This window comes from Polyodon spathula, chromosome 7 (genome assembly GCF_017654505.1).
Source record: "Polyodon spathula isolate WHYD16114869_AA chromosome 7, ASM1765450v1, whole genome shotgun sequence".
In the NCBI taxonomy this organism is placed as follows: Eukaryota; Metazoa; Chordata; class Actinopteri; order Acipenseriformes; family Polyodontidae; genus Polyodon; species Polyodon spathula.
Genome location: NC_054540.1, coordinates 4,334,075 through 4,622,432, shown reverse-complemented (window position 1 = coordinate 4,622,432; position 288,358 = coordinate 4,334,075). Strand labels below are relative to the sequence as shown.

The following is a 288,358-nucleotide window of genomic DNA, read 5'->3' as shown; positions in this document are numbered from 1 at the left end:
CAGAAGTATTTACTCATAACATATAACTAAGGGAATCTAATTTAGAGCAGGCTTCATCAATTAACAGAACTAGCCCCAGCAGTTGTTCTGAATCATTGGAAAATCATCATAAATACATACTGGAATCTATCCAATAGCTCTTCCAAGGAGGCTGGTATACTAACAGCATGGCTTTCAAGTGCTGGTTAATGACTCAATATCCTACACAAAGTGCCTGAAGTATAAGAAAAGGCATCGGTTAATTGCCTTCCCGATTTCTTTACTGTATGCTAAGGGTTTTGTAAAGAAAAGCAATTCATACTGGCAGAAGTTCGGTTTCTGGAAGCATGACTACAGTTTGCACAATTAAATTGACAAATGCATGCAGGGCATCCAGGATCAATTGCACAGCGGAAACCCAGAGAGGACAATAAAAACATCCCTTAATACAATAACTGATTGTGAGTTGCTTACATATATTAATGTATCCCTGAGCAACACCTACAGTAAGTCATTTAGGCCCAGCGGAAGATTAAACCTGAAAAGCAATACCCTCAGACATACACAACTGTACTTTCAATACAACAGGTAATATTAAATCCTGCCAGTGTCCCCTTTCATGAATCTTTGCAAGAGGCTTTTTATGTGAAACATGCTGGAGTTATAGGAATCAAATTGAGACAGTTGCCATCACACTGTCAATGGGGTGTGGGGCCACCATGGGTAGGCAGGGTGGCCCTGGGAACAAGCTGCTTAAATTGTTCTGGATAGGGAAGCCCCTGCCATCAGGCCTCTGTCAAAGTCAGACACATCTTCTCTTCTGACCACTGTAACCTAAATTCACTTGCAACAGAGAGATGCGCTTTTATATATTACAGAGGTATTTAAGTCCAAACCCTTACGGTATATACTGCCTGTGTGTTATTGTGTGTTTATTAGGTAAAGTGTTTTGTTTGTATCTGTTACTTTAAATATTAGCAAGTAACTCACAATTTGGGAGATAGCCTAAGTTATGGTATAAATATACAGAACCCCATTTAAATTTTTTTCCTACTTTTTAGGCTGTAGAAATTCAAACTGCCATTCTGTAATACAAACATACTGCATTGCAACTCTATACTTTAGGTAACATATATTTACTGTGCAAATATAAAAACAACATTGAATAACATACAGACAGACAGCTTACAAACACGCTGAGAGGCAGGTAGATAGGGATACAGTTTCCTTTTTTTGATTATGCATAATAAAGATAACTTTTTTTTTTTAATCCAATGCCTTAGTCAATTAAAACAATACCTGACATAAAAATGTTCCTTATTATTATTATTATTATTATTATTATTATTATTATTATTATTATTATTATTATTATTTTAAATACAATAAAAAAATCTGCAAGCATGCCAAAATCTTTGTTTTTGTTTAGTCAAGCTACTGAACCAAAAGTCACCCCTAATTAATTTCATTAAAAGGATACTCTCGCAAAACATAGCATTCTTTCAGACATTACTTGATGCATGTGCATTCCCAATGGTGCTGAGTACCGATGATATATTGCCCTTTAAATAATGTTGACATTCATTTAAGATCTTGCCTGTAAATAATTTGTTACAGTATTCCTTTTAATGATGATACTATCTCTCTAGGTGTAGCAAATTATTGACTGCTGTTGCAGTCCAAAGTTGGTATTCCTTTTGAATTTGCTACAACTGTTAGCAGCTTCAATAAATTAAAGCGGGAATATTTCCAAACAATCTGTGACCGCTGATCCCACCAACAGGACTTGGTGTAACATGCACCTTTTCTGTTAAATTGCCTGAGGTTCCTACCAGTTTAAATTGATCTCCTGAATTATTTTATCTACACAAAATAAGAAATGAAATCACTTGTCATGATACCTTTAGTTCAGCAAAGCTGTGCAGTGACTGTCCCTAGTGAACTGCAACTTGTATCTATAGTAAAGATATGTATACTCATGTCTTTCTATTAATTTAACATATAAAAGCATGACTTTTTTAAACTTAAGATAATACCCACCATTTACAGCCAGCTAACACACAGCAAACCCCTCTAGGGCTTATATACTGTCAAGAACATGACACACCAAGTGGATCAGCTCCTTTTTATAACACTGGATCCTTTCAGCTCCTGAGGAAATGACCACGCCTTGTAGACATACATACTGTACACACACAATACCAATAAAGAGACAGTAAAGGTTGCAAAAGCAGGCTGCAGCTCCTCTTGAGTAAATAGGTTTCCTCAGGGACAGCTGCACTGTGCCGCTCTGTTCACAGAAACACTGCAACAGACCCTTGGTTATGCCAATAAGATTTGACATTAATCACATTTGATGTGACTTGTCTCGATCATTCCTTTCACCCTGGGAGAAACATTTATTAAATATCTTTTCAATCAAGGACTAATATGAGTGTTATGCACTTCACATTCAGTTATATGTTTTCAAGTACATTCTCTTTTCTCTCTCTCTCTCTCTCTCTCTCTCTCTCTCTCTCTCTCTCTCTCTCTCTCTCTCTCTCTCTCTCTCTCTCTCTCTCTCCTAACAGTGCTTATAGAAAGTCTACACCCCCTTTCAAAATATTCACCCTTTGCTACCTTATAGCCTGGAATTAAAATGCATTAAAATATTTTTTTTTTGTTTCATTTATCTACACATCCTACCCCACAACTTCCAAGTGAAAAAAATGTTCTAGAAATTTGTGGAAAATTAATTAAAAATAAAAACTGAAATAGCTTGGTTGGATAAGTGTCCACCCGCCTTATAATATCAATCCTAAATTAGCTCAGGTGTAACCAATCGCCTTCAAAATCACAATTAAGTGGCCTCCACTGGTGTTAAATTGTAATGATTCACCTGATTTCAGGATAAATTCAGCAGTTTCTGTACGTTCCCTCTGCTAGGTAGTGTATTTCAAAGCAAAGACTCAAACATGAGCACCAAGGTGCTTTCAAAAGAACTCCAGGACAAAGTTGTTGAAAGGCACAGATCAAGGGGTGGCTATAAAAAAAATATCAAAGGCCTTGAATATCCCTTGGAGCATGGTCAAGACGATTATTAAGAAGTGGAAGGTGTTTGGCACTACCAAGACCCTGCCTAGATCAGGCCGTCCCTCCAAACCGTTTGACCGAGCAAGGAGACTGATTAAAAGCTACCAAGAGGCCAATGGCAACTTTACAAGAGCTACAGGCTTTTATGGCCAAGACTGGTCAAAGTGTGCATGTGACAGCAATATCCCAAGCACTCCACAAATCTGGCCTATATGGTAGGGTGGCAATAAGGACTCCATTACTGAAGAAAGCCCACCATGAATCCCGTTTGAAGTATACAAAAAAACACTCATGAGATTCTGTAGCCATGTGGCAAAAAGTGTTTGGTCTGACAAAACTAAAATGGAACTTTTTGGCCTAAATGTAAAGCGTTATGTTTGGTGCATCACCCAAAGAACACCATCCCTGCTATGAAGCATGGTGGTGGCAGCATCATGTTATGGGGATGTTTCTCATTGACAGGGACTGGGGCACTTGTCAGGATAGAAGGGAAAATGAATGGAGCAAAGTACAGAGAAGTCCTTGAGGAAAACCTTCTGCCCTCTGCGAGAAAGCTGAAACTGGGATGGAAGTTCACCTTTTAGCATGACAACGACCCAAAGCACACAGCCAAAGCTACATTGGAGTGGCTAAGGAACAAAAAGGTAAATGTCCTTGAGTGGCCCAGTCAGAGTCCTGACCTAAATCCAATCAAAACTTTGTGGCTTGACTTAAAGATTGCTGTCCATCAACGCTCCCCAAGGAACTTGACAGAGTTTTGTAAAGAAGAATGGTCAAATATTGCCAAATTTAGGTGTGCAAAGTAGGTGCGCAAAGTGTTCCACCAAGTATTAACTAGGGGGGATGAAGACTTATCCAATTATGATCTTTCAGTTTTGTCTTTTTAATATATATATTTTTTCTCAATAAAACATTTTTTCACTTAAACAGTGTGGAGTATGGTGTATAGATAAGTGGAAAAAAAATCTTCATTGAAGTGCATGAAACTCTGAGGCACTGACACAACAAAATGTGAAAAAGTTCAAGGTGGTGTAGACTTTCTATAGGCACTGTGTATGTGTGTGTATATATATATATATATATATATATATATATATATATATATATATATATATATATATATACTGGCCAGGCACCCAGTGAGCTCCTCCAGGGTCTAGTAGCTCACCTACTAGCTCAACACTGGATTGAGTCAATTGGCTTGGACGTGGGATCGGAGTGTTGGAGTTATTTATAATAATATGTTCTTACTCTCTATAATAATTATTCCATTTTGATATATGGAGATTTTTACTCAAATTGATATGTACAACTAAACGTATAGTTAACAGTCATTTTATCATGCATCAAATGATATTCTACCATGACATATCATATTACAGATATAAAATTATTATGAGATAATTAACATTAAATAACAGACCATCACTCAATGTGCAAGATAGTAGTTTATGCCTTTTTATTACCAACAATTCATATTAATCATATTATCCCGAGAAAATTACAACAACTTTTAAACACATGAGTTCACAGTTAATAGTCTATTTATAAATAAAAGATAAATTTAACAAATTATGTTCCGGTCGCCCCACCCTGCAAATTGAATGTTGTCTGACGGTTGTATGGCGCGCAATGCTCAGATTTTCACTTTTCATTTTTGGGTGTGGTCTGCGTTCCCCATTCCTACCCCTCTCTACACAGTGCCTTTACCCATACATGGCATTGTCAGCTGCTTACTGTGATTTTACACAGAATCAGCTCCCTTCCCCCAGGAATAAACCCATTGTTCAGGATCCAGGACCCCATCCAAATGAGTGATACAAAGCAGAAGTTTTACAAATTCTGTTTTCAAACACACGCACGCACGCACGCACGCACGCACACACAGGATATGTTATTATTAAAGTATAGAAAGTGAAGCCTGTTCCACAGGAGGACACACTCTGCCCTTCAGTTCCTCTCAGCTCTTGGGGATTGCTGTGAGGGAATGGAACTGAGGGGATAAACTGGGGTCAAATGATTCTTGTCAATATTGAAACAGGCAGGAGAAGCAATTCGTACAGCAACATTTCCAAAGATTCCTGCTTCTTCTGTTTTTGGGGTTCACTTACTGCAACTGTACTCTTTGTTATCCCTGATGCAACAAAAAATATCTCTGTGTCATGAAGAAGCATTTCCCATTCACTTCGCTTGAGAGCTACTCTCACCCTGGGATTCAATTTTTATTCAACTCCAACCAATACCCTCTGACATCCCACCTCCTACCTGCTACATGCCTTGTCTTAATCTGTTGAAGACGCAGTTTACCTCCCTCATACTAATTCTCCCTATCGCCTCTGTCCAGACCTTGGCAGCTCTATGAATAGTATTAGGAAGCAATGTCATGGATAATGTATTTCATCTTCACCGGGCACAGTGGAACCAAAAACATTCAGAAAGAAGCCTACCCTATTTTTCAGTCTCTACAGTTATATGTATTAAATTAGAGGTTAAATTATATACAAAAAATAAGGTCAAGCTGTAGTAATCTTGTCCTCCTGCTGCTGTATACCAATTGTTTGTGCAAAGCTTTATAGTATTTAGTAGTAACATACACACACACACAATATATATATATATATATATATATATATATATATATATATATATATATATATATATATATATATAAAAATTGTGTATGAGAATTGTGTTTTTTACTAAGTAAATAATATGTAAATACACAGTAATTAGAGACACTTAATGTAAAGTGTTACCAGAAAGAGTTTGGTGTTGTAATAGAGTCATCACTTTCAGCCACCATACAGTGTGGGGAAGCAATAAAAAAAGGCAAACAGAATTCTTGGCTTTATAGTGAAAAGTGTGGAGTACAAATCAGACAAGGTTATAATGAGTTTGTATCGTACAGCAAAGAAGAAACAATTAAACAATGAAAACAATTAAAGAAATGCAGCTATTAGTTTCATCCTTTCCATCTTCATATCTGTAAATTGCTCTGTGAACCAAATAGGTATCATTCTTTCACAAATAAATGGCATTTTAAAATGATGCAATAGCCCAGGGAATAAAAAAGTGTTTTTATTTTAATTGTAATATTATTTAACAGAAAACAGCAACAGGCTAGAGAGGATATTTTCAATATGGGCTTAATAAGACACTTGGATTTTACCTTATTCTATTGAAAATCTCGCATTCAGGTCACACATGATTTTCTCCCTGATCAGATTAATTATGCATACGAGAATAAAAACCCTCGTTCAACTCTGGGATTGTACAGCAAAATGAGGCTTCTCTGCGCTACAGCCAGGTAGAGAGAAGATTTGATGGGTTTGAAATAACAAATGAGAACTGCACAGTGGTTGGGAAAGGATTTAAAATAAAAATGAATGGTGGGATTTCTTTTCAGACTGCTATTGCCAGTGGTATATGAAGTAAGACAACCCGTTAAAGCAGTAAAGCCCCTTGCCAAGACTCTTCTTCGAGCCTACAGTGTGTAGCCATCTGAATCAATTTACAGCACTGCTGCACATACAGTATAATGTCAAGTTACAGTAAAACATTGCTTTAATTAAGGCAATTTACAGGTCTGATTTTCTCCTGTTCACAGTAATATAAAACTACCTCCAATATTATTCAGTATTAACCCTTTGCTGCCCAGTGTCCAATATATTTGACATTCAGAAAATAGGCAATAAATATGTATGGGAACATACCCTGGGCAGTAAATCGTTAAGGCCACCATCAGCAGACCCATACATATCAAACCAACATGCTGTTAACTGCTGAACCCTTTAAAACCATGGATGCATCAAGGTGTTTGGGAGCAGTCTTATAAAAGTTTACAGCTGTAAAAGCATAGCGAAGTGTAGCAAAGCACAGTGAAGGTATGGTAAAACATAGGTGAGCATTGTAAAACCCAGAGAGATACGGTACAACATATTGTAAAACATAGCAAACCATGGTAAACTGTGGCAAATACATAGTAAAACCATGGAAAACTTAAAAAATGCTATGCAAATGTAACAGAGTAAAGGTGTATAAGGGGTAATATTAACATGTCTAGGTTGATTCCTTTGTAAACTGCAGATAATAGTTTGTGATTAGGCTGTGCAATATGCCTTTGCAATCTATGCAGTGAATTGTCAGAACCAATACACAATGTACTTTTACTAAACTCTTCTTATCTGCACACCAAGACAAATACTGCAGAATGTGGTATGATTTTATTACAATATTTAGCAGTTATACTTCGAACCCTGGTTCAAGAAGGGTGATACACATTACCATAAATAATATTGTCATAGCATAACGTAATTTAAAACACATCAAACAGACATGGCTTTTTTTTTTTTTTCTATCAGATGGCGTATGGAACCTCTCAACATTGAAACAGGCACCTATGTCTACAATGATGTGCAAATCGTGTGTCACACCACCACCCCCTTCAAACAGCTACCACATCATTCCATTGTGAGAAGCAGAATACATGACAAAGAAGCAGTGTATCCCAAGGGTATTGTTATAGCTCTACTGAAGCATGCCAGAACCCTAACACTACACTGAACAAGTATCAATGCGTGTCACTTGAACGAATGCTGTTTTATAATGTGTTTCAGATGAAAATAGTCTATTGTCCCACAAAAATAAAGGGAAAACAGATTCCAAATTCCCCTTTTGGATGAGTGTTTTAGCTCAGACCTTTGGTATGCATATACGCAATGCTTTGAGAGCGGTTAAGCTAGTCATATTGTATGTACGCAATTTTTGCACTGCACAATCTATAATCTATATATATATATATATATATATATATATATATATATATATATATATATATATATATATATATATATATATATTACACATATGGTGTTTGAATGCAAGCATGTACATTGAAAGAATCAGAATGATATTCTTAAACAAGTGTTACATCTGAATAGACAGACACACAACACTATGGCACTCAAATTCCTAGGTATTTGTTCATTTTACTTAAAGCATCACACACGGTGTTGAGGTCACTTCTCAAGTCCTGGACAACATGCTCAATGCTTCTGGTGTCTTTCAACATTTCCACACTTTGAGTGTAAGGGTTAAAATACACCGAGAATGGACGTTTGATTGTTTTTGCAAATTCCCTAAAAACAAAAAACAAAAGAATGTCATTCGGTTATAAAAACAAGTCATAACATTTATAATTCATTCCATCATAGTTTTTTTTTTTTTATCCCACAAGGTCAAACAATCACCTCATCTTGTCTTTGGCTTCTTCGAAACTTTCAGAAACAAAATAGACTTCTTGGAACGTTGTAATCAGACACTCCTGATTGCATGTGGTTCTAGGGTCAAACGGCTTTACACTTGCCTTATCAGAGAGTGCATGCTGCAAAGACACAAGCGAAACTGTGTTCACATCATTGTATTTCTGGTTCAGAGTGCAAATGACCTGGTTAGAGGCCAACAAAGCCATTGTATACCTTCAGCTCTCCAATAGAAGACAGCAGCCCTGCCCCATAGGCCCGGAGCTGCCCTTCTTGTTTGCAAAGTCCGAACTCTATGGTGAAGAAATAGCACTGAAAACAAAAAGAAAGACAATGGTCTTCACTCCAAAATAATGTCAGACAGTGGAATATTTGAATTTCATAGTAAAGTGTATCTGTGTTCATAAAATACTAAGGGTGGATATTGGGACTGAAGCTCTGTATTGCAATACTGAAGACAATATTGTGATACATTCAATGTAAAACGATGCTGATGCTGATCTTCTGCTCCCAAAATAAATCTGCATATATAAATTGTGCTTTTTGTCATTTTCATGGAATTTAAAGTATTAGAATGTAATATGAAACTCTCATATGAAATGCCCAGTAACACATTTTTGTTGGCTCCTCTGAAGTATGTGCATGTGCTCCCAATTTGAAAAATAGAAATTCAGTGGTGGTTTGAAACCTATTTAAAATTGTCTATAAACATTGACTTTAAATGTAATTTTTTTTTTTTTTTTTTTTAATTATAAATAATATATTCATTTTGATTTTATATTAAACATGTTTTTCAAAAGTGCATCCTATGACTGTGGCCATAAACACAGGTTTAAAGCTGCTTTACATATTAGCAGAGGCCCAGGTTTGGAATAAATGACTGACCTTGCTTTTAAATTGCTTTTTCTATTACAATAGCACAAATAAATGCTACACATTTATTTAAAATTAACCACTGTTTTTTTTTTTTTTAAAGATCAAATTTGTTAGGTCCAGGGGTGAAAAAAAGACATGAGGAGGTTGTGATACACTATACAGGGCATCACCGTGATTGAAGACATGAGGAGGATGTGATACACTATACAGGGCATCAGTGTGATTGAAGACATGAGGAGGATGTGATACACTATACAGGGCATCAGCGTGATTGAAGACATGAGGAGGATGTGATACACTATACAGGGCATCAATGTAATTGAAGACATGAGGAGGATGTGATACACTATACAGGGCATTAATGTAATTGAAGACATGAGGAGGATGTGATACACTATACAGGGCATCAGTGTGATTGAAGACATGAAGAGGATGTGATACACTATATAGGGCATCAATGCGATTGAAAACATGAGGAGGATGTGATACACTATACAGGGCATCAATGTGATTGAAGCTGTGTGCTGGAGATGACCTCATAATCGAAAGGAACAGAAAACAACATGCATGATAAAAAATAGTCAAAAAAATAACCAAACCACCAAGAACAACATTTACCCACTAGAAGCTTTCGAAACAAGTCACAGTCTGGAAAACCGACAATCTGTCAGCACTGATCAATGGGGACTTGCCTAAAGATCGCATGCTAGATGCATGCATTGCCTGTTAAATGTTACCTTAAGTTCAGTGTACAAGTAAAATAAGAATTTGTACAATTTGTTTGAAAAAAAATCTATATTTTAATTGGCGTTCCAGTACTTTAAGATGTAGGACTACACCACTGTATGTAAGGTTGGTGGTACCGCGCTTATTTTACTTTGGCCTTGCATAAATGACATACCGCAACGCTTGATGTTTGTGACGGAAATGTAATGAGTTCTGGTTGGAAATCTTCCTGCTGACCTGTGAGGGCGCTAGGTAGCAAACAGGAAAGTCTTTGGATCTGGCCTGACAGTTCATTTCCAGGGTCGGGAAGTCGGTCAGCCTGGAAGAGGGCGAGACTCTGTTGCAGGAACGTATTGACCCGGAAGGTAAAATAGGTAGCAGCTGCAGGCAATAGAGTCAGCTGAAATCATTTACCAAGGGGTCATGCGTGATAGCATAAAGGGGCTGGAGAATCGTAAATCTTTTCCTTCGCTTTGGTTATGAAACCTAACCTGGAAGGACCCGTGCAGTGCGCAAAATAAATAATCGCAAGTGTTTGTTTTGTTTGTCTTGTCTTTAACTGTTACTTGTGTGTTTACAGATGGCTAACACGTTCCAGAGCTGTCACTATTGGCCAGCAATAAACCCATACAACATTTCACCACTTGTTCACCACTGTAGCACGTATTTATATTGTACTTCACCACAAGCACTGAGACCATTCACTGAGACCATTCACCTGTGACCGTGTGTGTGTCTAATTGTGTGTGTTAGTGCTGTGCTTATTATTTGCAGCACTGCAACCTTTTTCACTACTGTGCAATACACATTGTTGTGTATTGCAAGCTCATTATTGTTTACTGACTATTATAAAACCATTAAAAACAAACCATTTCACCCGTACTCTGTTGTCTGTTTGTTTCTTGGGATTACTGCACCTGCACTTCACCTGCTGTACTAATTACCACTTTACCACAATGCTATACAGCCATCCTTTTTAGATTTGTTTTGTTTGGAAATGATTCCATAAATATGATTGCTTTGCAGAATTTAAGCAGCTCAAAATCTCTGTGTGTTTCTGCCATATTTTCTTTTGTGTTAGCACTGCTCAAATTACGAGCTCTCTCAGGAAGTGACTATCTCATGAGATAATAGCCGACATTTTCCGGTAGACGTTTCCCTGAATCAGTTTAACCAAAAATACCGGTATTGTTGTTCAAATGCTGGTTATTGTATTGCCTGATTAATATGGCAATATACCAGTATATAGGCATTATTGCACACCCCTATAAAGTACACCCCAGTTCTTTAGCCCCTTATATTTTCATAGACTACAGTACATGCCAGTGCCTTTATAACCTGAAATGAAGCCATTGCCACAGTTGGAAGTGCAGCTCAAGTAAACTACGACACTCATTCAGCTCTTCTGAGTAATCAAAGTAATACCAAGAGAACAAGCCCCACACTATGGTATACCAGGAGAACAAGCCTTATACCAGGGTATACCAGGAGAACAAGTCCTATACCAGGGTATACCAGGAGAACAAGCCCTATACCAGGGTATACCAGGAGAACAAGCCCTATACCAGGGTATACCAGGAGAACAAGCCCCACACTAGGATAAACCAGGAGAACAAGCCCTATACCAGGGTATACCAGGAGAACAAGCCCTATACCAGGGTATACCAGGAGAACAAGCCCCACACTAGGGTATACCAGGAGAACAAGCCCTATACCAGGGTATACCAGGAGAACATGCCCACACCAGGGTATACCAGGAGAACACATCCCACACCAGGGTATACCAGGAGAACACGCCCCACACCAGGGTATACCAGGAGAACAAGCCCCACACCAGGGTATACCAGGAGAACAAGCCCCACACCAGGGTATACCAGGAGAACAAGCCCCACACCAGGGTATACCAGGAGAACAAGCCCCACACCAGGGTATACCAGGAGAACAAGCCCCATACCAGGGTATACCAGGAGAACATGCCCTATACCAGGGTATACCAGGAGAACAAGCCCTACACCAGGGTATACCAGGAGAACAAGCCCCACACCAGGGTATACCAGGAGAACAAGCCCCACACCAGGGTATACCAGGAGAACATGCCCCATATACCAGGGGGTATACCACAAGCCCCAGGGTATACCAGGAGAACAAGCCCCACACCAGGGTATACCAGGAGAACAAGCCCCACACCAGGGTATACCAGGAGAACAAGCCCCACACCAGGGTATACCAGGAGAACAAGCCCCACACCAGGGTATACCAGGAGAACAAGCCCCACACCAGGGTATACCAGGAGAACAAGCCCCACACCAGGGTATACCAGGAGAACAAGCCCCACACCAGGGTATACCAGGAGAACATGCCCTATACCAGGGTATACCAGGAGAACAAGCCCTATACCAGGGTATACCAGGAGAACAAGCCCTACACCAGGGTATACCAGGAGAACAAGCCCTACACCAGGGTATACCAGGAGAACAAGCCCCACACCAGGGTATACCAGGAGAACAAGCCCCACACCAGGGTATACCAGGAGAACAAGCCCCACACCAGGGTATACCAGGAGAACAAGCCCCACACCAGGGTATACCAGGAGAACAAGCCCCACACCAGGGTATACCAGGAGAACAAGCCCTATACCAGGGTATACCAGGAGAACAAGCCCTACACCAGGGTATACCAGGAGAACAAGCCCCACACCAGGGTATACCAGGAGAACAAGCCCCACACCAGGGTATACCAGGAGAACAAGCCCCACACCAGGGTATACCAGGAGAACAAGCCCCACACCAGGGTATACCAGGAGAACAAGCCCCACACCAGGGTATACCAGGAGAACAAGCCCCACACCAGGGTATACCAGGAGAACAAGCCCCACACCAGGGTATACCAGGAGAACAAGCCCCACACTAGGGTATGCCAGGAGAACAAGCCCGATACCAGGGTATACCAGAAGAACATGCCCTATACCAGGGTATACCAGGAGAACACGCCCTATATCAGGGTATACCAGGAGAACAAGCCCTACACCAGGGTATACCAGGAGAACAAGCCCTACACCAGGGTATACCAGGAGAACATGCCCCATACCAGGGTATACCAGGAGAACAAGCCCTATACCAGGGTATACCAGGAGAACAAGCCCCACACCAGGGTATACCAGGAGAACAAGCCCTATACCAGGGTATACCAGGAGAACAAGCCCCACACCAGGGTATACCAGGAGAACAAGCCCCACACCAGGGTATACCAGGAGAACAAGCCCCACACCAGGATATACCAGGAGAACAAGCCCCACACCAGGGTATACCAGGAGAACAAGCCCCACACTAGGGTATACCAGGAGAACAAGCCCCACACCAGGATATACCAGGAGAACAAGACCCATACCAGGGTATACCAGGAGAAGAAGCCCCATACCAGGGTATACCAGGAGAACATGCCCTATACCAGGGTATACTAGGAGAACAAGCCCTACACCAGGGTTAATGCAATCCACTACTGGTCCTAATGAAGTGGCCAGGTATAGCCAGGTAGAATGCATTCTTCCTTATTATCCAGGTGAGAGATTCATAAGAACCCTAAAGTAAAACTAATGTTCACAGACAGTACTGGCCTCCAAAAAGAAAAACTTAGGTAAAGATGTGTCTCAAGGGGGTCATTTGATTTGAGTTCTGATGCTATTCTTTCTACCGACCAATTTATCTACATAAATGTCAAATTTCAAACGGATGTCAAAACATCACATCAAATATAATTTGACACAGCTAATAAGCAAGCCAGCACTGAAAGAAACCGTAACCAATATTCCTGATCTCGGCTTTCTAAATATTTAAATTTGATTATGAATTCAGAAACTCTGCTATACCTACTTTAGCAAGCATCAAGCAAATGTATGGATCCTACTGTGCTTTGTTTTTTTTTTTGTTTTTTTTTAAAGTAAAGAAACCTAGCTTATATTAATTATTAACTGGTATGAGAAACAGAGACATCATTACATTTGGAAATGTGATTTACAGGTCCGCGTTATAGCAATCAATACCGTGCATCCTCTCTGGTTACAAATGTTTTATTACTTTTATTATAATGTTAACACTGTTTATGTGAACTCTATGGGGTACGAGAAGCTGCCCTCAACACTTTAGAAAAAAACAAACATATACGCATTATAAAGAACAGCATGTGTACATATATATAATTATATATATATATATATATATATATATATATATATATATATATATATATATATATATATATATATTATATATATAGTAAGATAGCAGGGAGGGTGTTAAAATTCCTCCCTGCTAAATCCATGTGAAAATGCACTTTTGGGTGAATGGGCCAAGGGTTTTAAATTGTGTTAATTGTTTTTATTGTTTAGTTAATCCCCTGCACCTGGTGCTAATTGTAAATTGGAGCCAGGTGCAGGGTATTTAAGGGAGGCAACCAGTCTGCTAGAGGCTGCTGAGTGAAGAGCCCGACTGTGTGTGTGTGTGTGTGTGTGTGTGTGTGTGTGTGTGTGTGTGTGTGTGTGTGTGTGTGTGTGTGTGTGTGTGTGTGTGTGTGTGTGTGTGTGTGTGTGTGTGTGTGTGTGTGTGTGTGTGTGTCCAGTCGTCAGGAAAAGGAATTGTGTGCAGCCCGTGTGAGTTTTGTGTGTTGGTGTTTATGACAGGTAAACAGCTTAACTGTCCTGTGGTCAATGAGGGACCAGTCTGTGTTTAGTTAGCGCTCCAAAAGGGAGTTAGGTGTTTATTTCTGTTTGATTGATTTTGTTTTTGATTTGGTGTTTATTAAAAAGTGCGCAATAGTGCTGTAAAAACCCATTTTCTGTGTCCTGGGTCTAATTTAAAGGGGCAACGAACAGAGTGAGGTGCAGGGATAGTTCACATATGGTGGCAGCGTGTGTGGGCGCCCCTACGAACCAATAAGAAATGGAAAGCCTGTGGGAATTAATCGCTGCTCAAAAAGAACAGAATAAAAGATTAAAAGAATCGATTGCTGCTCAAGAAGAGCAAAATAGAAAGTGGAGGCAGGAGTTTGGACTGCCAGAGTCGCTGCTGCCAGAGTCGCTGCTCCCAGAGCCCAGAGAGGAGGAGCCGCCGCTCCCAGAGCCCAGAGAGGAGGAGCCGCCGCTCCCAGAGCCCAGAGAGGAGGAGCCGCCGCTCCCAGAGCCCAGAGAGGAGGAGCCGCCGCTCCCAGAGCCCAGAGAGGAGGAGCCGCCGCTCCCAGAGCCCAGAGAGGGAGGAGCCGCCGCTCCCAGAGCCCAGAGAGGGAGGAGCCGCAGCTCCCAGAGCCCAGAGAGGAGGAGCCGCCGCTCCCAGAGCCCAGAGAGGAGGAGCCGCCGCTCCCAGAGCCCAGAGAGGAGGAGCCGCCACTCCCAGAGCCCAGAGAGGAGGAGGTGAGATGCCCACCTCCATCACCCCAGCGAACCAGTCCGGCACTGTCAGGTACAGTCCCTTGCCTCGTGCTCCTGGACACACTGCCGGTATTCCTAGACCTCCCTGCGCTGGACCTGGAGCCCAGGAGTCTACAGCACTGGCCACACTGGTTTCCTTCTCCGCTCTCCCCGAACACCCAGACGTCTCTGGGCTGCTGCCAGACGTCGTTAGTGCTTCCCCTGTTCGCTGCTTCGCTTCCCCTGGGTGATCGGACATCGCTGTGTCAGTCCCCAGTGGAAAACCTTTGCCCACTGCTGCATCCTCCTGGTCCCCGGTCATCGCTTTTGTCAGCCCTGTCATCCCAATAGCGCTGTAAAAACCCATTTTCTGTGTCCTGGGTCTAATTTAAAGGGGCAACGAACAGAGTGAGGTGCAAGGATAGTTCACACACACACACACACAGTGGCTTGCAAAAGTATTCAGACCCCTGACCAATTCTCTCATATTACCGAATTACAAATGGTACATTGAAATTTCATTCTGTTCAATATTTTTTTTAAAACACTTAAACTCAAGATCAATTATTGTAAGGTGACATTGGTTTTATGTTGGGAAATATTTTTAAGAAAAATAAAAAACTGAAATATCTTGCTTGTATAAGTATTCAACCTCTGTTCTGTGGAAGCTCCCAGTTTGCACCGATGAAAGAAATTGCCCTAACGAGGACACAATTACCTTACCATTGGCCTCCACCTGTGAACCATTAAAGTTCCTGTCACATTTTCTGGATAAACCCCCCCCCCCCCCTGTTAAAGGATCATTGGTAAGGCTGTGAAAATGAAGGAAAATGAAGACCAAATAGCGTTCTACAGAAGTTAGAGATAAAGTAATACAAATGCGTAGATTAGGGAAAGGGTACAAAATAATATCCAAGTGTTTGGATATCCCAGTGAGCACAGTTGGATCAATAATCAGGAAGGGGAAGCTGCATCACACCATCCAAAAGCACTGCCAAGAAAAGGCTGTCCTTCAAAACTCAGAGCTCAAACAAGAAGGAGACTTGTGAGAGAAGCCACAGAGAGGCCAACAATCACTTTGAAGGAGCTACAGAGTTCAGTGGCTGGGAGTGGAGTAATTGTGCACCAATCAACCATATCAAGAGCTCTGCATAACACTGGCCTGTATGGGAGGGTGGCAAGAAAGAAGCCATCACTCAAATGTACTATCTGAAAGCACATCTGGAGTTTGCCAGAAAGCATGAGAGTGACCCAGCTGCGATGTGGGAAAAGGTTTTGTCGTCAGATGAGACCAAGATAGAGCTTACTGGCCAAAATTCAAAGTGCTATGTGTGGCACACACCTAACACTGCCCATGCCTCAAGACACACCATCCCTACAGTGAAGTATGGTGGTGGCAGCTGTGGGGATGCTTCTCATCAGCAGGGACTGGGCATCTTGTTACAATTGAAGGAAGAATGGATGGAGCAAAATACAGGAAAATACTGCAAGAGAATTTGCTTCAGTCCACTAAAAAACTGAAGCTTGGGAGGAAATTCACCTTTCAGCAGGACAATGATCCCAAGCACAAGGTCAAAGCAACATTGGAGTGGCTCAAGAACAAAAAGGTGAATGTCCTACAGTGGCCCAGTCAAAGTCCTGATCTCAATCCCATTGAGAATCTGTGGCACTATTTGAAAATTGCGGTCCACAAGCGTCGTTCAACCAACCTGAACAACCTGGAGCAAATCTGCCAAGAAGAATGGGCCAAAATCACTCCGACACTGTGTGCAAAGCTGGTACATACTTACCCCAAAAGACTTAAAGCTGTTATTGCAGCGAAAGGTGGCTCTACCAAATATTAATATGTGGGAGTTGAATACTTATACAAGCAAGATATTTCAGTTTTTTATTTTTCTTAAAAATATTTCCCAACATAAAACCAATGTCACCTTACAATAATTGATTTTGAGTTTAAGTGTTTTAAAATAAAATATCAAACAGAATGAAATTTCAATGTACCATTTGTAATTCAGTAATATGAGAGAATTGGTCAGGGGTCTGAATACTTTTGCAAGGCACTGTATGTATATATATATATATATATATATATACTATATATATATATATATATATATATATATATATATAGTAACACAGCAGGGAGGGAGTTAATATCCTCCCTGCTAAAAACGTTTATTTGTTTTATTAGTTAATTATCACCTGCACCTAGATAACGTTGTAAATTACAGCCAGGTGCAGGGTATTTAAAAAGAGCAAGCCGTCTATTCGGGGCTGCTGCTGTGTGAAGGAGCCTGATTGAAGGTGTGCTCAATCATAATACAAAAGGTACTTTGTGTATTTTGTGGTTGTCCAAAACTACGTGTTTTGTTAGCCGGTAAACAGCTTAGCTGTCTAGCTTATTAGATTAGGTTCATGAATGTGTGTGTCAACAGGTCAGTGAAAAATATATATATATATAATATATATATATATATATATATATATATATATATATATATAATAAAATTCTATATTAGACAGATAACGGACTCACTGTTGCTAGTTTCTGAACATCTTCATCAGTGGCTCCCAGCGAGGCTAGTCCGATCTCCTGTGAAAATTGGGCAAACTTTGGATCGGCAAGGAGAGGCATGTGTCCCAGCAGCTCGTGGCATGTGTCCCTAAAACAAGAAGCAGCTATTTTTACATTGTTTCTTTAACTGCTGTGTATTTACATAGTAGTCACGTAGTAAATATGTGTATACTTACACATAATTACAATGTTATTATGCATAGTTACAATGTATTTAATGTGTAACATTATTTTTCTTGCATGATTCTAACCCTAACTCTAACTCTAACTCTAACTGAGTAATTCTAACCCTAACTCTAACTAAACCTAATTCTAAACTTAATCCAAAACCACCAAACCCTGACTCTAAACCTGACTCTAAACCTAACCCTAATCCCTAAAGATGTACACATTAAGTACATTGTAACTGTGCATAATAACATTATAATTATGTGTAAGTACACATGAATTTACTATGTAACTATTTTGTAAATACACTGTAATTAGTGACACTTCATGTATAGTGTTACCAAAAAAAAACAAACAAACAAACACATCTAGTTTAGTAAGTAGCCAATGCATGTTAGCACGTGCATCTATATAATACAATGTACCTGCAGTGACAAATAGCTTGAGGTGGTCTCTGTTATGGCCAGACACTTACGGTTCAGGGGTGTAGAGGGGGTCCGTGCTATGGCGTATGTACTGAGTACAGTTGAACACTCGGTAGGCCAATCCAGCTAAGAAATCCCTGGGTGACAGGTATCCTGCCACAGGCCGGACTGTGAAACCAGATCTCTCTGAAAAGAGAGTGACATCCTGTTGTGATATGCTGTGATTCCAATTATATTACAGCCACTGTTCCGGCCATTTCTGAATGAATTCGGTCACCATGGCAACAAAAAAACCCCACATCGATCTCAATTTTCTACGTGCAGTGCCAAGGAATGCACAGTTGAGTATGCCTTGGGGTAAATGTCTGTTCTGTATTTCTATACTATTACAACATGTAAAGGCGTTCATCAAAATGACTGTAGTAAGCATCAACACATGCTTACAAGCAGCTTTTACCAAGAGTAATTACAGGAGAACCATAATGTTGGGAACAGGAATGCAGGGTCTTCGGAGGCACTGAAAAGCCTGTGATCTGATTATGTTCAATGATTTAATGTATGTTACCATAGTAAGAAAAGCTGGATGTCTTTAACATTGAAAGGGACTACCATTTCTAACAGAAAATAAATAAAAACAGCTGTGTTTAACTGGGACAATTCCCAGCAGCACCTGCAGGTTCCAGAGGCATGAGTCTTATTTGTGGTTTCGATAGCAGTGTTCTGTTGATTGATGGGTGTGTTAGTGTTGAGTTCACAAATTAAGGGTTTCACACAACACTGGTCAGTAATGAAGCCAGGGATTCATTCATTTTCATCCATATCTACCACCCTACATTTCAATAACATAGGATAATACTACAGCCAAAGCTCATACTTTTCAATTCTTAAGATTTTCACAGAATTTGTTGCAATATTAACATCTGATATAAAGTATAAAATTCACTGTACCATATCAACTGAACTGCAGAACTACGAGTGACCAGGACAGGAAATCAATATCTTCATCAAACATAACACACTTCCCTTTATGTTTTACATGATGTATTGAGACCATAGCAGTTTCCAATTACAGCACACAAGTTATTTTAAATTTCTGGCACTTGTGTTGAAAGGGTCGTTTCTAATTCAATCTACTGGCCCCCGGGCTGAGGATGTTTTATGATTACATATATGCTGTAAATGTGTGGAGTTACATCCTCGTAAGAGACGCATGTAGTAAATATTAATGAATGGTAACCTTAGTGTGCCGGTATTTTCAAAGAAACCGAGAGTACGACACATTGTGGAATGCCAAAATCTGAATATTTTTACTCTCACCAAAATATGTTCAGGTAAAAGTGTATCACCAGCCCTTTATTAACCAGTATTATTGGTTCTACAGTGAAGTGGTCAACCATGAAACTCATGTAGTATGCCTCATTCTCCACAGTGTAACTCCAAAATGACAGCTTGTGACATTTGAGAAAGAAAAAGAGCTCTTCAAAGTCTCAACCCACACAGGTCATTTTAATCATATAGTCCCCATGTTCAACCAGCCACTTCATCCACTGCATTTTTAAACAGCTTCTCAAACTGGCAATTATCCCTCAGCTATTCGACTGTCAGGTTTCATTTTGAGGTGATTATTAAGAGTGTGCTCGGAGCTGCAGGGCAAATCGTATCGAATAAGGGGGGGGTTGTATTATGCAGGATTGTTTTTTGTGGTTGAGCCAATGAGACGCCAGGAATGGTGTCCCTTCATCAAGAGACAATCATTTCTAACTTTCCTAAAGCTCACACTGCACATGAAATGAGGTTAGTCACATTTTCAGAATTGAACCCAATCCAAAATATCTAGACTCTTGAACCAAATATAGGTACAGTACTGGCTATTAAAACTGCTGCACATCCCATACAATGTCGCCCTTGCAACTGGAATTATTATGCCCTGGGTTGCTGTGTCTGTCACCTCAGTATAGTAACTTAGTTTCTAGTGTTTGTTACATAGTAATTAATGTGTCTGAAAATGTGGACTTCATTGGGTTTGAACCCTACCATACTGTACTTACAGTAAACGGCACCATGGTTGTCTGAGGACTTTTCAATCTCATGCAATGGTCGAAGTTTTAAGGGATCCACTGTGGCAAGGATAGGGCATTGAAAGGGACTACCAGGCATTTTTTTTTAGGTTTGAGTGCCTCTATTTATCTTGTGGACATCCTATTCATAAATGACAGCGCTACAAGACATACCTTTCAGGAATTTAGAAACATCCTCAAGCTGTGGTACATTGTCTTCCCTGTACCCACAGTGTTTCATCAGTAAAGGAAGGTTCTTGAGATATTCCCGGCAGGCGTGAGTGGGATAAAGCTTCCTCAACTCTCTGAACACTGTGCCCCAGGTCTTCACTTCCTCTTCCATGTACTCAATTCGGGGAATTGGCTGCCCACTAGAGAGAAGAACAGAAAAGATGTACTGCTGGAATGCAACATTTTGCTTAAACAGTTGCAATTCAATACTTTGGTGCAGTTCAGTGGTTTCAACTTCCCATCAAAAATTCATTTGGGATCGTTCAGAACGTTGTCAAACTTCTAAACAAAGCCAGAGTTTATCCTGCTGATGGGAGATTTTCCACTCTCGTAAAGCACAAATGTCGAAAGTGTTGCCCTCCAGCAAGCTCTGCCTCATCTGAATATACATTTTAAAGGTCTCATCAGGGTATCTGGTATGCCTTCTGGACATAGCTACTTATTTATTAACAAATTGATAGTTTGTAGCCATATTATAATTATTTTTTAATGAGCAAATATTTAGTTGGCGATGTTCATGATTCAAGTAGGTCAAGTTAGGTTCAGCCTGTGCAATTAACTTCCATTAACTTTTTACCTAGGTATGGTTTTGATGATGCTTCTCAGATAGTTCTCGTCAGTGCTTAAACATGGTTTACTGTGCTTTACCACACACAGTATACTTCAGCCAATTTTAATAATGGGCCTTTCAGTAATCTACCACTATTGCATGATGTTTCTAAAAAAAGTCTGTGGCAGAGCACAGCTCTGCTCTTTAGAAATTGGCAGGGATGGGGTTAAATTCCCCTACCTTCCTTGGTTCATTGTGTTCAGGTGGCTGGGGTTGATTAGACGATTAGTTTAATTAACGATCAATCAGCGCCCAGCCACCTGACATAAAAGGAGGCCTCTGCTTCTCATTTAGGAGGAGGGAGCTGAGGGAGCTGAGGAAGCAGGTTGTTTGGAAAGTTTGAATCCAGTGAAGGCATTGCCCAGCCTGGAAATTGTTATTTTTGTAAGTTTTGCTTTTTGTCTTTCTTTGTGTTTAAATTGCCCTTTCATTTTTGTGTTTATTTATAATAAAATAGTTATTTTTTTGAACTGCAGTCTGTCTCTGGGCCTCTTTCCACTCGCCAGCCTGCCACAAAGTCCTTTCCTAATTTTTGTGATTCTTTAAACAGTAATATCTGTACATCTGTGGAAGAGAAAGTACCAGCTTTGATAACCATACAAAGCACCCCACAGAGCTATCTTCGGTTGATTTTTCACCGTTCTTTGTTTGGCCGCAGCAGCTACATCTCGTTAATTAATTTCTGTAAACATTTTATTTAAAAGGATTGTTGTATGAATAATGCAGCTACGTCCCAGGCATCTAGGGCACCACAGCTCTCTTGTAATGGGGTCTTCCTTGCAGTAGTTTACATAAGATTTCAATGAAAGGCAGCTAGATTTTTCACACAGAGATGTTTGTATATATCAGGTTTTTTTTCCTGTTTACTCAGTTATAAAACATGGTAACACTTTAGATAGTGTCTCTAATTTTTGTACATTTACATTGTAGTTGCTTAGTAAATACATGTGTGCTTACACATACTTGTTATGTTATGATGCATAGCTGCAATGTACATAATGTGTAAATCTTTTGCATAATATGTGTAAGTACACAATTGTACCAGAAAAAGGTTAGGGATAGGATTAGGATTAAGGTTAAGGTTATATTGTACAAAAAAGATTCACAAATTAAGTACATTGTAACTATGCTTAACAACATTGTAATTATGTGTGTTACCTAAAAGCATTTTTTTTCAAGTATTTTAGTATATTCACTGTATTTTAAAGCGTCATTTAATTCAGAGCAATCATGCCAGACACCCAGGCACTCCTTAGAATTAGGCCTGAATGTTTGAGGTCTACAGCACGGACAGGATCTCTGTTTCATGAGGCCTGAATGTTTGAAGTCTGTGGCGTGGACAGGATCTCTGTTTAATGAGGCCTGAATGTTTGAAGTCTGTGGCATGGACAGGATCTCTGTTTAATGAGGCCTGAATGTTTGAGGTCTACAGCACGGACAGGATCTCTGTTTAATGAGGCCTGAATGTTTGAGGTCTGCGGCGTGGACAGGATCTCTGTTTAATGAGGCCTGAATGTTTGAGGTCTGCGGCGTGGACAGGATCTCTGTTTAATGAGGCCTGAATGTTTGAGGTCTGCGGCGTGGACAGGATCTCTGTTTAATGAGGCCTGAATGTTTGAGGTCTGAGGCGTGGACAGGATCTCTGTTTAATGAGGCCTGAATGTTTGAGGTCTGCGGCGTGGACAGGATCTCTGTTTAATGAGGCCTGAATGTTTGAGGTCTGCGGCGTGGACAGGATCTCTGTTTAATGAGGCCTGAATGTTTGAGGTCTGCGGCGTGGACAGGATCTCTGTTTAATGAGGCCTGAATGTTTGAGGTCTGCGGCGTGGACAGGATCTCTGTTTCATGAGGCCTGAATGTTTGAAGTCTGTGGCATGGACAGGATCTCTGTTTAATGAGGCCTGAATGTTTGAGGTCTCCAGCATGGACAGGATCTCTGTTTAATGAGGCCTGAATGTTTGAGGTCTGCGGCGTGGACAGGATCTCTGTTTCATGAGGCCTGAATGTTTGAGGTCTCCAGCATGGACAGGATCTGTGTTTAATGAGGCCTGAATGTTTGAGGTCTGCGGCGTGGACAGGATCTCTGTTTCATGAGGCCTGAATGTTTGAGGTCTCCAGCATGGACAGGATCTCTGTTTAATGAGGCCTGAATGTTTGAGGTCTGCGGCGTGGACAGGATCTCTGTTTCATGAGGCCTGAATGTTTGAGGTCTCCAGCATGGACAGGATCTGTGTTTAATGAGGCCTGAATGTTTGAGGTCTGCGGCGTGGACAGGATCTCTGTTTAATGAGGCCTGAATGTTTGAGGTCTCCAGCATGGACAGGATCTGTGTTTAATGTCTCATCCCTTCTGAGCTACCAACATCGTTTCTGCAGCTCTGCATAATTCCCTTTAAGCATTGACTAAGCACTGCCCTGTTCAGAATCTACTGTGGTACTTATGCAGGCATCATAATGCTGTCATCGGAATTAGATAAAACATAGACCAACACAGAGGACGAAAGTCATCCCAAAATCCCAAATGCACCCTTTACACTTTTAAAAGCTGATTTGTTCAACATGTTTTTGCCCACTAGCCATTACGGTTTGCAAGTTTATTAAGACAAGATAAGGGTGTTGGCCTCTATGCTATATTTCCTGTAAAATTGGCAAATAGGTTTAGTACTTACTATTTGTAATTCATGGCAACATCCACAAAATATTTTCGTCTTTGTCGATAAACATTGTCTTTAAACCCCTAAAAAAAGGAGACATGTAGCATGTGAACATGTGAAATGATCAATATTTTCAAAAGTAGAACTAAAATGACTAAAGTGAAACTAAAATACTGTATTAGTAAGAATGAGCACGAGAGGGAGAGCTAGCTTCAGACAGTTTGTTAGAAAACGATGTGTTCATTGGAGCATGTGCACGCTACTTTAATCAATAAAAAGGTTTTATATATACTTTTATACTATATATATATATATATATATATGACATATATATATATATATAGATAGATAGATAGATATAGATATAAAATTTAACTCATTGTATTATTACAAACCCAGTCGATAATGAGAATGCAAGTTGTTAATCATGTAAGATTACTATATGTTTTGGATTGAATTGGCTATGTATGTTATTTTAAAGGAAGATTTTTTAATATGGCCACCAACTGCATTTACAGTGGAATTGCTGGACAGTGCAGTCCTCTGTGCCACTTGATTGAGCAAAGGAAAATAAATACAATGTTTGACTACACAGTGATGGGGAGGGCGTGAAACACTGTACTCACTGAGAGAGGGCTGAACAATAGATGCTTAAAAGGTATACATTAGACGCAGAATTATAGTCCCTTCTTGCATCTTGCTTTGTTTCAAGTCTCCCCCATAGTGCAGAATAGAGGGGACATGGAAATCACTTTGCCTTCTAATAGGACAATAACTGTGTTTAGCCTGTCAGATATTCACTGCAATATTCCGAAGTGTGCTACTTAGCGGCAAGACTTTGTAATGAGTCTGCAGTTTACCATGGTAACAGCCTCCCATACTTAAACGATTAAGATGGCAGTAATTAACTCCAGCATGGTCTATTTTTACCCCATGAAAGTAGCAAAAGTTCTGCCGAGATGCTGTAATTAAACACTGGGGGTGGGATGGCATTTAAAGGTCATCAACCAATCAAGCTTGCAAATAGAGCTGCTCTGTTACCGTAGCGCTCTCACATTCCATTCATTTACAACGCACTTTCATTGCCACTGGGAATCATTAAAACAAATCTATTTATAATCATATGTCATACCAGTATATGTCTACTGATCCAAAAAGAACAGATCGGTTTCTCCATTTTCGAAATCGCCAAGTCTTAAAAGTTTGCCTTCACCTCCACACAGCACACTTCAGTTCCAAACAGCTTGGAGCTGTTTGCAATGACTTCATCCCTCAGAGCCTTTCATTTAGCTTTGATAACCTGTTCTTTGTTCTCTGTATCACCGCTGTCCCTGAGTGAAGGATATAGCAGAACTATATCCTTAATCTACCCAACACCACATGAGCAGAGCTGGAAAACTCGTATGCCCCTGTGACAGAAAGACAATGATTCTTGGTGGTAAATCTCCCTCCCAACTTGTGAGAGCACTAAGTAACGGGAACAGAATACTCTGGACTCCTTGACCTGACACTTCGTTCCGAGGGTTAAAAGGAAGTCGGTCATGTAGAAAAGAGATGGAGCTCCGGTACACTAATTCATTGACCTGGAAGGTAAATAATGAGGCAGCCACGGATTACAGGAGCGGCTGCAGTTATTTACCAAGGGGTCATGAGTGACGGTATAAATAGGGATCGAAGCGATGTATTTGTTCCTTTGCTTTGGTTACGAGAAATAACTCAGAAGGACCTGTGCAGTATTGTGATAACGTATCGTGAGTGTTTTGTCTTGTTTATACTGTTTCTTATTGTATTAATAGACAGCTAACACACTCCGGAGCTGTCGCTAAGGGCCAGCACAAAACCCGGAACAGCACTACACTGTTGTCACGCATTAAACCTTATCACCCACCACTAGCACGACAGCATGCACCTAGGACTGGTGATTGTATATTGTGGGAGGAATACTTGTGTTTATTGTTTGGCACTGCAAACCCATTATTATTTACCCTGTGCACTACACATTGCTGTGTATTGCCAGGGATCATAGTTTGGTCACCAGACCTGGAATGTATAGTAAAAGTACTTTTCTAAACTGGATTAGAAATCTCTATCTGTTCATTGCACACTGCATCACTCCTGCATTTGCACACAATCAGCCACTTTGCCACAGCCCCATAATCATTTACATACAATAAGACCTGCTATTGGCTTCAATTAGTATGCTAGCCTGACAGAAAAAGCTACAGAGGGATCACAAAATCTTTACAGCATGTGGTAAATACCTGAAAGTAATTTTAATGTAGCAATAGATTGCCTTATTTTGTATATCTGCCTTGAAGTCATTCACTTTAACTGTATTATATTTAGTCATTTGTATTAGCAAGTGCTGAAAATATCAGAATACTACAATAGTTTGTTATTCAATTACAACTAGATGTTTTATCAAACTATTTCAGATGATTTTTGCCCAGTAGCTTAGTTTTTTACCATGTATTCCCTATGTTAATGCCATGGCTTTTTCATAGTAAGGTTTGTCATAGTTTTAATACTGCATGTGTAACACTTTACTCTAAGTGCCTCTAATTACTGTGTATTTACACATAATTGCAATGATACTGTGCATAGTTACAATGTATTTTTTTTAAAAATTGCACTATATATGTAATTGCACAATTGTATCAGAAAAGGGTTAGGGTTAGGGTTAGAGGGGTTAGGGTTAGGGTTAGGTTGAGAGTTAAGGTCAGGATTTGGGTTATATTATGTAAAAAATGTTGTACATTGTAAAACGTTATACTTATGTGTAAGTACACATGTATTTATAAAGCAACTACTAATTAAATACACCATAATTAGAGACACTTAATGTAAAGTGTTACCAAATTATTGTAAGTAGAAAAGGGGGTTCTTACCGGTTTAAAACCCTAGTATGTGTGTTCTGTAGGATTCTCTATTATTGTTTTTGTTAAGATCATTATTTGCTAGGCTTCCTAACTATACCAATGCAAATGCTTCTGAAAAGCCTCCTCAGGACTGATGACAGGAAAATGACTTACAGGATGATCAGCATCCAGTTCTGAGCCGTACATCAGCACTCTGTGGGAGCACTGATCCAGCTCTGCGATCTTTCTGGGGAACCAAGGAACACCATCCAGTCCTGTCAAATCAAACACAGAACACAATGAGTTCTAGAACTCAATCGGAATTTAAACACCATCCAATCCTGTTAAATAAGACCCAGAACACAATGAGCTCCAGAACTCGAAAATAATTTATTATTTATAAAGGCAATCTAGAAAGTTAAGAGGAGGAAGATTTTCTACGGTGGAGAACAATTCATCTACAATATTTAACAATATATTCCTGGCTTGAAAGTATAGATAAGATTTATATTGTTGGGGTTAAATTATTACCAGAAAGAGGGTAGTTATAAACTGTAGGAGGTATAAACTGTATACTTTTTAATGACCTTAAAAGATTAAGTAGCCGGGTTCCGAAAAATATAGTGTTATACGTAACCACATGTTGCTATAACTATTTAAATAACATACCCGTCATTTTCTACTCATTGTTAAAGAAGCATTAATTACAGTGCAGAAAACTGGAAAAAGGATACATTACTCTGAGTGCATTTCCATTACAAGAATACCATCAACCACAGGGGTCATTTAAAGATTCAAACATCTGCTGTCTATAGTTTCTGTAGATAACTAGTAGTTGTCAGGAATACGGTTTCCCAAAAGGAATTAGACACTTCATATAGCATAATGATACAGCAAGCTGATTACAGATAAGACACTGAAGAAAGTGACTGAATGAAGCTTCTTAAAGAAAACAATTAGCAAAGTACAAAGGAACAAGTGGCTTATAGGTTACAGTGCTTGGTAGCATTATAAACAAAAGCCTTGCAGGAGGCTGGAGCTTGGGCTGGAAATACAATTAAATCAAATAATCAGTGAACGAACAGCAGAGTAGACCAGCGGAAGCCTGATAGTTAGAGTGCAGTCTCAGGTACAAAGACAGTCAAGTGAAAGACTAGCAAATAACCAATAATGCATTTTCTGGTGGACTTAGGCATTGTAAATATGGACCATGGTGTTGTCAGATCTTAATACAATGCTTGTTGAAGTTATGGTTGGTTGTAATATTAACTAACATCTGGAGTCTCGTACAGTTAAAAGATGATCTTCTTTTACTTTGATAGACTTTGATTTATGACTGAGAGTGGGGGCACACCTGGTATAATCTCTGAGCAAAGCTCCACAGAGACACTGCCTAACAGCTACAGGGTGGGTTTGAATACTGAATCCGGAATGGAGAAGGCGCCCTTACCCCCCTCCTCCTCCTGCTCTGTCCACATGCTGCCGGGAGGGTTCAGAGTGATGCTGCTGCTGTGGAGTTTCAGAACCAGGATCAGCTCGTTAAACTCTTTCTTGCTGCAGTCGCAGTCAGCGTAGATTTCGACCTCAGAGTTTCTCCGCTTGGACTTTCTCGATTCGATGTGAACAAGATTGACATGCTTTTCCTGGCAGGCGTAGTGAAGAAAAAGTGACAAGTGACTTCTTGTACATTGATAAAGGTGAAACATTTTTGGAAAAGTAAGTTGCTTTCAGACAACCTTGAGCAGTCTATGGCTGCCTTATTATTAAATACAACAAAGCAGTTAAAATATAGTAGGGTGCAAAATGATGGAAAGGCAAAAAATGGCAGGGTGTAAGGATTGATCCCATGGGCATTTACTTTATGTGCAAAGGAGCCAGTAGTTTTTTATCTTTAAGAAAATAGTATTTGTATAAAAAAGACACATGGCTAAAGCTCTGACTAGCATGCGAATAATTGCTTAACAAATTGCAGGTTATATGGGCACAGGGGCTTCTTTATTAAAAAAAAATAATATCTAAGGAAAATGCATTTAAATATTTGATAGGTGCTGAAAGCATTCAAGGGTAAATGTACTGAGATGGGCCAGTCGCAGTGCTAACATACTGCAATTTGTAACAATTTGAAGAGTATACATTTTGTCATACGTACTAAGAGAAAAAATGTTAATAATATGCTAATTTAAATATTTGTTGTGTCATCTTAGTGAGATCTCTAGCATTGCGAATGTCATGCAACATTTTTTCGAATAAATAATGAAAGGCAGTTTAATCCCATCAGATTCTATAGTGGGGTCCCCACTTTCACCCCCAAATAAAAAATGTGGTTCTATCAAAAAGCTTTTCATAATCATACAGTAGACCCTCACTAAACTGGATATGTCTGTCTGACATAAGGAGGTGTGGGATTTAAAAAAATACAATAAAATCACTCACACACATACATTTATAGTGCTCAATGTATTTTAAATGTAAAAATCATTGTGCTGAAATAACACTAATGTGGTTTGTGTAGGCTACACATTACATTATGAAAAAAACAATCTGTACAGTATGACTATACAGTACAGTAGTAAAATCAAATGAAGACCTAGCGCACTTTTTTTTTAATTTAGCCTGTAGGCTGCCAGTAACACAAAATAAACCATGTTGCTGCATTGTACACATTGGTGTACAATGCAAATAAAAGATTACTTTAAATTGAAACTAAATTTAAATTAAATTTGCTTTTTTTTAATTATACCACTAATTCATATTAGTAGCCTATAAGCCAAATGTACAATGTCAGTTTGTATTTAAGCTAGTGATGGGTGCAGTGCTAAACTGTGCACAATTACAAACCACCTGCACATTAACAGAATAGCTGTGTGTCCTGTTCCTATACAGATGCTCAGAATGAGCTGGAGGGGTTAGCTGCACATGTGTGCAGTCTATTGCTCCCAACACTTTGGGGAAACCAGAAATATCACAGAAATGTATTTTCAAGGCTTGTAAGTACACTTTGCTTTTAGGGAAAAAATGGTATTTGGGTGTTGTATCTTGTGTGTTTAGGCAACTCAAAAATATAAAAAACGTTACTGTCCAGTGAATGGTGCCCTTTTCTCTCTCCCCCTCTATAAAATTAATGTAATAAACACAAACCTGAAAGATTCTGAGGGCTTTTACCAAGCAACCGACTTCGTTTTTCAGGGAGAACACCACTGCCATTTTCTCAACATCAGCTGCCTTGCTTTTCACTTTGCCAGCTTCCTCAATTTTACTAAAAACACTCTTGTACTGTTATAATAGATAGGAGAGTAAAGTGAAACAGTGTGCATGACAATTAACATTTGTATATATGTACTGGTGCTTAAGTGTGCCACCCATTAAAACAGTGATGAAAGCCGCAGAATTCTATATAACAAAATGAACATTTTAAGAAACATGTCAAAACATAGGGCTAGTTGAAGGGTAGTGTTGTGGCCAAGCCTGGCTAGTGGCAGGAACAGATGCAGGAGGCAGCAGGCATAACATTTTTCCCAAAAAATTGCAAACGCCTTACATAATTTCCATATTTAAATGGTTCCATTGGTTTAAAGTAATGTACCAGTGTATTAGAGAATGCAACATTTGTAAAGAATGCCTTCATATAGGTAAAGTTATTGCTCTTCAATAGGCTATACCCTTTCTTGAGTTACTCGGGCCATTTTCTGCTTCCATCACATACAGGGGTTACAGTTTTGTTAAATGGCTTTCAGCACCCCCACTATAAAAATTGTTCCAGCACCACTGCTCCCATGGCGGAGTAGCAGAGAGGTTTCAAGAATTCAAAATAACAAAAAGTCTGGATTACAGCAAGTAAAATATTAAAGGAAAACAGAAACAACAGACATGAGAAACTGGAAAATAAAACTAAAAAAACTAAATGGAGCACCAACATTTCTTGTAAAAAATGTTTTATATATATTCTATTTATTTATATTATATATTTATATTATATTCTACTGTGTGCGGGACTTTATTAGTTGTACCTTTTTATTTTCTCCTCCTCCTTTATCATTGTTGATATTGGTGGGGGAATTTATTTTGACTATTTTTATTTAATTTTGTTTTTTTACTTTCTTTTTGATTGGAATACTGGTCGGTGGCCATCTACGGCCAGACAAATAAAAACCCTGCTGCTGGGAAAACTATTCAAGCCTCCTGTGTACTTTTTGCCGGTCCCATCATCACCATCATTTGACTCAGCCCACTAACCTCTTACAAGGGGTTACAGTTTTTTTTTAATGGCTTTCAGCACCCCCACTTTAAAAATTGTTCCAGTGCCACTGCTTGCAGTGTAAAAGAATGTACCAGTAACTTAAAAATCCACTCTTCTGCAGTAACCAACAATAAATGTAGACCATGCTTATATTTACGGTATATGCTTATGTTTAAAATGCATTAAACATGTCATACATACTGCGTGTGTAAAACAATGTTTCTGAATAATATGTTTTCATAGGGGTCACTATACTACATTAAAAGTATGCAAAGTGATAGAATGTAATAAAATAAAATAAAAATAGCAGTATGTGTGTTTATAACACACAGTGAAGGTGCAGCAGTCACAGGTGGTTGTTTTTTGCTAGTTTAATGTGAAAACAGTTATACTGATACAAACCTCTAAAATAATGAAAAACCCTGTAGAGTATTTATATGTGTCCCTCTTCTAAGCTTTGGAAATCATGCATGGTTTTCTGTCCCCTCTTGCAATATACAAACTTACATGTGCAGAATGTTGATTAAAATTGAATTCAATTACATATTTTATTTATAACAAGAATCTAAAACTAAAAGCTTAAGGTATTCATTTATTTAGCAATTCACAAAAATAGTTACCAGCTTGGATGCCACTAATTTGATTATATATTATTGTGTATTATTGTGGAATAATGTCTTTCTGCATTAAAAAGTGCACAAACAGCAGCCAAATTGCCACAAATCACTTTCATAATGGTCTGTTTTGAAGAACCTTTGTAAGAAGTTTTGATACTGAATGTACTTTATGCTTTTGCAACAATCTTCTAGTCAAAGAAATATCTTATCTCGTATATAAACGTTATAGAATATATATCATGCTTTTGCAACAAAGAAATATATATATATTATATATATATTAATCTCTCTCTCCCACAAATCAGAGAGATAACTTTTGTAACAAGTCAGCATTAATTTATTTGACCAAATTCATTATAAAAACAAAAAGTGAAAAAAGTCCAAAATCTAAACAACAGAAAAGCAACAGATGGGTTTTACTTTTTAAAATAGTATAAATAATAGGGTCCAGACTAAGATCAGGTCCTCATCTGAGTGTTGTACCTAATTTGGTTGTTGCCAACAACAACTTTCTTAATTTAGAAAATAACTAAAAGCAGGATGATATTTAAATTCAAGGGGAACGCATGTTCAGCCTCTTGAAAGTACCCAGAGCCCTGTTCACAGACTGCTCACTTAGCTTCACTTGAGGGGGTTTGGAAGATACCCCTCATCTTAACTGAGCACCACTGTGGGTTTTTTATTTTGTATCTAGATTGTTGGTTGTCTTTGGCATGACGGTGAAGAGAGAAACTTTTTCATAAAGTCGTAGATTGAGTTTTATCTGGCTCGTGATCTTAACAGATGTGCGTACACTAGCTTTAGGCAAGTACAACTTGGTAGGCTGGAGGGAATTAATGCCCCCACGTAAGCAGGGGAGCTGACTGTGTCTGCTCAAAAAACACTCTTCAAGTGATCCATCTGACGTTAACCTGGTGTTAGAAAGGCAGGATTTTGAAAAAAAAAAAAAAAAAAAACACATAAAAATCTGTTAACACCGGCAACTAGAAGTGGCTTATAAAAATAGGTTTGCTTTATCTAACGAAATATTGTATTATAATAATTTTTATTTTTTATATATATATAACATATATATATATATATATATATAATATATATATATATACGTTTTTTATATAAACTACTAAACAAAATCAAGTACTCACTGTTTGGTTGCCTAAATGGTGCTCATCAAACATAGCAGAATCCAAGGATAATCCTCTTCTTGCCCAGTATTTGCTGGAGAACATCATCATTGCTGGTTGCATTGTGGATGCAATTAGTGATCTATTTCTTACAAAATATAGTGTATGAGAAACAAAAAGTGGCTGAATGCTAGCGATTCATTCAACACCGTGGGTCTTGGTGTTCTTTTCTCCTGCCTGAATCTCTCATTCTTTATATACTGTCCCAGCTGATGCAGCTGATGTAGATAAGGCTCCCCATTCAAGATAATCCTGACATGCCTTTTGTTGAGAAATCAGCCTGCTGGTGGTTTATAGAGAAACACATTTAATGTAAGGGTACATTTTGTACATTTGGATATTAGATGCTAATAATAGTGAATTTAGATGTTTATGAATAATAATAGCTCGAATGTGTGGACATATTGCATATACAGGAAAAGTACCTGTATACAACATTATTGTCAATGTCCCTAATTGAAATTCAGCGTTTTTTAGTCTTCAATTGCAGAAGGTGTAATTTGTTCTATATTTTATTGTATTCAGCTCTTTACATTTTATACGTTTCTGTAGGCACTACTTTAACTATTTGTTAACAGCAATAACACAACTCACATGGCAGGTGGAAAGGTGGATTGCGGTATATGAAACACACATCATTTTCGACACCTTCAGTTGGTGGAATGGGGTGCAAAACTACCCAGAACATTTACCACGAGCACTTTGAAGAACGATTACTCCCGTTTCCCGGGTCCAACAAGGATGAAATCTTGTTTAATCTCGTTTCCTAGGATATATTCATTTAAAGCACCCGTGGGTGCAATACGCCTTTGCCACCGACAAACAACTCAGGCATTAGGGTGATGTTATTATCACTGTGAAAACCCACCTTCTAAAAGAAGAATCATGCATGACATCCCATGCAATAATTTGTTTTGCACACGCACACTAATTTAGATTAACAACAAAGCTCTAAAAAAATGTTGTCTTTTTTTTTTTTTTTTTTTTTTTTTGAAGGCATGATAATGATCAATTCATGAAATAATCTCTTATCACCATCAAAATAAAAACGCATTTCAGATGTGCCCACTTTATAACTGTTAAACTCTCTTTTGGGAGCCCTGTGCATCTACATCAGTGAAGCTACACTCCAGAGGAGATGTGCAGATATCACTAAATGCGCTTTTGGCTTTGCATTATCCTGAAGCATTTTTCAATGTACTCAGATCCTTCCTTGAGCCCTATAAAGAAAAGTTTTTAATCCTTTATAAACGATTCTATTTTCAGATAACTGAATTGTGCTTCCAACCCCCAGCTTTCTTTGCATCCCAAACAAGGGTTGTAACACAGATTTTAGTAAGCTATTCACACCGACATTTAATTGCACTTTAATCTAATGAGCTCCCACTTGCAGATCTCTCAGCCACTTTGCAAGACATGCAGGGACAAAAAAAAAATAGAAAAACATTTAGTGTACATATCTCTGAAGAGCCAGCATTGCTCTGGAACAATTTAAACACCTTGCAGACTCATCTGGGTCTATCCATGATCTAAAACTGTGGATGACATAAATATAGCCAGTGTTTAAATCATGAACTCAATAACCTTACTGAGTTTTTTCATGTTTTTAGTCAGAAAAAAAAAAAAAAAAAAAAAAAAAACTATATATATATATAATATATCTATATATATATATATATATATATATATATATATATATATACATATATATATATATATAGACCACCATCACAAAGTGCTTTACAGAGGTAGGCTGTGAACTGTGCATTATATGCAGTCACTTACAATAGGACACTGATTTAACATCTCATCCACAGGATGGAGCACAAGGAGGTTAAGTGACTTGCTCAGGGTCATGCAGTAGTCAGTCAGTGGCATAGGTGGGATTTAAATCAGTGATCTTCTAGTTACAAGCCCTGGATTTTAACCACTGGACCACACTGCCTCCTATGAACTGTGGGGTGTTTGATTTGATCAAAAGATTAATGATCCTTTACAACTAAGATGAACTCGAGCCCTATTTTAAATTGTGAAAAGAAGTGGGCAGATTTGATCAACGTCACTTTTAAAGGTGAAATCTATCTGTTTATTTATATAAGTTATAAAGCTCCAGTTCGCGGAAAACTCCCAATGCTGCTCAGGGATGTGGTGTTCAACAACATACCACTATTCTGTTCCTCCACTGATTTAATATCAGAAAGGCTTTCCAAAATTCAGTATTACCAAGGATTGTGGCCAAATTTATCAAACTAGCCCATACTTCACTCAGTCTTGCTGCTTTATTTTTTTTTTCCATTAGACTTTCATTTACTTGTATCACAGTCACAGAAGAATACCCGTCTATAACTTTCGCTTCAACACTTTTATGGAGACAAAGACCTAGTAAAACTTGTAAAGAAAATATTGAACAAATTGGTAAGAAAAAAACTTAAAACACAGAGCACCAGCTGGCACTGCAAAAGTTTTTTAAAGGCTCTCCAGATTGCAGCCATGTGAGAGACATGCCTCTTAATACAGTTTTAACTACGAGAGCAGTTCCTATATCATAATTTTGTCCAGCATTTTGTTTGGGTTTTTACATACAGTAAGTCTTGGTGATCTACAATAACATATTTTCCAGTATGCAGCAATCAATAAATTCTCCAAAATTTCAAATATATAATTTTCAGTCTGGAGATACTTTTATAATTTTGCAAAGTAAATGACAAGCATAAGAAGCCTACAAAATCTCTTCAAGGTCACTCAGGGTGATGGTCAGTATCCTATCACCTGCCACCTTCAACATTAGACCACACCACCTGCATCCTGGGACCATGGCCAGATGTACATAGTATTGTCATTTACTATTAGTGTTTCTTGTCTATATATATATATATATATATATATATATATATATATATATATATATATATATATATATATATATATATATATATATTTATATATATATATATGAATATATAAAAAATTTGTTTATGGTTTTATTCAATCTTTAAATACAAAAAAAAAAACATTCTATTTTTAACAAACAAATGCAGGCACATTTCTTCTAGTGAAAAAAAGATAAGAAAAAACATTACAGGGAACTAAAAGCTATCATAAAAGTGAAGCAATTTCCTGTGGGGCAGGATATGAAAAAGTCTGGAAATGGGAGTATGCCTTAGATACCTCTTTATGAATCTGATGATGTCTTATGAACAGATTAAAGAGATTTCAGTCAACAGCCTTTTCTTTGTTGCCTTATTTATTATTTATTTTTTTTAATACTTCAGCGCCCTTCTGCAAGCTGCTCCCAAGTCGTGTGTGTTAGAGAAAGCTGTCTGGTCAGTAATATATGCAACATCAGAGTCAGATCAAGAGACAAGCGCTAGCTGCAACACTACAACGCGTGCACATCCTGCCTAAAGTGGTTTGATGTACCATGTATTTTAAACAAAATGTAGTATGATGGCATACAGTTACAAAAGTTTGAAGTTACAAGAAAAATGGTTGCAGTAGTTGCTTTGCTTCATTTATTTTTAAGTTAGTTTGCATATTCACGGGTAGTCTGCAAACTCTGTTGAAGAAAATGTTTACCTCGACAGTTCTAACAACTTTGACCTGCCAACACTACAAACGCTGTTTACACATTGTCGAAGCCACTTAAAACCATCTCAATTGTAAGCTTTATCAATGGAAAATTACAGGTGAACACTGTGACACTATCATACAAAGCATACAAACCAAGTAAAAGTAGGTATGTAAGCCTAACATTTTTCTCTATCAAAAGAATGATCAAACACATACAGCAAGTTCATTGAGCATATACACCTGTACATATCCAAATACACACTGTACCCTGCTTTTCAATAACTAATTTATAGATGGTCAAATAATTATACTTTATACTTATACCACAATGTAAAGGAATTTCTGAGAATAACTGAGCATATGTTTTATACTATATATATATAAAAACATATATATATATATATATATATATATAATATATATATTACTTTTGATTAAAACAAAAAACAAATTTAATAATATCATCAGGCTGTGCAGTTCAAATGTGTAAGCAACTTCACTTTTGTATTCTTGCGCTAAGATAAAACATTAATGATTGTGGTCTTTAGAATGATTTGTATGTGTCTTCAAATCAACATTTCCAAATGCAATACTGTCATTTGCACCTTACATTTAGCATCAAAACTGTTCTTGTCCATGATTATACCATTCCATGATTATTACAACTGCTCTCTTTTAACCCTTTTTTATTTTTATACAAATCTGATCAACTTTGTTAGACTTAACAAGATTTAAAATATATTTTTACATGGTTCAGAACATTTAAAAAAAAAAAATCAACCTGATCCGAACCCCCACTTTCTTTATAGTAAGAAATATATGTAGCATCAATAAGCGAAAAGGAATGCTGATTTTGAATGAAAGGACACAATGGTACAAGTAATTACAAAAATAATCAGATCTTCAATCTTTGTTGATCCTTTTTTTCCCATAATCAATAGTGCCAAAGTATAAGAAACTTATTTAAATTACCACCTTTGAAAACCAAATATTTATAATCAAACCTTTATGTTTGAGGTTGGTGGGTAAAACAAAATGTTGTTGGTATAAAAACTGCTTAGTTTTCCAGTTCTATATATGTGCCAATTTGTAAACATGTTGTGCAGTCTCCCTGCGCCCTGAATTTCCGTCTCTTCCATTTGGCACAGAGTTTGGCTGTAACTCATCTGTGCAAGTTGCATTAGGTGGGCTCCTGGTATCAAGTGCTCCATGTTCGCATATCTCTCCTGCAGGAGCAGCTGTGTCAGGTATCACTTCCAGGATCTCACGAACTGCATAAGGTAAATCCTAAAACAAACACAAATTGATAAGGATTTCCCCCTCTCATTAAACCAATGCACTGCAAGCACCATCAGGAACTAGACATGAGTGCACTGTGTACAAATAAAAAGATTCCCTATATGCACAATGTGTAAAAAGAAAAGAATGAAGTAAAAAGATACATGTGAAACATAATATTTTCCTCAAACAATACAAATCAACATACCTTGCAATTTTTTATCTGAAAACAGATGGCCTCAGCTTTGCGAAGTACTTCTTCCACGTCCAATTTCATGGAAAGCTCGTTGATGTGCTATGATAAAAGTGAACTATAAAATTCAGAAAGCAGCAAACTAAAAGTGAAAATCTGAAGTAGGTATAAACAAAAAGAAAAAGACTATAACCTATGTATTTCTTTTGTAACTGATATGTGAAACAAAAAGAACTGCATGCCTTGTGTTTGTAAAATACTGACAATATAAATGAGAAAGCATTGACGATGTATATGGTGAATGCATTGTTCATGAAAAGATTAGGGTCAATTGTACTGACAGATCGTTGGTGACAATAATGGCAAACTGTACATTTGTGATGTAATCTGCTATACAGTCAGACTGGAATTTAGAACTAGTGCATTAACCCACTGAACACCACAGACCCTGAAGAACACACTTCAACAGAAAGGTAAATACAAACAATAATTAAATAATACAAAATTAAGACTACACCAATGTTATTACTACCTTGAGAATTTCATTAAATCCGTAATGTTCATCCATTATTTTCTGTTTCTCAGAATCCAATATGGCACAGCAAACAAGCAGGTGGAAGTTTTGGCAAGGTAATCCTGTCCACATCACCTTTAACAAAAATATTGTAAAAAGAGGTTTTAGGGTTTATTATTATTTTTGATGCATAGATCACGTGCCTCTCGCAAAATAAAACTAACCTTCAAGCACTGAAGGGTTCCACAAATCATAAGAGGAAAAAAAACTAAAATAAACATGCCCAAACTGCCAGAAGTAGTAACTGGAGTAGCAACTATGCACCAATAATAAATGTTCATTACATTAAAGTATGTTATAGTTTTAACACTGTTTTGCTGTATAAAGAAGACGCAATTGGGCCTAAATTGCTTCCCCTCTGTGTGATGGATAAAGGTTGCTCCCATTAATCGAGTATAAAACATGTGTCTCCACAGCTCTAACTCTAATTCTTGGCTGACAGTGGACTCTCACCTCCCATAGCCGCAGTACATCCTGGAAGCTGAATTCCCGTTTGAAGTGGATTAGAAGCCACCGGAAACAGAAGTAGAGGTACCCTGAATCTTGCGATTCTGTGCAATAAGACAAACAGCGATTTAGCTTCTGAATATTTTAAACTATGCAATGAACAATCAGAACAATCAAACTCTAAACTAACTTGAAGCGTAAGTTTTGACCAGAGATTCACCAAACAGCAAATCAAGGTCAGATCTAAAAATTGATATCCGTTGACAAAACCTTAATTTGAGCAATTCCGTACATTCTCAATTTTAAAAAAACACACTAATCATACATTCCAAATCTCCAGCTGTTCTCTGAAGTATCATGCAATTAAGTATAAATCTCCACCACTCCAGCAGCACATGGAATTTCAGTCAATTATAATGCAAACCTTAACATGTCATCTTTGCAGACAATGCTTTCAGAATTAAGCAACCAAGGTTTTCATTTTTTTTTGTTTTTATCAACCGTGCAAAAGCTACTTGAGTGTTTCAGAATCAAATACACTACTGCTCATATTGATAAAGATATTTAGTAGCATATGGAACTATAATAATATTTGAAAGTGCCTATTACAGAGAATCCACAAAGTAAAGCTTCATCCCCTTACCAAGGTAATTCCAGAATGCAAGGTCTAGCAAGCGCAGTAAATTGCTGAGCTGAATCAACTGGGTCTTCATCCCCTGCATCTGCTCCTCAAAATTATGGTGCTTAAAAATAAATAAATACATAGAATTTAAGTATTCCTTTAATGTATAATTAAGGCATCCGATCTTCAGGTTTTACCCAATTTAACCCGATTTCATCCTCCCCCCACCCCCCCACGAATGTTTTTTCTGCATTCGGGTTAAACCCGAAAACTCCCCGAATAGGCACATACTGTATATGAATAAACGCATGCGCAGTTGTCTGTGATTCAAATGCAACTGAGCAAAACTGGCACTGATGATGGTAAGCTGATTTACCTATTATAAGACCTTACCATCTGATCCATGAAGGACACAAAGCACCAGAAGGCATCCACTTCATTTTCCATTACATAAAGAATTGGAGAAAGTAAATCACTCATTCCCTGAACATACCCTTGTGGGGGGGGGGGGGGGGGGGGACAGAAAAAACAAAACATCACCATTAAAGTGAAATTCATCGTCACGCAAAGAGAACAAAATCTACTACTCCAGGACATGTACTGAAACCAGACAGTTATGTTTTTCTTAACACATGGTGTCTGATGTGAAGTGGTGGCAGCAGACTTATTAAAACAAGTAACGAGTCATTTATATTAATTTTACCACTTGGATGTCATCTATGTTAATTCTGTTTTTTCAAAATCAAAAAAGGTTTCACATTTTTTAAAGTTCTAGGCATGATCACACTTCATTATACGTCTATTAGTAAATTCAAAAATACAAATAGAAAAGCACAGGTTTAATTTCTTATCTTAACTACTAGTGACACTGTGTCCAGAACAATGTGAGGGTACAATGAACATACAATTTAAGACTTACCAAGATCAAAATCATACATACAGTATGTCATCAGAATATCGTGAAGTAAAATAAGTCCTGGGTTATCTGGACCTTCATAAAACGTGTTGGTTCGGTCTGTTCTGTTTACATCTTTCTCTAGAAACATACACAATGATTATTTAGCATATTATCTTTTTCCCTGTAGTTTCATAAATTGTGGAGCAGAAAAACATGTACAGAAATAAAACATTTTGCTTTGCATTGGGTCAAAATAAGTTTTATTTTGGTATCTAAATACACATTACACACAGAACCACACAGCTCAGCGATGAACAGTGAAGCAGTTTTGGTCACTGTTATGTTGACATCGCCAACATACTGTCCACAGTTATACATTTAGAAATGCTAAAAGAAACTTAAGTTCAATGACAAATGTTTGGTCTAGAAATATATTTCAATGAAGACTTCCAGTTCGAAACAATTAATACAATTGACACATTTATAGAACTGAACTACCACAACACTTATTATAAATGCAAAATTATTCTCAGAGCCTAACAAAGGCCAAGGAATATATTGTCTCTACACCGATAAACCACAATTACTGTCCAACCTAACGGCATTATGCTGCAAGGACTGGACACAGATCAATACGTTCAAAACGTCTAGGCTGTGTATATGTTATTATGGCAAGCAATGTTCATTTTTCCTCTTTCCAAGAACTGTCAAACACTGTCCTTCATTGAGATGAACAGAAACTAAAGCAGAATATATTTTCGTTACAAAGGAGAATTTGAGCTCCATTTGCAGCCTGTTAAAAGCAAATAGGACTAAAAAGGCTATAGTCAAGTTTAGAAAAGCTTTCACTCAAAATGTTATAAAATGAGTTATCATGATATCAATCCAGTGGCATTTTGGCAAACGCAGACAGCTTAATAAGGTGATTTATGTAAAGTATTTAAATACTTTCAAATGCCAAAGTCAGCATCAAGTCTATCTATCTGAATCATTGTGAGAGGAAACCACAAAGCGTGATAACTAAACCACACTTCTAAACAGCACCAGAAAATACTGTATAGATTAATAATCTGAAGAACTGAATAAAGGGCTGCATTGCAGTCAGTGAGTTCAAACAATGTAAAATCAGCAGAACTCATATGCTGAAATATAGCGTAGTATTAAACTCATTCCTGTCTATCACAGTTTAGAGATACCAAAATAGCCTGATATTGCTTTTTGTTTTATGTCATAGTTTGTCAAAAAAAATGGCATTACTTCAAATGATTCATCATTACCTATGAGGCTTCTATAATCTCTTAATCTTGAATTTCTTTTTTCTTGCTCTTCACTGACTGATTTCCACTGGAGTTTCATTCTGAAGTACTCGTCACTAATTAAGAAATAAATTAGATTATTAGTGGCTTTGTTTTTGTACTATTGAAGTACAGAAAATAGAACAAGTGAACTATGCACAGACCCAGTGGCATGGGCAGACTGGTTTAACACAAACATACATGTCACAATGGTTTAATGACTTGTAAACTCTATAGTGCAGTTTTTTGCAACCATTCTACTACTGTCACAGAAAATACATAAATACTCACATTTTTCTTTTTTGCGAAACCTTTCTGTCGTCTCTCGTGCTGTTCCAAGGAAAATAACCCAGCAAAAATTTCCAAGCCTCTTTTCTTACTGCATGGCAAAGTCCCTAAGGAGGCAACAGCTATTTATTAATACAGCAAAAGAAAAAAAAAATAACAGACTAAATTACAATCAATAGCCTAACCACCCTAGAACAAAATCTGTTGTTTTTTTAATAATCTGCTGTTACATTATTTTGTGAGACTGTTACAAGGTAGGCATCAAACTACAAGGTTACCCACTTACCCTCTGTTACCCCATAACAGACGAGGGACAGAGCTAGGAACACCTATTTGATTTAGCCTTTGGACTTATACCCCCTGACTTTCCCTTACAAGATGCATACATCAGTGTCTACGGTGACCTCTACTGGGGGTGTAATTCTTTAAGAGTTTTCCGACAGTCAGCAGCTGTAAACAACTCTTAAGGTCAATAGCAAGCTCTCTGGCACAAAATTGTAGTCAAACTTGAATTCTTCAGTAGGAAATGTACTGCTTGCTTACACAGCAAGAAACACCACCTTTGATTGCCCTTAAAGAAAAAACTGTGGGTTCCATTCACAGATAACTAATGGACGGGAGTCAAACAAACTCCCCCAATAAAAATAACTTGACCATTCTTAATGCAATATATTTGTTTGCAAGCAGAAGTACTTGCTGAAGAATTTACAATGCAACAATGCAAACCATGAAATGCACAGTTTTTCCATACTGTAAGAATTAAATATAGCTTAGTTTATGTTACTGCCTGAGTGCTGTAATGCCCTTTGGCTTAAATATTTTATTTAATTACAAGTCTATATAGTTTTGGATCAATCAAGTTGGATAAAAAAAAAAATATATAGGGTTTATAAAAACAAATACAATTACCCCATTGAAAATTCTTTGCTTTAAATCATGAACATTTTGTATTCTTCCTTCTGTGTCCATATTCTTATTCCAGTCTTCAACAGAAACTGGTTCTCTTCTCTGAACATCTGGCTTTGTGCCCAAATCAATCTGAAATATGCAGACAAGTTACTACTATTGCTTGTCTCTCTGCAAGCCAGTTTGCAGGGTTGTGCCATCTATAAAGTTTAACCCATGAATAAAGGCAATAAAGCCTTTCCAGATGATCTAACAGAAATACAAAATTTCAAACTGTTTTTACAAGTTTGGTTTTGTGATTTGCATTCGATTTTTCCCAGCTATGATGAACAATGTCAATCAATAAGTTCAAAGCAAGCTTACAACACTGCAGGTCTCTATAGACATTACAAGAAACTAATGCAAGTAGCCTTCAAATACACATTTTAACTCCTTTTTATTTATTTATTTTGTATAAATGAAGTGTCTGATGGCATACTGATTTCAGCCCAAACATACTGTGTCCGGCTTCATCTGTCTGCATTATTATCATATGCTTTCTTGGAATTCTCAAGAGCATGGTTTCTGTGAATTAACAGACAAAGAATTCAGCTATCAGTGACTACTCCAAACACTAGAAAAGTCTTACATCCTATGCTACATAGATCACAAGCATGGACTTCAGCTCTGTGATGCAGGCTGGAATCTGAAAACAATCAGAGACATACTTAGCAAGCTGCTAAGGCTTTTAAAAAAGCAAAAGTTGTTTCCATGGGTACTGCAAGTGATATACAGGGTAAAGGATAAAGGCCATTAAAAATTAATCGTGCAGCTGATGAGAATAAATGTTTACTCCTTATAAAAAGGACTGGCTTACTCTTTTGATTACTTCAAAGCCTGGCTCCTCCTGGTGGTTGATTTCAAGCCCTGGAATGACCTCATTCAGAATGTCTGCCATTTCTGCAGCTGGTCGTTGTTGGTGTTCAACATCAGCCCCTCTAAATGCATCAAATAAGTAGTTGGTAACTTTAGAAAAGCCTCCCATTGTTGTTGTGTAAGGATCTTTCCTAAATTTCTGGAAAAAAAAATAAAACAGCAAAGAACCAGGTTAAAGTACACTGTGCTAACAACATAATTCCAGTAAATCTTACCCAATATATATTGCTATCATTTTGTTGGTCTCAGGTTTTCCTATACGTTATGGTAAAGGTGAATTTTTAAACAGTAATTGATTTGAAACTGTTGGAGAAGGTTTACAGTTGCTTTTCAAACTGCCATAAGCAACTCAGATGTGCTGGAAACATTCCTTTAATGGAATGCACAGCAAGGAAAAAAGAGTGCAAGATATGCTCAGGGTTTATAAAAGCCATGAAAAAAATACCATTACAATTTTAATGTATGCTTAACATAACATGTGCCTCTCTCATTCAGGAATATATATGGTTGTACATAGGATTAACTGGATTCATTTTATTAGCTAAATGTACTTAAGGTCAAAGCCAAACAATATTTTAATTGCTATGCAATATAAGAAACCTCTTGCAAAAAAAGTGACAGCCAAAAACAATACAGGAGCAAGGGACACACTTCATTCACCAGTTTAGCCAACTAGCAAATGAAGGTTATTAAAATAGATGGCTAAGGTAGAGATGGGTACCAAATTACATAGCAGTGTTTCAAACCATTTGAGAGCTATACAGTGAATGAATGATTATTTTGTTAGCTACAATCTCTTTAATCTTGTGGGATTCCAATACACAGAATTAGATAAAATGAGTTGGTGCGAACGAAACGTACATTCAGTTAAGAACTCCCACTAAAGGGTAATAGCCTTAATTTTAAACCAGTTAACAGACACTAATTTAACATATTATTTTACAAAGATACTTGTGTGTTGACAGAGCGAGTCAAATTTAATAAAAAAAATAAATAAAACAATCCCAGGATTCTGAACACTAATGTTTTTGTTGTTTTGTTTTTTAACCAGCAGTAATAAACAGCAGTTACATTACATTGAACCTGGCAGAGCCATGCCGCCTATGCATATAAAGAAGAAGAGCACCTACTTGAACAAGGCCAAACGTGGTATCATCAAACAAGTTCTCAAAGGACTGAGAAAGAGCCTTGTTGCAGTTGCTGACAATTAAAACTCTTTCATCAAGTAGAGACCTAATGGGAAATAAATCACTGTTGATGACCTTGACATAATTTAACATTATCTACAGAATCATACAGAATTCAAATTACCAATGAAATATTTGATCAGTTTGATAAGCGATTCTCCACATATATTAATGCAGATACAGACAGAGAGACAGACAGACAGACACCCCCTACAGTACATCCGCAGAATCGGACATTCTCAATAGCTTATGCTAAATAATGTTAATACCAAGTGCTGTGACAACTGGATAAGCAGTTCTCCAGACATACTATATGCAAAAATGTAAGCTGTTCAGTTAGAGGCACCCTTTTGCATACCCAAAATCTGATGCTCTCAATAAGTTATGCTAAACAATATTAATACCAAGATTCATAACAATTGCATATGTGGTTTTCCAGATATATGCAAACATGTGTGAAGCGTGACATACAGGACGGCACCCGGCTTCACTATATCTACTTCACAGATATACTCCAGTGTTAGAGTCTAGAATGGTATCCAGTTCCTATTCCTGTTATGTAATAATTAGCACTCAAGGTATAAGTATGGGTTGTAGGATAAGAGTTATACATTTATAAATGTTAAAGTTATACATTTGAGAACATTTTTGTATTATAAGATTGCATGCATGTTATTTAAGTTTAAATGTTATAAATAAGTTTCACAAACTGGCTCTTCCTGGAAAATCTTTCACACAAATAAGATGATGCATTGGTTTTAAGTCTCAAGTTTCAATACACTGCCTCTCTCAAAAACAAGTCATTTGTACATGGAGTACGTCCAGGTTATCCCCTGCACACTGCAATAAACTTGTAAATTCCTTACGGTGAGGTTAGTGTGCTACAGGAGGAAACACCAACGACAAACTACACAATACAGCCCAGTAAAAATGGGGAAATGACCAGTGAATACTGTGAAGACATGTATGGCAGTTACTTCTATTTCAGGCCTATTCCCTCAGCCACAAGCTTCTGTTCTTATATTGTCTAACCTACAGAAAGACTGTTTACATTGCTTGTTTTTGCAGCAGAGTTGATATAATACGTAGTTAATGAGATCGAGAGGTTTGGTGACTTGAAGACTTTCTGAATTACATTTACCAGGCAGTTTTTGATCAGTACTGGAATTTAACCAAGCATTGGTCTTCCTCTTAAGAGTTGATATAATACGTAATTAATGAGATTGAGAGGTTTGGTGACTTGAAGACTTTCTGAATTACATTTACCAGGCAGTTTTTGATCAGCACTGGAATTTAACCAAGCATTGGTCTTCCTCTTCTTCAAACTGAGTTTAGCAATTCCCAGTTGAACTTTCAACAGAGGCCTTGCTTTCTAATTCAAAGTATGAACACAATTTAACACTGAAATATGCAATATCACTGTGGCTCTGGTAGCTCCATTAGCAAACAATGAACTTTAATAGGCATTGTATAATTAATTCCAGTGCTAATGAAGGTACTGTTATTTTAAATCCGGCAACTAAGATATTATACTCATGTCAAACATAAGTAAGACTAAGGCTGATTTATCCCACCAGCAACTAATCCTTACAATTTCATTATTAAAGCCAGTGATAAGAACTTTAATACCTGCTATCTGTTTTTCAAGCTTAGATATGACAGGATGGCAAGTATGAGGTGATGTGATATCGGACGTGACATTTCCTTCTAAGAGGTAGGCAAGGGATTGTATAAGGTCTTTGGAGGAGTCAGTAGTTAATGAACAATCACATCTCATTTCTACTGCAGTCAGTGGGATTGGCAAAGGGCAAGTCATTCATTCAGCTAGCAAAGCGAATGAAGGCCTTTTCAACATGCAAAACTGCAGACAGTTTATAAGAAAGCTTTAAAGCTAAACCATAAAAAGAAAACATTTAAATTAAGTCAGAAAAAAATGCTTTCTAGTTTAACAGGGACACTTTTCTGATAACTGCATTCCAAACTACACATTCATAAGTGCTACTAAATCAAATAATTTCTGCATTCTAACACTATGGTTAAAACATTTAAGGAGACTGAAATCAAGATCAAAATGTCTGCAGAATTTAGAATTAAACTCCTTTAAAATACTACTACTGAAAAACACTGTAGGCAATTAAGAAAAAATAAAAAAAAACATCTATTATAGTCATAAAGGTACATTCTAAAGCTGTACATACAGTACAAGCCCTAAATGAAAATTCTTAAAAAAATTGTGGTAATTTTGGAGCAAACAAAAAAAGCTTTAAGAACCCAGAACAATTACTTTTTTGTAAACTCATATGTCTGCCTATCTGGGATCAACATCGAAAGCATCATCCATATGGAACTAAACCACCCTGACAGTCACTAATGGCATTTATAAACAAGGACCCTACAGATAAGCCCTGATGAGTCACTCACCATAAGGATACCTGCCTGTCTTAATCATTGCTCATCCACAATGTCCATTCATGCCTTTTTCACAAACTCTTTGTTTAGCTGGCCATGTGAGCAGTATTTACAAAACCCTCTATTTGCTAAACAAAATTATCATCAAAAGAATGTAAACTACATCAAAGGGCCCTTTTAATGATCCACTGGCATTTAGATTAATCCTACCGAACTATGGACCTCAAAAAGGGTGTGTGTTATAGTCTATTTTAACCCAATTGTAATTTTCATTGTGCTCAGCATACACAAGCCTTAGCAATAGTAGTATTTTAAATCCCCTATATATGCACACTGGACCAGGTATCAAAATATTTCTGTTTAAACTTTAATGCAACTCAGTGCAATTATATTTTATGCTCTGCCTGAGCAATTTAGCTCTTATTACACAAAGAATTAAAAACATTTGGGAATCAATCATTTTCATACATGCCCCCTACTACATAAGCTAAAATAACTTCAATAAGGCTTTCTTGTTTTCTTGTTAAAACCACTTGTCCAAATCTCTTTAATTGTTAACCGCAGGAAGTAAAAATGTTTTTTTTTTTTTTTTTTTTTTTTTTTTAGTACTTACTCATTCATCAGCACATAGTTCTTAAGGCAATCTATGAACAAATCACTGCCTCCTTGATGGAAATGAAGGGCAGGTAAGGAAGTTTCATCTTTAAGGCAGAAGACAAGACGTGACCAGCCCTCCAGCTTTATTTTAATTGTTTTGAGGTCAACCACATTAAAGAAGAAGGCCCATTTGCTTCTTTCATGTACATGGTTTGATGTCCCTGAAATAATTACAAGACGTTTGTTTGTTTACTATTTTACTAGACTTTATTAAACATAAAAAATATAAATAAATAATAAATAAGACATATACTGCAACAATAAATCTAGACATCACACATTACCCTGACTGTATTAATATTCTAGCAGACCTTTACCAGTCTTGGGTCAGTGATTTTATTAATATAAAGTGATGAAACAACAACATGTCATTATTAGCGTAAAAATAAAGTACAAGACCCCTAATGTTACTTGCTTTACATTTACTGCTTTGAAAGCAACTGTTACTGTGAAGTTTCCTGGAGCATATTCATATGTATATTTCTAAAACAGTCAATATCCACTGTAAGCGGCTAGATGTGTTCAGAGACTCTGGATCAACAACCCAACTTCACTGTGTAATCTAAAGCTTTGGTTTACACCTCATCTATAGAAATTAGCAGCCTCATAGCACATCTAGACAGAGTATACTAGGGGATAATGTTAGATTTAAATCCCTAATAATATTGCCAAGGCGAGTTCAATCCACTCTGGGGAATACACATGAAAGCCTCATGCAGGTTGCAGGTTTGCATATACAGGATGCACCGCAGAAGACTGCTGTGTGATCCACAAAATTTCTGACATATGGTGCTGACGTGTGTTTAACTGGGAGGGTTTGGGCAGACATTCTGTCAGACACACTATATAATTTTTTCTCAAAGATGTTTTTTCTAAACTGACAGAACTGCCAATGCCCTGCTTTACCTGCAGTCCCTTCCCAAGTGTTGCCACAGATGATGCTATATTAGTATTTATTTTCTTCACTGTGCCTTCTTGTCACAATGCATGACACATGCTGATCTCTCAGCAATTCTACTGTATATGTATACAACAACCTTTGCAATCGCCAAGCGTTGTGATTGATGGGTGAGAGTGGGTAATGAAAGTTCAACACACCTTCTCCATTTGTGTAAGGTTTCTTTTTGAAGGAGACGGTGTTGATCATATCCCACTCAGCTTCATAGCTGTGCTGATGTTCTGCATTCTTTTGTGTCTTTTCTGTGGGACTCTGTGTCCATTCTACAACTGAACTGGAATCCTAGAAACAAGGCCAGTGTTTTGGTCGTATAATATAGCATTGTGCGGTGTAAAAGAATAACATAACAAAATACCTGATATATAACATTTGAAACAATTCAGGCAAAATATAATTTTAAAAAAATAGAATTACATAATTTTAGGAAAACTGTAGAAATAAAAAGCATATAAAATGCAACTGTCAATATTTCAATAACAGCTGTTTAGTTCTTTGAAAGAATAAATTAGGTATACCTTTCCAGCATAAAGCATATTTGATAAATCAACACCATCTTCCAGTGGTTTATATTCCACCACTAATTCACCATCCTGGAAAAAAAAGAATATCTGTATTAGTATTGTACCCTTGTATGTCTTAAAATATCAACCTCTACCCTTTGTAATACAGTCAAAAAGGCAACAAACACTCATCCAGATGTCTTCACCCCAGTCCCTGTGCCAATTCAGTAACACAAGGTCTCTATGACAGATTACGATCTAATTCCGGTAGTATCTGCAAACAGATTCCCTCTATCCGGTGGCTAACTTTAGTTTGTATGTGGCTGCTGCTCTTTTTATGGTCACATTTACCATTACATTAAAAGATGACTTGTAGCCACCAGTGTCATGGGAAATCCTAAAATCATCCCCAAGATCACTTAAACATTTATCACTAACATGAAGTATTTAAAACATTGCAAGTATACCTTTTCAATAATCCGAAGTATGCCTGAAATGAGGGAATCTTGGTCTTCATTTCTTTCTGTGCTTGAGTGAATAAAAATGCCATCTTGCTCATACACAACCTGTAAGAAAACGAGAACCAATAGTAAAAGCAATATTCAGTGTGCATTTTTAATACACCATGTGTAACATGCAGAACCATACAGTGCATGCTACACTTAATGTATAGAATTTAAAGCAAACAGTCAAATCACTGTTTATCTAAACAATACATTGTCTGTGGACATTTACAGTATTTTGTTAGACTGTATTAGTTGGGTTATCCATCCAGTTAATCCCTGATGCTACACCAGATTATCTAGTTATTTATTTTGACTTTCTGGACTTTAAACGCCTCTCTGTTCTGACAAACAGTTTACACATAGATATAATAATAATAATAATAATAATAATAATAATAATAATAATAATAAAAACACATGGTTGTGTGTGTGAATACTAAAGGGCATAACAGAAACCGCCAATATCAAAACCACTTATCAATTATTGTTAGTAGTCGTAGTAGCTTTTGAAATCTATATAAACACTGTGTAAAAGATATTTGCTCAGGGAATTAATATAACTACACATACTGTATCTACAACTTAAAAACGTACATTGATTATAATTAATAAGTAAAACTAATATTTGACCTTCTCAGACAACCAACAGTGCACACTATTTACACATCCTAAAATTACCTAGCGTGTTTAAATGCTGGCAATGCAAGCGACTGTTAAACGGTTGAAATAGAGGTACACCAAGGGCAGGCCACCAGCTTGTGTACCTCAGTGCAGACAGTTACTACAGCAGAACTCGGCCAGCTAAACTCGTGATAGCGAAAAACGTGAAAACATGTTTAGCACAGTCAGAAACAAATGCTGTTCTGAATACACGTGATCCTGTCCATTTCCTTCCAGTGTCTGTTGAACACAAACAGTCAGTACTACACTACTATGTAATGGGGTTTTCGGTAAAGTTTCATTTCAGGAACTGGTATAGCAATTTCAAAACGGATGTGTTTACAGTTTGAAACAGTTCCGATTTACCGTTGCACCACCACACAACACAAACTGTATTACTATTTAAATTTGTGACGTATATCGCTAGTATGACCCTGAAGCATACATTTCTATGGCACGAAAAAACAACATCAGATTGTACTTCTTTCTGTTTTATTTCATGGTCTTGGGTCTGCCTATTTTAAACAAAAAAGCCTTTTTTATTTCATAAAATGCATGTTAAACACTATAAAACCTCACCACGGGTTTACGTGTTCATCTTAAACACAATTTGTTTCAACAACTCCACAAGTGTTCAATCTGTGATCTTCCTGCTACCGATACCCTCTTTCTATTGTAATAAATGGCTCCTACGTTGTGTTAAATCGCTTCTGTGTGGGTTTTATTTCAGTACCTTGCCAGCTGCAGGAGCCGCCATGTCGCCCGCTGGTGTTTACGATGACGTAGAACTGCTCACGTGCCTGTCTGCACTCCATAACAACACAGACCAGTCGTCTTTTGAGTGGAGGCGGAGCGCAGGCGCAGAAAAGACAGAACACCAGGGAGCTTGGCGCCTGTGTGTGAGCAAAGGGAAGAGCACGTAATGTATCCGTGGAAGTGAGTCATTTGTCAAGTGGCCCCACTGTGCTGGCTGCCGTCAAGATTTCATGCGTGTATCACCGTGTGTCTGACCTATTTACGGGTCACGATGCTGATGTAAAATATGTTTTTTAAAAAAAGAAAAACTGCTTAAATAACCAACTTTAAAAAACCCTTCACTTCTACTGCAACTCAAAATAGCCTATTGTGGAGCTCAATGACCCATATATTGCTCAAGAGTTTAATAGGTCAATAAAACATTGGTCTGGCCTAATACAGTAAATCTCCCCAAGTGAATTATCTTCAATCCCATTCCTGGAAATGAGATGCTGCATCTCAGTGGATTTGTCCTGCTTTGGTGTCTTCTAATGAAACATTAGAGCTTAAATCCAGAACTCCCTGTCTTAGTCCTTTAAAAATGTGACTCGCTACCTCCCTTCTTAGTGAAGCCCAGCATGTATACCAACGCCATCTGCTAGATACACAATACATAACAGCTCACTGAAATGAAACTACAGGATATCATCTGAAGCTTTCTTAATTAACGGGGGATGATTGGTGCATCTATGTAGTCAAAAAGCAGTATTTTATACCCATAGGTAATTCAGTGCCTTTACATCTTGACTGTAACCGAGAGGTGAATTGGTGAATGACGTCTGTGTACCGTATATTCTGTAAACATGGGGGGAAAAAATGTGGTAAACTTTCTTTCTTAATAAACACTTTAGCCAGTCAAAGCCTCAGGTGTCAAAAGCATGCAGATTTTTCGAACTGTACATTTTTCAAATGCGTTGATGTTTCTACTTATCCAAATCTGTCTCTGTTTTCCATCTTTTTTATGTTTTGCAACTTCCAATGTCAAATTTCATTTACAATTTTCAAAGTACTATTTGTAGTTATCTTGCTTTGAAATCATTTACAGCAACGATGCTTCATGAAATTAGCATCATGTACCTCATAAAGACAAGTGTTAGAATAACTTATAGAGCTTATTTGCAGATACAGTATATAAAGAGGCACTTTATGTGAATGCTCTGTAATCTAAATATTAGCAGTATTTGTGAATGATGAACTGAGCGGTCCCCAGTGGCTCAATTATGTGAGCGCAGGGTGTCATACAATCAGGAGTTAGACTACTGGTCATGTTGAGCAGGGTGTCATACAATCAAGAGTTAGAATACTGGTCATGTTGAGCAGAGTGTCATACAATCAGGAGTTAGAATACTGGTCATGTTGAGCAGGGTGTCATACAATCAGGAGTTAGAATACTGGTCATGTTGAGTTACCAGTCTTGGCAGGGTGCCCTTCTGGAAACCTGCACTGGCCTTTGTGCATCCAGGGGTAAGGTAGGAGGATGGGCCGGGGATAGTTTACCTGGCTAGTTCCCCGTTCTGCAGTGACCCCTACTGGTCACCTACAAGTCCAGTTGGAGACCAGGTTTCAGAAGTTTGGTATTATCTGTTCCTTATGCTGACCAGGTGAAAACCAGTGTCTTTGTAAAGCAGTTTCATGGTTTGTCTGATGATAATATTCACATTCACTGTTGATCTACAGTTATATGTTTTGTTTTCGACCAATTAATTACCAACTGCAGTCGAAACACATAAGAATTACAGCCAAACTGTAACTGTGATGTGAGGAGGCCTCGAAATTAAATTTTACGGTCTAAAAACTCTCACAGAGTAAAGGAGGAGGAAAACCAGCACACACACACACACTCCCTCCTCAGAGGTATCATAAAGCCAAGATGTATGTTGTTTAATAAATAATTCACACATGCACATTGAGGGGATTAGCAGAAGAAGCACGTTGCTGTTTAAGAGCCTTATTTTGTGATGTCTGTCTCTCGGTGCTTTTCTGCTGGGAAATTGCCTATTTCAATTCCAGTAGCTTGAAAATGAATAAATAGCAATTTGTTTACTGGTTTTAAAACTCAAACTACTGTAAATAAAAAAAAATCTATTCATACATGGGGTCAATGAATATTTGAGATCTAGGAATTGCTGTCTACAAAAACGTATTAATATTCTCTTGTCTCTTTTGATTTTGATCTGGAACTGACTAGCTAAGATATCAGTACAATCTATGCTTTCTAGATACACTTAAAATATGCTGAACCCAGCGTGGCTCTGAGTGGCTCACCTGGTAGAAACACAGCAGTGTGGTGTGGAGGGGGGAGTCATAGAGCGCAGGTTTGCATCCTGGCTGTGGAAAGTTAGCCACTCTTCTCTGGGGACTCTGAAGGGAGTGCCACATTGGCCCAGGTGCTTCCGTGGGTTAGGGAGGTAAAACCAGCAGGGGCTGTTTCTCCTCATCACTGTACAGAGGACCCTACTTGCTGGGTGCCCAGTGAGCTCAGAGTGGACACCTTCAGGGCTGGCCTTTGTCCTCCAGTGTCCAGTAGCTCCCTGACATCTGCTCTCGAGCTCCTGGGTGAAAAAGGAAGCCGGCATGGTCGTGGGATCGGAGGATGCCCACTCAATCTTTGTGTCTCTTGAGCCATGTGGGGAATGGAGAAAAGCAATTGGGCATGCCAAATTGGGAGAAAATTGAGGGAAACATTATAATTGGACACACTAAATTAAAAAAAATAAAATTTCAGGCTCTGGGTTTTCGGCTCCCAGAAAACAACAGTGTCTTTTCAACTGTACTTGCTCTACCAACTTCTATATACACTGTAACACGAGGTGTCAGAAAGAGACAGGGATACATCTGTGGACCTTGTTATTGCTCTTACTGTATTCAAATTAATTAATCTTTTCTGCTCGCAGATTTCTCCATTTCATTTTCAGCCCAGATTATTTTGCTGTTGCTTTATCACACCACACTGTTTTGTTGTAGCCAAGCTTGTACTTCTTGTGGTTTGGCTGTATAGTGTTTTATCACCTTCTACCACTGGCTTTATAAAATATATTATTCAAAGTGCATTTCTGGATGTGATTGTTTTTTAATTCCCCGAAGAACTATTTGTGTGCATGACACTTATTAGGAATCTGATATAGGCAAAAAAAAAACATACTTGCTGGACCACCTTATTGTTTTTTTATTGTACGTGTCAGAATGCTCACAAATACTCTTTTGTATCATTATTGTAAGTGCTTTTTGTTATATTGACACTAACATCTGGAATGCCATTCAGTGTGTGTATCTTTTGGAACAGGCATTCCATAAATAGTTTCTATATCAGTCAGCTCTTTGCAGTTTGGATTGCTCAATGCATTGTCCTGAACAGACCCCACACCAGGGTCATCTTAACTGATCAGCCAACATGTGTGGCTTTATTCGTTTAATTCATTCTTTTACCCATTCTTGACTTCCATTGCTTTCTGGTTTGTGGATGACACCCTCAGTGCTTTCCTGCCTTCATCCTGGTTCATTGTGACGTTATTACGATCTGCTCTGTATAGAGCTATTGAATAGACCATCTGAACCTTTGTCGCTGGTAAATGCTCAATTTTTTTCACCATCTAACTAACAGCAAACTACTCTTTTATAACGCAGCCGATTGTGTGACATATCACATGACTCACCTGATTTGCATAACATTGACTCGTCATCATGTTCTGTCCCTGTTATCCCTACTGTAATCTAAAAGAGCAACTTTGGCACATGAATTCTCATGTAGCGGTCCTCTGCAAGAGGAAATTAACTTTGTATTCTAAGATGATATAGGAGAGATATCCCTCTCAATAACGGAACAGGATATTGCCATAATTATTGCAGACACTCTCTCTGCAGCACAATGTGCATTGTTAAATATCGGCCTGTCTGAGGCTCTGCGACTGCTTTCCCCTGTCACTCGCAGCATGCCAATGGATGGCATATCTTTCACTGTTTCAATGTGTCTCTGAAAATGGATGTGGCAGCACATCCAACACGGCCCACAAACTGTCTTTGCCCAGGAGACAAATCTTCCCTGGAGGGCATGGGGGGGTGTTGACGCAGTTGTCGGTGTTGCTATTTTTATCCTCTTTTAGACTGCATGCATCATAAGCAAATTAAAAAAATTGGTTTACTTCATTTTGCTTTTTGAGATTCCTGAGCTGATACAAAAGAGCCACCTGGTGATCAAAGTGCGGCACTGTTCTGATTTTGGTGCAGCAGCATGATAAGCTGGAACACCATTTCCTATGTTAACTCATTTGTTAGTGAAATTCATAACTACCCGTTGCTGAATGGCATAGCAGCAGCAAGTCTTTTTGTAGCTGAAACCGTTTTCTGATTACTTGGAAGAATATTGTGCAAAGTGACCCCATTCGCAAAGCTTTTAGATTTTTTTAAATGCCATTGTTTTCAGTCTGTTAATGAATTGAAGAAATGGAAAGTCACCGCATGGATCCCAGATGATTTTCTTCCCAACCCATGGGGTCACAAAGGTCAATGCAGCTCTCTCTGTGGACCCCAGCCAAGCTTTAAAATATAGTAATCACCACAGCACTCTAATACTGCGACACGGAAGTGATAAATTGGTTGACTTTATGCTTTTTGAGATACTGCCGCTTAACAAACACTGTTTATTTCATAACACATACTTCATTCTGCTGTCCTAATGCAATCCCACCCAGTAGGTCAACCAATCACACTGGTATATCTCTATTTAAAAGTCACAGAGTCAATTAAAAAAGTTAATTAAATGGAACACAGTCTCCTCTTAGACAGGGAATTGGCTTGTTAACTTGTTCCAAGAGTTAATTATCTTTCAAATGAATATATGTCACCCATGTCTATTTAATCTTCCCTTACTGCTATATCTATCTATCTATCTATCTATCTATCTATCTATCTATCTATCTATCTATCTATCTATATAAACACTGCTAATTGTATGAGGCACGTTATTGGGTTATTGGGTCTGGATGTGGGGATATAAGGAGGTGGCTATCGTCTGTTGTTACGTATGTACGGTTACATTTCTACAAATTTGTCTGAAGGTCTTGGACTAAGTAGTTCCTCTGTATTATGCAATTAAAAGAATAGCAATTTCACTTGGGACCGTTGTAGTTGTTTTGTAAATTGATTGAACTCTTAATGTGAAATTCAATAGCGCAAATGTTAGAATAAACCTTAGGAATAGATCTGATCTCTTCCGCTGATAAGACAACAGTTTAATTTCCTCCAAATGTACAAGTGGAATGAACAAGTTTTCATTTGAGAGGCAATGGGGATTTTTCAGTGTCTGCTAGGGTTGTCATTAAACAGCTGGCAGATTCAGAGGAAGTTAATGAAGTGTACCTTCAAACCACAACTGTTTCGGTTGCCATTAACAAAAGTGGCACATATTGTATTTGCATGAGTAATTGGAGAAGTTGCATTTGTTGTTGTTTTTTTTATTTTACAAAATGGTGCTGAATTCACGTGTAAAATTAAAAAATCCTGGTACCTATAACCATGTAATAAATTGTGACTGAATGCACTACTAGACAGATTCGGAAGGGACCAGCCAAGCACCCCATTTCCATGTCATTGGAACGTTCATGAGGCTATCCTGAGAAGCAACATTTAAAATATAGTAATGTATCACGACTTATCAGGTTTCCCTAAAGTAATATACAGAACAAATCCTTGGCCAGCAAAATCTTTCTTATAGACCAGAACCAGGAGAATGTGAAGTTCTGGTGTTTTCCGGATTGTATATCACTGCTACCTTGCAATAAACAATGACAGTAAATCACAGAAATATGAACAATGTTTTACAAATTCTGCATTGTCTGAACCCACAACTGCACTCAACTTATTTATGAGTTTTATTACAGTGTTCTGGAAACTATTAAGCCTGCAAGGGAGGTGAGGAGTCAAAAGTAGGCAAAAAGAACACACTGCCTTCAGTTGGACAGGTAGAAACTGAACTAGGACAGAGCAGAATCAGCAGTATATACAGCCAAGAGTTGCCAAAGAATTACGTGCTCAATTGTGCTGAAATCTGCTAGAACTAAAGCTGTCTAAAGCCCCTTTCACACTGGCCCTCCTACCCAGGTCCAGACCCGGGTTCTGGCTACCCCGGTCACAATCCCGCATAGTGTGAACCCGCATATCTGGGTTGTACATGGGTTGACCCGGATCCCAGCGAACCACCTCAGGATGCAGATTGACACGCTTTGAGTGAGACAAAATGCATGATGGCCATTCATGCGCTAATGCAATAATAAACAGCCACGCCTGTGTAAAGGTTTCACTTCTACAGAAGGTTTCTGCTAAAGATCTGTTTGGATATTTCAAAGACAATGCTATAGAAGTCGAGGTAGCTATTGCATTTCTGTATGCGAATTGCTTTCTTTGCTGTTTTACTCCAATAGTCCAGATCATGGCTAGGCAAAGTTGGGCTTTTCAGTCCAACTCTTAATTTCTAAGATGTTCTAAATTGTTTCATTGAATCTGTAAAGCTCTAAAGTAGTTAATTATTGAATTATACCTGTTAAACCTGGAGTAGAATGGTCCATGACTGCATGTGGTCTCCCTGGTCTAATCATACAACGTTACCTGCTCCACACAGGAATTAATCAGAGAGATCTACAGCATTGTATTTCAAAAACTGAATGCATCCTTGTGACAGAGATCGAATGAAGCTTGGTGTTAGATCTCCCTCCTGACCTGACAGGGTACTAGATAAAGGGAGCAGATTACCCTGGACTAAAAGGCATGGCACTTTATTCCCGTTGGTAGGTTGAAGTCGGCCGGCTAGAAGAGGGACTGAACTACGGTACCCGAACTCAGTGACCTGAACGGGAAACAGTGTGGCATCCGCGGATTGGAGAAGCGAATGCGCTCGTTAACCAAGGGCTCATGAGCAAGGGTATAAAATAGGGGCGCAGCAAAGTAATCTGCTCCTTTGTAAATGGTTGGAGTTAACCTAAAAGGAGTAAATGTATTGCTGAGAACCATGAGTGTTTGTTTTGTTTTTCTAAAGTGTCAGTGTAGCTGTTGTTTTTCTTTGTAGACTATCAGTAACATGATCCAGAGCTAGAGTGCAAGCCAGCATTAACCCAGACATCACTTTTCACCCCTGCATTTCACAGAGTGCTGTAATCACCACTAGCACCTAATTTCACTCACTGTCTTGTGTTTGTGTTTTGTGTTTGTGTGGGTGTGCGTAAAACCTGTACTTTTGGTTGTGGGTCAGGCCTGGGGATTACAGTTACGAGTCATACACACCGCTGTATCACTCCAGCATTTATTATTTACAGGTGTTTGCCTTAGGGCTCTGGATATTATTATTATTACACCGTGTAACTATTTTTTTTTTTTTTTTTTTTTTGGTTCCTGGGTAGTAAGTGTTATTTCCTAATTGCTTATGCCTCAAAAGTATAGAAAATGGCTATTATTCCCCACAAACTTTGCTTTTGTGACCAGGACAGTGATATTTTGAAATATCACTATTTCCAATGAGAAAACGGGAGCTTTTGTGTCTTTTTGTTCACATAAAGTCAGAAAAAAACAACATATGAATCCAAATTAACATGTATTTGTACTAAAATAATACAAAAATGACTACAAAAGATTTAGAAGCGAGTAGTTTTTCGAGATTCACGATTATACAGTAAAATTGTGTTACATAGTGTTATCAATAAACACCCCTGCACCTGAAAGTAATTCTCTGTGTATTTTGTACCTGCACGGCACTGCACTCACCACTTTGCCACAATCCTGAATTAAGAAAGGAAGGTTGGCTCACAGTGTGATAGCCAGTAAACCCCTCAGAAGGTGTTCCTATGGCAACAGTCTACCACCTCACAACCAAGCTCAGATCTGTAAGGCTCATTACCTCGCATCACTTCACTCAGTGCTGTTTTAATTTAATTGATCAGGCCCTGGAGCTCATCTGCATGGTAGAGTAGCCAAGAATTACACCTTGACGACAACACACCTCCTCTTTTTACTCTTTCACGCAAGATGATGAGCAAGCAAGTTGGTTGATTGAGATGCAGTTTTGGTGCTTTGTTGTTTTTGATGGTGTTAATTTGGGAGGGAAGGCGGGGCAGGGTCAGCTAAACAGATGGGGTAGAAACTGTTATTTCTATTCTCAATGCACTTGAATGCAATGTATTTACATATACAAGCCTTCTCCTCTCTAATGTACTGTGCTCAGTCTTGCAAAGAATCAAATGTCAGTAGTTTCTTTTTTTTTTTAGTACTAATGTATGTTTACTTGGTGTTTTGCGTTTCAGTGTTTCACAAATGCGTCTATGCTCTTGGGACACAAACCCAATCTTGCCCAGTTTTTGGACAATTGGAAATCAATATCTTGATTAGGAATGAAGGGATTATGCTTTCTATGACCAAAAGGGTGAAGTCAAAATCAATTGAATTGATTTTTAACTGTGAAATCACCCAATTGAAGCAACTTTCATATCAATAGGACCTCTAGGGAGACAAGCATATATATCCAGACAGAAAATATATTCAAGCAGCCCTATTGTAAGACAGTATGGTAATTTAACTTGTCTGCACAATGCAATTTCACATGCACTTCCATTTTTGATATGTGGAGCAACACAGTGCTGTCTCTTAGTGATGGCTCCCAGCATTATAGTAAGGGAGCACTGTCTCTACTAAATTAGTTAATGGGAAGCCATACCTATTGGCTCGCTACAAAGCTATTCTGTTTGTGGACAACAGCTGCTAACACAGCTCTGCATATCAAACTTTGGTTTTACTTTATGATATGTTCCACTTAAGATGATCTTTGTTCACATTATATTTGATAATTTAAGATTATGGTATGCGATGTACAGCACACCATTGAATGAGAGACATCAACAGTTTCTCAAAGAAAGTAAAGCTTGCTCCATGAAGGAACATCAGAGATGGATTCTATCACTTATTTTAATAGCATTACTCTGAACTTTCAATCCCTACTGAAATACAGATAAAGAATGCATGCAAAGGGGTTCCCGAGTGGTGCTTCCAGTAAAGGCGCTCTGCGTGAGTGCACCCTATAGCCTGGACGTCGCCGGACGTCTGGGCTATTCCACAGCCAACTGTGGACGGGAGTTCCAAGGAGGCAGCGCTCAACTGGCTGAGCATCGCCAGGGGGGAGGGCTTAAGTCAGCAAGGGTGTCCTCAGCTCACCACGCACCAGCGACCCCTGTAGTCTGGCCCAGTGCCTGCGGGCTTGCTTGTTAGCTGCCCAGGAGCTGCGTTGTCCTCCAACATTGTAGTTCCTGGGTGGCTGCATTGTGAATGCTCAGCGTGTAAAGAAGCAGTCGGCTGACAGCACACGCTTCGGAGGACAGCAGGCGTTTGTCTTCGCCCTTCCGATTCAGCGCAGGGGTGGCAGCGGTGAGCTGAGTCTAAATAATAATTGGGCATTTCAAATTGGGAGAAAAATAACAAAAATAATTGGCAACAACAAAAAAAAAAAAAAAAAAAAAAAAAAAGAATGCATGCAAGATTAGTTGTCAAGATCAGTTAGATTTCATAGTTTTGAAACGACCAAGCTTATCCAAATGGCAGAATGGAAACTAGGACAATTTTGTTCTGTCTCTCACATGACTGATTCTTGTACTGAACAGCACTCCTGATCCTCAGTCTTCATTTCAAAAACTGTCTTGGGTATTTGAAAAGCTTTTGCCACTGCAATTTAATTAAGTGCTACATGATTCTATTGTACTTGATGTAGCCCTCTGATGTGCACAGTAGTCTAATGTATTTTTTTCCAGCACTGCAAAATCTACTGATGTAATTATTATTATTATTATTATTATTATTATTATTATTATTATTATTATTATTATTATTTAATTAATTAATACAAATTCTTTATTTAGGAAGGCCATATGAGCTTCAGGTAGCTCAGTTTCAAAGGTGTCGCAGTACAGCTGCAGTTACAGGTTTCAAAAATAAAATTAATAAAAACACAATGACAAGACAATACACAAAGTACATATTCGATTTACACAGCACATGCACATGGCCTATTCAAGTACTGGAACAAGAGTTTTTTTTTTTTTTTAATTAATACTAAGTCCTGTGGGTAACAGGTTCCAGTCTGTAACAACAGAACAAACAAAAGATGTTCTTCCCACAGCACTTTTTACAGATGTTATATTGAAATATTTTGTGCCACAGGCATTATGTAGGCTATATTTACAGGTAAACTCATGAAACAAGCTGTTTAAATAAACTGGTAATGTGTTATATGCACCTCTAAAAAGAATCAGATTCCAGTGATAATTCCTCCTGTTAGCAGGTGATAGCAAATTTAATCTAGAATACAAGCTGCAGTGATGCTCTAGTGGAGTACATTGAAGTAAAAAAACCTACAGATCCTGTTATACATTGTATCGATCTTCAGTGATTCCTTACTCGCAGTCCTGTAGATCACATCATTATAGTCTAGGATAGGGAATAAAAGTTGTTGGGCTAATTTAAACTTTACTGTAAAGCTTAAACAGTGGCGCTGACCATACACCTGTGATGTGTTTTTCAAATTTAAAAGTTGTCAATATAAGCCCTTAGATATTTTAAAATGTCAACTCCCTCCAATGGTGTAGTATTACAAGAAACAATAGAAAAATTTGAACTAGTATTCTGTATCAATTTCTCCAAACCAAATAGCATATTTGTCTTTTTTTCATTTAAGATCAGACCATTTTCATCAAATTATTTTTGAAGTTCAAGAAAATCACTCTGCAATATTTTAGTTAAGTCATGGATATTTTTCAGAGCTACAATAAACCACAGTATCATCCACATACATATATACAAAACTTTTCTTGCAGATATTAGGTATTTCATTAATAAAAAAAAGAGGTCCAAGAATTGACCCTTGCAGGACACCTAGGGACATAGTCATGAAGCCAAATTTCTTTTTTCCAAAGTCAACAGTTTGAGAACGTTCTGATAAAAATGACTTAAACGACGACGATGTAATACCCGTAACGCCAAGATCACTTAACTTGTTGAGAAATATTGTATGGTCAGCTAGATCAAACACTTTAGAAAAGTCAATAAAAATGGCCCCAGTGAGTTTCTTTTCCCCTGTAGCCTGATATATATCATTTGTTAGTTTTAGTAATGCAGTAGTGGTTGAATGAGCTTTTCGAGAACCAGATTGATAACACTATGTAACACAATTTTTGTTCCTGGGTAGTAAGTGTTATTTCCTAATTGCTTATGCCTCAGAAGTATAGAAAATGGCTATTATTCCCCACAAACTTTGCTTTTGTGACCAGGACAGTGATATTTTATTTCCAATGAGAAAACAGGCGAATTTGTGTCTTTTCGTTCACATAAAGTCAGAAAAAAACAACATATGAATCCAAATTAACATGTATTTATACTAAAGTAATACAAAAATGACTACAAAAGATTTAGAAGTGAGTAGTTTTTCGAGATTTACGATTATACTGTAATTCACTTTCACGAATCAGCCCCCAAATGTAGGCGTTCAAAGTCCAGTATATCCTGGTGGAAGCGCTCGCCTTGCTCCTCCAAGTACACTCCCATGTTCTCCTTGAATTTATCAAGATGAGCATCAAGGAGATGGACTTTGAGGGACATCCTACAGCCCATTGTGCCGTAGTTCTTCACCAGAGTCTCAACCAGCTCCACATAGTTTTCGGTCTTGTGATTGCCCAGGAAGCCCCGAACCACTGCGACAAAGCTGTTCCAAGCTGCTTTCTCCTTACTAGTGAGCTTCTTGGGGAATTCATTGTACTCCAGGATCTTCTTTATCTGTGGTCTGACGAAAACACCAGCATTGACCTTTGCCTCAGACAGCTTAGGGAAGAAGTCTTGAAGGTACTTGAAGGCTGCCGACTCCTTATCTAGAGTTCTGACAAATTGTTTCATAAGGCCCAATTTGATGTGCAGTGGTGGCATCAGCACCTTCCGGGGGTCCACGTGGCTCCCACTTGACGTTGTTCCTCCCCACAGAGAACTCTAGTCCTGCTTGTGGTAGTGCACCTTGGTGTCCCTGCTGTCCCAAAGGCAAAGATAGCAGGGAAACTTGGTAAAACCACCTTGGAGACCTATCAGGAATGCCACCATTGCAGCCTCTTGATGCCATCTCAGAAAAATGCAGATATGTATACACTTAGGCAGCTGGAACTAAACTGAACTGGTGGGCTTAAGGCCCCTGTATTTATACTACTATTTATATTACTGGAAAGTTCTAGAAAAAGTTCTAGAAGTTACTCCAAGTTTACTCAGCACTGAATCTATCTGGAATGTTCTGGAAAATAGGTACATTTCAAAATATCACTGTCCTGGTCATAAAAGCAAAGTTTGTGGGGAATAATGGCCATTTTCTATACTTTTGAGGCATAAGCAATTAGGAAATAACACCTACTACCCAGGAACCCCCCCAAAAAAAAATTGTTACATGGTGTAATCAGTAAATAAATTACTTGTTGTTAGATAATTAGTCAATAGTCTTTGATAATACTGGTAAGACATAGATATATAGATATAGATCTGTAATTACCAGGTGACGTGACATCCACACTTTTACAAAACGGGAGATACTATAGCTTGTTTTTTTGGAAACATCAACTTGCATTAAGAGTTTATATAGTTCACGCTCATTTACCGGTTTAAAATGAAAGCAAGATTCAGAATTACTGCCAGTAAGGGTTTCATAATCAAGAGTTTTTAATTTAATTGTGTATTCACTTAGATTTGTAAAGTAGTTGTTAAATGCATTAGAGATTTGCAGGTTTAAGTGTGAGGTAAAATCCAGAATTTATGTTTCCAATTTATGTTTGCAACATCACAGGCATTCAGCTCAAACTTACAAAAACACCTGTACGAGATAATTTTGTCAGTCTTTTATTTGTTTTAGCATTCCAAATACAATAGACTAGACAATGGTCACTAAACTCTTCTGCTAGTACCCCACACTGGGTCACTGCCTGGGTTTTCAGGACCATGATCCAGTCTATAATAGAGTGATTACCTGACTGAGCATGTATCCTAGTAGGTTGATTAGTAATTTGATATAGGTGCCAGTCATCCAGTAAGCTTTTTACTTTTTCAGAGCTCCTATCTTGCCAAGTTAGGTTTACATGGCCCATTAAAAACAATTCCTTGCCCAATTCCATCTCTCCTAAAACGTACTCTAGTTTTGAAAAGTAGATGGATCAGAGGAGGGGGCTCTGTATAGACAGCCAACAGTCAATTCCTTATTTCTACCTAATTTAAGTTTAACAAATACATCTTCTAGAGGGTCAAGTTTTGGTTTGGTTTTGTAAACTAAGGATTGTATTACTATAGTAATACTCACCACATATTACTTAACACCCTGCATAACTATACAGGGGTGTTCATTTTACATTTTTATATCTATTACTATCTAATACTTTTATATATTTTTTGTAAATAATACACACATAATAGATAATAAAAAAAAACATGAAACCTTTTGCACTTAGGTTTTATTAATCAGTATCTCAGTTTTAATGCTAGTAAAGCAGAAACATGGTAACTTGTTGCTTCTTTATTGATAATGTCACAATCATAAGCGAGACTGATGTTTTTAATCTTGCTGACTGTACTGTAAGCAGTAAGCATTGCTTTAGCTCACTGCTGCCACCTGGGGCGTTCCTCCATCACTACAGCAGGACCTCGCACACAGCAGGGTTGGGGATGTGAACTCAAACGCTGCCGAGTGTTTTATGTGTGAATACTATCCTACAGACGTCAGCAATGGTAGCAGATCAGGAGTCTGATAATCTCATGATCAGATATGGCAATCCAGCATTAAAATGAATTGAATCAAAAGAGACACCTACCATACCACTTGCCAACTGAATTTACCAACGCTGCAGCTAAAATAAAGGATGAAAGGCGATATTTCTTGGAGATCCAATAAATAAAAGGTTATTAATGTTGTATAGTAACAGTTTTGCATCACCTAGAATTTTAGGGTTGAGATATAATAAAACAAATAAAAAACTACATTAACCTAATTTATGATTTCCCTTACATGAGCGTAGACGTTGAACTTCATGCTGATTTGAACTCGGCTCTCGCCAAGATAAGCATCAACTAAGATGTAGCTTTGCAGTAAACTAATGTGATCCATCTGCATCTCCATCCATTTGCGTTGTTTTCCATCTGATGACGTAGATATCCTTCTGTCTGGTGTTGATTGCTGAAGTGTAATGCTGGCTCCAGGGATCAGCTCATTTTGCCTCCCCAGCGCATCAGCACACGCAACGGCTGCGTTGCTGGCTCCGGGGATCAACCCAGTGAGGTATCTCCTGTGGATCAGCATGACAACCATCTGAATTGAGCTAAGTAGAGTACATCTCTGGGGTCTTCAAGTGGGCACCTTCCATCCTCTGTGTTTCGTTGACTAGCCCACGACACCTCAAGAGGGCTCAACAGTGACTCTGGCTTCCCAGCATCACCCCCCTCTATCCCCCACTCAGCTCAGCCCAGCTTACTTACCTGTACATCAGAGTTGCTTTCTTTCTATTGTGCTCGAGATCCCCATCCAGAATCTTTTCGTATCAGCCACAGTTGCTGTTCTTCACGACACAACTCTTGGCCACTGAACCCGACGTTTCTGAGAAACCGGGTTGTAGAGTGTGCCACAAATCCTCGACAACCCACCTCCACTGGGTAAACCCGGACCCTCCATCCTCGCTGTTCCGCTTCAGCAGCTAGTTGAGCACACCGAAGTTTCTTCCTCTCATACGCCTCATCCACAGTATCTTCCCATGGTACTGTTAACTGTACCAGTTGAACAAGGCATGCTGATCCAGACCACAAGACAATGTCTGGTTGAAGATTAATGGTGGCAATCTCAGGTGGAAAAATAAGCTGTTGACCAACTTCCAGTCTCTAGCAGTTTCCAGTTCTCCTGAGCGAGGCTTGGTTTTAACACCTTTTCTTGGTGGTTTTTCTCCTGGACAGAGGAATATTGCCTTTTGTGTGTAATGCTTTGATGGAACTAGTGGCAACTTATTGGTCAGGTTACGCTTGTCTTCCAATGCTAAAGGCCAAACATCATGGCACCAAGTAAAACGTCCTTGGCTAAGGCCCACCTCACATCCTATCAAAATGTTGCAGGTAATGAACACAAATGATATGAGGGATCCTCAACCACCCAGAGGTTTAGGTTCTGTGGTGATGGGAGAACATCATATGCTAATCTGATGAGGAAACTGATCCTGCACTGTTCCATTGTCCACAGGTCTTGTCAGCCGATCTTGAGTTGTTCCACACTCTCCCATCTGAACTTGCCTCATAATATCTCTGATTCGAAGGGCAGCCTTAGCTACTAATGTCATTTCCAATCGGACTTTGGCGCACTTAAACTCCTCAGTTAGAGCAGAGATTGGTAGCTGCAGTATTCATTTACCATAAAGTCCCACTCTGCTGAGGCAGCATGGAATTCCCAACCATTTCCTGATGTATGAACTGATTAAAGCTTCCAGTTTCTCAACTGTTGTCAGGAAACCTTGTACAGTCAGTGGCCACAGCAGTCTTGGCAGTAGACCAAACTGAAAGCACCAGAGTTTGGTACAACCTGTTTTTCCCAGGCCACTTTCATCAATTTCCACAGGATTCGTAGAACTCCAGAAGCACTCTTGTATACTCTGTATGGAACTCCATTAGGCCCTGGAGATGATGATACCCTTGCTTTTTTTCACAGCTTGCTCTACTACTTTCCAGTTAGGTGCAGAGTCCTCCATTTGGTATTCGGGTGGATTGATAGGTGGAATATCTGAAGGAATTGACATAGGCTTCTGCCTTTTTGAATCTGTATGTGTTTCCTCCAAATATCTCTCCGGCTCAAACTTAGATGATTTTAGTGTGTAATATTTCTCGATGGTGAATATCTTCTTTACAAATTTGAATGGATCTTTATAAAAGTTAGGTCTCGCATGCTCTTTCTTTTTGTAGCGTTTCCGTAGGCACTCAGCTCTGCGCAATGTTGCAAGCTTATCTTTTATCACCCTTTGTAACAGATTGAGTCCCTCCTTGTGACTTTGTTCTGCTTTTTTCCATTGCTTCCTCAACTGCCTCCTTTCTCTAAGCGTTCAATCTCCTGCTGCCGTCTAGACTTTCCAGGAATAGTTTGTACTTTTTCCTTCCTTTTTTTCAATTCCAACCCTCTCGCTTCCATATGCGTAGATGACGTCCCCAAATTTATCCAGCTTCTTTTCAACTGTTCCACTTAACCTTTCCAAAGTAAAACAGATCTGTGTTTACTGTGTCCCACGCAGTTTTCTCACAAGCTCTTGGCCATTTAACGCCAGGCTTGTGCCCGTTGAGGTTCTTTTCTCTCTTACGATGGTTCATCTGAGCGGGTTTGCAAGGATCATTAGGTTCATCACTAGTTGTAGCCACGCAAGTCCTCCTCACGTCTATGACAGGGGTGCTGATCTCCTGCTAACTGTGGTTTGCTTCCTGTCGCTGGATTTCATTCGACTGACCAACACTGAGTCATCTTCCGTCCCCGCTCTCACAGACTCTAGGGGTATTTTTCTCTTTAATTTCTTAGGAGCCATGGGCGGGTGTCTCCAGCATCCTCTTTACCTTTGAAAGCACAGAGCTAGATACTGCCGACCAGGGTAGCTAACCCTTGCCAGCCCCAATGGGGTCTCTTTCCTCCTGTCAGCTGTCTCTCCATGTTGTCACAAGGTCTTTCCCTTGTTTCCAGCTGCACTATTCACAGCAGTCATTGGATATTTTTAGTCCACTGGAAGCCATAACAGTATTTCATGTTAGATTTTCAAATGTCACTGTTCAATTTTTGTCAATTTTTCATTATGTATATGGGAAACTACAAAGCTAAGTAATTCAATGTTAACGTAACTTTATGAAGCAAAATGTGTTAATTGGCCATATCTGTACATTTAAACGATTCTCTCTGTGCAGTTCAGAAAAGAAAAAAACAAAATTATATATATATGGCACACACATATGGTTAAAAAAGAATGGTTATTACCTAGAGATTTATAATGGAGGCAAAAATACCAACACTGTCTTTTCAACAATATACATTGGAAAGAACTGGCATTACATTACGTTTCAGTTTTGTCATATGATTACTCTTGGGTGATCACACATCCTCTTCACGGTTTGTTGGAAATGCTGGGCTTTTGATTTACAAGGTTTCCAAGAAGAACACGGCCCAGTTTCAAAATTCAACATTTTCATATGAAAACCACTACGTGTTGCTTTAGTCTTCAACCAGATCCTATATTTTGTGATGTGTTCAAGGAATGAGACTATATACTGTAAATCTAGCACCTTTTCTATTAGACAGTTAATAGTTATCAGGGATTTTAACCTAACCGATCGTTTTGAGAGAGATCATGACAAAATAGTATGCTCTTGAGTTGTACTCTGTTTCACATTGCAATTTGGGTTGTACCTGTAGTATCACTATACTTAACTCTCTTCTTATTCTCCACCTTTTCCAGGAAAACCACTAGGTGACAGAAAGGGCCCTAAGAAACATACTGCTGTAGAGAGCCTATAGTGAACAAGAAAATAATACTGAAACACAGGATAAAACCATACATTTAAGTATAATTAAACAAAATATACTCTTAAATGTTCCAACCTTGGCCCCCCCAATTATTTTGATATTAAGAAAAATAAATAAAGTGCATTATCAAGTCTATCCCCTCTTCGTGCATTGTAGTATATGCCCATGCACTTTGCAAAACTGCTGTCACAAATTTTCCCTGGCACTTAAACAAACCTGATAACTAATGAAAAAACACCAGTTTCATTATTAAATAAGAAATAATCTCTGTTTCTTACCTCTCTTTTGCCTTATATTTTTATCACAGATCGTGAGAGTTGCAGAATACCCTTCAGCTTTCAGCGGGTATATCCTCCATTATGTGTGAGTAAATAAAGCATACCTCCAGCACAGAGAACATGAGATACAGCAAAGGGAAAGAAATTGGGTTCTAGTAAACCCTGCAGTGTGCTCTAATGCTTTAGCCAAAATTATATTATAAATGCTTCTAGGATTGCTTTTTTTTTTTTTTTTTTTTTTATAAATACAAAACAGAAATGTTTACAATAATGACAATGTGTTTTATTACAAAACACATGAGATTTCAAAGAATGTAATTAAATAAAGAGAAACAAAAAAATTGATTACATTACAATTCCAAAATGTGTGCTTTCACCAACTGTTCTTTTCATTTTACAAGCATTAACAAGAATAATGTACACATTTCTACACCTGCAACTCTTTCCCCAAAGCTTGTAAAAGCAGATAAAATATTTAATATGTATTGTGCAATTATATATTGTAATTGCAATTGTATATACACACACACACCAAGTTAGTACACTGTGAAATACAGTATAACAAAGCATTGATAGTGACGAGCCAGTGCAAAAAAAAAATAGATTGTTGGATATCTACCAAATTAAAAATAATCATGATAATTTTTTGAAACTTTAGAAGTGACACAATTCACCACAACAATAAAAGGGTTTGAACATATACATTTCCAAAGAACATGTACATAAGTTAACATTAAATAATAAAGATCTGATTTAAAAGAAAAACATAACAAGCTCTTACATTTCTATACGCGCATTACCTGCGTCATTAAACAATAAAATTGATAAGGAGGGGCTGGCGCGGGGCAGAAGGCCATTTTTAATTGCTGTTGTTAACAGTAGCGTAACTGCATATTCATTGGTCACACTCCACTAGTTTAGCACTTTCAAAAGTCTCTTAAATGTTATAAATGGGATTACATGAAAATACTGTTAATTGTATTCTGTTGGGTGAATGAACATGTGACCTTGAACAGGGCAGTCTTCATGTAAATGGAAAGGGATGGGGAGGGGGTGTTGGGGCAAAGACTCTTTAGCCGGATGAACAGCAGCCTCCACCCGCAGCGGCAGCACTCTGGGGTTCATCGTCCACGATCTGTACCCCTCGTCGTGCTGCTCCTGATTGGCTGGAGCCATTACCTTTTGCTCGCTCATCTGCCTGTGCCGTTTCAATCATTCCTGTTGATTTAATTCATAAATAAATAAATAAATAAATAAATAATAAAATCTGGGAAAATTAAATATATGCAATGGATTTCCCCTTGCTTTCTTTTCAGTATGCCTCTCCAACAACCACATACATGCATTTTACAGGAACCTCCAAAACACTACAAAAATAACAGACACCCAGTGGATTTATATTCAGGCCTAATCGATTCTCCATTTCCTAATTTCAATATTCTTTTACTAGTTGGATAATAGGTCACATGTGTTACTGAAGCTGAATAAATCCTAATAACATTAATTTCTAATATGAAATTACAACATACATCAGTCAGTGGTAACTAAAGTACAAAAATAAACGCTGGGGTAAAGCTGGTTTTCAAGGACAAAGGGCCAACGATAAAAAGTTTACATGACTTCAGCAAGAGAGTCTGATTTCGGTTTCCTATTAAAAATAAATCAATCAATCAATTATGGTTTGTCAAAATTCCAGTAGTACAGCTATAAATAAAATCATCATCTGTCTGCTGATCTGTGCTACAACTACTAGACCAGTCCCCATCACTGAAAATGCTCAGAAACATACCTGAGGCATTAACTTACTTTTACAAAGGTCAAGAAAAAGTTCTTCAATTCCTTTGTTCAATTTGGCTGAAGTGTGATAGTGCTTTGCCCCAACTGATTCTGCATATCTGAATGGGAGGGGGGGGGGGGGGGGGGGGGAATAAATTATTTAAAAACAGTATCAAAAGCTATTAAAAAAAAACCCCACTGAATGAATATCTGATGCATTCCAAATAGTCTCAATGATGCATGTTTAGAATTCACCTACCCTTCTGCTTCTTGTACTGATACGTGTCTTTCTTTTTCCAGGTCTATTTTGTTACCTACAAAATAGAAAATAAAACAGTATAATGGCTTTCAACCAACCAAGATTGAAACTGCATTATGATGAGTTTCAAGTTGAACTGTCGCATGAAATTCTTATTTCCACACAGATATACACGAGATGTTTACACATCTCAGGAGGGCTTATGTTTTACTGATCTTTTTTCATATGTCCCTTATACCTTAAAGGGTTAAATCCACAAATGTAAAAAAAATCCACAACAAATGGTACTAGGAAGCATAAGGAAATGTCATTTTAAAACTTACCAACTATACATAAACATATTTCATTCCCCAACATTTTTCTTAATTCTTTAACCCAGTTTTTCACCTACAAGACAAAGACACAAAGACTCTGTTGGACAAAAGAAACTGCAATTTGAGCGATGCAATCTGTTACTTAATATTGGTCACTGACAGTTTGCTCTTGCTTTTAGGAAAACTATGAAGTGAAAAAGCAAGTCACTTTCCAAACTATTTATTAACTTTTTAGCTTTATTAACAGAACAGCCCATTATGCTATTATACTACGGTAGCATAGACTGCATGTATGTTCTGTAACACTGTCTCAATATGGACAACGAAATAAGTCACAAAAACAGTCTGTTGGTTAAAACAGCAGATCTTAACACACTGATTAGTATCTTCATCCTTACTTGAGCAGAATAAGACAAAGACACTTTAAACATAATATGGTTAAAACCAGGGACTGAAACTAAGAAATACTGGCTTTAAGCATTTGTTGTATTATCTAGGTTTTGCAAAAATGGTATAAAAGGTGTTACTATCGAGGCTAGCCGTACCTTCTGAAAGGAATCCTCATCTGTGACATCGTACACTAATATGGCTCCGTTGGAGTCTCTGTAATATATTGGGCCCAGGGCGTGGAACCTTTCTTGACCTGCTGTATCCTGTATCGATAAAGAGAAAAGAAACACTGTAGGTTACCAGCATCTAAGTGGAGTGGCATCATCTTCCTATAAGGAAAAGTGGTGTGGTGTAACAGGCACCATCTTCCACATTACTGGAGGTCATTAACAATTTACAAGATAAGACACCAGCAGCAACATGCAAACCTCATGGTCCAGGGCAGGGTGACGAACAGCCGTGGAGATGCCAGACAGTTAATTGAAATACATGCCAACATGCTCATGCCAAAAGAAAATAAGAATGCTCTAACTCATTGATATTACAGTACAAAAAACACACCCATATTGCAAGGATAACTCATTGATAACAGTACAAAAAACATACCCACATCGCAAGGTTAACTCTTTGATAACAGTACAAAAAACATACCCATATCGCAAGGTTAACTCTTTTCCCTCCGATGTTCAATTTCTTTGTTAAGAAGGATGCCTGAAAAAAAAAAAAAAAAAAAACAACAGCAAACATTAGACACACAATCCTTCTTCTGCTTGATTTCTGTTATTCTTGCATTATATTGCATGGTGAGCTCCAAAAAACAAAAAATGAGATCCCAAAACAACTGAGGCTTTAAGCCAGGGGTGGACAAAGCTGGCCCTTCGACTGCTGGTCTTTGTTCCAGCCCTGTTCTAAACTGTTTAATTGAACCAATTAAACCTCCATCCACACCCTGAAGTACGTTAATGACATCATTTTATCTGTTCAATTGGAGTGAAATGACTCTCCAGGACTGTGATTGGACACCCCTGCTTTAAACACTAGTGAAGTGCTCGCATGTCTGTTTTCCAGAGCGGTCATGTTTGGGTTAATGAATGTTAGCCAAAACAGTATCTTTAATTTTTTCTTAAACGTCAGTAGTTTGGCCTTTTTAAAATATGTACAGCAAATCCCTTAATTTCATCATTGCATGTGAAAAGATTTGAATAGATAACTTCTTAAATAAATTACCGTGCAGATCAAAACCAACATACAAGAAATGTAACACACAGTGTTTCAAACCGTACAGGGACCCTTTTAATCTAGAAAAGGCCTCCTATTTTGCATACTGTATGCTCCAGCATTGCCTCGGACATACCCAAGTATGCTCTACAACATACGAAAACACATCCATAACTCGCCCCTTCTCCTCCTCTTCCTTTACAGGGAAGAAAGTATGAGTGACCCACGAAGATAGAGAAGCGTAAAATAGTTTGTTTTGTATAAATATTAATTCCACTAATAAAATATATTTTCCATCTACTTTATTAATACTGCACGAAAGTGCAATAAATCAAGTCATTACCCAAAGCACATCATAAGACCGGGATCTTAGCATGTCAAATACTATCACATGTGAATTGCAAGGTTTTTGAATTACAGTGCTAGCCTTTTGGACAGCAGTATCATAACTCTAACCAACAAGATGCACAAGGTAATGAGATTCTGTGCCTGGTCCCGTCTTATTTCATTTATTAAACAAACAAGGGGTTCTTAGAAGTGGGGGGAATGAAATAACCACATGACAAGCAGAACACATAACGACCAGAGATAGAATAGTGCAGCAGAATTTTTATAAAAAGCAGCACATCTTCAAAATCTGAGGATTACAGTACAATAATACAGAATACAATAGATGTTAGTATTTATCAATTAGTAGGACTCATTTTCAAAAGCTACTAATAAACAAATAAATATACCTGAACTGCTAAACTATAAACATGAAGTCAAGCACAGTACTGACGTATTGTCATCCTGTGTTGGTTTAGCACAAGTGTGTTTGACCTTGGTTAATCTCACACACAACTGCCAGAAAAAAGAGCTTACCACTGCTGAAATTCAACCTTAAGATAGCTATGTATAAAGCTTGCAATGCCTAGGAAGGAACAGGCACTTTGACAGTTTTTCTAGGAAAAAGCTAAAGCAACGATTTTAAACTGAAACCCAAGCCGACCACTTTATGCTCATTACGATTTCCTCAAATAAAAATAAAAGCTACCTAGCCCTGTACATCATAAAAGGACTAATTCGATTTAACACACTTACTGGATGCCAAGACTGAGTTTAACGGTCTGTATCCTATGTATGCCGTGTCCCTCTAATGCAAAATCTACAGTTACATTAACACACAGACATTTAGCCATTCTGGAAGTGTTATGGACTCCAATTCACTTTGATGTTCACTTAAAAAGGATGAGGATACAGTATAGAGCAGGGGTCTCCAATGTAAAAACTACACAAATATAAAAATGAACTTGCTTTGTAATTTCATTTCAAGAAACACATGAAGCACAGTCAATCAGAATCATGGATGAAAACAAAATAAAGAGATCCTCCCCTCCAGGAGGAACGAAAGGAGGGGGTGGACTGAATCGGCCTTTCGGTGACTTGCTTTTTTAAAAAGCATGCGCTAAGATAGGAACTGCCGAATCACTCGATTACCTGTGCCTTTAAAAGGGCGTAGTCTAGAGGCGCACTCATTCTTTCTCGTCAGTGACAGTCAATGTTTCTTTCTAGCTGCTCGTCACAGACCTTTTGCTGCCAGTCAAACTGATGGACATCTTCCATCTCTGCCTGTCAACTAGCTCCTGAAAGCATCTCCGGAGGGTATTTACCAGTTAACGGAAACGCTGGTAGATCCAGGAGCATTGCACAGAACCAAGAGCCTGGACTACAATCTTAGTTAGAAGTGCTTTGTCTTAAAACAGAAAAACACCAATGGCCACAAGCTTGGGCGTAACCGAGTTCATACTGAAGTCTGCAGTCTGCAGCACTTTGAAATGTATTTTATAAGTGTCACATACAGCTGCAAGATCAAAGATTCGTTTCTAATTTATCACAAGAGAGGGCAGCAAGGTACACTTCCTAAAAAGATAAGACTTCAAAACCACAATATGATACCGTGATAACATGGGTAGAATTCGAAATAAACTATTTGTTGTTCAAAAACAAAACAGTGTGTACCTGGCAATTACTCCCATTTCAATAATATACTTAATTGAAGGTAGTTCTGAAACCAAGCACTGTGCACAGGGCTTGTGCGAGTTTCAAACCATGGGGCCTGTATGTTTTGGGGTTTTTTGGGCGGTGTTAAAATTTAAGTAATCAGTAACCCAAATACTGCCACTCAGGCTAGCTATTTCCTAGAACGAATGCATATAATATTGTAACTTTTCTTTAGTGGAAAAAGTAACTTACAGTATACAGTAGACACATCACCGTGCAGCAAACTACTGTTTTCTGTCTGGCAAGTACTGTACTGTCTGCTTACTGTATCTGAAACAAACACACACTGAAAATGTGAAAATATCAAAGACAAGTTTTAAGAAACCATTGGGAAAACCTTTGCCAGCACCAAGCAAATAGGCACAACTGTAAAATCGGTTGGGGTCATGGTTGCCACAATTGTTTCTATTAAGTTGGCTTGTGTTTTTGATGCAAGTTCGATCCACTTTCATTGTGCCTGAAAAACACAAGCCAAGGAGAAGGACATGTTTACTTTCGTATGGTGATTGATTTCTCTTACTGTATGACAGGTACTGGCTTTTCTTTATTACATTTCATTCAAGTGTTGGGAAGTACAAATTAAAAGTGAAATGATGCTTTTGCCGATTTACTTTTGCTGCGCCAATACCCTGAAAACGTGTAAACTATCCTTGCTGTATAGAGTCTCTGAATTATGGAACATTTTGTTATGTCACATAAGGTAATTTAGCAAAAAAATAAAAAGCAGCTTAATAAGATTTGCGTTCTCATTTGTGAAGAGAACACTATGAATTTGGATTGGACTGGTTTCCTCTGGATTTGCACCTCCCGCCTCTGTGACGTTGCTTCAGCCAATTTATCACGTGATCCAAATATGTTTATTTGCATTTTATATGTCCTAATCCAAACAAACAGAGTATTTTCCAAAACAAAAAGGAGAAAATGCCCACTGTGTGCTCTGAGAAACACCAGCTGAGAGTACAGCCAACCTGACATTCCCACTTTTCTCCAAGCCATTTGTATGCTGTAGCTGTATTTTATTTTTAAAACTACAAATAGTGTCTCTTATTGTATGTCTGCTATCCCTGCAATATATCGGTCGACGCAATCACAATGATGTCTAGGCTCGTATTCACACACATTATGCTGTACCCACGGTCACTAAATAAAAAGAGCTCTGATAAAAACCAGAGACCTCTTCACCAGTCTTCTGCAGTGCAGTCAGTCAGTCAAACTGTAGCTTCGGTCCTGTGTATTCATCATGACCATTTACAAACTGTAAAACTAATAAAACTAAACCCTGAGACATCATTCACAAGTTATTTACTAAATGACTTGAGATTAATTGTATTGTATTGCATTGCTCACTTCTTGCAGGGGAGGGGAGAGGGTAGTACGAATGTAAAAAGAAAGGCACAATAGCAGGCAATATTTATCTTTTACTTTTTTTTTTTTTTTTTTTTTTTTAAATGGAAGTACATGCATCCTTCATGTCCTTCTAGGATAACTAACTTTCAGCCTGGAGATGAGTATTGCACAAGCATGCTTTCAACAAAAAAGCAACTACACTTCCTTCCCTTTCAGGTTTCAAACTACAGCCGAGCCGAGGCATCCTTCCAAAAACGAAAGGAAAATAAGAAACCTGTCAGCATGAGCAGAATCTTCTGAGGCTGCAGAGGAATATTACTGGGCTATTTCCAAACTGCACCCACGTTATCCAATTACTGTGGAATGCCAAGAGAAGAAAGTTTTATTATCGGTGTGCAAATCACTTAGTGAGGTTTTCTGCCATTCATTTACTTGGAATGTCATGTTCTATTTAATGTTAAAAAGCCTAGTTACCTGTCAGGAAAAGGCAGCAATGTACTGTACAGTGTGGAGTATTTGGTTAGATATGTACTTAGCCACAAATGTCCTTGTACAAAGCATGTATTTTTTACAACAACAATGTACGTTATACACACTTCACTAGCTCTGCCTAATGTACATTATATGGGAAACTGCTTCCTCATAATGATCAACTGTTGGCTGTAATCAAGTCAGACTTTTTGTTGCTACTGTAATAAAATGATCGATATGTATAAAATAGTAAAGGCTAATAACTGTTCTGTACCATGATTGCTACTGTAACCTGCAGTTTGATCCAGTTTTGGGGTAAGACGCTTATTAACCTTAAATCTATAATTGCTGCAGGACTACCCTTTCCTCATGGGAGCAAAAATCAATGAATACATTGATAGTCTTTTAACGTCTACCAATCTGGTGCACACTTAGCTATTGATCCCTAACCTACAGTATATATAAAAAAAAAATCAAATGATCCTAAACCTTATCTAAAAGCAGACCTCCTACTTAGAGATACTTTATTTATGTCATGCTTACTACTGAAACTACTCCAGCAAAGACTACGCCTACAAGCTGATTGTGTGGAAGTGTATTAGGGGTGCACAGGCTTCAGGGCACCTATGGGTGAAGCAGCCTACTATGCTTTCCCAACTCACTGCCCTGTATTCAGCCCCGATGACTCTTTTTAGAAGTATTTTCTGCAGGGGTAGTTGTAAGCATAGAAAACAATGATCTAAGCTGAAGCAATACCGAATCAGATTCAGAACATACAGAATAGGACATTAAAAAGATGAAATGTCAGGACAAAATAGGTGATATAAATCCACACTGTTTTAGGGGGATATTTCTATTACTCCCTCCCATGAATTACTCCCATTAGCTACAGCAGCAGTCACTGTGGGCTCCCTCTCACAATTATGCAGAACAAAGGGCCTACAGCCCCTATATTACAACTACAGGCTCTACAAAAGCAGGATTTGCCTCCACGAGGTGTTTGTGCAATCAACGAAAGTGTTAAGCAATAACTGTGAGTTTACCAATTCACTCAAAACAAATTAAGGGATACATCTTAACTGCTTACTGTAACAGAGGTTTTTTGTGCAATTAAAACCCAATGCATTTTGTTAATCATGCCAATGTTTTGCATCTAAATAGCCAGGCAAAAGCATTGGGCCCTGTTCACACAACTCCCTCATTTACTGTCTGAAGTTAAAACAAAGCCTAGCCTACTTTAAAGTTGGCGTGTTTTGTGGATAAAGGCCTACATCATGATGATTCTAAATTGTAAGTTTGTGGTGAAGCGCTACAGGTAGATCTATCAACACTGACTACAATAATAATAATAATAATAATAATAATAATAATAATAATAATGGGCATGAGGCGTGTATGCTCTTTGGCAAGGCTTGCTCAGGAATGGGTTTTTACATTGGAAACACAGAAAACCACTTGCAATTTTTAGGACCCTGTTTTGAAGCAAGTGCAAAAACACATCGTCACATTTCCTGAAAGGAATAAAACAATTATGCATTTGATTCAAATAGGAATTCAGGACAGTACCCGAGTTTTATCCATAAACACTACACACTCACATACAGAAGTACTAAAATAAACTGAATATATTCAACGTTGTCTTGCTGAAACATTTGCCATTACATGTATTGTAATAAAGTATTTCTGAATTACTGAGATCCACAAAAAAAAAAAAAGAAAAAACAGCAACAGGACAAAAAAAAAAAAAAAAAAAACCATCAACTTAGCGCAGCCCTCAGGCTGTCTGTCTCCTGCCATGGGCCAGTGAGTATTAAACAGTCTACAGCTTCTTAATGCAAACAAATGGACTTTAGCTAGAAAAGGCAGCTAGTGTGCAGTTTGTACAGGTTTAAGGGTGGCAGCCGCCACACGTATCAGACTGAGTTTCTAACAGCTGCAGCAGTGATCTCCATACAGTATTGCAGGCACACAATGACTGCCAGACCTTCCTCGCCAATGCCTACAGAGCTTTCTCATTAAGCTCTCTGTGTGGTAGGTCCATTTTAAGGCAACTGCCATTCACACTGAGAGGTGGAGCAGCGTGAATTACTGGATGCCCTTTACAGGTACAGGCAATTTAAGAGACAGGGTACAGGCAATTTTCTAGATCTGAATACTTAATAATAATATTATTAAATTATTATTATTATTATTATTATTATTATTATTATTATTATTTAAATAAATACAAACAATAACAATAAACAGTGACATGATGCTATTAATAAAGAGCAAACCTGAACCAGCCATAGTTTCCTTTGTGATGTAAAAATGTGCCTCAAATACTAAGAGAGAGTCCTCCACATTAAATTACTGTAGCCTTACTTTCTTCTACAATTTGTGTAACATAAATTATACTCCAAGTAACAAGTCACTCTGAGCTTTTTTGGCAACAAAATGGTTAATGATGTACCGATAAGATGTTTACTCCATGGACACACACAAAATAATATAATATGGGTAAAGGCCCTTACTCGATCAACTATTTATTTTACTATTCGTAATTCGCAGACGACACTGGAAAATATCCACGATACTAAATAACAACGCATACTCTAGAGACTACATAGTTGGGAAATGGCACCGTTATTTCGCATGCATTTTTATATTTGAGTACCATCTAGTGTAGTGAAATAAAACGCGTTGTGGTGTAATGTAGGAGTGTGGCTTCCAGTATACACGCTTGATCAATACAAAAAGTCGTACTCTCCTGCTTGCTTTCTTCTTCCACAGTCCTATTCGCCACCTGATCAATCCAGGTGTATTTCGAGGCCCAACCTGGGCGGTTCCAATGTCAGAAGCAGCAGGCTACCGCTATTGCCAGATTCATCAGATAAACAACGCAGTGAGTTAACCCCTTCCAGTCCGGCATACACAAAAGCCACACAAACCTGCAACGTTGTGATGTGTTTGTCGTTGAATTTGTTCTCGCAGTACCGCAGCACCAATGATGTCTTCCCCACACAGCCTTCTCCTAACAAAACCACCTTAAAAGAATACGTTTTATTACCGCCCCCTGTTCCACCAGCCGCCATCGCGAAGTCCTTGCTTTTAAAAAAAAAAAAAAAAAAAAAAAAAAAGGTAATTCAGCAAAATTCCAATTGGCGTGTCACATCCGACATTGAAATCTAAAACTGGAAACGAAGAGACGATAGTTCCAGTCCCAGCGTGAAACACGGCCGGTGTCAATAAGCTAGGCTCAATCAGACACACACCCCCTCTCTCACACTCTCTCTCTCTCCAGTTTAATGGCGTCTCTTTCCTCTTACGTCACACTGAGGCTCATATGATGAACCGGGCCGAGGCAGAAAAAAGGTGCAAGTTCAAATTAGAGAACGCAGTGTAGTTGTGTGTGGGAGTGGGAAGTAAATAAAGAAACAAACAAACAAGCAAACAAACAAATGCATTATGAAAGAGCTGAAAAAGGTTGGGAATGAGCAATATTTTAATAGCAAGCCAAGTATAAAATTGCATGCAAAGATATCACAGTATAGATTAATATATGTGATATGGAATATTTTAGTCAAAATTATAAATTGTAGCAAGATACAGTAATAGCTGACATTAAAAAACAACAAGTTTTGTAGCATATTACACATAAAATTCACAATACATATCTGTCAAGATGCATACCTATTACTGATTCACTTACTTTGCTGTAAGTCATATTGTCAGATTGCAGCTTGACCATTGGACATATATTGACAGATAGCACAGGAAGTGATTAGGTACCAGGGAACAGCAGCATTATTGTAATTTAATATACAGCTGTATTCCGAATGCCTGCATATTCTGAATTAAATTCTAAAAATGAAAGCAAAGAAGCAAAAGATAAAGGAGCATAAAGAGTAAGAAATGTGATTTTAAAAATCTTTCTTCTCACTCCTTTAATAGGTACCAGTTGTGAGAGTTTGGCGCTGTGCTGCCTGCTCTAAGTGTTTAAGTCTAAGATATGTAGCAGTCATCTTGCCTGCACTGCAGTTAAGGTAAATATTAATAGTCTGGGTTTAGTTTTCTTCACATAACGGACATAAGAACTTTTAACCCTTCAGTGTTCACCCTGTTCCTAGTAGCTTGTTGATCCCATAAGTTGGGTCTTAAGAATCCCAATGAATAAGTTTCAACAACATGACTAGGTAACCCATTCCACACCCTCACCACTCTCATGACTAGGTAACCCATTCCACACCCTCACCACTCTCATGACTAGGTAACCCATTCCACACCCTCACCACTCTCATGACTAGGTAACCCATTCCACACCCTCACCACTCTCATGACTAGGTAACCCATTCCACACCCTCACCACTCTCATGACTAGGTAACCCATTCCACACCCTCACCACTCTCATGACTAGGTAACCCATTCCACACCCTCACCACTCTCATGACTAGGTAACCCATTCCACACCCTCACCACTCTCATGACTAGGTAACCCATTCCACACCCTCACCACTCTCATGACTAGGTAACCCATTCCACACCCTCACCACTCTCATGACTAGGTAACCCATTCCACACCCTCACCACTCTCATGACTAGGTAACCCATTCCACACCCTCACCACTCTCATGACTAGGTAACCCATTCCACACCCTCACCACTCTCATGACTAGGTAACCCATTCCATACCCTCACCACTCTCATGACTAGGTAACCCATTCCACACCCTCACCACTCTCATGACTAGGTAACCCATTCCATACCCTCACCACTCTCATGACTAGGTAACCCATTCCATACCCTCACCACTCTCATGACTAGGTAACCCATTCCACACCCTCACCACTCTCATGACTAGGTAACCCATTCCACACCCTCACCACTCTCATGACTAGGTAACCCATTCCACACCCTCACCACTCTCATGACTAGGTAACCCATTCCACACCCTCACCACTCTCATGACTAGGTAACCCATTCCATACCCTCACCACTCTCATGACTAGGTAACCCATTCCACACCCTCACCACTCTCATGACTAGGTAACCCATTCCACACCCTCACCACTCTCATGACTAGGTAACCCATTCCACACCCTCACCACTCTCATGACTAGGTAACCCATTCCACACCCTCACCACTCTCATGACTAGGTAACCCATTCCACACCCTCACCACTCTCATGACTAGGTAACCCATTCCACACCCTCACCACTCTCATGACTAGGTAACCCATTCCACACCCTCACCACTCTCATGACTAGGTAACCCATTCCACACCCTCACCACTCTCATGACTAGGTAACCCATTCCATACCTTCACCACTCTCATGACTAGGTAACCCATTCCACACCCTCACCACTCTCATGATTAGGTAACCCATTCCACACCCTCACCACTCTCATGATTAGGTAACCCATTCCACACCCTCACCACTCTCATGACTAGGTAACCCATTCCATACCCTCACCACTCTCATGACTAGGTAACCCATTCCACACCCTCACCACTCTCATGACTAGGTAACCCATTCCACACCCTCACCACTCTCATGACTAGGTAACCCATTCCACACCCTCACCACTCTCATGACTAGGTAACCCATTCCACACCCTCACCACTCTCATGACTAGGTAACCCATTCCACACCCTCACCACTCTCATGACTAGGTAACCCATTCCACACCCTCACCACTCTCATGACTAGGTAACCCATTCCACACCCTCACCACTCTCATGACTAGGTAACCCATTCCATACCCTCACCACTCTCATGACTAGGTAACCCATTCCACACCCTCACCACTCTCATGATTAGGTAACCCATTCCACACCCTCACCACTCTCATGACTAGGTAACCCATTGTATACCCTCACCACTCTCATGACTAGGTAACCCATTCCATACCCTCACCACTCTCATGACTAGGTAACCCATTCCATACCCTCACCACTCTCATGACTAGGTAACCCATTGCATACCCTCACCACTCTCATGACTAGGCAACCAACCCATTGCATACCCTCACCACTCTCATGACTAGGCAACCAACCCATTGCATACCCTCACCACTCTCATGACTAGGTAACCCATTCCATACCCTCACCACTCTCATGACTAGGTAACCCATTCCATACCCTCACCACTCTCATGACTAGGTAACCCATTCCACACCCTCACCACTCTCATGACTAGGTAACCCATTCCACACCCTCACCACTCTCATGACTAGGTAACCCATTCCACACCCTCACCACTCTCATGACTAGGTAACCCATTCCACACCCTCACCACTCTCATGATTAGGTAACCCATTCCACACCCTCACCACTCTCATGACTAGGTAACCCATTCCATACCCTCACCACTCTCATGACTAGGTAACCCATTCCATACCCTCACCACTCTCATGACTAGGTAACCCATTGCATACCCTCACCACTCTCATGACTAGGCAACCAACCCATTGCATACCCTCACCACTCTCATGACTAGGTAACCCATTCCATACCCTCACCACTCTCACGACTAGGTAACCCATTCCATACCCTCACCACTCTCATGACTAGGTAACCCATTCCATACCCTCACCACTCTCATGACTAGGTAACCCATTCCAAACCCTCACCACTGTCTGTCCAATGAAATGTCTCCTACCATCTCCACATAATTTCTAACTGTGTCCTCGTACTATGCCAAGTAGTTTGTTTAACTTGTCTGCAATCAGTCTAAATGATTCTGAGTTGCTCTAATGTTCAAATTTATTTTAATGTCTCTATTGCTCAGTCTAACTGGTTGTAAAGAATAGTTGGCAGCCAGTTTAAGCAATAGAGAGGAAGTCATCAAAAAATAGAGCAAGAGAACTTGCAAATATCATAAGATAAGAGAGGAGTAAATTAAAATATTACAGTGACATTTCAAGCTTCATGAACTTTAAACCACAGCTGTTATGAGTCTGCATACAGCACATTTCAACATGTGACGCCTGACATGACATGACTTGACTTTACAATGTGTTACTAGTGTCACATTGACACCCGTTTTTAAACGCATGATCTGTTTGTTTAGAGATGTCTGTGCAATTGCACAAAAGACCACATTATGAAAGTATCAATGTATTATTATGATCTTTTTTTTATGGAAAAAAGTAAATTGTATTACAGTTTGAAATTAATTTTCATGGGAAAATGTTACAGAATATATTAGTGTATTATGGTACGTCTAAGTTGGCAATAAAATGCTGGCTGAGAGTACAATAGTAATTTAGTCTAAGAAAATGCATAATACATTAAATACAGTGGAAAGTGCATAATACATGAAATAGTGCATGAGATATAGTGGAAAGTGCATAATACATGAAACAGTAGCAGCAACACTGCAGCTAATAGCAGATATCAGGCTTAAAAAGCATGGAAAGCAAGAGAGAACAGGTGGGTCTTGAGGGTTGATTTAAAGTGAGCGACGGTGGGAGCATCACGCACCAAAGCTGGGAGAGAGTTTCAAAGAGTCAGAGCCATGAAGCTGAACAAGCGTTCTCCAAGTGTGGTGCACTTTTGCTTAGGGATAACAAGCTGGCCAGAGGCAGAGGACCTCAGCTTGCGGACAGGTACATAACGGGTCAGCAGGTTGAGGAGGTACTCAGGACCTGTGTGATGAGGGGCATTGTAGGTGAGCAGGAGAGTTTTGAAAATAATCCTGAACTTTACAGGTAGCCAGTGCAGCTGGGCAAGACGGGGGTGATGTGATCATGTTTTTTACATCTGGTAAGGATCCTAGCAGCAACATTCTGAACTAGCTGCACTCGGTTTATGGTGCGTGCCAGGAGACCACCATATAGAGAGTTGCAGTAGTCGAGTCGAGAGGAGACAAATGCATGACAAAGTATCTCCACATCTGGAAGGGAAAGGCAGGGATAGACTTTGGAGATGTTTTGAAGATGGTAGAAGGAAGATTTGACCACGGAGGAGATGTGAGCATCAAAGGAGAGGTTGCTGTGAAAAAGTACACCAAGGCTTCATACTGTGGGGCAAGGCAGCAGCAGATAGTTTCCAAGGTTCAGGGCAACTATATTCTAGATTCTTAAGTTGAGTTTTAGATCCTACTAGAAGGAGTTCAGATTCTGAGTCCTGAGATTTGTCAGGACTAACGTACGAGGGCCTATCCATTCTCCTGTAGGTCCTCTCTGTCCAAGGTCTTAAGGTTGTATAAAGACTACCGCCAGTTCTTCAAGCACAATGTAATAGACACACAGTTTTCGCTGACAATCCAGTTCCCCTGTTCGTGTCTACCTGTGTAGTAGTTAGTCGTAATTCGTCTCTAGTACGTGTTCAAGGTGTTAGACCTCGTCTCGTCAAAGTCATGACACTACGCCGGTCTTTGGGTCCCCTTATCTCTAAGGTCATTAATAATAGGACTGGACTACAAAGTAACTCCGACAGTTTTTAGAAGAAAAGGGAGATTGGAGATAGGATGGAAATTAGATAAGTCAGCCAGGTTGAGGGTTAGGGTTTTTTTGAGTACCGGCGTAAGTCAGGCAAGCTTAATGGCAGCAGGAACCGAGCCAGAGTCCATGGACAGATTGAGAGTGTGCATAATGAAAGGAGCACCGTCAGAAGCACAGAGACGGACAAGATTAGTTGGCTAGGGGTCCAGGGGGCACGTGGCTGTCAAAACTAAGCTGGAAACATCAGCAATGGAGAGAGGAGAGAAGGAGGAGAGGGCAGGAGGGGCAACCAGAGGAGCATCAAGGTGGTCAAGTAGTAGACTGGGTTTGTGGCGGGACAGCGTAGAATAGATGTTGCCAATTTTGTTCTGAAAGAAAGAGGAGAGATCATGACAGGTAAGAGAGGATGAACGGGAGATGGATCTGACGGTGGCTGGATATAGGATTTGGTCAATGGTCTTAAAGAGAACATTGGGTTTACCATTTCCCATAGTTATGATTTCAGAAAAGTATGTCACCATGGCCGCGGTGAGCGCACACCTGTAGCTCGTGAGATGGTTGGTCCAGATCTCTCTGTGAACCGTTATTCCAGACGACCTCCACTTCAAGCTTGCAGCAAGCAGACTTAAGCACTTGAAGTTTGAAGGTGTACCATGGGCAGTTTTGATCTTTCTTGATGGTTCTGGTTGTAAGCGGGGCAACAGTGTCGATGATATGAGTAAGCGTGGTGTTGTAAAGGGTCACGGCACGAGAGAGTATCACTTAGAGGGGATGCAGAGACACATTCCGAGAGTTTCGGAGGATTCAGCAGATTCTTGGGATGAAAGGAGATAAAAGTATCAGTTGCAGAGGAAGGAGCAGGGAGATTAAGAAATGGTCAGAGAGAGACATCTGAGACAGAGAGACTGGGGACATTGACAGATATGAGAGTCCAAGACAGTCCAGAAGTATGTCAGTCACTAGTGGGGAATGTTGAACATGAATGTTGAAGTCACCTAGGAGTAGGAGTTTGTCAGTAGAAGTGCAGACAAGGGAGAGGAATTCTCAAAACTCTACAATAAAAGCAGAGTTGCTCTTAGGTAGATGGTAGATGACAGCAAGGGTGAAAGACATGGAAGAGGGGTGCTAAATGACAAGATGCTCAAATGAAGAAAAGGCAGGCAAAGAAAGAACAGAGGAAGCAACCACAGAATTTGCAATAACAGTAGTGCCCCTGCCTCGGCCAGTTAGACGAGGTTTGTCAAAGAGGGAATAGCCCTTTGGGGTGGCTAGATGCAGCGAGTGCAAGTCGTTTACAGTGCCAGATTTCATCTAGACAGAGATCAAGATTGGTATCAGCGCAAAAGACCCTGCGCAATCTTTGCGTCCCAGGCCTGCTTGGGGGCGGGGCACCAGCGGCACGGCAGCAGGACTCCAGCCCCATGAGCGCAGAGACCCGTGTTCAATCCCTGGCCAGCACTCAACGCACAAATTCCATCAAAATTAGCGCTACTAATAACTGTACTAATTGTTGTTGCATATGTGCACAAAAACATAAGAACAACAATAAAAACACGAATTTATAGTAACTGTATACTAAATCATAATAATGCATATATAGAAAATATACACTACAAGCAGAGACCCATGTTCAATCCCCAGCCAGCTCCCAACACAGATTGCATCAAAATTAGCACTACCAGTAATTGTAATAATTGTTGTTGCATATGTACACGAAAACATACAAACAACAATAAAAGACAAATTTATAACAACTGTATACTAAATGATAATAATGTATAGAAAATATAATAACACAGTGCAGCAAATAGAAAATGCATTGTAACAGGGAGAGATCTGTACTGACTCTGCAGGCGTGTTCATGGGCTGCAGGAAGAGGGCAGCAGTCACCCAACAACCACCTGTGAGTCATGGCAGTGACACAGGGAGGTGGGAAAGTGGGTGTGTGGACTTTCCCCCTCTCTGAATGGCTGAGAGGCAGGTCTTGGGTGATTGTTGGTCCTATAAAATAACGCTCTGTTGTTTCCTCAGGTCTGCCCACTTAGATGCGCAAAGTGTGCAGAAGCTTTGATTCAGGACCAGGAATCAGCCAGGAGAAAAATAAAGACTCACAGAGAGACAGAGAGAGAGCGAGAGCAGGGAATCCTTGGGCAGACCCCGGCGTATTGTGAAAGAGCAGGCTAGATAGCCGATAGAATAGGACGGTGATCCGGGTCGTGCGGGTAGCGGCGACCGGGATAACGCTGCCGAGTGCAGCACCTTTTGTTTGTAGTTTTATTACTGTTTTATTTTCCCTTGTTCTTTTCGCCTTCTGTTTTCATTATTATTTCTTTGAGCACCTGCGAGTGCCCGTGCTGTTCACGTACCAGCTGTGGTATTTCCGTGGTGCTGTCTATCATCGTTGATAGGCAGCCCATGGTCAACAGTGCCCTCTGCCGGAAAAAGCAAGAACTGTCTGAAAATAAAACTGGGCACCTGTGTGGTGTTTTCAAGTACACCTGTCTGTCTCCTAGTCAGTGAATTACCCACACCCCTTCCACATGCATGTATTTCTAAATACATATTAAAACATCAATAAGAATATGGAAAACCCTTGGATAGAGAGAATTTATATAGAAAATGACATATTGCTAATTCCTTTCTATGATATTTTTTTTTTTTTTAAATGAAATGAAGCAACACAATGTGCTTAGAAAAATAAGAACTTATGTTATTGATACATACTTTACACATCCGTGCATAAAAAGAGAAACCAGACATGAAAAATGCAGTAAATTCACACCACAGGAGATCACAGGCTACACGAACAGCACTGCTCAGTACATTTGCATGATTGAAAATTAAAGGCATGTCTTTTAGGACAAATATGTATACAATTTGAAGAGGTACATGTCTGTATGTGTAATGAATTGTGTAAGAACCTGCACAAATAAACAATCCTAGGAATTAATCATGGATAATACAAAAACATTCCATCAAGCTGACTGGGTTGATCACTCCTCAGGTGACTGTGGGTGTCCTGTTACAATGTTGAGGTCAGACTACCTTTGTTTAGAAGTGGAGACACCCCTCCCCCCTCACACGTCTAGCTGTCTCAGTTAAATCAGTAACAGCCAAGAACATAGTGGTCAGCACAGGTAAGATGCAGAGATGAGAGAAGGTCTTAGAAGAACAATGGTGGTAAAAATAAAAAAGAGATGGAGATGATTCTCAAGTTGTGCTTAACTTACAGACAAGACAACACTTGTTTGCGGAGCTAACAGCAGGTAAAAAAGTTAAAAGTTAAAAGTTAGACTTACTTATATATATATATATATATATACAGAGGTTTGTTTTTATTTACATATATTATACATATTTAAACCCCCCCCCCCCATCAGCTGCACAGATGATAATAAAATAAAAATTGTAAAAAAAACAACAAAAACAAAACAAAGGGAGAAGGGATTAAAGTTTCCCGGCACGCATTTCAGCCAGCCACTGTGCCACAGTTTTGCCCGAGGAAGCAGAGCAGAAGGAAGTGTTGCCAAAGCGGCTGAGCCCAAACTCCTTCCGCTTTCGCTGTCCGCACAGACCACACATGTTCTCTGCTCTCTTCCGCTCATACTTCCTCTTGGAACCCTCCTCCTGCTCCTCTGCCCTCTTTTTGTGGCGCCAGCTGGTGGTCCTTTGAACAAGACGAGGAGGAGGAGGAGGAGCAGCAGCAGCAGCCGCCGCCGAAGAGGTGGAAGGGAGTGCCGGGGCATGCGGCACAGGGATGACCAAGGGTGCCAGGGCTGGGGCGATGGTCCGCACAGCGGCCCCGGGGTGGTTCCTCTGTTTCGCCAGACCCACGGCGTTCGGAGGGCTCAAAAAGACGTACTGCAGGTGGGCGTACGTCGGCGCCTCTCGTAGCAGCGGGCGCGGCTGGGGTTGAGGCTCCGGGTCCACTGCGCTGGCGCTAGGGGGCTGCACCCCCTGGAGAAGGACAGCCTGCTCCTGCCCCTTCTGGCGTTTGTTGTGCCTGAAACCCAGCAAATGCACAAAATTGTCAGTTTTATGGTTCAGCAAAAACACAGTCACTTGTTTGTGATAGTTGTGTAGATATTGTGCATTTTTTTGTCGCCATTATGCTTTTCGAGGTGTAGTATCCAGACAAGAGCCGAACCTTACCATTGAGCCAGGGTGCGCTGGTTCAACTCGAACAGCTGGAGGGTGGTCTTCTCCATCAGCCTCGGGTTGCCCAGCACCAGCTCTCAGACTTGGATGTAGTCCCTGAGGACAGCCGCCCACCGGGAAGTCCTCGCACCTGCGGACCTGGTGGAGGACGGATGGAGGCGGCAGAGCTGGATGCAAACGGCCTCTACGACCCGGCTCGCCTGCGGCCACTGGGCAGATCCCGAGCGCTGTCCGAGCAGGCACCTGTAAACAAGCAAATAAATAAATAAATAATAGTAATAAAAAAAGGTTTTAGTAGTAATATGAACATGTTTACATTTTAGGGGTTTGTTTGTTTGTTTGTTTGTTACTGTTGTAATGAGATTAAAAGATACACAAAATTACCGTTTCAGGCTGTCCGTGCCCGGGCTGAAAGAGATTGGGCTCTTCGTGGTCTTAAATCGCCCCTGAATCAGCCTGTCCTGGTGACGGGCAGGGTAGATGAGGCGCTGCTTATCTCCTTCGGGGAGGAGACACCACAGCTCGATGAACTTTCTCCTCCGTCAGACAGGCCAACTCACGTAGGCTCACCAGACTGCTGGCCAGGCACTGGACATGCTGGTACCCGGGGGCAACATCGGGTCCACACGACTCCTGAAAACACGGAAAGAAAACCAAACTTAGAGCCGTGTTAGCGTAGACTGTGGCTTATGTGCAACAGTACGCAGAAAGGGAAACGATGAACATCTACGCATTCCGCTCACCTCGGGATCTCTCACAGTTGAACCTGTAGGAGCGAGAGCCCGAGGAGACTCCTGGCACAGAGCCTGGAAGGTTTGACCCCGGTACTTACCGAACTGCATGGTACTCTGGCTGAGTACCAGCATGGTGTTCCCGGGGTCGCCTCCCCCCGACACGACGCGGGCCACCGCATCCCTCCGGACCTCTTCTGCCATCTTGACTGAAAAACGGACAGTGCCCGCCTTAATGGCAGCTGAGACGCTGGCAGCTTCGGGGGAGGGCTTCAGCAGACGCTCCTTGGACCCCGCCACCCTCTGAAAAAGTTGTTCCATTGTCGATTACTGGAATAAAGGTATGAATAATGCACATTTTACATGTTATTACTTATTATGATGATGAAGACCACACGACAGAACTTGATGAAGCTCATCTCCTAGATATTTTGTTACAAGCTTCAAATACTTTAAATTCACTTGTAATTGCAGTAGCTACAATTTATTTTACACTCGCTATAAAGGAGGCACTTTACCTTTGGATAAAGCTTTGGCTCAGTTCTGTGAAGGAATGACAACTCAAACAATTAGTTGGGTACCATTTGGGTTCCAAAAAGTGTCTGTATTACAGTAAAATATATACAACATATATAAAAACAGTGTTATGATAAACGTTGCAATACATCAAGAGCAATTACATTAATGAATGATAAGCGCTTTATCTCGACTAAATATGCATAGCTAAACGTAAACACAGAAAGCCCACCAATACACACGCTAACAAAAACAAAAGAAATACATTAATAAACGTTCATGGTTTAATACAAACAAACGTCGCAGCGTATTGCTATTTTTGTTTTCTTTTTTTAAATAAATGAACACAAAGCACAATACTCGTTTAAAAAATATGTATTAATAATTAAAATAATAAATAAAATAAAAAAGTCGAGTAGATTTACTGTTACGCTACCATTAAATCATACTAATTCGTGGCAATATATTCTTGTTATTCGTCAAAAAAAATACACGAATACAGTAAAAGATGGGGTATACGTCGACATGCTTAAAAAGTTGGAAAAATATCATTTTCATATTAATAAAATACTGCCCAAATGTCAAAACTCACCTCTCTGGCTCTGCAAGCAGTTCAGAATAACAGTATTTTTTAATGGCCGCCCCTTACAATGCTGAAACAAATGTTGGAACAGGCTCGCGATTTGATTGGCCGCATGTGAATGTTGGAACAAGCTCCTCGCAACATGATTGGCCCCACTGAATGTTGGAACACGCTCCTTTTGATTTGATTGGCCCCAATGTTGGAACAAGTGTTCCAACATTGACTCAAAAATCGAGATGACGGAGGTTATACTTCGCTGAGAAGCTGAGATTTGTTAGTCAGAAAGAGACAATTGAAAAAGGATATTTTTAAGTTTGTAGCAGGCAATGTAGGGTGTGAAGGAGTTAGTAACGGCTATATACGGCAGCACATACTTACAAGTGTTAATTCTGGGAGTGGAGAATTTGTGAGGAGGCTTTGTCCAGGGGATCCAGACGTTAGGTGTCATAGTAGGAGTGAGGCCTCTGGTAGCCATTGGGAGGGATTTGAAAAAGGTCCTCGCTCCACCTGTCCTCGCTCGGACTGTCACAACTCAGACTACCCTTGGACGTATGGCCCATAGACGGCTGGCGTTTAGAATGGCTGGCGTTTTAAGACACTGATTGCCAATTTATACTATCCTGTAGGCCTGGAGCCATATACTTTACACACGTTTCTAATCAGCCTCGCAATTTATCACAGTCCAGCACGCAAAGGAAATCTAAATTACTATTTTTAAGTGCAGTCTAGTTTACCTTAGCAATCAATGATTTAAATTATTAAATTAACTGTAATTCAGCCAGCATTGTTTGTTAATGACAATAAATCTTAGCTGTTGTGACCAACATGAATTCCTAATCATGAATAACCAACCACTGCTCTTTCAAATGCGTTATATTAAGCCAACTTAGTCGCAGCTCACAGTAGAGGTCCTTTTAGTTGTGGTATGAGGCACCTTGAGACAATATACTGGTAAATGTCAGCTCTCCTGACCTTGTTTGAAGAAGAAAACAGCAAAGGCTGTAGTAAAGAAGCTGGATGTAGGACCCTGTCAATAGTATTGTAAAGATTAGACTGAGCCAACATGCATAGAGCCAAACAAATAAGAGACATTTAGAGATCTGTGTATATTTCCAGTATGCATAATCCATGTCAGGCGTGTACTGGTGTATCTGGTGACCACACACTGCATATTCAGTGAGTTTAGAGCAGTATCGTTGAAAGGTCACATCACATGTTTGTTGGGGCCTCTCTCACAATTGGAAGTGTACATCTGAGAACCTTGCATGGATTTACTTAAAACAAAAGGTCCCTTGATTACCGGCCGCCAATTGTAATTCTAGTCAAACCTATTGCTGAAAGTTATGTAAGTGATCTATTATGTGTGCTGTGAACATGCTATTACCATCGTCTAAAATCAATTTTTTGTTTAATCAAATCAGAAATGTCAAAACTAATATTTATGCTAATAGGTGAATTGGTAAAATGCCTCAAAATATTTTTAGCATAATCTCTTAACGCAAGCCACACATTAATCCTGTTTCGGTCTGTGCTATTGAAATGCCTGTCTATGTGTTGGGCGCTTGTTAATAAGCCATGTGATATTGAAGTCATCAGACTTTTGTCCTTTTTTATAGCTTTTTTTTTTTTTTTTTTTTTTTAAGGACACTGTCAGACTGTAGGGAATTAATAGCTACATGTAGCAGTAAGGATATCATGCAGATAGCTGGATGAAAACTACAGAAATACTCTGATTTAGAAAGGCGTGATGAGTGTTCTAAGAAACCATTGTAAAATTGTTATTATTAATTATTAATTTCTTAGCAGACGCCCTTATCCAGGGCAACACATCACATACACCCCCTATCCTGAGAGCAGCACTAGGTGTGCTGTGTAAATTGTTAATCATATTAGGCATGTCATACCAGAATAAACCACATGGGGGCACAAATCTTACAGACAGGCATGGCGTGAAAGAAACAAAAGTATGCCTACCTTGAACAATTCATGAGGAAGGAATTTCAGCTTAAAGCAGAACTGCATTGACCTGAACTGTGCTGCAAAGTGAGTGATTGAGTGCAATGAAAATAAACGGCTGAAAGTGTCCAGAAACCCTATCCCTTTTTTCACCTAAGATGGATTCTACCTGTGTGGGCAGAATTCCAAATGATTATTTGATGCACTGCAAAGGGGTGCTTAAAAACACATTTTGTCCCATAACAACATACATGCCAATGTCTGATATGCAGTGCAACGCTTGCAGTTATGAAAGATTATACCATACAATGTAACTATGATGCGCTGCACAAAGCCCATCCATCCCATAGGATCAGTTAAGACTATTGCCCAGCCTGACTGAGGTATTGTTTTGTTTCTTTTGTGTTTGTGATTTGGTTTGTTTACCCTTTTTACTTTCGCACTGTGTTTTTTTTTGTTCAAATATTTTCTTTTGTTTGTTAAAGAAAACAATGCCGCAGTGCGCTTTTGACCAGTTCTTACCTGTCTGTGTATTTCCTGCTTCTGGCCTGACGTCACCACTCGCCCTGTCACAACAAGTAATTCAGCAAGATGTATTTATTTAGCGTTAGTGAATCAGTGAATCAAACAAACAAATCTGTTGAACTGATTCACTAAACTGAATGAATCCATCGAATCAAGTCAGTAAAAAGAATTGAACTGCACATCACTAGTATTCAGGCCAGAAAAATAGGTATAAATAGCACGCCTATCAGTGGTTAAAGCCTGGTTTCCAAACTTGTTATCGATCACTTTAACATGCACAATACAATTACCACCCATTAGTAAATACGGTTTGAAGGAAGTTCATCTCATTATTCAGAGTGGGGTGCCTCATCTAAATACATTATCATGCATTACCATTGAAATCACATATTCATTCTGATTACCATAGTGTGGCACAATAAAATTATCTATGTCATATGAACTATGTGCACTGTGTCATAACAAAGTAAAACAATACATTAGATGTTCTCTACTGGGTTTGACATCTAGTATAACAGGATTACAGTAAAACATGCAGATTTCACTTCTATTGGAAATGGAAAGTGAAACTATACTCAAAACTTGTTTGCCTATGCATGGATCAAGCCAAGATATATTGCTTGTTAGACTAAATTACCACAGTAATTGTTTGCTAAACTGTCTAATGCCTCTTTTCCACCATACAACAACTTTTTCAACTACAGAGCCAAGCCATGCTACGGACGTCACATGCAACGAAAGACCGTTGTTATTAATTCTTTGTTATTAATTAACTCAGTTTACCAAAAGATGCGCAAACAAATGGTGTTAAAAAATGAATAGACCAATAGTACATTTGTCTCTTGTATTGCTATATTTTGTAAATATATTTAGGAATGTCTTTATAATCCAAGGTTTGAAAAATATGATTTACCAAAGATATTGCTCCGTTTAAGGATAGTTGTGAGCAATATCTTTGGTAAATTATATTTTTCAAACCTTTTTCCCCTTCAACAGAACTGATGATAAACAAACAACATTAATATATACATATTTACACTGATGGTAAACAAACAACATTAATATATACATATTTACACTGATGGTAAACAAACAACATTAATATATACATATTTACACTGATGGTAAACAAACAACATTAATATATACATATTTACACTGATGGTAAACAAACAACATTAATATATACATATTTACACTGATGGTAAACAAACAACATTAATATATACATATTTACACTGATGGTAAACAAACTACATTAATATATACATATTTACACTGATGGTAAACAAACAACATTAATATATACATATTTACACTGAACCAGGAAGGAAATTACATATAATCAGACCCATCATCAGATGCCAGTACATTGTATTGATTACTTTGATGGTTGCGCCTCCCACTTTTTTTCACAGTAAAAAAAGAGGGAGAGCCCTTTTTAATAGGCTAAAGTTTTTCTCTATACTTTGATTTATCTTTGTCTTTATTCTTCACTCTGTGATTTATATCCCTGTTCTTTTGCTTTTCAAAGTATTAACATTATTATCACGTATTACTATTATTACTTTCTTTCCCTTTTATTTTTTCCTCTGGGGAGGTGGGAGAGGTAGAAATTGGGTGGTGAAGATTTACAGCAATATGAAAAGCAAAAATATATAGACTATAATAATATGTAATATTGTTGTGTTCCAATAAAAAAACAAAACAACAAAGACGTACAGCTCTTGGCTGTCTGTAAACACAGCAACTCATTCATAAATGTTTAAATTATTTTAAAAGCTGTTTAACAATAATTAAAATGTATTATGATTTAATATTATTATACATTATTTTTATTATTTATATAATTATTTTTATTTGAATTTTAGCACATCCTTGCCATTTATGCTATTCCAAATCTATATGTCTTTTAGCCAGACTGTCTGTATAATATAGTATGTCATTCACTATTCACTAAACAACAACAATAATAATAATAATAATAATAATAATATTATTATTACATTTTGATTACATTTTTTTTACAGATGATAAACACAGCTGGAAGCATTGGAGATAGAGATTGACTTCAAATAAGGTCAGACCTGGACCGCAGGTTTTTCCTTGGAGACGGTGATGTTGATGCATGTCACTTACGATGTTCACAGTCCTCGACACCAAGCCAGCTCTCCTCTGGTCGTTTGGCTCACCTTTTCTCAGTTAATTCCAGTGATCTTCTGTCAGTGAATCAACGATAACAAGAAGAATATCCTATGTCTTCGGAAATTTCAGTGAAGTCCATGTTCTTAAACTGTATGTAATAATTTGCAATGTTGTGACAGTCACTGTCTACTCTAATCCAAGCCATTTCCTTAAACAGTTTATATACGTTTCCCACTGGGTGGCTGTAAAATACTGTACTCCTTTTCTGAACAATGGGTCAGCAACGCAGCTTTGTTTTTTTTTAGTGGATTTAGGCTCGGACAGGGTGGATGCTTTGAGATCCCATATGATCAATGGATGCGACCATGACACACTGTTTACAAATACTGCTCGCTGATTGGTCTACATTGTACATCTTACTACAACCGTACATATTTATACCTCATTTGCATACAGTAATCTCATCTACATTGCTCCAGTCCAGATGTTTTATCGATAGATTCCCATCGTTATTTTTTAGACCCTCTGACCTTGGAATGGGGTTGAACAGCATGTGGCTTGAAATCATGGCCTATATGTATGGTACAGCTGTACAGTATTTTATTTGACTATATTTTTGTAAATAAGTTTAGAATAGCTTTATTTTCACTTTTTTCCTTTATATTAATATAATAAAGGTCAAGGATGAAAGAAATTGGTAGAATTTAATGTTTTTGAGTCTGAGTTAGGTGTGCCGCACCCACGGTTTATGTCCATTTGCTTCAAATCACCAGAAATTCAGGCATAAACTTTCTCACTTCTGACTCATGACTCCAGATCTTCCTGAACACTTCTGTCTGCCTACAGATAAACTCCCAAGGCTGTACTCTTCTCTCATCACACTCAATGCCTGCCATGTTTGTTGTTTTCTTTCTGGTGTACTGACTGATGCAACATAATGACGGAAATCCTTAACCCTGCCCCTAGCTCGGCTCAGCTCGCAAGCCGGATTCAGATGTCTTGTGAGGCCAGAGTTTCATGGTTTGGTTGTTGCTCGACTCGCCAGTGGAGAACCACTCTATCCACAATGGCTTTCTCTGCTATCCCAGTCCTTCTCTCCTCATGCTCTCGCTCAATCTCCCACCAGCACTACTCAAACCTTTCTAATCTGATCTCTCTCCCCCTGCCCCATTCCTCTACTCCTGGTCCCCAGGCTCACTTCCTTGACGAGCTTGACTCCCACCTTTCTTCTATCCCCACCTCTATCCCTATAACATCCATCTCCAACTTGACTCATTATTCTTTATTCTTTCTCTCTCCACCTCAACCCACCTACTACTCGTAAAGCTGGCCAACTTTGGTGTATATTGGTTTTTTAGGTGTTAAAATATTGTTCTGTAAATGCTTATTTTATTATTTCATTTGCATGACTAACAAGCCATGTCCTGCTACATATATGGCCATGCCTGCCTATTTCACAGACTGTTCTGTTAGTAATTAGATATTTTCAAGCAAGTTCAAAAGGACATTTTCTGGGATAAATACAGTTGTACTCATATCAAACTAGAAGAAACAAACAGTTCCCTTTCAATTTGAAGACGACCAACAACAATACTTTTGGGATATGCCTGTCACAGGTCAGATATGTACTGAGCATTTTATGTCAAAGCTGCCGATAGGCCCCTCCCTCTCAATCAGGTAGATAAGGTAGGTATCACACAAATGTATCTTGTAAAGAGCTCTCACTTTGAGTTTTTCTGTAATTCCACGGCAAGAAACTGCTGGAAATTGGCTTGCCGCTTCCTGGAATCGGTAACTCGGCATCTGAGGGCTGAGCAAACGTTGTGCAACTGCGCTCCATTAAAAGAAAAAGAAAAAACGTGTTTTTCTTATTTCAAAAGCCTACATTGCTCTGATTGTAGGCTGCTTTCTAACCTACAGCATCTGCTGATTGTGATTTGTCCTGTTTTTGCAGCTAAATAAATAAATAAATAACAGAGAAAAGAGAGTCGCTTCCTCCACCGGGGCACGGCGCTGCAGTACACAGGTGCTCCCTCGGTGCATTAGTGCTTCAACACCTTCGGTGATCCAGAGCCTCAACGCCTCTGTGCTTCGGCATTTTCGTTGCACGGACATCCTGTGCGTTGAAACTTTCAGTGCATCGGTGCTTCGGTGCTTGGCTCCTCGGTCCCTTACCTGACCTAGACACCCCTACTGCAGATGTTCCGGGCAGCCCCATGTCCAAGTTCTAACCTTGCACATCCTGTGGAGGGATGCTTCTCCAACAGGACAAGAACCTCTTGTGTGTTAAGTGCTTGGGGATGCAGCACACCTCCTCTGCCTTAGGCTACAATATGTTCTGTTTGATTTGTACGGCGTCTCAGCCTTGGACCATGTACAGAAGACTGGCAAAGTTCACAGGGGCTGCTTCATCAGCCAGCTCACGTGAACACTCTGCAGTGTTGGGAGCCTCACCCTCCCTCTTCTTGCCTTCCAGCCCATCGCAGGGTTCCTGCCCACCGAGCCAGTAGCTGCTCACTGTCTCCCTCGAGGAACAGTAAGCGAGCCAGACACAGTAGGCAGGCAAGGGCATTTCGGACCTGAAGAGCCAGATGGCCCAGGTCCTTGAGTACCTGGTCAAGCAGCAGGTGTTGCCCCCCTGCGCCTGCCCTAGCTCCTCCTCTGACTCCTGCCCTGGCACTGTGTCTGTCCTTAACAGTGGTCAACGACGTCTCGGATTGAGACCAGGACGCGATTTCCATTGTGGCCTCCTGGGATGGTGACTCTTTGGAGCAGCAGGAGACAAGGGGTCCAGGAAGTGACTCAGGAGGCAGGGCTCAGCTCAAAGACTGACATTACCCTTCCGTCAAGCTCGGGTTGAGCGTTCATGGAGGGAGCCTCCAACTTCCTCCAGGTTCCCTGGAATGCAATGCCTGAATAGCTCCGGTCTTTATTCAGACAGGCAGAAGCTTCGACTCCCTAGCCTTTTCGGGTATTCCAGGATTTTTTGGAGGAGGTTCAATCTTCCTGGCACTGACCGGCCTTGGCACCGTGTGTATCCAAGCACGTAGCCACACTGGCCTCCTTGGAAGGCACAGGGGCGCCATGACTACCGCAGTTTGCTCCACCATAGCGGCCCTGGTGTGAGCCCCTCCAGTAGGAGGTCTGGCCAAGGACCCTGTATGCCCTAATGGCCAATGCAGGATCACAGAGGCCCACCTTAAGAAAGCTTAGCAAACTGAGACGCAGGTAGCGCACTTCACCCACAAGGCAGGCCTCCTACGGATCCTGGATAGCCTCAGAGCTGCATCTAGTGTCTTAGGTAGAAGCCTAGCAGGGCTTGTGGTGGTGAGTAGACAGCCTTGGCTGTCTCAGGTCAGGATTCCGTATGCAGACAAATCAGCCTTGTTAGACATGCCTATCACCCCTGGCCATACATTCGGGCCGGCAGTGGAGGAGATCCAGTAATACTCACACAAAGAACAGGAGGCATTCCGACGGTGGCTGCGATGGTCCCTTCCCTGTATTCAGGAAATCCCTGGTACTAAAAGAGAATAACATCAGTTCAAAAGTTCACCTTATATATTTTGGAAATGTAGAGGAAGTGGATTATGGTATGATGGCCTATTGCATAAATAGTTTAAATGTTTAAATAGTTTAAAAGTATAGGGGCATGTGTGCAAGATAAAAATTAACTATTGCTAGTGTGAGCATTACAGTCTGATCTCTACCACATATTCCAGATCTGGTACTGATTCTATCAAAAGAGCCAGAGGGGAAAAATGTCATGAATGAATCTAAAACCTGTCTTCTCTTGCACAAGGTGTGAATGAATGAAAAGGTATATGCGGCAGAGATGGATGGCACATTGGTAGAAACAGTTTAATTTATTTAATTTATAAGTTTTCCCAAAGATGATGGGAAAGAGAATGTAGAGATGGGAGCTGGGTTGGGGTCACGCTGACCAAAAAACACCTGTGAAATGAGCTAAACTTATCTTTGTCTGAGCTACTGGTGCCAAGGCTAATAACCTTGAGCAGAATGAGAATCTTATTTAATTAACTCAAATGTTCATAGGCAAGTCTCTTATGTAGAAAAAAAGAAGTAAGCTTGATCTGAAAGTAATCTTTAAGCTAAACACAGGTATAGTAGAATAATTCAAACAGAATATAAGTGTAAATGTTTTATTATAACAGAAGAACTGTACGAGTTTGAAATTAAGAGAATATAGTGCAGAAATTAACTTAAAATAAAAACTTCAGAAAAAGCATAATGGTCTGCGTCATGCATATAGTAGGTCTGCCAAAGAGAATCTAATTAATTTGCTAATCTTGTCTTTGCTTGAAACGAAGCGGTACCAGGCATGTGGGTAACTGGAGAAAATAACCCTTGGCAATTGAAGCTAGACTTACTGGTCAGTAGTTTAAAATCAAAGGTTTCTACGATGATTGATCTTTAAAAAAAAAAATCTTCTGATACATGAAAGGGAGTATATAGTGAACTGTCTATGGCTTCATTAAATCATAGACATTAATGAAGACCTGGTAAAACAAGTGAGGGGGAGCAATAGCATAGAACCGTGTTTAGATTTAGTAAGAATGCCACACATCTAGAAGAATGCTTACAGAAGAGTCTTCTATTAATGATGGATGACCTTGGTAGAATGAAACTTGCCTGAACAGAATATTTGTAAAAACAAAGAGGGAGATCAAGATTAGTTTAAACATTGAATTGCTAATATTTTGATATGTTTTGTTATGTTTTTGATAGACTGGATTTAAGTGAAAATAATTGGATATATAATTGCAGATTTAGAAGTTTGTTATGAAACTTTTACCAACCTTTATCCAATATGACTTTATTAATTGTTAAATCACATCTATACATAAATAAAGCCAACTAACTGAGGAGGATATTTTTAACTCTTTGCGTTCCTATGTCGGACCAGGTGCTATATTACTATTTTCCCTTCCCAGTCCGATGTCGGACCCTGTCCAACATCATCAAAAAGACGTAAAGCACAGGTCTCTAGTCGTTTTTTCTCCGTAAAAAGCAGAGAAAACCTTTAAATAGCCAAGTAATACTGATAGGAGCCGAATGAAGCTAAAAAAAAAATGGAGTTCTGATAGCACATAGATAACACAGACATAAACAAAGGAGATAGCTGCTTCTGCATCCAGCGCTCAAAGAATATCACAGACATTTGCAGAGATTTTGAGAAGTTATAGGAATAAAATAATGACTTGGATCTCATTATTGAGGAGTTTGGTGATAAAACAAGCGATCAGGAGAGGATTTATCAGTATTCACGTCTATAAACAGGTATGTGAAAAATACAGCAAACAAGGGGTGGGGCTTGGCTGGAGATACAGTACTGAGTGTCCTTTTGCAGTTCAATGCCTTTTAAACCTGTTTACTCTGAAAAAAATATGTATTTTAAACAGCGCGTGTAAAATAAACAGTGCGTGTGAAAATAAATTGGACCTGACGAGCCTGACAAAAGTTGAATAACCGCAAAGGGTTAATGTTAAAAGGGAACTATATTTTAAACCTAGGTTGGAATAATTAAACAGAGTAGGTGTTATATATTTAAACACATCTCTCTATATGTATTTATGAGTCAGGTGGTGGTGGGACCGGCAAAAATACTCAGGAGGCTTGTTAGGGTTTTCCCGCAGCAGGGGGTTTTATTTGTCTGGCCGTAGGTGGCCTCTGACCAATATTCCAACAAATAAAAAAAAAAAAAGAACAACGAGAAAAATAAAAATAGTCAAAATAAGTCCCCACCAGTACCAACAATGATAAAGGAGAAGACAAAAATAAAAAGGTAAAACTAACAAAAGTACCGCACACACACTAAAGCAACAACTATAAACAGAATAAGAATATAATATCAAAAAGACCACACAGACTGATTCAATTTTAAGTTTTTAACGAATCAGAGTAACATCAGTACTCCTTCGGTTAATTGAATGCTCTAAAAATGGATTGAGTAGTTACAGACTACGTCGAATCCCAGCTGACAGGCAATCTGGGAGGTCCAGTGCCTTAACAGGTATAATAGCATTGACAATTAGCACTTCAATACATTTATGGTTATAAAATGTTTTGTTCTTAAGCTCCGCATGCCTAAAGCTAAAAAAGGCCACCGCTAAATCATATAGCGTCCAATATTACACTTCCCCACAGCTAAAACATAAAACCTATACCTTATAACAATGCATCAATATAAAAGAGACATAAATTCAAAACAGTTCTTACCTCCAAAAATATATATATGGAAGTGTAGAATAAAATGTAAGGACAGGAACTGTCTTCAAAGACAAAGACTTCTAAATACGACACCAACAGCAATCAGCTTGATCAGAGATCTTCAAAGCATGAATCACATCAGCTTGTGGTTAGTGTAACAAGTGCCATTTATTATTTTATTTTTTTGAATTTCACCAAAGTTTCATGTCAATTTGCTGTTTTGTTTCAAAGAAAAATGTTTGTTTCCTTTAATTGTAGTCGGAGGTCATTAATAGGGAATAGGACTTTAAGACCAAGCACATGCAAGAATTACCCAGTAATCCCTCAATCGCCCTGTTGTTAATGCTGAGGGTAAATCGTGTTTCATGTTCTCTCCCTTTTATAGACTAGAATCTTTATTTAAAATACATTTGTACATGGAGAAAACTGTTGTAACTCATGTTGTAATATATATTCATGATATAGGGAGAGAACTCTGGAGTGATCTGCATGTGCTGGTATTCTTTTTATTTTCTGTTAAACAGGTATGTTTCTGACTAGTTACTGTGTGGTCTAAAAAATGTAAAACTGATAAGTCTTTGCCTGTGTGTGTGCGTGTAGAGGAAAGATAGAAAAAAACAATTAGAATCCGAGTAATAAGGATGTGCATTGTAAACTTTTAATTTGTGGGAACAAAAGACAAAAGAAACCTGTAATACCACTATAAGATCTAAAAAAAAGAATACATTGTTTATTGTTTTTTGTTTTTATTTAATTTACTATGAATTGGTACATGTCTGATTACTACAAGAATTACCCAGTAATCCCCCAATCGCCCTGTTGTTAATGCTGAGGGGTGAGAACTTCTGGAGTGATCTGCATGTGCTGGTATTCTTTTTATTTTCTGTTAAATGGGCACAATAAACAGAGACTGAATCAACACTCGTTAGCAGCGTAGAGAAAGATACCCTAGCAGCAGGATCGTGTCTGCTACATTAACAAGTTCAGTGACACTTGACTAGGATTTTACCTTAGTTTTTATGAGGTTTTTGCTTCGCTTTTTAAGTCTTAATTAAATCTCAAACATTATTCTGCCTTGACAGTTCCAGTCCTTTCAGTACATAACATTTTAAAGCACCTGGTAACTCCTTGTATATGATCAATTAGCCATTATTCCATAATCCACCTCTCCCACATCACCAAACTATGGAAGGTGAACTCTTGACCGATTGTTATTGCTTTAGGGAGTACCTGAATACACTATGCATGTGAATACAGTTGAAGTATATGGAGATATATGTTATACTATATATTATATATATAATATATATTATTATATATATTATATCATATGGTATATTATTAATATATATATATATATATAGATATATTGATAGACTAAAACTAACTTGATAACACTGATTTAACTATTCCAATCCTGGGTTAAAAATATATTTCCCTTTTAACATAAGACATCCTTCTTAATAGGTCGGCTTCCTTACATGTATAGATGTGATTTAACAATTAACAGTCATGTTGGATTAAGGCTGTTAGGAGGTTCATAGCAAGCTTGTAAGTCAGCAGTTATAAATCCAATTAGCTTCACTTAAATCTAGGCTATCAAAAATATAGTTAGAACGTAACAGTGTCATGTTAGATATTCAGTGCGCTAAACTAAACAGGATCTCTCTTTGTGCTTTCCACAAAAATCACGTTCAGGCAGGCTCCAAACTTCCTGCTTCTCAATCGAGTTCATCATGGAATCTTGGATTTCAGAACCACCTAACCAGTCTAACTTGCATTAGTGGTTAGGAGTCCTTGAACTACCCCCACTTAGCCCTTCAATCAAACAAGGTTACCAAAATGAATTACCTTCTCTTTGTCAAGCCTAGTATAGCCTGACACAGACTGGTACCTTTATGTTTTGACTGAAGTTTTTCTTCAAGTTAATTTCTACACTGTATTCTCTTAGTTTCAAATCTTTATAACCTTTCTACTAGTAGACTTCTTATTATTCTTTCATTAAAGTAAAATCTAGAATAACTAGTTCCTTTAATTCAATTCCAACTGCTCCTAGATTTAATGGCTATTTTCATAGTCGGCTGCTCTCCTATGCTTCACTAAACTGGAATGCCAAAGAAGGCTTCATGGTTATTTTAGAGATTCTACCTCCTGATAAGAGAGACTCAAGACTTTTCAGCCTGCCAGCATGACCTTTTAGCAATTAACTCTCTGTGGCAAACTGCCCGCCCCTGTGTGTATTTTGTGTTGTGTGTTTGGTGAGTGGAGAACGGGATATGGAGACAGAGGTAATAATAATAATAATAATAATAATAATAATAATAATAATAATAATAATAATAATAATAATAATAAAAAACATCAGCTCACCATGTTTGTTTAGTGTTAGTCCGTTTTGTTTGTCTGTTTATTTTGGCTACAAGTACCGTGTCCTGGGTTTTTGTTTGTCTTACAACCGTTTAAGAGATACAAATGGCAAAATCGTAGATGAAGAAAAAAATAGCAAATATATTAAATGATTACTTTTCACAAGTTTTTACAAAGGAAGATACGGACAACATGCTCCACATGTCATGCAGTTCCTATCCAGTTTTAAATAACTTTAGCATAACCGAGGCAGAAGTGTTAAAGTGACTAGGAGCTCTTAAAATAAACAAATCCCCTGGGCCGGATGAGATCCTCCCAGTAGTACTCAAAGAAATGAAAGAAGTAATTTACAAACCGCTAACCAAGATTATGCAGCAGTCTCTTGACACAGGGGTGGTACCGACAGACTGGAAAATTGCAAACGTAATACCGATCCACAAAAAGGGAAACAAAACTGAACCAGGTAACTACAGACCAGTAAGCCTGACTTCTATTATATGCAAACTTATGGAAACTATAATAAGATCCAAAATGGAAAATTACCTATATGGTAACAGGGTCCTGGGAGACAGTCAACATGGTTTTAGGAAAAGGGAGATCGTGTCTAACTAACTTGCTTGATTTTTTTGAGGATGCAACATCGATAATGGATAATTGCAAAGCATATGACATGGTTTATTTAGATTTCCAGAAAGCTTTTGACAAAGTCACGCACAAAAGATTAATTCTCAAACTGAATGCAGTTGGGATTCAAGGAAACACGTGTACATGGATTAGGGAGTGGTTAACATGTAGAAAACAGAAAGTACTGATTAGAGGAAAAACCTCAGAATGGAGTGTGGTAACCAATGGTGTACCACAGGGATCAGTATTAGGTCCTCTGCTATTCCTAATCTACATTAATGATTTAGATTCTGGTATAGTAAGCAAACTTGTTAAATTTGCAGATGACACAAAAATAGGAGGAGTGGCAAACACTGTTGCAGCAGCAAAGGTCATTCAAAATGATCTAGATAAGATTCAGAACTGGGCAGACACATGGCAAATGACATTTAATAGAGAAAAGTGTAATGCAGGAAATAAAAATGTACATTATAAATATCATATGGGAGATCCTGAAATTGGAGAAGGAATCTATGAAAAAGACCTAGGAGTTTTTGTTGACTCAGAAATGTCTTCATCTAGACAATGTGGGGAAGCTATAAATAAAAGGCTAACAAGATGCTCGGATACATTGTGAAAAGTGTTGAATTTAAATCAAGGGAAGTAATGTTAAAACTGTACAATGCACTAGTAAGACCTCATCTTGAATACCGTGTTCAGTTCTGGTCACCTCACTATAAAAAAGATATTGCTGCTTTAGAAAGAGTGCAAAGAAGAGCGACCAGAAATATTCCGGGCTTAAAAGGCATGTCATATGCAGACAGGCTAAAAGAATTGAATCTATTCAGTCTTGAACAAAGAAGACTACGCGACGACCTAATTCAAGCAATCAAAATTCTAAAAGGTATTGACAATGTCGACCCAAAGGACTTTTTCGACCTGAAAAAAGAAACAAGGACCAGGGGTCACAAATGGAGATTAGACAAAGGGGCATTCAGAACAGAAAATAGGAGGCACTTTTTTACACAGAGAATCGTGAGGGTCTGGAATCAACTCCTCAGTAATGTTGTTGAAGCGGAAACCCTGGGATCCTTCAAGAAGCTACTTGATGAGAGTCTGGGATCAATAAGCTACTAACAGCCAAACGAGCAAGATGGGCCAAATGGCCTCCTCTCGTTTGTAAACTTTCTTATGTTCTTATGTTCTTATGTTTATTTTCTGTCTGTCTGTGCACTATTAAATGTTAAGCAAGACCATTCGCTCAGCTTCACCAAACTCCACCTCTCTGTCATTTATTTCCTGGTACCTGTTTCTGGTTTGACGTCACCCACTCCGGCCGTCTTTGTGACACGTGGTGTCAGAACCGGGATTACCAGTGCCTCCTAGACACAGACCAGAGTGGGAACCTCAATGTTTTTTTTTTCCTTAAAAAAAACACCAAAAATGATAAGCTGGAGAGAAGGCTGCACGGAGCTGGAGGAGCTCCTCAGTGGTCTGGAGGACATGGTGGCTATCTGCCCCTACCAAGAGGGAGAGGAGGAACTGGCCCAGGAGAGAAAGGTGAGCAGAAGGAGGCAGAGAAGGGGAAGGGGAAAAGGAAGGCAGCGCCCAAGCCTCCACCAGCAGAGGAAGAATGCCTGCTGGTTTCACCTCCACAGCCTGCGTGGAAGGAGGCCGAACGTCGACAGCCCAAGAGGGAGGAGTCAGTGCGCCCACAACCCGCAAAGGGGGTGTCGGAGCGTCCACAGCCTGAGTCTCCACCAGCAGAGGAAGAGTGCCTGCTGGTTCCGTCTCCAGCATCGGTGGGAGAAGCCCTGCTTGTTCGAGGGCCACCATAAAGGGAGATCTGGGACTGGCTGACGAACCCTGATGGTGGCCTGGAAAGAGACCTCCCAAAGGTGATTAACCTGGTTTGGGCCTGAGATAGGGAGCGTTGGGAAACTTGGGAACAGCAACACTACCCAGTGTCCCTCCGAGATATCGCAGCCATGGTGTTCAACTACCTGGCTGTCGATACCGGAGGGGTCCCGCCTCTGGTCTCATCAGGAGAATCCCTGACACAGTCTCCAGGACCAGAGGGAGAGGAGCCAACGCACCAGTCCCCTACAAGTGAGGAAGAGCCACACCAGTCCCCTGCAAGTTAGGGAGAGCCGCACCAGTCCCTAGCAAGTGAGGGAGACCCTCCGTCGCCAGGATACTACACGCCGCTCCCACCTCTGTCGGCAGGAAACTACACGCCTTTCGCCACCTCCATCAGCAGGAGCAGAGCAGCAGGAGCTGCCTCTGCCTCCGCCACCGTCAGGAGCAGAGCAGCAGGAGCAGTTATGTCAGTTATAGGGCTGATTTGCAGTTATGTCAAGCAAATCAGCCCTATTCCATCAGGATTCAGCTTCCCTTTCTGGTTCAGCTCTGAGTGGTTCTGTGAAGGCTACGAAAGGACAAGCTGTCTTTTCACATCACAGATATAAGAGACAACAGCCTTTACTTGATATCTGCAGGATATCTGGACAATTATAGCAGGGATACCTTATTTACATTTCAGATTACCCAAATGTGCCCATCTTGCACTATGATCAGTTTCGCAAATGTTCAATTTGCATCAAAGATCAGCCTGCTTCCAGTAGCTGTCACAGTCTTTGGTCAGTTTCTGCTCACAGTGAGTCTATCAAAGCCACCACAGGTGTGTCTTTAAAAGCCTGATACCTGCAAAAATGTAAATCTTGTTAGCAGAGTTTCCATCTCTACATTCCCATTCCTATCATAAGTGGGAAGACTGTAAACTGTTTCTATCAAAGAGACATCTATCTCTGCCACTTAAACCTGCTACTCAACAAATGTGATTGCACCTTGTACAAGGGAAGACAGCTTTTAGGTTAATTTGTGACAGTGTGGTATTTAATATTTGACTCAAAAATAGACACTTGGCAGAAAGATTTATAGTTACAAATAACAATTGTGGTTTATTTGACAAGGAGATGTACTGCTCCCCTTCAAGACACCCCCCCCCCCCCCCCCCCCCCGACAACTGACACCTTGGGGGACGAACTGCCAGTTTCCTGTACACACCTGAGACACGAGGTCCTACCCTATTTAAGAGAAGTACCAGTGGCTTGGTCGGAGGACCTAATAAACATAGGGATCACCGAGATCAGGGTGTAAGTAATGAATGACCAGGGACACAGGAGGAATGTGGATATCACTATGTAACACAATTTTTGTTCCTGGGTAGTAAGTGTTATTTCCTAATTGCTTATGCCTCAAAAGTATAGAAAATGGCTATTATTCCCCACAAACTTTGCTTTTGTGACCAGTATAGTGATATTTTGAAATTTACTTATTTCCAATGAGAAAACAGGCGAATTTGTGTCTTTTCGTTGACATAAAGTCAGAAGAAAACAACATATGAATCCAAATTAACATGTATTTATACTAAAGTAATACAAAAATGACTACAAAAGATTTAGAAGTGAGTAGTATTTCAAGATTTACGATTATACTTTAAATCACTTTCACGAATCAGCCCCCAAATGTAGTCTCCCATCATGTTCTCGTTATACTGTCCTTGGTAGCGACATTCAAAGTCCAGTATATCCTGGTGGAAGCACTCGCCTTGCTCCTTCGAGTACGCTCCCATGTTCTCCTTGAATTTATCAAGATGAGCATCAAGGATATGAACTTTAAGGGACATCCTACAGCCCATTGTGCCGTAGTTCTTCACCAGAGTCTCAACCAGCTCAACATAGTTTCCACTGCGACAAAACTGTTCCAAGCCACTTTCTCCTTACTAGTGAGCTTCTTGGGGACTTCATTGCACTCCAGGATCTACTTTATCTGTGGTCCGACGAAGACACCAGCTTTGACCTTTGCCTCAGACAGCTTAGGGAAGAAGTCTTGAAGGTACTTGAAGGCTGCCGACTCCTTATCTAGAGCTCTGACAAATTGTTTCATAAGGCCCAATTTGATGTGCAGTGGTGGCATCAGCACCTTCCGGGGGTCCACCAGTGGCTCCCACTTGATGTTGTTCCTCCCCACAGAGAACTCGGTCCGCTGTGGCCAGTTTCGCCTGTGGTAGTGCGCCTTGGTGTCCCTGCTGTCCCAAAGGCAAAGATAGCAGGGAAACTTGGTAAAACCGTCTTGGAGACCCATCAGGAATGCCACCATTTTGAAGTCTCCTATGACCTCCCAGCCGTACTCATCATACTTCAAGGCATCCAGCAAGGTCTTGATGCTGTTGTAATCCTCTTTGAGGTGCACTGAGTGAGCCAGGGGAAGAGACGGGTACTTGTTACCATTATGGAGCAGCACGGCTTTGAGGCTCCTGGATAAGCTGTCAATGAAGAGGCGCCACTCATTCTGGTTACAGGCGATTCCGATTGCCTTGAACAGACTGGTCACATTGTGGCAGAAGCAGAGCCCATCTTGACGGGTGAAGAAGCTGGAAAAAGGTTGGTGACGCTTCCTCTGATCTGCGACTTGCACACTTTCATCCAACAAGTTCCATTGCTTGAGCCTAGACGTCAAAAGCTCGGCATTGGACTTGGTGAGACCAAGATCTCTAATCAAGTCGTTGAGGTCTTTTTGGTTGGGGTAGTATGGGTTTCTCTCCTCAGCTCCACCTCTGAAATTGTCATCTGGATCTACAACGTCTTCCTCGCTCTCTGACTTGCTGCTCTCTTCTAAAGACGGCTGCTCTCTCTCCGGAGGAGTGGGTACAGGGAGCTCATGACAGTGTGGCACCGGGGCGATGGATGAAGGAAGGTCCGGATACGTGATAGCAGGTGCATTCTTGCCAGTCCGACGTTTGGAAGGGTCCACCATGCAGAAGTAGCAGTTGCTTGAGTGGTCAGTGGGTTCCCGCCAAATTCTTGGGATAGCGAACTTCATGGCTCTCTTTTCCCCTCTGTACCATCCTACAAAAATACATTTATTTCACCCATGACTAATGTGTAAGAGATTCTCGCAACATTTTTCATATATGATATATTTTTTCAATAACATTGAAAATTGTAAAACATTTTAAAATTAAAAACTTTTACAATTTTAAAAATTTTAACAAATGTTATAACATAAAATTCCGAGCAACAATTGTCCATCTTACCTTCCAGAGTTTTTTCGCAGTGCTCACAGGTGAAATGAGGTGCCCAGGGTTTGTCTTGATCCCCGACAGGCATGCCGAAATATGCCTTGTAGGCCTCACACATCTTAGCAGATGCTTCCACGGAGTACTTTTTCTCTCTTGTCTTGATAAATTGGCCGCAGACATGGCAAAATGCGTCTGCCGGATGCTTGCAGCCCCTTATGCCATCTCAGAAAAATGCAGATATGTATCCACTTAGGCAGCTGGAACTAAACTGAACTGGTGGGCTTAAGGCCCCTGTATTTATACTACTATTTATATTACTGGAAAGTTCTAGAACATTCTAGAAGTTACTCCAAGTTTACTCAGCACTGAATCTATCTGGAATGTTCTGGAAAATAGGTAAATTTCAAAATATCACTGTCCTGGTCACAAAAGCAAAGTTTGTGGGGAATAATAGCCATTTTCTATACTTTTGAGGCATAAGCTATTAGGAAATAACACTTACTACCCAGGAACCAAAAAAAAATAAATTGTTACACGGTGTATTCAGTGCTGTTCGTTCTTCCATTGCAGGATTCTGTGTCGTGCTAGAGAGGAGGAATTGAGCCTGAAGTGAGCCAAATAACTTTACTTATCCTTGTTGGCTTTTCTACTGGGACAGTGTTTGACTTGGATTAAGTGATGGACCATCCCCTTGTAATTAAGAGGACCTACTAACTGTGATTTCTAGGTCTGTCTGAGGCCCAGGTGAATGTATTGGAGTTATCTTCTCATCAAATTTCTGGTTTTACTTGGTGCATGTTTTTAGGTGCTTTTGGTTGTATTGGGAAGAAAGGGAATATATGATCACCCTTTAAGGCAGTTTTAGGGGGGATTTTGTGAAGTCGTCTTATAGAGAAAAACTGTATTATTTCCCTGTAAAAGAAAAATATTTTTTACTTACTTGTTTGTGTGCAAAATACGACAGAGTGTGTAATAATTATAATTATAAGAGGGTGTAATAATTATAATTTTTATAATTATTTTTCTAACTCTCTGTGTACAGAGGGTTAGAAAAATAATTATCAAAATTATACTTACCTGGAATTGACAGTATAAGATGCTGATACTGTCACCGGTTCCCAAAAATGCAATAACAGCAAGGTGCATTGAGTTCACCAAACAACTATTGACCCAATACCAAATGTGACTGGCTGAATCGATGGATATGCTGAGGAAATGCTTTAGTCCCAAAACAGTGATGTCCAATGCGAAACCATGTGTGAGTGAACTGCCAATTCAGTTTTTCACAAGTCCAGTCGATGTTCTTGAAACACAATGAGAAGTGTTGCCTCCCTCTAATTTAACAGAGAAGGGCACTCTTGAAGAAATGTGGCTCAAAGTGAATGAATCTGTTAATGCACAGAGGCAGGTGGAAATTATTTCTTCTAAGAACTGGCCTTAGGAGCCATAAAGCTGCGTATTCTGTCAATATCCAATGCACACGTGGAGAGAGTTTTCACAAGTGGCTCTTCTTAAAGACAATACCCAAAACAGAATAGGATTGAAACTGCTTTCAAAGATCAGGAGTGATCAGGAATGGAGGGACTTCTGCATCTTTTAGTCCTCAGTGGGAACTGCTGGCCAATTTTGATTCCAGCATGTATAGCAACTAGCCGATACTGCTGGAAAATAGGTGTGACTCTATGACGACAAAGTGGAATGTATATAGTTTATGCTTATGCTTTTGGAATGTTGATTATGCAGTGCTACAAGACTAATGTCTTTTACTGCAGTCAGTAAGTCTAAACTTGTTTTTCTTTGTAGTGTTTCTACTATAATACAAATGTATTAGGTGGTGAATATATGGTTGTATGCCAACACCCCCCCCCCCCCCCCCCCCCCCGTCATTCTACTCCTTACTCTGTGCTTGGGCTACTTTAGGGAATTTGGGCGGGATTTTAGCTTTGATTGGGCTATAAACTAGCTACAAAATCTGGCAACACTGGCTGATGGCATTTTGTTGAAGCATGAAGACCCGTGTGAGAAACGAAACTGGACCCACAACTTTACCACGACTGTACCAACTGCAGTACAAAAGGTGCATATATTTGACTAAACTGTTTTCTAACATATAGATTTTCTACTTTATATATTTTATTACGTTGTGTTGTGAGATTCCATGGTGTTTTACGTTTAACAAGTTAACTAAGATTAAGTATTCTATGTTAAATAGAGGATTCAAGTAACGTAATTATTTCCAGTAGTCAGTGTCAAACGTCAATGAAAAAAAAAGTGCCGCCAAGCTGATAAAGAACCTTGTGTAGAATCCCAACTGCTATCTGTGGTGTTTATATTAATGTTTATGAATGTATGCACGGAAAAGGACTGAAAATAAAACCGCTGCTGACGCAGAGAGTTTGGTGTAATGTGGATTGAGTATAGTTTAGAACTCATAGGCCCCGTTCATATCTGTATACAACAGCGTTTCACTATTCCATTCAAAATTGTATGCTTTCATTAAGCCAGTATAAAGGTAAATATTTGTGAATTTGTCTAGTTTCCTTTCCAATGCAGAGACAAAACTTTCTCCTTTAGATACACAAGACAACATGTTACTGTGACGGTTTACGAAGAGCACATTTTCTGTATTGCTTGGAAATCAGGAAGCGCGTTAAAAAAAAAAGTTGAGTATTATGAAAAAAAAAAGATTTACAAATGCTATTTTAAAATTAATTTTAAAAAAATGGATGAATGTGTTGGAAAACTGCATTGCTGGAATATGCCCACAGTGTTTGCAAACTGTTGGATGAATGATAGGTTTCTAGTGAGTATTGATATTACTGCATTACTGAAACTGAAACTGGAACAGTATTCCTGGTATTTAGAAAGGTAATTGCATTCATATGTAACATTATCATGATAATTATTAATGTTTCACATGGAATAGCTAATGTCAGTCAATGTGAATAACAAGGAAATAATACTGTAGTTTTTTTAAAAAGCCTTTCCCTTTACTTCTTTATGCTGTATTCTATAGGTTTTTCAGGCAGTGTAGAAACAGATTTGTTGAAGTATGCATTCTTGCAAGAAGTCATTTGATCTTGCTGAGCCACTGAAACACATTTGTGTGTAGACTTTAGAATACACATCAAATGGCAGGCTAAGTTTTGAAAGGGGGGGGGGGGGTGTTTATATATATATATATATATATATATATATATATATATATATATATATATTATATATATATATATATATATATATATATATAAGAATCATTTGAGGACTTTGGGCTCTATTTAAGTGATAAAGCCCGTTGATGTGGGCGAAAGTCAAGGTCATCTACTACACGGTAGAGCCTGCATCGAGAGGGCTCTATCGCTATTAGAAAACAATGTATTTATTTTCTCTTTAAAAAAAAAAAACAACTTTAAAACTTATATTTACCTTGAACTTCTGATATTTTGCTGGGTAACATTCCGCTGAGGAAAATAGGCCCTAATATAATTAGAACACAGATGTAGAGAAAACAGTTTATATTATTATTATGACATTACCAGATTAACTGTGGGATTGTTGAATAGTCTGTGTAGTATAGAGTCAGACTCGAAACTTGTTGTTGGAGGCGGAGCTCATTCAAGCAGGCAGGGAGTGGATTTGCTGTGAGGAACGAACTGAAACACAGGGTTGGCAGTTTGACTGGCTGATTTCGAGGGAGGGTGTTGTTTGGATGCAGGTTAAAGGGATCTGCCAGTGTCCCTTTGTCAGGTCCAGAGTGGAGATAAGAATTGTCTTGTTACTGGTATGGTAGCAGCACCTCTACCCCAGCTGGGGGCCAACCTTGGTCTCCATGAAGAGGAGGCAAGGGGGCCCATTTGGGTTGACGGTCTCGGAGGTCTGGATCCCGGGACTGCTGGTACCGGTGGTGCTGGAGGAGAGGGAGGTAGCGGTTGGTTATTCCGAAGGGTGGGAGTCCTCATAATCCTCCGCTAGTTTTACGATGGCGTCCAGGGAGTCGGGGTTGTGGCACCTTACCCAGGCGCTGACCACATGGCAAAATTGCTCCACCACCATGGCTTCCCCCATTTGCAGGATGTTTTTTTTTTTCTTGGGGGTCTTATCTAGTGTACGATGTGGTCCCACAACCGCTCCGCAACCACCCTGGGTCGTGTCTCCAGGGATCTTCGGAACTCCCTCAACCTTACCTGGTGGGTCTCTGTCGTGATGTTAAGGCGGCGGAGAATGGCCTGTTTGACCAGGTCACAGCTGGCAGCATTGAAGTCGCTCATAGCCTGCTAGGCTGCCTGAGCCTCAGGCAGGGTCTCAGCTGGCTTGCCCAGAGCTCCCGCGGCCAAGACACGTGGTAGCCATCCTCTCAAATGCCACCAGGTATGCCTCTGGATTATTCTCCACCATCATCTTCATCGCCCGAGCCTTCGGTGCCGACATTGCTGGTGTTGTGGTAGGGGCTGTTGCTATGGACAATGCCAGCCCTACCATTCAATGAGCGCAGTGTAATGCTCCTCTCTCCTTTTCTCCTCTGTGTCCCGTCTGCTATCCAGCTCCTCCAGCAGCTCTGCTAGTGAGTTGCGATCCATCTCCCAGTTCTGACACCACGTGTGGCAAAGTGGATGCTGATAGTGAACAGGTGCAGGAATAATCACAGGCAGACAATTATAATCCAGTTTAGGAAAGGTTTCTTTATTTTGTATTCCCGGTCTGGTGACCAAACAATAAACCTCCAGCAATACATGCCAATGTGTAAAGCACGGAGGGAAATGATGATAAATTATAAAATCGTGACTATGGTGTAATGTTGTTCCGGGTAGTGCTAGCCAAGGCGACAGTCCAGAGAAGTGTTAGCCGTCTAGTGAATTTACAAAAACAAACGACAATTACTAACAGCGACAAAACAAACTGTAGGCACCTTTAAAAATCGACGATTGTTGGCCTCTGTTATTATTGACTGCATTAGAAAAAAAACTACTCGCCCCATAATGCAATTTCGCGCAGAAGGGGATTGAACTTTACACTGCAGAGTGTCAATCAATACAGAGCACCAATCAGGAAGGAGAATCGGCTGCACATCCCACCTTTAATAGACGCTATTATAAGGATAAGCTCCGCCCGGAAAGGGGGGGGTCTTTGTCTCTTTTTCTCTTGGTTTTACGTTGGGCGGACGTTGTGTCTGTGAGGGAGAAAGAAATAAAACAAGGGAGACGATGCTGATGGCCCTAGATTTTATGAAGACGATTCAGTGTGTTAAGGAAAAAAAAAACATTTGCGTTTCAGTATAGCTTCAACAGTAAGAGTTAGAATTGCAAACGCCGGTTAATTTTATTTAGACTAATGTCTTGACTGGCTTAAATGGAATTAATTACCAGGTAGGACTGAAGCAAGTCAAGTGAGCTCGCGTGACAGCCTGACTAGTGTAATTCCAGTTACTGGCGCATACTCTAAAGAGGCATGTGTGTGCTGGAAGCATTGTACAGACGTTGTTTTCTGCAACCTGCCTGTGCATTTTTTTTTTTTCGGAACCCCTTGTCTTCTGTATGCTCTTATCCACAACATCTACGAAGGAAACTTGTGAGTAGCAAATAAATAAATAAAACAAAAAAAAGTCCTCCTTGTGACTGAAAAAGAAAATACCACGAGGTGAGTGAAAGCAGTTGGTTAATGTTAACGTGCACCAACGGAAAATAAATAATAAAATGACAGAATGGGCCCCAAAGAGTTATGCTAGCTCCATATAGAACAAAAGGAATGAAGTCTACACGAGTTTGCATTGCATTGGACTTGCTTTTGTTTTCTTTCTGAATGTTATATGGTATGTAATGTGTTGTTGTGGCAGAGCAAAGCTCCGCCCTTTTTAAATTGGCAGGGATGGGGTTAATTTCCCCTACCTGCCTGGGTTTATTATGTTCAGGTGGTTGGGGTTGATTAGTTGATTTGATTAATTAACGATCAATCAGCGCCCAGCCACCTGACATAAAAGGAGGCCTCTGCTTCTCATTTGGGATGAGGGAGCTGAGGAAGTAGGTTGGTGTTGGTGTTGGTGTTGGTGTTGGTGTTGGTGTTGGTGTTGGTGTTGGTGTTGGTGGTGTTGGTGTTGGTGTTGGTGTTGGTGTTGGTGTTGGTGTTGGTGTTGGTGTTGGTGTTGGTGTTGGTGTTGGTGTTGGTGTTGGTGTTGGTGTTGGTGTTGGTGTTGGTGTTGGTACCAGTGAAGCCATTGCCCAGCCTGGAAACCTTTATTTTTGTGAGTTTTGTTTTTGCTTTATTTGTGTTTAAGTATCTATTATTTTGCCCTTGTGCACCTTTATTTTTGTTTATTTATAATAAAACTAGTATTTTTTTGAACTGCAGACTGTCTCTGGGCCTCTATTCACTCGCCAGCCTGCCACAGTTGTGTTTGTATGTTATTGTTTAATTTAGGGGAATCTGGGGTTGTTTTGAAGTGTTTGTAATATATAAGAACTCTGCCAGATATTTAAGTATTAAATGCAATAGTGCTCTTTGACATTAAGTTGGGTCTATTTTATTTATTTTTTCCTCATGAACAATCAACTCTTTGTTTCATTGGAGTTGTGAGTGTATTTACCTGTTTAAATATCGCTGCATATTACTGCTGTAAACAGAAAAAAAGGGCAGATATTTAATTCAATCTTCATTCTTGAAGATATTTGCATATAGAATATTACAGTACCAGTCAGCTCAACACCAGCCACTGGGAACCAAGATCTTTGTATGCATATTACTGTAAACCAAGTCAATATCAGCTACTCAGACAAGTAAATACGTTCTAAATATTGCTTGTTTTACTCTGGTAGCTCAGAGTGACCAGAGTCGGGTTACAAAACAAAACTCAAACTCCTTTCTGTCTTTTTATTTTGAAACTTTCCCAGTCCTTCCATTTCTGAACCAAGCGAAGGATAAGATTTACGATTCTCCGTCCCCTTTATGCTATCATGCATGACCCCTTGGTAAACAATTGCAGCTGTCTCTATTGCCTGCAGCTGCTACATCGTTTACCTTTTGGGTCAATATGTTCCTGCAACAGAGTCGCTTTTTTCCAGGCTGACCGACTTCCCGACCCTGGAAATGAACTGTCAAGCCAGCCTGTCCAAAGACTTCCCCTTTTGCTACTTGGCGCCCTTCCAGGTTGGGAGGGAGATTTACAACCAGAACTCCTTATATTTCTGTTACAATGGCACAATCATCCACAGTGTTTAGAATTCACATCCTAGCCTTGCCTTTAATGTAATATGCCTGTATTTAATGTATTTTTTTACTGTTTTTTACTGTTTGTATATGCCCTGTATTCACTGGATTTATTGCATTATGCATTGTTCCTCACTATCTTGTAAAGTGCATTGTGATGGTAGTCAGCTATGAAAGGCGCTATATAAAATAAAGATTGAAAAAGATAAGTGGTGCTGCATAAATTAAAGGCAGGTGTCTTGGTTCTCCTGGCTTCTGTTCTTATGCAGAAATCAATGTAAGATGCATATGATGCATACATTGTATAAGAATAAAACCGCTGTTTCGTCTTTACTATCTGTTTATTAAACATTTTACCAAACTCTTCCCTTTAAAACATAAATGCAGTATAAATCCATCAAACCATTAAACTAGTAGAAGATGCCTGGTGTATAAAAGGAATTCACAATGTGTCTCAGTGATCAGTCTGCCTTATCATGCATCCCAGATATGTATTGTACCCTCCCCTAGACAAGATGTTGCATGTTCCAAGTGACTAACATTGAAACTGACCACTTTCCTGAAAAGATGCTGAATTATTGCTTTTCTTGTTTATTTTTTTCTAGGATTGTTAAGTAAAGTTCAGTATGTATGGTAACCTAATCATTAGTGTGGTGCTGCTTAGTTGGGGTAAGTTGACAACCTCCTCTCCCTGTTTTACAGCCTCAGCTCAATGTAATTACTCCACTTCTGTTGATTTTAAAGAGGGAATACGTTAAAATGGAACATTTTAATGAAAAAAAAACATGTATACGCAGCAAATCTCACTTCAAAGAGGAATTGGCAAAATCAAGGATTCAAATGCATTTCTGATTGTTTTTGCCACAAACTGTGTTTCCTTTCTTTAGATAAAAATGTAAACACTGCATGAAAAATCTGGGCAGTAGTTTAAATTTAGTTTAAATAAGTCATTGAGTCAATTTCTTTATGATTGCATTAATGCAGTCTGTAATTATTATTATTATTATTGTTATCATTATTATTATTATTATTTGCAAATAAACACAAGTAAAAATTGCATTGGTAATTGCAGTGCAGAACTATTGCTCTAAGCAATACTGATCATTGTTTTTTCTCATTTTAGGTGTGCAGGTCTTTGCACAAGCAGGTACTCCACTTTTTTAAATACTGTTGTACGATAAACTGTCACATGAGACTAAGATTAGAAAATAGCAGATAGTTCAACATGTGATAATAACGTATTACACAAGTTTACCTGGAATTTGACAAGCAAGATTTCTTTGAATAGATAATCCTTTCCACAAAGAAATAGGAAATACACAAGTGCAAAGTGTGCACACAGTATGTATAAAGCCAATTGAACTGAATGCAGAAAACAGGGGCATGTGTCCGTGTAAACTTATGTAGTCAACTAAAGCTCCAGCTTCACAGTGAAGCAGTTAACTTGTTCAGATCACGAGAGTATCAGAATCACCATGTTTGGATATATATACCCAAGAAACTTTTTGCACACCCTGTATTTACTGACATGCTTATTAAAGAATACAACAAGACCTCTGAGAAAACACATCACACTCTCATTTTACTCCTCTCCAAATAAGCGCTGTTCTTACTATTGTTCAATATGGTGGAAGTTTTATTTGGGAATGTGCTTTTTATATTTCAGGGAATCACTTCTACCCTTTTGGCTCTGCCAATGGAGACACAGTTAACCCCAAGGAAGATGATGGTGGATCACTGAGTATTCCACTATCTGGAGGAACATACAACAAGCTTTATGTAAGAACTGCATGATGTGTGTGTGTGTGTGTGTGTGCATGCATGTTTAGGCTTTATGTAAGTTCTGCACGGTGTGTGTGTGTTCACTGCCCAGATGTTCAACAATATAAATATCCAAAGTAAACTTGTAACACTATATAACTTCCCACTCAATACATGCTTTATCAATGATATCCAAAAGATATAACAACATCACTTCAAGGCAGATCCATGGTTTTAACAATAGTACATTCTCGTCTTAGAGAAACATTTGTCCGTATGCCCTGATTTCTACAGTACAGCACTGGTTGAATGCAAATCACACAGAAACATGCTGGCCCGCTTCATTTCTGGAGGTCTCTTGATTGGGAGTGTTATAATTTAAACAATTTTATGAACAGTGACATTTTCACCAACTCATCCTAATTATGGAGTTAACTATACAGCATTCTAATTGATTTCTATCATTTAAATTCACATTTTATATATTTTTATTCTCGTATTCCTTCGAATTTGTCACACTTTAACCATTTTTTGCTTCTCAAAAATAGTATGTGTCTTAAATTAGGGTACCGTATAGTGATGAGTGTATTAAAATCACCAACAAAAGATGTGACAACCCGAGTACACAAGCAGCAACGTGACTGACTGCCAAGCAAAGACAACAAAGGCATCCGCCCAAATACACAAGCAGTAACGTGGCACTACTAAGAAAATGCTGATCAGACCCTGTGGCAGGCTGGCGAGTGGATAGAGGCCCAGAGACAGACTGCAGTTAAAAAAAAATAACTATTTTATTATAAATAAACAAAAATAAAGTGCACAAGGGCAAAATAACAGATACTCAAACACAAATAAAGCAAAAACAAAACTCACAAAAATAAAGTTTCCAGGCTGGGCAATGCCTTCACTGGATTTAGAAAATTCAAAAACCACAAAACAAACACCAACCTGCTTCCTCAGCTCCCTCTCCCCAAATGAGAAGCAGAGGCCTCCTTTTATATCAGGTGGCTGGGCGCTGATTGATCGTTAATCAACCTAATCAACTAATCAACCCCAGCCACCTGAACATAATAAACCCAGGCAGGTAGGGGAAGTTAACCCCATCCCTGCCAATTTAAAGGGCAGAGCTTTGCTCTGCCACAGACCCCCATATTTTTCTACATGCCAAGCAATGTTCAGTGCTGTTGTGGTTGCTGGGTTACATGTTTCCTGATGCGGTGGAGTGTTGAGTCGTGCTTGCTGTTGCCAGGATGTGTGATGCCGTGAGTGGGTGGTGGTATGTGTATGACAGAGATACCATCTTAAGTATTACACAGTGCACAGCATAATAAATAAGCTCTGTGATTAATCTACAACAACACTATTTTGTATTGGTTTTAAACAGTGTAGTTTAGGTTGTATCTTTGTAAATGCATATTTATTTGATGTTTTTTTTTGTCCTCAATTTGAGGGTGGTAAATTTGGGCTGAGTCTTAAATTCGAGGGCGTCTTAAATTCAAAGGATTACAGTAGGTATAGTCCTGTGTATCAGTCATAATACACATTCAATGTGTAAGATTATGGTACCAGGAGTAGGGTGGCTGCACCTTTTAATGATGTCAGAATAGGTGCCGAAGGTGCAGGATGAAGTAGGAAAGCACAACAATAAAATTGAGTCTGAATCACAGCACGTTATTATGAGTCTCTATAGAAGTGCATTCAATATACTTCTACATTCTACTTCCCACACATTACATGTATAAAAGAGTTCAGTTCTCAGTGAGAAAGTTAGGTAATTAACATAATTAGTGTAAGTATATTCAAATATTTGAGTGTTTAAAAGTACTAGATGTTACAAATGCTATAAAAAATTGTCTGTGCTTAATGGCAGGCTTTGTCGTAAGACAAAAAAAAGCTCATGTCGACTTGAGTCCTTTTCAAACTTCTGGTTGAATTGATTGATTTAGAATTTTCTAAAGTCTAATTAGGATCTGTTTGTCCCTTTAGGTCAGCAACAATGGCTTGATTTCATTCAATGAAGCTTTCAATTCCTTTACCCCCAACTTATTCCCATTACCTACTCCCCATACTATCATTGCACCATTCTGGACAGATCTGGACAACAGAGTCAGTGGAATTGTTTCTTACAGAGAAAGCAACGACCCACAGCTTCTCCAGCGGGCAACTCAAGACATCAACAGATATTACCATTTTCTGGACTTTAATGCCACCTGGGTTTTTGTTGCCACGTGGGACAAGGTGCCATATTTTTCAAGCCCAGAAACGGTAAATTTACTGGAATGGTAAATACTGATATCTAAAAAACACTAACTATAGAAAGAAAAATATGTGATAAAAATAACAATTGTACTAAGATAACGATCATGCAACATGATGATAATACACATTTCATTCAAAGAATGAGAGAGGGGGAGGGAAAGGTAATACATGTGTAGTGTACCACTGTCATCCTTTTTGATTAGTTATTATGCATTGTTATTGTTGTTGCAGAAGAACACATTCCAGGCTGTTTTAATCACAAACGGAAATAATTCCTTCGTTATTATGAACTACGGATACATAGATGTGACAACTCGAAATGTGGTGGTAAAGACCTTATATTTGATTCCTCAAAGCATATTAATGTGCTGGTCAACAAAATATAGGCATATTAAGAAACACAACATGGTGCTGATGTAACAGATACGAATTATTTTTCAAAGTCATGCAGTACTTGAATGCCATTGGGAGGGCACATATATTATACATCTATAAAGAGAAAAATGCACTAAGAACTACTGGGGATTGTCAACAGTGTTTATCAGATATGGTTTCATCAGATAAGTTTTTCATCACAAGATCTTTCCAATTCATGAACCAAATACATTTAAAAGACAACTGGTGATAGGAGGGTTGGAACATTCTGATAGGTAAATGTCACATTGTTCTGGTTAACTAATCTTGTTTTGTCTTTTTCATCTGACTTCCAGGCTGGATTTGAAAGCAAAAATGTATTTTTCAACCTTCCTGGCTCCATGCAATCTAACATTACCCAAATCAACTCAACCAGCAATGTGAACTATCCAGGGCGCTGGGTGTTCCCTGTTGATATAGGAGGTGCATACAGTGGTGTCAGAACCCACAGTCTATTCAGTCTCCATGTGGAGAAGGAAACAATGGAGTTGTTGATGGAGTCTGTGGAGTCTGAATGAATCCCTACAGAATAGAAAAACTATGATATCTCTGGAGCAAAGCAACTAGAACTAGAAGAGACATAATATTTCAAAGAGAAACAATTACATTTACTGTCAATATTCACTTTTAGATAGGCATACTTTTATTATTGTTATTATTATTATTAACTGTTTCATAATGTCTTTAATATATAACGTTCCAATAGATAATTCTAATTCCAAATCTAAAACGTAACTTTAATTGAATACATTGTACATACCTCGCCCTCCCCTGCAAGCCAAACACCACATGAAAGCTGCTGTTTTAACACTTTCGTAAAAGCTAAATCTTCACAGTTTCTCTTATCGAATGAGAAAGAGACACTTTCATTCAAATAAAGCCCTACAAGCATATTGGGTACATAGACAGAAGTGAAGATGAAACAGTGTGATTTTATAATATATTTACAGTAATATTATAAATAATAACAGATGACTAATAACTTCCATTAGTAACTAATAAGGCTTTTGAAAGACAGTATTTAGATTGACTTTTCATCTCACAGTAAAGCATACTATACAAAAAACCCTTATTTTCTTTTACTACCTTAAATATTATTATTATTATTATTATTACTACTACTATTGTTATTATTATTAGTATGAGGAAAGATCATGTAAACTGTGGCAACACTTTAAACTGAAGCAAAAGCTTCAGTTTAAGCACATATATACATTTTTAATAGACAAACAAAACATTCGAGCAAACACACAGACATGGTGACCAAAATGGAAGGTGTACACAAGACACAACTGCGCATAAAACACTGTTGTCAGGCTAGTCATTTGCCTTCACTGACCAGTAAAGCAATTACACTGCACACAGTTTACCAACTCGCCACCTAAAACACTTTTACCAAATGTGGCCACTCCCCACTTAGCATAAATTACCTGAGCAATGGCCAGACCTGTGATAGCTGGCAGAGGCAGATATAACCCCATACCTGCCATCCTTATAATCCCCCACACACACTATTTACATCCACAGGGCTAATGCCCTGCCACAATATCAGATAGCTAATGACAAACTATTAGATGACATGTAGCAGTTGAGATGATTAGGTAGGGAGCAAACCTAGTGACATCCCTGACTAACATGCACAATCATCTTTTAAAGGTCCTTATCCACCTGGAAACATAAGAATAGACTCTGTGGGCAACGGCTCAGTTTCTCTAAACTGGGACAGACCTCCCGGTATGGATGGAATCAAGTATACCTTTAACATAACCTACTACAGCTACTTTACGGGTTTCAGTGGAACCATCAACACAGCTTCCAATTCCACTGTCATCTCTAACCTGATGTCAGGAAGCTGGTACATCTTCAGTGTAACCACAGTACAGGCCGATGGGAGTCGGAGCACTGCTGTTTCAGTGCCTGTCTATACAGGTAAGGGGCATTTCTCACTTCAAAGAGAAATTGGGTAAATCAAGGATTCAAGTGTATTTCTTATTCTTTTTTCCTCAAGCTATGTTTCTTTTCTTTAGAAAAACATTCAGACACTGCATGAAAAGGCTGGGCAGTAGTTTCAATTTAGTTTTAATAAGTTATTGAGTCAATTTCTTTATGATTGCATTAATGCAGTATTTATTATTATTATTATTATTATTATTATTATTATTATTATTATTATTATTATTATTATTTTATTTTAATTTTTTTTGCAAATAATCAGCAAGTAAAAATTGCATTGGTAATTCCAGTGCAGAATTATTGCTCTAAGCAATTCTGATCATTGTTTTTTTGGTGTTGTTGTGTTTTTTGGTGTGCAGGTCTTTGCATAAGCAGGTACTGTCATTTTTTAAATACTGTTGTATGATAAGCTGTCACATGAGACTCAGATTAAATAAATAGTAGACAGTTCAACAGGTGATAATAACGTATTACACACGTTTACCTGGAATTTGACAAGCAAGATGTGTTTGAATAGATAATCCTTTCCACAAAGAAATGGGAAATACAAAAGTGCAATGTATGCTTACAGTATGTGTAAAGCCAATTGATCTGAATGCAGAAAGCAGGGTGTGGCGAAGTGGCCCGTCCCTTAATGTTTATTAGTGTTTTATGTTGAATCTAGTGTTTTAATGTTGGTGTATATGTATAAAATAGATGGGATATAAATATGGGCTACGAGCACAAGTGTTTAAAATGTATATTTGTATTTAGGCACGAGGATTGCACAGCACTTCACGTGGAGGTAAAATGTAATATGTGAGCATGGGGATAGCACGATAGCTTCAGAAAAAAGGCTCAGCGGAAGCTTCAGTTTAAGTGCATATACACACGTTTAATAGACCAACAAAACACTCGAGCAAACAAACAGGCATGGTGGCAAAACAAAAGGTTTACACAAGACACTACTGCACACAAAACACTGTTGTCAGGCTGTGCATTTGCCTTCTCTATGTAGTACAGCAATTACACTGCACACACAGTTTACCAACTCGCCACCTCAAACACCTTTACCAAACGGAACCACTCCCAACTTAGCAAAAATTACCTGATTGGGGAATGGCCATACCTGTGATTGCTGCCAGCGGCAGGTTTAACCCCATACCTGCATACCTTACATTAATCCACACACACTATTTACAGATGCAGAGCTAATACCCTGCCACAATACCAGATAGCTGATTGCAAACTATTAGATGACATGTAGCAATTGAGATGATTAGGTAGGGAGCAAACCTAGTGACATCCCTGACTAACATGCTCAATCCTCTTTTAAAGGTCCTTATCCACCTGGAAACATAAGAATAGACTCTGTGGGCAACGGCTCAGTTTCTCTAAACTGGGACAGACCTCCCGGTATGGATGGAATCCAGTATACCTTTAACATAACCTACTACAGCTACTTGACAGGTTATAGTGGAACCATCAACACAGCTTCCAATTCCACTGTCATCTCTAACCTGATGCCAGGAAGCTGGTACATCTTCAGTGTAACCACAGTACAGGCCGATGGGAGTCGGAGCACAGCTGTTTCAGTGTCTGTCTATACAGGTAAGGGGCATTTTTCACTTCAAAGAGAAATTGGGTAAATCAAGGATTCAAATGCATTTCTTATTCTTTTTGCCTCAAGCTATGTTTCTTCATGCTCAATCCTCTTTTAAAGGTCCTTAAAAACATAAACTGGGACAGACCTCCCGGTATGGATGGAATCAGTATACCTTTAACTAACCTACTACAGCTACTTGAAAAGTGGAACCATCAACACAGCTTCCAATTCCACTGTCATCTCTAACCTGATGCCAGGAAGCTGGTACATCTTCAGTGTAACCACAGTACAGGCCGATGGGAGTCGGAGCACAGCTGTTTCAGTGTCTGTCTATACAGGTAAGGGGCATTTTTCACTTCAAAGAGAAATTGGGTAAATCAAGGATTCAAATGCATTTCTTATTCTTTTTGCCTCAAGCTATGTTTCTTTTATTTATTGCAAACACTTGAAAAGGCTGGGCAGTATTTCAGTTTATTTTAATAACTTATGGAGTCAATTATTTTATGATTTCTTTATGATTGCATTATGCGTAAATGGTCGTTCATTTATAATACAATAAACGTTTAGCACTGGTAATTGCAGTGCAGAATTATTGAGCAAATGAGGGCAGCAGCTTGCGTTGATCTTTCACCTATTTCTCCTGACTCACATTCCCACACATCTTCAATGGACCTTCACTATTACTCCCGTCTCCAACATAGACCTTCCATATGTTTTGGCCTATCTTGACCTGGCATGCAGTCCTTACTTAATAAAGAATAGATGCTACTTCCCACACATTACATGTATAAAAGAGTTCAGTTCTCAGTGAGAAAGAGTTAGGCAATTAACATAATTAGTGTATGTATGTTAAAATATTTGAGTGTTTAAAAGTACTAGATGTTACAAATGCTAGAAAAATTGTCTGTGCTTAATGGCAGGCTTTGTCATAAGACCCCTTTATGCTTGTTTTGAAAGGTTCTAAAGTCTAATTAGGATCTGTTTGTCCCTTTAGGTCAGCAACAATGGCTTGATTTCATTCAATGAAGCTTTCAATTCCTTTACCCCCAACTTATTCCCATTACCTACTCCCCATACTATCATTGCACCATTCTGGACAGATCTGGACAACAGAGTCAGTGGAATTGTTTCTTACAGAGAAAGCAACGACCCACAGCTTCTCCAGCGGGCAACTCAAGACATCAACAGATATTACCATTTTCTGGACTTTAATGCCACCTGGGTTTTTGTTGCCACGTGGGACAAGGTGCCATATTTTTCAAGCCCAGAAACGGTAAATTTACTGGAATGGTAAATACTGATATCTAAAAAACACTAACTATAGAAAGAAAAATATGTGATAAAAATAACAATTGTACTAAGATAACGATCATGCAACATGATGATAATACACATTTCATTCAAAGAATGAGAGAGGGGGAGGGAAAGGTAATACATGTGTAGTGTACCACTGTCATCCTTTTTGATTAGTTATTATGCATTGTTATTGTTGTTGCAGAAGAACACATTCCAGGCTGTTTTAATCACAAACGGAAATAATTCCTTCGTTATTATGAACTACGGATACATAGATGTGACAACTCGAAATGTGGTGGTAAAGACCTTATATTTGATTCCTCAAAGCATATTAATGTGCTGGTCAACAAAATATAGGCATATTAAGAAACACAACATGGTGCTGATGTAACAGATACGAATTATTTTTCAAAGTCATGCAGTACTTGAATGCCATTGGGAGGGCACATATATTATACATCTATAAAGAGAAAAATGCACTAAGAACTACTGGGGATTGTCAGCAGTGTTTATCAGATATGGTTTCATCAGATAAGTTTTTCATCACAAGATCTTTCCAATTCATGAACAAAGTACATTTAAAAGACAACTGGTGATATGAGGGTTGGAACATACTACTAGGTAAATGTCACATTGTTCTGGTTAACTAATCTTTTTTTATTTCTTTTTCATCTGACTTCCAGGCTGGATTTGAAAGCAAAAAAAAATTTTTCAACATTCCTGGCTCCATGCAATCTAACATTACCCAAATCATCTCAACCAGCAATGTGAACTATCCAGGGCGCTGGGTGTTCCCTGTTGATATAGGAGGTGCATACAGTGGTGTCAGAACCCACAGAGTCTATTCAGTCTCCATGTGGAGAAGGAAACAATGGAGTTGTTGATGGAGTCTGTGGAGTCTGAATGAACCCCTACAGAATAGAAAAACTATGATATCTCTGGAGCAAAGCAACTAGAACTAGAAGAGACATAATATTTCAAAGAGAAACAATTACATTTACTGTCAATATTCACTTTTAGATAGGCATACTTTTATTATTGTTATTATTATTATTAACTGTTTCATAATGTCTTTAATATATAACGTTCCAATAGATAATTCTAATTCCAAATCTAAAACGTAACTTTAATTGAATACATTGTACATACCTCGCCCTCCCCTGCAAGCCAAACACTACATGAAAGCTGCTGTTTTAACACTTTCGTAAAAGCTAAATCTTCACAGTTTCTCTTATCGAATGAGAAAGAGACACTTTCATTCAAATAAAGCCCTACAAGCATATTGGGTACATAGACAGAAGTGAAGATGAAACAGTGTGATTTTATAATATATTTACAGTAATATTATAAATAATAACAGATGACTAATAACTTCCATTAGTAACTAATAAGGCTTTTGAAAGACAGTAATTAGATTGACTTTTCATCTCACAGTAAAGCATACTATACAAAAAACCCTTATTTTCTTTTACTACCTTAAATATTATTATTATTATTATTACTACTACTATTGTTATTATTATTAGTATGAGGAAAGATCATGTAAACTGTGGCAACACTTTAAACTGAAGCAAAAGCTTCAGTTTAAGCACATATATACACTTTTAATAGACAAACAAAACACTCGAGCAAACACACAGGCATGGTGACCAAAATGGAAGGTGTACACAAGACACAACTGCGCATAAAACATTGTTGTCAGGCTAGTCATTTGCCTTCACTGACCAGTAAAGCAATTACACTGCACACAGTTTACCAACTCGCCACCTAAAACACCTTTACCAAATGTGGCCACTCCCCACTTAGCATAAATTACCTGAGCAATGGCCAGACCTGTGATAGCTGGCAGCGGCAGATATAACCCCATACCTGCCATCCTTATAATCCCCCACACACACTATTTATATCCACAGAGCTAATGCCCTGCCACAATATCAGATAGCTAATGACAAACTATTAGATGCCATGTAGCAGTTGAGATGATTAGGTAGGGAGCAAACCTAGTGACATCCCTGACTAACATGCACAATCCTCTTTTAAAGGTCCTTATCCACCTGGAAACATAAGAATAGACTCTGTGGGCAACGACTCAGTTTCTCTAAGCTGGGGCAGACCTCCCGGTATGGATGCAATCCAGTATACCTTTAACATAACCTACTCCAGCTACTTCAGGGGTTTCAGTGGAACCATCAACACAGCTTCCAATTCCACTGTCATCTCTAACCTGATGCCAGGAAGCTGGTACATCTTCAGTGTAACCACAGTACAGGCTGATGGGAGTCGGAGCACAGCTGTTTCAGTGTCTGTCTATACAAGTAAGGGCATTTCTCACTTCAAAGACAAATTGGCTAAATCAAGGATTAAAATGCATTTCTTTTTGTTTTTGCCACAAGCAATGTTTCTTTTCTTTAGAAAAACATGCAAACACTGCATGAAAAGGCTGGGCAGTAGTTTCAATTTAGTTTTAATAAGATTTTGAGTCAATTTCTTTATGATTTCCTTAATGGAGTATTTATTATTATTATTTTTTGCAAATAAACAGCACGTAAAAATTGTATTGCTAATTCCAGAGCAGAATTGTTGCTCTCAGCTTTACTGATCATTGTTTGTTTTTTCTCATTTTAGGTGTGCAGGTCTTTGCACAAGCAGGTACTCCACTTTTTTAAATACTGTTGTATGATTAACTGTCACATGAGACTAAGATAAGAAAATAGCAGATAGTTCAACATGTGATAATAACGTATTACACAAGTTTACCTGGAATTTGACAAGCAAGATTTCTTTGAATAGATAATCCTTTCCACAAAGAAACAGGAAATACACAAGTGCAAAGTGTGCACACAGTATGTATAAAGCCAATTGAACTGAATGCAGAAAACAGGAGCATGTGTCTGTGCAAACTTATGTAGTCAACTAAAGCTCCAGCTTCACAGTGAAGCAGTTAACTTGTTCAAATCATGAGAGTATCAGAATCAGCATGTTTGGATATATATACCCAAGAAACATTTTGCAGACTCTGTATTTCACTGACATACTTATTCAAGAATACAACAAGACCTCTGAGAAAACACATCACACTCTCATTTTACTCCTCTCCAAATAAGCGCTGTTCTTACTATTGTTCAATGTGTTGGAAGTTTTATTTGGGAATGTGCTTTTTATATTTCAGGGACTCACTTTTACCCTTTTTGGCTCTGCCAATGGAGACACAGTTAACCCCAAGGAAGTCTCATAATGTCTTTAATATGTAGCATTCCCAACACATAATGCTAATTCAAATCTAAAATGTAACTTTAATTGAATACGTTGTACATACGTCACCCTCCCCTGCAAGCCAAAAACTGCTGGAAGCTGCTGTTTTAACACTTTCGTAAAAGCTAAATCTTCACAGTGTCTGTAATCGAATGAGAAAGAGACACTTTCATTGAGATAATGCCCAACATGTGTACTGGGTAAATAGTCAGAAGTGAAGAAGAAACAGTGTGATTTTATAATATATTTACAGTATATATTATAAATAATAACAGATTACTAATAACTTCCATTAGTAACTGATAAGGGTTTTGAAATACAGTAATTAGCTTGACTTCCGGTCTCACCGTAAAGGATATTATACAAAAAATCCTTCTTATGAGGAACTTAGAATGAAATTATTATTATTATTATTCTTATTATTATTATTATTATTATTATTATTATTATTATTAGTATGAGGAAAGATCATGTAAACTGTGGCAACACTTTAAACTGAAGCAAAAGCTTCAGTTTAAGCACATATACACACTTTTAATAGACAAACAAAACACTCGAGCAAACACACAGGTATGGTGACCAAACTGGAAGGTGTACGTACACAAGACACTGCTACGCACAAAACACTGCTGTCAGGCTGAGCATTTGCCTTCACTGACCAGTACAGCAATTACATTGCACACACAGTTTACCAACTCGCCACCTAAAACACCTTTACCAAATGTGGCCACTCCCCACATAGTATAAAGTACTTAACTGGGCAATGGCCATACCTGTGATTGCTGGTAGCGGCAGAATTAACCCCATACCTGCCAACCTTACATTAATCAACACACACTATTTACAGACGCAGAGCTAATGCCCTGCCACAATACCAGATAGCTGATTGCACACTATTAGATGACATGTAGCAATTGAGATGATTAGGTAGGGAGCAAACCTAGTGACATCCCTGACTAACATGCACATTCCTCTTTTAAAGGTCCTTATCCACCTGGAAACATAAGAATAGACTCTGTGGGCAACGACTCAGTTTCTCTAAGCTGGGGCAGACCTCCCGGTATGGATGGAATCCAGTATACCTTTGACATAACCTACTACAGCTCCATTACGGGGTACATTGGAACCATCAATACAGCTTCCAATTTCACTGTCATCTCTAACCTGATGCCAGGAAGCTGGTACTTCTTCAGTGTAACCACAGTACAGGCCGATGGGAGTCAGAGCACTGCTGTTTCAGTGTCTGTCTATACAGGTAAGGGGCATTTCTCACTTCAAAGAGAAATTGGGTAAATCAAGGATTCAAATGCATTTCTTTTTTTCTTGCCACAAGCTGTGTTTCTTTTCCTTGGAAAAACATGCAAACACTGCATGAAAAGGCTGGGCAGTAGTTTCAATTTAGTTTAAACAAATTATTCAGTCAATTTCTTTATGATTGCATTAATGCAGTATTTATTTTTTTATTTTATTTATTTTTTTGCAAATAATCAGCAAGTAAAAATTGCATTGGTAATTCCAGTGCAGAATTATTGCTCTAAGCAATACTGATCATTGTTTTTTTGGTGGTGTTGTTGTTTTTGGTGTGCAGGTCTTAGCACAAGCAGGTACTGTCTTTTTTTAAATAATGTTGTATGATTAGCTGTCTGTCACATGAGACTCAGATTAAATAAATAGTAGACAGTTCAACGTGTGATAATAACGTATTACACACGTTTACCTGGAATTTGACAAGCAAGATGTGTTTGAATAGATCATCCTTTCCACAAAGAAATAGGAAATACAAAAGTGCAATGTATGCTTACAGTATGTGTAAAGCCAATTGATCTGAATGCAGAAAGCAGGGTGTGGCGAAGTGGCCCGTCCCTTAATGTTTATTAGTGTTTTATGTTGAATCTAGTGTTTTAATGTTGATGTTTATGTATAAAATCGATAGGTTGCGGATGCAACCCCGGTTCCCTGAAAGAGAAAATAACCATTAACGTATGCGACATTGCTGTCAGGTAGTATGGATTGGCTAAGCTTTATAGCAAAGCTGGCGATAGGCCTCTTTGCGAGCTGCCGTGTAAGCCCTCCCCCCTGGGAGCTTACTATGCACAGTGCGCAGAGAATCTCTTCCTCTTTTGCTCTTCGGGCCGAGAAGGCTTCCGGAGCGACCTCGGGGGTTAATGGTTATTTTCTCTTTCAGGGAACCGGGGTTGCATCTGCCATACCCCTAGTGGAATGCACCTTCAACTGCCCTGGCGGTGGAAGGCCTGCAGACTCATAGGCTAATTTAATAGCATCCACTATCCAGTGGGAAAGGCGTTGTTTTGACAATGGCTGACCCAACGTCTTAGAACCATGGCATATGAACAGTTGTTCTGTTTGCCTCACGGTCTTTGTACGGTCAATATAACACCTCAATGCCCGCACAGGGTAGAGCATGTGTAACCGTTGTTCCTCCGGAGAGGAAAAGGGAGGAGGATGGAACGCCATCAACTCAACCGGCTGGTTCATATGGAACGGGGCTATAACCTTTGGCAGAAACGCTGGATTTGTACGCATGGATACCTTAGAACTGTTTCCTTTGAAGCAGGTACATGAAGGGTGCACTGACGTGTTTTGCTGACAGTACTGACTGCAAAAATGCGGTTTTCATAAACATGAGCTTCATATCCACTGAGTGGAGAGGCTCGAACGGTGCCTTGGTAAGGGCTTGGTTGGTCACTCTTGGAGGTCGCAAGAGTCTTGCGCCTTTAAGGAACTGAGATGCCAAAAAATGGCAACCCGGTGATAACCCGTCAATGCGTACATGGCAGGCTGATATGGCGGCTAAATACACTTTAAGTGTAGAGGGGGATTTCCCTTCATCTAACAGTTTCTGCAGAAACTGTAATATTACTGCCATAGGACAAGATATTGGGTCCTGGCCCCCCGCCAGACACCAATCTTGGAACAACTGCCATTTGTACGTGTACTGCGACCTGGTAGAGGGCGCTCTGGCGCTCTGAATGGTCGAGATCACTGCTGTCGAAAGCCCTAAGGCTGACAGGCGCTCCCGCTCAGGGGCCAAGCCCATAGCTGCATGAGCTTGGGGTTCGGGTGCCAAAGCCGACCTTCGGCCTGAGACAATAGGTCTGCTCGCGGGGGAAACTCCCGCGGTTGACCATGCAGTAACTGCACCACGCTCAGGAACCATACTCTCCGAGGCCACCGAGGAGCGATCAGAATCACTGTCGCTCGCTCTACCCTGACCTTCTCTAAGAGGGTGGGGAGCATCAGAGTCGGTGGAAATGCATATAGGAGGACTGGCGGCCAATCGTGAGCCAGTGCGTTGACTCCTAGGGGGCTGTCGGGATCCCTCACCGAGAACCACAGGGGGCAGCGCGTGGTCTGCGCTCTGCCAAACCATTCCCAGATGCGCTCTACCACCTGAGGGTGGAGACGCCATTCTCCTGCAAGAGGGCCTCCTCTGGATAGGAGGTCCGCTGCGTAATTGACTCTGCTCGGTAGGTGAACCGCGTGCAGAGAGGTCAAGCGTGGCTGTGCCCATAGCAACAGCCGTGCTACCATTCGGTGAAGGCGGGGGGACCGCAGGCCACCCTAGAGGTTGATATACGCCACAACTGTGGTGTTGTTTTCTGACCGCACCAACACGTGCTTGCCCAAATGCACTGGCAAGAAGTGCCTAAGGGCGAGGTCCACTGCTCTGAGTTCTAGAGCATTGATGTGGGCTGACCTCCAGGGTCCTGACCACACTCCACGGGTCCCTGAGCCGTTCCAGACTGCTCCCCAACCCTGGTTGGAAGCGTCGGTCATAACCACTTCCCTCCTGAAGATGGGACCCATCTGAATGCCCTGCCGGATGTTTGCCGGAACTTTCCACCAGCGCAGTGCTTCCCAGCAGGTCCGGGATACCGTCAACCTGCAATGTTTGTCTCTCCACGGATGTAACACGAAGGCATTGAACTAGGCCTGTAGAGGTCTCTGGTGTAATAAACCCAAGGGAAGGGCTTGTGAGGCGGCAGCCATTAGCCCAAGCATGTGCTGACACAGCTCCATGCTGATTGTTTCTCTCAACCTGAACAGGGAGAGACATCGTTCCAGCGAGGCAACTCTTTCTGTCAACAGGGTCATTTCCATGGACACTGAGTCCAGACGCAACCCCACAAACTAAGTCTGTTGGCTTGGCATGAGGCGGCTCTTCTCTGAATTGACCTTCAGACCCAGCCGTTGAAAATGGTTCGTAATCATCACTGTGTGCTGTGCCAGCTGCTCCTTGGACTGCGCGCAGACGAGCCAGTCGTCCAGATAGTTTAGCAGTCGGACACCTTGAGCCCGCAAAGGATCTAAAATGGCATCCATACATTTGGAAAAGGTTCGAGGAGCTAGAGACAGACCGAATGGGAGAACACAAAACCCGTACACCCTGCTGTGGAATGCGAAACGCAGATACTTCCTGTGACCCGGGCAGATGGGAATATGAAAGTACGCATCTGTCAGGTCCACGGTGGTAAACCAGTCGCCCTCCCGAACTGACTGGATAATGTGCCTGTGCGTAAGCATCCTGAACGATAACCGCCGTAGGTATCTGTTCAGTGCTCGCAGATCTAAAATAGGGCGGAACCCGTCGTCCTTTTTGTGCACTAGGAAGTACTTTGAATAGAACCCCTGGTCGATCAGTGCAGGGCCTACTTGTTGAATGGCACGCTTCCTGAGCAGTGCCTGTATCTCCGCATTCAGGGCTGAGGACTGAACAGAGTCCTTCACTGCAGTTACAACCACCCCCCTGAAGGGGGGAGGCTTTAACCGGAACTGAAGGGTGTACCCGGTGGAGATGGTCTTGTGCACCCAGATGTCGTTGGCGCACTGTTGCCAGAACTGGATCTGTGGAACGGTGTAGGGGTGAGCTAATAGCTGCCTGGATATCTCGGGGCTGCTTTGGTTGGGCTCGCTCACAAGGGGCCTGGCTAGCGCCACGAGGACACGACTTGCCACCACCTCTAGGGCACCATTCCACACGCCGTGGTCTTGAAAAACCAGGCTGGCTGCATGCTGATGGACCTGCGAGGGAAGTCCTGCTACCCCGAGGTTGTGACTGTTGCTGTGGTGGCGTCTTACGCCAAGGCTGTTCCTGAGGCCGCTTCGGCTGGAACTGCTTGCTTGGCCACATTTTGGCCATTTGCTGTGACGCCTCCCGAGCCTTGGCGGAGTGTTACAGCATCTCTTCCACTGCCGGACCAAAAGTGTGTCCGGGAGTGATTGGAGCGTCCAGCAAGGGGGCCTTATCAGGCTCCTGCACTCTCGCCTGCGAGAGCCAGAGCTGTCTTCTGGCCACCACCATGGAAGAAATGCTCCTGCCTTGCGCCCGCGCGTTTAACTGAGCCAGCCTTATCAACAGCTGGCTGACAGTACCCAGCTTGCCTCTGAGGGCCGCAGAAGGGCACTCAGGTAATTCCCTTATTAGTGCCGCCTGGTACACCGTCAGTAGACTGGCTATATTAGACAGCCTGACTGCCTCCGTGGCCGCAGAGTACCCTTTTTTAAGGTGTATTTCTGTGGTCCTGCACTGCTTGTTAGGACACGCTGGGTCTTTGATAAGCCCAGACAGTGTCGGCGTCTTTACCAACGTGGCGAACGCAACGTCCACAGGTGGAAAGGCCCCCTGCATAGTAAAGGCCGAAGCCTTGCGAGACGTCGCAGGAGCAGAGGCCGGAGCCCCCCAGGTAGACTGCACTTACTTGATGAAGTCCTGGAATGCCAGGAGCATCCTGGACTGATGGGACTGGGCCGAAGGCGACTCGAACAGAGATCGCCAGGGAAGCTCTGTCTGGGGCCAATCGATGCCCAAGTGGCGGGTTGCTCTGTCAACCACAGACCACATAGGGTCATCAGTGTCCATCAGCTCAGACTCAACATCCTGGTCTGAGTGGTGGGAGGCTACCTCAGTCTCTACACTGTCCCCTTCCAGGATGTCAGAAGCATTTCTGGAGACGGCGTCAATATCCCAGTCCTTCTGCGACTGCATTGGGAGGGAACTAGCCAATGGAGGTTCGGGGGGGGCTGTTGGTTGGCTGGAGACGGGCCCAGCGGGCTGCTCTGGGGCTCGAGGTTCTGCTGTAGCCAGGGACATAAGCAGGGACTGCTGTCCCATCATGACCTCCATAAATTGGGACATTTTGGAGGTTAGCTCTGCCACCTCGGATCTATCCCTGTGTCGCCTGTCTCGCTGAGGGGAACGAGAACGTCCCCTACGCCGAGGCGATCTAGAGCACGATCTAGACTCCCGACGAGGGCATGCCCTAGAAGGGGAGGGGCTGCTAGCCCGAGTGCGTCCAGTGGGGGACCTCTGACCAGCTGTAGTCTGGGAGGCTGGACTCATGGAGAGCTGCAGTCTCCCTGGCGGCATCGCCGTGAATGATGGCGTGGCTGAGATGGTGTGGGAAGAGCCCGATGAAGGGGAGTGCCCACCCACTGACTTCTTGGCCCTTTGCCTAAGGGCGCGAGTCTGGAAACCAGCGCAAGACTGGCAAAAAGCCCTATCCGCCAGCGCAGATGCGGCGTGCTCCGGCCCGAGGCATGCCACACACTCATCATGTGGGTCACTGGCAGGCAGCTTTGCCTAACAGGACGTACAGCGGTGAAAGCACGACATTTTGGGCGAACATGGCACAGTAAACATCGACTGAGCTCCGATCAAAAACGTCAAGCAACGAGCGGGGAACGCCGATGCGTCGAGCATTTAGCATCAAGCATTTAGCGTCAAGCGTAAATACGCCGAGCGTCAAGCGCGTAGCGTCGATGCGCCGAGTGTCGAGTACGTGGCATCGATGCGCCGAGCGTCGAGCGTCGTGGCGTCAAAACGGCAAGCGTCGAATCGCAGAGCGTATAGCGTCGAGGCGCCGAGCGCCAAGTACATGGCATCGAAGCGCCGAGCGTCGAACGTCGACGTTGAGCACCGAGCCCCAAGCGCGGAAGCGCTACACCAAGCGCCGAATCGCTTACACCCCGCAGAGCGAGTACCAAGCATGGAGACGCTAGCACGCCTAAGCATCAGCTGACCTGCAGAGCGGAGACGCTAGTGCTGGTACAGTGTTTATATGGTGTTTATATACTTACCTTGGTGCTGGGGAAAATGTGCTTGGTGGTCGTCTTCTTTTTCTGGTGAAAGGGATTGTTTTTATTTGTTTGTTTTTTTTTATTATTCTGGAACGCTGCAGCAAATGCTTGGTGTACTGTAGATGGGCTGTAGGGCAAACCGTACAGCTACCACACGGTGGGGAACACACAGCAGTGGAAGATAATAGCGGGCTGCAAAGCAGACTCCACACACACACACACACACACACACACACACACACGATCTGGTCACGCAAGACCGAGGCTGCACTATGCGCGTGGCCTAGGCCAACGACGCGCGTCCTAAACAATGTGTATATATATCTGAAAAATAATAGATACAACCCAAAAACACACAGTATAAATAATATATAATAATATATAAATAATTATAAATAATTAGAAGAAGACGGAGACCACTAGGTTAAACAAAAACGCGATGCCAAAGCAAAGTGTGAAGCTTCTAATAAAGTAATATATAGTAAATACAGTCATAACTCAATTATACCAATCCATGTAACAAAAGAGTAATAGAGTGTCTGCGCGCTGCCTATAGTAAACTCGGAGAAGGGGGCCAGCTTACACAAGCCTATCGGCAGCTTTGCTATTACAGACAGTCACCTGAGGCAATGTCTATACATTAATGGTTACCAATGCTGAAGACAAAAGATAATAGAGTATGTGCAATGCCGCGTATAGTAAGCACGAGGATTGCACAGCACTTCACGTGTAAGTAAAATGTAATATGTGAGCATTATAGCACGATAGCTTCAGAAAAAAGACTCAGCGGAAGCTTCAGTTTAAGTGCATATACACACGTTTAATAGACCAACAAAACACTCGAGCAAACAAACAGGCATGGTGGCAAAACAAAAGGTTTACACAAGACACTACTGCACACAAAACACTGTTGTCAGGCTGTGCATTTGCCTTCTCTATGTAGTACAGCAATTACACTGCACACACAGTTTACCAACTCGCCACCTCAAACACCTTTACCAAACGGAACCACTCCCAACTTAGCAAAAATTACCTGATTGGGGAATGGCCATACCTGTGATTGCTGCCAGCGGCAGGTTTAACCCCATACCTGCATACCTTACATTAATCCACACACACTATTTACAGATGCAGAGCTAATGCCCTGCCACAATATCAGATAGCTGATTGCAAACTATTAGATGACATGTAGCAGTTGAGATGATTAGGTAGGGAGCAAACCTAGTGACATCCCTGACTAACATGCACAATCATCTTTTAAAGGTCCTTATCCACCTGGAAACATAAGAATAGACTCTGTGGGCAACGGCTCAGTTTCTCTAAGCTGGGACAGACCTCCCGGTATGGATGGAATCCAGTATACCTTTGACATAACCTACTCCAGCTACTTCAGGGGTTTCAGTGGAACCATCAACACAGCTTCCAATTCCACTGTCATCTCTAACCTGATGCCAGGAAGCTGGTACATCTTCAGTGTAACCACAGTACAGGCCGATGGGAGTCGGAGCACAGCTGTTTCAGTGTCTGTCTATACAGGTAAGGGGCATTTCTCACTTCAAAGAGAAATTGGGTAAATCAAGGATTCAAATGCATTTCTTATTCTTTTTGCCTCAAGCTATGTTTCTTTTTTCTTTAGAAAAACATGCAAACACTGCATGAAAAGGCTGGGCAGTAGTTTCAGTTTAGTTTTAATAACTTATGGAGTCAATTTCTTTATGATTGCATTAATGCAGTATTTGTTTATTATTATTATTATTATTATTATTATTATTATTATTATTATTATTATTATTATTATTATTTGCAAATAAACAGCAAGTAAAAATAGCACTGGTAATTGCAGTGCAGAATTATTGCTGTCAGCAATACTGATCATTGTATGTTTTTTCTCATTTTAGGTGTGCAGGTCTTTGCACAAGCAGGTACTCCACTTTTTTAAATACTGTTGTACGATTAACTGTCACATGAGACTAAGATTAGAAAATAGCAGATAGTTCAACATGTGATAATAACGTATTACACAAGTTTACCTGGAATTTGACAAGCAAGATTTCTTTGAATAGATAATCCTTTCCACAAAGAAATAGGAAATACACAAGTGCAAAGTATGCACACAGTATGTATAAAGCCAATTGAACTGAATGCAGAAAACAGGGGCATGTGTCCGTGTAAACTATTGTAGTCAACTAAAGCTCCAGCTTCACAGTGAAGCAGTTAACTTGTTCAGATCACGAGAGTATCAGAATCAGCATGTTTTGATATATATACCCAAGAAACTTTTTGCAGACTCTGTATTTCACTGACATACTTATTCAAGAATACAACAAGACCTCTGAGAAAACACATCACACTCTCATTTTACTCCTCTCCAAATAAGCGCTGTTCTTACTATTGTTCAATGTGTTGGAAGTTTTATTTGGGAATGTGCTTTTTATATTTCAGGGACTCACTTTTACCCTTTTTGGCTCTGCCAATGGAGACACAGTTAACCCCAAGGAAGTCTCATAATGTCTTTAATATGTAGCATTCCCAACACATAATGCTAATTCAAATCTAAAATGTAACTTTAATTGAATACGTTGTACATACGTCACCCTCCCCTGCAAGCCAAAAACTGCTGGAAGCTGCTGTTTTAACACTTTCGTAAAAGCTAAATCTTCACAGTGTCTGTAATCGAATGAGAAAGAGACACTTTCATTGAAATAATGCCCAACATGTGTACTGGGTAAATAGTCAGAAGTGAAGATGAAACAGTGTGATTTTATAATGTATTTACAGTATATATTGTAAATAATAACAGATGACTGATAACTTCCATTAGTAACTGATAAGGCTTTTGAAAGACAGTAATTAGCTTGACTTTCACTCTCACGGTAAAGAATAGTATACAAAAAACCCTTTTTACTAGCTGAATTATTATTATTATTATTATTATTATTATTATTATTATTATTATTATTATTATTATTATTATTATCCGTTTGAGTAAAGTTCATGCAAACTGGGCAAAACTCAATGATTAGAAATATGTGGATTATTTCTGTAGCAGGATAGCTTCAGAAAAAAGGCTGAGCGGAAGCTTCAGTTTAAGAGCATATATACACTTTTAACAGACAAACAAAACACAGGAGCAAAGCAACAGGCATGGTGGCCAAAATGAAAGGTTTACACAAGACACCATTACACATAAAACACTGTTGTCAGGCTGGGCATTTGCCTTCACTGACCAGTACAGCAATTACACTGCACACACAAACCATTAGATGACATGTAGCAATTGAGATGATTAGGTAGGGAGCAAACCTAGTGACATCCCTGACTACCATGCACAATCCTCTTTTAAAGGTCCTTATCCACCTGGAAACATAAGAATAGACTCTGTGGGCAACGACTCAGTTTCTCTAAGCTGGGGCAGACCTCCCGGTATGGATGGAATCCAGTATACCTTTGACATAACCTACTCCAGCTACTTCAGGGGTTTCAGTGGAACCATCAACACAGCTTCCAATTCCACTGTCATCTCTAACCTGATGCCAGGAAGCTGGTACATCTTCAGTGTAACCACAGTACAGGCCGATGGGAGTCGGAGCACAGCTGTTTCAGTGTCTGTCTATACAGGTAAGGGGCATTTCTCACTTCAAAGAGAAATTGGGTAAATCAAGGATTCAAATGCATTTCTTATTCTTTTTGCCTCAAGCTATGTTTCTTTTTTCTTTAGAAAAACATGCAAACACTGCATGAAAAGGCTGGGCAGTAGTTTCAGTTTAGTTTTAATAACTTATGGAGTCAATTTCTTTATGATTGCATTAATGCAGTATTTGTTTATTATTATTATTATTATTATTATTATTATTATTATTATTATTATTATTATTATTATTTATTTTATTTTTTTTGCAAATAATCAGCAAGTAAAAATTGCATTGGTAATTCCAGTGCAGAATTATTGCTCTAAGCAATACTGATCATTGTTTTTTTGGTGTTGTTGTTGTTTTTGGTGTGCAGGTCTTAGCACAAGCAGGGACTGTCTTTTTTTAAATACTGTTGTATGATTAGCTGTCACATGAGACTCCGATTAAATAAATAGTAGACAGTTCAACGTGTGATAATAACGTATTACACATGTTTACCTGGAATTTGACAAGCAAGATGTGTTTGAATAGATAATCCTTTCCACAAAGAAATGGGAAATACAAAAGTGCAATGTATGCTTACAGTATGTGTAAAGCCAATTGATCTGAATGCAGAAAGCAGGGTGTGGCGAAGTGGCCCGTCCCTTAATGTTTATTAGTGTTTTATGTTGAATCTAGTGTTTTAATGTTGGTGTATATGTATAAAATAGATGGGATATAAATATGGGCTACGAGCACAAGTGTTTAAAATGTATATTTGTATTTAGGCACGAGGATTGCACAGCACTTCACGTGGAGATAAAATGTAATATGTGAGCATGGGGATAGCACGATAGCTTCAGAAAAAAGACTCAGCGGAAGCTTCAGTTTAAGTGCATATACACACGTTTAATAGACCAACAAAACACTCGAGCAAACAAACAGGCATGGTGGCAAAACAAAAGGTTTACACAAGACACTACTGCACACAAAACACTGTTGTCAGGCTGTGCATTTGCCTTCTCTATGTAGTACAGCAATTACACTGCACACACAGTTTACCAACTCGCCACCTCAAACACCTTTACCAAACGGAACCACTCCCAACTTAGCAAAAATTACCTGATTGGGGAATGGCCATACCTGTGATTGCTGCCAGCGGCAGGTTTAACCCCATACCTGCATACCTTACATTAATCCACACACACTATTTACAGATGCAGAGCTAATGCCCTGCCACAATATCAGATAGCTGATTGCAAACTATTAGATGACATGTAGCAATTGAGATGATTAGGTAGGGAGCAAACCTAGTGACATCCCTGACTAACATGCACAATCCTCTTTTAAAGGTCCTTATCCACCTGGAAACATAAGAATAGACTCTGTGGGCAACGGCTCAGTTTCTCTAAGCTGGGACAGACCTCCCGGTATGGATGGAATCCAGTATACCTTTGACATAACCTACTCCAGCTACTTCAGGGGTTTCAGTGGAACCATCAACACAGCTTCCAATTCCACTGTCATCTCTAACCTGATGCCAGGAAGCTGGTACATCTTCAGTGTAACCACAGTACAGGCCGATGGGAGTCGGAGCACAGCTGTTTCAGTGTCTGTCTATACAGGTAAGGGGCATTTCTCACTTCAAAGAGAAATTGGGTAAATCAAGGATTCAAATGCATTTCTTATTCTTTTTGCCTCAAGCTATGTTTCTTTTCTTTAGAAAAACATGCAAACACTGCATGAAAAGGCTGGGCAGTAGTTTCAGTTTAGTTTTAATAACTTATGGAGTCAATTTCTTTATGATTGCATTAATGCAGTATTTATTTTATTATTATTATTATTATTATTATTATTATTATTATTATTATTATTATTATTATTATTATTATTATTTGCAAATTTTTTGCAAATAATCAGCAAGTAAAAATTGCATTGGTAATTCCAGTGCAGAATTATTGCTCTAAGCAATACTGATCATTGTTTTTTTGGTGGTGTTCTTGTTTTTGGTGTGCAGGTCTTTGCTCAAGCAGGTACTGTCATTTTTTAAATACTGTTGTATGATAAGCTGTCACATGAGACTCAGATTAAATAAATAGTAGACAGTTCAACATGTGATAATAACGTATTACACACGTTTACCTGGAATTTGACAAGCAAGATGTGTTTGAATAGATAATCCTTTCCACAAAGACATGGGAAATACAAAAGTGCAATGTATGCTTACAGTATGTGTAAAGCCAATTGATCTGAATGCAGAAAGCAGGGTGTGGCGAAGTGGCCCGTCCCTTAATGTTTATTAGTGTTTTATGTTGAATCTAGTGTTTTAATGTTGGTGTATATGTATAAAATACATGGGATATAAATATGGGCTACGAGCACAAGTGTTTAAAATGTATATTTGTATTTAGGCACGAGGATTGCACAGCACTTCACGTGGAGGTAAAATGTAATATGTGAGCATGGGGATAGCACGATAGCTTCAGAAAAAAGACTCAGTGCATATACACACATTTAATAGACCAACAAAACACTAGCTGATTGCAAACTATTAGATGACATGTAGCAATTTAGATGATTAGGTAGGGAGCAAACCTAGTGACATCCCTGACTAACATGCACAATCCTCTTTTAAAGGTCCTTATCCACCTGGAAACATAAGAATAGACTCTGTGGGCAACGGCTCAGTTTCTCTAAACTGGGACAGACCTCCCGGTATGGATGGAATCCAGTATACCTTTAACATAACCTACTACAGCTACTTTAGGGGTTTCAGTGGAACCATCAACACAGCTTCCAATTCCACTGTCATCTCTAACCTGATGCCAGGAAGCTGGTACATCTTCAGTGTAACCACAGTACAGGCCGATGGGAGTCAGAGCACTGCTGTTTCAGTGCCTGTCTATACAGGTAAGGTGCATTTCTCACTTCAAAGACAAATTGGGTAAATCAAGGATTCAAATGCATTTCTTATTCTTTTTGCCTCAAGCTATGTTTCTTTTCTTTAGAAAAACATGCAAACACTGCATGAAAAGGCTGGGCAGTAGTTTTAATAAGTGATGGAGTCAATTTCTTTATGATTGCATTAATGCAGTATTTGTTGTTATTATTATTATTATTATTATTATTATTATTATTATTATTATTATTATTATTATTATTATTATTTGCAAATAAACAGCAAGTAAAAATTGCATTGGTAATTCCAGTGCAGAATTATTGCTCTCAGCTTTACTGATCATTGTTTGTTTTTTCTCATTTTAGGTGTGCAGGTCTTTGCACAAGCAGGTACTCCACTTTTTTAAATACTGTTGTACGATAAACTGTCACATGAGACTAAGATTAGAAAATAGCAGATAGTTCAACATGTGATAATAACGTATTACACAAGTTTACCTGGAATTTGACAAGCAAGATTTCTTTGAATAGATAATCCTTTCCACAAAGAAACAGGAAATACACAAGTGCAAAGTGTGCACACAGTATGTATAAAGCCAATTGAACTGAATGCAGAAAACAGGGGCATGTGTCCGTGTAAACTATTGTAGTCACCTAAAGCTCCAGCTTCACAGTGAAGCAGTTAACTTGTTCAGATCACGAGAGTATCAGAATCAGCATGTTTGGATATATATATACCCAAGAAACTTTTTGCAGACTCTGTATTTCATTGACATACTTATTCAAGAATACAACAAGACCTCTGAGAAAACACATCACACTGCACAGTGGTAAATTAGTGTTGGTGTGATTTATGTGGGAATGGGTTTATTGTGTATCGTTTTGGACTTGATTAGTTTGATTGTATTGTTTACAGACGGGCGCTCGATTGAGACTTGCTGCCGGCTATGCTTGGTTGAGGGGAAGGGCAGCAAGTGATTGGCTGTGCTAGTCTTCAATCAGCAGGTGGTCGTGTCTCGACCTAGTGTCCGTCAGTTTAAAAATATCTGCGGGAGATAGCTTGGGGCTGCTGCAAGGCCTGCCGTTTTCACCGCACCTTTTGAGTTATAGTTTGTTGTATTGTGTTTTATTTTGCACTTTTTGTACAGTTTGCTGTATTTGTCCTCTGTGCGTTACCATCGCTGGTAACGTCACATGACCATCTTTATTTTACTTTCGTTTTCTGTTTGTGTGAGAATAAAACCTGTGTGCCTGGGCCGGCGTTTCAATACCACCTCTGTGTCTCTGTGTGCTTGAACAGCGGCTACCCACGCGCGTGCCACCTTCTGCACGGGTTTTAATTATTAACGTAGATGGAAAGCCCATCCACGCTGCAAAACAAAATGCACGGCTTCATAAGAACATAAGAAAGTTTACGAACGAGAGGAGGCCATTCGGCCCATCTTGCTCGTTTTGTTGTTAGTAGCTTATTGATCCCAGAATCTCATCAAGCAGCTTCTTGAAGGATCCCAGGGTGTCAGCTTCAACAACATTACTGGGGAGTTGATTCCAGACCCTCACAATTTTCTGTGTAAAAAAAGTGCCTCCTATTTTCTGTTCTGAATGCCCCTTTGTCTAATCTCCATTTGTGACCCTTGTCCTTGTTTCTTTTTTCAGGCTGAAAAAGTCCCTTGGGTCGACATTGTCAATACCTTTTAGAATTTTGAATGCTTCATTTAGGTCGTCGCGTAGTCTTCTTTGTTCAAGACTGAACAGATTCAATTCTTTTAGCCTGTCTGCCTATGACATGCCTTTTAAGCCTGGAATAATTCTGGTGTCTCTTCTTTGCCCTCTTTCTAGAGCAGCAATATCTTTTTTATAGCGAGGTGACCAGAACTGAACACAGTATTCAAGATAAGGTCTTACTAGTGTATTGTACAGTTTTAACATTACTTCCCTTGATTTAAATTCAACACTTTTCACAATGTATCCGAGCATCCTGTTAGCCTTTTTTATAGCTTCCCCACATTGTCTAGATGAAGACATTTCCGAGTCAACAAAAACTCCTAGGTCTTTTCCATAGACTCCTTCCTCAATTTCAGGATCTCCCATATGATATTTATAATGTACATTTTTATTTCCTGCATGCAGTACCTTACACTTTTCTCTATTAAATGTCATTTGCCATGTGTCTGCACAGTTCTGAATCTTGTCTAGATCATTTTGAATGACCTATGCTGCTGCAACAGTGTTTGCCACTCCTCCTATTTTTGTGTCGTCTGCAAATTTAACAAGTTTGCTTACTATACCAGAATCTAAATCATTAATGTAGATTAGGAATAGCAGAGGACCTAATACTGATCCCTGTGGTACACCACTGGTTACTACACTCCATTCTGAGTTTTTTCCTCTAATCAGTACTTTCTGTTTTCTACATGTTAACCACTCCCTAATCCATGTACATGTGTTTCCTTGAATCCCAACTGCGTTCAGTTTGAGAATTCATCTTTTGTGCGTGACTTTGTCAAAAGCTTTCTGGAAATCTAAATAAACCATGTCATATGCTTTGCAAATATCCATTATTGATGTTGCATCCTCAAAAAAATCAAGCAAGTTAGTTAGACACGATCTCCCTTTTTTTAAAACCATGTTGACTGTCTCCCAGGACTCTGTTACCATATAGGTAATTTTCCATTTTGGATCTTATTATAGTTTCCATAAGTTTGCATATAATAGAAGTCAGGCTTACTGGTCTGTAGTTACCTGGTTCAGTTTTGTTTCCCTTTTTGTGGATCGGTATTACGTTTGAAATTTTCCAGTCTGTCGGTACCACCCCTGTGTCAAGAGACTGCTGCATGATCTTGGTTAGCGGTTTGTAAATAACTTCTTTCATTTCTTTGAGTGCTACTGGGAGGATCTCATCCGGCCCAGGGGATTTGTTTATTTTAAGAGCTCCTAGTCCCTTTAACACTTCTGCCTCGGTTATGCTAAAGTTATTTAAAACTGGATAGGAACTGCATGACATGTGGGGCATATTGTCCGAATCTTCCTTTGTAAAAACTTGTGAAAAGTAATCATTTAATATATTTGCTATTTTTTTTCTTCATCTACGATTTTACCATTTGTATCTCTTAAACATAGGCTCCCTAGGCAATGTTCATTTCTATTTCTCTCTTGGCCTTTCTAACTTCCTTTTTGACTTGCGTTGCAGTTCTGTGTACTCTTTCTGTGTACTTTCTTTTTGGTCCTTTTTTAATGCTCTGTAAAGTGCCTTTTTTGGCTGAATATTTTTTTTAATTGATCTTTTAAACCAATTTGGCAATTTAGTTTTACATGTTGATATGTCTACTTTAGGGATGTCATTGTTTTGCGCCTCTAGTACTACATTTTTGAAGAACAACCATTCTTCTTTTGTGGGTGTTTTCTCTATTTTACTCCAATCTACTTCTGTTAGTGTCTTTTTCATACCTTCATAGTTTGCTTTTCTAAAATTGTAAACCTTAGCTTTAGTCTTTACTTTTGGGGTTTTAAAAAACACTTCAAATGAGACCATGTTGTGGTCTGAGTTTGCCAGTGGTTCTCTGACCTCTGTTTTAGTTATTCTGTCTTCGATATTTGAAAAGACTAAATCAAGGCATGCCTCCCCTCTAGTCGGTGCCTTGACAAATTGTGTTAGGAAGCAGTCATTTGTCATTTCCACCATTTCAATTTCATCCTTCGTGCTACCCACCGGGTTTTCCCATTTTATATGGGGGAAGTTGAAATCCCCCATTAGTATGGCTTCTCCTTTGCTACACGCATTTCTAATGTCATTGTATAACAGATTATTTTGCTCACCGTCTGAATCTGGCGGTCTATAGCATGCTCCTATCATTATGCCCTTTGAATTTTTGTCCGTTATTCTGACCCATATTGTTCGCCGTCATCTATAAACAAATACATTTTTAAAACAATAAACATAAAAATGCATGGCTGCGCCATCATACAGAATAATAAACAAATACAAAATAACACAGGGGCGGAGGGGAAGACCCCGTTCTAAAATAAACACTGTGCAGGGCTGCTCGCCCTGTTACAATACCCAAGAAACTTTTTGCAGACTCTGTATTTCACTGACATACTTATTCAAGAATACAACAAGACCTCTGAGAAAACACATCACACTCTCATTTTACTCCTCTCCAAATAAGCGCTGTTCTTACTATTGTTCAATGTGTTGGAAGTTTTATTTGGGAATGTGCTTTTTATATTTCAGGGACTCACTTCTACCCTTTTGGCTCTGCCAATGGAGACACAGTTAACCCCAAGGAAGATGATGGTGGATCAATGAGTATTCCACTATCTGGAGGAACATACAACAAGCTTTATGTAAGTACTGCACGGTGTGTGTGTGTGTGTGTGTGTGTGTGTGTGTGTGTGTGTGTGTGTGTGTGTTCACTGCCCAGATGTTCAACAATATAAATATCCAATATCCAAAGTAAACTTGTAACACTATATAACTTCCCACTCAATACATGCTTTATCAATGATATCCAAAAGATATAACAACATCACTTCAAGGCAGATCCATGGTTTTAACAATAGTACATTCTCGTCTTAGAAAAGCATTTGTCCGTATGCCCTGATTTCTACAGTACAGCACTGGTTGAATGCAAATCACACAGAAACATGCTGGCCCGCTTCATTTCTGGAGGTCTCTTGATTGGTTATAATTTAAACAATCTTATGAACAGTGACATTTTCACCAACTCATCCTAATTATGGAGTTAACTATACAGCATTCTAATTGATTTCTATCATTTAAATTCACATTTTATATATCTTAATTCCCGTATTCCTTCGAATTTATCACATTTTTTTAACCATTTTTTGCTTCTCAAAAATAGCCTGTGTCTTAAATTAGAGTACCGTATAGTGATAAGTGTATTAATATTACCAACAAAAGAAGTGACAACCCGAGTACACAAGCAGCAACGTGACTGACTGCCAAGCAAAGACAACAAAGGCATCTGCCCAAATACACAAGCAGCAACGTGACTGACTGCCAAGAAAATCCTGAACAAAGGTCCTTATCCACCCAAATACATGCCAAGCAACGTGACTGACTGCCAAGCAAAGACAACAAAGGCATCTGCCCAAATACACAAGCAGTAATGTGGCACTACTAAGAAAATGCTGATCAGACCCCCATATTTTTCTACATGCCAAGCAATGTTCAGTGCTGTTGTGGTTGCTGGGTTACATGTTTCCTGATGCGGTGGAGTGTTGAGTCGTGCTTGCTGTTGCCAGGATGTGTGATGCTGTGAGTGGGTGGTGGTATGTGTATGACAGAGATACCATCTTAAGTATTACACAGTGCACAGCATAATAAATAAGCTCTGTGATTAATCTACAACAACACTATTTTGTGTTGGTTTTAAATGATACAACAACGTAGTTTAGGTTGTATCTTTGTAAATGCATATTTATTTGATGTTTTTTTTTTTCCTCAATTTGAGGGTGGTAAATTTGGGCTGAGTCTTACATTCGAGGGCGTCTTAAATTCAAAGGATTACAGTAGGTACAGTCCTGTGTATCAGTCATAATACACATTCAATGTGTAAGATTATGGTACCAGGAGTAGGGTGGCTGCACCTTTTAATGATGTCAGAATAGGTGCCGAAGGTGCAGGATGAAGTAGGAAAGCACAACAATAAAATTGAGTCTGAATCACAGCACGTTATTATGAGTCTCTATAGAAGTGCATTCAATATAAGCAGCAAATATAACACTGAACGGGGATATTACCCCAGATTCTAGTGGGAGCACAGGCGACGGGCGTCTGTTCATCAATAGGAGGTAGCTTTGGAAAAGGTCAGCTGCCTCTGTGTTTTGTCCACCAAGTCTGTGTCTCAGTCTTGCTCTCTAACCAACCTTTTTATCTGTCTTACTTTCTGTCTTTGTTGGGTCATCAGCAAGCAACTACTAGGGCAAAGCAAATGAGGGCAGCAGCTTGCGCTGATCTTTCACCTATTTCTCCTGACTCACATTCCCACACATCTTCAATGGACCTTCACTATTACTCCTGTCTCCAACATAGACCTTCCATATGTTTTGGCCTATCTTGACCTGGCATGCAGTCCTTACTTAATAAAGAATAGATGCTACTTCCCACACATTACATGTATAAAAGAGTTCAGTTCTCAGTGAGAAAGAGTTAGGCAATTAACATAATTAGTGTATGTATGTTAAAATATTTGAGTGTTTAAAAGTACTAGATGTTACAAATGCTAGAAAAATTGTCTGTGCTTAATGGCAGGCTTTGTCATAAGACCCCTTTATGCTTGTTTTGAAAGGTTCTAAAGTCTAATTAGGATCTGTTTGTCCCTTTAGGTCAGCAACAATGGCTTGATTTCATTCAATGAAGCTTTCAATTCCTTTACCCCCAACTTATTCCCATTACCTACTCCCCATACTATCATTGCACCATTCTGGACAGATCTGGACAACAGAGTCAGTGGAATTGTTTCTTACAGAGAAAGCAACGACCCACAGCTTCTCCAGCGGGCAACTCAAGACATCAACAGATATTACCATTTTCTGGACTTTAATGCCACCTGGGTTTTTGTTGCCACGTGGGACAAGGTGCCATATTTTTCAAGCCCAGAAACGGTAAATTTACTGGAATGGTAAATACTGATATCTAAAAAACACTAACTATAGAAAGAAAAATATGTGATAAAAATAACAATTGTACTAAGATAACGATCATGCAACATGATGATAATACACATTTCATTCAAAGAATGAGAGAGGGGGAGGGAAAGGTAATACATGTGTAGTGTACCACTGTCATCCTTTTTGATTAGTTATTATGCATTGTTATTGTTGTTGCAGAAGAACACATTCCAGGCTGTTTTAATCACAAACGGAAATAATTCCTTCGTTATTATGAACTACGGATACATAGATGTGACAACTCGAAATGTGGTGGTAAAGACCTTATATTTGATTCCTCAAAGCATATTAATGTGCTGGTCAACAAAATATAGGCATATTAAGAAACACAACATGGTGCTGATGTAACAGATACAAATTATTTTTCAAAGTCATGCAGTACTTGAATGCCATTGGGAGGGCACATATATTATACATCTATAAAGAGAAAAATGCACTAAGAACTACTGGGGATTGTCAGCAGTGTTTATCAGATATGGTTTCATCAGATAAGTTTTTCATCACAAGATCTTTCCAATTCATGAACAAAGTACATTTAAAAGACAACTGGTGATATGAGGGTTGGAACATACTACTAGGTAAATGTCACATTGTTCTGGTTAACTAATCTTTTTTTATTTCTTTTTCATCTGACTTCCAGGCTGGATTTGAAAGCAAAAAAAAATTTTTCAACATTCCTGGCTCCATGCAATCTAACATTACCCAAATCATCTCAACCAGCAATGTGAACTATCCAGGGCGCTGGGTGTTCCCTGTTGATATAGGAGGTGCATACAGTGGTGTCAGAACCCACAGTCTATTCAGTCTCCATGTGGAGAAGGAAACAATGGAGTTGTTGATGGAGTCTGAATGAACCCCTACAGAATAGAAAAACTATGATATCTCTGGAGCAAAGCAAAGCAACTAGAACTAGAAGAGACATAATATTTCAAAGAGAAACAATTACATTTACTGTCAATATTCACTTTTAGATAGGCATACTTTATTATTATTATTATTATTATTATTATTATTATTATTATTATTATTATTATTATTATTATTATTAACTTTAACTGTCTCTTGATGTCTTTAATATGTAGCATTCCCAACCCATAATGCTAATTCAAATCTAAAATGTAACTTTAATTGAATACGTTGTACATACGTCACCCTCCCCTGCAAGCCAAAAACTACCGGAAAGCTGATATTTTAACACTTTTATAAAAGCTAAATCTTCACAGTTTCTGTTATCGAATGAGAAAGAGACACTTTCATTCAAATAAAGCCCTACAAGCATATTCGGCACATAGACAGAAGTGAAGATGAAACAGTGTGATTTTGTAATATATTTACAGTAATATTATAAATAAAAACAGATGACGAATAACTTCCATTAGTAACAGATAAGGCTTTTGAAAGACAGTAATTAGCTTGACTTCATATCACGGTAAAGGATACTGTACAAAAAAACACTTATTTTCTTTTACTAGCTTAAATTTTTATTATTATTATTATTATTATTATTATTATTATTATTATTATTATTATTATTATTATTATTATTATTATTACTATTTTGAGGAAAGATCATGTAAACTGTGGCAACACTTTAAATTGAAGCAAAAGCTTCAGTTTAAGCAAATATACACACTTTTAATAGACAAACAAAACACAGGATTACCTTACTGGGCAATGGCCAGACCTGTGATTGCTGGCAGCGGCAGATTTAACCCCATAACTGCCAACCTTGCAATCCCCCAGACACACTATTTACAGACGCAGAGCTAATGCCCTGCCACAATATCAGATAGCTAATGACAAACTACTAGATGCCATGTAGCGATTGAGATGATTAGGTAGGGAGCAAACCTAGTGACAACCTAGACTAACATGCACAATCCTATTTTAAAGGTCCTTATCCACCTGGAAACATAAGAATAGACTCTGTTGTCAACGACTCAGTTTCTCTAAGCTGGGGCAGACCTCCCAGTATGGATGGAATCCTGTATACCTTTGACATAACCTACTCCAGCTACTTGACGGGTTACAGTGGAACCATCAACACAGCTTCCAATTCCACTGTCATCTCTAACCTGATGCCAGGAAGCTGGTACATCTTCAGTGTAACCACAGTACAGGCCGATGGGAGTCGGAGCACAGCTGTTTCAGTGCCTGTCTATACAGGTAAGGGGCATTTCTCACTTCAAAGAGAAATTGGGTAAATCAAGGATTCAAATGCATTTCTTATTGTTTTTGCCGCAAGCTGTATTTCTTTTCTTTAGTAAACATGCAAACACTGCATGAAAAGGCTGGACGGTAGTTTAAATAAGTTATTGAGTCAATTTCTTTATGATTGCATTAATGCAGTATTTATTATTATTAGTATTATTATTATTTGCAAATAAACAAGAAGTAAAAACTGCATTAGTAATCCCAGTGCAGAATTGTTGCTCTTAGCAATACTGTATCATTGTTTGTTTTTTCTCATTTTAGGTGTGCAGGTCTTTGCACAAGCAGGTACTCCACTTTTTTAAATACTGTTGTACGATAAACTGTCACATGAGACTAAGATTAGAAAATAGCAGATAGTTCAACATGTGATAATAACGTATTACACAAGTTTACCTGGAATTTGACAAGCAAGATTTCTTTGAATAGATAATCCTTTCCACAAAGAAATAGGAAATACACAAGTGCAAAGTGTGCACACAGTATGTATAAAGCCAATTGAACTGAATGCAGAAAACAGGGGCATGTGTCCGTGTAAACTATTGTAGTCAACTAAAGCTCCAGCTTCACAGTGAAGCAGTTAACTTGTTCAGATCACGAGAGTATCAGAATCAGCATGTTTAGATATATATACCCAAGAAACTTTTTGCAGACTCTGTATTTCACTGACATACTTATTCAAGAATACAACAAGACCTCTGAGAAAACACATCACACTCTCATTTTACTCCTCTCCAAATAAGCGCTGTTCTTACTATTGTTCAATGTGCTGGAAGTTTTATTTGGGAATGTGCTTTTTATATTTCAGGGACTCACTTCTACCCCTTTGGCTCTGCCAATGGAGACACAGTTAACCCCAAGGAAGTCTCATAATGTCTTTAATATGTAGCATTCCCAACCCATAATGCTAATTCAAATCTAAAATGTAACTTTAATTGAATACGTTGTACATACGTCACCCTCCCCTGCAAGCCAAAAACTGCTGGAAGCTGCTGTTTTAACACTTTCGTAAAAGCTAAATCTTCACAGTGTCTGTAATCGAATGAGAAAGAGACACTTCCATTGAAATAATGCCCAACAAGTGTATTGGGTAAATAGTCAGAAGTGAAGATGAAACAGTGTGATTTTTTTAATATCTTTACAGTACATATTATAAATAATAACCGATTACTAATAACTTCCATTAGTAACTGATAATTCTTTTGAAAGACAGTAATTAGCTTGACTTTTCGTGTCACAGTAAAGGATATTATACAAAAACTTCTTCTTTTCTTTACTAGCTGAATTATTATTATTATTATTATTATTATTATTATTATTATTATTATTATTATTCGTTTGAGTAAACGTCATGCAAACTGTGGCAAGATTAGAAATATGTGGTGTATTTCTGTAGCAGGATAGCTTCAGAAAAAAGGCTGAGCGGAAGCTTCAGTTTAAGAGCATATACACACTTTTAATAGACAAACTAAACACAGGAGCAAACAAACAGGCATGGTGGCCAAAATGAAAGGTTTACACAAGACACCACTGCACATAAAACACTGTTGACAGGCTGGGCATTTGCCTTCACTTACCAGTACAGCAATTACACTGCACACACAGTTTACCAACTTGCCACCTCAAACACCTTTACCAAATGTGGCCACTCCCCACTTAGCATAATGGCCATACCTGTGCTTCCTGCCAATTTTACAATCCCCCACACACACTATTTACAGACACAATGCTAATGCCCTGCCACAATATCAGGTAGATAATGGACAAAGAACACAAAGCCGAATCAATATGGGTCAGAATAACGGACAAAAATTCAAAGGGCATAATAATAGAAGCATGCTATAGACAGGCAGATTCAGATGCCAAGCAAAATGATCTGTTATACAATGACATCAGAAATGTGTGTAGCAAAGGAGAAGCCATACTAATTTCAACCTTCCCCATATAAAATGGGAAAACCCGTGGGTAGCACAACAGACAAAACTGAAATGGTGGAAATGACAAATGACTGCTTTCTAATGTAATTTGACAAGGCACCGACCAGAGTGGATTCATGCCTTGATTTAGTCTTTTCAAATATCGAAGACAGAATAACTAAAACAGAGGTCAGAGAACCAGAAGAAAACTAATTTGAAGAGCTTTTTAAAACCCAATAAGTGATGACTAAAGCTAAAGTTTACAATTTTCGAAAGGCAAATTATGAATGAATGAAACAGAGACTAACAGAAGTAGATTGTATTAAGATAGAGAAAACATCAGCAGAAAAAATGTAGTATTAGAGGAGCAAAACAATTACATCCCAAATGTATTCTATAAAACAAGACATTTTACAGAGCGTTTAAAAGGGTCCAAAAACAAAGTGCACAGAAAGAATACACAGAACTGCAAACACAAATCAAAAAGGAAGTTAGAAAGGCCAAGAGAGAAATAGAAATGAACATTGCTAAGAGGATTAAAACCAATTCCAGAATGTTTTTTCCAATATTACAACAGCAAAAGAACATTCAAAGAGGAGGTTAAATATCTAAGAGATACAAAAGGCAAAATCATAGACGAAGAAAAAAAATAGCAAATATATTAAATGATTACATTTCACAAGTTTTTACAAAGGAGGATACAGACAACATGCCCCACATGTCAACCTGTTCCTATCCAGTTTTAAATAACTTTAGCATAACCGAGGTAGAAGTGTTAAAGGGACTAGGAGCTCTTAAAATAAACAAATCCCTTTGGCCCGGATGAGATCTTCCCAATAGTACTCAAAGAAATGAAAGCAGTTATTTACAAACCGCCAACCAAGATCATGCAACAGTCTCTTGAAACAGGGTTGTAACAACAGACTGGAAAATTGCAAACGTAAAACCGATCCACAAAAAGGGAAACAAAACCAAACCAGGCAGACAGTCAACATGGTTTTAGGAAAGGGAGATTGTGTCTAACTAACCTACTTACGGGATTAGTGAGTGGTTAACATGTACAAATCAAAAAGTACTGATTAGAGTAGCAACCTCAAAATGGAGTGGGATAACCAGTGGAGTACCACAGGGATCAATATTAGGTCCTCTGCTATTCCTAAAAAATGATTTCCATTTTAGGAGAGTAGATGTTGTTGTTGAAGCTGACACCCTGGGATCCTTCAAGAAGCTGCTTGATGAGATTTTGGGATCAATAAGCTACTAACAACCAAACGAGCAAGATGGGCCGAATGGCCTCCTCTGTTTGTAAACTTTTCATGTTCTTATGATTTGATTTGAACTTGGCTTTTGCCAAGATAAGCACCAACTAAGACGTACCTTTGCAGTAAATGAATGTGATCCATCTGCATCTCCATCCATTTGCGTTGCTTTTCATCTGATGATGTTGATTGATGAAATGTAATGCTGGATCCCGGGATCAGCTCATCAGCACACACAAGGGCTGCGTTGTTGGCTCTGGGGATCAACCCATTGTGGTCTCCCCAGCGCATCAGCATGACAACTGTCTGGATTGAGCTAAGTAAGGTACATCTCTGGGGTCTTCAAGTGGGAACCTTCCATCCTCAGTGTTTTGTCGACATGACAATCAAGAAGGCTCAATGGTGATTCTGGCATCCCAGCATCACCCACCTCCATCCCCCACTCAGCTCAGCCAGCTTACCTACCTGTATGTCAGTGTTGGTTTCTTTCTTTTGTGCTCGAGATCCCCATCCAGAATCTTTGTCTCAACCACAGCCAGTTGCTGCTCCTTTTGGCTGCTTCAGATAAGTTCTTCACTGTGCAATGCAACTCTTGGCCACTGAACCCAACATCTCTGAGAAATTGGGTTCCAGAGTGTGCCACAAATCCTCGACAACCCACCTCCACCTGGTAAACTCGGACTCTCCATCCTCTCTGATCCGCTTCAGCAGCTAGTTGAGCATACTGTTTCTTCCTCTCATACACCTCATCCACAGCATCTTCCCATGGCACTGTTAACGCTACAAGATGAACAAGGTGTGCTGATCCAGATCACAAGACAATGTCTGCTCAAAGGTTAGTGGTTGCAATCTCATGTGGAAAAATAAGCTGTTGACCAACATCTGCCAGCATCTTCTAGTCTCTAGCAGCTTCCAGTTGTCCTGAACGAGGCTTGATTTTAAAACCTTTTCTTGGTGGTTGCTCTCCTGTATGGAGGAATATTGTCTTTTGTGTGTAATGCTTTGATGGAACTGGTGGCAACTTATTGGTCAGGTTACGCATGTCTTCCAATGCTAAGGCCAAACATCGTACCACCTGGTCACGGCGCCAAGTAAACTTGGCAGCCGATCTTGCATTGTTCCACACTCTCCCATCTCATCCATTCTCCCTGTTTGGCCTTGGAAACAGCCTTTACACATCTCATCCCCTCTTCCTGCTTTTGCACCTCATTGACTACCAGCTTCCTCCATTGAGCTGGGGTTGCCTTGTGCCATGTAGGAGGAGCTGAACTGAGACCAAAACCTCCTTTTCCATGCTGAATTTGCCCCATAATATCTCCGATTCGAAGGGCAGCCTTAGCATCTTCCACAGCTTTCTTTTCCACCCATTTTCTTCCAGTTTTCAACAGAGGTGCTGCCTCCCTTATGCATTTGTCACGTGAGTCTACTAATATAATTTCCAATTTGGCTCACGTAAACTCCTCGGTTAGAGCAGAGATTGGTAGCTGCAGTATTCCTTTACCATAAGGTTGCACTCTGCTGAGCCAGTGTGGAACCGTTTTCTGACGTATGAACTGACTAAAAGGATTCCAGCTTCTAAAACTGTTGTCAAGAAAACCTCTTACACAGTCAATCTACATTAATGATTTAAATTTTGGTATAGTAAGCAAACTTGTTACATTTGCAGATGACACAACAATAGGAGGAGTGGCAAACACTGTTGCAGCAGCAAAGGTAATTCAAAATGATCTGGACAAAATTCAGAACTGGGAAGGTACATGACAAATGACATTTAATAGAGAAAATTATAAGGTACTGCACGCAGAAAATATAAATGTGCATTATAAATATCATATGGGAGTGTGGCAAAGTGCCCCGCCACTGTGTGTATTTTGGTGTATAATCATTGGTACACGGGATATAAACAGGTCTGTGTAACACGAGTGTTTAAGATGTATATTTGTATTTAGGCACAAGGATTGCACAGCACTTCACGTGCAAGTAAAATGTAATAAAATATGAGCACGGGAATTGCACTTTATTAATTCACGTGCAGTTGTACCGCGACTCCATTGAATGATTGATTAGCAATCGAGTCACGGTACAGCTGCATAAAAGCCACATGATTTCACTCACTCAGGGTTGTGTCATCGGTGAGTGGAGAACGGGATTGGAGACCGAGGTTAGAAGAATAATAACACTATGTAACACAATTTTCGTTCCTGGGTAGTAAGTGTTATTTCCTAATTGCTTATGCCTCAAAAGTATAGAAAATGGCCGTGTGAGGCGTGTGAGTACAAATGGATTTTCCAGACAGTGATTTACGTGTAACAATTAAAATTTTATTTAATATTACACGAGAGAAAAAAAAGAAAAATAATAAAGAAGGATGTGAGGGAGGGAGTGCGGGAGTAATCAAAAATAAAGGAACGGAAGCCTCTTAGTCCTCTTCGCGTTCTGCTTCAATCCAGAAATAAAACAAAAAGGAATAAAAACAGAAAAGAACCAAGTTAGTAAGGCCTCCGTTCGTGACACAGTCCAACCTCCCAAGTACTTCCCTCCAGCCTTTTTTTTCCCCGCCTCTATTCCTTAGGACCAACCCCGAACACAGTAGCACGTTTCCTTTAGTATGCAAACCCCGCCCCGGTAGTCAGTGGATCACCAATCCCAAACTGACAGGTATCCTTAATTTCACTTGACTCCAGTGGCTGGAATTTACATACTCGTACTTCCGCCCCTCACCAAGGTGCCGCCCCTCAAAAAGATGACTTTTGTCATGGTCACAAGACCTTGGTAAGGGAAATCCCGAGTTGGTTTGATGCCTTCTACTGTTGGGAGGCTGAATTGCAGACCGAAACCCCTTTGACTCATCACAGGACGTTATTCCCCACAAACTTTGCTTTTGTGACCAGGACAGTGATATTTTGAAATATCACTATTTCCAGTGAGAAAACAAGAGCTTTTGTGTCTTTTCGTTCACATAAAGTCAGAAAAAAACAACATATGAATCCAAATTAACAAGTATTTATACTAAAGCAATACATAAATGACTACAAAAGATTTAGAAGTGATTTACAATTATACTGTAAATTTACAGTAAATTTACAGTATAATCGTAAATCTCGAAAAACTACTCATTTCTAAATCTTTTGTAGTCATTTTTGTATTGCTTTAGTATAAATACATGTTAATTTGGATTCATATGATGTTTTTTTCTGACTTTATGTGAACGAAAAGACACATTTGCCCGTTTTCCCATTGGAAATAGTGATATTTCTAAATATCACTATCCTGGTCACAAAAGCAAAGTTTGTGGGGAATAATAGCCATTTTCTATACTTTTGAGGCATAAGCAGTTAGGAAATAACACTTACTACCCAGGAACAAAAAATAAATAAAATTGTTACACAGTGTAATAGTTAATAGTTAATATCAGCTCACCATGTTTATCTGTGTAGTTCGTTTTGTTTGTCTCTTTAATTTGGCAAAAGTGCCGTGTCCCATGTTTTTGTTTATTACAACCTTTTTATTTACTGTTCATTCATTAAATGCTGAGTGAAACCAATCGCTCAGCTCCACCCAACTCCACCTCTCTGTTGTTTATTTCCTTGTCATGACAGGGAGATACTGAAATTGAAGAAGAAATCTATGAGCAAGACTTAGGAGTTTTTGCTGACTCAAAAATGTCTTCATCTAGATAATGTGGGGAAGCTATAAAAAAGGCCAACAAGATTCTCAGATATATTGTGAAAAGTGTTGAATTTAAATCAAGGGAAGTAATGTTAAAACTGTACAATCCACTAGTAAGACCTCATCTTGAATATTGTGTTCATTTCTGGTTACCTCGCTACAAAAAGGGTATTGTTGCTCTAGAAAGAATGCAAAGAAGAGCGACCAGAATTATTCTGGGTTTAAAAGGCATGTCATATACAGACAGGCTAAAAGAATTGAATCTATTCAGTCTTGAACAAAGAAGACTACACAGCGACCTGATTCAAGCATTCAAAATTCTAAAAGATATTGACAATGTCGACCCAAGGGACTTTTTCAACCTGAAAAAAGAAACAAGGACCAGGGGTCACAAATGGAGATTAGAAAAAGGGACATTTAAAACAGAAAATAGGAGGCGATTTTTTACACAGAGAATTGTGAGGATCTAGAACCAACTCCCCAGTAATGTTGTTGAAGCTGACACCCTGGGATCCTTCAAGAAGCTGCTTGATGAGATTCTGGGATCAATAAGCTACTAACAACAAAACGAGCAAGATAGGCCGAATGGCCTCCTCTCATTTATAAACTTTCTTATGTTCCTATTGGATGGATGTAGCAATTGAGATGATTAGGTAGGGAGCAAACCTAGTGACATCACTGACTGACATGCTCTAACATCCTCATTTAAAGGTCCTTATCCACCTGGAAACATAAGAATAGACTCTGTGGGCAACGACACAGTTTCTCTAAGCTGGGGCAGACCTCCCGGTATGGATGGAATCCAGTATACCTTTGACATAACCTACTCCAGCTACTTGACGGGTTTCAGTGGAACCATCAACACAGCTTCCAATTCCACTGTCATCTCTAACCTGATGCCAGGAAGCCGGTACATCTTCAGTGTAACCACAGTACAGGCGGATGGGAGTCGGAGCACAGCTGTTTCAGTGCCTGTCTATACAGGTAAGGGGCACTTCTGTATGTTAGAATATAGACTACAGTAATCCATCGTATAATCCTGCGGTGTGACAGAGTATCAGCAGAAATGTAAAAAGTGGGATAAATGAATCCTGTTTTAAATACCATTATACACAACTGTAACAATTACTGTATTCACACAATTACTGTTTTGATCCTGCTTTCATTAGGGAGCTCCCCAAAATCCCTTGTTTAAAAACATACAAGGTATTAATGCTTGTGACAGGGTGGCTGTCTGCCGTGTGGGTGCGTGCATTCGCTGCTGACTGACAGGCAGGAGATCGAGTCGGAGGTGGAAGTTGATACGCCCCCCGCAGGCGAGCAGGATTTATTTACATATCAACACACTGAACAGCTCAAGTGACACTACCAGCAATGGCAGCACACGGATCACATACAACACAGTGTATGAAAACTTTGCTGGAATCTACAATCCCTGAACTAATCTTCTCTGTTCATTAATTAAGGAATTCCGGCTGTCGGTGGTTTCAAGTTGCTTACTCACTCTTCATTATCCAACCCTGTGTAAGGTGTCTGCTGAAGTAACGTTGTAGGAAGGAGTACTTAACTGAATACACAGAAGTCCAAGGCTTTTCATAATACGTGACTTTATTTTCAGTCACATACTTTGTTAACCTGTCCTCACAATCCGGTGCACAAGTCACAGATTGTCAGTATATGCACAGTACCATAAGAGTTCCCCATCGGGTATTTAGTACTAACTCTGAAGACATTCAGGTTACACTGCTTTTTACAATCTTCTAATATCCCTGCACAACTATTAACCATCCTGCCCCACTTGTGCAACCCTCTTCATTATACACCCACAACCACAATGCACCTCCTCTGTTGAGAGGTGGAGTTTGACGTCAGTCTCTAAAGAGCACCAATCCTTAAAGGTGCAGAGCTGGATTAATATATAAGGGATCATTACACCTAGTCCTCGCTCACTCTCACACACACATACACAATCACGCACACATACACACAGTCACACACCCACACGCACACTCACACACACATCGGCTAGGTTCAGCTTCTTTAGCTCAGTTAGCTTTGATTTTGCAGCAGCCCTGAGGTGAATAAAGGGAACCTTTTTATACCTGACTCTCCACTGGAACACACCTACCTGCTGATTAGATTTCACAGCTGTCAATCACACACGGCAGCCAAGCTGTCCCAGGAGCGTCAGGTACTTTATTAATTAATTACAATAAATGCAAATTATTTACAATATATATTTACACAAAAAACACTCTTCATGCACAGGGCTCCTGACCTGCCACAGTGCTGTATACACTTACATTAGTGTCTGGTAATCTACACTGTAGCAAAATGCGTAGGTGTCCGAAAAGAAAAACAATTGTAAGCACAACTCTCTTTTGTTTTCCTGTAGACAGAGCACAAGGAGGTTAAGTGACTTACTCAGAATCACACAGTGAGTCAGTAGCTGAGCTGGGATTTGAACCAGGGAACCTCCTGGTTAGGAGCCTGTTTCTTTAACCACTGGACCACACAGCCTCCTGTAACCATTTAGCATTAGCACTGTACATGTTGGTGACGTTGCTGAAAAGCTTGATCATGGATAATAACCAGTCAGGGTGACTATGTGACGGGATGATACACAACAGATTATTGTGTTTGAAAAAAGTTTACATCAGATGGAAACAGCACCCAGGACTTCAGATAAATGTCTCTTCCATAAAAACAGCAATTTTAACTCTTGAGAACTGATAGTATTATTATTTATGTAGATATGGCTTGAGTCAGACTGCAAAACTCAGTTGTTTCTTTCATAGATCCTTCTCCACCTGGAGACATAAGAATAGACTCTGTGGGCAACATCTCAATTTCTCTAAGCTGGGGCAGACCTCCCGGTATGGATGCAATCCAGTATACCTTTAACATAACCTACTCCAGCTACTTGATGGGGTTCAGTGGAACCATCAACACAGCTTCCAATTCCACTGTTATCTCTAACCTGATGCCAGGAAGCCAGTACGTCTTCAATGTCACCACTGTACAGGCTCATGGGAGTCGGAGCACACCTGTTTCAGTGTCTGTCTATACAAGTAAGGGGCGTTTCTGTACATAAAACATGTTTATTTGGAAAATATCTCCATCAGATAGAAATTGCACCTAGAACTGCAGTTAATTGTCTCTTCAATAAAAACAGCACTCTTAGCCGCTTTACTTACCTCCTGTGATCTTATAGTATTATACTTCTATAGTTATATGGCTTGAGTCAGACTGCTTAACTATACTGTTTCTTTCCTAGATCCTTCTCCACCTGGAGACATAAGAGTAGACTCTGTAGGGACCAACTCAGTTTCCCTGAGCTGGGGCAAACCTTCCGGTATGGATGGGATCCTCTATACCTTTAACATAACCTACTCCAGCTCCTCTACCAGTTACCAAATCTCCACTAGTGGAAACTCCAAATCCATTATCATCTCTAACCTGATACCAGGAAGCAAGTATGTTTTCAGTGTCACCACAGTGCAGGCCCATGGAAGTCAGAGCACACCTGTCTTTCAGTCTCTCTATACAAGTAAGAACCATTTCTTTACAATATTTAAAGCAAATAGAGTTGAAAAATGTTGAAATGTTTCCTTCCTTATTTCTCTATGTACATGTGGTTCTATGAAAACAATATTTAACTACATTGAAATCAGGAACTTAAAAAATTAGCTATAGACCCCAATTCATGCTAATGTATCAGTATGTGCAATTCAATAATATGGAATGGCATATCCTGTAAAAGGTCAAAGTGATTGGATAAGGTGAAATACATAGCTTTCAAGAGCTATCCTAAATTGACACTGTCTAATTTAGGGTAGTTCTTGTCTAAGAATTTATAACTTGTCCTAGGTCTGGGCTATTCCAATCTGAACTAGCTTAGTTTGTTAAAATCAGTGTAACTGTTAACAGCACCTAACAGTCTAGAGTGCAGCCCTGCTGTGAGGAGAAAAGTACTAGGTGGCCTCTCTGGATTGACATTTAATCCAGGCATTTAATCTAGGCATTTGAATGTGTTTCCTCAAGAACCCCACTAGTTGGCAGGATTGTCAAAATATGCACAGAATCTTCAGCATCAATATTAAGTCTAAAAAAATAAATTAGTCAATGTCAAGAAGTCAAATGAAGTGATCAAGTCAAACATGTCTGATCCAGGAAAAAGCCTGTAATCTATGTAGAGCAGTCTTCACCAAGTGAGTCAAATAAGCGTTGCAGCCATCAAAACACAACATACACTTCAATCATGCTTCTGCGTATCTAGGTTTCTGAGATACAATGATACAATGTATTTGTGTTGTTTCCACCGATCCACATTCATAGATACAAAATGTGGAGGGGAAAAAAAATCAAGCATCTGCTGAACAACGCAGCATAATTTGATAAACTGCGATCTGCCCAATCATTCTGTCATTGGATTTGAAAGCAAATAGCCAAAATGTGTTCCTAGAGGAGTCAGTGATAAGGTTGCTCGCACTAATAGGAGGACAATTCATTTTAAACTATCAACCTTGGTTATCTTGTAAATTTTTAACAAATACAGGTCTACAGAGACACAAGCCTAGTAGAATAACCCACATGCCATCTTGCCCCTGGCACTCTTCTGCTACATGCCTTGTTTTATTTTTAAAGTTCCTTCCCCACCTGGAGAGATAAGAATAGACTCGGTGGACACTAACTCGGTTTCTCTGAGCTGGGGTGAACCTTCTGGTATGGAGAAGGCATCGTACAGCTTTAATGTAACCTACTTCAGCTACATTTTGGGTCATCAAGGCTCCACCATTGCCAGCTCAAATTACACTGTCATCTCTAACCTGGAATCAGGAATTGAGTACTTCTTCAATGTCACCACTGTGGTGGGAAATGCAGCCAGCAGTATACCGGATAATAGTGGACAAAGCACACCTGTTTCAAAATCTCAGTACACAAGTAAGGAGAATTTCTATACAGCTTTCTTATGAATTTCAGCAAATTTTGTCTAGTCTGTTGTACATATTCTTTCTCTATGTAGCATTATCAAAACTGTTTATTGCTATAAAAATGAACAAGTTTTTTTTTTTTTCTATTGTTACATATAATCAGGCCTACTTGAAAAAGGCATGATGTCCTACTTTCAATTAAAAAAAACATGTCTCTTATTGAAGAACATGATTGAAAAATATTGTTTTGTATTTTTTTTTTTTTTTTTTTTTTGCATTGACTTTGTTAGACCCACACAAATAATCAGAAAATACTGGACATTAAAAGCATGACAGGCCACCAGTCATCAATTCTTCTTTCTTATTCACTGTGTTTCTTTTACAGAAGCTGAAAACCGTGCAATTATTACTATAAAATACAGGTGCTCTGATGAACCACAACAGTGCCAGAAGATAGTAGAGGAAAAGGTAGCAAAGTAATTATTGACTATATAAACCCTTGGCTAGTTTAGTAATTTGCACTTCTGTTACTGCGACTCTCTTGCACAGTGACAAATAACAGCAATAGTGGTTGTGTTGAAAATGTTCCTGGTTTTTTTTTTTTTTTTATTATTATTATTATTATTATTCCTGACGACCCTACAAATCTGTATTTTGCTTTTAAGGAGAACACTAATAAAAGCAGTGCCCTTATTTGGGAAAACTATTTATGTTTAGCCTTGGCATAGTTCAGGAGGCAGAGCGGGGGATTCTGCTTACTAAATTAACTGGAACCCATTTATACCCAGTTCCTGTGTTTTTCGCTTATTCCCCTCCACCACCTGCCAAGGGCACTCTTATGGGGACCCCCAGGCCCACTCAGCCTTGCTCCTATCTAATGAATTTGTGGTATAAATCGAGGGAACTGAAACAGTGTTATTTTTAATGTACTTGGCTTTATTAAAGAATCTGTTTCATCCCAACAAATTATGCCTAGAAAAAAGTATATATTTTTGTATTAAATATAGTTAATATAGCGGATACACCATACATGTTCATGGAGTACTGTAGTTATTCCACAAACGAGAAAGGCCCAATAACTGACAAGATCACAAATAAACACAACACTCTGTGAACAGTATGAAGCATATTTAAACCTAAATTAAATAGCTGAATCTAGAATGACTTTTCTTTGATCAAGTTCTGCGCATTACAGTGTAACAGTGTAATTCACCCATTTGTTAGGAATCTTGTTTTCTAGTTACAAGGCATCCTCTTATTGCTATTATAAAATTATTAACAAGGTGGTTTTTCTTTTTGTGCTGCAGTTTCGAGCCATATTGGGGAAGCAGCTATCTGGAATGACCTGGAGCATGAAAATTCTAGACAACCGGAAAGGGAATTAATCATAATGCTGATGATAAAGAGCATTCATATATAGTACAGCCTCATGTTCATGTGATTCAGCCATCTGACATTTCTCTATATGAGATGCAAATGACATTGCATTCAAATTAGCTGTACAATATTTTCTTAACTATAAATTTATATATATAGTTCAAAATATATTCATGATTTAACAGTTTTTTCTATTGTATTGGTGACATACATGGGAACCTGCTCTAACTTGTTAATAAATACACAAGATCTTAAGTTATATGCATTTATATTTTAAAACACAAAACATTTGTTTGTTTCAGTTTGATCGACACAATCACTGTGTTGTTTGGGATACTTCCAGTGAGATACATTTGCAAGGTTGCAAAGTTTACCCTGATTTTCTGAATCATACTCAAATTAACCTGCAATTTTCATTAAATTACTCGTATGTGTTTAATTGATTTAGGACTGTTTCAAGTTTTTTTTTTTTTTTTTTTATGTATTAAAACAGTTCATATAACCTTTAGCAACAGAAATAATACAGTAAACTCTCCATATACATGTTTATAAAATCATCATACAAGGTGAGTTATTTTATATTACATAAAATAACATTTTACATTATAAAAAAACATGACACTTCTCATTGGGTGATAAAATACTTTCACAGCAACATGACCGTACACACCAGAAATGACAGAGGCGATGCGACAGATTGAAAACTACCAGATCAATAAAACTATTTAAAAAAAAAAATCCTACTGACAAAACTATAATCAAGACTGGTTCATATTTGTCAACATGATGTAGTAATTATGAGTGTCTTCTCTGAATGTATTTCAAAATGTATGGCATAAAACTCTGTGTTTTTTCATGGCATTATTTTTTCCTCCAATTCCCTAGTTGTTGCACGACAAATTGCAAAAAATAAGGATTCAATTCCATTTATTTCGTGTCGCTCCAGTGTCACCCTGGTGTCGTTCCCGCGTCGCCTGAAAGATACCTGTCAAAAGTACAGGTTCCATTCATTTTCTCGCATCGCTGCAGTTTCGCTTGTCACATCCTGTCTGGTGTGTAGCAGCCTTTACAACTTGTACAATGCATACTCTTTTTAACAATTTGTTGGAAAAGATTTGTATAACAAAATCCCCTTTAACTTTATACTACAATATATTTGCTCCCCGTATTTATAGCTTGCCTTATGAACAATGGCATAGTATATGAGTATGTATCAAGCTGAGATCAAGGGTAGAAAAATTTACCTCAGAATCACCTGTTAATTTTCAGATCAAATGCCGCCTTACCATCAGTTCAGTGCGCTATAGTAAAGTTAATCATAAGCGCTAGTGACCCAGCATAACTCTTGAAACAAGCAGAACGCCCTGAACCCAGGAAACCAGCCCAGCTAATGCTTGGCTGTTGATGAAGGCTCTCTCTCCATTTTACATTATGGAAGCATTTTCTTTATCCTCAACAGTACACTTAGGCACATCTGGAAATGTCTTGCTGGGATTCCTAAAAACAAAACAATCTGTTTTAGAAGCAGACTGCACATATCAACTATTCTGATTACAGTTTGGGAAACAGTTTTGCTATTCAAATAGGGGAGTTTATTTCCCAGACCTATATGTACTGCAGGAGACACTCGTCCAGCTGGAAAAAGGGGGGCACTCTATAGGGATTTGTTTTAAACCGATTTGCTCTGAAGTCAATGCAGTGTCAACTGCTTTTTGATTCAATAAAAATGCCCAGGCAAACTTACTTACACAAATTTATCAGTTTTCTTCAGGAGTCTGCGTGTACAGGGAGACACCATATTGTCTGTTGGGCTTCTGAAGACATTGCTGGAAAGAGAAGTACAGTGATCCTGCAGGAATGAAACAAAGCCTGGGCAGAAAGGGGCCTTCTCATGCAGCTTAATTAGCAAGACACAAACGCCTTTCGTTGCTTCCACAGTCGTAGATTAAAAGCAGTTTTCTGCAGCTCTTATGACACTGAGGAGGATGTATATTTGTTATGCTCTGAGACTTTGAGCTACAAATGGAAGTGTCTTTAACAATCTGAGTTGCTGTTAGAATGGTTTGTCAATAGGATTTCTGTCGAGATACTGTAGCCTTAGGTGCTCACTAGCGGATATAATAATATTTAACCTCTTTTTGAATTGGTGACAGCACAATATATTAAACTTTATGTTAACAGCCTATAAAAGGTGTATTAAAACAGTTACAGTGCCTATAGAAAGTCTACACCTTCTTTCAAAATGTTCACCTTTTGGCTAAGGGACAAAAAGGTAAATGTCCTTGAGTGGGCCAGTCAGAGCCCCGACGTAAATCCAATTGAAAAATTGTGACATGACTTGAAAATTGCCGTCCATCAGCGCTCCCCAAGGAACTTGACAGAGCTTGAACAGTTTTGTAAAGAAGAATGGTCAAATATTGCCAAATCTAGGTGTGCAAAGTTGGTAGAGACCTATCCCAACAGACTCACAGCTGTAATTGCTGCCAAAGGTGCTTCCACCAGTATTAACTCAAGGGGTGGAGACTTATCCAATTATAATCTTTCAGTTTTGTATTTTTAATATTTTTTCTTAATAAAAAACTTTTTTCCCCTTAAGTGTGGAGTATGGTGTGTAGATAAGTGGAAACTCTGAGGCACTGATACAACAAAAAATGAAACAAGTTCAAGGCGGTGTAGACCTTCTATAGGCACTGTATATTGATCAATTTGGTAGCTATGCAAAGATACATTCCGAATAATAGACCTGTGCACACACAATTAAAAATGCTGTGGATTACAGTACATTCAGATGTCAGCTTTCAATTTAATACATTGACAAAGATTTCCCCTGGAAAGGTGTCTACTCACATCCCCCACCACCACCACCATCAATTACCTTATAAATGTGTTACATTACATGCTATGTACATTTATATCATTTAGATAATGTGTTACTACATCTGTACATTAACTGAATATTTTACTGGAAAATACAGAGTAAAAAGAATGAGAAATTAGTGCTAATCAGTGTCAAACGAACGATGAGAATTAAACATACGTCTCTTGGATTTTCTTCCGTTTCATTATGCTTGGTGTAGGAGGCTGTTGGGTTGGACTGACATTCTTCTGCAAACATTTCTCTGAGCTCATGTTCAGTACTGTAAAATAATAATAATAATAATAATAATATAATAATGGAAATATATTTGTTTTGTCCTTGTAAGCCGTACTGTATTTTTCAGAAATATAATATAGGCAATTCAGACACTGTACCGTTACACACCCATCTGTTCTGACTGTCTGCTGTTCACTTGGAATCCCTCTATCCCGCCACTGTTAAACTGCATGCAGTTCAATATCTATTATAATTTCGGCTCATATATTTTAACTGCTTTGTATACCTAATATAATACAATAACAACCACGCAATGGATTTAGTACAGTACAAAGCATGTAGCTTACCGATGTTTACATTGCACCACAAGCTACAGAAAATAAAAAATGTACACAAATAAATACAGTAAATATCAGTCTTCATTGCTCAATATTTTTTAGGCTAAACAGTGTAAACACAGCTACAGTAATACATACCCGACTGTTACAAGTCTTGCAAGTTGTTGCTTCTGGTTTGTTTAAAAAATCAAGTCAGCTGTTATAAAGACTGTTTGAATCTGGAGCGCGTTGACGTATTTCAAATGCTGTAATGTAATTGGTGGTTGCCATAACGATAGTTGTTTAGGATCAGCAACACCACCTTCTGAAAAATGACACGTGAAATTCATAAAGAAAGAAAAAAACCTGTTTGACAGGTGTAATGTATACTGTACCACCGACACTTCTCGTACATTTAAAAACATGGATAGCACGGGGGAAGACATACTGAACAACAGATTGCAAACGTCACAAGTCTTGTAACAGCCAATGTGAAGGTAGTAATGGCTACACCGGTTCCTTTTGTTTCTCTCATTAGGAATGCAATACAATATTCTGGATGCACCCCATCATACCCCAGCTTATTGATCAATGGATTACTGATACTAAAAATAATAAAAGGCAGGAGGGGTAATTCTTAAAGCATTATTCCCTAAATGGGACATTACATTACAGAACAAATCTTCAAAAAACGCAACTGCCCTGTATTGAACTTTCCCAAGAGTATCAGAAGTTCATTACAAACTATGTACTGATGTTTATCCATCAGGAGAGCGACGCCATAGAGCACTGGGTGTTGATTGCAACCATTGTGCTGTTTGTAAATATAATGTGTGTGTAAATATGTGTGTGGGGGGGCCTATGCAGAAATATGTGTTCTTTTGTATGTTTTCCTTTAAATGTAATGAGTATTTCCTCTTGTTAATCTATTGTTTGTTTGTTTGTTTGTTTTTGTTTTTTTATTCTGCCCCTGGAACTATTATTTGTATTTGTATTAGGTACTTTTCTTATATGTCGACATTTGTATACGGAGATAATAATAATAATAATAATAATAATAATAATAATAATAATAATCGTTAAATCATCTCGCCGTGTATGTCTGTATAGTCCGTTTTGTTTGTCACTTTTGTTTTGGCGAATGTGCCGGGTCCTGTGTTTTTGTTTTGTTACAACCTTTTTATTTTCTGTTCTGTTTATTTATTAAATGCTAAACGAAACCATTCGCTCAGCTCCGCCAAACTCCACATAACGTACAGTGGGTGATTTTGGAGCCCTTTATTTAACATGCCTGTTTAGTTTATGCTCCAGTACAATTTTGCAGCACTTGGTTCTAAAACAGAAATAAACATACCGGGTCATACAAGAGCCCCTAAGCATACGATTTACTTTCTGTTTGGTGATGTGGTTCCCATGTTAGTCAGTCCAGTTTCCACTTCTCTTGTACAATCAAATCAGCTAAGCCCAAGGGTGACATCACATCACGTTTCATTTTATTTTGCACAAGATCAGATCGGATATATACTTTTTTTTTATGTACCAATGAAAAACATCCAATCCAACAGCATTTTTTAAATTTAAACTAGGCTCACATGCCAAGCCCTCCCCGTGGTGTGATCTACCTGGTGTGATGTAACTGTTACATCCCTATTAGCTGACATCACCTCAGCACACAAAATAACTGGGAAAGGGCTCCCAAAGAGAAGCAGCATTTTCAATTGCCTCTTGGGGAGAGGTAAACTAAACAGATGTTGTATCCCCCTGTAGAATTCACACATTTTGCTTTGTAAAGTCGAATGAATCCTGCTCGATAGTTATGTTAACATATTGAATTACATAATGCTTTGTAGTTTTCCATATACCTAATGAAAAACTGACAAAAAATGATTACATGATGTTAAATAAAATATCTTAACTCTGTTCATAGTTTTTCTTTTTTTTAATTATGGCTCGATCCTGAAATTCTAGGTAATGCTAAACTTTTCGCAGTAGCTGTCTGTGTCCAATTCTGTTCCTACTATCATAAGAAAGACCTTGAGGCATTGGAGAGAGTACAGAGGAGAACACAATTAATTCCTGGATTGAAGGGTATGCCATATGAAGACAGACTGAAAGAGCTGAGTCTGTATAGCATAGAAAGGAGAGCCAGAGGTGACTAATTAGAGGTATTTCAAATTTTCAAGGGGTTTAACAAAGGAACTGCTGATAATTATGTTTCACAGGTCACGGAGAACAGAACCAGGGGCCACAGGTGGGCTGATGAAGGGCATATTCTTTACCGAGGGGAGAAGGAGCTTTTTCACAGAAAGAGTGAGCCATTGGAACAGGCTGCTGGGAAGAGTTGAAGCAGAGACTACAGGATCCTTCAAGAGTAGAGTGGATGCTGTCATGAACAATACTGTATAGCCCTCTCTGTGACCATTATGACCTTTAGCCAGCTGCCTGGAGGAAGGGTGGTCCATTTAGCCACAGATTCCAAAATGTTTCATTTCCCCTACTCACCTGGTTCTGGGTTTTTTGTTTTTCCTCTCCTGAGTGCTAACGGACCACTCTTGCATCAAAGCGAGTAAGCAGATGTGGGAAGAAGAGCAACCAGAATTATTCTCAATTTAAAAAGCATGTCATATGCAGACAGGCTAAAATAATTGGATCTATTCAGTCTTGAACAAAGAAGACTACGCAGTGACCTGATTCAAGCATTCAGAATTCTAAAAGGAATTGACAGTGTCGACCCAAGGGACTTTTTAGACCTGAAAAAAAAAAAACAAGGACCAGGGGTCACAAATGGAGATTAGACAAAGTGGCATTCAGAACAGAAAATAGGAAGCACTTGTTTACATAGAGAATTGTTAGGGTCTGGAATCAACTCTGTGTCGACTATTGTGACACAGCCCTGAATCTCCACTCCATGGCAGTATACCACCACTGACAGCAGACATGGTTGAGTTTCATACTTTATTGTAAACAGTTTCAAGGTTCTCTGAGCTTTTCTGTTCCTAGCAGGTTAAAACATGATGCGACATGGCATTTAATTACTCATACAAGAAGACTCCCTTGAAAAAGAGAAACTGCTGACTTTCAAATTTGAACGGCTTAAATATGTGAAATAAGTGACCTGGAGTTACAAATAACTCATTTGTTATTTGACTGTCTTGACCGGACAAAAAAAAAAAAAAAAAGAAAGAAAATGATATTGATCAAGCTGTTCTAGACTGTTGTTGGTTTTGGCAATAACTTATCAATATACTTTAAAAAAACAAAACGTTCAACAAAAAGTCATTAGTCAGTGCTTTGGGGATTGGGTCAGCAGTTTTCCCTCTTAAGAAAATAACATAATACTGTAAAATTAAAAAGATAAGACAAAGCCAGAATGAAAAAGCAACAGACACAGCTCCCCCCCCCAATGCAAAAGTATCTACTGCACTGGCCAAAACCCCCAGGCCATTCCAGGCAGTATCAGCGCGATCAGTATGGAAGAAAACAGGTTCACGGCATTGTTGTCCAGAATAGGTTTGCCACATATCCGTTGAGAAGAGTTTGTTTGGTGGTTCACAACCTTGCCTTTGTCATAACCTGCAAGAAAAGAGGAACATTTTTCAAATGAACGCAACATATATGTCGTAGAACAAAGTTAAACTGAAACCTAGGCACAAAACATCTGACTGCTTTATAACCAAGCATTTACTTGAAGGCCACAGCGGGGCCCTGCTGTTACTTTAATAAATTATATTTTCTTCTGCCACCTGGTGGCACGAATAACAAAGTCTTTTTCAGAAATTCCACCATTGCTGCCAGGTGACAGGCATCATGTTGTAATCTGCGGTGAAAAGGTTGCAGGTGAAATCATAGAGCTACAGTAGCATTTCACAAAGTGTGGATTTGTTTATGTTTTCAACTTTTTATGCCACAACCAACTTTTAACACAACTGGATAAACACATCTGTAGATATCAGTAAAGATACAAGTCTGCTGCTGATACTTCTGTAAAGGAAGGTTCCTTCACCTCTCCTGTTACTGATGCACAATGACTTGGTAAAGAATGCCGTGATCAAGCTTAGTCACAATCAGTTAAGAGCTTCTCTATAGAAAAGTGGGACGTATGTATGTACATGCTTATGTAAGGGCTCCTGCTCTGTATTTATAGTCTTTCAAGCATGGAAGCATCTCAGCAGGCTTGGTTGAACAGGGGCAGTGATTGCAGTCTCAAACAATAGTTCGACTACTGACAATGTCTTTGCTGTATTTTGTATTTCAATGCCAGTGAAGGCCAGCGTGCCAAGTTAGAACTTAACTGTGCAGCTCAATTTAATGCACGTTTTCACCACAGACTGTCTGAGACCAACCTGAATATTGCATAGTGGCACCTATGCAAGAATCCAGCAAGGATCCCAGTAATCCTGCCATGGCACCATACACAACAATGGGCCACTGTGGAGCAGCGAGGTTCAGATCCTTCACAAAGAGCAGCTGACTGACAAAGTAAGCCAGGCCCACCACCATTCCACCCAGGAGACTCGCAAGAAGACCCACTGGAGTGACCCCCCCATTCGTACCTGAAGAGGGAACAAAGAATAGAAATCAACACCCTTTCTGTTAGGGCATAGGAGAGTATCCCTGAAACCCTCATGAAAAACAACCATCACTGTGCAGATTTACTTATTTATTGTATGCGGAAGTAATACAGTGACTAAAAAAATGTAATTAAAAAAAAATAAGGAAAGAGAAACTTATCACATAACATGTTGGTAAGCATAACCAAGCAAACCAAAAACAAAAAAGTGTCTGTCTGAAAGATAATCAAGTATTCCCTGCAAACACCATTGCTTTTAAGTCAGGAAATAAATGGCCAAACAACCATGAACGACAAGCCACCCCATCCCACCTGCCCACACACGCACGCTCCCCAGATGCCATTACTGTGTGAAATGAAGCAATTAAACTTTTCTTGCAAATGAGTGCTCACTGCTGTAGGTGGGGACAGCGATGCCAATAAACTTAATACAGTGGTTAAAAAAAAATAACTAAATAAAAACACAACCTACCCACTGGGACTTCCCTCCAAGTCGTTATTAATCTTGGTGGACTCAAACTAAGGACAGGTCCTATTTCAGAGGCCCATGTGTCCCCAGCACTGCATGCCAAGGCACCCAAGAGGGACAAACACATCCATGTTGCACTGTACTGCTTCCCAAAGTCCACTGGAATCTCCCCAGGGCCAGTCTCAATCATGTAGAGCAGAGCAAGTTCTGTAGGGACGCCTCCATTGCAGAACACCTGCACCCAATTCCTCTGCCCACCTGCAACACAGAGCAAAGAGAATGATGTTTTATAGTCAGTGAAATAAACCATCGAACAAATATGAAATGCATGCAATGCACATTTTACCTTCTTTATAATCTGCGTCAATACGCTTCTTCACCTCCCCCTTCCATTTTGTTAGTCTGGAAGATGTTACAAAGAATGCCAGCAAGGAAGCAAAGAAGCTCATGTTAGCCACAGTAAGAATGAATCCGACCACAATCGCTGAAAAACAAGACAAGGGGAGAGCAGACATGAAATGTCTGTGGCGACTTCTTAACCATCTTCAATGTACAAGCGTTGCACAAATCATTGGAAACACACCATGGAGAGGCTGTAGGCTGGAAATCAGCTAAAAAGTTGGTTTTATTAAATGTTTGAGAATGTTCCTTATGAAAAACAGCTGTGTTAGGAACATCTGCGTACAGAGCTATGTTAGGAACAAGCTGCTTATGTTTTTTCCTTCAATAAAAGGTTCTTATGCAGTGCAGTTGGAACATGTTTTATGTTATGTATTACTACATATTCTTCCATTTAGGATTTTCATAGCTCAACTATGAAAACACTAAATGTTATTATATGTAATAATACATAATGCAAATTATTTAAAAAATGTTTTGTCTTTTCTCAAAGAGTTTATTTTAATATTACTGAGTCCAGCTGTGTGAAGTGGCACACATACAGTATTTACCTCCTAACGCTCCACTGCGGTCAAGACTTTTCCTTTTGAGACTATGTGAGGTAAGGATGAGGGGAACCAGTACTGAGAATAGCCAGCGCCATGGAGAGACAGGATGTAAAGTACCTGGAGATTAAAAAAAAAAAAAAAGTACAAACATGTATTTAAGCAACTCATTGCTGTGAATTTAAAAGTACCCTGAAGAGATATTTGACAGTACAAGAACAAAAAAAACATTCTAGAAGCAGCAATTAAACAAACAAGGTGCTAATTTAATTAATAATTTGTTACACTGGTGTACACAGAGAAAAAAAAATGACAGCTTCCTTCATAGGAGGCTATGTTGTCCAGTGGTTAAAGAAACAGGCTTATAACCAGTTCAAATCCCAGCTCAGCCACTGACTCATTGTGTGACCCTGAGCAAGTCACTGAACCTCCTTGTGTTCTGTCCTTCAGGTGAGACGTTGTTGTAAGTGACTCTGCAGCTGATGCATAGTTCACACACCCTAGTCTTGTGTTTCGTAAAGCGCTTTGTGATTGTGGTCCACAATGAAAGGCACTATATAAAATAAATATTGTTATTATTCTTATTGTAACCCCCATATTTTGATACTGGAATCATCTTAATTCATCTAAACCACCTGGATTAACTCAAAGCCTTAAACATCTGAACACAACCTCAAAAGCAATACGAACCTCTTGTACATTATCAGCAGTGAAGACAGACACACATCAACGAGTTCAACATGCCTACCATTGTTATCTATCTTTTGTGAAACAGGTAGCAAAACAACTTGCTAACTAGAAGCATGGCAAGTGCTCTTGAAAACCGTGACGTCATTGACCGGTGTAAGTAAAGGCAAAGCTCATACTGACTGATACTTACCATAATACGTACTAGCAGTAAGCGAAACGATCCAGAATGATAAAGAGATTGCCAAAGTGAAGCACAAAATGATCATATCCGTCATCATCTTTACATACTCTTTAAACAAAATCTCCTCTTCAAACTGTCGCATTGGTGCAGCTGGAAGGAAAACCTTAAGAGAGAAAGAACAAAGTCCAAAGTTAGTGGAGACCGTATTCAAACACTAACAGGCACTTTGCTTGTTATACTTAAATAACACATTTTTATATTTTATTTACAAGTAATCTACATATAATATAATTGAGGTAAACAAAATAAACGATGAACACTGCTAATATAAAGAACAGATATCTCGTACTAGAAAAATGGAAGGCAATAATATTCTTAATTAATAAAAATAAAAAACTATACATTAATGACAAACAAAGCATATATTTTAGAAAGAAAATTCATTATTTTAAAATAGCAGTTGTGTCGTCCCAGTAAATTAAGGCCTGCAGATACACAAACACGCTGAATGTACCTGTGCCGCTCCATGATATATGGTATCTTGCACATAAAATACACATTGTGAACAATTATTTCTTGTTTTCACTAATTGTTGATACTTAATAAACAAACTAGTATGCCTTACATGCTATAAACCCCATTTACAAACGGAAATAAAGTACCAAACGAGATGTTTACTGCAAAATCAAAAGTAAATGAAATAACGTCACTTCTGCTATTAGACCCGCCCCACGGCAGTTTTCTGTTAAAGGGGCGGTGTCCAATTTGTCATCACCTTTCTTAAATTACTTTTTACACAACCAGCTCGGTTTTTGGCGAAAGGCATTGAAACAAATATGCTTTAAATATCTCTACAATGAGCTGCTTTAATAATATTTTGGGGGGTAGACCTAAAATTGTTTTGTCCTAGACAACAGTCCTGTCTGTCTGGACACGCTACTCTCCTGGTTCTAACTGGTTCGGGATGTCACTACTGATTTCAAATTTCCAAGCCAACAATGACCCTGAGAGATTTGCAAAGTTCTGTGTCTGAGATAGGAGTCAGTGTTCACACATCAACAATAAGCCGGTCCCGATACAAAGCTGGCCGTATGGATGGGTGTTAAGAAAGAAGACATTATTCAAAATGCCTCATCTTAAAGCATGCATGGAGTTTGCGAACAGATGACACTGCAGACATGTGGAAAAAGGTTTTGTGGTCAGACAAGACAAAAATTGAACTTTTTGTTCTAAATTCCAAGCGTTATGTCTGGCGCAAGTCCAACACTGCACATCCCCCAGTCAATACCATCCCAACTGTCAAGCATGGTGATGACAGCATCATGTTATGGGGATGCTTCTCTTCAGCTGAGACTGGGAAGCTTGTCTGGATAGTGGGGAGAATGGATGGTGCAAAGTACAGGCGAATCCTTAAGGAAAACCTGTTTGAGTCAGCCAAGACTCTGAAACTGGGGAGGAAATTCACATTTCTTCAGGAAAATGATCCGAAACACAAAGACAAAGCCACACTGGAGTGGTTGAACAAGAGAATTAATGTTTGAGTGACCCAGTCAAAATCCTGACTTGAATCCAATCAAAAATTTATGACAAGACTTGAAGATTGCAGTCCATCGATGATCCCCAAGAAACTTATCAGAACTGGAGCAATTTTCCTGTGAAGAATGGGCAAAGATTTAACCTTCCTACTGTGCAAAGCTAGTACAGACCTATCCAAAAAGGCTCTTAGCAGTAATTGCTGCAAAAGTTGCTTCTACCAAGTACTGATTTAAGGGGCTGAATACTTAGCAAACCCTGAGTAAACAATTCTAGACTCACTTGTGCGTTTTGAGAATCTTTCATGACAAAAGCTATGACAAAACAGGCCTCACTGAATCCATAAACACACGGTCACAAGAATTAGCAATGTAACAGGATGACTTTTGTTAGCAGCAGTATTGCGCTGATAATTAGATACTGTGTTGGTAATCAGATACTGTGCATTTAGTGCTTGATTTGTAATTAATGTTGAGTAGGCCGTGAAAAATCACCAGAACTCAACCTAAAGAGTAACGCACTGTCCTGAAGTTTTAGCTGCCTAGGTCAAACTTTCCCATTAAATGAAAAAAAAAGAAAGATTAGAAAAAATATAGTTTTTTTATGCAGTTAAAGACGTTTTGTTTTCAGTTTTGACAGATTTGTACCCAGACTGGAGAGCAGTGGAATCCACTGTTGCGGTCACTAGACAGGCTACCAGTTTTAGAGGTAACCATGGGGATCTCTGTAGCAAAGTGGCTTCAGGTGACACAGTACAGGCCTACCCTGGATTTTGAAAGTTCATTTCAAATCTCACCTTGCTTATTTGTTGGGTTGCAAAACAGTGAATTATACCTTTCATCTCTATATTTGTCCTACCAAGTCAAAGTTATGTTTTTTTTTTTTCTTTCTTACAAACAAATCACGAATAATAAGACGGTTTAGCTAAACTGGTCTAAACATTCACACATGCACTGCAAAAAACAAAACATTAGATTGTATTACTGGCGAGCTCTTGCGAAAGCAAATAAAGAAAGAAAATAGCGTCACTCGACTGTTCTGTCAACTCTTTCACAATTATTCGTTTTTAAAGCATCACCAGCTATAAACAAATTATGTTAATTACAATTTTTAAAGTGTTGACTTTTTTAGGCAGACAGTCTCAGTTTAGGGAATTTTTGCATACGGTGTGTAAGCCATTATTTACGCTACATGCGTACGTTATTATTTTATGACTTGTATCAAGACCTACCCATGCTAAGAAAAGTTGAACAACATTAAATTCGTTATGGACTATATATGCGGACACAAAAATACAAGCAACACAATACTTAAATACGTATTTATGTTACAATTAGCTAACCAAAACGATCGCAGGAAAGGACACACGTTGTATTTGCGTAAAGTGCGCAGTTTACGTGCGTTATTTTAATCGGGTACTTCAGTGAGTTCTCGCGATGAATCGCAAAGCAGGCTAGGCACTAATGGAAAAGGATAGAAGGTAAGATAAGAGAAGCTGTGCGAGCATTCCTGGCTTCTTCATCAGCGGGACTGGCAGAACTCAGAACTCAGAGCATAGTAGTGAAAAGTCTAAGATCCAGTCGAAAAGAACTAACAATGGCACTGAATTCGAGCAACCGGTCCCCGAGGGAAGAGGGGGAGCTGGAGGACGGAGAGATCAGCGACGAAGACAACGATGAAAACCAGCTCGTGTGCCCGGACAAGAGGCCCAGTAGCAGTGGTAACAATAACGCAGGGCGCTCGAGTCGGAGCTGCAAGCCTCAGCCTCGGCCACTTTCTCCACACATTGGGGGACCTGGACATGATTACCGCTTGAATATGCAGTTTAACCGGGGACCCCATCCCCCCAAGTCAACCGGACACAGGCAGAAAGGTGGACCGAACGGACCAGGCAGACCCGGTTCGGGACCGCTTTGTGAGTCTGGTCCCAGGTCTTCGTTCTGGGAGCGCAGCAACAGTGCCTTTGACAGACTCGGGCACCGGGGCCGGTGGAGTGCGGGGAGAGGAGATCGGGGAGAGAGGGGGACAGGAAGGCCACCCCCGGGCCGAGTTGCATTTACTGGAAGTTCAAACAGAAAGGAGTCCCCTCCTAGAAAACGTATCCTTTACAGTATTTATTTATAACAAGTGCAAAAAAAAAAAAAACGGATTTGCCATTAAACCACAAAGCAGCGTTTTCCTTATTAAATAATAATAGTAATACAAGTTATAATAAATGTTATATATCATGTAAATGTAGTTGTTAACATGGTACCGTACGTGTGTGTATAGTAGGCAGAACAATGACTCCTGAACAGATTATATTATTTACAGTACTGTTGGAGATAAATGTTCATGCAGTGTAACCTCTGTAGTCTTGGTCATACAATACTGTAGGCCTTTCGTACGTAAGTACCAATGAAACCGAGTGTTAACAGGGACAAAATGAAGAAACGAAACCGGGGCCTTGAATTACGTCACTCTGAAATTCTATAGATGAGGCCGATTGCTTAGCAGCTGCTGGGTTTAGTATTTTTTTCTGTACAAAGTAAATTCCTACTGAAAATGTTTGAGTTTGTACAGTCTGATATAAACAATGGCATGAATACCGCAATGGAATGGTATTTAGTTCGTGTGCTGCGGTTAATAACCAAGTCGCCATCCAATCAGAATTATTATTATTATTATAATTATTATTTTTAAAGTGAAGATAATTGGATTAAACAACGTTGTGCAACAGTTATGGAACATGTACAGTATAGAGTGCATGCTATAGTGTGAGAATGAAAAACAAATTCCATTGGCGCCTTCTGTTTGAAACCAAAAGTTGTCCAACAGATTTTAGTGCTGCTAGTGAATCTTTGAATGTAGCCAGTCTTTACTGCGATAGTGCCCAATATGTGTGTTTTAATGTAATGATCATAAGTTACACACATTGGGTAATTATCCTTTTTGTTTCCTAAAACACAAGACCTAGATTTGTGTGGTGGTGGGGCTTGTGCAAATGCACAGAAGATTGATGAGACATCAGAGAGACTTGGGCTGGCCACAGTAATCTGATTTATGTAAAACATTAGATTTGTTTGGAGTGGCCCTGTTGCTAGTAGATGAAAGCGAATGCTAGTAATAGCTAACACAGGGAGATGTGGCAAGCAGGTTTGACAGGGGAAGGAGGTACACTGTATGTGCCCCCTACAACCTGGAGGCTTAAACAAAAGGTTGATCTCTTTTAAAGTACCAGGAGATTGCACAGAAGCCTTTGCTATGGATGATTGGGATACTGCAGCTTTAAGATAAAGGTGAAATGGTGTACACTACATCAGTGGTTCCCAACGGTCCTGGGGACCCCCCAGTGTCTGCTGGTTTTCATTCGAACTGAGCGCACAATTACTTAACTAGACCCTTAATTTATAATTTGTGTAATTAAACCTTTTTAATTGTTTTCAGCTCTTAAACAGTTGGAGATTTCAAGTTAGCTATAACATTTAAGTAACTTGAACTCTGCAACTGTTTAAGAGCTGAAAAAACAACAAAAAAGGTGTAATTAATTAAATTCAGTTCAATTAAGGGTCTCGTTAAGTAATTGAGAGCTCAGTTGGAATGAAAACCAGCAGACACGGGTCACTGGGACCCGGGTTGGGGAGCCCTGCACTACATCATGAATACATTTGTATGTTGGGCTCTAAAACTTCCAGGTTTGATAACCCGTGTCCCTGGAAGACAAAAACAGTTGGCTTCCTTTACTGCTTGCTTAGCAAAAACATTTGGAAGACCTCCGTTGAGAAAACCAAACTACAGTACAGTCAAAAATGTAAACGGTATTGAGGACAGCTTCGAAGAGCTGCTTAAGAAATATAAGCAGATTCAGCATGAGCTGGAATGTATTAGGAAGGAAGAGAGGACAGCCTTTACCTCCAAAGAGGAGCCCCCCCGAAAGGAGCCAGCAGTGTCTGTGAGCGACAAGCAGAGTATTGCAGTACCCAGCAGTATTGAAGAAGTTGATGGAGAAAATGTGGATGAAGCTGTTGCTCAAGATGCCCAGAAACCTTTTCAGGCCTTCAATCTGAAGCCTTTGAGGCAGAAACTTCTGACCCCGGCAGAGCGGGATCAAATTAACAAGGTTCCTGGCAAAGAAGAACCCACGCTAGAAGAAATTGAATTGAGCCTCGCTGAGTCCAGCAGCACAGCAAAAGGTACAGACAATCGCCCAGAAATAGAACGGACCACAAAGTTAGGGGCATTAAAGCTGTAATAATGGCATTTAAAACGATTTATGTACATTTTTTTTTTTTTTTTTTTTTTAACCTCATTAGCCATAGCAGCCTTCTTGCCCAGATTATTATTATTTTTTGACTGTAGTGAAGACCTTTTATCCTGCCAGGGAGATTCACTCTGTGCAATTGCAATCAGTATTAGGTCCAGCGGTGGAAATAAGAGTGTGTCTTATTAAACTCACTAAGACCAGGAATGGACCAAACTGCAATGGGAGTCTTATTTCCATCACTGGTCTTGGTTACGTCTCCTATAAAAATATTCTGGTACTGGGTGTAATTTGCACAGGGAATTGTTACTGTAAAAAGCAGTAGCCCTACACTTCTGGATAGATGCAAACAAAGTTTGCCCAAATTGGTGAGTATTAAAAAGGGTAGTATTTGAGTTAAAGCCAAATGCTGTCTAAAAATGCTTTTCAATCCATACTTCATCTAAAAAAACAGCTTCAGGTAGTAAAAATGACAGTTGTTCATCTTCAGTTTTTCCTTGCATACTCTTAAGCCACTGTCATTACATTAAAGTAGGTATGACAGCCATAACATTTTTGTGATGTTTTTAAAGGTATTAGCATGTTCAGAATTTAGCATTGTTTATTTAATTACTGAATGAATTGTTTCTTTTTTGTTTGTCTTTAAAGAGTCGGTAGAGACAGACCTGAGTATTTCCTATGCAAGCAGCAAAGAATCGGATGATCTTCCTGAGAAGGTAATTTTTTTTAATTTTGTTTTTCTTAAATGTCACAGAAACCATGATCTTGAAAAGGTGCCATTTCCTTGTCCAAGTTGCTAACAAATCTGAGCATGCGCTTTTAACTGAAGAAAAGCTTCGGGGAAACGCGAGGTTCATACACCGTCCAGTATCATCTGCATGTTCTCTGTTTCTCTAAGGAGGTCGTTAAAGACGATGACGACGAGGTGTCAGAGATGCAGCTGCGCCTCCTCGCCCTGCAGTCTGCCAGCAAGAAGTGGCAGCAGAAAGAGCAGCAGGTGCTCAAAGAGAGCAAAGAAAAACTGAGCAAAACCAGACCGGCGCAGCAAAAGAGCAAAGCAGCTGTCAAACCCCACTGTGGCAAGAAAGGCAGCAGCACAGGTATGATTTCTCCAAAGAAACAAAAAACATTGGTGTTAAAGTTTGAGAATACTATTTTAGTATATCGTCCAAATATTTCTCTGAATATTGTGCTGAGCCAAGACTACTTTTATTACTGTACTTGTTTGTTAACCTTATTGCAGCAATGCTAGGGAGCTGTGGTCTTGAATTTGAGAGACTAATGTACACAAAGTTTTCACTTCAAATGGCCATTCCATTTATTGGTTAGTGCATTTTTCCACAGCGTTTGTACTAGAAGTTTGTTTAATTTTTAAATGGTGTATTTTATTATTAGGGTCAGCTGCAAAACAGGCGTGGCGGAAGCAGCAATTGCGGACGTGGAAGCTGCAGCAACAGAAAGAGCAGGAGAAGCGGCAGAGAGAGGACGAGGAGAAGAGACGGGCGGAAGAGGAGGAGGAACGCAGGAAACGGGAAGAAGAGATCCGCAAAATTCGAGACCTTTCCAACCAGGATGAGCAGTACAACCGCTTCATGAAGCTTGTTGGAGGGAAAAGGAGTTCGAGAAGCAAGGTAAAGTCGAAACAAGAGAGATTTTATTAATATCTGACCACTTTGCAACAGCTGAAACACTTTGCATAAGGATTCCCACATGTAATCCCACCTGTGATCTATGGTAGAATATATAGTAATACTAAAATAAACTAAATTAGTTTACAGATGTTTTCCACTGAAGGCATTGAGAAATATCTATATTATTTGATAGCCTAATAATTTAATATGTCTGCTTTTGTATTCCTACCTTAAGTAATTGTTAACACCTGTTTTGAAGGAACCAGTAACAGTGGCTATGTATTACAAACTAGACTGAGACCTTCATAACTGTCATTATTTAGGTGTACATTCCATGCCTGTGTTCTATCAGATACTGCCCCCTAGCGCCTCATTTGCTTGCATGTACCTTTACTTTTTTATTTTTACATTATTAACATCCTAAGCCTTTTCTTTCTCTTACATCACCATTACAAGTTAGACGTGTCTCTGTGTCAGGCCAATTTGCAGGTTATTGTAATTGAAACCTAATCACAGCAGATCTCCGTTGGGACCCTATGATCTTTTCTCTTTTCCCGGGGAATAGTCAGTTTGGGGACTGCAGGTCTTAGGTATTTTTAGCACAGCTGATGGTTTTTCTTTTATTATTCTGCTAATGAGTATGTTCTTTTGCTTAATCAATGGCGCTGCAGAGCGAATCTCAGAGCTGATGGCCTGTGGTAAACAGGTGCTGTTCCTGCGCTCTCCCTTGAGGGATGTTGCCAGCCATTGTTCTCAGCAGCAGCAGCAGCCGCCCTGGGGCTTTTGATGCAGATAAAGCTAATTTACAACACAGGTGTCATAGTGCTTTGTAAACTAGCAGTACTTGCAGTGAGAAGAAACCCTTTCAATGGATATTACACTTTTTATAAGGTATTCTTCGTGTTCGCAGACTTCAGACTCGGAGCACAGGAAATCTCTGAGTAAACAAGGCACTGATGCTTCAGGAAACCTGTACCAGTATGATAATTATGACGAGGTTGCGATGGAAACAGACAGTGAAACCAGTTCACCAGGTAAGACGAATGTGTGTGTGTGTGTGTGTGTGTGTGTGTGTGTGTGTTTATGTACACATTTTTAAAACCTTTAGTCTAGCAACTTGGGAAGGTGGTTCCACGCATTATGTGTGTGTGTGTGTGTGTGTATGTGTATATAATATATATATATATATATATATATAATGTGTGTGTGTGTGTATTTTATATATATATATATATATATATATATATATATATATATATATATATATATATATATATATATATATATATATATATATATATATATATATGTATGTATGTTTGTGTGTGTTTTGCAGAAAATAAATATTTAAACAAGTAGTATTCTCTGTGTGGACTAGTTCTATTTGAATTTGCTCTTTTTAACTTATTATTTTAATCAAATGTTAATTCTTGTCACATTTTAATTTCAGTATCCTCCCCCATGCATAACCCATTCGTACCTGAATTGCCACCGTATTTTCAAATGGCACCCTTCCCTATAGGTTTGCCTCCACATACAGTGGTAAGTCCCAATCTTGACTGTCTTATTTCATAACCTTATGTTTCAATGTACTGTCGACTTTAGGCTTACTACTCAAGTAAAACTACTTTATTAAAAACGTATTACATGCATGTCTACATCCCATAGGTCATTCCAATAATAACATGGATTGCTTCATTGTTCAATGCTTTTTTTTGCAGTCCTTGAATGAGCAGTATCTGGACAGTCTGGATGCAATGGAGCCCCCTCCGCCACTACCCCCCCTCCCCCCGGACGAGCCAGAACAACCTCCCAAACCCCCATTCGCCGATGAAGAGGAGGAGGAAGAGATGCTGCTCCGAGAGGAGCTTCTTAAGTCTTTAGCTAGCAAACGGCCTGTCAAGTCAGAGGTAAATGCTGTGAGCAGTTGATTTCAGGTCAACAGGTGGCGATCTTTCATAAGTTATCAGCAACCCAATGCGTTCTTAAACCCCTGGATGAAGCCTTTTCAACTTCTGTATTGCTTGGTACAGAAGTTAAGACAGATATTTTAATTCAACAACAAAAAAATAAACCCACTTCCATTTGAAGTAGGTGTTTCTAGGTGCTAATCCCATAAAGGAGAGTCTGTTCCTTTTATAGAGTTACGTCCTGTGTTAGAAACGCGTAGTCCTAGGTACTTTTCTATCTTTGAAAAAGAAGTCCAGCGCAAGGAAGGGCTACGGAATTAAATATTTCCTGTCTTTCATTTTACAGGACACGTCCAGCAATAGCTCTCCACCCTCACCTCCTATGACGATAACAGTGCAGTGTTTTCCGAGAAATAATTTATCAGCTGTTGGTATAAATACTGCTTCTCATTCACGTTCCCTGAGTACCGCGTTTGTTCGAGGACCTCCAGCCCCACGGCCCCTATTGGTGGTAAGGAAACGTATATTTCTGCAAGTGTGTTTTTCATTCAGTACTCTTTATTAATTGGGAAGGGTTTGAATTTGGTTTTTTAAATAAACATAAATGTTTAAAAAGCAGCTTATTCCATTTAGTTTGACATATCATAATAAAAATTACTTCATGATTTTATCTGTAAAAAGACAGGGCAAGAGCAGACCAGATAAAGGGGATCAAACAGCTCATAGAAACTAGATAAGCATTGATGAGTCAGACTGGCTCCTCCTATTCGTACCTGTTTATATGATTACTTAGTGGGAGGTTATTTTATTTTAAATAAGCTTATAGTTGTAGTGGTAAGTGACTTTGTAAACTTGCCTATGTAAAAGTAGCTAACTCCCTTGAATGTTTCAATTATCTCTTTAGTTCTGAAAGAATCTTGATATGCTTTAAATACATAAACAAATACAAAAAACTTTATAGAAAGAATAATGCAAGATTAATTTACCAGTTACTGGAATGCCTGGGGACCATGTTAGCTGGTAAATTCATAAAAATTGTTATCTTGCATGGTGTTGAAGGGAGGTTACTTTGTTTTTAAGTTCTTACAGGTTCATGCAGGTACCAAGAAAATGAGACTTGTTGATTTGTCCTGTTCATTTCGGAGTCTGTGTTTTCATATAGATAATTTAGTTAACAGGGGTTCTCTCTTCTTTTGTTAAGTGACCTAGCCTTCCCTTTTCCCTTTGTCTGATAAACATCAGAAAGCTTGCGTGCAGTACAGGTATCGGCACAGATTAGAATATATGTATTTGTTTTACATGAACAGTTTTGTAATATTCTGCTTTTGAAGAAGTAACAATCAGCTCGGTTTGTGTACAAAAAGTAATTCAATGGGAAAGTAGATAAAGCATGAATTAAAGAATAATAGAGGCATGCCCGCGGTCACACACAAATTATTTTGTTTTGCAGCTTCCCAGGCACAAAGCAGTGGTTGTGCAGCTGAACAATTCTGACGACAGCGAGTCTGACAGCGAGTCGTCCAGCTCATCCAGATTTGTCTTCGGGGGTCTTGAGTCGATGATTAAGGAAGCAAGGAGAACAGCAGAGGTATTTTTCTAATACACATTTTAAGATGTGTTTTTTTAGATATGCGTTGAATACTTCAGTCACAGTGTTTGCACCTGATAATATGCTAGTCTGTTTTTGTATGAAACTCTTGTTCTTCACATGTAAATGTCCCACTATAAATCAGCCAACAGCTGTGGCTTCTATTGTCACCATGGTTAAAAAAAATCAAGTTGGGATTCCTAAATGCAAACTCATAATAGGCTATCCCTATAAACATGGTGAATACACGAAAAAGACTATTAAAGTTCTGGTTAAAAGCTGTATCCTTTTAAAATGCATTATATGTGGGGCTTCTGTTTGGTTTCTATTAATTACATTTTCGTTTTTTATATACTGTATGAAATTATTGTTTTCGGTTACTTTGTCACCATATCTATAGTAACTCGACAGTATTTGCACACTTAAATCGGTCCTTCTTTCCTTTGCTGTCTTCCTCAACACAATTTGGAATTGTTTTAAATTCTCCCTATCTAATTAACTGTAATATAGCGTTAATGCCTTTGTTCGTACTGTTATTGTAATCTTGTTTTAAGTCTTGCAAGCAGAGTTCCAATAGAAATGGAGGCATTTGCTGCCACTCAGTAGTTGGGGCGGGTTTAAAGTATTCATATCTATTCAATGATAGATACAAGTCAGGAAGGATGGGCATTGCCCAACTGCACTGGGAAAGGCAGTGCATGTGGTGTTTTTTATATTATATATATATATATATTATATATATATATAATATATTATATATTATACTATATATATAGTATTAAGGGGCAAAGTCGTCATCGTGAATTGAGTAACTATTTCCAGTGTTTATTGGCTATACACCATTTTTTTTATCGATTTAAAAATGAAAATCAGAAGCCCTAATTGTCATGTCCATATTGGCAGCAGCTACACTTAGTTTGCTGAGAATGTAGATCTCAAACCTGATGTCAGTGACAAAGCATTCTAAATGTTTAAACCTCAGCAGGTACTATATAAACAGATTATATATGAATATAAAATTTATCATTTTTCTTTTAGATGTAATGACTTGTAATACTTCCAGGTGTTCGGTGGCTATCTCTAATCAAGTTGAGAGTGTACTTTCTCATGCACTCTTTGTATGACAGACCGGGCATGAGAAATACACTCATCTTTATTAGAGAACACCACCGAACACATGTAAACATACAGTGGAAGCAGCAATCTACTGTAGGCACATCTGCAAATGCAGTAACACACGTTTGACATCTGGTGACATCTTTATGCTAAACGTCCCGTTGAATAAATGAATCGCACAGTTGTGTATGAAGCCGTCCTTTGAGCACAGCATAGTGCTGGTGCTGACTCCTGGTTTATTTCAGGGTGTTTGTGAATGCAGATGGTTTCTAAAGTTGTTCTACGTCATTTTCCAGTCATTGGACATTTTACTGTGCATTTTTTAATCATTGATTTAATTCTTCAGGGTTTTGCATTCTTATATTTCATGTGCACAAGATAATCCTACCAAGATCCTCTTCTCTCTTAGTTAACAATTTTATGTGTTTGTTTTTTAATCTGCAGGCATCCAAACCAAAAACTCCATCAACAGCAGAGAAAGAAAACAACCAAGTAAAAACACCAGAGGCACTACCAGTTGACAAGAAGGTTGAATATAGGCTGCTGAAAGAAGAAATTGCAAGGTATTGTGTGGTACAAAATAACTTAATTGTATACTTTCTAGTGTTTGGTTAGTTTCTTGTACCACAGCTGTTGCATGACAATTTTTGTACGACTGGAATTACTTCCATTTTTTTTTTTTTTTTTAAGTTTAACACTAGAACTGCCGTGGTTATGCTGAAACCTAAAACAGCCATAGGCAGTCATTTTAAACAACATCAATATTAAAACGAAAGACAAACTGTTGGGTACAACTTAAAGTTTTATTAAAGCAAGTCATGTCAAACATCTGCACAGCCGAAATGCCATATTTAAATGAAGAATTAAACATAAAAGGGTTTATTTTCTGACTTGTCACATGTAAAGCACTACTTCAAAAAGTCATAAACGGACAACCGCATAACTTTCAGACACACAGAGTATTTTCAATTTGAAAACTTAAAACCGTCGAAATGACTGCCGAGGCGGTTCTAGTGTTAAACTGTTGTCCAGGTTGAGGAATAAATTCCCAGATGCCCCATTGCTAGAGGCCTGTAATAACTTAGAATATTCAACTAAGTAGACAAATGATCTAAATATGTGTCAACTGATAATTCAATTGCAGTGTCATCATTGTGTGAGGTTTTTTTTTTGTTTATTTATTTATTTATTTTGTAGTCGAGAGCAGCAGAGGATATTCAAGTCTAGCCAGTCCAGGGGCAGCCCCTCTCCTGCCAGCTCTGATGTGGAATTGGATTTTGTTGGAAGAACTGTGGCCAACTTGCAGGTCTCGGAGGCTGAAAACAAACTGATGAAGCACAAGTAAGGACTTGCCAGAAACAAGCCAGCATGACTGTAGGAGGACAGGCTTGTCATTGGCTAAATGATGGACAGTGGCTTCAAAACCTCATTTTGCAACATTTTGGGAGATGCTATGTCAGACATCCTAGTTTCTGGTTGGTTTATTATGTAATGCTCAGAACACTATTGTACATATACAATAATAATAATATATATAATATATATATATATATATATATATATATATATATATATATATATATATTATATATATATATATACACACACACACACACACACACACACACACTGTGTGTGTGAATGTATCTTATAACAAATATTCCACTCCCAATGTAAATTGCTTAAATGTTTCAGCTAGACCTTATATAATATTTTTTCTTAGATAAAAAGCTCTCTAATACAGCTGATGTGTGCTTTTACACTGCAGCTAAAAAAAGGTTAGGCGTCTGTATAGGAGCATCACAATCACTGGGCCAGCGGTTGAACTGAATCATATGTTGTGGTGTTCTGTGTCTGCTGAAGCAAAGGAGGACTTTGATTTTTAGTGTCTTTATTTTCTCAAGAAATCTTCTGATGAAGGATGAAATGCTTCTGAAGCACCTTGTTCAGCAGGAGCTGAAGAAGAAGGAATCACTCAAGGCGTCTGAATCCAAGTCTGCTGGGCTCAAGGAGCAGTTGCTGGCAACTGAAAAGATTGTTAATGCCAACAAAATGCTTCTGAAGAAACTTCAAGAACAGGTTGATCTGAGTTCCTACTTGTAATTGAATTTGGTAGACTAAGTCACTTTTTATACAGGGTGATTAGAAAGTAAGTTTACCACATCAACGCACCATATTATTGATGCGATAATCACCATGTATATAAGAATTGTTAGCTTTAAAAAAAAAAACACACTTTTTGTATTTAGTTTTTTTTTATGAGGACTGAAAATTGGAGTACAAATCCTAGTTCACTTATGAGGTCCTGGATAAATAAGTGTCTGTTAAATTTGTTGGCAATACATGGTAGTCGGTCATGTATTTCTGTTAGTCAGAGCTGTAATTTGTCTAAGGGATTAAGCTTTTTATTTAAATTGCTCATAAAATGTACGTTTTGACCTTGGCTTTGTTAGTAATTTTCTGATTGCTTTGTTCTTCCAGATCCACAGAGTACAGCATCGAGTATCTACAAAGAGAAATCAAGCTTTGAAATTTGAAAAAGATCTTGCTCAAGCCAAAGCAAACGCTGGTCATGGACGAGGCAAGCGCAAAAGTGAAGTGAATTACCTGCCGGTAAGCTTGATTGAATATAACATCTGCTGTCTTATCTTTTACACTTTTCTGTTATCTTTATTATCCATACAAACACATGTCACAGTTTAACCTCAGTGTGTATCTAGAGAGCGGTGTGTCAGTTTGTGATAAAACTTGGTTAGGATATTCTCAAGCATGAGTTTACTGAGAGTCTCAGCGTCTTGGGGTAAAAGGAGCTGCCCTTACATTTATCTTTACAAAAGCAAAGAATTGCTTATCCAGTTGGTCTAGAACCTAGTTACATTTTTTTTTTTTTTTTTATCAAATATTGATGTACATTGCGCTTGCATTGTTATGTACATAAAGTGAATGGGGGTCACATTTAATTTACTTTTTCATGATGACTGATATTTTCAGCTGTGGTGTTATCTTTTTTTTTCCCCAAATGATTACATAGAGTTTCTACTGGGGTTAATCAAAAGTGGTTCTATTGATTTCTTAAATTTATTTATTTATTTATTTTTAAATAAAGTAATATATAATAAGTAAATGTTTACAAGTTAAATCCTGTATTTAACCTGTTTTATGCTTCAATTATACAGCCAAGTAAGCTTCTCAGACTGGACCCCAATTCCCCAGGAAGTCCTGGGAAGCAGTACACAGAGCGGATTGCCCAGGAGAAGAAACGTCTGCAGCAACTCGAGTCTGAGTACGCCCTCAAGATCCAGAAACTTAAGGAGGCACAAGCCCTGAGGAGCAAGGAGCTGTCTGCTGAGAGCGTGGTCAGCACAGAGGAGGAGCTCCCGGGGTTCAGCATCCCACAGCCCTCTCTCCACGACCTCACCCAGGACAAGCTGACCCTGGACAGCGAGGAGAACGAGGTGGAGGACGAGGTGCTGTCGCCCTCGGTCAGGGAGCGGAGGCGCTCCTTCAGGGAGTCTAGCGCCTTCACCAAGCCCAACCTCAAGCACACAGAGAGCCTCGGCAAACCAGCGAAAAAGACAACAGGGGAGCCGGAACTCTTCCTGGGATTGAATGTGGACGACCTGCAGAAACTCTATAAGGAAGGGGACAGCTTGAAGGAGCTGCTCGAAAAAAGCTCCGCCCCGATGCTGGCATTGACGGGCCTGCCAGCGCTCGGACAGGTAACGGCAGAATTAAGTGAATGGCATGTGTGCACGTTTGGCTTGAAATATGGACTAGCCCAGCACCCGGCCCTAGAGTTTGATGTTAAATAAGTAAATTGTTTCTCTTCTGTAAGAACATAAATTGAAGAACGAGGAAAGGCCATTTGGCCCATCTGTGCTTGTTCGCTTTGGTGCCTGTGTGGTCCGTTTAGTAATCGGGAGAGGAAAAACAAAAACCTCTAACCAGGTTAGTAGGGGAAATGAAACTCGACAGACCGCCCTTCCTCCAGACGGCAAGCTAAAGGTCTTATTGTGGTCACATATAAGTCTGTTCTTGAAGGATCCAATAGTCTCTGCTTCAACAACTCTGTCAGCCTGATTACAGTTAGTTATGCTTTGCTGTTATAACTGCAATCCCTTCAGTCTATTAACCTAAGCTTCTTACCTATACACTGGGGCTCATAGTAAAACCAGGAATGGGTGAAACTGATATGTAATTGGAGTCTTATTTCCATCCCTGCTCTGTGCACATACAGTAACTGTGCTGAGTGATAGAAAAGCAATTTTCTTCCTTGTACATTCGTGCAGGAGGTTCCTGTTGATTTGGATGCAGTAATGGCTCAAACAGTACGTGGGGACCTGAAGCCAGCCTCATTTGGACCCTATCATAGTCCTCTCCTTGTTTTCAAATCATACAGGTATGATATCCCAGGACATTTCTAAATTTTAATTTATCATTTTGTCTGTCTGGGTTATTTTAAAAAAATGAAAGTGTTTCCTTTAAGGGCCACTATTTGTGCAAGGGTTTGGTTTATGGATAGTGGAGACCAGACACTTTGTCAGATGTTTGGTACAGAGCTGTAGTCTGTGATTCTCTGTCAAGTTGAAATATGGATATCATTCAAATTAATTTGAATTAGCAATGGTATTGGATACATAGTTATATTAATTATTTGATATCCACAGTTGTGTTTTTTTTTATATACAGCTCTGGAAAAAATTAAGCCACCACTGCAAAATTCAGTTTCTCTGGTTTTACTATTTATAGTATGTGTTTGGGTAAAATGAACATTTTTGTTTTATTCTATAAACTACTGACAACATTTCTCCCAAATTCCAAATAAAAACATTGTCATTTAGAGCATTTATTTGCAGAAAATGACAACTGGTCAAAATAACAAAAAAGATGCACTGTTGTCAGACCTCGAATAATGCAAAGAAAATAAGTTCAGATTCATTTTTAAACAACACAATACTAATGTTTTCACTTAGGAAGAGTTCAGAAATCAATATTTGGTGGAATAACCCTAATTTTCAAGCACAGCTTTCATGCGTCTTGGCATGCTCTCCACCAGTCTTTCACATTGATGTTGGGTGACTTTATGCCACTCCTGGCGCAAAAATTCAAGCAGCTTGGCATTGTTTGATGGTTTGTGACCATCCATCTTCCTCTTGATCACATTCCAGAGGTTTTCAATGGGGTTCAGGTCTGGAGATTGGGCTGGCCATGACAGGGTCTTGATCTGGTGGTCCTCAATCCACACCTTGGAGCATTGTCCTGCTGGAAAAACCAATCCTCAGAGTTGAGGAACATTGTCAGAGCAGAAGGAAGCAAGTTTTCTTCCAGGACAACCTTGTACTTGACTTGATTCATGCGCCCTTCACAAAGACAAACCTGCCCGATTCCAGCCTTGCTGAAGCACCCCCAGGTGAGTCCAATTTTCAGCTTTGCCCAACACCTGGCCGTCTAATGGTTAGATGAAGACCTGGAGAGGCCTACAAGCCACAGTGTCTCGCACCCACTGTGAAATGTGGTGGAGGATCGGTGATGATCTGGGGGTGCTTCAGCAAGGCTGGAATCAGGCAGATTTGTCTTTGTGAAGGACGCATGAATCAAGCCAAGTACAAGGTTGTCCTGGAAGAAAACTTGCTTCCTTCTGCTCTGACAATGTTCCCCAACTCTGAGGATTGGTTTTTCCAGCAGGACAATGCTCCATGCCACACAGCCAGGTCAATCAAGGTGTGGATGGAGGACCACCAGATCAAGACCCTGTCATGGCCAGCCCAATCTCCAGACCTGAACCCCATTGAAAACCTCTGGAATGTGATCAAGAGGAAGATGGATGGTCACAAGCGATCAAACAAAGCCGAGCTGCTTGAATTTTTGCGCCAGGAGTGACAAAGTCACCCAACGTCAATGTGAAAGACTGGTGGAGAACATACCAAGACGCATGAAAGCTGTGCTTGAAAACCAGGGTTATTCCACCAAATATTGATTTCTGAAGTCTTCCTAAGGTAAAACATTAGTATTGCAGTGTTTAAAAATGAATCTGAACTTATTTTCTTTGTATTATTCGAGGTCTGACAACACTGCATCTTTTTTTGTTATTTTGACCAGTTGTCATTTTCTGCAAATAAATGCTCTAAATGACAATATTTTTATTTGGAATTTGGGAGAAATGTTGTCAGTAGTTTATAGAATAAAACAAATGTTCATTTTACCCAAACACATACTATAAATAGTAAAACCAGAGAAACTGATAACTTTGCAGTGGTCTCAATTTTTTCCAGAGCTGTATATATATATATATATATATATATATATTTTATTTTCTAGGTTTAGCCCATATTTCCGTACCAAGGAGAAGCTATACCTCAGTTCAGCTTCGTACAGCAATATCATTGAGCCAAAAAAGTGTTTCTGTCGGTTTGATTTGACTGGCACATGCAACGACGACGATTGTCAGTGGTAAGTGGTCACGCCACAAAATGTGTCTCTTCAGAGCAGCAGCTTCCACTGCACTGTTGACAGAGCTACTTCACAGTAGTTTATCACCATGTCTTTACCTAAGCTCTCAGAGAGGACATTGACACTTAGTTAAAAAACATTCCCTTTCACTCACTCACTTTGTATTAGTGTCCATATAGTCATCACTCTGTCATCCATTCATTGTCGCCACCAGCAAAGTTAAAGATCTGAGTGCATTGTCACATGACCTGAATTCTGGTAGAATGTTGGTTACACAAGGCCCAGAAGTCCATTGAAAAGCAAGTTTCGAAGTGGTTAAAACGTATTACAAAACACAGGTTTTAGCAGCAGCTAGCAGTAGTTTAATGAACAGGGTTTCATTTTTATGCCCAAAGCTTTATTCAATGTCTTTATGTAACTGTGTTAAGATCTACACCCTAATATAATATATAAGGCACCACTCCTTAAGTGTAGCTGTTATTTTTCAGGCAACACATGAGGGACTGCACTTTAAGTAGAAGCCAGTTGTTTCAGGATATTCTTTCCTATAACTTACCTGTGGTTGGCTGTTCAGAAACCAGCACTGGCGAGGAAATCAGTGTTGCAACAGGTAGATTTTCTGTTCTGTTTTATGTAACTTTTTTATGGTGAAGGATTGCACACAAGCCTGACATGTTTGAGGTGCAGGCATCTCGTTTTTCTGACATTTACAAGCTACTAAATTATTGTCTTGTACAAAATACACCATAAACTGCAGAAATAGAAAGGGGGTGACTTTTTTTTTTACCTTGGTTAAACATGTTAAATAGACACAGTGGCTAGATATATAGGAAGGTTTTACAAATGTGAAGCACATTAAATACATTTTAGAAATTTTAAAAAAGGTCAGAAAAACATGGTGTCAGGAATGCATTTTAAAGTAAGTGTTGTTTTTCAGAAAAATACCTTGACAAACTGTTTGGTATGAACAAAGATCGAATGGCAACAGACCCGATGGCTGTTCTGCTTGTGAGCAAAATAAACGAAAGCAAGGGCCACAGTAAGTGTTTAAATATGAGGTTGCTTGAAGGGTAGGGAGCACCCTTTTTCAGGGGATACATTTTATTTGGTTTTGCAACAGTTCTTAGGTTTTAATATCTTTCCCATGAAAAACAGATTGGGTTTAAAAATAATTATACAAAGTTCCTGAATTTGCCTGCATTGGATTTATTTGTTTGTTTGTTTGTTTGTTTATTTATTTATTTATTTATTTCCACCCCCAAGCCCCACCATATACAACTTGCAAAGAGTTAAGGAAATGGAGACCACAACAGCGGAGAAAACCTGACCCAGACAGCAGCAGTAGTGATGACGAAGAAAGCAAAGTGTCAGTCAGATATGGTGAGGAACCCCCTCATGTACACATTGACGGTTTAGGTAATCTGTTTAAATCTGTGTAAAAGGAAAAGTAACTGTACATGCAGTACTACAGACCAGCAAAATATAAAGCAGTTTTGTGTTTGTTTCACACTTTTTTCTTTCTGAACTTGGAGCTCTTTGTGCTGCAGATCGGTGTTCACAGCGCTCTTGGAAAGTCAGCTGTGCCCTTGATGTGTGCGTAACTCCCGATGATGTCAGATACTTCACAAGTGAAACGGACGACATCTCCAACTTGGAAGCAAGTGTGGTGGAAAGTCCTAGAGATGTCCAGCTATGGATAAAACTGGCATACAAGTACCTCAATCAAAAGGAGAGGCAAGTCCTTTTATTCTTTATTTTCTGTTTTTATATATATTGGTATTCCTGGTTGTTAATAAAGCAATTAATAAATGTGTTGGTTGTGTGTTTTGATGTGTATGTGTTAAGGTACTTTGACTATGAGTTAAGGAGATGCTTTTCTGTTCCAATATGCCAGCCATAGACATTTTGGAATGTGGCCTAGATCTGCCAAAGTGTTCTGATGTTAGTAAGCGCTAGCAGCATGCTTCTATAAAGCCTCCTTTGGCTGATCCAGTCTAATTTATGGCAGGCAACCAGAACAGAGCAGTTCCTGAATGTTTTTCGGGTGTTTATTTTATTAACAAGAAAGAAATGTAGTAACTGAGTGATTTGAAATGAGAACCACTCCAAATGAGTGCAGACGTCATAAAAACGCTGGGGGACAGTAAATGAAATTTGAAGCTATACTTGCTCTTTACATTTTTAAACACAAGCAATAGTAATCAAGTTGCATGTCCACCTGTCAAATCTTTCTTCACGATGGGGGGGTGCTTTTTTAAAGTATGTGTCTGAGATCTCCCACTGTCTCCATGGTATTGTTCACCAGTGTTAAACTGCACTGAAGCATGAACTTGTGACGGTTCTGGTTTCTGCAAGCAGTAGGTGGCACACTGTGGAGGTAGTGATTTTGAAAGGTTTTAGAAGTGTCATTTGTTTGACCAGCTACTGAATATGCCGGTAATTGGTATTGTTAAAGGTAATTTCATACCGCACCTTTTTTTTTTTTTTGCACGCAACTGTTTCCAACACCCAGTAATTAACATGCTTGTTGACTCTCTTGGCAGAATCAGAAATGCTGTAATGTTGTCATTCATTGATGCATTCGTGATTGCACCTGTAAAATGCAAATCGTGTATAACCCAGATTTCTGTATGCTTTTGGGGTGTCTGCTGTTGGCAGTGTGCAGCATTTAAGACCAAGAAATTACAGACCAGAAATGCTTCAAAGTTTCCGTGCTTTGGGAGAAATTTCGGTACCATGAAAGCTGCAGAGTGAATAGATGTACACTAACACAGCCTACATTTCATGGACACAATGTAAAATCTATTTTTGTTGCTGTCCCGTCAGTACCCCGTCGGAATGTTTGGATTCTGTCTTGAATACTTTGGCTAGAGCACTTGAAGATAACCGAGAGAATCCCGAAGTTTGGTGTCACTACCTCAATCTTTTCACCAAGCGAGGGACAAAGGATGAAGTGCAAGAAATGTGTGAGACAGCAGTGGAGTACGCTCCTGACTACAAAGTATGGTGGAACGTAAGTCAGGCTTTCTGAATCGTGAACTTTTAAAAACAGTCAGATTGAGTAAAGAAGAGGAATAGTTTGATAGTAGGTCAAGTAGTCGTTTCGGCTAGTGCCTCTACGTCAGGATAAACTGAAAGTTTAACTTCATTCTGAATCTGAAATGCAGGTAATTTTTTTTGTCCATTACACATTACTTGGATCACTAATATTTGTGTCAGCTTGCCAGGTATTTGAACACACAGCTGTAATATCTGTTCACTGGCCAAGATTGCTATAATAACAGCTAAAAGTATATTTAAGTATACATTTCTTGAAACAGAAGTTGTTTATGGATTTAAATAAATCAGCAGTGAAATGTTAGAGTTGCTCAAGAGTAAGCAGTGAACAGTCTTGCAGCTTCTTGCATGCAATATTTTTGCAGTTTCTGAACTTGGAGACGTCGTTTGACGGCAAGGACTATGTCTGCGGTAGGATGTTGCAGTTCCTACTTGGGACAGCAGGGGGAGACAACAAATCGGAGCTGCTGTCATTTCAGTTGTTGGAGTCGCTGCTTTACCGAGTGCAGCTCAGCCTGTTCACTGGCAGACATCAGAACGCACTAGCCATCCTGCAGGTGCGTAGGGTCCCAGGGCAGTTTATGAGTTTGAATATGATGGGTTCAGGTTTGTATTCATTGGGTTGCACACCATATTCCCTTTTTGGGGATGGATTAACACTGCAATATTTTGCATGCTATAAATTGAGAGTAAATTGCATTGATGAAAACTGTGTTGAGCCTCACATAATAAATTCTGTATATTTCAGAATGCATTAAAATCGACTGATGGTGAAAGAAGCCTCGCAGAACACCTTCTACTCAGTGATCGCTGTCTGGCCTGGTTGGCTTATATACATCTCATTGAATTTAATAGCCTCCCTGGTACACTGTATGATCCAGCTCACACCAATCCTGGAAGGATAGTTAATAAGGAGCCCTTCTTAATCCCATGGCAGTCGCTGCAAGATGTAAAGACAGATCCTGACATGCTGTTTGCTTTGTTTGAAGGTAGGTGCAAACTGCAGGTTGACATTCATTACTAAGTGTGTTCAGGATGAGTAGAAGCTCCTGAGGGGTAGATTTAGTAATAATACAGCGTAGTTCTGATTGATAAACCACTATTATTTTGCACCTGGACTGGCCTGTGTTGGAAGAGAGATGTCTTGTTAACCCTCATCTGGAATTTTCCAAAGCACAAAAACAAATTCAAAACATAACCGATCATGAGAATCGATATCCTTGAGTCAAGAATCTGGTTTTCTATCATGGGCCCAATAGAGTTCCAGCGCAAACCATTCCAGATACCAAAAAGTGTCAACTGTTTCTTAAAGTTCTGCATTTAAGTTTTTGTCCCACTATGATGCTATAACACTGTGATATAAAATGAAGGCATTGTGGTATAAAATCAATTACTAGACAAAGTCAGAACAAAAACACGTGTGTGAAATGTTTACTGCAGTACAGTGACCCTGTCACGTCCCTGAGTGTAGACCTTGGGCTGTAAAATAGGTATTCCTCTTGCGGTTGGCACTGCAGTTTTGTGTGTGTATTTAATTTTTAATCACCTGTGACCTTGAGGGCAGGTGCCGCTTATGTAAGTTGTATATGGCACTGCAAATTAAAAAAAAAAAAAAAGAATTGTAATTATCTTGTTCCCTGTCTTGTAGATTCTGTACGTGCATGTAGTGATGAGAGCCTTTCACCTGGTGAGAGGACTGCTGCCTGCCTGCCTATATATAGAAATATGATTGTGTTGAATCAGGTTTTGGACAGGTAAGGGCTTCTTTAATTTGGTGGAAATCTTACTTTGTTTGCTGATTTTTAACAAGCTGGTAATGTGCTTCTGTTTGTTTAGGTGGGAGGCAGCTGTCAAGCTTTGTGAGACTCTGTTAGTGCCTTGTCCTGACTGTTGCATCCTGCTGGAATCTCTGGCACAGCTATATTTAAAAAGAGAAGAAGCAGATAAAGCCATTGATGTGTGGCTTGGTGCTTTCAGGAAGAATCCTCACAATGCCCAGATCTTTCATTCTACCTGCAAGTTTCTTGTGTTGCAGGTATGTGCTGCAGGTGCATAAAAGGTTTATTCCTGTAATTTTAAATGGTGTGATTTTAAACATGTCTGAAGTAATGTATTCACTTCTTCCACTTTGCAAGTCATGCTACTTGATAGGAGTAGTAACTCTGCACTTGTTTTAAACGAATGCCATGGATAAACAATATACCAATGCAATATAGATGGTTCTGTTATTTACATGTAACACTTTGCAATAAATAAGTATATCATGGCGAATAGCCTGAATTCAACGCACAAGTCTGACTGAACTAATCTTATCTCCTTTTTTTTTTCCCCCCTACACAGGAAAAATCTCATACCATAGCCCCTCTATTTCAGGAATTTGTTCTGTCTTTCTGTGAAAGTACACAGAGTGAGCAGCATCCTGCAAATGTACTGCGGTAGGTGGTGGTTTTATTTTAAATTTAAGGGATGGATGGAGAATAGTAAATTCAATGATTTGCATTGTTGTTCATCAGATGAAGTCCACTATTTCAAAAACACTTCTCTCTGCTGTGGTGATGGTCTTGTAAATGTTAATTATTTGCTTATGTTGTAAGTTGAAGCAAGCAGCATTGGTCATTTTAATGGGACAGGAAGGTAAATGCAGAACTGTGGAGCATGAAACATTCTCTTAGTAAAACAATTCCATCAGTTCTATTCCTTTTTGATGCCCTTTCGATTCCTTTAAGTAAATATTATTCACAGTGAAACTGAGTGCAGGAGAACAGAGCCCTTGCTACAATGCAAGATTGAATGTTTAAAGAGGCATAAAGGTATTTATTGCAGTAAGTAATGTTGATAAATGCACACCTCTGCAGACTGTTATACAGTGAACTGTTCTTTGCTTTTACCCTCAAACTTCTGAAACAGTGTCGTTCCATAGCAGTAACCCTATTGCCGTTTCAAAACGAAGGGCTGTCAAAAGCTTGTCTTGTCTGAAATTGCCTTGCAGGCCAGGGTTTAATGTACATTATCTACAGCTAACACAATTTAGCTTTTATAGTTTTATTGGCACCTTCGCTGATCGCAGTAAAACAGTAACAATGTGCCATTGTTGGCTCTTGCTCCTTTGATGGTTAGAAGTGATTATCTAAGGCCAGGAAAGGTGATGGGCTTTAAATCTAGGCTGTAAGAAAATGCTTATAAATGTTTGTTTTATTGATGCCTAAAGGGAGTAATGAGTGACATGGCTAGAACATGGGACAGGTGTTGGGACTGCTGTGAAGGAGTGCATTCACAACAGTATCTGCCTGACTCTGTGTTGTGTGGTGTTGGAATAGAGCCCTGTTGCTGTTCTGTTGCAGTGTTGTAAAAGTTTTTGTTTGTTTGGTTTTTTTGTGTGTGTGGAAGTAAACCAGGGATCTTTCACTTTTGGACTCGGGTGTCAACCTATTCTTATGGTTCTATTCCTCTTTTTTTTCCCAGATGGTTCATCTTGTCTTCCACATGTAGTCTTATGCCAAAACAGTGCAATACACAAAACCTGCTGTCCATGTTAATCCATTATCTTGATGTGTGGAAAAGTTGCAGTATGCTTAGCATGAAAGTGAAGTTAATCTCCTTTTTTTTTTTTTTTTTTTTTTAATAATATTTTTTTAGATTCCTTCTAAATGACCCATTGCAGTATAAATTCAAAGCCCCTTGTGTTAAACAAGAACTCCGTGATCAGCTTAGCAGCCAGATTCCCTACATGTGGCTCATCCACTGGTAAGTAAAACATTGTCTTGTTACACATTAAGTTTGTATTTGGTACAATATGTTGTAATTTAGGTGAGACAACTTTTTAATTTGAATGTTTCAACAGCATTGTAATCTGTGTGTTTTTAAAATGCTGAATCTCATTGTCAACATACAGCTTGTGGCAGTCTATTCACGCCAGTGTGGGAGATGCAGTGGATGCTTTTGAAAGGGCTTTGGGCACAGTGATGCAGCAAGACGTAGTGCGGAAACTTTGGCTGGAGTAAGTAAATTACGTTTTATTGTTTTATTCCCCCCCCCCCCCCCCTCCATTCATTTTGAGTCGTCTGAATCATCTGTGATATGGGTTACCCAGCTTGTTTTAAACTCTTGTTAGCAGAATCTAGGACAGGTGTTTGTTCCTGTTTGCCTTGCTGTCTTTAATTGTCCTTTTTACAGTACAGTACCCAGCAGTTCTGTAGTGCTTGATCCTCAGCTGTTGCACAAAAGTATCTACTTCTAGTCCTTGTAGGAAATGACATGGCATGTTTGGGGATAATGCTGATTGTGCTATCTATTGCATTTACTTGCAAGAGCCACAACCCCTTTTTGTGCTGTATTACTTGCTACCCTGTTGCCTCTGTGCATTCATGTCTTGTTTTATGAATAAAAAGTGACCCATGTTGTAGTTAATGTAGCAGCGCAGTCATTTTTGGTGTGTTGCCTAAAACTCTTGACAGTCTTGTTTTCTTTCCAGTTATCTCCTTTTTACTAGTAGTAAACTCATTGGATCCAAAACTAAGAACCGAGACTTCAGAATGTTTACAGATCTTGTGCATAGATGCCTGGTGACAGTTCCCACGAGATTTATTATTCCTTTAAGCTCGGCAGATTACTGGACCAACTTTGAGTTTCACAATAAGGTAAAGAAATTCCTGTTGTGTTGAACTGAGTGTCTTGTCCTTCATCTGCTGTCCAGATGGTTAAGTTAATCCTTTGCATTTACATATGGAAAGTCCTGTGCTTGAATTAATTACTGATATCAAAGCTGTGCTTCCTAAATTGTGTGTCTCTCTTTCTCTCTCTAGATAGATAGATAGATAGACAGACAGACAGATATCTATACATACGCACACACAGTGGAACATTTCACGTCTGACCGTCATGTAACCAGCCTGACCAGTTAACCGCCCACACTTAGTACAGGGGTAATGGCGTCTAAAATCTTTCATTGCTCAAGATGATCAGCTGGACACATCAGAGCATGGTTTGTACAGAGAAATGAAGGGATGCCAATATCTGGTCCAACTCTGAGCGATAAAGCCAGACAGTTAAGCACTATGCTGGACGGCGATCCTTCAAGGCTTTAACTAGCTGACCTGAAGCGCTTTCAGCAACGTCACAGAATATGACAGCTGTGTATCCAAGGCAAGAAACTGCATCTGAACAAGCAGCGGAGGCAGCCCCAGCGCAGCTAATGCTTGTCCGCTGATTGGTTAACATGGCTGCAAAAAAGAGATCATTTCAAAGGGAAACCATTAACAAATTATTTAAGAGCTAAGAAGCCGTCAAGTGTAAGTTACTGTACATTTAGTACACCTTGTTTTGAATTTATTTTAAAAAGCTTGTTAACCACATAGCAATATGTTCTTAATCTTGTTTACGTTCGCTTACTTTTTAAAGTGTTTCCCCATGTTTAAAACTGTTTGCTTTCTATTTTTGTCCAGTAACCTATTTGTGCATGTATAAATGTCATTTTCCATTTGTGTTCGAATCTGACATTTTTACATATCTGCCTGAACAGTGAGTTGGATATGCGACTGTGTACTGTATATATAAAATGTCTTGTCTGCTGGTTTTAGTAAACCAGATTGTCTGGGCATGAGACTCTGCAAGAAAAAAATACTGAATTTTGCTGTTCAAACGAGAATAGGAATCAATGGAGGCAACCTTTTTATTGGTGGTCATCTGTAAGCTGCAGTGAAGCCTGGGTCTCGATCTGTTCAGAAACTTGCTTTATTCTGATGTGGGCTTTGTCAATTAGAACCTAGATAATGGTGTCATTATTTTTGTAAATTAGTATTGCCAATTAGGTAATTTTAAGTTTTAACCATGTTGACCAATGGGAATTATTTTGAGGCGGGTCATTGATTCATTTCAAACCAGTTGGCTATGGAGGTCCCTTTCACACCTTCCTTTCGTCCAGTTTATTGTGCCTAAAGACATGGCAGTCGGCGCTTTAGACAGATTCCCTAACCCTCCCCTTCTACATATTGTTTGCTGTGTGTTCCGCAGATCATATCCTTCTATCTGAGCTGCCTTCCTAAGTCTCAACATTCCAAGGCTCTGGAAAGATTCAGATACATCATGCCAGCTAATACTGACCTGGCACTAAGGTACTGACAGATTTGGGTGCTAAAAGTGCATACCTACAGTACACTGAAAGGCAGCTTTCCATCCTTTGACTGTTTGTTTTTTTTATGGTAGGAGAACCATAACCCAGTTCACTTATGTTTTGTTTAAAAGGGGAGGAGTTATCCTCTCTGTGGTCTTCACCATCCAATCCAATCTGAGAAGAGTGTCTTTATAATGTTGCTCTAGAATCAAAAGGTTAAATGTTTCTGTGAAAAACATTTGGGGAGGTGGGGGCAGATAGTGACAGTGCGTGTTTTTGTTCCCGTAAGCTTTGTTTCACAACATACACAAGTGATTGTGTTTGTTTAATGAGTTTTAAATCTGATGTAGCTGAATTAACATGTTTTATTTTCTAGGCTGCTCCGGCAGGAATGGCAGGACGGGAACATTCAGCATCTGAAACACCAAGCCAGAACTCTGACCAGCAGCGCCCCAGTGTGTTTGACCATCTGGAAAATGTAAGGGAATTTCAATTAGTTCATCAAAGCACGTTTTACATTCCTCTAGCCCCATGATGTGATTGTATTTAAGCAGGAAAAAAAAAAGCGTATTTGTTTTTCAATTGCTGTGCTTTATGGGGTCAGCTGACATCTAGCGTTTGTTTTCCCTCAGTGCCATTGCTGTTGAGAAAGAGCTCAAGGGACTGGCAGAGGTGAGTGCATCTGTGTGTGTCCCTGCTTGTGAAGTATGGAAGATATACATTTTTAATTAGTATAATCTTAACCCTTTTTAAGGTACAAGGTACATATGTGTCCAAACAGATAAAATGAAGCTAACTTTATTTATGCAATGAGGTGCAAGAAACAGGGTTTACCGACAGGTTGGATCTGGTTCCTTTCAAATGTATTTTAAGAAAGCGTTTTGTGTACCTCACGGGGTTAGGGGGGATATGCACGATGTGTGTGGGTTATACTCATTTTATCAATAAGAACCTGGGCAGCTTTGTCAGTGTTCATTTATTTTTGTTAATCGGGAACGTCAACGAGAAGCGCTAATTGCTAACTAAGTTTTTACCAGGTTGAAATTATTTTGATGCTGGTTTGGACTCGGATTAAAGGCCCCGTTCACATTAGACACTTCAGACCTGTTCCGTAACCCTACCTGTCTACATGTTTAGGACAATGCGTCAGTTTAAGGTACAGGCAGTTTGCACTGGGTGCCTTTTGTAAAGGGGCTGCACTGTCCACCTCTAATCTGTTAACATTGTAAAATAAGGTATTGATCTGTTTGTGTGGCACTGACTGTGCTCCACTGTCTGATTTGCTCTCTTTCAGGCTCGTCACCTTTATCGACAAGCTCTCCAGAAGCTACCTCTTTGTGCCACACTATGGAGAGATGTAAATTTTCCTTTTTTCCCCCTCCCCTAATATAAATAGTTTTAAATAAGTATTAATATATTGTGATGCTTTTAATGTGCTACTGGTTTGCTGACAAGGTCTTTGTGCATTCCATGTTTTTTCTTTTTGTTGCAGCGACTCCTGTTTGAAGCTTCGGAAGGAGGTAAAACTGATAACCTGAGAAAGCTTGTTGCCAAATGCCAAGAGGTTGGAGTCAGTCTAGACGAGCTCCTAAATTTAAGCTCAAACCGACCAGAGGGAAAGGATCACTGAGGCAGGGGTACAGTTAGTCTTCTGTCCCCCAATTCCGAATGGCCAAATGAGAATAATTCTGTCAAGAAAAATTAAAAATAAAGTTTTAAAGTCTGCGAGAGGCAGACTGCACCAGCTGTCAGTACTCCCCAATACAGTATTCTTTCCTGGAGCCAGGAAACATTTCTAAACCAGATGCCCGACAGTCGAGAAATACGAACTCCTCCTGACTGGCCCAAATCTGGGCCCTTTATAGAATCTCCTTACATCGTGTACGTAAGTATGGTTCTTCAAAATGATTCGCTTTTTTTTTTCTTTTGGTCTCCTCTTTTTATTATTATTATTTTCATTTTATGATATTATATAATATATATATATATATATATATATATATATATATATATATATATATATATATTTTATGTTTAAACCACGGCCAGTAACTTAAATGAACTCCAAGTTCAAACATGGGCACTGTAGAAAGATACCACAATTACAAATACAGAAATAATCCTGCCCGTTCACCCTTGGGAAATATATATTAAAATATAAAACGATCGGATTTTGCTTTAGGATAATATACTATATGATTTCATTTATATATATAATACTATATTATATATATAATATATATATATATATATATATATATATTTTATATTTTATTTGAAAAAACAAGCTTTTGTTAAGATTATTTATTACAGGTTTTTATTTTAACAAAAGCAAGCAGCAGGTATTGTGTTGAAAGTTGCCACATTTAAGCGGACTGGCATGTGAAATAGCTGCCAGTGGAAAGCTAATGAAGTGGTGCTCTGGGACTCTGCTACACAGACTACTGAACCATGACAATGTAAGCGCCTACTGTAAGCTGCTGGGTGACACGCTTGATTCCGTGCACCCGAGTGCATCGGTGCCTGAGGATGATTACAACAAAAAAAAATATAGAATAAGTAAAGTTGATGTGCAATCTTGTTTTGTAAAAAATATATTAAAATAAAAACGATTAGAAGTCCAAGAGCCATGACGATCTTTCAAATGTTTTGTATTAAATACTACTTTGTAGTATTATTTGAATGTGTTTATATTAAACTTTTTTTCAATATGAGTTAAGAAAAACAATCCATCTGTCTGCCTTTTATTTATTTATTTCTCATTTGTTTTTCATTACCTAAAAAAATTGCCAGTGGATACCTGAGGAAGGGTCTTTTTACCAAACATTTGATTCATGGAATGCTTGAAAAGACGTTAAATAATATTGCAGGACCTGAATAGCACTAATCTTGGGCTGCCCAAAGGACCATACTCACTACCTCACTAATCTGAGGCAGTAGATTAGTGCTGATCAGGTTTGTGAAACCAACCGACAGTGAAGTGACACACATTTTATAAAGGGTGTCTTGTGCATTTGAAAAATACACATTTCTGAGCATGGTAGCAGAAAGACAGGATGAAATGAATGGGTATGCTAGTGGTAAGAGGGAGCAGAGACAGGGTATTTAGGAATTGATATTAGATTCTGTGTGTGCTTGGACTGCAAGTGGAACTGAACAGTTCAGTCTGAAATTAATTTGGAAGCTTTCCAGTAGAACCCCTGTCATTTTAAACCAGTAAATGTTTTTTGAACAGAATACAAAATTAGGGCACACAAATACATAATCTAAGCTGCTCCAAACGGGTAAATCTGAATACTGCTGTGCTTTCACTTCAGTCTGCTGTTGTGCCGCTCCCCATTTCTAAAATGAAAATGCAGCCACATACTCTCTGGAAACAATTGAACTTGATCACACCCACACACACAAAAAATATTTTTTTACCATCATCTGGAAAGGATAAGTAGTACCCTACTGTGTCAGACAAATAGATCTGATTAATTCTGATAAAGGGTGTTGGATACAAAACATTACCATACAGCTGTATTTCCAATTTGGACATGTAATCTTGGCATACCTTGGAGATGGACAAATGGAAAATGAAGCATACTTTTCTTGAAATAGGTTGCACATGTGACACAGTAAAGCACTTATTATGTAGTATTATTAGATCAGAGTGAAAAATGTGTCAACAAAGCAAGTTATAGTTCATTAAACAACTGAGGCAAAGTGGCATGGGCCTTGAATTGGGTGTGAAAACTGGTACCTGGTCCTTATTGATTAACTAATCTGAGAACTTTGTGTTCCTTCCTCCACTAGAATTAGTTTTTCCACCTAAAAAGTGCATATCTGTATCAATGTAGGTTGATTAGTATACATTTCTAGTATAATGTGTCATTAGGAAAAATGCTCTACTTTATCTTCTATATAGTTTTGTTGAGTACTGTAATTCTGATGTTTAATACATTGAAAGCTACCAATGATTAATTCTAATTTTAGATTCATCACATTAGTAGCAGAAAGTGGTTCATAATTCTGATACCTCACTGCGCACATGTAGATGTGGCGCGTAAATAGTATAATTGATGGCATCTAGAGATGGTAAACTCTGTAAACTGCTATAAACCGTCCCGTACTGAAGCCAGGGTCATTCATCTGTGGAAACCTGTGGAAACCAAAGTGCTGAGTTGTGAAGATAGTGTCATCCTTCTAATGGGTTAAATGATACAGTCTGTCTCAGGGATGACAACTGGTGTAATCCAAGCTCCAGTTTAAGAGCAGACTTTTCTCATTAGCCAGGTTTGTGATGATTTTATCACACTTTTAAATCCACGTTACATTGTGGCGCTGAGAAATGACGTTGTTTTTGCCACCTTAGGGGGTTTCCTTATTTGAGAAGTGCTGTTTCTGAAATGTGAACTTGAATGTTTTGTGTAAGGAAGAATCAAAGAAAGAAAAGGGCAGGTTATGATATTTAAAACTTGGTTCTCAGGACAGACAATGGGCCCTTAGGACAAATGGGAAGGAAGATATCTCACCTTAAATAGAACCCTGTGTATCCCAGCTAGGCATGAGGTGGGACAGGGAGCAGAGTGGATCCTGTCTCTATCCCAACTAGACGTGGGGTGAGACATGGGACAGGGTCGGACCCTGTCTCTATCCCAGCTAGGTGCGAGGTGGGACAGGGAGCAGGAAAAACATGTGCCACATTATGAGCACGGTCTAATGCTCACATACCAACAATACACTCAAATGAAATGGGGACAAAAAAAGGCATTATTCAGTGACCAAAGTAGATTTCAGATAAACTGGTAAAGCGTTTAACATTTCCCAAAAGACTTGGTTTGATATCGTTAACATAAGGCACTGGACTGGATTCTCAAAGCGCTTTGTTTTTTGTTTCCAAAACAATCCAGTGCAGGGACTTCTAAACACTGGCAAGTTGTTTGTTATTCATTTTTTAATTCTGTTATTTTGGGTTTTATTTATTTTTTTTAGTTTCAAGGAATCTGTTCTAAGAAATTGTCTGTTTCATTCCTCACAACTGGCAGTAGATAGGGTTGATAATTTAGCCCAATATGACAACATGTACCACCATCCTGACAGTAATAACGGATCATCATACACCTACTGTGGGGTATGAATCTGATCAAAGAAGCAGTGGACACAGTTATTTAACTCAGATTCCCACTAAAAGCAGGCATCGCATTAGAACGTATACTTCATGCAGCTTTCAGCAATGCTTCAAAATAATTACACATTTATTATACTTCTAACACATTTTTTAAAAAGGTGATTTCATGAATTGCTTAATTATGCACCCACAAAGGGAAAATGCCCTGGATCCAAACAGTGTGCTAGTTTTTACAGACAGTAACGATATACTTCCTCCTGGATTCACTGATGAAACGTGAGAGCACTCAGTCCGATTTGGGAAGCCTTGACAATACACGTCGGGTGGACAGGTGACAGGAAGTAGAGGTGGTTACATTTTTTTTTTTTTTCTCACAGTCAATGATGACTCATTCAAAAGAATGATCTAAGAAGCACACAGATTATTTCAAACAACTTTTTTGAACATATACTGTACATTAAATTTTAAAAAGGAGGTCGTTGTTTCATTGTGAGGAGTTTTGGACCCTGTTTTGTTTTCATTTTTCCTATATATATATAAAAAAAAAATCATTCCAAATACAAAAGTGTAACATCAGAAACATTACCCACACCCGGATGAGATCGCATCTGCGGTAGTTTCCCTGACGTTTTGTTTACTGCTATAATCGGCTCACTATATTTTTAGATTCAATCTGGTTCCATTGCTGTGTTCGTCGCAATGACGCAGTCTGATCAGTATTTCACCTTGAGCTATGTTGCGGGAGGTCATCCCACATCTTGAGTAAGGCTGTGGTGAGGAGGACGGGGGCTATCAGGCTAACGAAGCGCAAACAGCTTTCTGAGTTTTGCTTAGTACCTCCCGTCTAATCTACAGAAAATTACAATTGATTTGTTTAGTTTAAATTCTGTTTCATTGTCAAATGAACCAATGAGTTTATCTGAACCTCAGTTCTTACATTCTCGTATAGTGAAACTCCTCCTGTTCAGTAAACACATCACTAACGCAGCCCCCACCCCCCCGTATTTGGCTTTAGTTAGACAATGCTGTTGCTGATTAATGTCACAGAGGAGTTCGTTTTTTCGTTTTTTTGTCTGTTCCAATAAATTTTGTCCTAGTTTTGTTTCGATTTCCTGTGTTGTTAATTGAAAAACAAAGCTGTCAATAACGATAGCCCCCCCAAATAACTGCTGTGTTGCCTGGTAATTGAATAATGAATGTTTCCTTGTTAAACAAGGCCAGTTTACCATAACATTTCAGGTTGGTACACATTACATTCCCATTATCATTATGTAGTGTGCTCCCATCTCAAATCAGACTTAAAGCCACACACATAGAGAGAGAAAATGAGAAATAAATACATATTGGCCCAATAGAACCCTACACCAGGTAGAATGAAAGCAAAGAAGAAGTATGTCATTATGAATCTATTTACATTATTCTGGAAATCATTTTCAAGAAACAAACTGAGGATCCCCCCCCCCCCCCCCCCCCCCCCCCCCCCCGCCCCCCCCAAAAAAATGGTGGAACCTTCTTCATTACATGTATCTTACATATGATGTTGCAGCTGCTATCACGTGTGATACTGCCATGGTCTGTCTGCCTACAGTACCTATTTATAAAATGATCGATTTTAGCGTCTATCCAAACCACACACTGTGGAATGGAGGAATTGGTAATATGTAATAGGCCTAATCCCTAAAGCTTCCCATAACATATACATTGTTTTATTTACACTCTGCTGAAAGTATAATTTTCTTTCAACATAGGTTTGTTTAAATGACGTCATCAGTGATTAGCTTTGGGATGAGCACTGACGTTTATGCACATAAACAATTTTGGATTTTGTTTTTGCTTCTTATGCAGAGTGCATTGCCAAACAGGACTATAATAATCTCTCCAGTGCAGAGATCTGATTGAAATGTATGTTGATGCTTCAGTTTAAAGGCCAGCAGTTTCTAATCAGCAGTTGGAATGAGACCAAGCTTGGGTGATGATGTGCAAAGCTTCCTTCAGGGACTTGCATAAATAACCACAATCGCTCACAGGCTTAGGGCCCAACATGTGCGTTCTTTTCACATTTCAAATATCAATAAGCTTTGTTGCAATCACTGTCTCCTGTGATTAATATGTGACTCATTTATCTGCTTCAGTACCACTAAAAGCACTCCCCTTATCTAGTGTGGATTCTACACTTTAAAGTCTCAGTGTAACACTATAATGCATCCCTCTCGTCCGTACTCATTTGCACCCTTGGTTCCTTTTCCAGACAGAGAAAGTAGTTATCAAACCAGATACAACAAAAAACTTTGAAACTTGTTAAGTAGTCTTGAGTTGTTTAGAATCATTATTTATTTATTTATTTTAAGCTAGAAATTGCAGTTCTGATGATTTGGAGTGGTTAGCTTTGAGAATCCAACCCTCTGTGTTATTGAAAATGCGGGACAAGGCGAACGACACCCAGTTAAGTATTTATTCTGAACAGGGTCATTCTCCAGCCCCGGCTGTCCTGTCAGTTTCAAATGTTATCTTCTTATTGGTATTTTTTCCACTCCTCTTTCTGCTGTAGGATGCTTGGCTGTCATTTCGAGAGGCTATAGGGTTTGTTACTACAATATGAAGTTATTTGTTCTCTAAGTCTGTCTGGCTTTGAGGTTGCTTTAGTTGTGAGTTTGTCTGGAGAATGTCTGGACACTCCAGACCTCCTCATTTAATTCAAATCATGTGACTGTGTGTCCTTTCTACTCTGCCAGCCCCAACCTACTGCCTCCGTCTGTATAAATATAGACCAGGTGATATAAGTTCAAAAGCAGATTTAGAAAAAAAGTGAATAAAATAGCTTAATACTGGAGCAACAGAACTCAGGAGCACTCAGGTTAGGGACGTGCCATTAAAGTGAAGGGGCACTTTCAACTTGATAAGGGAAAGCTGAACATCATGTCCCCATAGTATGGTATGAAACTCCAGAAAAGGCAAGCATTTGGTAAATTTTTTATTACAAATAAACATACACTTAACACTCCAATATAAAAGCTGATATGCATTAATATTTACAGCGACTACAAATTTACATATAGTATTTACAAACAATGCAGGTGGTGATGTTGTGAGACTGGAGCTGGGATCAATCGCATAACCTATAGCACATGCGGAAAGCTAAAACTACATTATAGTCCTGTTCTTTACACATAGTTTTTTTTTATAGATATATATATATATATAAATACAACTCTATATTTATACACCTTTTTTTCTTAAAGACCTCTAAATCATAAAAAAATAGTTTTGCATGAAAATCTGATTATCATTTAAAATTAATATCAAAACGCATTTAAAGAAACAGACACTGTTTTGCAATGTATCAAACTTGCTGACCTACATAGGCTGTGCTTCACAAACAGAAACTTAACAATAAAAGACAATTCATTACTACATGCACAACTGGTAATAGTGACAGAATCATGGGATGTATATTTATATCATGGAAAAGGTGATTCTTGCTGGCAAACAGGATTGAAAGTGTCATGAAAAATGAAGACTCTGGTAAAAGGCATTGAAACAAACTACATAATGTTAAAAAATGCTTCAGTGTGTCTTACTTATAATAAGTCCAGGTAGATTCTGCCCTTTCTACAACTCCTGGTACAGCACAAACCAAACCGAACACAAGTCTCTTGCTACTTCCTACATGGCTCTGGAGGGAGACATGATTAAATTCCCTTACAAGTTTGTGTTCGTCGTGGAGCTCTTTGAAACACTGGGTCTAATTCACACAGATTTAACTCGAGAGTTTTGTAAACATTCAACTTGTGAATTGCTGTTAAAGACCCTCTTTGCATGGGTATGAGATTTCACAGTTATGTTAACTAATGTATTCTGTTTTTATTTGTTGTTTTTTTTTTGTTTATTTTAAGAATCACTTGGTGTATCATTTTCCTGTTTCAGTCATCAAATCCTGGTGTTAAAAGTTAAAAGCACTTTGAAAGAGCAGTCTGCTCTCTGAGTGCAGCTGTAAAGCAGAGTTTTTGCAGAGGGATGTAAGTTACCATTTACACTGTGGCACAGCAAGAGGAACAGTGCTCTATTCAGCTTGACTTGAGCTACAGCTTTGTGAATAGATCTTTTTTTTTTTTTATTTATAACAGTAGCACTCACATTTTCTTTAGAAACATACTGGTAACATTTAATTTGGGATTTATTCAAGTGTCAAGTCTTCATTGTTCATTGCCACTTTCGAATAACCAAACTCGAAATAACATATAGACATAACTTCATATACTGTTCAAACACACCGAACTTTAAATCAATACTAAAGCTTACCAACTGAATTGCAGTGAAGTAGGAGATGGAAAAAACACAGCTTACATTGTAAAGAGCAAATATAAAAAATAAAAAAACACACCACAAATACTTTACATAGGACAACAAGCTTGTTACAGTAATAAAGAGGTGTTTTATTTAACCTGTTAAACAAAGCAAAGACCAGTGTGTTCTGTATGATTGTAAAATTCAGTTTGCCAGTATATTTGACAGTACCGTATAGAGGTTTACTTGCACTGACCAAACATGGATCAGAACAGAAAATTGGGTCTTACTTCATGCCATGTTAACCCTTTCAGTCCTGCATTGTTTTTGTCAAGCTGAAGAACAAACTCCTTGACTGAGTACACATCGGAACAGGACACTTTTTTTTTTTTACACATATTTCTGCACGTTATTCCGTTATTCAGGCATGTTAATCCGTTAACACATGGGGCTAAGATAAGCAGGACTGAATGGGTTAATACTGAACTAAACTGGCATGATAAGACTGTTGTGCTTTGTAACCCTGTTTTCAAGGTGCACGCCTGTAGAAATGCAGAATTAGCAGAATAAAAAAACAGGAAGTCCCTTATAAAAGTTTACCACAGTAACCCTTGCATTTACCATTGTTTGCGTTGTTTTTATTTTATATAGGCTTTACTATACCTCTATGGGCCTGACCATGCTTATGTATGATTTACTATACTTTTACTATGCTTTATTACACTGTGCTACGCTTTTATAACGGTAACATTTATTTGAGCGTTGTATAATGCTGTACAACATGTTCTCACGTGCTGTGTACATTCCAGTACAAAGCTACAATGAAGGTTCAGATAAGTGCATTTGGAGTGGAGGTTGGTTGTGAGTCCAAGCTTTAGGAAGTTTTGGTTTAGGGTAGACGTAAGTCTCATATAAGTGCTCAGGAGTGTTTCCAGGGTGTAGGTAAGTTAGAACATATGGCGCTAAGTTGCTACAATGAAATGTACCGTACATGGATTGAGGAACAGCAGACGAAATAGAAAACATCACAAAGATACAAGCCCATGCTGGGCAAATACAGCTGAGCCTCTGTAGTTCTGAGCAGACAGACAGACAGACAGGCAGGCAGCAAGAATGCCCTGTTGGTAATTAGTCCACAACGCTCAGCCCTCTTCTCAGCAGCAGTTCTCAAATCAGGCCTCGCTTGTGTTTCAACCTCCAGGCCCTTTTATTTGCATTACAGTTACACAGAATAATTGCCACGTATCGCTAACGTCCAAGATTCTGTGAGCTCTGTCTTTTGTACACGGGAAAGCAATGTTAATTCAAAATGGGTATTGACGACCAGAGTGTAATGGTTCATAATCTTGGCAGACCAGACCTGAGAAGCACTGGTCTAAGTTAACTGGTGTAAAAATGTTGCAAAAAGACTTGTACTTTTTTGTTAAGTCGTCTTAACTTACTGAGCACATGGTTTGGCATCTTTCGTTGATTTCATTAATGAACCTATAATGAGTTTTTAATCCCAAAGAGAAAGTCAGATAGCAACGACACCTACAGGATATTCTTGTTTTTTTTTCTAGTGGTAGGGAACAGACGTCGCTGATTGGGAGGGGCACGCTTCAATGATCTGGGAGGCAGACGAGACAGACTTGCTCTCTGGTGCATCACCCAGGTTTTCCGACCTCTTGAAGGTGACCAGCGCCTGGGTGGAGTCGCAAGACTGCTTCTCTGCATCCTCCGAGTTCAAGGAGATCAAGCTGCTCTGCTTGGATTTCTTTAACAGCCGTGTCTGCTTTAGCAGGATGCCGAGGTCCTCCTTGAAGTGCGGGTTGAACAACATGTAAAGCAAGGGGTTCAGGCAGGCCGGAAGTGGGACAATGACAAGGAGGATGGACTTGATCACTTCGGGACTGATGAAGGACAGGTTGAGCAGGGAGGAGAAGGACAGGAAGGCGATGGGGAAGTAAAGGAAGCAGTTTGTGAAGAGCAGCCAGGCCACGTGCTTGATCATGGAGCAGTCCCAGAAGTTGTCCAGCTCGCCCTTCTCCAGGCTGCAGTACAGCCTGGTGTAGGTGACGGTCATCACGAAATAGCAGAGCGAGTTGAGCAGAACCAAGGCCACCATGAAGCCCAGGCTGGACGGCTCTCCAAAAGGCAAAGGCAGACACAGGGAGGAGATCCCGTACTCGCCCACGTGGAGCAGGGGCAGGACAGTGATGGCCAAAGCCAGGATGAAGCAGAAAGCGGAAACGATCTTGACATTGCTCTTGGTGGACTTGGACTCCAGTCTTTTGGCGCACTTTATGGAGAGGCCACGCTCCAGCGCAGCGGTCGTCAGTAAAAAGATGCACGTCTCAGAGCTGAAGACTGATATGAACCCTGTGATCCTGCAGCCAATTCCGCTTTCCCACCACGCCCCGTATTTGGCAAAGCTGCCGAAGGTTAAGGCATCGACGACAGCCAGAACGCCACTTGAAAGCCCCATTAGGCTGTTGACAACTGCAAGCAGCCCTATGAGGTGCTTAGCTGGAGATATGTAGGTTGGCGAAACAAAGACAGTTACAGCCACCAGACCATTGCACACAAGTGACAGCACCACTATAATCCACACTCCGGTGCGAATTAGCCAGCTGCCAAACAGGTGATCACAGGGCCGGAATGGACCTGGAATACAAAATACAGCACAAGCGTTTTACAGCTTTTTATGGAACAAGCCATTTACAAAGAACTGCTTACGTTTCTAAACATTTAGATTGCTTTTGTTCGATAATGACGTATAAGTAGAGCTGCTTTGACTATTCTCATGCAAATGATATGCTTTCTGCTAAGATGGGAGGACACATTTTCTCACACAGAACTGGTGCTAGGGAGCTTACAGTACCTGGTGCTGGGGTGCACTGGACCGAGTGGTGAGCTTTTGGGTCTTCTTCAAAGTCAAGAAGGTAGTCCTCAAAGTCATGATCTTCTGGAAACAAAAACAGTGGGATTTACTAATTAAGTTTGCACCGGCGCCCAGGGTCAACGTCTTAAGAGAGCTTCTGTTTCCATTTGTTTTTTCCTGCTCTTTTCTGATTGAGGCTTTACAAAGCAATGAACTTCAAGTACGGGTCCCACCTGGACTTTGTCTTCAGTCGAAGCCACACGTTCCGCAATGTTTTATTATTATTACTATAACTGTATCCGTGATTATGGCAATTCAATACAAGTAAAGGCCTTTATTATTACTCTTGTCTGTTACAGGGAAGTATTTTAGACTCTATTAAAATAGTGAGCATTAACACACCCTGACTGAGCAGAATGCCGCTGTCCTTCTTGACAAAATGGTCGGTGCTGCGGGTCTCGTTTTTGTCCCAAGGATTGGACAGTTTGTTGTGATTTTCACAGGATACGAATGCACAGCACTGGAAAGCGTACGGCATCTCCATAACCCTGTGAAGTGAAAAAGAAACACTTGAGAAATGAACAGAGGTGCAAATTCGACTGTGATCACAGTGAGGAATTCACATGTTTACACAGCAGTGAAGACTATGAGGCCTCTTTATACACTGTATCTTAATATTTCTCTAAATTGTTCTCTCTATTTTATATTATTTTATCTGTAAAGCATTTTGAGGCGATTTATCATGAAAGGCGCTCTATAAGAAATAATATATAATAATATCTTTATTTTTATATAGCACCTTTCATAGTGGACCACCATCACAAAGCGCTTTACAGAGGTAGGCAGAATGGAACACAAGGTTAAGTGACTTGCTCAGGGTTACACAGTGAGTCAGTAAGTGGTAGAGGTGGGATTTGAACCAGTGACCTTCTGGTTACACGCCCTGAACCACACTGCCTCCCTATATTGATTGATAGTTAATTGGTGCCTTTTTACAACACACAGCAGATAAAATTATCTCTTAATCTCTGATTGGAAACCGATAAGCAACGGCAAAAATCTGTTATTTCTAATTCTTTTTAATTTAACAAATAAATGAAAGAAAACATTGCACTGTAAGCCAGTACCTCAGTTTTGGAAAGTTTTCCGCAGATAATAGATCCTGGAGGTCTGTGTTGCCTGCTAATTTAAGGTGTGTTAATCCATGCAGTCCAGTGACAGGAAGAGAGGAGAGGAGGTTAGATGAGAGATCCCTGTAGAAGTGGAATGACAGTGATCAGCAGATTAGTGGCATGTTCAGTATTCACAAAGCAGCAAACTGAAGCCATCGCTAGGAAGTACTACCGATACTTACAGCTTGATTAACGAAGGCAGATGGGAGAATGCATTGGGATCAACCGCACATATCTTGTTCCAAGCCAGGTCACTATGAATATATATATAAAAATAGCAATGCAGCTTATTAATGTGATTCATAAACAGTGCTCACAGACCCCGATAAAACTAACCTTAGGTATACTTTACTGTACCAATGGTTGAGTGAGGAAACTCATGCGATAGGTTATATATTAAAACATAGACTGAACAACACAACTACTTTATATAAATTTTACACTACATTCTATGGCCTTTACCCGGCCCATAAATTAGTTCACAGATAAGTGGAGAGGCTGACCGAGGGGAAGCCATGGCAGGGGGACAGGATAGCTGCCCTCCCCTGTTAGATAAAGCCAAAATGCAGGGGATGTAATGGATTGAGATAAAATATAAATTCTTTCCTTGCCGATCATTAAGCATATTGTTTATTGAAGGACAAATAAGATACTAGCCATTTGATTGATGATCTGATCTGGTATTGGAAGTGCTTGATGTTGTCGTGGGTTCCCTGCCTGAACCACCACTTTGCTTAATTACTGAAATATTCGGTAGTTCGTGGTAATAATAGGGATCTATTATAATGTTGTAACATCAACAAGAACAATGTAGTAATAGGGGTCAATTTGAATGATCCAATCAGAGAAGGATATTAATACATACACTAAAATCCCCGATTTAGAAGTATTTTTATTAATTAATCCTACTGGTGCTTCCCACAGGAGTGACACTGACCCACTTTAACATCACTACATACAATGAAGACACTGTGAAATTAGATATTTTATTGTATGTGTTAACATCTGCCTCTGTTGAGATCATTAAAATAGATCCTATGATCGTGGGACACAGCCTTTGATTTTCTAAATATAAGATTCATTTTTTCGTTAATAAAATTATCTTTATCCTGACCTAAGTAAATCGAAATGATTTCAACCAGAAAATTCCAATCTATTATTGTACACTAACCCTAACCCTGAGACTGTTGTTTCCCTAGTATTTTGGCAGGGCTGTAATACACAATAACATTTGATCATATGGGAACTCTTAACTGTCAAGGCTAGAAATGTGTGCAATTATTTTTTGATTCGGAAATGTGTTGTTATTTGTTTTACTGTTAGCGTGTCATCCTGAATAAGCGTGCCCTGGCAGCGGTCAACAAGACATTTTTTGTGAGTGAAATGCGTCTCTCAGTATGCTCTCCGGTGCAAATAAATAATAGATATTAACTCTTAACCTCTGGTATGCTTTAGCTTTGGTCACAGTCATACCTAAAAAAATAGAGTGAAACAACAAAAGCTTGACAATTACGCCTCTACTTTCCTCAAGTAAACTTCCAAATGACAGAGATAACAATATAACATGTTCAACAGAACAAAGTGTACTGCTAGTACATTAGATTATTAGATGCGTGTAGGTTTCGTTTTCTCTATCCTGGTTGCCAAATCATGTCCTGATGTCTCTTCCACAGTAAACTTGTTCATTTCACATATTAAGCCGCAATTAACCTTTCATTGAAGGATGAATGGCCCTGGTTCCCTATTTGTAGCCACACGTGTATATACCAGTATTGCACTGCAAGCACATGCATGCTTCCACTTGTATTTTATAGGCTACATTTCATTTCCTTCTTGCATTTTACTGTCCTTAATAAAACATTTCTTAAAGCAGTCCTTAAAGTTTTGTGAGCGGGGCACCACGAGTGGTCTTTTTTAAATTATGATTTGAAGAAATACAGATGTTTTTAATTTATATTAGATTTATAATACAAACCACACCATCGTTGTCAAGAGTTTGTCAAGAAGACTGACGAGTGCAGGCACAGGACACAGCTAGTTTCACTTTATTGAGCTTGTTTATGTTCATGTGTTTCAGAAAGGGTTATGTATACGCAGTAAAGTGAGCGGATGTGGTCTTAGATTCATTTTGATTTAATTAACACTTCACTGACCCAAATTATATTGCTCCATATCTGATCTGTGTATTGCACAGATGATTAGACAAAGACACAGATGACCTCAAGAACAAAACCGAGGTTCTAGGATGGAGAGACTGCCCTTTTACCTACATTACCAACAGGGCTTTGTAGCCACGGAGCGAGGCCAGCAAACAGCAACCAGACTAATCCCATGGAATACATTGTAAAGAGGATGGAAATGAATTCATTTAGCCTCGAACAAACATATGACTGAGATATACACAGAGTAGCGTGGGTAAGGAATGGGTTAACTAGTTGGCTAGGAATTGGGTGAGCATTGACGGGCCGAATGGCCTCCTCCTGTTTGTATATTTTCTTAGGCGCTTATTGTAGTTGGCATCTCTGCCCTCTTATGCAGATGCATGGTTTATTATTGGACATTATAAGGCAGTTTTACTCTCAGAAGTATTCCAGCACATCCTGCAGTTTACAGTCAGCAAGTGGTACTTACAGCGATCTCAGAGCAGTCAGGTGCTGAAACGTGTTGGTCTGGATTTCTTGAATTTCGTTGTGCTGCAGGTCACTGGAAACCAAAACAAAGTAGGAAATAAAGTCACTTATGGTTCTGGATGGTTTGTTTACACAATAAAAAAATAAAAGTAGTATATTTTTCAACTTGTGAGAGTGACAGAAGCACACAGTAATATATATATATATATATATATATATATATATATATATATATATATATATATATATATATATTTATTTCTTTTTAACTTACATTTTCTGGAGCCTTTCACAACCATTAAAAGTAGGCAAGTGCTGTATCAGGTTGTAAGACAGATCTCTGCAGAGAAGAGAGGAGAGATTGGTTTGTTTAGTTAACCTTGTCTTTGTGGTCCTCGTCAGTTAAAAACAATGATATGCAAACACAAAAAAAACCCCCAAAAAACACAGAGCATTTTAGAATTCACCTGCAGTACAGTCCGAGCCATGCATCAAGGTTTGTTGTGTTTTTTTTTTTATTTATTTTTATGACTAGTGTGTACTGCAGGTCCAGAACCTCTGGACTGTTTGACCCATTCAGATCTATAAAAAGCGTGGAGGAGGAAGGCTTATTCCAATATGTTGCGTGTGTCTTGCTATCCCCCATGCTGTTAACCCAGAAAGAATTTGGTGCCGATGTATATTTTAATTCAACAGCAGCGGATCCAGCAGTTGCACAATTTTAAAATGCACCATGTTTTGTTAGGCTTATTTACAAAGCAAAGTGTGTGTGTGTGTGTGTGTGTGTTTAAAACAGAACTGTCGAGGCAGTAACGTGGAAAAAAGAGGCCCATTCAAAAGGGGTATAAGAGACATATAACCAACCACAAATCAGAGGGGATCGTTAGCCCTGCCCCAGGAACGGGCCAACTTTTAAATGCTAGTGCGTTCAGTTTAATATTTAAAATGATGTGTTACAATTTAATTTTGTCAAGTTTATTAATATCTGGCTTGGTGGATACTTTTTGCTGTGTTTTTATTAATGAAAAAGATTAAAAATATCTACTTGGCCAAAAACTTTTCATTAAACAATCTGAGTATAAAACAATTTTTATTCCTGGTGGTGTGTAATGTTTACGAAATGTTGTATGCCTATATTAATAAATATGGCTCCAAGGAATTGCCATGCTTAAAGTCACGTCTTGGCACATCTAAATGACTCTTACTGTTACTTGAATTTGAGCACACCAGCTCTTGGCAGTGTTGGTCCCAACTGGCTAAGTATTTCCTTCCTTGGTTTTGCTACGCTTGTTATGGACGTTGCACAGGAGATGTTTTGTAGGAAACTTTAAGTGCCCAAAGCAGGATGCCCTGCAATGCTGACAATTAAAAGAGCCATTAGCCTGTTACTGCTGGGTTAAAAAAAAAAAAAGATGTATGACTTACAGAACTTGAAGGTTCGGTAACTGCTCGCACATCTCTGCGGGAAGAGCGCTTATCCGCGCCCCGGTCAGGGTCCTGATGAAATTCAAATAAGAGTGTTACGTCACGGACATGGGTCCTTGACAGTTTCTAAAAGCCACATGAATCAGACTTTAGTGGCCGAGAACTTACAGGCTCTCCAGACTCTTGGTCCCTGTGAGGTCAGGAAACTCAGTGATTTCTGTGGCTCCATTTAGTGACCTGAAGTTACAAAAACAAAAGTGGGAGATGGAGGCAGTTAGCAAGCAGGATGTGCAACACAGAGCCACTAATCGAGGCTCCGATTAATATCAAAAGAAGAGTGAAAATAAACGCTGAGAGGAAGTGGACAAGGATCTTACAGCATTCTCAGTTCAGGTAAGTGCTGGAAAGCAGATTTTCCAACAAACTGGATAGGGTTGTCATAGAAAAATCTGTCAATAAAGAAGAGTTCAATAAATTACTTACGAGTAGCTATGTTTAAAATGCAGGGCCTGGTGCCGATGCAGTTGGCTAGTTTGTGTAAAACATTGCATCTAATGAAGATTGTTCAAGGGCAACGTATCTCTGTTTCAGTACAGTAGTTCATATGTAATCAATTCCAGTATTCAGATGAGTAATATAAAGTCTGCCACCTGTTCTGCTAATAGAACCAGGCCCTTACTGGCACAGAAATCAGTTTCAGTTTAAGTCTCTGAACTCAGTGATTTCAGTCATTACCTCTATACAATGATGAGAAAGCTGGTGTACTTTTCCAGAGGTTCCTAACAAACAGTGGAAGAGTATAAGCAACTTGTAGCTCCTCATAAGAATAACCATATGAATATAGATAGATTGTTCAATCAGGCATTCATAAATAGCCAGAAATATAACAAGCTTTCATATTTGAAGAGTGATTGGCACAAAAACATTTAAAGGTGCCAAGGAAACCATCAATAAAATGGCTACAATGAATCAAACTATAAAAAAAGAAAACATTTATCCATTTATATCACAGATGAGTTGTGTTAAACTACATTTAAAACCCATATGTTAATATCATCTGCACATCTAGGCAACTCTTTAATGGTCCAAATAATGTCACGTCATGACAAATGCATAAGCGTGTTTCTTATTAAATTACTTTTTTAAAATGTAAAATGCCCAATTATTTTACCACCGTATTTGTCACAAATTCAGAATGTCCACTGACACTGCCCCACCACCCAGGAGAGCGAGGGTCAGCGGGTGCCCGCCAATCTCATGACCTCTTTTCACCCAGGAGCTCGAGAGCAGATGTGTGACAGCAACTGACCTCTGGAGGTCAGCTCTGAGCTCACCAGGCACCTGGCCAGTAGGGTTTGCTGTAGTGCGCTGAGGTGAAACAGTTGATGCTGCCTATTGATTCTGCCTCACCAATCCACAGGAGTGCCTGTTAATGTGGCATTCCCCAAGGAAGCCATAGCAAAGATTAGGCAACTGCCAGGACATTTATTTAATTTCTTTTTAACAGGAAATCCAGCCACTTTGGAACTTACATTGTTATGAGAGAAGGGTTTTCCATAAAAGCTCTTTCTGGGATCGACCTGATGTTGTTGCTATGAAAACCACTAAAAAAAAACCAAACAAACAAAAAAATGAAACTGAAAATTATTACTTTTCATATTTAGGAATGCAATTGTTTTTTCTAAAATATGCCAGAGTAGAGGTTTCATTAATACTGTAAATACTTACAGTTCTTTAAGATTGATCAAGGCTTTGATGGCAGTTGGAAATTCATCCAGATTATTAAAGTTTAAATCCCTGTGGGAAATGAAAACTGGAATTAATGATAGGGTTGGAAACGGAACACCAACACATTACATTACAGAGAGTATCCATGGCCAATGCTGGAGAACATTAAGCTATGCCACAGACGATTCTGCGGATTTGTTCACAAAAACACAATTAGAAGTGTAAAAAGTCATCAGGATGTTAATAATGAAAATAAAAATGACAGGTACGTTATTTAAACAGTTGTAGCAGCACGTGGGGACGTGTGACGCTAGATTTTTAGAAAACACGCTCCTACTCTTTAACATTACACATAGTCTCAAATGTTGGTTTATCTTTATGCAACATTGTTATTATAATCAGGGAAGGTGTAATGACAGACATCGGTGAGAAACCTTTCTCTGTAGAGATACCATGCATAGGCAAGCACTTACTGTATTAGTCAACTGCTTATTGGCAAGCCAACCGAAAATGATATAAATGAAAGGGCTTCCTTTTACAAAACACTTTCTGAATGAAGCTGCACAGTACATAGTAAACTTCCCTATATTTGTACCTTTTCTTCCTTCTCTCAGAATAAACAATAAAGCGCTTCCCACAAGTGACTTCCTGTTAGTACATCTCTAGCCTGCCTGCCTTTGATTAAATAGGATATGGGTTGTCAGGATTTAGTTCACATACTAGACCTGTTTCCCTATTAGTGCGATATCCTTGAGCTCAATTCGTTAGAACGTTGAGGGAAGATCTGATTGCTGTGCTGCACTTCCTGCATTAAACAGCCAATGTTCTGAGAACCTCATCACACTGAGGGAACCCATGTTTCTCGATAGCAGCCCAAACAGAAAACAACCTTTTCCTTTCTCATAAAAAAGAAGGAAATGGAAAAACAGGAATGTTGTAATCTGGGACCAACCTTGAATTGCAACATTAAAAAATAAATAAATAACATTAAATCAAAATCCTGTGCTCGTCGTCTTTTATGAGTAACCACGGCTTGTTTTTCAATGTTTTCAGTTGATTTTTCTGTACTTCTATCAAGAGAAAGTCATCTTTCAGGTCCTCACATGCTTTCAATTACAAGCAGTGATCCTATTCTGGGGCACAGGTGGTCCTGTATTATAACCACATTAGTGTGGCTCCTGTTTGACCAGACGCATTAGTAAACTTCCAGTGTCAGCACAGTGGAACAGGCTTGCAGAGATAGTGAAAATATCACTACATGAAAATGATTTCAGTGTGGTGCTCGACTGGTATGCAATTCGTAATGAAAGGGGCGCTTGCATGTATCACCAGTCCAACACGTCTATCTATCTGTATATCTTTCTATCTGTTTATGTTTAATTTCACCTGTAACTATGAACAACAATATAAAACGCAGTACTGAAAAAAATGCCTTTCCTGTTTTACTATAAATGTGCTTGAAATGTTTGTTTAATTTATTACAGTATGTGCTTGGACACATTTACTCTGTGTGCAACTGAAACCCACAGAAGAAAATGATTACAGTATGGTTATGCAATATGAGAATTAGCTGTACTATTGTCGAGGTTCACTTTGTTTCAGTCATTACCCCTGTGACCTCTGTAGAGCTCTCCGAATCATGTCTGTGTATCATTAATCTGTCCCTGCGCAAGACATTGCCGCCTCCCTAGTGGACATAAGAAATACCACATGTGTTCTTCTTGGCACGTCTTTTTTCAGCAACTACTCGAGGGCCAGCGTTGAAGGAGACAGGTTAGACATGGCTGTGAGAGCTCTATGGAGCCCACAGTTGGATTTTTAACCAGCATGTAGTGACTGAAACGGAATTTGATACAAAGTGAAACTAAAACGTTTATTAATAATCATTATTATTAAAATCAGTATAAACATTATATATATCATATATATATATATATATATATATAATATATATATATATATATATATATATATAGGATTCAGGAATAGAATCGGAACACCTTTGCAGTTCTGCTAAAACAAAGCATTTCTGTTTTTGCTGTTTTTTAGGTGAATTGGAAATTATTTTGTTTAGACTTTCTGCAATTTAATGAAAACATTTAAAGTGAAAGAAGTCAGAGGTCAACTCACAAAGTCTCAAGGCTGTGGAGCCCATCAAAGCATTTCTTTCCCAGGGAGTGAATTCTATTGTTATGGAGATGTCTGCAGAGAAACATTAACAACACAGTCAGGAAAGAACAATGCACTCAGCAGGCTTAAACAAACTTTTCTCATTGGCTGAGCCCAAAGACCTTGTGCCTTGCTCCGTGAAAAAAAAGGCACCCTCATTACACGCAAGTCATGCCAACTGTACAGTAAATGAAAGTTAAAAGCTTTCAGCTTCAAAGCATGTGTCCTTTTCTCATCCGCGGTCTGATTCAGGGATTGCAATAGCAATACAAATTGACCATGGATTTGAAATGAGGGGGTTCTAGATCCAAGCCCAGCACAGACCACTTGAGTAACCCAGACCCCTGTTTTTTAATTAATATCACGCTTAAATTAAACAGGATATATATTTTTATATTTAAAAAAAAATCACACTGGCATTGAATATTAACAAAGGGTAACAAGTGCAAAGCCACTTTGTTTACCATTGAAAATGGCACAGCATTATATATAGAAATCTCTCTCTTAAAATCCATTTTCTGACCCAAATGAGCTTTATTAACATTACTATTGTACTGAGAAATATTTGGTTCTTTTAAAAGTTTTTTTATTTTTTGTTTTACATTAATTCAGGCTATGCAAACATTTCAAATACAATGCTACATATGCCTTGGTGTACCCTGGTTTGTGTATAATGAGATCACGTGGTCTGATTGTACAGCAGCTGGAACGCTCGTGTCACTTTGAACACTAAGGTAGCAGCAGCAACTCTGCACCTTTTCAACCTTTGTCTGCATATTCCCAGTTTAAGTTTAACATACTAGAAAAGGACCAAAGAACTGAAATATCTTAAACAGACAACCAGTGATAATATTGCAAATGCTAATAAGATAATATAACTAATGCTAATAAGATGTAAGGAAATGGATTGCAAAACCATGGTGCTGCCAAAGGTATAAACATTTGGAAGCTCCAGGTTTTAAATGCTGCCCCAAGGCAGTAGTGGCGTCAGTTAGAGGAAGGATGTTTATCGGCACACCAGACACATACATACTTAGCCTGTTGCTACAAAACAGAGAGAGACATCTAATTTCTCTGCACAGCCCGGCTGTTCTTATTAGCTTTATCCCAGTTAAAATACAAAACAACAACAGCCTAATCAGCCACACTTACAAGACAACCAGACTGGAAAGGTTTGCGAAGGCATAGTCAGGTATGCGTGTTATTTTATTCAGGGCTAACGTCATGGCCTGCAGGGAGGACAGGCTGCTGAGAGCCTGCACTGGAACCTCCGTCAGGGAGTTGTCATCTAGCCAGAGGTGCCGCAGGGAGCTCAAGCCAGAGAAGCTGTTGTGCGGTACGCTGTAGATGTGATTGGCATCCAAACGGCTAGCAGACAAAAAGACGCAAGAGAGAACACACCTTTACCACTTGCAATTAAAACGTGTGCTTGCTAGCATTTATTTCAATAATAATAATAATAATAATAATAATAATAATAATAAATAATAATAATAATAATAATAATAATAATAATTGCTTTAGGCTTTAAAATCCCAGTTCTGCCTTTCATTCTCTTGGGTGTTTGCTGTTTTTTTGTACCGTATACTCTCTAATCTGAACCAGTTGGGACAGACCTTGTTCAGACGAGTGGTTTCAACTCATTGTCATCTGGTTTGGCAGCTTTACTGGTTTTGGTCGAATTACAGCTACTGTAACTGACTTATTTAGTTATGTATGTAGTCATTCTTTAACCAGGAATAAACCCTTGAGAGCAAAGCCTCCTTTACAAGGGTGTCCTGGCAAGATGACCAGCAACAGACAGCAGTGCTTTCACATCACTAAAATAAACCTCACTCTAAAAAACAGTCATCCATTTATTCTGGGATTGAAACATTTGCACTCTGATAGATCTTGGAACCCACTCATTAAAGATCATAGTCTTAATCATTATTCTGATACATTTCGGTTATTTATCTGATGCATATATCATATCCTGGATACTCTGGATCAGACTACTCCCTGCCATAAGGGGTGCTGTGACTAAATGCTCACCAGCCAGCACAGGACCTCCAATGCTCTTGATAAGTAAGTGTAAGACTAGATAGTAAACTGTACTTTGGTGTATTAACCTGTAACATCGAGCCTAGGTAACCTCTCAACAGACCTATTACAGTTTTACACACTGGCCAGTGGTGCGGTTGCCTTCTACAGTTCAGCAGCATCCACTTTTAAGAAGCCAGTCTCTGGCAGTGATGGGTTTGAGGGGGGCATTCTCATACAAATCTGGCTGCTTTGTTCATTAAGCAATCCATTTATTTTTTATTTCTCAGGACAGGCATGTACAAATAAAAGTATAACCACAATAAATGCAGCTCTTAATAACATGATTTCTATTCTGAATAAAGCATTAAAAAGAAAGAAAGAAAGAAAGAAAGAAAGAAAGAAAGAAAGAAAGAAAGAAAGAAACACGTCAAAGTCTCTAATCTGGTTTATAATGGGTTTTCAAAATACCTTTCACCTTTTCAAATGTAAACTTTTCTTAAGGGAAGACAAAAATGAAAAGGCTTTCTAACTCAAGATGCTTCATATATGGGTTCTCATTGGGATAGACAGTTACACTACTTTATATTAACAATACTCTAACCTCCAGGGATAACTACATTTAATGAATATCTGGGAAGACTCATGAGGGTTATGCAACACAGATGGAATAGGTTACTATAGGTTACTACTGGTGCTGCCATAAAAAGTAAACCAATAATGTTGTATTTCCTAACTGCATTGTTAGTCATTAAGAGCATATATAATGAGGCCCATTTCACATGATGCAGGATTGTATCATATTATTATTATTTGGGCATTACGACACAACATAAATCATCTCCTACTTAACTGCAACTCAATATAACATAGGTGATCTCAGAGGGAATATATTTTTTAAATATGACCCTGTTAAGGAAATAAACTGGTTGGTTATTGTTTCAACACCAGGGAGGGTATCCTGTAACCTTCATGAGTGTCTACAGTCCTTAATACTTTTGAAATGAGTTTCCGTTTGGCACCTTTACAGTCAAGTACTTCATGGAGTTTTAGCAAGCCCAGAGGGCCCACTAAAACCTTAAAACAATCAAAACGTTATATTTACACAAGTAAATCAAACAGCAATACATTTGAAAGCCATTTCAATCCCCTACATTTTATTACTTGCACTCTGAAAGTTTGTATATCGGCAAATAAAAATAAAAATTGAAAACAGATTCTATTTTTTTTTTTCTCCAGGATTTCAGGAATTCAAATTCATCTAAATAAAAAAGGCAAGCTGAAGGTTTTCATTTTTTTTACTCGCACACAGACACCAGACTTGATGGTCAGAATCGCAGTGTTTGTACAATGGAGCTTAGACTATAAAAGAATAGACACATTCATCAATTGAAATAAAAATGCTACAGACTTGCATTGGGAGGAGGTGGGGGCTGGCAGAATTTAATGCAAACTATACAAACATATCAGAGCTCCTCTCTCAGGATTACTTGTACAAGTTCCAAAGAGCAGCCACTTGTCCAGTCAGACCAGGCCTCACAAGCTGATCTCTCGGAAGGCTCAGGCCAGCTCAGTGGAGCCAACCCAAGCCCAGCGTCTGCAGCTCGGTCAGAAATTTCAGGCCTATTGGTGCTGCAGACCGAAGACCGGAAGCTAACAATCAAACATTTTTGTTCGGACGTATATCAATAGTAAAAGCCTTTGGGACTGAAGAACACCCTTGTAAGAGTTCTCATCGAAATATCTTCAGCCTACAGTAAAGCATGGAGGGATTTGTTTTCATTTGGGAGCAAGCTTGTTATCTGCAAAAAAAATAAAAAATCCCCCTAGCCTAGAAATCATGCTGAAGTGGAGTCTCTGAGGAGCAGAACAGCATCTCTCAAGATGACACAGCGGCTGGACTTCACAATGAGTGGAACAGATGGAGCCACACTGTATTAATGGAAGGCATACTGTTGCTTTAGCTTCGTTGTTACCAGTAAAACTATGACTGGGTATTCATGGATTTCTTTAATATAGTTCATCTTTATATGTGATGCAGTTTGTAGGCACGAAGGTTCTAGATTCACCATGCTTTGCTATATTTTGCTGTGCTTTTGCCATGGTGTACCACAAGGATCATGTACAGGAAAACTCAGTACATATGCACGTTTGCTACAAGAGATTATGAAAACTTGGTATATATGCATGTTTACTACAGGGGATTATGAAAGCTCAGTACATATGCATGTTTGCTACAAGGGATTATGAAGTTGCTAGGTTGGGAATCGCTGGATTAATTTAGTTCTAATGTTCAGGGCAATTATCCACTTGCAGTCCCGGCAGTTTCTTTATCTGTGGAGGTGATGGTGTTGAAGAGCTTTTCACCCCACACCACAGACAACACTACCTCTTACTATATATTTTCCAAGATAAAGCGAGCATTTCTGGCAGAACGATTGGCCTCGTAAAGTACTGAAGCAAGGTTACAGGGATTACACTGTCGAAGCACACCTTGAGGTTTACGTGGTCTGTGTGTTAGCTGACATGAAAGGAACTGGAGCTGCCTGGTCCATTTCAAAACCAGTCAAGGTACTGTCAACAAACAATCAAAGCTGGATATGGTTAGACAAACTGTCTCAAGGCTGTCCAAACCCCAAAAGAATAATATTAAAAAAGGGCTTTTTATTTAAACAATATAATAATCTGTTTTGTGGAAACTGCTGTTTCAGGAACAGAAATGACAGCGTATTACAGGAATGGTGTAAGACAGTTAAAGTACATTTTACTTTCGCACAGACTTGGGCTGTTTGGATAGTTCTTTTAAACGCAGCATGTTGTAACTGGTGAATGCTACAGATTTTTTTGTACTCACGAATCACATTACTGTGCATTTAAATAGACTGCAATTATTGTGCCAAGCATGTACCAATTGATTTTTTTATATGTGGATATATAAAGTGTTGTCATCTTACCCTGTGCCAAAACCACTGAACTGCACACACAAGTATTAAACAGGCTTGCTAGGGCACAAGTGATTTGTTATAAACGGCTGCATATATTGTGATACCCAATCACACGCACTATGCAGTTACTTGTAGTCTGCCAAGAAAGTGTCTTTTGAAGTAATATAGGTTTATTTATTGTTGGAACACGTATATTCTCATGATGAAATACATAAAAATAATCTACTGTATCCGTTTATTATATCATGACCTGTTGTTAATCATCATTTATTACTGTTTCAGCATTCCTGGATATTTGGCATTTTTAAGTAACTTTCCTCAGGGTTATAGTATGCATTCATACCTCGCTACTATTTACAATGCTTACCTACCCTTTACCATGCTTTCGATATGCTTAAAGTTTATTACACTTTGCTATGCTTTTACTATGGGAATCTTTTGTTCAGGATGAGTAAAAAGTGACTGCCTTTTGCCGAGTTTCAGACCATCTGCACTGCCTCTCCACAAGCTTTTCATTGTGGTGTGTCTGTTATCACTGCTCACTCCTACAGAAGTCGTTCAGCAGGTTGCTATATTTAAGAAAAGTCACCAAGTCCCTCCCACTGTCAGTATATGCAGTCACAGCCAATTAGATAACAAGAAGTTGCTCATTGCTACAGTGTTCTTTTTGCAGGTGCATTTTGGTTCTAGAATGCGCTTTCTGATGTTCCTAACAAGACTCTCTTTTGGAGAGAATTTATTTTAACTTTTTCATTCTACACCTAGGATATTACTACAAAAGCATAAAGTTTCAAAATGCACAAGTAGATGCCTCACCATCTCCCAAAAATAACTTTACAGCTTCAGTACGTTAATTTAGTTATCTATTTGTAACTTTCCCTGTTGTAAAAATATAATATATGGGTTATAGGTTATTTCTCTGGGTATTTAACTGGCTTTTACAGGTATAAAGTATTTGTATTTTAATCAGACTCATGTTTTGCAAGTTTACAGACACACAAGACCAGCAATACCCTAATGTTTACTAAAATTACTAAAGATAAACATAGATACATGTGTATTATAACAAAACAGAACTGCAAATGCTTTTTACTGACAGTACGTGAAATATTAAAAAACAATGCCTAACTATTATTTATATCAATAGGGATTCTGGGTTGTGCTTGTTCTAACTGTTTTTGTCAAGGCTACCACTTCCAGGGAGGTCTGTGCATTCTTCACCAGCATGGTAGTAATTTCTGTAATCTCTTGTGTTGACATTTGCTGTAGGGACATAGCTTTTTGACACAAGTTTCTGGCAGAAACACAGCTTCTCTGTTTGCTGGTGAGTGTCGATCTCCGGCCTAACGTGAACCGCTGTGTGGTATTTATAAACAGAGCTGCACATTGTTTATCAGAGGTTATAGTTTTGCTGTGTCTAACATTGCCACGGATGCATTTTTAATACGATTGTTTTTCATCAAGCACAAGACATTTTTTCACTGGCATTCCAGTGTTATATCAGAGCCAGAAAGAATCACGAAGACAAGTACGTTTTCAGGACAGCTCGACAAATATGTGAATGGTATTTTCAGTTTTTAATGGACAATTATATTTCAAGCAGTGTTGCAGCTGTAGGAAATGTGGATACAGGTAGGCTACAAATACTTTTAGGTGACTACTCTTAAAACATGAAAAATAATCTGTAGAAAGAAAAATAAAACAGCATCTCCTTAAAAAATATATATAAATTAGTGAAGAGACCTTATACTGTACAGTGAAGTACAGTGCGTGCACAATTTACTGTCACCACCACAAATAAACCTAATATAAATAACGTGACAAAAAAAATTACTGCTGTTGATTACTGCTGCCTGCTAATTACCAAGTAGGTTTATTTAATATAAGCAGCGGTATAATTATTTGACACTTAACCAAGCAAAAGAGCTTATCCTGCAGTAATCTACTTACTCTCCCAGTTGAACCGCTCTGATTCTCACGCTGCAGTCGCCTCTTTACCCTACAAAAGAAGTTACCTGACGAGTCACACCTGGTGAGAAAGCCGGATAAAACAGCAGGGCAAGTCACAGCTATTGTGTCCCCCTGAATAACTGTGTTCATTTAGTTCAAATGTTTCCCCTCTTCGCTGGAGAGAAAGCCTTTAAACCCCTTGTGCCTACCTGTGCCCCCCCCCCCCAAATGCCATAATGGTTTGGAAATACAACAGGAGACTAAAGATCATTTGGAAAGAACTAAAGGCATCCTTGACGCCCTCAATCCAGTAACCCTTCTTTCAGCAGACAGCACCTCTAGTGCACTGCCTCAGGGATCTTTCATCTGCTCTGTCTATTTTACAGCTGTTTCGCTCTCCCCATTCAACACTGCCACTCTTGTGTTTTAATGGTCACTGGATACCACTTGCTTACTTGGACAACAGAACCCTGAGTCTTTCTCTTCCTGCGCTTTGTACAGAGGGAAGCATTTAAGTAACAAAGGCACCATAAGAGTAGCTTTCATGTTATTTAGGAAGCCCTGTATAACATGCATCAGAACCTAGAACTGCAACAATGGGCTGTCTGTTCACTTGGCCTACCTTTGGGCAGAATGCTTATGGAATAATGTGATCTTAGTCAGATATTCTGCATGCATTTAAAAAAAAAAAGGAGACAAAAAACAAAGGACAGATTCCAGCTTGGCTACCCTGAAAGGTAGGCTGTATAGAATTCCCTTATCTTCTTTTTTTTTTTTTAGTTATCAAAGGTAAGCTTTCTTTCTATCCAAGTTGATTTAGACTCATTCTGCTACCTCCCCCCCAGCTTAACCCCTTACTTCAGATGATAATTAAAAGACAGAGCTGCTTTCAGCTGATCCAGACTGATAAATGACAAAGAGCGAGTACGGAAATGAGACTGATGGCCTCTCAGTTCTCAGCGATGGCTTTTAGAGAGATGCTGCCTGTCAGGGTGTGCGTTCCCTTTGTGGAGCGAGCTGAAAAGGTCTGGTTCTCTGATTTCAGCAGGAGCATCTTACTGTAGGTACTCACAGAGACTGGAGATTACGGAGATTCTGCAGTGCTTCGCTAGGGACCTGTCTTAACTGATTGTTCTGTAGCATTCTGTATAGAAAACAAAAACATTGAACAGAAAGGGTCAATTAGGAATCAGCAGAAAAGAAGCACCAAAGCAAACAGAGCTGAAACTGCCTTACACAGGATAGAAACCATGAGTACACTGTGAGGGATGAACCTTTTCAAAACTGGTGGACAACAGGCTCAATGTTGGCATGACACTTGAAAGGGGTGTGCGTAAAACTGTATATACGGTCTATCTCTTTGAAAAGTTAATTAATAACCCTAACTTGCCAGGTGCCGCACGGCTACATGATAAGAAGAAAGAAAAGTTAAACAATAACACCCTTAATGAGAGGTTTTCATTATGTCAACCTCGAAGTGCAGAACTTGTAAAAGCCGCATTTCAAAAGCAACCCGTTTTCCCTCAACAGCCACAACTTGCACATTTTTCAAGCCCCTTACTTATGGTGGAGCCCTTCAGTGTGTGCAGTTTCAAAGGTTGTAAAACATGCCATAATTCTTTTGCCATTACTTAGATTACTTTGTTGCCATTTTCTGCCCTTAGATGACATCGGTACCGATTTATGTAAATACCACAATGTTTACTTTTTAAAAAACCAGCAGGAGGCAATGACTGAAACAGAAAAGCCTCTCTCTCTCTCTCTCTCTCTCACTTCCCAACATGTTTACCATGCCTTTGTCAAGGGAAAGTGTGTTTGAAAACAAACAGTGGAGGTACTTGAAGGCTTTTGAAGTCATGGTAACTACACTCACCTATTTTAATTTAAATCTATTAATGTGTTTGTGATGTCATTTAATACATAGTTAATGATGTAATTATCTAACTTCAGGCATCGTGGTATGGAGTCTATTTAGCCATTGATTTTCCTTCACTCGTCAGTATTGTACATTATCTAATTGCATTTCTTCTAAAACTATAAATTATAGGTCATTTGTGTTATGTTAAATTTTTAGTAACGTGTTGAAGCTGTGTGTAATACTTTGTTTTCAATGGAAGTACTGCAGATGTTATTAATTTTTTTTAGTTTGTTTTTTTTCATTGCCAGTAAAAAAACAAAAAAAACCAAAAAAAAACAAGAAGATACTTTTTACTCAACAGATCGTTGTTAAGCCACAGAGATGACAGACACATGTGTTGGACCCATAATCCCTTCAGCCTTCGTCACAAAAATAAAAGATATATACGAAAGCCTTTGGATTACGCAATAAATTATTTTTTATGAGAGATCAATGCAGACACAAGGTTTGACAAGATGTATTATTATAATTATTTTTTTTTGGTCTAGTACAGTGCTGAATCGATCTTATGGTACATTGAGCCAGGTTCAACTAAAAACAAAGTCACAAAAAAGAACACTTTCAGAGGAAACATGCCTTTTCTTTAACTTACTGTTACATCACCAATAGTTTCATTTATTTTTATGAGGGTCCCACTGAAAAGCCAGATGTCGCATCACAAGTGGTAATAATTTCAAACATACCTCTAGTCTTAGCATGTGCATTTAACTATTACAGCTTATTGGTAGACAGGACTGTAAAGGATTACAAGCTGCTCTTGATATCAAAGGCTTTCCTTCTTATTAAAAGAGGTAAGAACCATAACAGAGCCTTTCATGAAGGCTTTTCATATAAAAATCGCACTTCTGCCTGCTGTTAGCAGCCCATTTTACCGGATTGTGAAGCGCCTCCCTACTGGAAAAGCCTTTGCTTCACACTGTGCCACAGACAACTTTGTTTGTGCTGGAGCTCACTGCGCACATGCGGTTTACAAGGCTGCTGCAGCTGAGAGAATGCACTGACACCGTAATTACTGACTGCTGTTATTCTGTCACTTGATAAGTAGGAAGGGAAACGCCTATGAACTTGAGCAAGCACCATAGATGCAATAATGGGTTGATTGTGATGGCTAATAATGCCAGCTGTGACTCCCCTGCTTGCTTGAGCAGCGGATCAGTTAACCTCAGCTGAGAAACAGAACCCGATTTCAGTGTCCTAACCCTGCCTCCTTCATGCTTGTTATACTGCTGTCTGACTCCTGCCTTACCCCTGGAGGCACTTGAGCTACCTAAGGGAAACTTGCACAGGTCTCAAACACGCTTTCCGACATGGCTCGGATATAAGAAGTCGATCACTTTGATTTTGTTCATAAATTTGCTGTTTTACATAAAAACGGCTTATTTTGGTCAATTGTATCGTAAACTTAGTGCTGTTTAACAGCAATCAAAAACAGAAACAAATTAATTTTAATGAAGCCACCCTGTGGATAGACTTACAGTTTATGCAAGGGCCACAGTGACTCATTCGGCCCCATACATAATCTCCCAATACAATACAATAAGTCTGTGCTGTCCACTTTGCAATTTGGTTGCTATGTCATGTTAAAAAATTTAATTAATTAAAAAAAACACCCTACCCACTAAATATGTTTGATTCTGAAAGTTAAATGTTGTAAATATTGAACGTGTACTCTAGAATTCTGGGATTGATCAGTGTTCCTCAGGCAACAGAATCTATACAGAAGTTCTCACGAGCCAGTCTTTGGCATGGAGTAGCCGCTGCCTAACTTTAACAGAAGTGCTTCAACTGTGAGTGTCTTGATTCTGACTCCATAAAGAGTCTGTGCTAGGCTTAACAACTCCCTAAATGACAAGATTAGGGCATTTCTGTACAAGCAGCAGTCTGTTATTATTAATAAAGATGTGATTTACTGGCAGTGATGGGATATGTTTTGATGCCACGGATTTACTCAAAAGAACAAATAAATGTGAAAACAGCCTAGGAATTTCCCAGTCCAATTCCTTTTGAATTTTATTTTGACCTTTCATGCATTTTCACTTTCTTTCTTGATCTGCAAGGAAATCCCTTACTTTTATCAAGCAGTATTCCTCTCTAATATGAAAGAGTCCAGGACATGAGCGTCTTGACGTTGCCTTTTCTAATGGAACCCCCATCAGCCCGGCCCTCCCACACCCCCAGTGTGCTGCTGAATGGAAACGGGAGACCTATTAAATCAGCACAGGCTTTACTTACAGCACTTTAAGATTGAAAAGGCCAGACAGGGCTCCCTTAGGGATGTGTGTCAAGTCATTTCCTGCAAGACGTCTGTAGGGGAGGAGAAAAAAACAAAGGGAATACATTTCTCATCATGTGGTTTTAATTCTGCAGGGAAGACAGGCAATACAGATATAGCCTAACAATAGGTACCAGAACATGAATTAAAAAACAATATATACATTTCCTCTTTCTTCTCTTCTACAGAAAACACATCACCAAGGAAAAGAGTCATGTAGACAGAGAGTTTGATATTTGCTATTCTTGTATTGTAGTAAATCATGTACAGACAGAGAGTTTGATATTTTCTATTCTTGTATTGAAGTAAATCATGTATAGAAAGAGAGTTTGATATTTGCTATTCTTGTATTGTAGTAAATCATGTACAGACAGAGAGTTTGATATTTTCCATTCTTGTATTGAAGTAAATCATGTATAGAAAGAGAGTTTGATATTTTCCATTCTTGTATTGAAGTAAATCATGTATAGACAGAGTTTGACATTTTCTATTCTTGTATTGAAGTAAATCATGTATAGACAGAGAGTTTGATATTTTCTATTCTTGTATTGAAGTAAATCATGTATAGACAGAGTTTGATATTTTCCATTCTTGTATTGAAGTAAATCATGTATAGAAAGAGAGTTTGATATTTTCTATTCTTGTATTGAAGTAAATCATGTACAGACAGAGAGTTTGATATTTTCTATTCTTGTATTGAAGTAAATCATGTATAGACAGAGTTTGATATTTTCCATTCTTGTATTGAAGTAAATCATGTACAGACAGAGAGTTTGATATTTTCTATTCTTGTATTGAAGTAAATCATGTATAGACAGAGAGTTTGATATTTTCCATTCTTGTATTGAAGTAAATCATGTATAGACAGAGAGTTTGATATTTTCTATTCTTGTATTGAAGTAAATCATGTATAGACAGAGTTTGATATTTTCTATTCTTGTATTGAAGTAAATCATGTACAGACAGAGAGTTTGATATTTTCTATTCTTGTATTGAAGTAAATCATGTATAGACAGAGAGTTTGATATTTTCCATTCTTGTATTGAAGTAAATCATGTATAGACAGAGAGTTTGATATTTTCTATTCTGTATTGAAGTAAATCATGTATAGACAGAGTTTGATATTTTCTATTCTTGTATTGAAGTAAATCATGTATAGACAGAGAGTTTGATATTTTCTATTCTTGTATTAGATATTCTACAAGGTAACATTATAATATTTGTCGATCGGATTGATACAATCGCTCTTAAACTCACTTCTGTGTTTACACAACTAAGAAAAGGGTACAGACTTATTTTAGAGGCTTTATTGTTTTTTCGAATAATAATAAAAAAAAACCCTTTGGTTAAAAAAAGTAAAAAGAAAAAAAAGCCAAATTTTTATTTTCCATTATTTTTAGCTTGGTTAAAAGTGGATCTGCATTTAGCAGACTTGTACAGTACTGTATATAGTAGATGGACAGAATGCTTTACTCAGCTCAGCAGCAAACAAACACTGTTTCAACTGTTTCTTTTTTCTAGGGACAAAATGCCTTTAAATAAAAAGCATTCTCAGGTTTATTTTTGGTGTCAGGATACATGTCGACACCTAATCCTAGGACAGCAAATATTGGAATATTGTTATTTATTTATTTATTTTATGTATTTATTTTTTTGTCTTTACAGAAAATAAACCGCCAGATGTCTTCCAGATAATTTGACAGAGTATTAAATGGTCGGCTGCTACCAGCCGACCCAACAATATATATATATATATATATATATATATATATATATATATATATATATATATATATATATATATATTTTTTTTTTTTTTAAAGGAAAATAGAAACTACAAAACAAATGCCTCTCAAATGAAACACCTTGCTTTTCTAAGATTACAAACAACATGTGTCCCAGTGTGACCTGCAGTGGCTGCTGAAGATGAGCGCTGTACACAGCCAGGGGAGCCTGGGTTTGAATCCCAGCCGAGTCATACATTTACGTTGTGGACTCCATGGCAAAACATCACACCTAGAAAACTGGGCATTAGCACGACCCGTCAAAGAAAGAAACAAAAGGATTTTTTGATAGGGACCTGTTAAGTATTAAAGCTTATCAAAGTTGGTTCAAGTCTACGAGCAGTAATGCACTCGATTCATTTGTTCTGGCACAGGCTCATTATAAACTCCTCTGTATAAAAAACATGTACGCCACAAAACTGCTTAACTGGTAGCGCTGATGAAGGCATTAGTGTTTGTTGCAATGCCTCTCTCATGAGGTGTCTCAGTCCAGGCTGTGGCCAGGGTGCAGAATGTAGACCAGGACTAACAGAGCGCTTCGGTTTTTTAAGTTGGCTAGCTATATTCTCTGCATTTAGTTTAATACTGATTAGCTTTGTAAGGGTTTTGTTTTGAAAAGCGTCTTTTGTTTTATTAAGAGTATTTAACCATGTGTAAATAGTGTAATAACAGAAGATAACTGCCAACATTTTTCGTTTTGTAATTCAGCATGTTGTTGCATTGTAACCAAGTTCACATTTGTAATTACTGTCTTATAACATAGAAAGTTTTGACTTCACAATCAAACCAAGTAGGCGGATCTATGTCCCTGGTTTACTATTAGAATTTAAACAAAACTCCTGTTACTAACATTGTACAAATCTGTATTGCAGGACAATTGAGGAAATACAGCCGAGAATTAAACAAAAGTCCTTTAGAAATAATAGATAATACAACAGTAGAAACAGAGATATCAAAACTACGAAAGCCATGCGGCAGAATTAGGTTACTGTAAGGCAAACGTTGTTCTGTCAGTTTTACCTAAGATCATAAGAATGTTTACCTATATTCAGTGTCTTGAGACTGTGGAGAACCGCCCCAAAGACAGCTCTTTGGCAGCCCTTAGGTTTATGGCACAGTAATGCAGAATAGCATCTCAAGAAGGCTATCCCTAAGACTGAGATCCAGGAAAATGCCATTTTTACATTACACGTTTATGTCCTCCGGCAAAGTTACATGTGGCACTGCAGTGTGTAACAGCACCTCCCATGGTCTAGTAAACGTTTGAAAAATATAATAACAAACAAAAAAAACACATCTGGTTAAACACCAAGCGCTGAACTGTAAAAATGAAGGTGTTAAAAATAACTCTGCCTGAGGGGAACTGTTTCTTTGCTCTGCTGCCACTAGTTTGACAAGTTTGCTCTTGAATTATATCTCAGGAACTCTTTTTTCTTTCTTTCTTTCTTTGCTTTCGTTGAAGTGGTTACAACCACATAGCGTAACATTAAAAAAAAAAAAAAAGATTACACTAAGCTTTACAACACACAAGCACGTGCTTCTGCTCCAGTATTGTTTTGTGTGTGTGTGATTGAAGGTAATGCAATGTGTGTGGGGTTCTCTTCATTTCACCATCCTCTCAAACAGACTGACACATCTCTTCTCCAAGAGAATACATCCTACACGAAGTGTGTTAACTTATATTAGAAACTCTATCTTAAGTTGCATAGTGCTTTAAAAAAATGAGAATAAACCAACCCTCTCGAAAGCATGGCATTAACTTTACTTAATTTAACGCACAGCATTCCTTTAAACAGTCCTTTACGTTTTCTTAGCAGGGCCAGCAGTGTCTACTGCTCTGTACTGTATCAGTAAGCATGGGTAGAGCATCACGCCACACAAGCTTATTATTATTATTGGTCTCAGGAGGTAAAATAAACATTAGTCAAGGGCAGTGGTAATTGGCTTCTGATCAGGACCCAGTCAATGTGTAAAAAGTCAGGAAACAAAAAGCCAAAGGCTGTAATATAAACCAGTATGAAACCAGCAGCTGGCAGAAGGCTAGAGAGGCTATTAGTTCTTATAAAGCAGTGCTTCTGCCACAGGAAACTTAAAGGCAACTTTGCCTTCTGTTTCTCCGAGCTGAGGAAATGCAGTGTTATTAAATCATGTAATTAGTTGTGTTGTGTTGTGTTACTATAGAGACAACTGCTGCCCACTTTAACAAGAACTGCTTGAAAATGGTTCCATATGGTCCCATGTGTTCTTTTAAATGTAACACCTGAAATGTTTAATATTGTAGGCTGTAAAAGTCAGTGTTCGGACTCCATGCTAAGAACCCTGTAAAATAACCTTAAAAATAATACATTACCTTGCTGACCTCTTGCTGAAGTTTGTATCCTTAACTAAAAAAATACTCAACAGCACCAGCTATTTTTACAAGCCAAACATCACATATGAGTTAAAGTAAAAGAGCAATTTAGGTAGATGTCAATGTCAGCAAGAAAGACTTCCCTGTCCTATTGCTGTATTGAATGCTACTGTGCTCCACCTGTCCTAGACAGGAAGGTATACTATTAATAGCAGTGTCTTCGAAAGGCTCTCAGTGACTTCAAGGGGCATGATAGTTGGGGCCTTTGCAAAGGACTCGTTAGTACTACTCGTGACAAATGGAATATGATAGTCCTGTGTTAGCTGGGCAGTGACGCCAACACATACTGTAGAACCCACATTTTGGATTGAAAGGTTATATGTTTTGTCTCTCTGTAACCTGTAATTTGCCGGACTGCCTGCAAGCCTGCATTGCAATTCTGAGCTGTTTGTATCACATTTGTGTATTCCATTAAACAAAAAAGTGAGAGGCAAACCTGGGAGCAAAAGCATACCATTCCTGTTCCGATTACTGTACTCTTGACTGCAGAGTAAGTTGTCTGTCTGTTAGTAGATACAGGTGGAAATTCACTCACTGCAAAGCTGTTTGGATGTTAATAAGCTGGAACGAGCTACAGATGGGACATGTTGGAAATGACTAATTTCCCTATAAAACACTTTCTAGAGATTATGATTGAAGGAGTTGACTGTTCCTACACCTCCTTGCATTATCAATGGGGCCTGTCTTTTCTCTGCTGTGGAACAACTAACAATGTGCCACAGGCCCAGTGGTGTCTGCTCCACAACAAAATCTCATAAGCAAAACTTACAAATTAAAGACAACAATGCACCCCTCGAGGACAGCCTGGGACGATCCCAGACCGTATACACTGCTTCTGAATGTGCCATTTGTTGGACAAGAAGGCCATGTGAAGATAAAATAGAAACCCCTGGTACAGTAGCACACATCTGTGTGTAAATGAGCTGTCCGTTACATTATTTATTCATTTCTAATCTCTGATGTTTATTCTCTAATATATAAAAGCTGCATCTCCCTGTTGCACATCATGATGGAAATATACAATTTGAAGAAACTTTTAACCAGTGCCACCCTGGAGGTCCATGGTGGCCCCATCACCTGCTATCAATGTTGTGGCAGGCTTAGGCTCCATATATGTACAGCTTTGTCACGGTACACCTGTGTAAAGCACACAATTGAACTGCATTTCTTTTAAAGCTGAAATCTAATTTTCAAGGACAGGGTGTTATTTGGAACTGTGTGAGACAAAAAGGATTCTTACAGCCTCCTAATCAATGTAGAACAAAGCATCTGGGTCCCCTGCTGTACTTTATTCCAGTTTGGGACAAAATCACCTGCCTTTGGTTCATGAACAATGGCGCCTGAAGTTAAAAAGAAAGAGCCCGAATGCATTCTTTGTCTGTGAACACACATTTTAGAAGGAAATCGGATATGTCTAGATAAACTGGCAGCTTTTGTATCTTTGGCTGTGTGGTGGGGTGCCCCATACCTGTGCGTATTTTGTGTTTTATGTTTTATGTGGTGTGACAATATTGGTGCACGGAGTATAATGTGGGCTATGTAGGAAGAGTGATTTAAAATGTATAGTTGTATTTAGGCACAGAGATTGCACAATCACCTCACGTGCAGATACAATGTGGATTGCACAAATTAGTTCACATGCCAGGGTTCAAGTGAATGATTAATTAGCAATTGAATCTCGGCACAGCTGTATATATAGAGGCACGAATCAATCACTAAGGTTGAGTGCTCAGTGTGGAGAGAACGGTAGAGAAAATCGGAAGTAAGCTTTAAAAACAAAAATTACAGTGTGTATTGGTGCTGGTTTTACACCAGCGCGATACTTATTTTATTTTGTATTTCTCCAGTGTTTATCTTGTCGGTTTGTTTTGGCCATCGTATCGTTTTCTTTTGTGTGCAGTGTTGTGTTTTGTTTGTTAACCCTTTTGATTTACAATAAACCGGCACACCAACGCATTCACTCAGCACTCTGTGTCCACTTCTTCCTGGCCTGATGTCACCACAAGAGCCATCGTGTCACAGTCTTTATACATTTTCTGTTAATAAACCAGGGCCAAACCTGCACGTAATTGGTGCCTTCCTGAACTGATCTTGGCTTATGTAAAAATGCATCCGATTGTTAACCAAATGATAATCAGTGCAATGCAATGAACCGCAGTGGTAGTTCTTTATTACAGATTTGATGGTTGCATGATGGTTATGGTAGGCAATGTTAATTGCTTTATACCATTGTGCTGCTATTGTTTTTCAGCAGCTACAGAAGTAGCATGTTCATATTTTGACAACGGTAACCAATGCAGTACACATTGGAAATCAACTGCAGTGCAATTGTATCATATCATTCTGTCAAATCAAGTCTATTTACTCAATAAAACAGAGTGCAACACACTGCTAACGCATACACTATGCTCATAATTTCAAACTGCATTCAGCTATGTAAAAACAAATGTGCATAAAGGCCACAGTTTACTGGATTATACAAACAGTTCAATCAATAAAGTGAGTAGGAGAGTCAGTGATAAAGGTTTGGAGAAGATGCTTAACAATGGTTCAAATTCAATGCAGTTACAGCATGGTAAATAGAATCTCAAAGCAAATGTCAAAAATAAAACCCCAGGAGGTAGCAGTTTCCAATGTATGTCATCCTAAAGCTAGAGTTTAAGAATGCACTGTACATGCTGTACAGTACGTACCAAGTATCATCCCATGTTAGTGCATGGGAATCTCCAATGCATACAGTGCTTCCCTTGCCAATCAAGGGAAAACCAAACAAAAAACAGAAATCAGTCGATTATTTGACTTGATATGTTGAATACACAAGCCAGAAATCATTTATATGGCCCTACTCTAAGCTCAAAGCTGATACTTCCCTTATATTTTTAATCATTTATAGGGATTTCAGGTCAATTCAGATATGTTTAGAAGTAGGGAGGCCCACAGTTACAGAAAAGATGTCAAATATCATCTTAAGTAGATATTCAGCGGTGTGCCAAATCTTGATAAATTCTAAGTGCCAATGGAACTGTGACTACAAGTGTCCAGTTTATTTGTGTTCCTGAGGCCGGTTCGTTAGCTTTGGAATGTGTGTCTGAAACATTTCCCCCGCTTTGTGAAGTGTGGGTGGGTGTGTGTGTGTGTGTGTGTGCTGCGGATAGCCTCAACAATAGCTGACGTTGAAAAGCAAATGTGCAGCGCTTGAGATTACAAAGTAGTAGTGTTTCTGAAAATGTGGATTCAATTGATGCTGCTTCTGCTGCTAGCATTTTTTTGTGTTGCTTTCGATTATAGAATTCACAGAGCATTTAAATAAAATAAGAGCCAGCATTCCAAAATGTAATATCCTGCGTTTTGTTAAAAAAATTCCCACAAAGCAATCCAGCCCTTAAAAAAAAAAAAAAAAGAGTCTAATTTATAATGTTTTAAATATGTTTGGCACAGCCCCTGTCTTGTTAACCCTTGCCCTATGGTAGCTCAATAACTATTTTCTCTTCTGCCAAGTGCCAGCCTGACAGCCTTCTGGCTCTGTTTTATCTGGTTCCCACAACAAGTATGCAATATAAAAATAGGAATGTGATGTGTCTTTTTTTGTTTTGTTTTATCCCATGCCCACCATTCTCCCCCTGTCCCACCACGCGCAGCAGCAATACTTACAGCTCTTCTAGGAAGTGGAGGTTAAAAAGGGCACTCGCGGGCAGTTGGGTGATGTTGTTCATGCTGAGATCACTACGGGAGAACAGAGAGAGTGTTAATATGACATGCCACAACTGCTCTATCCAGCTGTTCATTCCAAAAATGAATGACTCTCTGAAATGATATTCCCCCCTTCACCCTCCAACACTGGCTGAATGACTCTCTCTCTGAAATGATGTGAAGGAAGGATGGTGTGTAGTGTGTGATGAAGGTGGGATGGTGTGTAGTGTGTGTGGTGAAGGTGGGATGGTGTGTAGAGTGTGTGGTGAAGGTGGGATGGTGTGTGTAATGTGTGTCATGAAGTCTGGCTGGTGTGTGTAGTGTGTGATGAAGGTGGGATGATGTGTGTAGAGTGTGTGGTGAAGGTGGGATGGTGTGTAGAGTGTGTGGTGAAGGTGGGATGGTGTGTGTAGAGTGTGTGGTGAAGGTGGGATGGTGTGTGTAGTGTGTGTGGTGAAGGTGGGATGGTGTGTGTAGAGTGTGGTGAAGGTGGGATGGTGTGTGTAGTGTGTGTGGTGAAGGTGGGATGGTGTGTAGTGTGTGTGGTGAAGGCGGGATGGTGTGTGTAGTGTGTGTGGTGAAGGTGGGATGGTGTGTGTAGTGTGTGTGGTGAAGGTGGGATGGTGTGTGTAGTGTGTGTGGTGAAGGTGGGATGGTGTGTGTAGTGTGTGTGGTGAAGGTGGGATGGTGTGTAGTGTGTGATGAAGGTGGGATGGTGTGTGTAGTGTGTGGTGAAGGTGGGATGGTGTGTGTAGTGTGTGTGGTGAAGGTGGGATGGTGTGTGTAGAGTGTGTGGTGAAGGTGGGATGGTGTGTGTAGAGTGTGTGGTGAAGGTGGGATGGTGTGTGTAGCGTGTGTGGTGAAGGTGGGATGGTGTGTGTAGAGTGTGTGGTGAAGGTGGGATGGTGTGTGTAGAGTGTGTGGTGAAGGTGGGATGGTGTGTGTAGAGTGTGTGGTGAAGGTGGGATGGTGTGTGTAGAGTGTGTGGTGAAGGTGGGATGGTGTGTGTAGAGTGTGTGGTGAAGGTGGGATGGTGTGTGTAGAGTGTGTGGTGAAGGTGGGATGGTGTGTGTAGAGTGTGTGGTGAAGGTGGGATGGTGTGTGTAGAGTGTGTGGTGAAGGTGGGATGGTGTGTGTAGAGTGTGTGGTGAAGGTGGGATGGTGTGTGTAGAGTGTGTGGTGAAGGTGGGATGGTGTGTGTAGTGTGTGTGGTGAAGGTGGGATGGTGTGTGTAGTGTGTGTGGTGAAGGTGGGATGGTGTGTGTAGTGTGTGTGGTGAAGGTGGGATGGTGTGTGTAGTGTGTGTGGTGAAGGTGGGATGGTGTGTGTAGTGTGTGTGGTGAAGGTGGGATGGTGTGTGTAGAGTGTGTGGTGAAGGTGGGATGGTGTGTGTAGTTTGTGTGGTGAAGGTGGGATGGTGTGTGTAGTGTGTGGTGAAGGTGGGATGGTGTGAAGTGTGTGGTGAAGGTGGGATGGTGTGTAGAGTGTGTGGTGAAGGTGGGATGGTGTGTAGAGTGTGTGGTGAAGGTGGGATGGTGTGTGTAGAGTGTGTGGTGAAGGTGGGATGGTGTGTGTAGAGTGTGTGGTGAAGGTGGGATGGTGTGTGTAGAGTGTGTGGTGAAGGTGGGATGGTGTGTGTAGAGTGTGTGGTGAAGGTGGGATGGTGTGTGTAGAGTGTGTGGTGAAGGTGGGATGGTGTGTGTAGAGTGTGTGGTGAAGGTGGGATGGTGTGTGTAGAGTGTGTGGTGAAGGTGGGATGGTGTGTGTAGAGTGTGTGGTGAAGGTGGGATGGTGTGTGTAGAGTGTGTGGTGAAGGTGGGATGGTGTGTGTAGTGTGTGTGGTGAAGGTGGGATGGTGTGTGTAGAGTGTGTGGTGAAGGTGGGATGGTGTGTGTAGAGTGTGTGGTGAAGGTGGGATGGTGTGTGTAGTGTGTGTGGTGAAGGTGGGATGGTGTGTGTAGTGTGTGTGGTGAAGGTGGGATGGTGTGTGTAGAGTGTGGTGAAGGTGGGATGGTGTGTGTAGCGTGTGTGGTGAAGGTGGGATGGTGTGTGTAGAGTGTGTGGTGAAGGTGGGATGGTGTGTGTAGAGTGTGTGGTGAAGGTGGGATGGTGTGTGTAGAGTGTGTGGTGAAGGTGGGATGGTGTTAAGCTCAGAGACTGCACTAGATGTTGCTGCCCAAACACACAGAGTGCACTGAAGAACTTGGCCCTGACTTGAAGGGTTTCTGCTCAGCAGCCGCAGGGCAGGAGGCAGTGTTAGTCTGCAGCAACACGACAAAGGATTGGCAGCCTTACCCATGCTCCCTGACCCCTCAGACTCTTCACAGGAACCGGGTCTACTTAACAGATGTACTGACTGATTGACTGGTTGATTTCTTATATTTATTTCTGGTGAGAAGTCCCCCTACAATTGTCAAGGCTCACTGTGTACACACATATAGTATTCCTGTGCAATTAAAAGTATACAGCTATGGCCAAATGTTTAGCATTACATATAATTTTAGGATTGAGACATTATATACATTTTATGGGTTTTTCATGCAGTTTTCCATGTGTATCAAGGATGGTCCACAACCCAAAGGACATCCAGCCAATGGCAGACCAATGGTCGAAAACGGCTCATTGATGAAAGAGGCCAAAGGAGGCTGACACGAGCAAGCAAGCAGAGCAACAGACGGGCTACAGTTAGTCAACTGACAGTCCAGTACACACTGGTGCCAAAAGAATGCACAACTCGTCGTACCTTGACATGAATTGGGTATGGTAGCCGACTACCTAACAGAGTTGCACAGCAAAACACAAGAAACTGCAGTTGCAGTGGGCTAAGGAACAAAAACACTGGACACTGGAGGATTGGAAAAACATTGCCTGGTCTGATGAATCCCGGTTTCTGCTGTGTCAACACTGCACTCCACACCATCACTGGTGTGATGGTGTGGAGTGTGTTTTCATGGCAGACATTGGGCCCCTTGATAAGAATGGAGCAATGTTTGAATGCCACAGGATATCTGAACATCATTGCCAATCAGATGCATCCCTTCATGGCAGCAGTGTATCCATCTGCTAATGGATATTTTCAGCAGGATAATTCCCCATGCCACAAGGCTAGGATTGGCCAGGAATGGTTCCACGAACATGACAGTGAATTCAGCTTACTGCAGTGGCCTGCCCAGTCACCAGATCTCAATCCAGTTGAGCATCTGTGGGATGAGACGGAACGAGCTATTCGGAGTAGAGATCCACTACCAGCCAACTTGACACAACTGTGGGAAGCATTGGAGTCAACATGGGCCAGCATCCCTGTGGAACGCTTTCGACACCTTGTAGAGTCCATGCCCCATCAAATTGAGGCTGTTCTGAGGGCAAAGGGGGGTGTAACTCAATATTAGGAAGGTGTTCCTAATGTTTTGTACCACTCAGTGTATACATATACATTATACACACAAACATTTTTATATATATATATATATACACACACACACACACACACACACACACACACACACACACACACACACACACACATATATATTGTAACAAGGTGTGTGGGATTGTTTTAGAAAGCAGGTATGTCAGTTGAAGAGGGCCCTGTTCCCAGAAAGCTGCTAAAAAGAAATGGTTATGTTCTGAATGTCGACTAGGGGTTGAGAGCCAGCTCTCTCTCTCTCTGATTAACTTGCTAACTAGTAGGAGCAGCTGAGGTCAAGCTGTTTCTAATTAACTATTCAGGCACGGATATAAGGTGTGTCTTTGTCTATGCTCGGGGTTCTGGAGTGTTGGGACATGCTGAGAGACAAAGGGCAAGTAAAATATACATGTGAGGAAGAAAGATCCTAAACCTGGGTTTGGTTGCGGTTTAGAAATTGCTGATTTTTTGTTTGTTGGATAAGCAGCTTGGCCGTTCCACCTGTAGGTTAGGAAACCAGTGTTTAGTTAGTGCTCTGTGTAGAGCTAGGCTTTTTCTTTGTGCCACGTGAGGCGTTATTATTTTGTTTGTTTATAAAAACCTGTAAAAATAAACTGCAAACCTTGCTTTCAAAAGACAAACTTCAGCCTCCATGCACTTTATTCCGGCATACAGTTCTAGCCACTCTGTCACAACATATACACACACACACACACACACACACACAAACATAATTCAGATCTTTCATTTAACATAATTTAATCAAATTAACTACAAAATGATATCGCAAGAGTCTACTGGAAGCCATAATAGTAGTACAGTATTTCATGTTAGATTTCAAAATGTCACTTATTTTTTGCTGTTTTTCATTAAGTATATGGAAAACTACAATTCGGTATGTAATATATGTACATAACAAAGCTGTTTTGGTACAGCAGGATAATATAACAGATGTATTCAACAATAAACAATTAAGAGCCCTGCTTCATCCATAACTATAAAACCACAACGTGGCAAACTGAAATGCAACATCTAATTTCTAAAACAGTATTGTTCTGCTTCTGTCTGACTCAATAGCTGGGCTGGTGAATGTGGTGGTCAACTGTCCAACCAAGTCTAGAGCTCGCTTGTGACTGGAGCTCAGCATTTCCTGTGTTTTTGTTTGAATGATTTGAACACAGTCAGATTCAAATACCACTGTCCTTAAACTGCGTTGCTTGTAAAATCTATTTTTAACCAAAACATTTAATAGAAAAACCGGAGTGAAATTACGCTGATTTTACAACTGCAAATTGAAGGCTTTACGGTTTAAAAAGACAAAAAACAGCGTGTTATTTTCCCCAAACAGGATCCTGAATTGCATTAAATACGAGAAATGAGCCACAAAACAAGCGTGTAACTCGATACGAGGACGGACAGAGCGGACTTCCTGGTGCGGTTCTACTTGTAATTCCTGGCTCAGGAAACCACCAACTAGTCCAGTGCACAGATTAGTCTAATCAAGCAGTGTGTGAGGCTACATGTAAGGTGATTAGATTTAATGGGAGTTTGCAGCAATTTCACAGTTCCTGTGCCTTTCCCATGGGCCTAATGTATCATTGTAATTTCTCCATGGGAAACTGGATTAGCAAAAGCCATGAAAACAGACACATCACACCCAAAGCTATCCTCAAAAAGACTACACCCTTGCATTCACTGCAATCACCGAGTTTACAGTTCTCCACAGAAAGGAGAAGATAAAGAAGGAAAAAAAGATACGATCCCACATAATCTTAAACAACAAACAAAACAAAGAGCTTGTTATATAGTAGCTTTTTTTTTTTTTTTGCCTAAAGTTGAACTGATAAATATCAATATTGCCTACTTGCTTGGGGGTTGAGGGAATAGTTTAAATGTACATGGAGACTTAATGTCTGGACAATATACAATGGGTATTGTAAAAAAACAAAAACAGAACAGGAAGCGAATAAAAGTAGATCCACAGTCCTAGATTTAAAGAGTCTGGCGAAGATCTGTTTAATTCTAAGAATGTGCACCTAAGGTCCATTCAAGGGTGTGCTGAAAGATACTGGAAATTAAAAAGGACATTGTGGTACGGACAAGGTATGATTTACTGGGCTGCATTCACAGTGCATTAGTTTAAAGATAATTACATTGCAAGCCTATACTTCTACTATACTTGGCTTGTTAATGCTTAATGAAAGCAACCAGCCCCAGCATCTGGAGAAGTACTGTATACAGTAGTCTCTGTGTATGGGAAGACCTCCTGAGAGAACACTTCACCTAAGAGAACACCCTTGCGGTGAAAGTAATTTTTCCCAAAGGAACAGGCACTTTGCTTGTAAGAACACCTTGGCACCGATAGCGATTTGTTCACAGCGGATACAGTAAAATGGTTTAGTCAGTCTTAATAAAAGCAACTTGTTCCCTGAGCTTTAGACAACAGGTTGAAAACTCCATCTAGGACAGGTTTTATTACTGGGGAACTCAAACATACACACAGTGTGTCCCAATAACCCATTCTAGATTGAGGCTGATTGTGGTCTTCGGTGGCAACAGTGCTGTGCCATGACTTAACTATGCTTTACTTCATCCATTCCACTGTACATTTTTACAGGGTTGCACAGAAGTGTGAAAACAAAATTTCCAGGTGCCTACTCAAACACCAGCCTTATCACTTCTATACAAAATTTGGTAAACTTTAAAATAAGTGTCTGTAATTCCAATGCAACTAACACATGATGTCCTACTGATTTCAAATGAAATTCCTATTGAATTCAAAAGTCACAAGCATGAGTTCATGGCATACTTTTCATGACTTCATGATTATTTCATGTGCATTAAGGGAAATGTTATGAACAGAGTGTGTTAAAGTGTTACCCAAAATTCATACTTGCTGTATGAGTTCACAATGAGCCACAACAGAACAGAAAGTGTTATAATAGCTTGTTATTGGGACACAGTGCAGTCTAATGTGTAAAAGTGCCTCCTATTTTCTGTTCTGAATGCCCCTTTATCTAATCTGCATTTGTGACACCTGGTCCTTGTTTCTTTTTTCCGGTCAAAAAAGTCCCTTGGGTTGACATCGTTAGTAAGTGCTGCATTGTTCTGAGACACAAGAAGTGGCTTTACTTTAATTTCAGTAAAATCAGTTCAAATCCTTTAGATAATAACAGGGTTGTGAGGTTTTATTAGGTTTAAAAAACAGGCCACAGCAAAATTGAAATTGATTTAATTGATTTCGTTGATTACACCTGCACATTATTATTTTGTGGAAAAATACTGTAGTGTATGATACTGCCTTTTTGATATTCTAACATATGAAAGGGCTAATTTCTCTGTCAGATCAACTCCCCTCTCATGATTCTGTACAGTACATTCTGTGAAATAACTGCCTCGTAAAACCTTGAGCAAACCTCAATCTCAGTTTAAACATGCTGTAGAGAACGTGTCTTTTTTTACTTTATGGCCAACAGAATATTTACCCAAATTAAAAGGATGTGTTAATGACAGTTCTCATGAGAACAAGCACAACACAAGCAGCCCCAGGACAAAGAGTGAACAAAAACAGAGTATCACTTTGGATCATTAGGCAGAAGCAGTCATCAGACCCTCTGCTCACTTCAAACACAGCCGTCAAGACAAAAAGGCAAAAAAAGATCTTAGCAGCAGTCCCTAGGTGTACCAATCCAGAATCTGTGCGCAGCTTTCTAAATACTATTAACAGACTCATTAACACCAGTGAGTGAGGATACACTGAAGAGAAACTCCAAAACAGAAATAGACAGTTTCACTAATCAGCTGCAGAACAAAAGCTTGGATAATGTTGATCTGTCGATCTGTCTGTCTATCTACCTGTATTTTCCACGTGAGTGTGTGTGTGTGTGTGTAGGTGTGTACGTGTATGTGTGGGCAGGTATTACTATCAATATGTGGACAAAATTTGAGAAAATGTCCCCACAAAATAGTAACTCCTGAAAAAACAATGTTGTGGGGATGTCCCCACTTTGTAAAAAAAACTTTTTAAAAACTAAACACAATATTTAGTTTGTTGTCAACTTTCATCCTGTGTGGAGTTTTGTCTGATTGGAGTTAGAAATAGTAAATAAAAATATAGTGAGAGTCAATGAGAAGACCCCACAAATACAGGAATGCAAACATGTGTGTGTGTGTGTATATGTGTGTGTGTGTGTGTTTGCGTGTGTGCATGTGCAGGTAAGAGGAAGGCGTTTCACTTTCCCTGCGCCCAGTCTTGTTTTTTGTTGAAACGTGTTTTTAAAAATGTGATCAGATGCCAGAGTAGCGGGCAGTGTTCAGTGCTGCATTGCTGTTACGGTTGAGGTTAAAGTTCTAACCAGGAATGCAGAGGAGCGCGGCGCTTAGTGGTTAAGATGCCTGCTTGAGGTCTCTGGTCTGCATCCGGCAACAAGGCCCATGGATCTTTTCCTGCAACTGTTTAGTAAACCATATGAGGACTACAGTTTAGACTACTGTAATAGCTTGGTTCAGAGCAGATAGTCCATTCAGAATAGATTACACATACTGTCTTATTGCTTCTATTATAAGAGACAATTGGGAACTGAAGTAGTCTTAAACTGGGAGCATTGCTGCCAAATTTATCCCAGAGAGTGTGGCTCTCTGGTGCTGGAGAGCTTGAATACCTTCTGTTTTGGAATATGTGCATCAGGCTCGGTTCAGGCGCAAGTGATAAAATGTGGAAGGCATGATCGACACAGAATATAAACACTTCTTTGTCTCTATACATAGCACCGTGTTTATGAGCAGTGCAGTAAATGTTTCAATAAGCAGCTGTAAGCAATGTTCAAGGGCACTCAGAAAGAAAGCCTAAAAAAAACGCCAAGTAGCTCCAAATGCAGTCGACTCCAAAAGGCACTGCAGACCAAGCGTAAATTCACCCTAGCCTTTCAAGTCTACAGGGTTTGTGCCCATTATCCCTAATCCATATAGCTCAATGTAATGGTCTGCCTGTTCGTATCTAGTTGTTTTATGTGTTAAAAACTCCAATACATTTATTTAAAGTGATGGATATTTTAATAACAACTGTGATCTAAAGCATGTGAAGTAAATGCAGTATTTCACTTAAATTGAGCCACATTAGTTAACCCTGCTAATACTGTAGGACAATATAAAATAAAAATTTTTAAAAAATACAACAAAACAGAACAAAATATATTCTATACAGCACTTTGTATACCAAAAAAAACATATATAGGGTGTAGGGTAAGTTTGCACCATGCCTAAAATAAAAAAAAGAAATGAAACAAATGTGTTGCAGTAAACAAAGACTGAAGCTTAGCAATTATTACAATTAATATAAATAGCCAAACGTAGGCATAAACAAGAAACAGGATTTTGCCTGGGGGCTGTTTGTTGGTGAATAGTGCCTAAACATTGCAGCACACACACACACATGCACACACACACACACACACACACAAAACAAAAGGTGGATTCCAATCTGTATTGCCAACCACGAGAAGCTCTGGCAAATTAGTCAAGAAGGCCACGCAAGGCTGGTTGGTTGCTTCAGAAACAATCTTGGCACTCAGTTTAGTCAATGCTCCAGCAGAGGGAGTAGGACAAACAATTAGGGGTGAGAAATAAAAAGATCAAAAGATCAGATGAAACACACAGAGCAGGCATACTGCCAAACCAGGCGAGCGAGCGAGCGATCGGCATTCTCTCCTAGTCGGGAGGTTATGCTTAACCACCAAGCTTCTGAGAGATGGTAGTTTAGCAAAACAGTCAATTGCTGTTGATTTCAGATTTATTAAAAAAAAAAAAAAGATTATTTTTTGAGAACTGCACTGGCAGTTTCAAACATGACAAAACAAGGTGTCAGTCATTGATCATCTGTTGCTAATATGTAACAAGAGGCACCTCATATAGTACTAGTGCATAAGTGTCAAATGGCAGTAGTGAACAGAACAAAAGTTAGCAGAGACTGCTTGCACAGGTAGTACGAAATGCCAGAAGCAATCATCTCTCAATAAGATAACATGGCAGCCAAGTTAAAACTTATTTTTTATTTTGACAATTAATATCTTTGACAACATCTTTTTTTCTAACCTGCTAGCTGCAAATATGACAAATATGAGGTGTGTTTCGTGACACTACTGTATGTTGGGCTGCAAGATCATTATTCACTTTCGTTAAGCAAGGTTAATGGACCAATCTGTATGTCTACACATTAGAACGGTTATTTTTTTACATCCAAAAGGCAACTTTTTCCCCATTATTCTTTTAAATTTTCACTATAGAAGCTGCAAACAACAAATGCAGGTCTGAGGTGCATGTGTATTTTAATCAGAAAGCTCGCGCTGGGTTAAGATTTTTTTTTTTTTAAAAAGGCAGAGCATTCTAATAAAAATGATGCTGAGCTGTTAGCAGTCTCTGAGGAATCTGAGCATCTTCAGCTCTTTCAAAACAAAAAAGGATATCTGTTTAATTAAAGTATTGCTGCAGCTAAAAACTGTATCGACATAAAAAAAACAAAACTTGTATTTAATACAGAGGCTATAACTTTGTTTTTCTATGGTCGTGCTTTAAAGGATGTACCCATAGTCCACACTTTGCAGATTGTTATGCATTGTTTGTTTTTTCAGTGCATTTCATATTAATTATAGATCAAAACAGAGAGATTAGGCTTTAGCCCTCTTGCCTTATTTCCTAAGATCATCTGTCTTTACTTTGAAAGGAACACTAACCATATCTTCAGCATCTGCACACCCCAGAGGCAACTCAATCTTTCATTGCAAGCATTACAGCATTCATATAAAGAGTTTTTTTTTTTTTTTTTTCTCCTGTGCAAAGGCTATTTTTATCAAGGCACATTCTTTTGGATAAGCGATCATCAGTGTGGGTTTTTTTGTGGATTTTTGAAGAAATTCACAAAAAAAGATCAAGTCTGGTAGGTACAGAACACAGAGTATATAGGTGAAGAAAAGTTTGTGATATAACTAGTGGTTGCATATACTGTACAGTATGGATGCCAGCATTCCTCGTCAGTGAAACAACATTTACATTTTAAAAAACAGGTTTTCTTCCAGGGTTGGGTCAATTGAATCTTACCAATGCATTTACGTCTTTATAGTTACTTCAGTCATTAAAGAATACAATCTTTTCATAAAGCAAAACAAATATTTTGAAGCAGATGAAGTATTGCGCTCAGCTGCTCTCTGTACAGTATTTCACATGTTCACAACAAATACAGCTATGGGATTGAGCATGTGGGCATTGATAGTCTGCTTAACAATAGGTCCCACAGGTTGAAAGTAAGGGAAGAGTCTTTTAAATAGGGTCTCCCAACTGAAAACTATGGGCAAGACAAATCACAACAGCATGAAAGAAAAAAGAAAATCAGTTTGTGAACTGTTAGTCTGCTTGTACTCCTGAAAGGTCAAATGAGTGGTAGTTTTGTTGCAGTTCTGCACATTGAAATGTCCGCCGTGCAGTAAATACCACAGTATGGTTCAAAACTTAGATTGGAAGAACATAATACACTGCCAGATCTGAGCACTCAATTCTGATAACAGAAAAAAAAACTAAGATAAAAAAAATGATCAGCAAAGCCAAAAAAATAATACAGTGCATGCTGTCTCAAGGTTAGTTGAAACCCCTTCCCCCTTTCAAAGACTAAAACAACTGTGCTCCACAGGTCTGTCTGCATTTCTGTAATGTACAGTGTAGATGAACAGAGCACTTGATGCTGTATGCATGAGGGTACAGACCCTCGGTGTCTCCCACATTCCACAATAAGTGATAATTACTGATTGGGTTCCAAAACAATGGTTGGCTAGTGAAGGGCAATGGAATGTGGAGGGCTGTGTTAATTCTGAGTGTCTCTTAACTAACCATCTATATGTGGACGTAGTAAAACATTATAGATTGTCCCCTCTTCAAATATGGGTTATCCACACACTGCTCTTTATTTGAAACACAATTGACAACAAATAAATAAAACACAAATCAAAACTGGAGTTTTCCAATGTTAACAGAATGTTTTTTTTTTTTGTTTGTTTGTTTTTGATGTACTTGAAACTTGCAATCTCAATGCTTTTCAATAGGGTTCTGGACCTGGGTTGTGTCGGAGTCAAAGTTCAGGTTGTTTTGTGCACATTTTATTCAGGTTATTATGATGAATGTCGGTGGTAAAGGATTTGACCCACATAAGAACTTGCGATCCAACTGCTTTTCAATCATTTTGTACCGTCGTATCTGAAGCAACCTAATTTTCTCCACATTTCTCAAAAGCTCTGCTATGGAAACTTTCTGATAAAAAATTCTTTCTACAAAAAAAGACAGCTGCTCATAATTTTCAAACAGCTGTAAAAACACCACTTAATTAACTACTACCTAGGAATTTTGAAATTAAACTTTAGTTTGATGTAAAAAATAAAAAAGTCCCCTTGGCTAAAAATACAGTAGAACAATTTTACCAAAAAAAACAAATGAATTAATTTAAAATCAAAGCAAAACAAAACACAACTGCCCTGTTTCCAGTCCCCATATTTAATGTCTATTAGCAGAGAGCCTACTGATGGACTACCTGTGAGTACAGAGTTTTTTTTTTCTTTTTTCTTGAAACAGTTGTATTCAGTTCTCAGGGATTCTGAACAAAAGCAGATTGGCACATTCTGTTGCATTCAAGCTCTTTAGAAAAGGGGGCCTTGCCCTGCCTTTTTCTATAGCCACGCGCTTCACAGTCCCAGCTTCTGAAGAGACCAGAAAAAAAAAAGAAAAACAGGGGCTACAGCAGAGACCTTTCAAACTTCTCCCCCTGTCATTGTCAGAGGATTTCCCTTGAAATCTCTTTCAGTGGCACATTGAAGGTTTTTGAAAGATTAAATGACATTTGTCAACCGCCAGTAAATCTTTAAAACTGTTTCAGGCAAACAGGCTCGACTCCAAGGCAGCCGCGGCGCTTCCCGTTAATCTGTAAGGACGGCCGCGCTGAGGGTTTTTTTTCAGATTCTTGATAATGTCTGGATTAAAAGGACCATTCAAAGGAGAAAGATTTAGCATTCACCTTGTCTACACAGTCATTTCACCAGCGGTACTCATGGGCTGTTATTGCAGCGCCGACATTTGTGCTCTAAACTAGACAAGTTGCCACAAAGGCTTGGCAGAGACATTCTCCAGTGAATTACTTGAAACCTGGGCCCTCTCTTTGTCGTGCCTTGTAGTTTGCTTCCAATGCAATCCACTTTAAATCAGGTGTTCGCTTTGACATCTTTACAATTTCTGCTACCAACTTAAAAGGAGAGCGAGAGTGAGAGAGAGAGAGAGAGAGAAAGAAAGGTACATTTTGCCTCTGTCAATTAAAATGCCTGGTGAAAGAACAAACAAAAAAACACTGGTAGCACTGGGCATCAGTGTGCTGACAAATCTCCTGATGTCCTTGCAGAACAGATTTTTTAAGAGTCATTTTTTTTTTTCTTTATTTGCAATTTCACTTTGATCTTTACCAATATATTTTCCCACTTTACATGTGCTTTATGTTTACCGTGGACTAAAATGTCAGCCAAATTTGCATCTTGTAAATTTGAAAAATTCGAATGCCTATATATATATATATATATATATATATATATATATATATATATATATATATATATATATATATATATATAAAAATAACAGAGGTATTGATAGCTTTTTGATGTCATGGTAACTACAAATTCATTTCTCTTTAAATGTCTTTGTAATGTCGTTCACTATATAGCTAATGATGTAACGATCTACTGTTTCTATTTTTCTTTTTTTAATTTAGCAGTCGTCAATAGTTTCTTTTTGTGGGTTTTTTAGCCCACTGTTACCACCCCCACACTGACTGAGGAGCGGCAAAGACGAACACACGCTGTCCTCCGAAGCATGTGCCATCAGCTGGCCTCTTCTTTTCACACTGCAGACCCATCATGCAGCCACCTCAGAGCTACAGCGTCGGAGGACAAAACAGCTCTGGGCAGCTTACAGGCAATCCCGCAGGTGCCCGGCCAGACTACAGGGGTCGCTGGTGCGCAGTGAGCTGAGGACACCCTGGATGACCTAGGCCCTCCATCCCCAAGGGGTGCTCACCCAATTGTGCGCCTGCCCCTGGGAGCTCCCGTCCACGGTCAGCAGTGGAAAAGCATGGACTCGAACTGGCGACCTCCAGGCTATAGGGCACATGCTGCTCTCCACCGGAGCCCCCCTGTTCCTTATTTAAACATCTTTTTTTCTAAAACCAAAAACTTTAGGTCATCCATGGTGTGTCCTTGTAAAGTGCTAAACTATAGGTTCATTTACATTTTTATATCTTACATTTGATAGATGATTCTGTATTCTTTTATATAATGATGTACCTGTCTCTCTAAAAGTTTTTATTTTATTGCATGTTATGCAAAATATACCATATACAAGGTTGCTATCCTTGCATGACTTATTTTTTAAGACTGAATATTTTTTTTCTTTGTGTGATTTCACTTTTATCTTTACCAATATATTTGCACACGTTGCACGTGCTTTTACGTGTGCTTTTGCAATGTCCCTTAATGTATCATGACCCCTTTATGTTTACTGTGGTCTAAAATGTCAGCCAAATTTGCATCTTGTAAAAGCTACAACCGGTGCTTTCGGAAATATTTTGAAGTACATACCTAAATGCTTACAAATTATTTTTGAAATGTTGGGTAATAATTTAGAATATGTAATTCTTAATGGTACTCTCTTAACCCCCTCTTCCCTTTTCTTATAATCAAGCAGTTCATTCCTATTGAATTAGTCAACTTTTCTCAATTCTCTCTGAATAATTTGTTCTTTATAGCCTCAAGATTTATTTTGGATTTAGAAATTGCTTTTAGTACAGATAGGATGTGCAGATGACATATGTAGGTACTGATGCATATCAGTAAGTTTCGAGTAAAGATCTGTTTCAATAGATCCATGATCAAGTTTAACCAAGGTTGTCCACCTTAAATCCACCAAAATGTGAGGGTGGATATCATTTGCTAATTTATGAAACTTTAAAGAGATTCTTCTCCATGTGTCCATATTCCGACTATGTCATCCACATATCTCATGTATTCTAATGGTTTATTGTCTAGTTTACTCAGTAACATTTCCTCCCATTTGCACATCCATACATTGCAAAATGCAGCCCTCATTTTGAGCCAATTGCTGTGCCATCATTCTGTTTGTAACTACTATTTCCAAATATAAAAGAACTATAAAATAACTTGAATGTTTTTTTTTTCCGCAGGTATCATGTTCTTATCTACTTTCCCAGAGCCTCTTTACATGCTTCTAAAGTGTCGTGCCTAGGAACACTAGGGTACAGGGATTTTACATCCAAGCAAAATAAAATGGTATTCTCTGGCAGTCTAACCTTTATATTATTAATCCTTTTCAGAAAATGTGTTGTATCTTTAACACAGCTACGTAAACTTGCAGCCCTATTCAATCCCTATTTCACATTCTTTTCTTTTTGTATGTTTTTTGCACGATTCTGATTACTTGCAGTTAATATATTTGATATCTATCTATTGCTATTAGTTTTAAGCATAATTCATTCAAAATGATTATTTTTATATAACAGATTAATTGGTTCTCCATCACTTGGAACTGTTTAATATTTAACTCATTCTTGGCCTATAACATTTCAGTAAGCATGTGTTGGTCTATTTATAATAACTACAGAAGCAACAACTTCTGCCTCTGTAGCCGAGGTCTCTATGCCACCCCTGCACAGCATTTGTATCTATGTTAATTTTTGCTTGTGTACTAGAGGGGACGGGGTAAATACACATTCTTTTGATCTGTCGATCCTGCCACTGTAAATGGCCAGTGTAAGTGCCCTAGGTGAAGGAATGTTTGTGCAGGTGTCATTAAGTGTGAGAGCAGACTCCCGATATGTAAACAAAGCTTCACAGTCTAAACAAGCCCTGATCACTTTAATTAGCCCTTCCTCGTCGGCATAAGTGCCCTGGAGGAGGTGGCATTCCACTGGACTCATTCAAGCTTGTTTGGGATAAATGCCAGTCATTACAAATGACTGATTTATGCACACTAGCCTGGAGTATTGTACTGTAAGGCAAAGGTATGTTAGTGTGCAGGTGACGCTAATAAAGTTACTTTGTGAAGGACCGGGACAGTTTGCAACACTTTGAGCATCTGGTGGCTTGCTGTGCAACATGGTTCTGTCTATACAGCCAGACATGGATGTATAATCTGCTATCCAATGCGATACGGATTCTAGCCACATTCTATTGCGTGCAGGGTGTCATGGATAGAAAAAAGCATTCAAGAGCCTTGCCCAAGGTCATACAGTCAGGCAATGGCCAAGCTGGGAATGAAGCTGAAGATGTGCTGGCTCTTGGGCTGTTGCTCTAAGCGCCATACAAAACTGCCTGTATACATATACGGATGAGCTCATCCTGTCATCATTCTGGTGATTCATGAGCACGGCTGTGTGAGCTGTTGTCCGAAAATGTCCTCTAGCTGTGAACTTAATGACAGTGTGGCACTTACGCGTGTATATACTGAATTCTAAACAGGGGCTGGGATGTTGCACAGCAGATTCCAGTTCACATTCTCTCTGTAGCAGCAGGCAGGCAACTTCTACTAGGGACCAAATCTACTGTTTGAGCAGTCAGTCAACTAACTCGACTTACAGCCCATCAGAATTACACTCTACATACAGGTCTGAGGAGGATCTACATCAGGTCATCGGATCTTTACGGAAAACCTTTTTTTTCTGTTATTTCTGAAGGAAGACATTAGGCCAATATGCTACAGCATTGTTTGTTTTCCTGAGCTCTTTCACAACCTTGCCAGTTAATTCCAGTCCATGCAATTACTCAACGATGTGTCAGGGAATTGTACCCTACTGGCACTGGTTTAGAAAGATTTCAATCGACTGCTTCCTGAGTGGGAGCAACATATTATTTCATATGACTCATACATCATTTTCATCAGGCTGCTTCCTGGACGTAAGCGTGCTGAGAGAACTGTGGGGGCCACAAACCATAACAAGCTTCTGATGTTTGTATAACACCTCTCCTTACATCTCTAATGCACAAGGGTCGTGTTCTAGTGTTTGAGGTGCCAAGTCACCCTGAGGAATGTTCACAGAAAAATAACGGTGTAGATAACCAGATAGATGTTTTGCTATATCAAATGCATGCTTTTCCTCAAATCATCCTCTTTCTTGTAATGGAAGCAGTTCCCAAAACTAAGGTGAAATTAGGAAGTGCAGCTACTTTAGCACCAAATCGTGCAGACAGGACCTGCATACACTGAGTGGCAAAAAAAAAACTGTGGGTAGAACTCAGTGCATTGATCAAGTGGAAATGGTGGTGTCTTGTCCTGTGTTTCTAGGATTTGGGCCACTGTTACTAGTTGCACAAACCTGCTGGCTTGACCGCAGTTGAAGTCCTGCTTGTGTTTTCCTTTTTCAAGTGTTGCCATTCCAGGAACACCAGGGAGACTGTCTCCATAGGGGAGTTAGTCAAGGTACCACTGTGCTGGGGGATGAGGCTTTGCACTGGCACCCACTGTCATGTCCCTTGTGAAGACAATGAGCCATCTCCTTAGCTCTGATTGTTGCTGATCAGCAGTACACACTTGTTTAGCCCGGCAGTGTATTATCATCAGAATAAGCATTGGTTTGCTCCACTGTACAAGTTTGCTCTGATTTTCTAGCTGCAACACAAGTCTACTCGCTGCTCTTACTGGACATCAGGTTTGGGTGCTAATTAATTACACTACTTGGTTTATCGTCGCTGTCCTGGTTGCTCTATGAAAATGACTAAAAAACAAATCTACATTAAACAGAGCAGTGGAAAGTTATTTCCATGTGATACAGTTGCTATTTATCTGTCTCCACTGTGGAGGATGCTGGTTATGAGTACTGTTTTGTTTCACTAGTTTCATGTCAGCCAGCTATAAATGGTCGCCATTGAATGAAGGGCACAGGGGCGCTGGAGTTTCATAATCTGGCCCCCATCCCATTTAATCTGAACCCACGCTATGGTTCAAAGTGCTCTGGATTCTCTGAGAAAGGATCCCCCTGACCCTCACGAAGACCCAACCCCCCTCCCCCAAACCGGGACGGGACCTCATTTCCATTTAACCATTTGCCTTGCATGAATTTCAAGAATCCCTACTATTTCCTATGGAAATCCTATGGATTTCTTAAGGTGGTCTGAGGTGTAAAAAAGTTAAGGCTTCTTTGCCTCTTCTTTCAGCAACAGCATAGTTTAGTTCTGTGAGATATCTATACAGGGCGCCAGATTTAACAAAGCACTGTTACACAGCAGTTTAATGAGACTGTCAACCAATACAAGACGGGAATCAATAATAAAAAATAAAAAAAAACTCTCTTAATACTACTGTATATAGTACACCCTGAAATTGATTTGATGCAGCCATCTGAAATGTCTTTGAATCAGATAGTTTGCATCAGCTGGGAATTACATAAATCTGGAAGATGTAACAAAATCCTGATGAAGAAAACTTTGACATACCTTAAATCTCTGAAACATTAAATCACTTGAACTGATTCTCAACAACGAGGGGGAGAGGGAACAGCCAACTGCGGAACCCCAGAACTAAAACTGATTTACTTGCTGATACAATCCCCAAGTAAAATAAAGAATGTTTATTTATTTTGAATATATTTTAATCACAGATGTGCCCATTTTAGTAATCTAAACAGCAAGTTGTAACCACTTAGGACACTGCCTCTTTACACTGCACATTTCATTGAATTTTTATGATGGTAAACGCCTTGCTGTACTGTACGCAGGGCAATGTGTCAGAGTGTCAATACATTATGAAACCCAATAGAACAGCATCCCAACATATTTTCCGATACTTTTAGTATAATTTTGTATTAGTACATAGTACTTTTTTTTTTACCAGCTATCTAACCCATTTGAAAGCAACAATACAAGTTTTTAACTGAGCTCCAAGCCATTCTTACTCCTTGCTTCCCCATCCTATACCCCATTAAGCAACATGAAAGCATTACTTTGCAAACTACTTATGTCCAGCTTATAATAAAATGAGTTTATCTTCCACATCAAAGCAAATTAGGCAGACCAGAATGCAACAGTAAAATCACCATACTTTCTATTCAGCTCCCCTTTCTGCAAGAAACAGGGCCTGTGTCAAATATGTAGGTATTTCCCACGGCTGGGCTAGACTTCGTTTCCAACAGACGCTGCAGCTAGGACAATGGTTCTTATACAGACACCAGAGTTCTTTAGTTCAGCCATTGTGCAAGAACAGGACTGGTAACATTTGATGAAACATCTAGGATTTACATATTTCCCTAATTGCATTTTTTTTTTTTTTTTTATGCGAATAAGTTTTATCGGACGAAAGTTAAATGCCTTCTTTATTCCGTTACCAAGGGCAGAGCAGGCTGGGCTAACTACACCAACTACCCAGATGAATGGTGCTGTAAAGAGGGGTAAAAGGAGGCACAGATTTATTCTGATCTCAGTCCCATTCGAACACTCAGCGAGGTGATGGGGGTGACAGGGGACTAGCACAATGATCCCTCACTTCAGTCATCCGTGCTTTAAAGTGCAAATGCTGTTTTCCAATTAATATGTTGTTTAGTTATTACCGAGGACAAAGGGTCACGGCTGTTTCAATGAGGCACAGAGGTCTGTGCAGCTTAACAATATCATCAATAACAGGAGCAGTCAAAGGGCACGGTATCTTGTGAGGAATGTGTTGTCACTTGACCCAACATTTCTCTTTCAAACTTCTTTAGAGAGGTAAACTCTCACTGTGTCAACAACACAAGAAGTGACGGAATTCTCTTGTTCTTGGTCTGAATCCAACACATTAGTTTTTCACATAGTTGCGTTGTTTTCTTTTCTTATATATATATACTCTGGCATATTTGTTTCTTAATCGGATTTTATGCTCTGTGTCATGCTCTGTGTTGATTAAGATGATGTTCTTGTTTAAAAACAAACATTATAAATAAACAAATACAGTACATATTATTAACCACAAAAAAATGTCACTTCCCATGCCGAAATAGAAAAGAAATGTTCACTTGGGTTTTAAGGAATGTTGTTTTTTAAGCCCATTTTAAATTTTGCTAAATAAAGTTTTCAGTTTGAAAAAAAAAAGAGATTATCCTTAGTTTTCAAAGAAATGTTTAACCTGAGAGAATATTTTAAAAAAGCATTTGTTAAAACAACCCTTAAAGATTTGTGAATACATCCCGATATCCTATCCTACATAGCTTACATTTTTGAAATTATATCTATATATATATATATATATTTCAAAAATGTAAAAAAAAAAAAAAAAAACGGCACCAAATTCCACGTACATTTAAAAATGTTATCTGATTTGTGTTTCTTGCCTATTTAGACTCAATAATGACAAATTAACAGTAAATCTTACTCAGGTCTTTTAAAGCTCCACTGCAGCTGCCCATTTGAAAATAAAATGGTTGCCTTCTTTCACTTTAGCGGGCAATAGAAAACATCTATTGCACGCTCCTTTTATTATCACTGGCAATGCCCAGCTGACTTTCAACAACCCAACAGAGTGGAACAACAACGAAGATCAGCATTGCAGTCCACTTCTGTTCGGCCACTAAGATTGTTTTTTCAGGCTAGCTGTTAAAAGATATCCAATAATGACACAAATAAGGCATACTGACAAAAAAAGAGCAGTTTACTAGCAAAACATCTAAACCCGCATCTTAAGATGGTTACAATCTGGCAAGTGATGGTGTTCACCATGCAGACAGGCAGACGGAAGGACACGGTCAGCGCATGTTCTGAATGAGGGCCTGAAATAAGAGCTGTGGTTTTGATTTAGAGCAGTAATACTAAAACAAACATAGTAAATCCAATGACAAACATTTCTACATCATTCTCCGTGACTGCAATCAATAACATGTGTCATTACATTCCTTTCTAGTTACACCACTATGTGTTTTTTTTTTTTTTTATTCTGGATGGTTTCAAGTTTAAGTAACAATGGAGGAAGCAAAGCAAAGATATTCTAATTGCTGTATTAATTAATTTAAAAAAACCTTTAAAATACATTATTTCTTTTCTCTTATGTAATACTGTGACCCAGTCACTGGTGCAGCTGTACTGTTGCTTTGGCAAACAGGAAGGCTTTCCCAGAGCTGAGCTGATTGGGAGGTCCTGATTGGCTCGGGCAGGGGGAGGGAGGGGGGAGAGGTGTGCCCGGGGAGCTCACGCCTGTTTGAGAAGGCAGCAGCACCAATGTGTCATTTAGCATGCTTTTCAAATATTTAGTACATTGCAACCAATCAGAATATATAAAATAATATTTTCTAAGTAATAGCAAGATTTTCTTCTACGGTGCAAATATAGATTTGCTGAGTGCTGCCGACTTCTTGAGACACGCAGTGTTAAGCGTGACACGGTTCATTTTGTATTAACAATGTACACAATCGTTTTATTTTATTTTTCTAATTATATTTGTCAGTTTTATATAATATTGAGTTACCAGAGCTAATATTAGAGTCAATTTCAGATCTTTCAATACTGAATTAAAGTGATTTCTGAGGCTCTTAATCTGCTGGTTGATGCTCTATCCATCTTTCATTAGACTTTACCCAATACCAAGTCCATACCGCCACGAAGTGGGCAGAAATGGCAGACGTAAGTAGACTTTTAATAGGATAATTAATTACATGTACTATTTTCTTTAAATTCATTGGTACAACACGTACTAAAGTCAAATTAGAATGTGTATCAGTGTTGCCAGATTGGGTGGATTCTCGCCCAATTGGGCTTGTATTTTTTGTATTGTGCATAAAGAAATGGCTTTGGGTGGGTGCCTAATTTTTGGGCAAGTTTTGGCCATTTGTGTGGGCATTACATTTGGATTTTTTTTTTTTTTTTTTTTTTTTAATAGTTTTAAAGTATTACCGACATTTTTAAGCAAAATACTAAGCTATACGACACAAAACCCTTAGTGTTTACATCACTGCTGCGAAACATTGTAACAACAACAAGCATCAATATCTGTGGATATGCCATACATTCCATTATGGGTAGCGTATGACTTTGGGCTACAAACTTCTTATAATTTCTGGCAAGCCTGCCTGGAATGAACTTTCGTAAAGGCACAGTCAAGGTGTTATTGTAAATGATCATTTGTTATCAAGGGTTTGACGTGATTAAACAAAATAAATGATTGATTGATTTGTATTTCAGGTGAATGTTTACAATTAAGCACATCAAACAAAATACAAATTAAAAGTTACAATTGCACATAGTGTAGTTGCTACTTGTTATGATGTAATACATCAGAAGTGATTGTGATGTCACAACATATTGGACAGGTTTTCAGGAAGAAGTCGGCGGGTTTTTGTAAAAGTATGGCAACCCAATATTTGAAACCCAGACCCAGGTGGCCTTCCATAGAAAGCCTCTGTGTTCATGTACACCAAGGAGGAGAGCGTCCGCTCCAGAGAAAAGCACTACTGCATGAAACCCTTCCTTTCTAAGACGGTGCTCGTGAAGGCATTGCCCAGCCAAGGCCTTCAGGAAGACGCCGGAGTAGCTGGGACTTGGCTAGGTTAGTTTAGGGAATTTGATCCCAACAGCAGTACTGTGAGGGTTCTGCAGGGTAGGTTCCTGGAGTGGGACGTCTCTGTGGCCAACATTTATTTTTAGCTTTTGTTTTGTTTTCTTTATAAATCTGGCATGAGGATTACCATTGTTAGTACCGTAATGTCAGGCCTGTGTGTTATTAAATCTGCGCGCCTGTGTGGCGTATCAACACCCACTGCTCTGCATTCAGTATTATTCAGTGATGACACACATCTGTAACATCGCCCTGTTACAAATACCTAAACCAAAACAGAGTGAAGGAAAAGAAGAAAACAAAGGGTTAATAGCTACAGAGGGGGCAGCAACTGTTTAATCTCCAGTCAAACTTAAAAGCTCACAATAAAGAGCAGCTCGCAATGCTGGGAATCACTCAAGCTTGCTGGCTTTCCCAGCGAGAGGCTTTGCTTGTTAATGTAGAAATCATGCCAGAAATCCACTAATCCTGCCAAAGGAAGGCAGAAGGAATCTTGGATTGTTGATTTAGTGTTAATGAATTGACTTGACTTCGAAGACAACCTGCACAAAAAACAAATGAAGTCACTTCTGGTAGTTCTCAGTGCCTAAAGTGAAACATTGTTAATGGATCTGCTCGGGTACAAAGGGGACTGAACATAGTCACCTGAACTTTTAAGTTCAGTTTTTCAGTCTGTTTCCAGAAGGCAAGAAAGAGCCACGTGGCTTGCTCAAGATTTCAAGAGCAAGCTATTTCTATATAAATCGTTTATGTTTTATGATACAATAAAATATTTCGTAGTGCAATGGAAGACTGCGGACAAAACAATACTTAACAGTTGGCCATCTATCCTCATACAGTCTACAGAGATGTGTTTGCTGTGTTAAAGTAACAGTGGGACTAGCTTTGAATAGTTACTGTAGATTAACTATGATGTACTGTACAAACACCAGCTTCCATGACCCCAAAACTCTCTTCTTCAGGACAAAGTGGAAAGTACAGAAACTTATTATCTGTCAAATATTCTTTCTTGATAATTGTGACTGCCACTGTCTTGCAACAGGGATATGCAGCCGTAATACATGCTGCATGAGGGACTACATTTACATAACAAATAACAAGCCTGTGACTTACACAAAAGTGTGTTCTGCTCATCTAATTTAATGTCTATTACATGTCACCTAAAAGGCTAAATGGGGCAGAGGTACAGTATTAGTCCCAATACATCTTCATTTTTTGTTGTTGCTGCATCAATTGATCTATATATAGAAACCTCTCGGGTCACTGGCAAGGCCAAAGGGAACCATGTGACAGTCTGTTAACCTTAAAATGCACGTTACTCATTCACTTTATAAAAATAAAAAAAAAGCTGATGACCCTTAACCTTCTCATTTTTAGTTCTCTCCTGTCAGCCCTGTGCTGAAATCCGCCACGACAATGTGATCTGATCTTCCAGCCAGCCAACAGTCCAACAGCTAGGTGTCAGTCAGTAGGGAATCTTTACTTTGAATTGTGGCTCACCCGTCTTTCACATCAATTAAAATCTGTATGTTAATTTAAACTTTAGGAGTTACAGCACACCCCTGGATTTAAAGCTGCTGTCACACTCAGCCAACAATTCCGGCTTTGTTTTCCTTTTAAATCTGTACTCCGCATTTTTAAAGTTTAGGATTCCTTCACACACACAGTTTAAAAAAAAAGAAATGCTGGAGGGAGCAGATTAGTTTAAAAAAAGATCTGCAGCTTGAGAACACGGCATGAAATAAATCCATCAGCAAGCTGTTTAACACTCCTTCATTAACTCATTAACCAAGCCCCCATCACACTAACGCATTTCCATGCACCTCTTTTACAAACCTGCTTTGGCATAACATAGGGTTTCCTGCCTGCTCTAAGGAAGATTCACCAGGGCAGGCTTTAAACACGAGGAGTACTAGACAGGTTTCAGACTTCAAAGTGTTAGCTTGCCTTGCTGCTGCTATTATGCTGGGCTGTACCGGCTCTAGCACACGACTCACAATAGAATGCAAAGGGAATCTTTTATCACTTGCACGGTCTGCTTGCTTGCACCACACCCTATGTCATGACATTGAAATGAACATAATCTTCAAAGGGAGGTTCAATTCCTATACATATCCAAATCGATCATAATGCTGTATATATGTACAGGTGAGTATACATATCTATATATAGAAACATAAGATCGTTGTTAGAGGAGGCAGCCCTTCCATGCTTATCCAGCTCTCTTAGCTGACTGATCTCAAAACTTAAAGGGTCCCAATAGAGAAGTGTCACCTAGCCTCTGCCCTGAGTAAATCTCAATATCCTAACTTACTCCTGTGTCCTCTGGTCCTGGTTTCTGTGTTGTGCCTAAAGTAATAGCAGGATGTGATGCATGGAATGAGGACAGTATATCTCACCAGTTTATTTGGTATTAATTTTATAACTTTTTATTTATTTATTTTTAATGTCTGATGTTTTGCCCACGAGTGAACGTAATTTTCTGAGCTCTTCATTCCCCCAGAATCCCCTTGAAACAAGATATCCTCCAGGGTACATAAACATGAGAAGTAATTTGAACATTATACATTGTGTTTTTAGAACAAGGCAATTCAGAATCATGAACAAAGGTAACCCTAATTCAACCACATGCCCCTGGCCATCACACCTTATACACTGTACACAAAATTCCCTGAGCTTTGTCTTGCAATCCTCTGTAATAACAGCGTACTCTGTTTACAGGCAAACGGTAAGCTATTATCACTTTCTCATCTCTGGTTTTAAAACAATGTTGATTTTTCTAATGTCTTCTCAGAGAATCCAGCAAGTATCATATGTTGTTCCCATTGTGACAACAAGAACAGAGTGTGACCTCTGAAAGAATTATCTAAAAGAATGAAGATAAAGCTAAGATAATAGGTCTTTCTGTGGCATAGCTCCAAGGTAAACTGCTTTGGTCAAACTTCCTGAACAGTACTGAAATGTTTAATGAAGTACACCTCTTGTAGTCCTCGGTAAGAGACATTTCCAGAAAGCTTGAGAGATTTGCAGATAAATCAGCACAAAAAAAAAAAACTAGAGTAAGTGAAAACTTTAAAATGAAAGGCATAATGGATTGTTAGTGGTGTGGATCTTGAATGACATGCATTTGCAGCAAAGTGAATATAAAAAAAAAAACCTTTGCAGCAGATGCAGGGAAATAACTGAAAACTTTGCTCAAGATAAAGGCTCTGAATCCAGCTAACGTCTCCATTCACACAGCAGATCTTTGTAGACCAGGTAAAACTATGCTGTAGCCGTGAATAATAATTAATAATAATTCTGGTCACTCTTCTCTGCACTCTTTCTAGAGCAGCAATATTTTTTTTATAGTGAGGTGACCAGAACTGCACACAATATTCAAGATGAGGTCTTACTGTACAACGCACTAGTAAGACCTCATCTTGAATATTGTGTGCAGTTCTGGTCACCTCGCTATAAAAAAGATATTGCTGCTCTAGAAAGAGTGCAGAGAAGAGCGACCAGAATTATTCCGGGCTTAAAAGGCATGTCATATGCAGACAGGCTAAAAGAATTGAATCTGTTCAGTCTTGAACAAAGAAGACTACGTGGTGACCTAATTCAAGCATTCAAAATTCTAAAAGGTATTGACAATGTCGACCCAAGGGACTTTTTCAGCCTGAAAAAAGAAACAAGGACCAGGGGTCACAAAATGTTAGACAAAGAGGCATTCAGAACAGAAAATAGGAGGCACTTTTTTACACAGAGAATTGTGAGGGTCTGGAATCAACTCCCCAGTAATGTTGTTGAAGCTGACACCCTGGGATCCTTCAAGAAGCTGCTTGATGAGATTCTGGGATCAATAAGCTACTAACAACCAAACGAGCAAGATGGGCTGAATGGCCTCCTCTCGTTTGTAAACTTTCTTATGTTCTTATGAATAGGATTAAACACGAAGCAGATAAAGTTTTAAAGCATTGGCCGCAGCTGGCATCCAAAGTGCTCTGTTCAATTCATGCACGCATTCTCTGCTGGAAACAGACTGAACTGGGGAGGCCAATTGTCCCAAGTTCTACAGACAATGAACCAGATTGTACATGTCCTGGACCTGCGCTCTCTCTCTCTATATTGTGCCTGCACATGGCCTTATGGTTTCCCTGTCAATCTGCCTGTCAAACAGACAGAAGAAACAGCATACAAAGCATCAATTACCATATTCATTTTTATTATTTCCCTTTCTTATTCAAAATCCCCCTTCATGAAAGTGTCCTCTATCGTTTCAGACCTACGTTTGTAAGCGCCGTAATTAACAATGTTACAGTTATTTAAAAAAAATAATAATAATGTCAGAAAATTTAAGGCTAGATTCTTAAATATACATATTTTTCTACTCTAAAATTGTCATAAGCTATTTTTTTTTTCTGAAATGAAAAACAATTGCGACTCTTAAATGAACATGAAACGACTTAGGGTTACTTACATGCCCCAGTCACTAAATGTGCAAGCTGTTTATTTACATTTTGCTAACTTAATTTGGTTCCTTCCTGAAAACAAAACATGCTACTGATGACACTGAGTAAAGAGTTTTGGGAACCCAGCCCTTCGTCCAACTTTAATCAAAAATGTTTGGAACAGTTTATCACAGCAAAATAATGTTAATCTAATCAAATACCATTTGTAACTTAACCATAACTTTCTGTACAAAATGCATAAAGATAATACTGTAGAGTCACTCCCTCCCTGCAAACCCATACTAGAAGAAACTGGAATGCATGCTGCATCAGATCAGGATCCAATTATTTTAATACAGAAAATGGTATATTACCAAATGGTGTCTGGAATCTGTGGTTATTTCCAGGGCAGGAGGGCAGTGAATTCTGAATGTGGAACATTTGCACTTGGGAATGGAATCTGAAAAATCCCATTTGTGGCACAAACTTCGCCACTCTGAAATGATACAGTACATTAAACAACTTGGTTGAAAAACAGGCCTTTGTCCAAGCGAGGTCATTTCACAGACATTTAATTTACCCAAAACATTTTACAGATTAAGTGCTGTGAAATCTTTCCAGCAGCTGATGACAGGCATCTCAGCACTGCAGAGCACTGCATGCTGCTTCATTACTTGAGTAAGTGTGTCTTTAAAGCAGGTAACCCCAGACACACCTCCTTTTCCAACACATAGAGAGGGGGGGGGAAGGGCTTTGATCTTCAACTGTTTCATCAACACAAACCAAATATACATTTCAATGGAAACACTCCCAGAGCCCTGGCTATTAAACAGAGGCTGGCATACTGTCACTCAAGCGAGCTGGAATTAGTCAGCTCTGACAGTGGCAGATATTTCTATTTCTAGTCTGACGCTACATTTTCATGGCTGAACAAATACGTAATTACAGGTTGTTTACAAATGTTAACCTATAGGTGGGGTTCAAGGGGAGGAGCTAGGCACCAACAACCTATCATCTCCTGTCATCAATTAAATCTACCTTATTTAAACATTAGTCACCTCTACCTAGCTGTCTTTTGTTTTTATAGCTTGTGTTTTTTCGTTTTGGCATAAACCTAAGCGACTTCAAGACCCATCAACCTTTGTATACCTCAATAATGGAATACTTACAGCAGTCGTCATCGGATTCAGAGGATTCCCAGGATTTTCTGTCATTACCAGATCATTCTCCTCCAGCTTCAATCCAGGGTCCATCCAGTCTCTGTTTTTCTCCCCTTCTGGTATTTCAGTTACATCTGATCAGGCTCCCGATCAGGCTCTCGTCCAGGTTCCAGTTCAAATGTTGCCTATCGTTCCTGCCACTCAAACATCGAATCGGCACCGATCCAAGCGACTTCGGCCTCACGACGCCCCTCCGGATCGATTGTTTTGGAAGGACTGGCCCATGAATAAATTGATAAAAACCCTCCTTAAAAACGGTAACGCGATTCCAGCAGGGAGTGATAGAGAGTATCTTTTTATTCTCTATTGCAATTTAGTCTCAGCAGAACCAGTCTTTCCTCCGAAAAAAAAAAAAAAAAAAAAAAAATCAGCCGCGCCCAGCCATTCAGCGTCCTAAACCAGACAGCAGGCAGTCTATTCCGGATCAAATCACCCCCACAACTAGCACCGCTAACCAGCAGCCAGCCATTGAAATCCAACATTCGCAAATATTTAATGAGATAAAATCATGTATGCAGCCTTTTGCCGATACTTTATCTTCGGTCAGTTCTCAACTGTTGGATCTAGATAAAAGGGTGTCTAATATGGAACAGGGAAAACAATCTACAGCGCTGTCATTAATTCCAGCATCAAATACTGCAGCCGCGCCTACAGCTTCTTCCGGTCCAGCCCTAATTTCAGCCAGCGAAGCAGATCCTCCAATATACAACCTCGCTACTGCATACGGATCCTCTTCTCCAACTGCAGCTAGACGTCACACTATATGTCCACAAATCAGAAGTAACATTCTCGAAGGTAAGGACATTAATCCTGTTTCACTATTAATGACGACTTCTGAATTCCTGGACCATAGAGTAGTGGATTGCAGAGATTTGGCAGTAACTCTAAAATCCAGAGATCCCAGACTGCTTAAAAATCTTACATTAGGGGAATTTGTCCTTGCTTTCTCCATATTCAGAGGTGTGTTATGCTCGGTATATCCTAACTGCAGAGCTGTATTGGACTCCTATGAATACTACATCGTGGAGCTGTCTGTCAGATACGGAGGGACTATGTTTGAGTATCATAAAGCATTCTCTGCAAAAGCAGCAGCGATACTGGCAGCAGATAATCACATCATCAATTGGGCACAACCTGACCCAGATCTATTTAACGGAACTTTTGGTGGTCTAAGAGCTAACGCATGTGGGGTCTGCGCTTCAACAGCTCACTCAACATCTCTCTGCCCTAAAGCTGCAATTGCATCAACTTCTAAAGCACCCGGTTTCGTCACTAATTCATACAGATCTTCAGCACCTAATCCTATACATTCTTCAGCTCCCCTCGATCAAGACACAAGGAAAGACAAATACGGGCGCAGTATTAGATTTTCAGGAGGAAGACAAATCTGCAATAATTTCAATACTGGCTTCTGTTCGAATAGGCAATGCAATCTTATCCACATGTGCAGCAGTTGCGGAGACGCTGACGCTGATACAATCTGCCCTTTAAAACGCAAGTGACTTTCCCCGAGGCTCACAGTCTCTACTCCTATAAACATCCCGGCATCATCAACTAAATTACACAATCATCCCGATAGTAATTTAATCAATTACCTGATCGAAGGATTAAAAAATGTTTTTTCAACCGGTCTTACTCAAATTCCTTCTTCCTCGTTCAAAAGCAAAAATCTTTATTCTGCGACTCAAGAACCACAATTAGTGCAATCTCTCATCGAAAAAGAAATTATAAAAGGATTTAGTCGGTCCATTTTAGCTCCTCCTTTTCCAGTATATAGAATTAATCCTATCAGCATTGCCATGAGGAAAATGTCAGAGGGAAAAAAAAAAAAGCATCTCATTATTGATTTATCAGCACCACGGGGGTCAAGCACCAGCAGCATTAACTCATTAATTCCCCAAGATCAATTTTCCCTGCATTACATCACTATTGCAGACGCAATACATTCAATTAAATTAGCAGGTCGTGGTTCCTGGTTAGCAAAAGCAGATATATCAGACGCATTTAAAGTAATGCCAATCCATCCACCTCTCCATCACCTGTTTGGTATATGCTGGGAAGGGAAGTTTTATTTTTGCCACCCAATTGACTTTCGGCTGCCGCAGCAGCCTGAAGATATTTGATACCCTGTCGGAAGCACTATGCTGGATTCTTCTTAATGTCTATCATGTCCCATTCTCGCTCCACTTGCTAGACGATTTTTAGTAATTTCTCCTCCTTCAGATGCACCAGCAGAAGCGATTTCCAATCTTAAAAGCTTATTTTCTGAAGTTGGCGTTCCGCTTTCAGAAGAGAAATCAATCGGTCCCCTTCATTCTTTGGAATTCCTTGGAATCATTCTAGATACAGAAAAGTTTGAAGCCAGCCTGTCTGAGTCTAAACTTAATCATATCCATTTGCTCATTGAGGATTTTCAGATCAGCAAAACAATTAAAAAACGGGCACTGTTTTCATTGCTGGGTTACTTTAACTTTGCAATATGTATCATTCCACAGGGGAGGACGTTTATATCTCAACTGCTAGCGCTGGCATCAACAGCAAAAAATCTGGACTCCTATATAAATATCTCCTCAGAAGCTAGGAAAGACATTCAAATGTGGTCTGCGCTTATTCAGCACTGGAACGGTCTCTCTATGTTTTACGATGATTTCATTTCAGCTCCACACGATATGGCTTTATTTACTGATGCCTCATCTCTGGGATTCGGAGGTCTATTTAACAATCAATGGTTTTGCAGTACATGGCCTGAGGAAATCGAAAACATATCTCCTCATCTAAAATCCACAGCTCTGCTAGAGATATACCCAATAGTAGCAGCTGCTCAGCTATGGGGTCATCTCCGGTCTAAGAAATCAATACTATTTTACTGTGATAATTCAACTACAGTGCATATTATAAATAAAGGACGTTCCTCTTCCCCTCTTATCATGCAATTGCTGCGGCGGCTAATTTCCAAATTCCACAGTTTGCTGCCCACAGCTCTGCAATATCCAGCAGCAACGCCACAGTTCAATCAGCTGATTTTCAACTAAATCCAACTATTAATAAACTTCTTAATTCAGCTCCAGATTACATGGCTTGTGCACTTGTCCCATCTACCAGATCCTCGTTCTCTACAGGTTGGGCATGTTATGTAACTTTTTGTTTACAAAGCAGGATTAATCCTACTCCATTCAACCAGGACTGGATCATGGCGTTCATAGTGCATGCAAAGGACTCTCTACATCTGGCACCAGCTACAAGCAGACTATATTTGTCAGGAATTCAGCATCAATTTCGTTTGATTTCCATCAATTCCCCAACTCTATTATCAATTCCAGCAGTTCGTCTCCTTTTACGAGGAATTTCCAAGTGCTCTCCGGCTCCTTCTTCTGCTCGCCTGCCTATTTCTATAGACATTCTCAGTAACTTGATTTCAATTCTGCGCCATGGCTGTTTTTCTCCATTTGATGATTTAACTATGGAAGTCATATGTCTATCTGCATTTTTGGGGTTTTTGAGATGTTCTGAATATACCGTACCTTCTATTGCCAGCTTTCCTACCCTGGATATCCGCTGCAATGACCTCAGTCAAAAAACACTATCAGGGGCCATCGCTCCGACTCGTGAAGTACTAGTGTACAGTCAGCCTTTTTTTCACTCTCTGAATGCATTCCTTATTGTGTTAATAGCTGAAATTATAATATATATATATATATATATATATATATATATATATATATATATATATATATATATATATATATATATATATATATATACACACAGACAGATAGATAGATACACACACACACACAATAGTGCAATGTGCAAAATCTACATAAGTAGTTTAATATTCAAATGTTATAGAATACAAAGGTAAACACACAAAAATCGCGCGTTTACATTGCTAAAAGTAGCAAAACTATTCAAAAGGCACACTGAATACAACGGGGCAGGTTTCCTTTAGCTACCGTTCCTCTGTGATTGAAAAACCCACCTCGTGCTCATTGCAACTGCTGCGCCTAAGTTATTGCTTTTATGTAACATTAACATCAGGTATACTCTCACAAATAATTACTCAAACCGCATTAGAGTAAAGATCGCTGTTCTGCAAAACAATACAGCACTTGTAAAACACACACACACACACACACACACAAAGAGTAGTGTACTATTTATTTGTCTGCAAAAGTTGGTCGAGTGACAGCGGCATTGTGCCTGTATTCGATTATATGGTGCTTGATACATTATTCCAGAAATGGTACTTACTGATTGTCCCTGTTGGCGATCTTATCGGGTGAGCTTAGCCAATGTTTACGTAAAAACACAAGTATATTTTACCACCGCTTAATAACACAATGGCTTGCTTTGTGTAAACACTGATTTTTGTTTTTCACAAGTACACAGCAAACAGGTTGATTATGTTTTGTAGCTGGAGAAGTCTGGTCCAGTGCGTGTGCGTGTGCGTGTGCGTGTGCGTGTGCATGTTTTCGTAGTATTACACTCGCTGTAGCAGCGGCACCCTCAATTACCTTCAATGTACTTAAATGATGGTTAAAAAATTATTTAAAAGTTTTCTAGAATGCAAAAACTTTGGCATCGAGGTGAAACAACAGAGATGAATATGCATCACACGACATTACTGTAGTGTGTATAGAGGTGCTCCTTGCTAAAAACATCAAATCACCTCGGTCTGCTGTAATTTTGTTTGTTTGTTTTTGTGTTCTCAGATAAAATGCCTGTACTGCATTAGCATTGCTATAAAAAAAACACATGACGTGCAGCCATTGTGCACGTGCAGGCAGGTGAAGCTTCACACACGCTTTGAAAACATAAATACACTTCTACACCTCCGCAGTATAAGGCTGAGTCTCTGTTAGTTGCATTTCCTTTACAACACACACTTTGCACAGAACAAGATACCGTAAGACAACAGACCAACCCGCTACAGACGAGGTACACTTACAGGTACGATGTGAAGACGCTCAGGTTTGCGGGCAGAGCCGTGAGCCCGAGGTCCGAGCAGTCAACTCGGAGGAGCATGCCATCCTCCTCGCAGTGACAAATAGACGGGCAGTCTCTCTGCGGCTTCCCGGCTTCGGTTCCCCCTCCAGCAGCTGCTAGCAGCAGCAACAGTGTCACCAAAAAGCTGTCGAGGAAAGGAGGATGCAACATCTCTGCAGTTTCAGGGTGAGACGACTGTAGTGAGCCTCTTCTATAACTGAGCGGCGACAGCTCTCACTAGCAGTGGGACGCACTCATTCCTGGGCAGCTCTGAGCAGTGTCTCTTGTGACTGTCTGTGCAGCATTCCAGTTCCCTCGCCGCTTTAAACAGTCCTCCCTGAACACCGCGCTCCGTGACGTCACTCGCTGCCATTCAAAGGCAAGGGTTGTAAGGGGCGAAAGAGCGCGCTGATCGGTCCGCAGTTGTCTGACAGTAGCAGCCGCAGTGTTACCAGAGCAGTTATTACAGGTGTCGGAGCAGAACTGCAGAACACACACACACACACACACACACACACACACAAAGGGATCTTGTCATCAAATCTACATTGCTTGAACTTCAAATACTATGAGACAACAGACGATTCTGACTGACAAAAACCAAACTACCAACATGATGTTTTTATATAAAATATGTATTTCAACACACAAAATAATGAATCCCAATTATACCAGATATCTTTCACTCATCGGGAGTTACAGTTCAGGAGACCCGTTTAAATATTTAGCTGGTTTGATGTGCGAAAACGTTGTGTATGTAATAGCCTTGTAAAAGCTAAATTGAGCATACCCTTATAAAAGCATGCCAAAGTGTAGTAACCCAGAACATCTAACGCACAGTGACATAGTACAGCACAGTTACATGTACAGCAAAGCATTGTGAAAGCCATGATATAACACTTAAAAGCATAGTCTAGCTTCATGGTATAAACATGCAAAAAAACTACATTTTATAGGGGAATGTTTTTTTTGTTTTGTTTTTTTTTTCACAAAAAAAAAAAAAAAAAAACACGCACATTTCAACTTTGTAGCCTCGCGTGTGCTTCCCTATTTTATTTGATTTACTTAATGGTACTCAGTCTCTATAAAGACAAATCCAAATGAATTAAGCTCCCTCCCCTCCCCTCCCCCATCACCATCCCACACACGCACACACACACACACACACACACACACACACACACACACACACACACACACACACACACACACACACACACACACACACACACACACTGTATTCTGTAACTTCACAAATGATTATACAATCAAACTGAACTTGACATAAAATTGATTGATAAGACCGACACCCTCATTAAAGATCAATACAGGTACAGGACCGAGTAAACAGCAGAGCTGACAAAGGGATCTATTCATGCACTGAAGCTTTGTGAGCAGGGTGCGCACTACATGCAATAGATAACGTTTCACCTGAAACGGTTTAGACTTATTTTTTAAAATGAGATGCAGGTGTGTTGCAGGGCTGGCAATAGCGCTCACAGTGCATCTATTGAGCACTTTTTAATCGATATTTATAAAGCAATCGAATGAGTCCGAGGAATCTTTGCGCACAATCGATATTCTACGGATTTATAACTAAAACGTGCTTTGTACCTTCCGTTCTAAACGTACCTTTACTCCGCTTTCATGTGTGCCCTCTCACCCTGCTTGCTTTGCTGCAGTTGAAGTAGCGATCGATAACATTTTATGAGAGATTTCAAGTTGAATTTGTGCAGAGCCACTGTATATATCTACGTTTATGGAGAGCTGCACACTGACAAGAATCTGAAATACTGACTAATTAAAGGATTGACCGCGTGGTAATACTATATTCCTGCATGGCAATATACTGTAGGGATGTTAATAGTTTACACGTTTAAAAGTCATCCAGACATTATATGATTAGAATTGTCTAACTGTTTCAACATTAGAAGAAATATGCAGATGAAATATAGATGCTGGCTGATTATACAGTAAGAACGACACACAGTGAGGTCATGTCAATATTTAATATTCATAATATATTCTATATACTGTACAGTTATTAGGGTTTTACAAATTTCTTTCTTTCTTTCGTTCTTTCTTTCTTTCTTTCATTCTTTATTCAATATTTTCATTCAAGGGTGTCCGAAGCATTCATTCTTTTGCCATGCTCTTCACATGTTTTACTATTGTTTACCCTGGTTTACCCTGGTTTACCATGGTTTACAATTGTTTACCCTGGTTTACCATGGTTTACCATCATTGCTTTACAATGCTTACCTATTGTATGCTTTACCATGCTTTCCCTGTGCTTTATTACATTTTACTATACTTGTATGACTGGATTACGTTTCTAAGGGTTATTTCAACATATGTAGTCGTTTATTTTAAGCTCTTGTGGAGTGCTTTTTGTTATGGGTCACCTGTGGTTACCAGCATTCCAATTATGTTAAATTTGGTTGGCACGTTAAAATGTAGCCTTGATTAATTTACCCTTACATTCTAAACGTTTCGGATATTAACTGGTATCTGACACCACTAAGTGTAACTTTGCTCCACGACCCCTGCAGTTGCATGGTATGTAACTTAAAAGAGCCGTCACGGTATTGAGGTCTGGGACAAATTCTAAAGGCAGATTGCATGCAGGCATTACCTGACTATAGAGAATTAGTTTGTTTGATGTGTGTTGGGTTAGAATAGAAAACGTCTTCTAAAGCAATGCAGATGAATGGAGCCTGTCTAGAAGTAAACTGTCTCTCTTTGGATGGGAATGCCTGTGTAAAACCTCTCGCCTTGTTAACTCAAATAACCAGACAGCTTGTGTTGTGCATCTTTCAAGAAACAGAGATTTTCCAGCTCTATAACTTGTTCCCCCACCCCCTATTTTAGAGTTCCTGGGAGTTTTGTCTCTTCAATGTTAAATAGCTGCCTGATTGCTGCTGATTGATGAGTGACTGAATGACAGGTAGCAGGTGCTGCAATAGCCTACATTGTACGAGACACAAAGCAATGTGTTTCCACTCAGGTGTGCGTCTCCTCTTCATGTCCTCAATGTGTTTCCACTCAGGTGTGCGTCTCCTCTCCGTGTCCTCAATGTGTTTCCACTCAGGTGTGCGACTCCTCTCCGTGTCCTCAATGTGTTTCCACTCAGGTGTGCGTCTCCTCTTCGTGTCCTCAATGTGTTTCCACTCAGGTGTGCATCTCCTCACCATGTTCTCAATGGCCTGTGGTTTGTTTATTTTGCCGGCGATGAGTTCAATGTTACTGATGGATATTTGAGTTAGGAAAGAACTGGACAAGGGAATTCAAACCCACTAAACACAATTCATCCATAGCTTCAAGCACTCCATCATAAATTCTAAGGTAAGTCTTATTATTATTATTTTTTAAAACAAACGTTTTCTGCCAGTGTCTTCGTCTCCTTGAATCGCTTTGAAACTTGCAGGCCTTTATGACTTGACAACCTGAAATGTACAGGTTACTCCCAGAATGAAATACCCTCCCAGGCAAATGTAATAAAATATTCGTAAAAGAGCAATGGTCTTCAAATGCTATGTTTCTCTTTCTATTTACATTAATGGCTCTGAGTTTTAGTTGCTCCCATAGTTCTCTGACCTTACCTGGGTTTCTAGAGCTATCCTCGTTCCATTTAAATCATGTGACTGTTACTTTTCAGCGCTGGAGTCATAGCATTTAGGATTCTCCAGACAGACAAGCTTAAGCCAGATGAAGAAAGATTTAGAGACACATAATAATAGCCTTGGAGCAACACACCCCAAAACCAATACAGCATGAACTTGGTGTCAGTAGTGGGATTAATGGACAATACATGCACCACCCCCAGGCTTTTTTGTAGTTTGTCATTCTGACAAAATAGATTATAGTCTGTGTTACCAAAGGTCTCAAGAGATGGCTTGTTCAAAAAAAGCATTGGCATATATTGAAATAATTATTTCCAAGACACTGTATTTTAATTACATGTATTGACTCTTCAGCATGTGAATATCACTTTTTAACATTATATCTTTTCATCCTAGAGCCTTGATTTGTTGCTTTTGATAAAAGTGCAGCCTACCACCATCTCCTTGGCCTGCTTATTCAAGGAAAAACAAAATTTAGATCCATCAAATCAAATCTATGTCACGTCCTCTGTATCAGTTCCGTTTATGAAGTTAGTATTAAGGCTCACCCCAAAGCAATCATTTGGAAAAAGACCCACATTGATCATAAAGAACACTTCAGCATTCAAGCACCATTCACTTCAGCACACATCTGCAAAGGGAAGAAGAACAACATTATTTACAAACATTATTAACTGTAGATTTCAGCTCAAGTGAAAGGCTCTGGTGAATTAGCATTGCAGTAATATATTAGTCACAGCTGTTTTAAGGCTCTTAGCATTACCTCAAAGATAAAAGAATCCGTCAATTTCTTCCCTGATGCAAACTTCTGGCTCCCCACACGTTTCTGTAACCACAGTAAACCCCAAGCATATTCCATGTTATTGTTTTCAGTATTATAGTGTTTTTAAGGTAAAGCGATAGAGGTCAAAGAATGCTGGGTTTGTTTTATAATGGTAGTATTGCAGACCAAGGCTGGGACCATATCAAAACTTTGACAACCCACTAATCGCACTTAACAAAACTGTATTTAATAGTGTTCTCTTTTTATGAGCAGAAGAAATAAAATACTTAAAAAGATAGTGCTATTAAATACAGTTTTGTTCAGTGCGATTAGCGAGTTGTCAAAGTTTTGATTTGGCCCCAGCCCAAGGTAGTAATTTTCCAGCGAGTTAATGATTATGCAGATTAACGTTTAAAAGCTCTTTAAATGTCTCCTTGGCCTCTATCACTATCCTCTGGCTGGTTATTAACTGGCTAGTGAAGGAATAAATGTTGTATTGAAACTTTGGGACAGCCCTCTGACTCCCAAATTCACCAGTAACCTGTCAAATATGCACCTCAGAACTTTCACTAATGCTTTACTTTGAATGGCATTTAATTGATAAGAAATTACCTATTTATTGAAACTCAGGTTAATAAATAGTCAATGGACATCTGCTAGAGAAATGTAATCATATGAAAATAACAGTATTTCCCAAAAACCTGCTATGTTTACATAGCAATTTGTTATGTCCTAAATAATTTTTTGCACTGGAAAACTACAAATATATAAGAAAATAAGAACATTTACAAAAGTGGCCATACGGCTCTTTTTTGCTTGTCCAATTCCTAGTAGTCCTGTTTAATCTCAAAGTTTTGGTAAGTCGGATGCCAATGATTCAGCATCATTCCCTACAAGAAGTGTCTCCTAGCCTCTGTCCTTCAGTAAGACTGCCTCAAAGTAATTCCAAGTGTGTCCCCAGGTCCTGGTTTCTGTGCTGTGTTTACAGGTCTGACTAGGGTTAACTTTGGGAACTCCTTTTAAGATTCTAAAGACTTCAGCAGAGTCAAATTAATACAAATTCTTCACAGCTCATTCTTTTAAGCCCTGAGATTAGTTTGGTTGCTCATTGTGGGACTTTCCCAGAAGCCACTAATCACGGGACACTCCCAAAACATATGCAGGTAGGTACTGGTTGCTATAGAAGTGATGCTCTCACCTGGAAACACCTATATAGGGTAATGTATGCTGAAGCCTCAAATGGATCAATAGATCAGCTACATTTTTTGTATTGTCCCTCACCACTACCCAATCAGGACTTCCTCCCATATTATCTATTTCTCAGTGCCAAAGAGTGGTAAGGAAGGGGCCAATATCAAGACAAAGAAAGCGACTGTAAAGATATGTCTTTATTTTCAATGTACTACCTACAAAAAGGGTTGGGTGCATTGGAACAGTCAAACAGATACACATGTGCAATTGTCCTACTCCTGCTGGTTTAATCAGCCTCGCTGGGTAGATAATGATGCTGGTAGATGTGGGTAACTGAGTGCTACTGCAGCCTCTATTGTGATGTAGATAAGCTCCTGAACAAAGTTAATATACAATCAAAAACAAAAGTGATGTGCACAAAGCCAAAGCCTGAATCTTCAAACATACCGAAATCTGAGCTAAAGCATAAACCCCAAACAGCAAGGTCTTTCTTGGCTGATGTCTTCATATCTGCACTGTGAAACGAGCAAGCCCATCTGATCAACAGACTTGAAAATAGTTTGAACTGAAAACATGCTCAAACAGTTAATAGGTTATTGTTAACCCTCAGGCTCCTTCCAGTTTGTAATCAATTATTTCATTTATTTAAAAGTAAAATCTCACTGAGTTGTTCAAACCTATATCTCAAAAAGCTTTTTTTTTCTCAAACTTTGAGAATCCCAACAGAAAGAAACAGCCAAAAAGATTTTTGGGAGTGAAACCACATTGAGAGTTTTAAACTAATAAAAACAATATTGTCAAACTATTTGCAATGATCTATTTTTCCCTTTTTAGCTGATAAGCAGATGGGAAATGGATTAACCGCTGACTCATAATTTGCAAAATAATTGTCTGTGGAAGACTGTAGGAAATATCATGTTATCATTACTGCAGTTTTCTCTGTGTAAGTAATGGGTTGTCATTATCTAATAGTAATACATGTAGCATGAATTGTACCTGGGGTGAAATATAGGGAAGCGTTTTTATTACAAGTGTATGAGTAGCAAAGCTATTTTTTGAGATGTTGGAAGAGATGTTAAAAAGTATGTAGTGCCAATGGATTTTCTTGTGCCTTATTACCTGACAATTCAAATTAAACACTGTTTAAACTGTTATCTCTATGGCGCTGAAGACAAATGTTTAAGAATCAAGCCACACAGCTTAGTATGTATGTACGTATTGCTGCAAACCTTAGGGTTTACAGTGTGAATAGTCATTAGTGGGAATATTGAAAAATAATGTAATAAACAGATTTCACTCAGTCGTAAATGTGTGGCTTCGGGTTCATTTAAGTTCATCACTCAGATTTTATTACATCCAGACAACAATGTATAAACCATATGTGGCTTCAATATGCCAATCTCAGCCAACACCTTTGAAGAGAAGGACACACTGACAGACCCTGTTCTGTAAATAAATCACTCTTTACTGTGGAAATGGATATGTGGGTATAACATCATGCATAACTTTACATGCTCTCTCATTAAATCCAAGCATTATTGAGATAAAGTTATTACTGCTAGTGTCTGACGGGAAGAAGTTCAGAGAGAGAAATGTATATTAGTCTTCTTGGCAGGTATTGATAGCATTTCTCTTGATTCTATGTGCCTTGTCTTTTTTAGATTTGCTCCACAATTCTTCTACTGCCTTAGTTAATCAGAAACCCAGGGATGGGAATGAGACTCCTATTGCATAGTTGTTACACCCATTTCAGGCTTCACTACAAGCTTAATTAGCTCCAGGTGTGGCAGGGTCAAAACCCTGCCAGTGTACGTGTGTGTATGTGTGTGTGTGTGTGTGTGTGTGTGGGGGGGGGGGCGTAAATTGTTTTAAATGAAGCACTTGTTAACAGTTAAATACAATTATATGTTTTTATTTACTAAAATTTTGTTTTTGCATTTGATTCTTAAACATTTGGCTTTAGAGGTATAGCACCACTTTGATCTCGAGGTTGAATTATTTAAAACCTTAGTTAATTCGATAATCAAACTGTAAAATGTAATTCATTGTATACATTTTACAAAAACACTAGGATAATGACACCATAACTGCTGTCAAGTGGACTCAGGACTGTGCTTGTGGAGTTCAGCTCCTTCCTATGAACTATAGTGTTACTCTGTTATCATTGACTCCTTCAGCTGGCAGTGAAATAGTTGAAAGATAAGTAGAAGAAAACAATGTGTGGGGCAAGTTAATATAAAACATGTGTAGCTGTTAAAGGTTCAAATAAAAAAAATGACAAAGAACTGAAACATTAACAGCAGATTGTAAATGATTAGAAACCAGAGAGAGGGCACTCAGGCCTGTCTAGCTGTAACCAGTCATGCCGAGGAATCCTCAATCAACTTTAATCAATTGATCCCTGTTTTAATCAATGAGATTCCTGTTTTAATCAATTGATCTCTGTTTTAATCAACGAAAGATCCCTGTTTTATTCAATGAGAGATCCTTGTTTTAATCAATGAGATCCCTGTTTTAATCAATAAGAGATCCTTGTTTTAATCAATGAAATATCTCTGTTTTAATCAAGGAGAGATTTATCTGTTTTAGTCAATGAAAGATCCATGTTTTAATCAATGAAAGATCCCTCTGTTGTAATCAATTGGATACCCTATTTTAGTCAATGAGCGATCCCAGTTTTAATCAATGAGATTCCTGTTTTAATCAATGAGCAATCCCTGTTTTGATCAATGAGAGACCCTGATGTTTTAATCAATGAGATTCCTGTTTTAATCAATGAGCAATCCCTGTTTTGATCAATGAGAGACCCCGATGTTTTAATCAATGAGATTCCTGTTTTAATCAATGAGCAATCCCTGTTTTGATCAATGAGAGACCCCGATGTTTTAATCAGTGAGATTCCTGTTTTAATCAATGAGCAATCCTTGTTTTGATCAATGAGAGACCCCTCTGTTTTAATCAATGAGATTCTTGTTTTAATCAGTGAAAGATCCCTCTGTTTAAATAAATGAGATCTTATTGTTTTAATCAATGAGAGATCCATCTGTTTCAATCAATGAGATCCCAGTTTTAATCAATGAGATCCTTGTTTTAATCAATAAAAGATCCATGTTTTAATCATGGAAATCCCTGTTTTAATCAACGAGATTCATATTTTAATCAATGAGAGATCCCTGTTTTAATCAATGAGAGATCCTTGTTTTAATCAATGAGACCCATGTTTTAATCAATAAGAGATATTTCTGTTTTAATGAATGACTTTCTTGTTTTAATCAATGAGAGACCACTGTTTTAATCAATGAGATCCCTCTGTTTTAATCAATGAGAGACCATTGTTTTAATCAATGAGATCCCCATTTTAATCAATGAGAGATCACTCTGTTTTAATCAATGAGATCTCTCTGTTTTAATCAATAAGAGCCCCTTGTTTTAATCAATAAGATATCCCTATTTTAATCAATGAAATGTATGTGTTTTAATCAATGAGATCCATGTTTGAATCAATGAGATCCCTGTTTTAATCAATGAGAGACCCCTATTTAAATCAATGGGAGATTCATCTGTTTTAATCAATGACATTCCTGTTTTAATCAATGAGATTCTTGTTTTAATCAATGAAATTCTTGTTTTAATCAACGAGATTCTTATTTTAGTCAATGAGATTCTTGTTTTAATCCACGAGATCCCTATGTTTTAATCAATGAGATCCCTGGTTTAATCAATAAAAGATACATGTTTTAATCAATTGGAGACCCTTTTTTAATCAATGAGATCCCTCTGTTTTAATCAGTGAGATTCCTGTTTTAATCAATGAGATCCCTCTGTTTTAATCAATGAGAGACCATTGTTTTAATCAATGAGATCCCCATTTTAATCAATGAGAGATCACTCTGTTTTAATCAATGAGATCTCTCTGTTTTAATCAATAAGAGCCCCTTGTTTTAATCAATAAGATATCCCTATTTTAATCAATGAAATGTATGTGTTTTAATCAATGAGATCCATGTTTGAATCAATGAGATCCCTGTTTTAATCAATGAGAGACCCCTATTTAAATCAATGGGAGATTCATCTGTTTTAATCAATGACATTCCTGTTTTAATCAATGAGATTCTTGTTTTAATCAATGAAATTCTTGTTTTAATCAACGAGATTCTTATTTTAGTCAATGAGATTCTTGTTTTAATCCACGAGATCCCTATGTTTTAATCAATGAGATCCCTGGTTTAATCAATAAAAGATACATGTTTTAATCAATTGGAGACCCTTTTTTAATCAATGAGATCCCTCTGTTTTAATCAGTGAGATTCCTGTTTTAATCAATGAGATCCCTCTGTTTTAATCAATGAGAGACCATTGTTTTAATCAATGAGATCCCCTGTTTTAATCAATGAGAGATCACTCTGTTTTAATCAATGAGATCTCTCTGTTTTAATCAATAAGAGCCCCTTGTTTTAATCAATAAGATATCCCTATTTTAATCAATGAAATGTATGTGTTTTAATCAATGAGATCCATGTTTGAATCAATGAGATCCCTGTTTTAATCAATGAGAGACCCCTATTTAAATCAATGGGAGATTCATCTGTTTTAATCAATGACATTCCTGTTTTAATCAATGAGATTCTTGTTTTAATCAATGAAATTCTTGTTTTAATCAACGAGATTCTTATTTTAGTCAATGAGATTCTTGTTTTAATCCACGAGATCCCTATGTTTTAATCAATGAGATCCCTGGTTTAATCAATAAAAGATACATGTTTTAATCAATTGGAGACCCTTTTTTAATCAATGAGATCCCTCTGTTTTAATCAGTGAGATTCCTGTTTTAATCAATGAGATCCCTCTGTTTTAATCAGTGAGATCCCTGTTTTAATCAATGAGAGACCATTGTTTTAATCAATGAGACCCCTTTGTTTTAATCAATGAGATCTCTGTTTTAATCAATGAGATCCCCGTTTTAATCAATGTTTTGGTGGTCACATGCTACTAAAACCTTTGTTTTATCAAGAAGGGCAAAGAATTGTAAAATGCATACTCTGTTAACGCCATTTGTTTAACAAAAGCACAGAATAAATCATGGTTATGATTACCAAGGAATTACCAAGACCTGGTCATTGAAACAAAGTGCCAAAGATACTCGTTGCTGTACAGTTTCATTGGAATTGTTCAAAAAGTAGACAGTGTAAGAGTATACATTTTCTGTAAGGTAAGATAGTGTTATAAAGCACAGGAATTATCACAAGAATAACTCAACAATTCCAGATTTCATTAACTGAATCAAAATGGGGTTTTATTAAAATAAAGTAAAAAGGGGACATGTTGATTTTAATTTTGTGCAAGTAAAAGGTAAAACTTTAATTGTAGGATATATTTTATTGTTTTAAGAGATGTCATCTCATGCGGTTTATATTATTGGGCACGTTATACACAAGGTAATATAAATCAGTTAATATTAAACATGCACAAGGTTTCTGTGTGTTCTGTGCTTGAGATGGCATCTATAAGTGCACAAGGTGGAATTCTGACAGATAGTTAACATACAGTCCGTGGTTTATAATTTTAAAAACAAGGAACAGCACAAACACAGTAAACGAGTGCTCTTCCTGCGCGTGAAACCCCGGTGTTTCTTTCTAGTCATATAAAAGTGTCTTAATCTATTCTTGACCTGTTCTTACACTAGAGTCATTTTATATCTTTAAACTCTCATACTGGTTGACACACAGCACAGATGAATGAAAGGTGGTTGAAACCAACCACTGATAAGCATTTCTGTGGCTTTGTGTCTCCACTATGCAGAACGTTCACAGTGTTCATTCCGCATCCTTTAAAGTTCAATCTTTTTTATGTTTAGAAAAAAACGCAATTTCAGAGATTCGGCAGTGTTTACAGAACTCGC

General features: G+C 39.1%; 8 protein-coding genes and 1 long non-coding RNA gene across 15 annotated transcripts; 2 read left to right on the top strand and 7 right to left on the bottom strand.

The window, feature by feature from the left end:
* Nucleotides 1-7,928: 7,928 nt before the first annotated feature.
* Nucleotides 7,929-33,181, bottom strand: LOC121318037 (tryptophan 5-hydroxylase 2-like). The gene is made up of 11 exons (XM_041254243.1): nt 32,889-33,181; nt 30,028-30,162; nt 28,340-28,532; nt 27,064-27,164; nt 24,047-24,114; nt 20,712-20,908; nt 18,531-18,666; nt 17,849-17,975; nt 8,529-8,624; nt 8,301-8,434; nt 7,929-8,189 (listed from the first exon to the last, which is right to left on the bottom strand). The coding sequence occupies exons 1-11, from the start codon at nt 32,988-32,990 to the stop codon at nt 8,015-8,017; spliced, it is 1,464 nt and encodes a 487-aa protein (XP_041110177.1). The 5' UTR covers nt 32,991-33,181; the 3' UTR covers nt 7,929-8,014.
* A 3,781-nt stretch (nt 33,182-36,962) lies between these two features.
* On the bottom strand, nt 36,963-51,625 carry LOC121318036 (TBC1 domain family member 15-like). The gene is made up of 17 exons (XM_041254241.1): nt 51,524-51,625; nt 50,092-50,190; nt 49,640-49,714; nt 49,265-49,406; nt 48,123-48,327; nt 45,044-45,146; nt 43,855-44,052; nt 43,002-43,130; nt 42,096-42,199; nt 41,787-41,881; nt 40,531-40,647; nt 40,005-40,105; nt 39,633-39,732; nt 38,996-39,093; nt 38,501-38,617; nt 37,984-38,070; nt 36,963-37,784 (listed from the first exon to the last, which is right to left on the bottom strand). Exons 1-17 carry the CDS (start codon nt 51,545-51,547, stop codon nt 37,569-37,571), a joined length of 2,010 nt encoding a protein of 669 aa, XP_041110175.1. The 5' UTR covers nt 51,548-51,625; the 3' UTR covers nt 36,963-37,568.
* Nucleotides 51,626-70,114: 18,489 nt separating this feature from the next.
* On the bottom strand, nt 70,115-80,537 carry rab21 (RAB21, member RAS oncogene family). Its single transcript, XM_041254240.1, has 7 exons — nt 80,181-80,537; nt 72,823-72,882; nt 72,327-72,434; nt 71,791-71,854; nt 71,468-71,522; nt 71,239-71,327; nt 70,115-70,650 (listed from the first exon to the last, which is right to left on the bottom strand). Exons 1-7 carry the CDS (start codon nt 80,322-80,324, stop codon nt 70,505-70,507), a joined length of 666 nt encoding a protein of 221 aa, XP_041110174.1. The 5' UTR covers nt 80,325-80,537; the 3' UTR covers nt 70,115-70,504.
* An 8,527-nt stretch (nt 80,538-89,064) lies between these two features.
* Nucleotides 89,065-90,464, bottom strand: LOC121317806. Its single transcript, XM_041253909.1, has 3 exons — nt 90,222-90,464; nt 89,832-90,080; nt 89,065-89,682 (listed from the first exon to the last, which is right to left on the bottom strand). The coding sequence occupies exons 2-3, from the start codon at nt 89,885-89,887 to the stop codon at nt 89,127-89,129; spliced, it is 612 nt and encodes a 203-aa protein (XP_041109843.1). The 5' UTR covers nt 89,888-90,080; nt 90,222-90,464; the 3' UTR covers nt 89,065-89,126.
* Nucleotides 90,465-112,565: 22,101 nt separating this feature from the next.
* LOC121318033 (receptor-type tyrosine-protein phosphatase beta-like) lies at nt 112,566-166,065 on the top strand. Its single transcript, XM_041254239.1, has 27 exons — nt 112,566-112,654; nt 118,380-118,443; nt 118,898-118,921; nt 119,441-119,553; nt 121,522-121,800; nt 122,026-122,121; nt 122,505-122,631; nt 123,865-124,009; nt 125,957-126,084; nt 138,656-138,928; nt 139,291-139,314; nt 140,738-141,010; nt 142,356-142,628; nt 143,641-143,913; nt 144,268-144,291; nt 148,136-148,248; nt 150,253-150,531; nt 150,757-150,852; nt 151,238-151,364; nt 152,491-152,763; nt 153,073-153,096; nt 160,364-160,636; nt 162,451-162,723; nt 162,930-163,202; nt 164,300-164,596; nt 164,972-165,054; nt 165,894-166,065. The coding sequence occupies exons 2-27, from the start codon at nt 118,401-118,403 to the stop codon at nt 165,969-165,971; spliced, it is 4,284 nt and encodes a 1,427-aa protein (XP_041110173.1). The 5' UTR covers nt 112,566-112,654; nt 118,380-118,400; the 3' UTR covers nt 165,972-166,065.
* Nucleotides 166,066-166,477: 412 nt separating this feature from the next.
* Nucleotides 166,478-172,008, bottom strand: LOC121318034. 3 transcript variants are annotated; one of them, XR_005950570.1, is made up of 4 exons: nt 171,877-172,008; nt 169,001-169,100; nt 167,712-167,789; nt 166,478-167,460 (listed from the first exon to the last, which is right to left on the bottom strand). It is a non-coding gene; the product is annotated as an uncharacterized LOC121318034 (long non-coding RNA). The 3 variants fall into 3 exon arrangements; XR_005950569.1 differs by lacking the exon at nt 171,877-172,008 and adding an exon at nt 169,534-170,387; XR_005950571.1 differs by lacking the exon at nt 171,877-172,008 and adding an exon at nt 169,405-169,502.
* Nucleotides 172,009-172,310: 302 nt separating this feature from the next.
* On the bottom strand, nt 172,311-176,950 carry LOC121318032 (transmembrane protein 19-like). Of its 2 annotated transcripts, none has more exons than XM_041254238.1 (7): nt 176,854-176,950; nt 176,238-176,391; nt 175,364-175,477; nt 174,760-174,897; nt 174,417-174,671; nt 173,718-173,927; nt 172,311-172,947 (listed from the first exon to the last, which is right to left on the bottom strand). In XM_041254238.1, the coding sequence occupies exons 2-7, from the start codon at nt 176,368-176,370 to the stop codon at nt 172,790-172,792; spliced, it is 1,008 nt and encodes a 335-aa protein (XP_041110172.1). In that variant the 5' UTR covers nt 176,371-176,391; nt 176,854-176,950; the 3' UTR covers nt 172,311-172,789. The 2 variants fall into 2 exon arrangements, with proteins under 2 accessions (XP_041110172.1, XP_041110171.1); XM_041254237.1 differs by having other exon boundaries at nt 176,743-176,917.
* Nucleotides 176,951-179,209: 2,259 nt separating this feature from the next.
* Nucleotides 179,210-205,817, top strand: LOC121318030 (zinc finger C3H1 domain-containing protein-like). 3 transcript variants are annotated; one of them, XM_041254234.1, is made up of 35 exons: nt 179,210-179,859; nt 181,496-181,933; nt 182,650-182,717; nt 182,900-183,101; nt 183,397-183,632; nt 184,543-184,666; nt 185,083-185,174; nt 185,354-185,542; nt 185,889-186,053; nt 186,993-187,130; nt 188,691-188,809; nt 189,444-189,587; nt 190,151-190,325; nt 190,728-190,859; nt 191,423-191,965; nt 192,536-192,645; nt 194,565-194,696; nt 195,185-195,306; nt 195,634-195,735; nt 195,960-196,076; nt 196,244-196,430; nt 197,523-197,709; nt 198,119-198,310; nt 198,502-198,742; nt 199,402-199,507; nt 199,590-199,788; nt 200,094-200,188; nt 201,390-201,497; nt 201,646-201,750; nt 202,225-202,390; nt 203,763-203,863; nt 204,239-204,340; nt 204,495-204,534; nt 205,157-205,219; nt 205,355-205,817. In XM_041254234.1, exons 1-35 carry the CDS (start codon nt 179,358-179,360, stop codon nt 205,490-205,492), a joined length of 5,880 nt encoding a protein of 1,959 aa, XP_041110168.1. In that variant the 5' UTR covers nt 179,210-179,357; the 3' UTR covers nt 205,493-205,817. The 3 variants fall into 3 exon arrangements, with proteins under 3 accessions (XP_041110168.1, XP_041110167.1, XP_041110169.1); XM_041254233.1 differs by having other exon boundaries at nt 196,229-196,430; XM_041254235.1 differs by lacking the exons at nt 203,763-203,863; nt 205,355-205,817 and having other exon boundaries at nt 196,229-196,430.
* A 6,407-nt stretch (nt 205,818-212,224) lies between these two features.
* On the bottom strand, nt 212,225-277,236 carry LOC121318029 (leucine-rich repeat-containing G-protein coupled receptor 5-like). Of its 2 annotated transcripts, none has more exons than XM_041254232.1 (18): nt 276,845-277,236; nt 244,199-244,270; nt 236,314-236,385; nt 233,236-233,307; nt 226,399-226,614; nt 225,208-225,279; nt 223,078-223,146; nt 222,882-222,953; nt 221,727-221,798; nt 221,518-221,586; nt 221,350-221,421; nt 220,199-220,264; nt 219,926-219,997; nt 217,477-217,548; nt 217,250-217,375; nt 216,525-216,670; nt 216,123-216,203; nt 212,225-215,905 (listed from the first exon to the last, which is right to left on the bottom strand). In XM_041254232.1, the coding sequence occupies exons 1-18, from the start codon at nt 277,051-277,053 to the stop codon at nt 214,818-214,820; spliced, it is 2,718 nt and encodes a 905-aa protein (XP_041110166.1). In that variant the 5' UTR covers nt 277,054-277,236; the 3' UTR covers nt 212,225-214,817. The 2 variants fall into 2 exon arrangements, with proteins under 2 accessions (XP_041110166.1, XP_041110165.1); XM_041254231.1 differs by having other exon boundaries at nt 216,123-216,206; nt 276,845-277,235.
* Between the last annotated feature and the right edge of the window lie 11,122 nt (nt 277,237-288,358).

What these genes read in the sequence shown, in the direction of transcription:
- LOC121318037 (XM_041254243.1), bottom strand. Translation starts at nt 32,990, where the DNA reads ATGCAACCAGCAATGATGATGTTCTCCAGCAAATACTGGGCAAGAAGA. An exon ending in CCCCTCTACACCCCTGAACC is followed by an intron (nt 17,976 to 18,530) that starts GTAAGTGTCTGG and finishes TTCTTGTTTTAG; the next exon opens with GGACACATGCCACGAGCTGC. An exon ending in ATGTTCAGAAACTAGCAACA is followed by an intron (nt 8,625 to 17,848) that starts GTGAGTCCGTTA and finishes TTTTGTTTTCAG; the next exon opens with TGCTATTTCTTCACCATAGA.
- LOC121318036 (XM_041254241.1), bottom strand. Translation starts at nt 51,547, where the DNA reads ATGGCGGCTCCTGCAGCTGGCAAG. An exon ending in CGGCTCCTGCAGCTGGCAAG is followed by an intron (nt 50,191 to 51,523) that starts GTACTGAAATAA and finishes GTTTTCTTACAG; the next exon opens with GTTGTGTATGAGCAAGATGG. An exon ending in AGCAAAGAATTTTCAATGGG is followed by an intron (nt 42,200 to 43,001) that starts GTAATTGTATTT and finishes TTGCCTCCTTAG; the next exon opens with GGACTTTGCCATGCAGTAAG.
- rab21 (XM_041254240.1), bottom strand. Translation starts at nt 80,324, where the DNA reads ATGGCGGCTGGTGGAACAGGGGGCGGTAATAAAACGTATTCTTTTAAG. An exon ending in GAGTTAACCTTGCGATATGG is followed by an intron (nt 72,435 to 72,822) that starts GTATGTTTTTTG and finishes TTATCGATACAG; the next exon opens with GATACAGCAGGTCAAGAAAG. An exon ending in TTTTCTTGACCTTTGTAAAA is followed by an intron (nt 70,651 to 71,238) that starts GTAAGTTAATGC and finishes TTAAATCAACAG; the next exon opens with GAATGATTGAAACGGCACAG.
- LOC121317806 (XM_041253909.1), bottom strand. Translation starts at nt 89,887, where the DNA reads ATGGAGAAGACCACCCTCCAGCTGTTCGAGTTGAACCAGCGCACCCTG. An exon ending in CAGCGCACCCTGGCTCAATG is followed by an intron (nt 89,683 to 89,831) that starts GTAAGGTTCGGC and finishes GCTGGGTTTCAG; the next exon opens with GCACAACAAACGCCAGAAGG.
- LOC121318033 (XM_041254239.1), top strand. Translation starts at nt 118,401, where the DNA reads ATGTATGGTAACCTAATCATTAGTGTGGTGCTGCTTAGTTGGG. An exon ending in GAACATACAACAAGCTTTAT is followed by an intron (nt 119,554 to 121,521) that starts GTAAGAACTGCA and finishes TTGTCCCTTTAG; the next exon opens with GTCAGCAACAATGGCTTGAT. An exon ending in TTCAGTGCCTGTCTATACAG is followed by an intron (nt 160,637 to 162,450) that starts GTAAGGGGCACT and finishes TTTCTTTCATAG; the next exon opens with ATCCTTCTCCACCTGGAGAC.
- LOC121318032 (XM_041254238.1), bottom strand. Translation starts at nt 176,370, where the DNA reads ATGCGACAGTTTGAAGAGGAGATTTTGTTTAAAGAGTATGTAAAGATG. An exon ending in TACTGCTAGTACGTATTATG is followed by an intron (nt 175,478 to 176,237) that starts GTAAGTATCAGT and finishes TTTAATCTCCAG; the next exon opens with GTACTTTACATCCTGTCTCT. An exon ending in CCGCAGTGGAGCGTTAGGAG is followed by an intron (nt 174,898 to 175,363) that starts GTAAATACTGTA and finishes CTTGTTTTTCAG; the next exon opens with CGATTGTGGTCGGATTCATT.
- LOC121318030 (XM_041254233.1), top strand. Translation starts at nt 179,358, where the DNA reads ATGGCACTGAATTCGAGCAACCGGTCCCCGAGGGAAGAGGGGGAGCTG. An exon ending in AAAGGAGTTCGAGAAGCAAG is followed by an intron (nt 183,633 to 184,542) that starts GTAAAGTCGAAA and finishes TCGTGTTCGCAG; the next exon opens with ACTTCAGACTCGGAGCACAG. An exon ending in AATACTGACCTGGCACTAAG is followed by an intron (nt 203,864 to 204,238) that starts GTACTGACAGAT and finishes TTTATTTTCTAG; the next exon opens with GCTGCTCCGGCAGGAATGGC.
- LOC121318029 (XM_041254231.1), bottom strand. Translation starts at nt 277,053, where the DNA reads ATGTTGCATCCTCCTTTCCTCGACAGCTTTTTGGTGACACTGTTGCTG. An exon ending in TTACCGAACCTTCAAGTTCT is followed by an intron (nt 220,265 to 221,349) that starts GTAAGTCATACA and finishes TCTTCTCTGCAG; the next exon opens with AGATCTGTCTTACAACCTGA. An exon ending in CCAGTGCACCCCAGCACCAG is followed by an intron (nt 215,906 to 216,122) that starts GTACTGTAAGCT and finishes TTTGTATTCCAG; the next exon opens with GTCCATTCCGGCCCTGTGAT.